The sequence below is a fragment of the Manis pentadactyla genome, chromosome 1, assembly GCF_030020395.1.
Source record: "Manis pentadactyla isolate mManPen7 chromosome 1, mManPen7.hap1, whole genome shotgun sequence".
Lineage (NCBI taxonomy): Eukaryota > Metazoa > Chordata > Mammalia > Pholidota > Manidae > Manis > Manis pentadactyla.
This window is the reverse complement of record NC_080019.1, coordinates 186942121-187215560: the sequence shown is the minus strand read 5'-3', so window position 1 is coordinate 187215560 and position 273440 is coordinate 186942121. Positions and strand designations below refer to the sequence as shown.

Below are 273440 nucleotides of genomic sequence, written 5' to 3'. Positions count from 1 at the left end.
TCTACAGGGCTTCTGTGGCAGTTTTCCAGGGACTAAAGCCCCCTGGCACTAGTGTGAAGGTGGTGAACCACAGGTAACACTTCAAACTTCACCTGCACGTGCCTCTCATTTCAGAAACTCCTCCTCCTTAAAAATGGAAATGGAGCTCCAGACTTTTCAGGAATACCAAGTAGAATGTTTTTTATAGAAAAGTAGTTTCATTGAAATTCCAAGAACTTTGGTAGCTGAGCTCACCCACTCCCTAACTGTCAAACGGGGCTCCCTAATCACTTCCATTTCTAGTGATTGTTATTGTCCAGAAGTGTTTTACAGGGCAGAGTGAAATCCCTCCTGCACTCATGGGGAATATTTCTGGGGTCTGGTCTGGAGGACAAGGTAGGAACATGCTCCTCCCTGAAGATCACATTCTCAAGGAAGCCCAGAACCCTCAGAAAACAGACTGATTCAGAAAGACAGGAATCACTGTATCTACAAAGATGCATTGTGGTTGAAACCATATATTCACTTCTTACCAGGGGCCCTGCTCTTGTCTCGTTCAACACTATTGAGTGAGATAGCTGCTGAGGACTAAAATCAGCATGCTTCAATTGTACTTACCTTTCTCAAAAAATAAAATCATTTTGTTCCCCAAACATAAAAACACAAGAATAAGATTTTTAAGAAAAAACATACACTCTTTGAATTTTAATTTACTTTTTAAAATAGCGACAGCATGTTATTTAACATCTCTCACAAAGAGATGATCTCCCGGGGAAAACAAACCAACCGACCCAAATTGGAAAGCCTTCCAGCTCTTCCCCATGTGAGACAGTCATGATTTATTGGGAGGTAGCATCTTGGGAAAGTTGGAGAGTCATGTCATGGCGACACAGCTGCAGGAGGAACTGCATTTTGCTCATAAGAGGAACCCTAGGGATTACACAGGCCAAATTCCTCCCTGGACAGTAAGAAACGGGAGGCTTGAGGACCAGGGTTTTGCCACATGACATTTGCTCCGGGGGCCTTCCAGCACGTGGAGCTTGTGTGTACCCCAGCTCAGAGCTATATTTCTGCCTTCACTCACCAACTCTGTGTTCCTATTTTGACAGAGATTTCACTTTCCCACTTATTATTATTAATAAAAGTAAGGAGTAATAAGCTTATAGGCTTTTTTCTCCTGAGAGTCTTACAAGACAGGGAACACACATCTGTTTCCCCCACAACTCTTGTCATTGGAAAGACTGACTGCCTGGTCTGGATGGATAAACAGAAGAACAGACAATAGAAATTGCATCAGGATTTGAGACCAGCAAACTGCATTGATAAGTGACAGAACGAACGAGACTCAAAGGGAAGGCCTGGTGGCTTTAATTTTGCTTTTCCCAGCTCCCTGTAACTTGCCTCAGACTCTGTGATTCTTCCTGGAGATAGCTTTTCCTCCACAGGAGAAACTATGGCCTTTTCTTTCCTTTCTTATTTTTAACTCTACAACTGGCTTTTGGGCTGAATGCAGGGAAGGCCAAGGAGGAAAAATCTGTCCACTGTGTACATGGAACACTTGGTCACCTGGCCAACATGGAGTGAAATTGTAACAAAGCCGTGCATTGACCAATTGCAAAAGAATCCTTCCTTCTGCCCCACCCTCCCTCCCCACCTTTGGCAAAAGCTTGAGTAAATAGGTGCGTTAGGTGCCAGGACTTGAAGGTCAACAAACTCTTGCTTTGTCAGAGGAACCTGGAAATCAAGTCAGTGGACTTCGCAGAAATGCCGTACCTTCTCGTTCCATGGGTGTTTGAGTCTCAGGATTAGAAGTTAAAGTGTCTCAGGGAAGCTTGCCAAAAAACCTACACAGCAGACACTTAATGGTCTGGTGTGCCTCGGGGCCACCTGAGACACTTAGCGATTCTATCTCAACTGACCTCAACCCACAGGTTTCTCATGGCAAAGCAGACTTCCTTTGGAATGGCCACTACTCATCTGTGACAGCAGAATCCTGAAACTGGGAGCCCCCAAAACCAGCAGCCCCTTGTGTCCACGCCCTGTACGATCCCCACGGCCTCAAGGCAGGGCAGGACCTGTAAATATGACGGAAACGTTGCTCCTGGGATTAAGTTACATTATATGGCAAAGACAAAGGGATTTTTCAGATGTCATTAGACTCCTTGATCAGTTGACTTTAGTCATTTAATTTAACTGACATTATCCTGAGTGAGCCTATCTTTATCAGTTGACTTTAAGTTAATCCAAAAGGAAGTATCCTGGGTGGACCTGACCAAACCAGATGAGCGCCTTAGAAGAGGAATGAGAGGTCAGAGAGGGAAGAATTAAGAGGTGTTTGAAACAGCAAAGACATTCTTCTCTTGGCCTTAAAGTAGCAAACTGCCACATTAAGGAGAGGGCCATGTGGCAGAGAATGATGGGTGGTCTCAAAGCTGAAGCCTCAGTCCTACATTTGAATCCTGCCAGCAACCAGTGAGCTTGGAAGTGGTCGCTCAGCCTCAGATGAGAATCACAGCCCTGCTGACACTTGGTTTCAGCCAGTGTGACCTTGAGCAAAGAATGCAGCTATGCCAGGCCCGGACTACTGACCCGTGGAAACCATGAGATGATAAATGTGTATTGTGCTAAGCCAAGAAGTTTGTGGTAATTCGTTAGGCGGCAGAGAAAACTAATACATCATCCAAGGAATTGCATGGAGAACACATGCTCACTTCTCCTCCTTCATTTCTTCGTAGCCATGTTACATGCAGGCACATTTCCCTGTCAAGGTGAATGTTCAAACGCAGGGCTAGTTTTCCACATGGGCAAAGCAGACCACTGCCTGGATGGGTGGGGGAAGGGGATACTGGGAAAGGTTCTGAGATCTCTGCACCTGACTGTTTGGGTTATCAGGGGTCTGGTTGATCATGTAGAATGTGTTCTAAGACAAGGTAGCTAGCTAGACCCATTGTGGGTGATTAATCCTGCCTTTGTATTCCATGATCAGATGATTAGATATTGCTAATTTAGTCACAGAATTCATTGATAGCCTACATTTGGGGTGTGGCTCCCCCACCACCCCGAAAGCAAAACATCCACCCAAAATCCCTAAAGCAGGTGGCTACAGGGTCTGAATTTAGAACCATACCTGGGGCAAGGGTGGGGGATGTGATGCCTGGGACCTTAACAGTCTTACTAGCTCAGAATTTACAACATAATAACATAATAGTTGGAAACTCCTTGGAAATTTATACCATCCAATCACTGCATTTGACAGATGGGGAAACTGAGGCCTGGGATGACCAGCTGTCTTTCCCAAAGCCCTTCAGCCTGAATCAACAGGAGCAAAACCAAAACTCAAGGCTTTTGACTATTTCCTGTCTGGGCACCTTTCCCAAGCACTAAATGACAAGGGTCGCCTGTTGATTAAACCAACAAGTCTCTCCCATAGATCCAGGGTCAGTCTGCACCTAGCTGTCCCTGCTCTGCTGGAAGCACACCACCCAGCTGCCTTTCACGTTGGCTGTGCTATCAGCTCTGGAGTCTCATTGCTGAGTAATGATGAAGTGACTCAGCCACTCAAGATCCAAACCTCACTAAGCAGATAAATTTCCTGTGGCTACAGTGACAAAGGCAGATTGCTTAAATCAACAATATTCTGGAGACCAAAAGTCTGAAATCAAGGTGTCAGCAGAACCATGCTTTCTCTAGGCTCCAGCGGAGGGCCCTTCCAGCATCTGGCGGCTGCTGGCAGTCACTGGTGTCCTGGGCTTGCCACTGCACACTCCACCCTCTTCCTCCACCCCCACATGACCTCTTCCCTCTGTGTCCGTCTGTTCCTGTGTCTTCTCCTCTTCTTATGAAGACACTAGTCATATTGGATTTGGGGCCCACCCAAATTGATAATGATCCATCTTAATTTAACTAATTATATCTGCAAAGACCCTATTTCCAAGTAAGGTCACATGCTCAGATTATGCATGGACATGAATTTGGGGGCACACTGTTTTAGATGCACACCCATGGCTAGGTCGGGCAGCTGCTCTGAGAGTAGAGATACTTGGCATGCACACTGCTCTCCGTCACGCCTCTCCCTCGCCCACCTCCTACCAGCACTCATATGAGCCCAGACCCAGAAATTAGAGAGTTAATGCTGGAAATAACTTAAAAAGCATCCAGCCCTTTGCTGAGGAGATGCTACTGCAAAGGAAGTGACAGAAGCGATAAAGCTCATTTGTATAGCACTTACGAGTTTATGAAACCTGTACAAACAGATGTGTTTCCATAGGTTGTGGGTGTGCATTATGACAGCAGCGAGTGTGTCACCCCCAAACTCATGGCTGCACAAGAAAATCACCTAGGGAGGCTTTAAAACACCAGTGTCCAAGCCCAACCCCAGAAGTTCTGATCCTGTTGGTCTGGGGTGGGACTTGGGCATTAGTAGTTTTTAAAGCTACCCGACTGATTCTATTACATAGTCAAGGTTGAAGACCCACCCATCTAGCTTAACCCCTCAGTTTTCAGATGAAGACTTGAAGCAGACCAACCTTCAGTCACTCTTTTGCCCTCCATTTATTGCCACCTCCAAGCCTATAAGCTGTTGATTCCCTGGATGGAATGTACTATTCCCTCTATATGGTACAAGGCCCCCAAGTTTTCAGAGCAAAGTCCCTGTGGCAGCCCAAAATATACAAAGAACTTATACACCTCAATACCAAAACCCACAAATAACCTAATTTAAAAATGGGCAGAGTACCTGAGTAGACATTTTTCCAAAAAAGTCATGCAGTTGCCTTACAGGTACATGAAAATCAGATGCTCCACATTGCTAATAATCATCAGGGAAAGGCAGATCAAAACCACAATGAGATACCACCTCACACCAGTCAGATTGGCCACTATCCAAAAGACAAGAAATAATAAACGGTGGCAGGGATGTGGAAGAATGCAAACCCTCCTACACTGTTGGTGGGAATGTAAATTGGTGCAGCCACTCTGAAAGCAGTATGGAGGTTCCTCCCATATGCCCCAGTAAGTCCACTTCAAGGAATTTACCCAGAGAAAACAAAAACTCTGATTCAAAAAGATATATGCACCCCTATGTTTGTTACCACATTATTTACAATAGCCAAGATGTGGAAGCAACCAAAGTGTCCATCAATAGGTGAATGGATAAAGATGTGGTACATATACACAATGGAACATTATTCAGCCATAAAAAAGAAAGAAATCCTGCCATTTCTGAAAACACAGATGGACCCAGAGGGTATTATGCTAAGTGAAATAAGCCAGGCAGAGAAAGACAAATACCATATGATTTCACCTCCATGTGGAATCTAAAAACAAAACAATACAAAATGGACAAAACAGCAATAGACTCACAGACTGAGAAGTGACTGTTGGTTACTGTGGGGGAGGGCTTGGGTGAGTGGGTGAAATAGGTAAAGGGGATAAAGATCCATAAAATTTCAATCATAGTATAAATTAGACATGGGGATGAAGTACAGCATAGAGAATTTAGTTAATAGTTCTGAAACATCTCTCTATGTTGACATAGTAACTACAGTGATTGGGTGAGGATTTAATCATGTATGTAACTGTTAAATCACTACGTTGTATACTTGAAATCAATATAATACTGTACATCAACTATACTTCCATAAAATTTTTTTTAAAAAACAACTAATAATACTCTTTTGGAACCACTGAGTCATTTATGAGCTGCCACAAAGAAAAAAAAAGACAAAATAAAAATTGAAATATTCTGAAATAAGACCAGTCCTGCTGCTGTCTGGTAGGATTCTAGAAGCTTCTGAGGCCATTTCCTCCTCCCCTCAGCTATGCACTTGGGAGACCCAAACAGTGAGGAAAGGTGCCACCACGACATGAGCAGCCCTCTCCACCTCACGTAGCCTTGTCACAGATTTTTAAATCAAGAAGCAAAGAACCTTGTCAAAATGACCTGTTTTCCTTTTCCGTCTTTTGGTCCACTCTGTTGGAAAAGTGTGTGCAAATGGTTAAGAAGACCACTGCATCTGCACATTTCAGACCGTGGGCACAGAGTAGGACCAGAAAGGGCCTGCAGGTCGGCGCTCCCACAGCTCGCAGGCCGGTCTGGGGCCTCGGGCCTCCCGCCTTTCAAAACTCCCACACTAGGCAATTTATAGCTGTGGCTAAACTCAGTTTTTATGTCAATTGTGTGAGCTTCTTAAAGGGCCTGCAGGACACCAGAACATTCTTACATACCTGTGGTGTCTGCCACTCATCTCCATGCTTGCTAGGGAGCCTCCACCCCTTCCTTTCCCTCCCCTTCTCCTCTTCATCCCCTGCCCTTCAAGTCCTCTTCTAGGAAAATCATGTGTCTGTCTCCATTTTGGCTTGTTTTTTTCTCTGCACAGACAGATGTGGATAAATCTTCCTGGTCTGCTTTTTGTGACGTGAGGAACATGCCTTCTGCTCTGATGAAAGGCTGTTGGGCCTGTGCTTCCTTTATTAAGGGTCACATTCAGACAGACAGCCCTCCAGGATGCCACAAAGAGCCAGAGAAGAGGAGGGCTTGGTGCCCGGTGAAGCTGGGCACTGAGTGGTAATAATACCATCGCAATTAAGTCACAAAGCAGTTCCCTTTTTCTTCTTCTGAGGCAGTCACACAACTGAGCCTGAGACTAGATGCCAGGCTGAATGAGGACTGTGCACTCCTCAGAAGGTCCTGCTGTCCAGACTGCTTGACTGCATTTTGACACAGTTGTACAGTGAAATGAAATGGGTGGGTTTGTTGACTGCTTGGCAGTTGATTCAGGAACAACTAAGGTTGAGGGACTCCGTCCCCATCCGGGGATGATGCCCAGACTCACCAGGCAGCAGGGACCTCATTCTCCCATCCTCTGACCCCAGGGTGTGCAGCCCCTCCACCCTCTGGACAGACGCGGTCTGGGGGACACAGGGTGGGATAGAGATGGGACAGCGTCTCCTCCCTCTGCCTGCCAGCCTCCTTCCAGGCCCAGACCAGAGAATGCATGCGTCTCAGGGGGTGTGCTGGCCCCAGGAGCAGAGGCTTGGGAGGAGAGGAAGCAGGAATCGCAGATGCTGTAGCTTCTCAGGACCCAGGAACTTGCCTCTGTCACAAAATCCTCCAGCATCTCGGAGCCGCTGGGGGGTTGGGCTCCAGGGGAGAGGGCTGGGCTAGTGGCGTGAAGAAGGAGCAGGCTGAGGGGTGACCCAAGGGCTCTTTTCAGGCCCTGAAGTCTACTAAGACAGGGGCCCCACGTCTGTTTTCAGGGCTATCAGGAGCGAGTGTGTTAGGGGAGGTGTGACAAGGAGCTTTACGTCTTTGCAGGCACTTCTGTGGCAGGACACAAAGCCACAAGGCAGCGGGGAAGCCCCCTCCACGACATCCTTCAGCACATGGGAAAGCTGAGCCTGACTGATGTGGACCCCTGGAAGCCAACTGAGACGGGCAGGACCCCTCTGCCTCTGCGTGTCTGGCCCTGAGAAGACGCCTTTGCCCCGTGGCCTGCTGGACTGACGCCAGGAAGGCTGGCCTGGGTTTGTACGAAGTCCTGGACCTGTATCTGCATGAGGCAGGCACCTGCCTGTAGCCCAGTTCTTGCAGGGGGTGGGATGTGGCCCCTGCGTCAGGGACCAGAGGGAAGCATCACCTAGTGGTGAGAGGGCCCTCTGGGCCCCGGCGCCCTGCGCTCCGCTTGGAAGACCATTCCCTTTGTGTATCAGCTCTCCCACATCTCGGGGCTTCACGTAAATGTCAGGCAACTGAAAACCACGTCACCAAATTAAATGGAGGGTCCCAGTAGAGCCATCAGTCCACCGCGGAGCCCTTCCTGGTCACAGGGTGCCTGAAAGACCAGGGGACCAACAGGGACAGCCGAGCAGTTAGCGAACACCATTCCACAGCGACGCTTCATCGTAGGGAACAGGGAGGTCGGTGCACAACTGCCCGCCAAAGGTTCAAGGTCCTGCAAACTGGTGATCTTGTGCCCTGTCCATTTTGACATAACCCCTACATGAAGAGCAAGTCCTGGAAAAACTAGTCCACACGGCCAGTTGCATTCCTTCTTTCACAGAGAACTTCCGAACACACCGATTACTACATGACTATGAGATATTGTTCCCATTTTCCAGATTAGAAGAGTGAGGCTCAGAGCAAGTAACATGGTCTTTCAGACGTGTTAAAGACCCAGATTTAGGAACCTGTGATTTTATTTTTTCAGTGTTTTAAACTTCACCATTGCATCACAGTTCCTTATAGGGTAGAGGCTAGTAATGTGCTTAACCTGTTGGTACTTAATGCCAGAGAGCACAGATCAAGCAGCAAACAGAAACCTTAATGCTGTTTGAACACCCATCTGTAACAAACCAAGGAATGTTGTAAGCAAGAGCTGTTCCCCTCCTTCTGGTATGATTATCCTGGCCCCTGAGGGGATCTGAAAGGCCTACTGGCTCCCCAAAGCTCTAGCAGATGTTGGTGATGAATGCTGTAGTAGGAGGCTGGGGCTCCAGAAAGGGGCCTGACTCAGACTCACAGGTGCCTCCCAGAAAGACGGTGTCCCAGCAGGTCAGCCGAGCCATGGGTAACCCCAGGCCAGCCACCAATGGCCACTGTCCTTGTCCGCTCACCCAGGGGCACATCAGGGAACCTGTTACAGAAGGGGGGCAGGAAGAGATGGGAGTGGGGCTGTCATCAGGAAACTGTCCTCTCCTCAAGAGGGTGGCTGGACAACTGAAATGTCCAGGAGCTGTGAGAGACCCTGGGCTAGGACCCTGCGGGTGTTAGTCCCTGAAAGGGGAGAAATGGGCAGCAGGTTGAATAAGATCCCGACGGCAGCCCAGTCCCAGGCCTTCCTCCCTCACAGATGGCTTCTGCCCCCAAACCTGCATCTCCCTGCTTTTGAACACAGTTTTCCTTGGACTGTGGCCTGACCCAGGAATGGCAGCCCCAGGTTCTGTCCCAGACTAAATGGTCTTATTCAAGGCAAGGATTATCACACACTCAGCTGGCACCCTCTGCAATGGGGACAATGACTGTGTCACAGCACAGGCTGTGCTGGGTCCCTGAGCACACGGGCAGTTGGCAGCAGGGTCTCCTGCAAAGGCACCAGTGCCTCGGGCTCAGGTCTCTCTGTGCGGGGCCCGCGAGCATGCCCCTAGTCACGCCCTGAAATGCTGTGACATGATAATCCAAACTTCGAACATCTGAAGGGAAACCAGCCATACAGAGGAACATAGAATGCAGCCACTGTAGGGAAGAGAAGTCATTTCATAACAAATACCCATCCCTTAATTTATCCATTTCATGTATCAATATTTTGTGAATTATACCTTCTTAGGATGAGGCACACCTCTGTACTCTGAATTGTAAAATAAAAGAAAGGCTGGGTTTTCCTTCTTTTTAAATAGGCCATCCTTTTAAAATTCTTCCAAAGCCTAGTTATGAAATACTGGAAATGGGGACAGGATGGCTGCCTAGAGTATTACTGGACCCCACTGGAGGGGGCACAAGAGGGAGCCCTGAGCCCCCCTGTGGGACAGGGAGGCAGAGGGAGAGCACATGTGCATGTATATGATTGTGTGGTGTGTGAGTGCATGTGTCTGTGTGTGTTCATGCATGTGTGAGAGAGTGTGAGCGTGTTTCTATCAGGGGTATTTCAACACACATTCAGTTTCTGGGACGCACCTGTAGACTAGACATTCCCTACTGAGGCCTCTGGTCTCTCACATTCCTTTCCTGGGCTCAAGTCCATCATTCGCCCCCTTTGCTATCCAGAAAATATAACTGTAGGACACTCTTGTATTCTGTTGCAACCTAAGTTTGGAGATTCCGTGTTCAGAAGTAAAGCTAATTGTCCCCAATTGTCAGGCCTCTCGGGCAACTACAAGTGAGAATGGAACCCTCTGCCTGGACCACCTTCCTGCCATCAAGGATGCCTTCACTTTGCCACAGCCCTATTGGCATTCTCTATGGTATGTCTTGAAGAACTAACACATTTTGTCTCAAAACCCACAGTGCAATAAAGACTTTAAGCCAGCCAAACAGTGCTGGAGTATTGCTCACCTTCCCACATATGAACAGCCTTTTAGGGGCCTGTGGGGGGGTAGGGGGAGGGCAAACTGCCAGGACATCTGCTTTCCTACAACTCTGCTCAAAAATGCAGTGGCTGCGGGGCCTCTCCTGCAGCCACCTGGACAGGGAGGGGCAGCTCACACGTGTCCTCTCGGACTCCCTTTAAGGCTCTGTTAAAATGTCTTTGTAGTTCACGATTCAGATACAGACTATCTCTAATTCGGATACCGGTGATCTCTGGTTCAAAGTTGCTCTTGTCATTCTAAAAGGAGCCCACGTCCACTCTTTTTTTTTTTTTCTTTAAAATCTAAGTGAGGAATGCATAGTTAAAAAAAAAATTAAAGATACTGGTTTCATATAAACATTTTGATAATTTGTTTAATTTTTAAGTTTATGTAGATGATTTTAACCTCTAGAAGTACAAAGTTCACCTCGGGGACAAACGGTAGTCTATTCATTTACAGATTTAAATGTAATTTTATAAAACTAGCCTCAAAAATCTGACTCCTAAACAGATGTGAAACATGAATAATGGTGATATATGTTAGGTACAACCTCCAAACAGACACAGTTAACAGAAAGCAGGGTTGGTCACCACTATATAAAACTGTAGCATTCAGTAGGAGAGAACAGGAAGTGGCCACCACATTAAGGACTTTGTTTCTCTTCCTAGACATTTTCCACTAAATCCTAGAACAGTTACTGTTACTGCATTTTACTCTTTTCCAAATGAACCACCCATAGAGCAGATGTATCCTTTTATTTTAATGAGCATCTTAGCATCAACCACATGCTACAAGCAGCTTTACAGGAGGGTTTCTGGAAGATGAGTGTAAAGGTCAGAAGAACACAGCCTGGCAGACCATGCTCAAACCCTGCGAGGTCTCGATGCGTATCTGAACAGCCTCCCAGTCTGTCTTCCACACCTCAAGCTGAAGCCCAGCAGCCCAGCCCACACGCCACTGCCGAAGAGAAGCTGGCTGCAGGGATGTGGAGGGCAAGCCACAGACAAACCAAAAAATTTTTGAGTCAATAGTTTCCACTTCCTCCCCAACTTGACTATTTACCAGAACTGTCCCGGAGTAGCCACCATGAATTTAGTCTCTGGATTTTCCCTGGATGCCCTTGAAATGATCCCATAAAGGGCAGAGAGGCAACAAAAATCAGACCAACCCACACCACACCATTGCTGAAGAGCTGCAGCATTGGGTCTCAGAGGCAGTGGCCACTAGAAGGAATCCAGGTGTGCTTGAGTCTCGTTTCCCACAGGGCAGGGGGACTGTCCATCTTGCAGAGACACTGAGAGTCCTCATGAAGGCATGGTCTCCGTGAGACGAGAGGGGGCAAGAGAAGGCGCCAGAAAGAAGGTTGGAATGGGGTGCACAGACAGGCAGTCTCATCAGTGGCCTGCCGTGGAACCAGAGGCTGTGGCATCAATGAGGTGGTGACAAGCAGGGTGGGGACCCTCACTGGCTTCCAGTGCCTGTGGGTCCCTGCTGGTCCCTGTAGGTCTGTGGACTCTTAGGGCTCTGCCCCTGGGAAACCTGATCCCCGACAGAGTGCCTAGCTCCTCAATGCTGAATCTTTTTGTTTGTTTTAGGTCTTCTACAGATGATCAAGTCATTAGCAAGAGGTCCACTCACCCGCTCTTTAAAATAAAGTAATGCAATGCCACATATGAATGGAATTGTATGTGGTGTGAATGAGTGTGTGTGAGAGAGACTGAAGATTTGGAAGATGCTCTTCAATGAGTTATCAATAGTTTGTGAAATATTAGGTGATTTTCTTTCTTGCTTTTGTATACTCTCTGACATTGATTTAAAGTATCAAAATAGGCATGTATCATTTTATAATTACAGAAACAGTATTTTCATTCTGAAAAATAACTGAGCTACTCTCTTAGAGGAGAAAAACAGGGTACCCCTGATAATGAAAACTCCCAAATTTTTTAAAAATTGAAGGAGGAATTGAACCCAAATCCAATTTGCTTTAAAACTTAAAAGGCAAAATACATGCCCTAAATAGCATGGGTGACAATGTCAGTGAGTGTCGAAGATATAAATTAACATAAACTGGACAATTGGTGGAAATAACAACAAAGACTGCTATTATTCAGATACACAAAATGAGCTGACCAGTTACCAGGACCCATATCATTTGGTGTTGAGTCGATCTCATTATGATATGGCATTAGCAAAACATGGGCGTCACAGTTATTGGAAGGAAACATAGAGAATGCACTCTTTTCATACTGAGAAAAAACACAGAGTACACCCAGCTTCACTTCATTCTTTTTGCAACATCTGAGTACGCACGTTCAATCTCCTGGTCAGCTGGACATGTATTTGTGAACTCATCCCTAGCATAAGCATTGTTCAAGTATCGCCAGATGCCAGTCATTTCAGGAGGAAATTCAAAATCTCTGTATCTCTTGGCCACGATCTGAAAATCAAGAGGAAATAATCAGCGAAGGGAAAACCCACCAACGTAGGCAATTCGGTCAGACAATCCAGTCTTTTGAGGCATGCAATATATTTTCAAGTCCTGATGTCAGCCCACATTTATGCAGGCTACTCCAAATTGCTCTTGGACTTTGCCTAAGGTATACTGAATACGGGAAAGCTTATGCAGGCCCTGTACTCACAACAGTGGCTCCATACAATCCTACCCATCAGGTGGGCACAGACGGTCCTTGTGATCCACCAGAACCATGTATTTCTCTGCTGTGTTATTTGGTGCCTAAAGATTCATGACAGATCTTCAGTTCAGATTGTGCCAGGCTCTCTGTGAAGTGCCCTCTCCTCCCTACTTGCTGAGCCCCCCCTGCTGAGATCCCAAATAGCTGTGTATGTCATCCCTGCAGATTGTCACCATCCTGCCACTGAGACGATCTAGATTGTGGGTCTACAACACGCAGAGGATTGAGTCATGACCAAAACGGACACTAGTCCTTATCCCCACGGAAGCTTAGGGCAAGTGGCAGGGGAAACACAATGGTATGTGATGTTCCCTTTGGATGGATGCCGTTGCAGAATTCATCACATAGGAGGCTGTCTGCTGCTGGGGGCTACACCAGTTTCCTAGGGCTGCCTTAACGAACCACTACAATCTGGTTGGCTTTGAACAACAGAAATTTATTCTCTCACAGTCCTGAAGGCCAGGAGTAAAGAAGATGGAGGTGTCAGCAGGGCCTGCTAGTTCTGAAGCCTCTAGGGGAGGCTGTGCTCCAGGCCTCTCCCCTGGCCTCTGGTAGTCCCTTGGCTTGTGGCAGCCTAACTGTGATCTTCACATGGTGTTTTCCATGTGTGCACCTGTGTCCAGATTTCCCTTTGTATAAGGACACCAGCCACATTGAATTGAAGGCCCATTCTATTCCAAATGACCTTTTAATTAATTAATCTTAATTAATTACACTGCAAAGACCCTATGTCCAAATAAGGTCACATTCTGAGTCACTGGGGATTAGGATTGCAACATGCAAATTTTGGGGTATACCCAAAACTGGGATACACCTGGGGACCCAGGGCTACAAAGGCCAGTTCTTCTTTGTTGCCCCCTATTATTGGTCCCTGGGATGTCTGGATGAAGTGAGCATAAGACTTACCACCAGTGAGAAGATCTTTGGAATCTGATTTCTCAGATTTTGGAAGCCATTGATGCAGCAAAATAGGCTCATATAACACTTTTAAATTGTTTAACATCTTTTGCTTGAATTCCACCTTCCTGATGTTAATGCTAAGAATTCTGCTTTCCTTTTGTCTGCATTTGCCTGGTTGATTTTTTTTTTTTGAACTTCACAAAATTTAATGATATTAAGGAGTTAGTGAGTTTTAGGTGTGATAGGATATTACAGCTATGTTTTTTTTTTTGAGAGGGCATCTCTCATATTTATTGATCATATGGTTGTTAACAACAATAAAATTCTGTATAGGGGACTCAATGCACGATCATTAATCAACCCCAAGCCTAATTCTCATCAGTCTCCAATCTTCTGAAGTATAATGAACAAGTTCTTACATGGTGAACAAGTTCTTACATAGTGAATAAGTTCTTACATGGTGAACAGTGCAAGGGCAGTCATCACAGAAACTTTAGGTTTTGATCAAGCATCATGAACTATAAACAATCAGGTCAAATATGATTATTTGTTTGATTTTTATACTTGATTTATATGTGAATCCCACATTTCTCCCTTATTATTATTATTATTATTTTTAAATAAAATGCTGAAGTGGTAGGTAGATGCAAGATAAAGGTAGAAAACATAGTTTAGTGCTGTAAGAGGGCTAATGTAGATGATCAGGTGTGTGCCTATAGACTAAGTATTAATCCAAGCTAGACAAGGGCAACAAAACATCCACGGATGCAAAAGATTTCTCTCAAAACAGGGGGGGTGAGGTTCTAAGCCTCACCTCTGTTGATCCCCAATCTCACCTGATGGCCCCCCTGCGACTGTGCCTGTGTTAGGTTGTTCCTCCCTTGAGGAATCTTACCCGTCTCTGGCTAACCAGTCATCTTCCAGGGCCATACAGGGAAATGTAAAGTTGGTAAGTGAGAGAGAAGCATTATTGTTTGAAAAGGTTAGCTTTTTACTTCTTTGCAGATTTATGCCCTGTGGCTTCTATGCCGAGCATTTGTATTGAGGTATCTTTACCACTTGGAAGAATTATGATACTCGGTAATTTCGATATGAGGCACGAATTCTACTTAAGGGTTGTAATTAGGAAGGAAGAAGAAAAGCTACAGAAGTAGCAGACAGAAGAAAACATGGGAAGATTGATTATTTCTTTGACATATCTTCTTGTAGTGTAACATGCACATGTATAGGTTTTAAACTACTAATTAAATTGCATGCACACATTAACATACTAGGAATACAGCTACATAACCAAAGCAGACCTACAATTACCAGCCATATCCAATGAAATGCCTGGTTGATTTTTGCTTATATTTTTATGTTAACATTTCTGAGTAATGTATTAAGTGTATGCCTCTAATGGAGGTGATCTTGTTTTTGTTATATTTTCTGAACTTAAGGCTTTGTTTTCTATCCTTCTGTATATATTTATGCATTTGTGTGTGTGTTTCCCTGTCTGGTAATTTAGAAGGCTTACAGTCTGTTTTAACTCTTCCAGTGGTTTCCTATATAACTTAAATAATAGGAATTCTGTATTTCTTGACTTAGCAACTTCAGATGATACCTATCTAGTCCTGATAATGACACATGAGGAAATTAGCACAACTATACCTGTTTACATTTCTTCTCCCTTATCCCCCTCCCATGGGCGGTAAAAGCGTTCACATTTATTATATTCTGACTGTGTCCTATAACTAGAATTTCCGCTGTTGTTTAGTCTTAATACCGGCTTTAGTCTTAAACAGGTTCTGTGTTTATCACCAGTCTCTTTATCACACATCTTCTCTGTTCCTGGATTCTCATTTTAATTATCATATTATTTTTTCATCATAGAACAATTTTGTCTTTAAAAAATGGCTCAGGAGAGCTTATTTTACTGAGACTAGAAATCCAGATAAAAACAATTTACCTGGATATACTATTCTTACATCACATATCCTTTCCCTTAATTCTCTATAACTATTAAGCCACTGTTTTCTGGTTTTTAATGTGGTCATGGAGACATATGAAGCCAATCTGAATTTCTTCCCTATGTAGGTGACTTTACAAATTACTATTAGCAGCAGTACTAGTATTATTGCCTCTGTCTAGACTCCCAAAGTGCTCCTTTTTATCCTCAAAGTTCAGTAATTTATCTAATGCACCTCAGTGTATTGATTAGCCTGCAGCTATATTTTTCCAGTCATGGCATATTGTTCATACTGAAGGTTCAGGTCATCCTGCAGTTGAAATTCCTTTTCCCTTTGAGCCCTCCCCTGTCGTTTTCCTTTCCTGTCTTCTTGTCCCTGATTATGTACATCTGGGATCTCTCTAATCCCCTTTATCTCTGGCTCTTCTCCTTTTGATTTTGGGTGATTTCCTTGGGCCTGTCCTCCAGATTTCCACAATATCTTTTTCTGCTTCTTGCTACTTCGAACTTTTATTTCTGAAATTATTTTATTTATCTTTAAGGATTTTTTTTCTTGAGTTCTGCCCACCTGATTTTCATTTTCTTTATATTACATTTTTTTGACATCCTGTGTCTTGTCTTTAAGCTTTTTCTCAAAAGATCCATGTTCTCTTTCATTTCTTTGAGGCTGTAGAGAAGTATTATCCAGAATGTTCTTTCACGGACTGGAACAATTCTTCATCAGATATGTATTCTCATCTCTTTTCCTCTCTTGTTCCTTCTCTTTATCCTTCTTCCCCTCTCCTTCTGATTATCTCGATCCACATAGGGGTCCCACTTGGATTCTTTCTGGTTATTAATTATCTTTCAGTGTGGCAGATCTATTGGACCTATCATTTTTTAAAAATAGCAAGGAAAGTGAAGGGAAACAGGGGAGACGGTATCTCAATTTGGATATTTACCCTCACACGCTCTTTCACCAAACATTGCTCTCTACTCTACCTCAGGACACAATAAGGTCATGGTCAGGGTCAGGGTCAGGGCTAGGGTTAGGGTTAGAGCATCCTCTATTCTGAGGCTCGCAGATTAAGCAGGAGTCACCATGGCTAAAATGAAGTTCAGGCAATTTACAGTCTCTCTCCTGACTGGCTCAAGGCTTCTTTCTTTCCTCTGTTCAGCAGCCACAAAGCAGAATGTCATCTCCCCTCCCTGTTCTTTTGCATTAGGGGACAGGTGGCACAATACAGCCCTGTCTAGTTCCCCCTTCAACTCTGCCTCCCCAGAGATCTCAGCTCAAAAGTCATCTCTGTAGGGATGTTTCCTGCTTCTCCAAGGCCTCCTCCATGCCCTCGTCCTCACAGAAGTATGGGCTGGGCATTTCAGGACTGTACTTTTACAGAGAGCTGCACCTTGCCAAAAATATAGGGAAGCGTGTCTTCCCTGTGGCAGCTCTTACTGGATGAAATTTCTTAGTCTTTGAGGAAGTGATCCATCCTTTTCTGGTTTTATAACAGATGAAGCTAATGCTCTATTTTTTCTTTTTTTTTTTTTGGTTTCGGAAAGGGGAATAAATTATAAATTCCTTTCCTCTCTCATCTTTTACCATAAATTCCTTTAGACTGATTCTCATTTCCTTTCAGAAGTGCTCTATCCTGGAAGATTATTAAGCTATTCAGTATTTTGAGTGCTAAATGGCTTTGAAGATTTTGCTGTTAGGTCTTATATTGGAGCCATGGACTGCTTTATTTTACTCTCAGGATTACCCTTTCTACTGAAATTTAGAAGTCTTTTTTTATAAGAGCTAAAGAAGTGACAACTGATGCTGAATTCCTGGGGTATTTCTCTCACTCTTCCCCAAACTCCATATACTTCTGTGATCATACAGTAACCACAGGAATGACGAGAATACATTCACTAACGGGACTAAACCAGAACACAACTCCATCAATGCCTTGTTGGAAAAGCGCTTCCAAATGCAGGGGGTCTTGGAAGGCTTGGCTTTCCTTCTCATTTAGATGTCCAGGCACTGCAGAGTCATCAAAAAGAACATTCACTTGAGGGATCAGCAACATCTTAAAGGCCTGGATTTCAAGGTGAGACCCCTTGGGCCCAGGAAGACAGAAGAAAGAAGAAGAAGGGGACAAGGAGTGGGAGAGAAACAGGAAAGGAAGAAGAATGTCAGGATGAGCAAGGCAGGGCAAGGACATGAGTCACAACCCACGCAGGCTGGCGGCACACAGGAGCACCAATGTTATGGGGACTGATCGGTAGATTTCTAAATGCCAATTAAACGTGTACTAGAACACAGGGTCCTTGGCTTGTATTTCCCTGTGTCTTCTCTCCCACCTCCCATCCTTATAACAAGGACCTAGCTCTGGAACCAGTAGGATTAATAACCAAGATGGCCCAAAACAAGGGTTGGGCTTCTTCCTGGGGCGTCTGAGGCTACTAAGGGCCCAGGACATAGCAATAGTGATAATAATAACAACAATGAACACCTATAAGTGCTCTAAAGGCTGGGGGCACTACTGAGAGTCCAAGTGTGGGGCCATCAGCCTCCAAATCTCAGGGTCACCCCCAGAAGTTTCCATTTAGTGGTGAGGGGCTGGACCAAGGGATTTATATTTCTAAAAAGCTTTCTGAACAATTCTTATGCTTCCTGTTCGAGAACCACTGGTCTAGGGAGTCTTTAAACCCTAATAATAAAGGCTCATGATGCTAATTTCACAGTCAATCATTTGGGAAGACACGATGCCAAATCTGGCATAGGCCCAGTCAAGGAGCTGTCGGCTGCTCTCTAGCTGTAAGGGGTCAATGTCAAGAGCAAAGAAGACAAGCCTCTGCCTTCTCCAGACAGGGTTCTGTTTCTGCTGCTAATCACCAGCAGTTGACTGAGCTCACACAGTAATACCCCAGATTCCACCATCTCCGAGCCTCAAGCACTAAATGCCAGTTATGATCAATGTAGCCTCTCAAGTTGCTTGCACATAACTTTTCCTTAGTCCATGTAAGTCAGACTTGAAAAGAGAAGCAGTAAAGATGGAAGGACCAGGGCCAAGTTCCCAGATGTCACCTCTTGAGAATATTTGAAGAAGACCCACAACTGCTCATGGATCTGTAACAGGGTTTGGCCGCTCAACCAGAAACAAGCCACACTTTTTAATTCACACGTCCACATGTGAGATTGTTGCAATGTCTGGCCAAAACACAAGTCAAAACAAAAGAAAACAAAGCCCCTTTCCTGTATTCAGCACCTGTGGGAGGAGGCATGACAAACCTTAATAATATGAAGCTTGGGTAAGAGGTTACAGTCGGCTAGCGTGAGCTCATCGCCATCCAGGAACTTCCTTCCAGAAACAGCAACTTCCTCGGTGCTGTAGGCATCGATTTCATCTGGAAGAGGGCTATTTAAGTAATTATCCAGCTTCTTCAGAGCCTTTAACAGGTTCTTTTCATAAACTAAAACAGAATGGCAAACAAATGATGGAGATAAGCCACACAAATTAGTGTCCCCTTTCTCCAGATATGAAAGAAGGAGTTTGTCTCCCTTCCTTCCAGACACAGCTGGTCAGCCCTGCAGAGCAGGAAAGGGAAGATGTGGATTTTCAAGATCTGAATAAAGGACTTGGTCTTCCCTGGAAAATAATTCTGCTGTCTACACAGCACTGCCACTCCTAGAAGCAATCATTTATTCAAAGCTCTCAAAGGGAAGCCCACAAGGAGCTAAGTGCTGGCAGAAGCTTCATTTAAACTGATTCCTGTGGTACAGCAGGGAACTCCTAGTGGTGATCATTGTCCCCTAAAAATGTCATTTTTCTAGGCTTCCAACCTCTAGAAGAAACCCACATATAGATTCAAAGTTGGAGGTACTTTTTTCCTTATTTCTGGACATAGGCCCCTACTCCCCGTGAAATGAGTCAAAAGTCCCAGGATCTGGTAAGAAGTCATACCAGAGGCCAAGTGGAGGTCCACACTGAATACAGAAAACAAGACGGGAAGTACTCACTCTCATGTGTATCCTTCTTGGTGTTTTTTATAAATGCTGAGAATTTAGCAAACACATCATTTCCTGCAGAGTTCGATTCAGGGTGTTGGGTCCCCAGCTTAGGGTACCTGGAAAAATTAAAAATTGAAGTTTCCCAGATAAGCAATGTTGGAGTGAGGATAATACAATGAAGGAAATATGTCCTTCTCTGAATGGATATAAAAATAACAACTTCCCCTTGAACATTTTCCTACTCTTTTCATCTCTAATTTTCAGAAGCCACACAGTCTGGAGGACAAGCACTTGACTGATTGTTCTCACCCTGGACCACAGAGACCCACCCGGCTTAGCTCCCTCCCAGTAAAATGAAGGTGAAGGACTAGAACGTTTCCGCGCATCAGGCCTGGCACCCCGTGATGTCACAGGCAGGCACGCGCTCCTACCGTCCACAGGGGTACCCAAGAAAGGGCCAGCCCACGTGACGGCCGCCCACCTCCTCCCCGCTTCCTGCCGCCAAACCTTGACTGCCAAAATGCAGGTGCAGAGTAAAGAAATCCAGGCCACCCAAACTCAAGGTTTCTAATCTGGCTCTGTTTTCTGTGGCACACCACCGGTTCAGCCACAGAAGTAGGTCCATGGCCGCAGAAAACCAAACACCAAAGCCGAGGGCTTTCAAGTCGTCTGTGAAGTGGAAAAGTGACAGCTGAGCTGTGAGTGCCAGTTTGATGGGGCCTACCTCGGGGGAGCTAATTTCTCCTCTAAGAACTCCTCGATCTTGTTCACATCCATCTTGACTTCCCCATCAAAGGTCATAAACGGGGGGTTTGTTCCGGGAGCCAGGTTCTGCAGGTCGGCGGGTTTCCTGGGTGGGAGTGGAGAGCAGTACTGACACGTGGCCGCCCGTGTTTGGATTTCCAAGGCTTAGCCATGTCCTTCCCCGTTTAAGAGGAACAATCCCTGAGCTTTTCAAAGGAGAGTGTAAGGTTACCAAACATCTTCCTGGCAATGAACACGTGGCCCTTTTTCTGGATACAGAGGTGAGCGCTCCCCAGTGTTACCAGCCAGCAGCTGCGCTCAGATACCTTATGAGGGGTTCACAGTGGGCTGGGAACTGGGAGGGCAGGTTCCTGAGGGTGCCCGCACCGGCTGCTCCCCAATAACGGCTGACCCGGTCCTATTATTACTGCTTAGCCTACACTCAAGCATCAATGCAGGGTCCTGGCTGAGGGTGGAGCTGCCCTGATTATCACCCACGGGTCACTGCAGTGTGTGTGTGGGGGGGGGGTAGGTGGGGGGAGGGAGGGAATTGAGTACAGCTACTTCAATAATGCAGAAACCTTGTTGTACCTTTTCAGGTCCACTGTTGTCACATTAAATATAACTCCCTTTAGCCAGAGAATCATAAAGAGACGCTGAGAAAATGGGCAGTTTCCAATACTCTCACCATCACGACCAGCCTACAAGTAGAAAGAGAAATCTGTCAGAGCCAGTCTCACGAAGTAAATGCCAGATTCCATAATGCACATCACTGCAAAATTTGTGTTAATGGTCATGATACTGTAACTATCCTCTGAGGCCTTTTTGCTCAGTCCCTGTAACCTCTGTGGAGGTGGGTGTGAGGGAGGAGAGAACGCACACACACCGAGCACTGCCTTTCTTCCTTCCCACCTCTCACCACTTCCTGCCACGCTGGGCCTCTGAGCAGCGGTTCACCGTGGGAGGCGTGGCAAGAGGGAACTCCCCCTATCAGCACCGGGAAAGGAGAGAGACGGGCTCTTTTCCGCTCTGTTTCATGATCACCTCTCTCTCAGGATGACCATGCCTCCAAACGGACCAGCAGACTCTCCCACCAAGACACCACCTGACAGTCTCTGCTATGCTCATCTGCAGAGTGAGAGATGTGAACTCTATGTGCTCTAAAACCCTGAACACTATAAAATTTTTATGCCCCCGCATCTGATTCATGGGCCGGTAGAGAGATGGGGAGCATTTGTACCCAGAAGGAAGATTATTAGTTGACATCAAGGGTGGAAGGATATGAGGTCATCCTTCCTGCTGACCCAAAGCAGGTCACATGCACACACACACATCCCTTAACACAGGCATAGAAACATACTGAAGGTACATCCTCCTCCTTGTGGGCTGCTGCCCAAGGAGGTGAGCTAGTGTTGGGGAAGACAAGTGTATGGGGGCCTCACTTCCTGGGAAATGGAGTGGGGAAACCAAAGCTAACAGAAGAAACACCAAAACTCTTTTTTCTCTTCCCGTCTTCCTCCAGTCCACACACCTCTGACAAGATTACAGTGCTTATAATGCTCCTGGAGAGGAAGGAGGCTGCTGGGCCATTGCTTCTCCAGACTGTAGGCATCACAGTTAGCCAGACTTCAGGGACAAAACAGCCTTATTTAATCCACGAAGCCCACCTCTGCCATGTGGAGCTAAAAGAAAGTTGAGAGGAATGCACTGTGTCTGCAACCAGAACAACAGAGGTACACAAGGCAGAAAGTGAGCTACTGCTCTGGGAATTGAAAAAAGCAGAAAATTGAGCCCTCAAGACAATAGACAACTTAAGGAGTACTTCAGAGAGGTGTTTCTCTAGCGTAAGTGTCCTTAAGCCACTAGGAGAAGCTGCTAATAACAGGATGTCCCTACAGATTAAAAGGATAAGAGACCCACAATCCAAACTTTAAAGGACTTGATCAGCTGCTTCACTAAAGACAAAATCCAAAAGGCCAATAAGCACATGAAAAATGGCTTTGCATCATTAGCCAGCAGAGCAGAAATACCTCTGCACAACCCCCAGAATGGCTAAAATGAAAAGTGTGACTATACCAAGTGGGGACAAGAATGCAGAGCAACTGAATTCCCATTCCCTGCTGGTCAGAGCACAAATTGGTCTGACTACTTTGGAAACTGTTAAGCAGTTACCCATCAAAGCTAAACATAAACCCCACGGCACAGCAATTCCACTCCCAAAAGAAAGACACTGAAAAGAATGTTCTCAGTAGCTTTAGTATGATAGCCCAAACCTGGAACAACGCAGATACCATCAAGAGGAGAATAAGTAAATAAGTTGTAGCATACCCATATGTTAGGTTGGTACAACACAATGGGAAAAAATGACCTATGACTGTAAGACACAGATGAATCGCTCATGCATAATGTTAACTCAAAAGAGTCCTGTGTAGTTCAGTGTAGGTGAAGTTCAGACACAGGCAAACCTCTCTGTGATGGAAGTCAGAATAGCAGCTGCCCCTGGAAGCTGGGTGTTGTCTGGGAAGGATGGGAGGGAGCCTTCCGGGTGGTGAAAAATTTCCCTTATCTCGAGCTGGGTGGTGGCTGCACAGGTAAATTCAACTGGCAAAGTCTTAAGGTTTGGGTACCTTAAATACAAGTTTCATTTCAATACAAAAGAAAAGGAAGTCAAGGTAAATAAAAACAAGTAAAAATATTCATTCTTGCTTGCTGCCCGGGATTCCTCTAAAATCACGGTGCTTTCTGAACTATTGCAGGTCTGGGCAGAGTCAAGCCAAGAAAAAGGGGGAAAGGGGAGATGAAAGTGCAGGGACACCAATCCACATATTTGGACCAGTCCTGACTTGTTCCGCAGCTTTTAAACCTCTTATTTTCATAGTAGTTACACTAAGCACAGTAAAATCTAAGATAAATTCTGCAGAGTGAGGCAATTGTTCTCTTTCCCGCTCTCCCCTGCCTCTCTAACCTTGATAATCCTGTTAAAACTCATTCTGAGTGCAGCAAAATCCCGGCTGAGCCCGAGCGCGCTTTGCGGTGGCCGGGTGTCCTGATCAAGCGCACCTTGACAAAGAGCTCTGTGTCTGGGACCCGCCACTCTGCAACCAGCCGCTTTCTGCCGCCCGCGGCATCGGGAGAATAATTACAGTGCTCGGGACTCTCTGCCTTGCTCCAGGTGTCTTAATTCTCTCCAACTCAAGCTCTTGTTTTCCCATGAAACTGTTCTTTGGCCATTTCCTGAATCCTGGTAGCTACTTCTTTAGGAGAGCTAAAGAGGTTAGGATTGATGCAAATATATATATATTATTTTTAAATAAAACCCGCCTTTGTCATCCAACTTTGTAAAAGTTTAAACTTAACGGGCTCCTTCCGGGAACTGCACATAGGGGAGAAACACGCGGTGGAGGGTGGGACGCTGGTCAGCGCGGCCACGGGCCCCCTCTCAGAAAATAGCGATGAAAGCGGCGACTGTACATTTCCCCCCATGTGGCCTCAAAGTTGAACCCTTCCAACCCAGCCTGGCCAGTGGACTGAGGCTCTTAGCACTGAGAAGAATCAGCCAGCTGCTACCACTGCCAATAAAACACGATTTCCATACCCAGGGTTGCCTCATCTTAAATTGCTCTGAAAAAAAATCTTTTCTGTCTCGTTCTGCTGTAAATGAGGGGGTTACGGGAATATGGTGGGAGTGACTGGGACGCCTAGCTGCCTAATTTTATTACTTTAATGTGCTTCAGTGCCAGGACGTGCCAGTAAAAATAAAGGCAAAGATACGCCATCTCCGCAGCCCATTATTGAGCAATACTGGGAGAGTATCACCTCAGTCACATTCATTAACCGGACAAGATGAGAGGATAAATTCATACATATTAGGAGTGAATAACTGACACCGTTGCCATAATTGGGACATTTTATGGTATGAAGTTTTATTTTCCATTGCTGATCATTCTCCCAGGCTAATTACCCTCTGAGCTAAAATTTCTCAGCAGAGTTCTTAGCCTACGGGGGAAATTTTTGTATGTACACATTTCTGATAAAATCAGATTAAGCAGTTTGAGAGATGAGAGCATCTTTTGTTGCCATTGAAGACCCAGGCACTTGAATAACCCAGAATTGGATGTCTGCCTTTCAAATTCAACTTTTCTGAGTGCCAGCGATGATAATTCTCAAAAGGTAAACATGAATGCCCCTAACATGTTCCGAGAAATCCGTCTGCAGCTGAGACCAGCTGCAGCCCTTGAGAACGACGGTGATTCTGCTGGGTGCCGGCCCGCGCTGACCTCCCCTCGCAGAGGCCCCCAGAGCCCGACACATAAGTGCCCAAAGGTTTCCACAGAGCCCCTCCCTCCGCCTCTTTGCACACCTACTCAGAATGGTGGGGAATTTTTTTTTTATTTCCTCTCACTGCTTTTTGGCTTCAGGCAAATGACCTTTCCAGTGCTGAGCTGGATAAGGCTCACCGCCCACACTCCCACCTTCCACTTCAAGGGGCCAAGTGGATGCCTCGACCTCACAATGGGGTGATGGCCCTGTCCCATTCAAGCTATTTTGGTGGCCCTGCAGCTCTCCACCCTCCCCTTCCCCCTGTGCAGGCCATGTACCCACCACCTTGATTCCTCACCTTCGTGGCTCTACCTACTTTCCAGACAATTCTATGTGGGCCCAAATGGTAAACTCATCCTATAAAATAAGCACCTTTCCTATGCTGCTCAAATGTAATGAAAAACAAGTTGAGGGGTGGAGGGAACTTAAAGGAAGAGATAATGAATTGGTAATATTCTAATTGTCTCCTTTCTGGGGACAATACCAGGCTTCCAACCCAGGAGGTGGGATGTGCACCCTACATGCAGGGAGTATTCCAGTCACTGCAGAAAACCAGGAGGGACTGGGGACAAACAGCTCATTTGGCTCCATCCAGGGATGTGGAGAAAACCAGTGTGTAATGATGGGCTACTCTGTTTCCAACATTCCAGAGGAACTTCAGCTGAATAAAAACAGTAGCTGACCAGAGGACACAAGAGTCAGAAGATAGAGTTGAGGTGGGCGGCCAAGGGCAGCCACCAAAACCAGTTCTCCTCCAAGAAAAACAACGTGGTCAAAAGGACATGCCTAGCACTACTCTCTTCTGGTGCCAGCTGACCCAGCAGGAGGCTGGGTGCCACACAGCCAGAAAGAAAGAGTTGGAGACAGCCAGATGGGAGACGACTCCCTCCCTCCAAGTCCCACCTATGGATTTCCCTGAATTCTTCCTGTGTCCTTTGCCAAAAGCACGATAGCCTCACACGCTTGGGAGCTGGCAGTCAGACACATGCTGTGCGGCCAAGTATAATGACCTTGTGCTTGAGGCTCAACAGCCAACCTCCCAGGTTCCGTTGTGTCCATGCTTGACTTGTCCTCAGAGGCCAGTGCTCCCTTCCCCATCACACCCATGTTATTGCTTGTGCAACTGACTCCAGCCTTTGATGAGCACCTCTCACGGTATGTGAGCGCCTGAGGGGTACTGACCATCAGCACACAGCACGTGGCACAGCTAGTGCTTGAGGAACAGAGATGTGGGAGCAGTGGTTTCACCATGCCACCCAGCCTGCACCCACCACGTCTCTGTGACAAGGCCTGTCTTTTGGAGAAGGTCAGGGCTGGGGAAGTTGTCCCATCCCAGGGAGAAGGCCTTGTGGGAATGGTGGGGAACACTCTTATGGGTCTTTTTCTTGCTCCCATGTGAAGGCAGATGCTACAGCTGGAGTCTCACTAACCCTAAGACGGCCAGTGTCTGGAGGCAGGGACCCACCTTCACTCCCCTGGGGGGGCACCCGCAGGCCCTAGAAGAGCTCCCGGGGTACAGGACGTACTCAGAAAAGGACTGGGAGTCCGAATCCAGCTGCTCCCAGGCACCTGGAGCCTGATCCTCTTCAGAACATGCCTCCAGCCCCACCCTGCTCTTTCTTTCCTGGGCCAGCACCCAGGAAACTTTTCCCTTTCAAAAGCTCAGAAATTCTCACCCGAGACATCACCCACGGAGACTGACATCTAACGGGAGGGACAAGAACAGAAGGTGGATGAGGGAGAGGGAGATGGAGAGAGAAAAGCCCTGAGTGTGGGCAGTAAAGTCCTCCCCAAGCCTCTTGATCTATTTTTTTACTTAAAGTGAAATATTTAAATAGATATCAGACTTCCTGATTTTGAGTAATTCTGTACACTTACAAAAATGTACAATTCTTTCCATTTGCCCAGTAAAGTTTCTGTTTTGAGCACATCAGGTCTCTCTTGGGTAACATGGTCAAGGGGAAGGGATGCAGGCCCTACAGCCAGGAAGGGCCAGTGTGAACTTCGGCCCCACTCCTCATTAATGATATGGATGGGACAATGCATTTGTTCTGCTCAGCCTCAGTTTCTCCATTTTAAAAATAGGGATAAAGATATCTACACTTTGCAGGATCTTGGTGTAATACATTTGAGTCTCCTGGGCACCCAATAAATGCAGTTATTATTGTCATTATCATCATCAACCTCATCATCATTACTCTTCCAAACTGGAGCACAGCAGAACAGACAATTTTGAAATTTAGGGTACTTTTCAACAAGGTTCAATTAGTGTGATTTTCATGCCAAGCTGTATAGTTCTTAAAGAGCCACTGATTTTTTTTTCCCCAAAAGTAACGCCTCCTATATCTATTCCAAGTGAAAATTAACAACTGGAGTCATTTTCTTAATTGCAAAAGCAAACAGATCTTCAGCCAGGAGGCAAAACAGCAGGACCCTGGCCTGGCATTTGTGCCTGGGAGTTACCCCTGCCTCTTGGGGAAAGGTCCAGAAGGAAGAGCATCTGGAGAGCCATGAGCACCTTGACAATGGCAGGGCTGATAAGTCCGGAGGAACTGCTTTCTTTTCAAGAAATGACACCAAAGGCCTCTGCTTGTAAAAGTTAAGAGGCTGATCTCCTTTCTGACCTTTGCGGTTGGCACTGAGGGAGCCTGAGCAGCCGCTGGCTGTCTTTTGTCCACTGTCACCTGGGGGAGAGTGAATTCCGTGCAGTGGGAGAATCCCCAGCAGGCTTGGAAGTTCAACGGGCTGGAATTGCAGGTCCACATGAAGAAAGGTTATTGCAGCCAAGAGGGAGAGAGAACAAACTAGCCCATCCTTTCCTGATTGAACAAGAATACTTTTGAAGGAAATGTCCTCCAACATCAGCAATTTCTAAGGTGATTTTTCAAAACTGATAACAGTGAACACTCATTGAATACCTCTCCTGATTTCAAGTCTGGTCCTAAGCCATCTGTGGCCATTATCGATTTAATCTTCTCAAACACCCCTCAGATGTCCTATCACTACTCCCATATGACAGATGAGGAAACTGAGGCTCAGAGAAGCTAACTAACCTGTCCCAAGACACAGACAAGTTTAGGTGAATAAAGGTTTCTCAAACTGGATCTAGTTAATGGTCCCAGCATCTTTCAAGATCCTCAAGATGGAAACCAGATTCTTACCCTTTACCTGAACAGCAGTCTGTCCCCCAGCCCGGTGCCTCCTCTTTGAAATCATTCTTGTCTAGGTCTCAGAGCTCCCCACCCCCATTCCTGTAGCAACCCTCTTCTGGGTCTCTATGCCTAGGATTTCTAGCCCTTCTGATCTTTCCTGTATGCTAGACTGTGTTAACCCAGATAAAATACCATTTTCCTTAGATTTTTCTGCTGGAATGTTATTCAAGTGCAAGTTCAAATTACATTGCTCTGAAGGTGTGACCACAGCAAAGTACCTGAACTTCTAGTGCAGCTCCTTCTGCAGTTAAAATGTAAGGATAACAGTACCTTCCCCTCCTCCAGGCTGGGTGAGAATTAATTAGATGTTATAGGTGAAACACAAAGAACAATGCTTGACACTTGGAAACTTCCACAATCTGTTGTACCCTCCTTCCTTCCTTCCCCCTCCTTTGCCCTCCATTCCTTTCCTCTCCTCTCTTACTTCTTCCTTCCCTCACCTGTCCTTCTTTCCCCAGCAACTCGTCTCCTTCCTTTTTATGAGACTGAGTGAAGCCATAAAGGGTAGCTATCAGCTCTACCAACTCAAATGTGGACCCACTAGGAAAGTGCCTACTTTACCACCCCAGGAGGAATGAGGAAGATTCTTCTCCTTGCCCGGCAACAGTCCAGCCAATGAGAGACTGCCGCAAGTCAGCCAATGGAAAGCTTGTCACCACCCTGCACGCACACTTTCCTCCCACGGACTTCCGTTGTTGTAAGCAGCCCCTCCCAACTTCCTCCTCTTTTCTATAAAGTAATGTTCCTCTTCTCTGATCTCTAAACTTGTCCATGGTTTTGACATAGCTTGTATTTCCTGAATTGAAATCCCTCTGCCATTCCTGAATAAACCTATTTTGATGGTAAAATAACTGTTTTATTTTCAAGGTTGTTGCTTTTGAACATATGCCACTCAAGCCAGATACTTTTTTCAAATGCTGTTCTCTTCAGGCCAACTAGTGGGTCTTTAATTATCCCATGTCACCTTCCTAGAATGGCTCTTGCCTATCCCCTACCAGCTGATTCCTTCTTTAAGGTGGGTGGGCAAGTTCTCCCCTCTCTTTCCCTTTCTGTGCTGTCTGGTCAGCACTTGTTTTTCCCTTTTCTGAATTCTGCTCACATTACAGCCAACTCTGCCTGGTTCTGCCCCAAAGTGTTTACTAATTGTTTGTTGCTGTTTATATTCCTCCAGGGTAGACCAAGTTGGCCTTCTGTACACAGCAGGTGATTAACTGTCCCCTGAAGTGCCTGTGCCATGTTCACTTTCTACCCACCCCCTGACAGCATCCATGGCACAGGGCCAGGCCCAGAGAAGTCACTCCATAAAAACTGGCATCATGGAGCAAATGGCTACTGTCCTCAAATGTTCTAGGAGACTCCTGATCGCCTGGAGTTCCTCTGAAGAGAGTGAAGCTGCACCTTCTCTCTGAGAACTCGTGCAGGCCCAGCAGCGCTACCAGCCTTACCTGTCCCCAGGTATCTCCCCAGCCTGCCTATCATGTTGCTCTTTTCCCCACCCACCCAAAATGGCAATGTGTTGGGGACCAACTCATCCTGGTTTGCAGAGGACTGTCCTGATTTTAAAACTAGAAATCCCCCAACCCCTGCCCGCAAGTTCTAGAGAAGCTGGGATGGTCAGTCACCCTGTTATCTGCCCAGAGCAGAGCTTTATTTTGTAAGGGGAGGGGAAAACATTATTAATGTCCTCATAGGTTACCTGGAAGCAGGGCTCTGCCCCTCCCTCACCAGAACATCAGCACAGATTAATGAAACTGACTGATCAGACTGGATCAGACTGGGCAGCTGGAAAACCATGAATGCTGAGGAGATGGGCTACCAGGTCCCTGGGAGAGCGACCAGATAAGCAGGGGCTGAGGTACATGAGGTGGGGGAACGAGGCAGGAATTTAGGAAAAGCGTGGCAGACAGGCTGCCTTCAGGAAAGAGAAGCAGCTCAAATCGGTGGTGTAGCACGGGTGGCAAATCTACCCCAGAATTGCCCCCTCTGGGTGCGACGGACGGGCCAGACCAAAGAGCACCACATACCGGAAACCAGGACCTCCTCATTTTGTTAATACCCGAATCTCTCTCAACAAACAAAGGCCTCACTTTCTCTTTGATCCTCCATATTACCCCCTGGATTAAAAAGCAAAGCAAGAACCTCTGTCCTGGTTAAACTGGGAAACTTTGCCGCTGTCCCCTAATGTCAGCAGCAGCTGGCGGGAAACTCTGGGCCGCTGAGTGCCTGCCTCACGGGAATGTCCAGAGATCAGTACTGATTCGTGAGTGTCACCTTGGAATTCAGCTCCCGCCTCTCATTCTAAAAGGAGGACACACAATTGGATGCATCTTCTTAAAATAACTCACCAGAGTCCTTAAGAAGCTCACAGATTCCAGTTCTGTCTTTTATAAATGTCACTATGAATAAAACAGCTGTGTTGTAAAATGATGATGACAGCAGCTAACACTTACACAGCATTTACTCTCTACTACTCTCTGCTCTAAACACAACTCAAACCTGACAGAAAACCCATTAGATGTAGTTACTAGTATCGTCTCCACATACAGGTGAGAAAACTAAGACACAGAGAGGGAGAGTAACATGCCCAAGGCCACACAGCAAGATTTGAACCCAGGTGTCAGCTAGAGGCCATCCTTCATCCCACTCTGGACACAGGCCTATGACCAAATGGAGGGGGCAATGGCTCTAACGTGGTCCTTTTACCCCACTTCTCACCAGTAAGGATTGGAGGTTGCAGGCAGAAATTCATAATAATAAGAAAGCATACATTACAAGCAGATGAAAAGTGCACAGGACAAACAGTGGTTGGGCAGGAAATGGAGCTAGGCTGAAGCTATCAAAACTGCAGGTGTGTTTGCTAGGGTGGGGATGGGGGCAGCGGGGAGAGGACACTGACAGTCCTGGGGACACCTGGGTGGCCAAGTGAGCTGGGGGGGGCTTGGTCATTGCTACATACTCTGTTCCCTCTCTAGGAAACCTTTACCAGAACTCAAGGGGACAATAAGCCTGACTTTGCATCCCCCCTCCCCTCACCTGGAGTACAAATAGTCCCTCTGCCAATTAACACAGAGCTCCCCTGACCCCATGCAGGGCTGGGGAGTCCTACAAAGCCACACATCTTAGCAGACAGCCCCACCTCATCCTCTGGCAGGATAGGCAGGCTGAGGTGCTGCTTGAAAGGTCCTGTAGCATCTAACCTAACCCAATCTGTCACAACCCATGCAGCATGCTCCATATTGCATGGCCCAAAGAGTTTGACCTGGAGGTTTTCTTTAAGGCAGATGAAAACACATGCCTGACTTTGGCCTTGAACAGCTTTAAATAAAAGTACCCAGAGAACACTGAGCATGAAGCAAGAACATTTCTTGGTGTAGCAAAAGGAATTTTCAGACCTGCTCTCCTCATTTCAGAGTCTGAGAAGGCACTGGTCAAGGACCAACCTCAGGAGCAGCCAGGGAAATAACATCCAGTTGGCTTTCAAGTAGATCTACCCTTGGCCACAGCTCATTCTGGCCTTGGCCCGGGAACAAGCACAAAATGCGAAAAAGCAAGTTCCAAGACTACCTAGACTATTTACACATGCAGTAGGTAAAATAATGGCCTCTCCAAGGCTTTTGGGGTGCAGCCTGTGGTAAACAAGCCTCGTCCTCATACTCAGAACCCATGAATATGCTGCCTTATGTGGCAAATGAGACTTTGCAAATTGAACAGGCTATGGATTTTCAATGGGGAGATTATCCTGGATTACCAGGAGGGCCCAACCTGATTACATGCATGCTTAGAAGTGAGAACCTTTCCCAGCTGTGGTCAGGGAAGATTAGACTAGGGAAAAATGGTCAGAGAGATGAGTGCTGTTGGTTTCGAAGAGGAGGAAGGGGCCGCGTCCCAAGGAATGCAGGCTGCCTTTGGAAGCTGGGAAAGGCAAGGAAACAGATTCTCCCCAGAGCTTCCAGAAAGAGATGGAGGCCTGCTGGTGCTTAATTTTAGCCCAGTGAGACCTGTGTTAACCTTCTGACCAACATAACTATAAGATAATGAGTCTGAGTTGCGTTAAGACACCACATTTGTCATACTTTGTTACAACAGCAATAGGAAACTAATATAGCTGATGGCTCCCATATGGGAATCCTATCTTTTCCCAAAATGTTCAGTAAATCAACCACCAATCAGTCATGCAAAGAGACAAATGCTGAAGCAGGCACACTTTCCCTATCCCATGAAACTTCCTGCATGAAGCCACTTCCCTCATTTGCAGGGATTTGCATGCTGGCCACAGGTACCAAGGAAGGTAAGTAAGGGTATCATCTGAGGAAACCCTAAACTGAACCCACTAACAGCCAAGCCAAGACCACAACTCCCCGATGAGGACTTGTGAACTACAGTAACTATTTTGACCTGAATTGTGGGGAGGCCTGCTTGTTCCTCTGCACCACCTCTGGGGTGAGAGCCTGTGGTAGACAAGCCCCAAATGTAGCTTTCTACTTGGACTCAACCAGCAATATTTTTTTCCCAATTTTTTAATTTGGGAAGACCTATTTGAGGGTCCATCTCGACAAAACTCTAAGAGGGCACCCTCACAGGTCATCACCTCAAGAGGATGAGGGGTCCGCTTAGAACATTTTGCTCTTCTGAGTCAGGGTTCCTCGCTGCGGTTTTTAGAACCAGCCTTCTCAAAAGGCCCTTGTCACTCAAAGCTGTGGAACTTCAAGAGGTTGTTGCCGCCCCCTAGTGGTACTGAGATGCACATTCAGACTTACCTCCTTCACTTTTACCACAGCCATCCCTATGTTCTGGTGGAAAACGTCACAAAAAGGTTTTTAGCCCCATGGTGGGGGGGCGCTAAATTTTCCCAATTTGCCAGAGATTCGGAGATTTACTGCCACCTGGGATTTTCAGTTTTAAAACCAGGAAAATCCTGGAAAAAATAGGTGCATAGGTCTCCTTGACTCCCCTCTTAGACTCCATGGGAAAAACCACCTGAAAAGGGCATGTCTTTCTGTCGTAGGCACTGCAATAGCTGGGTCCCAAACACAAATGTAACCTGAACAGTATGCCTTGAAAAATTCATCTCGATTTGAGATCAGCAGCAGAATTGCACATACTCTGATCATGTTAGGAAAACCACAATTGACAATTTGTGAATTTTTTATCTCACTGAGAAACAGTGGGAGAGTAGGTTACCCCACATACTGGGCAGAGCAGACCATGAAAAAGAATTCTGTTTCTAAGAGTACTCAGATTTAGCTTCCTCAGTTTGCTCAGAATTTTCTAGCTCTTTTGCAAACTTCTTTAGACACATGTAGCTCCCCGAAAAATAAAAAAGGTACCTCCTTTCTCTTTAGTTTTCTTTGTGAAGTTTTAAGGAGTCCAAAGGCCTGTAACTATTTATTTACAAAGAAGTCTAACACCTCAAAGTCATTAGTTTCCAAAGACACTCATGACCAACATATGAAAGCTCTGTGGTTGGAGTAGGGGAAGGGACAGACTGGGAATACTATAGTATTTATTCTGAAATTTATTCAGTCTGAAACTAGCCAGTTAATCAGAAATATCTTAAGGATTATTGAGGGAATTTTTATGAGATAGGGCTTAGGACCAATGCAGATTTTAGAATCCTTTCCTTTTAATATGAAAAGATGGCAGAAATCAGAGGCTTCGTGGTTAACTTTGCAGATGAAAGGCACAGATCACCTGTGTGGTATGGTTTGTGAGATCTGAAAGAAGCCACTTGTCGAAAAATGCCCATAGCAGCCTTCTGTGAAAGCCTAAATCTCAGACAACTGTCTAGAAGAAAGCCAGAGTCTGTTAAGGTAAGTGGCGGTACTTACACTTGTCTTCCCCAGGGCCAGCCTGGGAAGGGCAGCACCCTGGCAACCTCTAACCTGGCCATTTCTTCACACACAACATAAAAAGGTCCATTTTGGTGACCCTTTCTACATCTTCCTGCAGGTGTTTGATAAAGTAGCAGAGCCAGACCATGGAAAAGAAATTCTACACTCGTCTTCCCTTACTCAATTTCACTTTGTAAAGAAAGGTATGCTTGTCTGACTTCTTCCCAAAGGGTCCAAGGCACTTTTGAGAAGCCTTATAAATTACTACCGCTGGACACTGTAGGTTATGAAGGATATTCAAAATCTAAAATTAAATCACATGGTATACAGAAAAACAGCAACTGAGGGTACTAAGTAGATTTGGTTTTCTTACTTAAAAGTTCATGATTTTAGCACTAATGAAAACAGATCTCATGGATGACATGTTCACTGAAAATATTTGTTTCATTTTGAAGGACAAATAGAACAGAACCATATCGAGTCAATTAAATAATTGGTTTCCCCTGCCATTGTCTTGCTTAATGGAATTATTCCTGAAAGGCTTTTGCAACTTCAACAAGAATAGCAAACAAATGAACAGCTCCCAGCACAAACACAACTTCTCATAAACGAGAGAGGTGATTGCACAATACACTATGGGACCGCATATATAAGTGGTATTTCTTACTTAAAAGCAAATTTAGTAAACTTTGTCCTATATCTACACGGTTGAGAAACCTAAGCCACATCAACATGCTGATTTTCCCCCTTTCTCCTGGCCACTGAGATTGGAAGGTAAGCTTGCATTACTAAACTGAAACCTCAGGCTTCACAAGCTTTGTTCAGACCAACTTATGATATTGCACTGGTGAACGGGGGACAGAAGAACCAACTGGGAGTACATGAAATCATATTATGTGTAATATAAGAAAAGTGGGCTTTAAACTTCAAATGGAGGAAAATCAGAGTCAGGGTAAAAAAAAATCAAGTGTGCTATTTAGGAAAATCAAAATTTTGCTAGAAATGCTTGGGAAGGTAACCAATCCAATTTTAACAATTAGATTTCATTGTACATTTCCTTGTAGCCTCTGAGTCATTACAAGTTCAGGGATTTCTGGGCCATAGATAATCAATGTGCTGAACTTGACAGCGAACAGAGACACACATTACTAGCCTGCAGATGGTGACAATTTACACAAAGAGATTTTAGGAGACCTCAGACATAACAGAATTATCTAGAAGCGTTACTTTCTTCCATTTCCTACCATTAGTCCCTGTGATGACATTCTGTGGCCTGGCTTGACCCACACAAGAGGGGAGGCCTGAATCTAAGGCCAAGGGAATCAGCTGCCCTCCAGACAAGGAGCAACATCAAATGGCTGGCCAAGGCTAAGTCTAATGCCCTGGCTTTATTGTAAGGAAGCTTTTCTGTGCCACACATGCTGGCACCACAAGAGGAGAGGCTGGGGTTTTCAAAAGACGTTTATCCTCAATCCAACGTAGGTAAGTCCATTCCTTAAGAATTGCTGTATTTTGGTTTTATGTTAGGGGCCAGGCTTGGAAAACTGGAATTCAAAAATGAGGCAACAAAATTACTTTTTGTATAGAATACCTTGAAAATATTTTACATGAGGGTGCCTGTAGGTAACTAAATAGGACAAGAAAAGTGCTCTCTACTTCAGGGAGAAAATAGGATGTGAAGATAATCTGGCTGTGATTTGGGGGAATGTTACCAATCACCGGAGGTGGGTATTGGGTGCCTGGATACCCACCCTCACCCACTGCGAGCAGGATCAGAGAAGACCCCCACCCTGCTGTCCCCCCCAGGTGCTCTGTCCTTTGTTTGGGAATATGTGGGGTCTGGGTGCCTCTGCTGGAACCCCCAAACAAGCTCCTATGATCCACGTGTAGGAAGCAGTCTTGAGAAATACTGTTAGAGACATTTATAGGAATAAGGAAGTAGAAACTTGTCCCACCTCACAACTGCCAGGTTAGAATTTTAGGATGGATCATAAAAGGAGGTGTGTGCATCTGTTCAGAGGGTACGAGGTAAAAGCAAGAAGCCCCGCTTCACAACGCAAGGAAGGTGAATCAGAGGTGATGAAGCCTCCAAGGAAATGACAGAGCCACCAAATGGGACTGTCTGAAAGCTTCTGCCGAACCCGGGGAAGTGAATCCAAGAGAAAGGCCTCCAGTCGCCATGGTCCCAAGAAGGCTCCGAACTATGTCACTGCACAATGCCATGCGTGTGTTCGTATTTCAGTCTCTGCTAGGGGCTCAGTGCCCCTGGACTTGTGCCAAGTGGCTCTGAGGGATGCCAACATCAACCTCGGAAGTGGCCTCTGGTTTTGTCAAGCTCCCGCCTCCCAGTCCCCAAAAGGAAAACGTCACTCATCAGCAAAACCCCTGCCCGGGCAAGTCAACGGGGCTGCTCTGGGGACACCCTCCCTGCACACCTGTGCTGGGCTGTGTTGAGTACTGACTTCCTTAGAGTAGATCTGACCTCATGACCACTGGGGGAGCAGGAGCCCAAGGTGGGGGGAGGGAACCCAGAAATCTAGACCCTTCTCGGGGCTCTGCCTTCTCCCTGGTGGAAGAGACAAGGGGGAGGGGGGCTTCAGAGAGGTGAGTACGGGAGACTCTCCCTCCAACAAGCAGCCCGAGCTCTCCTCTCAGCCATGAGGGCACTTTCCCTCCCCACTCCCACCCCACAATGAAGGCACCTTTATTAATGTGCCCTGAGTCATTGGGAAGAAAGGTCCTAAGGAGTAAAAGCCTGTGTCTCCCTTTCATGCCTTTGTGAGGGCTCTTGTTTACTTGTCGCTGAATTAAGGGCATCTGCACATATACAAAAACAAGGGCATTCAGGAGGCTTAAAGGGCAGGGGAAGGACTTCCTGAGTCTTAGGTATTTCTGACCCTGAGGGGCTACATGCCCTCACTTGTCCAGCTCACCCCCACGCACCATCTAAACCAGACCTGCTCTGGCTGCCTGGACCCCGTCTCTGCCCAAACCCACACTAGCCGGCATCACCCATGGGACCCTCCAGCTAACCCAGGGAAGAGGGAGCTGAGAGGGCACTGGTTCTGCGCCTTCTCGTTTGTGAGTCTGTTTAATAAAGAAAAGGTCTACTTGACCAAACAAGGTCCAAGGGTAGAAACAGCACAAAACATTGGGTGTCCCAAACCAGGAAACACAAGATTTCATTCTAAAAGGCAAAAATAACAAAAGATTTTCTTTTATGGAATTTGGGATGCTTAATTATGCTTGCTGAACCAGTGGATGAATACCTGAGTCAATTGATCAATCAATAATCCCCAATGGTCTGCCCTCCACCACACTGTGGACAGAAGCACTCAGTGTATTGGATGTGTCAGCATGTCCTCAAGGTCCAGGGGACAGCGACAAAGGCACAAGAAGAGAGACCCACCAGGAGCAGAGTCAGCTGCTGAAGCTTCACTTGCGTTCCTCTATTTCCGACCTAGTTTTGGGTACCTGATGAGTTAAGAACATTCTGAAATCCCATGTACAGTGGATGGTGTTGGGGAAATGCACAGCCATAAACTCCCTTCATACATCAGTCTCTATGAATGAGCAGAATAATTTCAGGGGATTTTTAACTCTTTCCATTTTTATGCAGATGTAATTGGTACAGGAAATAAGAACTCAGTACATTATATTCTACAAACCTTGAAAAGCTAATTCACCTACTTTGCCAGAATAAGGTCATGCCATAAACTTATAGTTCTGAAAATCTGGACTGCATATTAAAAACAAAAAAATCTGTTACTGAGTTATCACCCACTGATGCCCTTTTGGGGAAAGACATTCTTAATAAGGAGCCTTCATTGCTGGGAAAGATGATGTGAGTTGAATTGATATATTGGTTGATTTTTTCCACAGAAACAATGATACAACGCAAGATTATTTTCTTTGCCGTGAACCAATGGAATAACTTTTACAAAAATGCCCAATCAACCACAAAACTGGGGGAGAAATGTCCTATGAAAGATGAAGTGTTCTAAAGGATATATAAACTCCTCAAGCAGGTGGCAGAGGTGACATGAGGAAAAACCGACAGAAACGTGACAGATGATGGCAGTCCCTGACATATTAAGTGCTTAGTTAATTCCACATTTTCTGTAAGGAGCAAAGAGCACAGGCAAGCTCCTTTTGTTGGGGAGATGCTGACCCTGCAGCCACCAGAATCTGATACCCCTGCTCAAATTCTGGAACTCTACTTGCCCATCTCCCTTAAAACTGGTCTGCCTGCCCCAGTCATGAGACATGCCACTCACTGCAGTCCCAATAATCTTTCCCTCTGAACCCTCTGGACAAGCTTTTCTCAGCTCAGTGTCACCTTCTCCCTTCTTCCCCTATGCTTGTGCCAGCAAAAGAGGACTCCTCGTTGGTTCCCCACCTCTCGGTTGGGACCCCCCTCTTTGTGCATTAGGTGCAGGATGGAGTCCATGGGAGGAACAAGGGCCCATGGGGAGGTGAGCCGAAGGCCAAACCATGCCCGCCTGGACTCCTGGTATGACCACGATTACAGTGCCAGGGTAATTGCCAAGGCCGATAGCAAGGCTGTGTCTGGATGCCTGCAAGTAAAAGGCCAGCGGTTCCAGCTGCACCATCACCACAACTACTGTATAGTGCAGGCCGTCTGTAAGGCTTCTCAGCTTCTTTAACTTTTCTCCAAGGCAGAAGGACGGCCAACCAGATAGGAAGCCACCTAGCTGGCCTGTTGTCCTTCTGTCCCTGGCCTTCCCTCTTCTGCCCTCTAGTGAAACAACAAAAAACGGCCAGCAATGACAGACCGACTACCAGCACGGGGCAGAAACAAGACCCCTCACACGTAAGAGCCAAACCAACAGATCCTCTCTTTGGCCACACTTGTTGAGAAATGAAGGGAAAGGCTGTCCTGCCTCTTGTTTTCCTATCTTTGTTGGTATCATTTACTGTTACTGTACTAGCATATCCTGTAACACAAATACTCCGCAGCAAACTTCTTATGAGTGCGGTGAGGCCTATTTTAGAAAGAAAAAATCGAATATTTTCTCCTAAAATAAAAGGCTAACCAGTTGATAACATTTTCTAGATTGTGAGTTTGTTTGCAAGTGGTTTGGGCTGTCTGTCCCCAGTAGAGTGGAGAGCTGTGCTCACTTCATGCGCTTTATCAAGAAGACGTGTTTTCTAGGTTCCTCACCACAGGCCACAAAGGGGTTATGCTCTATCTGTAACGTGCTCCACTCCTCCATACTTCTAGAACTTCAGAGCAATTTCATTTGTTATTATACCTAGATTCTAAGAAATATATTCCAGATCTTAAAACTTTGAGACATAGATCTGAACTTTGAAATAGCCCATTCATCCTAAATATGTTCCTGAAAGTGTATAGTATTCTTTCCAACTGTCATAAAAATCAATACATGATTAGGTGAATCAGGTGTTTGGCAACCCTTGACCCACATAGCTTACTCAATGAGCCAAATTGCTTTTAGCTTTAGATTCTGGCCAAGGCTTAGTTATGTTAGGGTTCACTGCCACAGTGGGTAGAATCAAGTCATAAGAAGTACACGGTTGAACAAAATGGAACTTGCTGTTTATTGAATTATGCTTGAAAAACTCCAGGGCTATTTTTAATCCTTATTTAATAATATGGCCTGATACCAACTGAAGCTTTTACATGGAGATGAAAAGCTCATTTCCTTGTAAATTCTCACAAGGAATTATTACAGCAAGGGAACGCCTTGTTCTGGAAAGCCTGCTTCATAAAGCAGCCTGTTTTTATATACACTGGTGGTTTACATCCTTGACCAACAGAGTATTCCAGCACCTATAGCGACTCTAAGGGGAAAGAATGCACCAAACGGTAGAACTGGCTTCATGGAGCCCTCCTTCCAATTGCACTGCCCACCATGGGCCCGCTTTAAACCACTCTGTGCCTCTCACCCGCCTTGTCTTTTCCACCACCCAGATTTCACTGGGTTGCAAGAGACAAAAGCTACAAATCTCAGTTACCTATTGCTGAGTAACAACTTACCCCCAAATCTAGCAGCCTAAAGCATCTGTTTTATTACATCTCATGATTTTGTGAGTCAGGAATCCGGACAAGTCTTGACTAGGTAATCCTTCTGTTCCATGTGGCATTAACAAGGGTCACTTAGTGGTGTTCAGCTGGTGGGTGGGCCGGTCTGAGGGGCCCAGGACAGCTTCACATGTTGTCCAGTGCCTTGGCAGGATGGCTGGAAGGCTGGGCTCAGCTGGCACTGTCGAGTGGAGCACCTGCAGGTAGCCTCTCCTGCACGGTGGCCTCCATGGTCCGTAAACAGGCAGAAACCGCACAGCCTTTTATAATGACAACCACGTGGCATCATTCCCACCATACCCTGTGCGTTAGCAAGTAGTCACGAAGGTCAGGCCAGACCCAGAGGGAGGAGAATCGGACCCCACTTCTCAATGGAGGAAGTGTCAGAGAACTTACAGCCATCCCTAATCCACCACATGTATGGTTTCAGGGTGTGCCCAACTGCTCAAGTCATTTTTTTATAGATCCAGGTCTTTACTAACTTGAGTTAGTTTAAGAAAATTTAAGTAGTGCCTAAAAACAATAGAGTGGTTTTTTTTTTTATTCAGTGGCGGGCAGAGCACTGTATCTGCTGTACTTACTGCAGCAGACCTCAGTATCTGGAGAGTGACAGAGAAAACTTACTTTATCGCTGCTGTTTATAACGTAGTCATAACATATTGGTTAAATCAACAGGTAACGGAAGTGTCCCCCTCCAATCTAATATGTTAATACCTCTCAGTTTTCTTAAGCACTGAATTCTGTTTGGAGAGTTAAATGACACAAAGAATCCTTTGAGTGCAACACAAAATTTCATCCAGGCTGACCATTTATGGGAACAGAGTTGAAGACATCCAGCCTGGAGTTCAAACAAAGGGAATAAAGTTAGGGGAGAGATTAAGTCTCTCCAAGATTCTTTGAACTCACCACCTGCAAGCCCTAATGCCAAAGGCATTAAAAATTGTTAATTTTCCTCATTTAGGGAGAAAGCCTGGTGTCCCTGGATTTCCAGACCACTAAGACCTTTATTCTGTGCTGCCTTCAGAGCCCGACAGCTGTGATATGCGCATGTGGCCATCATGCTAAGGGCCCATCAGACCCACTGTGTGCCCTGTTGGGGAGAGAACAATGACTCCCTGCTGCTATCTGTCATCCCCACTCCATGTGGTGGCCAGAGGTGGGCCCGGGGCACCATGCCAGTATGGGGACTCTGAGAGGTGCACAGTGAGGTTCTTCCTACCAGAGCTAAGCTCCCAGGAAGTTTAGGAAAATATAAGCATAAAGCCTTCAGCACAGTGTGTCTGGGCTTTCTGCTCTCCTAACAGTTGGCCACCCTCTCCAATAGGAAGTCCTGCTGGCCAGAGGGCAGAATCCATAGGCTTAGGAAAAGGGATTCAACTGTCTTGCTTCTCCAGTATAGCTCAGAACTTACTCACATATTCAGGAACAAAAGAGAAGCCTGGAACCAGTATCTACTTAATCAGCAGGATGTTGCTTCTCCTTCGGAGGAATAAATGGCTGCTTCTTGAGATGACAAAGATATGTGGAGGGGCTCCCAGACCACGGTTCAAGGCCATTTTTGCGAGTGTACTATGGTTATGGTAATTACATATTATTTAGATTCGCTGTGGTAAGTACAACAGATGCAATGCTCTGACCACCACTGAATAAACAAAAAAGACTCCATTGCTTTTAGGCACTACTTAAATTTTCTTAAACTAACTCAAGTTAGTAAAGACCTGGATCTATAAAAAAATGACTTGAGCAGTTGGGCACACCCTGAAACCATACATGTGGTGGATTAGGGATGGCTGTAAGTTCTCTGACACTTCCTCCATTGAGAAGTGGGGTCCGATTCTCCTCCCTCTGGGTCTGGCCTGACCTTCGTGACTACTTGCTAACGCACAGGGTATGGTGGGAATGATGCCACGTGGTTGTCATTATAAAAGGCTGTGCGGTTTCTGCCTGTTTATGGACCATGGAGGCCACCGTGCAGGAGAGGCTACCTGCAGGTGCTCCACTCGACAGTGCCAGCTGAGCCCAGCCTTCCAGCCATCCTGCCAAGGCACTGGACAATGTGCAAAGCTGTCCTGGGCCCCTCAGACCAGCCCACGCACCAGCTGAATGCCACTGAGTGACATCTGTCACTCTCCCCCAACTTGGTTCTCAACTCTATTCCTTACTATAGTTTTCAACTATAGAAACAGAAAGGCAAAAATGCTTTTTAATATGCACAGTACTTTGATAGTTGTTCAATTACTGTGTTCAGATAAAAGCCAATATCTATAAATATAACATGACTGTGGGGCACTGTTGGTTTAGATGAAAGAATTGATGGGATTATGAAATTTACTTTCTACAAAATGTATCATTAAAAACTGACCACCCAATCCTTTCCTTCCTTTACAGTATCCATCATTCATTTACCCACCCATGTGCACAGCACAGCCTTCCAAACAGAAGGGAGGCAGCAGGAATGCAGAGCCCAATTTGCCATCGATTTAGAGGCCAAATCCCTCCTTTAAGATTGTCACTGCCCAGCCTGCCATCCTGCTCTTCCCAGCTGTCCCAGTGGCTCCCAGGCTTCCCTTCCCCACACCGCATTGTAACAGTTTCCTTCTAGATCACTCCCTAGGCTGAAGGCCCCAGAAAAGCAGGGGTTGCTCACCACTGTTTGTCATTTCTGCACCCTCAGCCCTAAGCACAGTATCTGACATTTGGTGGGTACTCAATACATATGTGCTTTAAATAGCCACTTGGGTCCAAAACACCACTAAGGCAGTTTGAAAGACTGAAAGGGAGCTTTTACTTCCCGCCCCTGTCAAAAGACTCAGCTTTCATGTGGGCAACCAAGCACAGAGGGAAGAGAAACATGGAGCTGCGGGTAGAGGCCACAAACCTAATAAAAATCCAGAATTAGAGAATGTTTTTAATCTGATGATTTCTTGTATTCACGTATAAGATTAGACTTACCCTTGCAGACTGAATAAGCATGTATCAACACAGTGTGTTTCCCCAGAGCTACCCCCTCGGATGCTTCAAAATTATCTCTCCAAACCATCTTGGATATTCGAGTATTTCAGTTCTCCCTCTCTCTAATTACATGTGCTATGCAAGGGCTTCCATGAGATACTGGACCTTGACAAAGAGGATTTGTCATCGCTCTCTATAAATTTTGGTCAATTCTTTCACAAATGGGAGCATAAATAGAACATCTGGTTAGGAGACAACCTCAGAAGCAATATTTTTATAACATGGCATCACACAATGGTTTTTATTTGTGGGAATCAAATTCACTTCAGTAGATAACATGTCAAGATCAAAGAGCCATCGCTCACATTTTCAGATGGAGCAGCGTGGGCATGAAGGGATCCTATCTATGTACTTTAAATTTTGTTTTGAACACCAATTCTTACAACATAAGAAAGAGTTTAGTTTTGAAAGGGCATGTACTTGATAAAATGTAACTGGCTAATTATAAAGAAAGGGAGGAAGGCAAAGACTTGGAATGCCTCATCCCTAAGGACTTCAGAAGTTATAGAACATAAAGTAAAACAGAGCATTTAAAGATTCCAGTAAACAAAGCTGAGATTCTAAGAATGCTGTCACAGCCGATGTATTGTTTTGTGAGGATCAAGTGCAAGAAATTACTATGATAAAATTACTTTCATATAAATAGTCAAAACAGTCCCACAAAAATATATGCAACTCCTGTGACAGACAATGGTCTGCTTTCCTTAATATACAAATCAGGTTGAATAAGGTCAAAAGGCCATTTGAAAACTGGGCAAAGGCCATAAGCAACCAGCTCACAGATACCAATAGTTTTTAAATATAGAAAAGTGTATTCAGTGGTCTCACACACACAAAAAGAGATATGAATTAAATGATAATAGACACCATTTTTCATCTCTCAGATTCAAAACTTTGGTAATATCCTGAGTAGGGCAAGTTGAGGAAATAAACATGGCATTCACATAGTCTCCTGAGAGCATTATTTGGCATAACCTCTTTAAAAAGGAAATTTGGTAAAGGTAATCAAAATCTCAAACATGCACATCCTTTCCCCCAGCAATAACATTTCTAAGAATTTAGCTTCCATATATGATTGTTATCCATGAAGGGATAGTCACCAAGACATGGTTTAACATATTCCTAAGAGGAAACTACCTAACACTTCATCTACAGAGGACTGTTGTAGAGAACATCCATCATTCAAGGACTGTGAACTTTTTAACATGCCAACAGAAATGAGTCAGCCACCAGGAGCAGCTCCCTCAGCCCCACTCAGTCCTTCAGATGAGACCACAACTCTGGCCGATGTCTTGACTGCAACCACCCAACTAAACTGCTCCCAAATTTATGACACAAAGAAACTGTCAATAACAATTGCTTGCCTTTGTAAGGTGCTAAGTCCTAAGAGTAGTTTGTTACACAGCAATGGATGAACTAATGGGGTGAGGATACTTATATATATGCTTGAATACACCCAGAATACCTCTGGGAAGATTATGTGTCTACCAAGGAAAAAACTGAGAGACTGGGGCTTGAGGGCAGAAGAAGACTGACTTTTCATTGTATTGTATCTTTTTATATGTATAAATTTTTAATTATCCAAATGTCTTACCTTTTTAAAAAAACCAGTAAGTACATTTTATAAAAGAATCTCATGGACTACATGAATAACCAAACTGAATAAATATATTTAATCTCTATTTTATTTCAATCTTAACTAAATCAAGATTATGGACTTCTCAGGAAAAAAAAACATTTCTAACAATACATGCAAGATGTTTAGTGTTTTAAATGCTTCTTAACTGTGAAAGACACTGCTGATTCTTCACTTAACAGCTATTCCTCTTCTTCTTTGCTAAATGAAACTTCAATTTTGTGCTGATGGCAATGTATCTAGCCCCAGATAATCAATCAAAGTAGATTTAAGCTTGGGTTTAGCCATCTTGCTAATATGTAGGGTTTTTTTCCTTAAAGGTCCCAATAGTAAATATTTTAGGCTTGTGGACTCCAGCTAAAGAAGGAATAGAATTCTACCTCCCTATGAGAAAAAGAATGGGTTGTCAAAAAATATGTTGATAGATTTAGAAGCTGTCTATATTGCAGTGGAAATATCTTCCTCTGTGTCATACCCAAATACAGAGCCTAGTTTATGAATCAGCATTCTGTCAGAAAAAAATGAAGCAGAGAAAATTCATGATGAAAACTGAGTTTAGATTTAACCATCCACCTTCCCAACCCTCAGAGAAAACTTTCCTTTCCTGAATATCACAGCAGCTCAAAGTATAGCTAGAGCACGGCCAGCCTATTTTCAAAACTTTGAAGAATTTGTACAGGGATTATCAGAGGGTCCCACTCTCTGTGTCTCCCCAAAACTGATAAAACTTGAGTGACTTCCACTATATCTGCACGTCCTCCTGCTAGGTCCTCCTGTGGCCTCCTATGCATGCTTGCTCCCTCCTTGCCTTCCTTCCAGCATTACTTGTGTACTTGTCAGGTAACAGACCGTGTGCTGGGGGCTGGGAGAATAACAGTGAGCACAGGTTATGTGGCCCCTGCTACTGCAAGCTTGCAGCCCAGTGGAGAGGTTCCACACACTTGATGAAACCAGGGCTCAAGCTCCATCTTCCGTACTAGATCGTGAGCCCCGTGAGGCTAGGGACCCTGTCAGTCTTGCTTGACATTGTCTCCAGACTCAAGCAAAGTGCCTGACACATAGTAGGTGAAAAACGCAATGCACCAAGTTAACAAATATGATCCACCTGAAACTAAAGCATGGCTCAGAGCTTGGATTCGGACATTCCTTTAAAGCCTAGGTTTGGTTTTCCTATGCACAGTTGACCTTTGAATAACACGGCTTTGAAAGGCACAGGTCCATTTATATGTGGATTATTTTTCAACAAATATATTAGAGAATGTTGAGGGGATTTGTGACAATTTCAAAATTTTTTTTCTTTTCTCCAGTTTACTTTGTTGTAAGATAACATACAAAATATTTAATTGACTACGTCATCAGTAAGGCTTCTGGACAACAGTAGGCTATTAGCAGTTAAGTTTTGGGGGAGTCAACAGTCACATGTGGATTTTCAGCTGCATGGGGCTCAGCGCCTCTATGCTGTTTGTTCAACGGCCAAGTGTACATGAAACAAAAGGGGAAGTGTGCGTGCTTGAAGAACCCAGTGTGGTGTCCCCGGAGGTGTCTTGCAGATCTTCAGATACCCAAGGAGGTAGGATTCCTAAGTGAGCCTAGTGGAGAAGAGCCGGCCACGCGAATCTGAGGGTGTGAAGGAGAGCGGGTGTGAGGAGGAGGAGGAGCTGAGGGTGAAGCACAGTCGCTCACTTACTTTCTCAATTCCTGGGCACCCCTGGGTACCAACAGGCCAGCCCAGACCGGGGCTGTGGCATGTGTGCACACCGCAGGGCAGAGCTACAGGTACCCGTGGTCCCGAGGGGACTCCAGCATCGTGGAGCCCTGCTCCCGAGGTGTGTCCACAGAGGAGGTGGCTCTGGCCCTGTCAGAAAGGACACGACTGGGATGGCAGGGAACAGGACTATGTCCAGCTTTTCACTAGACGAGACATCTGGACCCAACTGTCTATGCCTCCAGCTGTTCCCTGTCATTACCAACGAGCACTGATGGAGGGTCTCCGCAAGCCGGCTGCAGTGCTGGGCAGTGAGGCTGTGACATGGGACGGGGATTACAACAGGGACCTCACTCAGTGTGGTGAGAGTGAGCAGCATGCACAGTGCGTGGGGTGGGGGGACACTTGTGCACACCCACGTCAGAGGTCAGCAAAACATGATGTTCTACCTCAGTTTCCACCCCAACTAACTCTGTACTTATTTCATAAGTGTAATTTGTAAGCAAGCTGTGTAAGACACTCAGAAAACAAATGGCAAAAATGTCCTCTTTTGGGAGGAGAATTAAAATCATAGACATCCATCTTTGCTCGTTTCCCTTCAGAACACACAGTCCACACACAGTTGTGAAAACAACATCTCCCTTTCAAGGTCCTCAGAGAACAAGCCCCACAGAACAGGTCTCAATATGCTCTCTCCTGACAGAAGCCCGAGTGCAGAGCCCGAGCCTCCTGGTCTACCAGGAGTCAGTCAGATGCTGCTCCCAGCATCTCCCCAGCCACCTCCCATCCTGCCATGGCCATGAGATGTGGCGATGCTTCGTGGCTCCATTCATGTACTTACTTATTTGGGGAGGCATTTCCAGGTGGCAATGCTTATTCAAAGGCCATGTCTTCCCTGAATTTTACTTTGTTATATCACCAGTTTAATCGCTCTGGAGAACCCAAATATGATAGCAAATGCAAGTGCTTGAGCTGCACCTGAATAGTTAAATACATGGTCTCCAAAACCTAATTTAAGAAATTCTGAGACTCTGGCCCAGATTATTCACTGCTCACATTGAGGTTTGTTTAAGTCATGTGATATTTACTAGAAAATCCATATCTCGGACTGTCCCACCCCAGAACCTGCCTCAAAGTACACATGCTGGATTAGAAGAACCACATCTGTAAGCGAGATTTCCTCAGTGACTAAATCCTGCAGGCGCTGAAGTCCTTACTTTAACCTCTATTAGTCTTCCGTCTGCCATATGTTATTATGATGTTGGTATGTTATTATGTTGGTATCCGTTGTTGTTATGAGTAAAGAAGAAAAGACTCTATGTCACTAACTATATTGCAGGGTTACCCTATAATTTGATGACAAATAATTAACACTTCTTCGACAAAACACTTCTCTTGAAAAAAACTAAACTGAACATAAGCATGATTAGCAATTAATTTACCATACAATAATTTATGGGAGCTTTCCATGGCCTGTTCTACCTGCTCATGGCTCCTGTACAATAATACATTCTTACACACTTACAGAATAAAATTAAATGAGAAATTAATAAGATGATGACTCTCACAAAGATGGAGAATATAAACCACCAGGTGGCTAAAGCTAGAAGATTTTATCATTACATGTTATTGGGTCATATGTCATAACTTTCTGGCATATTTGCAACCAATATATTTATTTTTAAAAACAGGAAGAAATGTAAAAGTTAGAGATTCACAAGTAGAATATGGGCTCATTCATTGAAAACTCTGTTTCCTAGGCTCTAACATAAAAGTTCAGGGAATGCTTGGAAGAACATCTGTGAACTTTACACTCCAGCAATGGCACAGAAAACCCTCCATGACACACTTGCCTTGACAGGCTCACAAACAGCAGGAGGTCAGATGTCCACTATGGAACGCAGAGTCCAAAGAAGGGACCAAAAAAGGCTAAATCTGGCAAAGAAATCTTATTTTGACCTAATCTAAGGATTTTAAATCAAGGATTACAAACTCAGAAGATATAACAGTCTAAAGGGTTTTTGCTTGATTTTGCTTTGGAGTCTCTTGTTTTTAATGAGAATGGTTAGTAGGGCAAGAAGAAAGTGAGATGCCTTAACAATCCTCAAGGCACATCTCAGTGACCCTCAGAAGTTGTAGCATGCAGTAGCTGCTTAAAAACTAAGCTCACTGTTTGGAGATCTCTTTGTTCCCTTAAAGAAAAAAAAAATTAACTGATTGCAAAGCCAATCATCAAAGTAGAACATTCTGGAGAAGCTGTCCATGATAGGCCCGTGGCTTCTGCCTACACAAACCATTCCCAAGCAACACGTGAGAAAACAACTTGTTTTTACTCTTCATAACATTCTTATCCCCAGAGAATGGGGATAAGTAGGTACCCAAAGGGATTTGCCTTAAAAAAAAAAATGGCAGGGATGGAATGGGAGAGGGATTGTTTCTCAAAGTCTGAGGGAGCCGAGCAAATATAATAATAAAAACTCACATTTATACTATGCTTATTTCTAGGTACTCTTTGAAGTGCTTTATAAAATCTAATTTTTGAATCCTCACAACAACCTCATGGGATAGGTACTATTGTTGTCCCCATTTTATCCATAAACAACAAAGGCACAGAGAGGTTAAATAAGTTTCCCATAGTCACACAGCAAGAAAGTAACAGACCAGATTTTTATCCCAGACCCACTGGCTCTAAAGCCCATGCTACTGATCAACCTGGTATGCTACTCAGGCAGGCAGCCACCATTCAAACTTTCATCACATTCCAGATCAGTGCTTCACATTAAAGATATAAGATGAATTCCCAAAGCAAAGGGAAGAGATAAAGTGTATGCATGGAGCTTCAACAGAGGGAACATGGGACCCCAACCGGGTTTGGAAAAGGTTTTCCAGAGGAGGTGATGCCTGTGCTGAATCTTGGGCATATAGCAGATAACCAGGCAGGGGGGCAGGGAAAGGGGCATGTGAGGAGAAACTCAATTCAGGCAGAGGGCACAGCACCTCATGCAAAACTTCAAGACAGGTAGGAATGTGGTTCTCTCACTGAGCAGTAGCAGGCCGGTGCAGATGGCTAAGTAGGAACGCCAGGCGATACCAGGGGGCAAGAGCACCGTGAAGGGCCTTATGGCCTGGCAAAGAGTGTGGATTTATCTGAAGTCCTGCAGTAAACAACTGAAGGATTTTACACACACACACATAAGAAAAAGATCATATTTTTCTCTCTACTTCACGGTCTATCACAAATGCACTGGACTGGAGGGATCCCAGAATGGAAGCAGAAAAATGAGTCAGGAAGCTGTTACTGTATTTCAAAACTGTAACAAGAGGCTGGAACCATGCAGCCCTGGCACCAGAGCAAAGAGAAATTTCTTAAGCCAAGGGGCAGATCTGGGGCACACACAGCACCATTCAGCTCTCCTCCACCCCTAGCTTCCTGGGGACTCTGGGCTTCCAGCGGCCTTCCCACAGCTGTGCCCACAAGTTCTGTCCCAATGTAATCTTAAAATATCCCAGTGTCTCTTTAAAAATTACTCAAAACAGCACTTTCTCACTAGGCAAGAAACCCCCGGCCACTCAAACAGTTCTTGAAATTCTGATATTAATCACTTTGGGAACATTTCTTTTTCCTTATGAGAATTTGCTTACATTTCAGTCAAGGAGGTTTAGGCCCCAACTGGCTTCTGTAAGCTTGAAAGTATTTTGGAAGGATTACAATTCAGTGTGCAATGCGCATTCTTGACCTTATTATCTGCCATTTTCCTGGCCTGGCCAAAGGTCTTCAGAAAGGGCTTTTGTAACAAAGATCCTCGTGTGAGATGCTTTGGTACCTTGTCCTTTAATTTTTGATGCCTTGTTAAACTCAAAACTTCCTCAGTTGTGTCTTTACAGATTCTTTAACCAAATCACTACTCTCTGCCCATTTGAAGTAAGTTTGAAAATGTGACATAAAGGCAGGTGATGTGCAAGTCACCAGGACCTTGTATTCTTCCAAAATAAATGTTAAAATGTTCAGTAAGTATTGTAATATTTAAATGAATTTCCACTCTGCTCCCAAATACATCTTACAGATTCTGCCTTTTTGGAGCTGAACACACTGGCCAGCTCTAGGCTTCTGGGATTTCAGTCCTGGGAATATGTCTCACGTTATGAGCTATCTGTTTGCATTTTTTCACTTTAAGTATTAGAGGTTCCTTTAATGGAAATTGCATCAAACATAAGTAGGGTCTGTCGCTTTTTTTTTTAAGTTGATCCCTTAATAACCTCCTGACTAGAAGGGCAAGTTTAGGATTTTCAGGACAAAGGACAGTAGGATGCAGAACCTGAGTCCCCACTTCCCGCAGTCCCTACCCCACTGCTTTGTTTCCAAACCATCACGCCCTCCCCAAAAGGCTCCTTTAACAATTCTCCCTGAAAATCAGGCTGGCCCCCTCCCGGTTACGAACAGAAGTGACAATCAGGACACGGAGGGCGCCCTCCCTTAGCGTCTGGGATCTGAGAGGCCAAGCTTAAGTTGGGAGGGACGCCCTAAGCGTTGGGGGAATCGCGATTTACCTTCACGAAGAGGGTGATGTCGTGCTCCTGCCCCGAGGTCCCCTCCTCAGACGCCTCGCCATCCTCCCCGCGGCCATTCACCCGCGCTGTCTCCTCGCCACCCTCGGAGCTGCCCTCCTCCAGCAGGTGGTTGCTGAGCTCGGCCTCTGGCTCCTGGGCTTCGGTCGGCGAGGCTGCCTCGGCATCCGTGCTGCCGTCGGGGAGCTCCTCCTGGCCCCCGGCTGCGGCCTGCTCGCCTGGCCCCTCCGGGCTGCTCTCTCGCCTCGCCCCCTCTGCCTTCTCCATCTCCTCCTGGGGCGCACCCCGCTCCCCGTCCTTGCCAGCTTCTGCCCTCGCGTCCCCAGCGGCCACTTCCTCGGACTCCTCGCCCCCCGGGACCTCCGCCTCCTCTTCCTCCGGGACTCCCGCCTCCTCCTCCGAGGCGCCCGCAGCAGCACCCCGAGGCTCCCCCGCAAGCCCCGCAGGACTGCCGCCCTCACCCTCCTCCTCTCCGGCCTCGATCGCCTCCGCCTGGTCCCCGGGGCTCCGGTCCCCTCGGTCCTGAGGCCCGCCCTCGACCCCGGGCACCCCTCCCGCCGGTCCCCCGCCGTCCATGCTGGCCCCCAGCGCCCTGGGCGCACTGCCTCCCGCTGCCTCCGCTCCGCGCTCCGCCTCCTCCTTCGCCTCGGGGACCGCGGGGTTCCCGGGTTCCCCCTGAGCCTCCGCGGGGACCTCACCCTGCCCGCCGAGCCCGGGGTTCGCCTCCTTCTCCGCCTGGGAGGCCCCGGCCCCCGCCTCGCCCTGCGCCGCCCCCGCGCCCCGCGGCTCGGCCCCGGGGCTGCTGTCCGCGCCCAGCGCCTGCTCGCCGGCGCTCCCTCCATCCGGCGCGGCGCCTTCTCGCCCCCTCACCGCCGCCGCCGTCGGGGCTGCGCCCGCCCCCTCGCCCCCCGACGCCGCCGCAGCGCCCTCGCCGGCCTCCTCCCCGTCTGCCTCCCGGCCGGGGGCCTCCAGCTCGCCCGGTCCTGCTGCCATGAGCGCAAGGGACTCGGGCAGCCCCAGGGCCCCAGGGGCGCCCCGCTCCGGCTCCGCGGGCTCGGCCATGACCGCAGATCCCTGTTCCTGATCGGAGACCCTTCTTAGACGCTGGGGAGGGGGACGCTGTGCGGGGGACCCCTGCGCCCCTCCGAGAGAACGCCCGCTCGGAGCTCGGAGCTGGACGCGGGGGACGAAACCCGCTCGGCCCCAGACGCTGCGCCCCTTCTCCCCTCTCGCTCGCGCTGCTGCCCGGTTTCGCGTCTGCTTCCCACCTGGACTCTAATTCCGACCCGCGCTCCCTGGAGGCTCTGGCCTCGGACGTGCAGTGAGCTGCTGGGAGGGTCGCTCCTCTCCCGCACCCGTTGAAGTTCCTGGCCTGCCGGCCTGCGGCTAACCAGGAGTCCTCGGTGCCAACTCCATCCCCCTGGGGCCTGGGCGGGGTTTGCTCCCCTGCTCTCCCCCTGTTTGGGTGGCCTGGGAGCCTGGCCAATGACAGCCTTTCTTGTGGCCTTTGTGGATTTCAGTGAAAAGATCCTGGTTCTACTGGCCGCTTGGCTGTTTCTGGAACAGCTTCAAGTCCCAGAGTCATTTAAATCACCCCCAAACACACACCTGGACACTCATACCTAATCCCCACCTTGCCCCAGGAGCCAAATGTTAGGCTTCTCTGCTGGCACCCAACTGCAGATGCCCATGTGGCTTGTCCACGTCCAAGAGCAAGGGTGGGAAATCCTGGAAGAAAGATTGCCGTGCCACCACCTTCCAATATTTGCAGGGCCCTCCTGATAAGCTCCGGAGGCCTCGGTATAGAAGAGCAGCCAGTTGAGGTGCTCTGGCCAGAAATGGGCTCTGGGGTGCATGCTGGGGGGGCCCTCTCTGCCCTCAGGACAAGGACTGGGGATCCTGCACTGGGAGGAGGCTAACTTACATCTTCCTGGTTCCTAAAGATTCTAAGAATCTGTTTATCTTGCAAATTTTCCCAGATTTTTTAACCCCACCACTAATGCTTCAGTCTCAAAGTTATGTGTAAAGGGCTTGGGGAGCTCAGGGTGAGGAAATGAAAATACAAGATTTGAAGGAAGGGAACTGTGGAATTCTCTGGGTTAGGAATCTTTCAGGATCGCACACTGGACACCTAGAAGAGTAAGTTATGATGAAAATTATATAGTAAGTTTGTTATGAGCCAGGCTGGGTCTGGTGGTTACAGTGAGCAACTTGCCCAGGATGGCACAGTCTGTGGAGCAGGGACTCCAGCTCAAGACTGATTTGTCGGGCTCTAATGGCTTCATACTGCCCTCAGACACATTAGCCTGTCATGTCCACAGAGGGCTGGCTCCGTTATCCCTACAAGATCAGGACATCTTTGATATAACTTGGAGTCGCACATATGATCAACCATCAGGATGTCTCCTAATTCCCATTGCCCATCACTGATGAGTGACAAGACAGGAACCCAGTGCCACCCGATTCATGCTACCTCTCTCCAAAGCTGTACAAGCCAGATCCTTTGTCACCACAAAGCAATGTCTCCTCAGAGCGCAGCATTCACACACACGAGCTAGACAGCCGCTTCAGACACAGATCCTGCTCTGTGTCTCCTAGAATAGGAATCCTGCGGCATTCACAAGGCAAGAAAACAGCCAGCAGCCCTGTGTCTTAAGGAAGGATGGGGCCTGCACATTCAGCCCCAGGCAGCAAACAGAGTACAGGATTATAGTCCCTTATCCAAACCCTGTGAGGCCAGATGTGTTTCAGAAAACAATTCTTAGAAAGATGACTGAGTGCTCACAGTGGATATTACATAACTGAGCACAGCACCCTGTTATCAAACACATTCGTGTTTCTGCAGTGACACAGATGGCCATTCACATTAGATGGAATATGTAAAAACCATACATAGCTTCAGGGCCACCAATTCAAGTTCACCGCCCACTGAGTTCCGGTCAGTCTGGTTTTGCTTCCAGATGGGTTCCCCCCAAAGGCTTGCAGTTTTCAGAGCTTTCTGGATTTCAGAATGTGTATGATGGACTGTGGTCCTGTGACCCATTGAGGGGCTCTTGGATTATTTGGTTGGAAACATCCGAAATGAGTTACATCTATAAGTTTGTTCTTAATAACAAACCAACTGTTTCCAAGGCTTTCACTTTAAAGGCACATACTTAAGTAAGTAATAATATTCTGTAAACTTCAGCTAGGGCAAAGCTGATAGAAATATCCTAGTTCTAGGAAGGTTGGCACCTCTAGAAAAACTTCTTTTGAATCGAGACAAGAAATGACTAACCAATGAATGAAGACAGTACAGTTGACTGGCTGACTGAGAACTGGCCCCAGTGTCCTTGTAGAAAAACCACCCTAATAAACTCTATTCTGTTCTAGTCACCAATCCCGAATATCACTGTTTTATTCTATTGGATTTGGATTTATTCTTTTATACTGTTTGGATTCACTTATTCACATCAACATTGACTCTCAAAATAACATCATGCCCTCTGGAGAATGAAGGGTCTTTCACTTTTTAATGACAGTCCTACTAAACAACTTTAAAATTTTTCTATCATATGATTCTGCAAATGTATTTGATTTTCTGTAATTAAAAAAAATGCATTATTTTAAAATGAATAGAGGCTCAGCTGAAAATTGGAAAGACAGAAAATAAGAGAGTTCTTTACGTTTTCTTGTTTTTGTTTTTTTTTGTAATCCCAGTCCTCACAATACTTTCTCCATTTTTTGAGAGAGAGAAAGAGGCAGAGACAGAGAGGAAGAGAGTAATGAAAAAAAGAGAGAGAGAGACACTGGACACACAGCAATGAACAAGACTGAGAAGGTCCTTTCCTTCACAGGATTTGGGGTACAGCAAAAATAAATAAGTAAGAAGTTAAGCTAGATGCCTTTGGATAATGTTAAGCTTTTTATAGACATACACACCCATGCATTCACACACATGCACATACTGAAAATCTTCACTCCTTTCTCTCACAACCCACATCCAGCCTGCAACCTCCCAGTTATTCCTATTGTCTCCACTTCTTAAAACATATCCCAAACCCAGCCTCTTCTCTCTACCCTCATTGCTTCCTTGCTGGTCCAAGCTACCATGGCATCCTGAATGGTCCCCCTGCTTATCCCTGACCCTTGTACAGTCTGTTTTCCATCCCACAGCTGATCCCTTTTGGGCTTGAAACCTTTCAAAAGCTTCCTGTCTCACACTAATAAAAAGTCAAGTTCTTACACATCAAGTATGAGGTCCTATGACGTCAGGTACCCCCATCTCTTTCTGGCCTCATAGGCTCCTTACACACCTGCCTCTCTGCTGTTCCTAGAACCTGCTGGGCATTCCTCTGCCTGCATGCTCCCTATGTCCCTGTAGCTTGCCCCTTACCTTGTTGAGGTTGTTTGTAAACTATTTTCTCTAAGCATCCTAATTTTATATTATTTATTTTTATGGTGATAACACCTAAGATCTCCCCTCTGAAAATATGCAATATGATATCCAGTAGTACAGTCACATTATTATACATTAGATCTCCTTCTTGCATAACTGACACTTTGTACTCTTGACCAACATCTCCCATTTCCCTCTTCCCTGAGCCCTTGATAACAACCATTCTGCTCTTTCTGTGAGTTGGACTATTTTAGATTCTACATGTAAGAGAGACCATGCACTATTTATCTTTCTGTGTCTGGCTTATTTCACAGAGCGTAATGCCCTCCAGGTTCATCCACATTGTCACAAATGGCAGGATTCTCTTCCTTTTTAAGGCTTAATATTCCAGAGTAGTATGTGCCACATTTTCTTTATCCATTCATCAATCAAAAGACATTTAGATTATTCCCATATCTTGACTATTGTGAGTAATGCCACAATGAACTTAGATAAGCACCCTATTTTAAAACACAATTCCTGTTCCCTCTCACCCTTTTCCGCCTTTTTTTCTCATAGCAGTTATTTCCATATCAAACCTACTATACTCTGCTTATGGATTATGTATCTCTCCCACCCTACCCCACTACGATGCTGGTTCCATGAAACCAGAGGTTTTGTCACTGCCTAGACCAGGACTGGGCGCCTGGTAGAAGCTCGATATTCGCTGGATGAGTGAATACAGGCATGCTTTCATAAACATACACATCAACCGGGAGCCAGTTTTCAAAAATCACTTTTCCCAGTTGGTTTTATACTTTGGGGGACAAGCTAATGTCACAAGACACACTGTTCACAGAAATTCTTATCTACTGACATTGGTGAATACTTCAGCAAATACTTTTAATTATTAGCAAAGGCCAGGTCAGTCCATATAAAGGAACGTAAGAGGAAATACCAAATAGAGTTGTGAAGGTCACAGTGAAGTCACTGAGAGATTTGCGCAGTGTTAACTAGGCAGCCAGCACCAGATTAGCTATTTAAATACCAAGGACGGTTAAACAGAGGTAACGTATTCAGGGATGGGAGGTGAGAGGCAAAAGTGTTGCTGGTTAAGTCACTTTCAGTAATCATAGACTTTCCCACCACCTATTATGAGGAAACATGGAGCAGGTTAACTCAAGGCTTATGGAGAAAACCTCAAAGGTTTGTAAACCATAGAAAGGTTTGTTGTGTTGCTATTTTCTGAAACAAACACTCATTTCCACAGAGATTCCCTCTTTCTTTAGTGGGTCTCTGCACATGTCAGAAAAACCCTTGGAATTATGGTGTATCTGTAACAGTCAGACCACAGGATGCGCTTACAGCCAATCGGAAGTCCTCCATGCACTGATTTCTCTTCAAACAGCTCTTCCTCCTACCCAATAAAAGCCCCAAACCTACCTTCATCTGCCTGGCTTTGGGTGGTTATCTGTATAGACGTATTGCAGTTAAAAAACAAACAAACAAAAAAAGGGTGGGTTTGGGGGGTAGATATTACTGCAGAAGAGCCCTAAATAGGAGGCAGGGATTGAGGCATATGGGTAGAGCATGTAGCGAATCAATGAAAACATTACACAAACCAGCACAAATAATGCCACTGTGAAATGGGTGGCTTCTCAGGACACAGTGCCTGGCTTAACTCCCACTTTATCTTATATTAACTGTGTCATCTTGACTAAATGTTTCATCTAGAACAGTGGGCATTATCATAGGACCATGGTCAGAGTGATTTCTAAATCTGAAAATGTGTGCATCCTAATGAACACAATGCTTGTTGCTGTCAGCACTGCCACCTCATTGTTGGTATTGTCCTGCAGGACAGAGCCGTCACTGGTCGGACGGTGAATTAGAGCCCTGGAGGGCCAGGGAGAGCTCGCGTGACCCTTGGTACCCCCTAGCCTGTGACAGTCTGGGTTATGCCTGCTGTCTCAGCAGCACAATCCTAAGAGCTTCCCCTGGCACTCCCAAAAAGCATCCAGGTTTGGACATTGAATCATAGGGTCACCCTACCATGAACTCATCCAGCTAGTGGGAGTTTTTTCTGTTTTCTTCCCACATGATCATGCGCTGTGCTCCAAACAAAGTAGATCTTGAACAAATGCTTGTTGGATGATAGAAGCAATTTTTTAAAAAGAGAAGAAGGGGGAGGAGAGGGGGAGCAGGAGTGGAGGGGAACCTTCTGAAATGTCAGTACAATCCATTTGCTGAAAGTCTTTCAGGAAAGGCAGCCCATGTCTGGAAGAGAAAGATGAAAGAGTGTTGTGAGTGCGGTTAGCCGGGCAGGAAGAGGGCCTGGAGAGTATGTAGCCCTCCTGCCAGGCTGACTCCTGGGCTCCTGGAAACTGCAGTTTGAGCCTCTTATTCTCACATCACCTTCTGACACCAGGAGCAGCAGTAACAATCCTGCTCAAGACAGAAACAATGCTAAAACTTAAGACTGAAAGCCAGTTTTAAACCTTCCGCCTCAATCTGTAAAGTTTTTCTGAGCATTCTGGTATGTTTCTAACTGTCCCTACAGTCCCCCAGAATCCTGAAATCTATGGCGATGGGTGCTGAGCTGACGAAACAGACCTGTGGCCACATGTTTGAGCAGCAGGTTTCAAACGGGGGCAGTTTTGCCCTTTGTGGGACATTTGGCAATGTCTGGACACATTTTTGGTTCTCATCACTGGAAGGTGCTACTGGCATCTACAGGGTTGAGCTTAGGGATGCCGCTAAACCTCCTGAAACACGCAGGACAGCCCCACACAACAAGGAATTAACCAGACTATGATGTCAATCGTTGTGTTAGAGGGAGGCCAGCATCCTGCCAGCCCCCTATTACAGGATCTTCCATCGAAATTCCTTAGTCCAACATGTTGGTCTTCCCAGGAGCTTGCAGCAGTAGATGATGGGGGACCGTGTTTTGTTGGGGGTGGATGTCACCCCTTAAAACATCTCCTGCAGATTACTAATGAGCATTGATGAGAAGCTCTTCGGGATGAGAGAGAAATAATGAGATTTGCATCTAGAAGTCTAGGCTCAAATCCTACTGCTGCTGCTTCCCAGCTGTGTTATATTGTGCAGCCACTTGGTGATAAGCCTACGGCACTGGGTTCCTCTGTGCACTGAAAGTGTTTTGTAAGCTATGAAATTTCTGTACAACCACCAAGTAATATTATTAATTTGACTTTCTGGTAATGGCTCTTCCTGTTGTTTTTCATTGCCCAGATGCTGGAATTGACCTCAGTCTTCTATAAAACAGAATATTTACCTAAAATATTAATCCCTTGACACTTGTAAAAAAAACCAGCTTTCATGGTCCTGGGCATCCAGTGACATACAAAGCTTTAGAAAAATTTGATTTCCTAAACTTCCATTACTTACAAGAAACACAGGAAAAATTTCCATCAGAATGATAAGCATGGAGCTGAAGAGAAAGGATGGTGCTAGAGCATGTCTGGTCCCTGCATACCCAGAACATACCTCTCACCCAGCAGGAGCTAGGTAAACTCTGAGTGGCCAGGAGGAGCATAAGCTGGCTACTGTAAGACTTCCCAGTCCTTTGTTTTTATCATTCTACCTGTAACTACAAGTCCATGAAAAAGTAGGCACCACATCTCAAAATTAAGTTATCATCTCTATATGATATAGTCATGAAATTGTCATCTAGAAAAAGCATGTCCATTTACTCACAGAATTGAGACCTATTATTCATCATCCACCCACATCTAATCCATCCTTCTATCCATTCTATCTATCCCATCCATCATCCATCCATTATCCATCCATCCATCCCACCCATCCATCCATCCCATCCATTCATCCCACCCATCAATCAACCAACCATCCCATCCATCCCACCATCTACCATCCATCCATCCATCCCATCCATCCATCCATCCCATCCATTATCCATCCATCCCATCCATCCATCTTCCATCTTCCATCCATCCCATCCATCCATCATCCATCCAACCCATCCATCCATCCATCCATCCATCCATTCCACCCATCCATCCATCCCATCCATCCATCTCATCCACCCCACCCATCCATCATCAATCCATCCATATATCCTTCTATTGTCCAGCCATCATTCATCCATTCATCCACCACACCACAAACTTTTTCTGAGGACCGTTTTTGTGACACAGACTCAGCTAGTGTTGGAGAAACAAATATAAACAAAACAAGGTTCCTACCCTGCTGTGTAATTCTACAGAGTGGAGAAAGCTCGTTGAACTATAAAGTTCCTGATGTTCATGCCAGTTCATGCTGGCATCCCATGCCATGCTTCATCAATAACTTTGGTTACACATATGTTTATTTTGAACATCCTCCACTACATACTACAAGGCCAAATATGCCAATGCCATGCTTGTAAAAATATTGTTGCTGCTCATATTTTGAAACATATTTCTTAAGAACTTAGAGTCAGGTCTTTTAAATGTATTTATTCATTTATTTAACAGGCTTAGAATGATATCATTAGCTCAAGATTTTTACACCCCAAAGTCTTACTAACATTTGGGTTTTCCTTTATAATTTGGTTGAGTTTAATCTGAGTGGACCAGAAGGAGATAAAGCTGAGCAGGAGGGTCTGCCTGGGTGAGAGCCTCTGCTCTGCTGGCACATTCCCTGGGAGGCACCTGTGTTTGACAGCACGTGTGTCAGTGACCTCGGAAAGTCACTTTCAGTTGATGGGACATCACCTTGAATGAGGACCTTGGATCGGATGATCTTGGGGCTCCTTTGGCACTCAAATTCTGTAATCTATGATCTAACAGCTCACATATTTGGAAATCACTAATCAGAGCAGAACAAAGCTCAGAATCAGGGAATGAGCAAAAAGGTCTCTCAGGGCCAAAAATAATATACCTGGGTTTGCCCCTTCAAGTGTGAGTGTTTTCCTCAAGGATGAACAATTGAACTCTCATTCAGGGCCCATGACTCTATCTGAAATTCAACCTAACCTGTTTCCTGGTGTCTTAATCCAGAATACATAAGGAACAGCAAAACAGAAGGGCCGAAACAGACATCTTCATGAAAACAAATGATTAAATTAAAAGCAAAAAATACTTAAAGTCTTAAGTTTCAGTTATCAGTAAGGTTTACTTTTTCATTTCATATGCACCAAGAAAATGACTTATTGATTGAAAGGGAAAAAAAAAGGAAGGTAGGAAAGAGGGAAATAAGGGAAGAAGAAAGGAAGGAAGGAGGGATGGAAGGCAGGAAGAAGTGAAGGAGGGAGAAAAGAGAAAGGGCAAAAAGAAAAGAAAGAGTCCTATATGCTTGACACATAGTACATAGTCGTGAACCAAAATCTCAAAAGCAGACCAATGGGTGTGCATGGTGGGAAAACAACAGTATAGATATTTGGTTCTATTTTACTACACTTATGTATGAATTGGCACCATCCTATTTTGGGACAAAACCCTATATGTGACTGTTTCAGATAGAGAAATTTAATATAAATAAATTAAATATGTAACTATTATATATTATAATCTATCTTGCAAACAGAGCATTATAGTATCAATTGGAAGTTTACATGGCACAGTAATGTCTTCTTTTTATGAAAAGACCTTTGATGAAAGAATATAATTAAGGTATATTTAAACCATATAGCTTTTTTATAGTGAAGGAGTGAATGAGGAACTTAGTAGGTCTAACAGCAATTTAGACACATGGCAGGAGGGGAGCAAAGTTCCAGATTTTTTGAAGAGGTGTGAGAAAGGGTGAAGAGAGAGATTTCAAAGCAATCCTATTTGGAAAAGATTTTAAAATTTTTGGACATATTTATTCCATTCTGACAAATCTAAGCTGTTTTTAAGTCGTGACTAGTCTGTATGTCTCTGGGGCACTTATATGTATTACATCTGAAAAAATCCTGTCGGGTGAGTGCAGAAGCATTTGATATACGCAAGACTGGAAAGCTGTTTTCTAAGCCCGTCTTCAAACCAGGAAGTTGAATTTTCCCAGAATCAAACTGGCTCATGTTTCAATAGAAACTCAGAGCTCACAAAAATATGGGTTGTATTTTTCTACTCCTGACTAAAGTCTTCTTGCCTTCCCCCCCACCCCCCGCTTTTTCTTTAAGTGTGTGTGTACTGCTATAATTCAGGCACAGGGCTCCTAGGTTGAGATACAGTTAGATGTTTCACCTGTTGGAGGACTTTGCGGGCTTTGCTCAAATTCTTTCATGGGACTTGAAGGCATAATTGTTAGACTGCTGTAAGCTGAGCAGTTTCTGGAGTCACAGAAATGACTAGGGGTCATGTACCTGCTGAAAATAAGTGGGTTATGCACTAATCAACAGCTGTGAGTCAGCAGAGAAAATAATTCAGCTCTATATCTGTGGATATGGAAGTCAGCAAAAAGGAGCCGGTCCCCTTCCCCCTTTTTAAAGTTGTAACAACAAAATGAGCTGGGTGATCTAATGACGACCAGACAACAAAATCAAAGTCCCCAAAGGATATGCAGATAGAATTCAGGAGGTCCCTGAGGGGCAAAAATCATATTTTTATATTCAGGAATCTCAAACTGAAATTTAGCATTTTCTTCAATTACAACTGTAGGAAACAAAAACATTAGTGAGGATTATATCTATGACTTTGCCTCCAATAAAAATCGCAGATATTTTTGTATTTTATTCCAGATGTATCTCAATGTGTCACACTCAGCACTACTTCAAAATTTCTATAGTTATTAGACCTGCCTCTGGATTTTATTAAATGTGTTCCTAAGGAAATACATATATTACTTCATTTCTCCCTGTAATTCTTCTTAAGCACACATTTCTTCTTAATAATTTGATAACTGTATTTCAGTATACTTTCCTTCCTTTGAGATTCTGTGCATCTTATTTTATGCATTAAAAATATTATTCCCCCAGAAAGTTCCCCAGAATATCTCAACTGTCATACAGGTAAATTAGCAGAGAGACAATGCAGCACTCTGTAAGTCCATTTTTCCTCTCCGGAATCTGCATTTCCTAAATTCCTGATGGTGTCCATTATGTAAGAGACCTTTACTGAAGTGTTTCTTCACGTGTGAAACTGATTACAAGCTTTTAGACATGACCATGTTTTGCACTAGCTGTGCCACAGGAATGAGTGAGTGAAAAAAAAAAAAAAATATATATATATATATATATATATATATATTATTCCAAGAAGAGATCACCAGACATGCAATGAAACCTCTATGTGTAGCTCGAGAGATGTGTGAGTTAGACTGGTATATTGATCTGTCAAAATTACACAGTGAATGAAAACAACCTAAATGTCCTAGAACCAGAGAATGGATAAACAGATGGTGGCACATCACACAATGGAATACTTTTCAATAATAAAAAGGCCCAGTTCCTGATACTTGCAACAACGTGGATGAATCTCAAATGTGTGATGAAAAAGTGTAAGACGCCAAACTCAAGAGCCTATGTACTGTGTGGATTCCATTTACTATTTCCAGCTCAAAACCATAGAGACAAAAAACAGATCAAGGGTTGGCTTGGAGCAGAGAGTGGGGGAATTACCAACAAATGGGGTAACAGGGGATTTCTGGGGACAGTTAACAGAATTTTTGTATTTCAAAATATGTAAATGCACCATACAATGCTGTAAATATAACCCATATTCTAGCTGCCTGAATATCCTGCACCTTCCTTCTCTCTCTAAAGATGTAAGTAGCCAGAGCCCTGTCCCGAGGAGAGGGCAGCCCGGTGTCTCCCCCACTGCCACAGCTCCCTCTCGCCTGGCCCTCTCCGGCTCGGAGCACCTGCTGCCCACTCCCACACCATCCGTCTCTGCTGCTCCCTCCCCTCCTCACCTAGCCTGGGTGAGCCCAGCATCTTTTCCTTAGGTTTCCAACACCCCACCCCACTGAACGTAGGTGGCATAGTTAATTTTTAGCCCAAACTTGGACCCTTTTGAAAGTGAAGGTAATTTTGCTGGGCTACAGGTGCAAACCATGAGATCATCCTGGCAAACCAGGACACTCGGCTTCATGGCATGAGATGTTTGTGTAAGAATTAGGGCTAATTCTGGGCAGTGGGTTGGGGGATGGTTACATCAGAGCCACACAGGAAAGAAATGCCAAAACCTCAAAAATGAGACATACACCTTCTTATGGGTTTAGGTCACTCCTGACCCCAGGAATTTTCCCCGGTTACATCTTCTACCTATACAAGGGCCTCACTTGCCCTCTCTGCCTCTCCCTGAATTCTCCCCTTTAGCTTGCTCACTCAACCCCAAAGGCCCATCAAAGGGCTCCCCTGATAGGATTCTTCTGTGTGCTCATGAACTCCAGCAAAGAGGCAGTAGTGTTGGTAGCTAATGCATGGTGACCGGCTAGTGTGCTACCCGCTGTGTGTGCCTTACCTCATTCCATCCTTTCAGACCTTCCTGAGGTAATTGCAATCACTATCCCCATTCTAAAGATAGGCAGATTGAGACTCAGAGATACTGAATAACCCTGGAAAGCGGCAGAGCCAGGAGTCCAATCCAGGTCGCAGACAGCACAGGTGACCAGCAGGACTCCCACATCAAGTCACCGTCGCCCTTGCCTTGACCCAGGGCACCTAGCACCCAGCAAAGGTTTGCTGTGTGTCTGCTTACCTGCCTGCTTGATTTAATTGTTTAAACAACCAAATTAACTCAACAGCTGACAGATCACTTGGCTGTCTCCACTGTATTCTCAACCTCATGAGCTCAAATAATCAGCAAACATGAGTTTGAGGTTATGAATTGGCCCAAGGTCACCCATTTGGAAAGCAGCAGAGTCCAACAATGTACCTAGACAGCCTGGCTCCAGGGTCTGTGAACTTAACCCTTGCTGATGTTTGGGACGTTCACTGCCTTGTGCCAGGCACTGTACACTGAGTGCAGGTATTTAGCAGATATGCCCCAAGACCTGCTGCTGTGCTAGTTGCTGTGCTGGGGCTGGGGACACAGGGGTGACAAGGCCACTTAGCCCGTGCTGTAATAGAGCCACACTCCTGGGAGACCTCAGACAATTCGCCAATTAGTTACAGCACTGGGGATGTAAGTGTTCCGTGAACAGAATGTCGGAGGCTTGCCTGACCTTGACCTAGGCTGGGCAGGTGCGGAGTGAGGAGTGGTCAGGTCTAAGGTGCATATGAAGGATGATCATCAGTTTAACTGGTCAAAAGAAGGTAATAGATAACATTCCATGCAGAGGAGAAAGCAAAGGAAAAACCCACAGCAAGAAATATGCCAGGGAAAGAGGTATCCCGGTGAAGATAGAGCAAAGCAGGGATGAGCAGCACGGAGGCGGGCTGGCGAAGGGCCCTAGACGGGCAGGCAAAGACCCAGCATTGAAGGGCCCTATGAGTCCCATCGGAAGGTCTGGGCTTTATCTGAGGAGCACTGAGTGTTGGCATGGGAGGAGCTAGGCTGCATCTAGAGACAGCGCTTGCTCATGAGATGAGCTGGGGGTGTGGCTGTGGCCCAGGATAGGGCACTTCCTGAAAAGTGGGGGCTCCAACCTGGAAGTCTAGGGCCCAAACAGTGTGCAAGGCTCGACATCAAAGAGTGACAGAGTAGGCAGTGGGTGTCTGTAAAGGGCTCAGCCCACTGTGTGGCTGACTTCCCCTGAGTGGTTTTCAACTGGGGGCACTTTTGCCCCTCAGGGGTCATTTGGTAAACTCTGGAGGCATTTTTGTGGTCAGAGCCTGGGGCAGGACTACCTATGTCTAATGGGTGGACACCAGGCCTGTTGCCCACCATCTTATGATGCACAGGACAGCCTCCCCCACGCAAACCCCAAAGTGCCTGTGTTGAGAAACCCTGAACTAGTAAGAGGACCCCCAAAAAACAATGTGTAAGCGATTCAGAGCACATTCCTGTGGGACAAAGAAAGAGGAACATTAACCTCCCAAGAAGCTAAATTCAAAAAATAAAAAGTAAGACAATTCTTAAAAACTATTCCAAGCCAACAAATAAGCAAAATATACTAAACTAGCATGGCCCTGTGCTGGACTCCAAGTCCTGTCTTCAGCTTTCTGATTTCCTGGAGTCACACCCTGCTCCAGCCGGCGGGGCTGCGTGACAGGTGGCCCACCTGGGAGGCTCAGGTGCCTGTTCTATGGGAGATAGCAATCCAGGCATCCAGCACAGAATGAGTTAGCAGTGTGCCGGTCCATTAGAGACAAACAGCAGTCCCCTTGCCCCCTTCCCTTCTCCCTCTAAGTGGAAACATGAGATGGAGGAATGTCTGACAAGGTGAGTTCTTAGCCAATCTAGAACTCCACTTCCAGGATCAGGGGAATGTGGGGTGCCCACACTCCAGGGATAATGTATGTACATATATTGGATACTGAGAGTATACTTCCAAAAACTTTTTTTTTCTTGCCATTTGGGGTGCTCAGCCAAAACCTGTTGGCACTAACCAAAGATTGTGGTTAGCATAGAGTGGGGTGATTTGGTAGGAACTGGATTTGGGAGATTGTTCTAGTTATTCCAGTACTTTAAAATCTTTTTTTAGAACAAAGTTTTCTGCTCTCCCAAAATTCAGTTCCTTCCCTTAAGGAACTTTTTTCCATTTCTTGCAAATGTAGACTTGAAGCAATTGTGCAGATTGATTGAATTTTCAGGAATCAGTGTGGGTGCATTTCTAGCACAGTCCTGGGGCCTCACTCCCATTTGCCAGAGGCTCCACCCTTCCCTGCAGTGAGGGGACCTCTCCGTCCCCGCAGGTGGGAAGGAGCCTCAATTAAATGTGCTGCCTCCTGGCCAGAGCTGGAAAGACATGTTTCTCAAGCCTTTCTTTCCCTTTCCCACATTCCCATGAAAGCTGCAGGTACTGCCTGCCAGGGCCGGCTGGCAGCTCAACGCAGAGCAAATAGCAATGTGTAGTTAGTAGGGGAGCAGATGAGGGTGGGAGGGAGTCAAGTATGAGAAAACCTTTTTAGCATGGCTTTGACTTCTGAATCCTATACACTCAATTTATATTTTAAAATGTTAGCATTATATATTAAAAATTATTTTTGCCAATTCAAAAATTAATTTTTTAAGAGAGGTTTGCAATTCAGATTTCCCCATTTCTATCCCTTCTGAACTTTATTAGTAAACTCAGGATTTCTCTGATGAATTTCTTCTTAATAAATTGGTGGCAACTTTATCAAAACACCACATTCCCTTCCTGTGAAATACACACAGCGGATGGGCACCCTAGCTCTTTTAAAAAGGCTCAACCTTCCCTTTAATCTTTTCTGAAACCAACAATGATCTGGTTTCAGAGAACTTTGTTTTGTTCCAGGACTTACCTGTGAAATGCACTTATTCTACAGGGAAGCTTTTGAATGGATCCATCACCTGATCCCTCCCTGGTATCCACAGGCTCTGAGAGGTCAGTGTTCCTGTTTTCTTCCACAGCCCCACTGTCCCTTCACCAGCCTGTTTAAAGTCCAGCTGGCTCATTAGGAGAATGGATCATATATCCGAGGCGTGTAAGCCCTCCTTTCAGGACACGTTTACCTGTTAAGGGGTTTTTGGCGGGTGTTCAACCTCCAAGAATTGGAGGCCTGGGCTTACTACCAAAAGCCCTGGATCATGAGGCCCAAACTCCCTGATTTTGGGGGGTCAGCCCATGGAATTTATGACACACCTAACCTTATCAGGTGGGTGGGCATGCCTCCACTATGCCCAGATAAATGGAATCAAAGCCCTTCCCAAATTTCCAGAGGCAGCTAGCTCTCTTTGGAGGTGACATGAGGCAAAAAGGATCCAGAGTCTTGGCTGGACCCAAGGAGGTAAGCAGAGAGGGGACTCGATGCAGAAAAACATTCAATGTCCTGTGCAGGACAGGATTTCCCTCTTCTGTAGGAATTGAGGGACATGTGATGCCATCAGGGGACATGCCAGCACCAGAATTCTTCCCCCCAGAGACAGTATGAATTTTTTTCTTTGAAATAATTTCCAAGTGCAATAGTTTTAATGATGCTGAAACCGCCAGCCTAATTAACACTGAAAATGTTACAAACTTTTTAAGCTCCTAGTGATTAAACAGCCAACTTGGCTTGTTTTCATGCATTCATAGAGATTCCACTTCATGGACACATTGAATAAAACCTTCAGTGGGAACTAAAATCTTAGCCTGTCAATGTAATTTTTCTCTTGAATGGGTATGAGATACTAGAGAATACATGTTGGTCTCGGCCCCTTGGCTCCTGAAACCCTTGTAATTTCCTGGGTGACAGGACAGTCTTTTCTTCTAATAAGGTGACTCTGGATGGCTTCTTGGGTGGGGGTGGGTCACCAGGAGAACAAGCCATGAATAGAAGCTTGGAATATTCGGCTCCCCTCCCTTCCATTCTCTTGAGAAGGGAGAAGGTCTGAAAATGGACTCAATGATTGATCATGCCAACGTCATGAAACCTCCATAAAAATCCCAGTAGTATGGGGTTCAGGATGCTTCCAGGTTGGTGAGTGAATGGCGTGCCCAGAGAGGGCACGAAGCTTTGCACCCCTTCCCCCGTGCCTGCCCTGGGCATCTCTTCCATCTGGATGTTCGTCTGTATGCTTTATCATATCCTCTAACAAACTGGTAAATGTAAGTGAACTGTTTTCTTGAGTTCTGTGAGCTGCTCTAGCAAATTAACTGAACCTGAGGAGGGGGTCATGGGAACTTCTGATTTATAGCCAATTGGCCAGAAGCACAGGTGACCACCTGGATTTGTGAATGGCACTTGAAGTAGGGGGAGACAGTCTCATGGGACTGATCCTTTAACCTATCTCCAGGCCAACAGTGTCAGAATTAAATTAAATTGTATGATACTCAGTTGGTATCTTAGAATTGCTTGTTGTGGGGGAAATAACCCCACACACTTAGTGAGCAGAAGTGTCAGAAGTAAAGTGTTCTGTGTGAAACTACAGGAAACACATGGGGTGAAAGATGGTTTTTTTCCCCCTAACTCAGTGGAACATCGTGCTAATAAGTAAACATCAGCCTTCTTGTTTAGCAATGGTAAGGGAGAGAGATGTAAAAAAGTGTGGCTCCAGTGATACAATACTATAGAAGAGGGGTTGACATTATCTGGCAACCTTGCATTTGCCTTTTGACCAAGCAATCCCACCTCTAAGAATCTTTCCCAAAGATATACTGGCAAATGCAAAGGAGACACATGCACAAGGCTAGTCACAGAAGCACTGTTTTTAATAACAAAAGGTAGAAAACAACCTGTGTGTCCATCAGTAGGGAACTGGCTGAGGAAGTCCAAAACCAGTTGAATGAACTAGGACACAGGTGCACAGTGGGATGTAGAGATGAACAAGGCATTGCTCCCTGCACTGTAGAGAGTGATTTCCAGGAGATAGAAGTAAATGAGAAAAGCAAAATGGAGAAAAGAGTGAAACACACACATATTAATAGAAATGGAGTCAATGATTGATCATGCCAACATCATATACCTGGGACCCCCACACCAGGGTGGAACTTGTGGATGAGGAGAGGAGTTCTAAGGTTCCCTGAAAGGTTTTCTTTCCCCAGGCTGTTCCTAAAGCCCTGAGCCCCTCAGTGGTAGTCTACTCAGAACATCACCTTAGGGGTGAGAACCCCTAAGACAACCATTGAGTTATTTATGTCATGGTGACATGATGCTTTCTTTTGAGTTTATTAAACTACCCAAAAGAGCTCTTCAGAGGAAAAGGAATGAAGAGGCTGATTGTGTCCTATTACCCAGGCTTGTTTTCTTGGAGCATTTTATACAACCCTAGATGGTAATGGGCTTGAAGGATGAAATAAATGAACATATGGACAATTCTCATGACACCATTTGCAACCTAAAGTTGATCTGAACCGCCTACCTCACACCTGGAGAGAAGTGTCATGTGCTCACTGATAGCTTAATAAATCCCCAGGGGTAACAGTCATTTCTGAAGTAACTATGGCCTCCACTCCCAGTCCGAGTCTCATTCATCTAAGCTGATCATTGGGGTCCCATCCCCTCATCATGGCTGGATTCCCAAATTCAAACCTGAGTACTCAACAGATGGAATCTCCCCACCAAGATTAACTCAGCGATGGACCCATTGGGCAATGATTGAGAAAGGAGGTTTGCTGGGGTGAGGCTCTAGGAAAATTCCTTTGCTTTTTAGAGAAAACCAGAAAAGGAAACATCCTCCATTCCCTTGAGATGTTGCTGCCTGGAGGTGAGGCCCAGACCATTGCATCCATCCCAGAGAGGGCCACTTTCTGACCTTCCCTTTTTCTTTCTAGACTCCATACTAGTCATATTCTTTTTCTTCAGCTGCTTGATATTACTAACTAAACCACAGCTTTCTCTTAAATTCAGTGTGTCCCCTGAGACTGCCTCCTAAGCCCCAAGGTCACACTGGTCACAGGGGGAGGTGATCCTGTCCCACCTAGAGACAGCCCATCCCTTCTGTTACATGGTGAGTTACCAATGTGGACCTCCACGGGTGCATTATCACCTCCAGCATCTCAGCTACCTGTGGTATCCACCTGACATAGACTTGAATAATGATGCTCTAGAGGAGAGTGAATTGGACAGAAGAAAAACTATTTGCAAGGATAGAATTGGCAAGGCAGAGCAGTGGATTGGCTGTGAAAGTCCAGGGAAGAGGAACCAAAAGTGATGGAGAAGTTGAGTCCCTGTGATGGTTAATTTTATGTCGGGTTGACTCACCCCGCCATGCCCAGATCAAACGTTCTTCTGGGCGTGTCTGGGAGGCGGTTTCTGGATGAGATCAGCATTTGACTCAGGGGGCTCAGTAAAGAGATTCGCCCTCCCCGATGTAATGGCCATCAATCCAACCTGCGAGAGCCTGAACAGAACAGGCAGGGGAGGGCACTCCTGCCTGATCACATCAGCTGGGATTCAAGCTGCTTCTGCCCTGGCCCCAGTTCTCAGATGTTCACACTCAGACTGAATTACACCACCAACTTTCCTGAGCCTCCATTTTGCAGACAACAGGAGGACTTCTCAGCCTCCATAATCATGGGAGTCAATTGATTGTAATAAATCCCTTTATATGTGTATCCTACTGGCTCTGTTTGTCTGGAGAGCCCTGACTAACAGTCCCTGTATGCCGGAAGAGCAGTGATCTCCATTCATTGACGTAGCACTGAGGGTGGAGAGGCTGGGCTCTTCTGAGGTGGGGGCATCTACAGGAGTGAGAAAGGTGTGGCCACAACTACCTTTGCCATCCAGAACCCAGTCACCCTTCTGGGGAGTCAGACCTGAAAGTTTCCTCGCAGAGTCAGTGAGATGAACTCAAACATGGCAGGATATGGGCACTGTGGCAACCATTTTGCCATCATGTGGAGCCTGAGAATGATGTGCAGGTGGAAGGCAGGTGGGCATGAGGGAAAGACGCTAAGCACAGAGAAACGGAATGGGGGCCTGAAGTCAGCCACGTGGGCTTCCTCTCAAAGTTTTCTGTTAGACAAGCCAAACAACTTCCCTTTGTTCTTCAGAAAAAGAAAAAGAAAAGAGAAGGTAAAATGGTGCTGTCACCATGGAAAACAGTTTGGTGGTCCCTCAAAAAATTAAACATAGAATTACCACATAACCCACCAATTTCACTTCTTGATATAAACCCAGAAGAATTGAAAGCAGGGACTCAAATATTTGTACACCAGTGTTCATTGCAACATTACTCACAAGCCAAAGGGTAGAGAAACTCAAGTGCCCATCAATACATGGCTGGATAATCACAAGGTGGTCTATACATACAATGGAATAGTATTCAGCCATGGAGAGGAAGGAAATTCCAACACCTGCTACATCATGGATGGATCCTGAAGACATTATGCTAAGGGAATAAGCCAGACAGAGAAGAACAAACACTGTATGAGTCCATTTACATGAGGTCCCTAGAGTGGCCAGATTCATAGAGACAGAAAGCAGAACAGAGGTTAGCAGGGACTGAAGGGAAGGGGTAAAGAGAGATTTATTGCTTAATGGATACAGAATTTATGTTGGGGATAATAAAAAGGTTTCAGTTGTACATAGTGGCAATGGTTGCACAATATTGTGAAAGTATTTAGCTCCACTGGATTATACACTTACAAATGGTTAAAATATTATGTTTATCTATTCTATCTCACTTAGAAAAAAACAAATTTATTCTCTCGGAATTCTGGAGGCTGGAAGTCCAAAATGAAGATGTTGAGTGAAAAAATAATTGAGAACCCAAGTTTAGATTCTTCAGTGAAGTTTATATATTATTCTCTGATAAACACATCTTAAGCTCCACTGGAATAAGACAGGATATAAATATATGCATGTGTACTCAGTCTAAGATCTACAACGACAGAAGATATAAAATTCTTCTTGCAAGCTTGTGGACAGGTGTGTGGCTGTAAGAACTGATGTGCCCCCTGCCCCAGACAGCTGACCCACCCCAGACCCTGGAGGAAATAGCTCAGCCTGTTCCCCCCACCAACTCCCCACTTTCTCCCCCTGAGCCAAATGTGCAGGATGACAACTCAAAGCTTGTGCTCTCCCGCTCAGAGACTGAAGGCCCATCCCATCATTCCTCAGGGCCTTTGGAAACATCTTGTGACAGCTATTAAAAAAAGATCTGGTAGTCAGGTTACTCTAATGACAGGAATGCCTAAGACCAGTGCCTTCCAGAGTTTAGGGTGAATTGAAGTCATCTGAGACTTTTATAAATGCACCAATCCCAGAAATTCTGATTCTGTAAGTGTAGGTTGGGCCCAGAAATCAGAATGTTGAGCATGTATCCCCAGTTCAGTAAGTCCTGCCTTAGACACCAACTTCCTAATGGAAAGAAATTGTGCTTTGTCGAAAGCAATTTGTTCATTTTTTTTCAAACCTGATTCACAGTGTCAGTTTCATCAACATCAACACTATGATTACTATAGCCTTGAAAATTTTATGGTGGTCTCATCACCTCTGGCAAATGCTCCCATAGCTAAATACAGGGTTGTGGGAGGTTACCTTTGGCAATCACTGGTACATCAGAACTAGAGAGCTCATCCTTCCTAAACTCAGGGTCATTTGAGTCCTATGGCAGATGCAGCTGAGGGATTGGTGACCTGGGACTTTCGGAGGGTGACAAAACTCCTGAGCTTCACCATCGGGGAACAATCAAATCTACCTCCTCTCAGGCGTTGCGACCTACTACGTCAGCTCCTGCATGGCGCTGGGGGGTTTGCATCTGAGCTTCAGAGCCCATTCTCCAGGTCCTTGAGCCTGCAGGTAGAGCAGATAGGTGTGAATTCTCCCAAGGCCTGGCGAGGGGCTGGTGCTCTCTGGCACAACTGCAGGCCTCTGGGAATTTCCAAGGCCTGTGCCCCTCAAAGAGGGCTGCCCACCACCAGATTCCACCACGGTCACAAAACCCTCACCTATCAGCTCCTGGGGATTTCAGAACCAAAAACCACTTTGCATCAACATTCCATCTGAAACCACGAGAGGTGTCACCGGGCCTCTCACTGAAACCTGAAGCCTCTGTCTGGCCCAGAGGAGCCCACATGTACCCCAGCCTTCACTCTGAGCCCTCACACTTGTGACACCACCACAGCCCACATTCCATTCCTACTAAGCCAGCTTGCCAATGTGCAAACCCCTGTGTTTATTTATTCCCTTAGGTTTTCTCATCCCCTTCACTGATTGATCCTCCTATTCTTGCTCTTGGTCCATTGTGTCCTCAGGCACCACACCACTATAAACAGGCTCTCCTAGACCATCCTGCCTCGTCTTCACTGGGACACCAGTAGAGGCACTTACAACATCTACAACTTTGGGTAGCTGTTCACCTTCTCAGGTCTCATCTGTGTAAATGGGTTTGAGATTTCCCACCCATTTCAGGCAGGGTCCACTTGCAATTATGGGAACCAGCCTAGCTATTTGAAGCAGAAATGGATTTAATATCAGATTTATGAGCTTACAAAAATCTTCAGAAAGGCCGGAGAAGCAGGCTGCAGATGAAGTTTCCAGGAATGATTCATAGGGCCATACCCCATAACTAATCTGCCAGCATGCTGCCCTTTGACTCCAGTGGGAAGGTCTGAAGCCAGCAAGCTGCATAACCTAGAAACTCTGCCTCCAGGGACAGGACCTTGGGTAGCTTTCCATGTCTACTAGACCTGCACAACCAAAAAAAAAAGTAGGTGCCCCCTGACTGCCACCTTCTGGGCACTTAATCCTGTTCCAGATTCAGCTCTCTCATGACCGCATCATTCCGCAGCTCCTGAATCATGCGTGGAGCCCTGTTTGCAAGGCAAGCTGAAAAATCCAATCTTCATTTCTCCAGCCTCTGCAGGAAAGGAAAATCCAGTGGAAGAAGGATTGAATGAATGAATGAGATTTATCCTATAGGCCACATCACCTCAGAGGTGCTGGGAGGAATAGAGCCAGCATCTTGTGACATCCTTGCTGGTTCATTCACTCATTTGTTTACTCAGTAAATGTTTATTGCTGAATGAGACACAGTCCCAGCCCTCAAGGAGCTTACAGTCTATGCCAGGAACTGCGTTGTGTTCCCCCAACTCCAAATTCCTATGTTGAAGCCCTTACTCCCAAGGTGACAGTGTTTGAAGATCAGGCTTTTAGGAGATGATTAAAGTAAAATGAGGGCATAATAGAGCCCTAACCTGATAGGACTGGTGATCTAATAAAAAGAGAAAGAAAGAGAATTCAGCTTCTCCTGGCATACACACTGAGAGGCATGTGAGGACAGCAAGAAGACTGGCCATCCACAAGCCAGGGAAAGAGCCCTCACTGGGAACTAAACCCTATTGACACCTTGACCTCAGACTTACAGCCTCCAGAACTGGGGGAAAATTGATTTCTGTTGTTTAAACCACCCAGTCCATGGTATTCTCTTAAGGAAGCCTAAGCATACTAAGAGAGTCCAGTAGAGGTTCAGGCAAGGGAACAAGCTATTATAATACAGTGTGTTAAGTGCCAGGAGACAAGCACTGAGGAGATGCCCTTTATAAGACTTGGCAGGGGTGGGGGAAGGGAGGGAGAGAACATAAACATTTGAGAATCTGAAGGAACAATATGTGCCACGACCCAGAGAAAGAAAGACCCTGGCATATTCAGAACACCTCAAGCAGTTCAGGAGGGTTAGAAATGCTATTTTTTAGGGCGTTTGAGGAGCTTGAGGAGGGCAGAGTGAGTGACTGGGGTAGAGCAGCCCATTCTTTATGGGACCCGGCCACTAAAATTGCTCCCAGATGCAGCACACAGCATTTAATAAGTGCAACAGCAAAACAAAGAGCAGGCAACCACAGAGAGGGCTGGAAACTTCCAGGCCAGACCCTACTATCCCATCTCAGTCACAAAAGGTGCATTTGTCTTCAAATGAACCACCAAGATGGGGTTCATTCTCTCCATTTCAAGAGTGCCAGATGGGCCGTGGAACTGGTTAAAGCCGGTGCACGTTATCAATCTCTACAACTGGAGCCAGCCCCGGAGCCTCCCAGAGAGTGGCAAACTTTAAACAGAACCTTATAAACCACTAACCACTTCATCTATCATTATTTTGTCCAAGAGTATGTACCAGATGGGGTGATGCAACCTTCCCAGTTTTCCTGGGACTTGAGGGAGAGGAAGGGTTTCAGTGCAAAAACTGGAAAAGTCCTGGGCAAACTGGGACAAGCTGGTCATCCTAGCAGATGACCAACTAGCTCCAGGAACCTTCAGATTTGCAGAGCTGTCTCTGTCTTGCTGTAAACAGCCCCATCTTTCACACAAAATGAATGTGACAGACAGTGTGGCCCACATGGAGAGCCACTGTGGGCACCCCATTAATTTCACCTGTGTTCACAAACCATGGGTTTCTGCAAACTTCTGCAAATACCTTGGACTCCCCTGAAGACTGAGTCTCAGCCAGAAGTTCTGGGAAGTCAATGCCTCCAGCAATTGTATTGGATGGGAGTTGGAAGATGCACACCCCAGTTACCATACCCTTTGGGTGGGCAGCTTAGAAGTGTGTTCCACATATCTCCCATAGGTCTCACCACATTGATCCATTATCACCCAGTTAGTAAAGGAGGATAAACAGGGAAATGACATCATCACGTGTGTATTTTACTAAGAATATAGATGAAAAGTCTGCCTTCACAAAGCCTACATTTGGGGAGAGAGGTTATGGTAGACAGAATAAAGCCTCCTAAAAATGTTCATGCCCTAATTCCTGGAATCTGTGAATGTGTTACATGACAAAACAGAATGAAGTTTGCAGATGAAACTGAAGTTGCTAATCAGCTGACTTTAAAATAAGGAGATTATAACAGATTACCCAAGCAGAGCCAATGTGATTGCAAGTGTTCCTAAAACATGAAAGAGGAAGGCAGCACGGTCAGGACAGGACAAAGAGATGGAATGGCAGAAGCTGAAGTTGAAGTGATGCGATGTTTGGCTTTGTAGATGGAAAGGGGCCATGAGCCAAAAACTGCAGGCAGCCGCCAGGAGCTGGAGAGGCAAGAATACAAATTCTGCCCCTGGAAGTAATATAACCCAGCTGAAACCCTGATTTTAATGAGATCCATTAATGGTCATTTTGGACTTGACCTCTGAACTATAGGATAATGAATCTGTATTGATTTAAGCCACTAAGTGTGTGGTGATTTGTTACAGCAGCCATGAGGAATTCATGCAGGAGCATAGGCATAAAAAAACTGAAGTCACTAAAAATCTTTATAGTATTATAAATAAATCTACTGTATAAGATGATGGTAAGTGAGGGCGGAGCCAAGATGGCAGCGTGAGTAGAGCAGCGGAAATCTCCTCCCAAAACCACATATATATATGAAAATATAATAAAGACAACCTTTAGAATAAAGACCAGAGGACACAGGACAACATCCAGACCACATCCACACCTGCGAGAACCCAGCACCTCGCAAAGGGGGTAAGATACAAGCCCCAGCCTGGCGGGAGCCGAGCGCCCCTCCCCCCAGCTCCCCGCGGGAGGAGAGGAGTCGGAGCGGGAGGGAGACGGAGCCCAGGACTGCTAAACACCCAGCCCCAGCCATCCGCACCAGAGCGCAGACACAGTGCATGCGTGGGGTCCTGGATACTAGAGAAACAGGGCAGCAAGACCGGTGAGCGGGTGCCTGAGGCTGGCGCCGGAATATAAAGAAAAACAAGTGGCCATTTTTTGTTGTTGTTGTTGTCGTTGTTTGTTTTGGTGGGTGCTTTTTGGAAGTCTTAAAGGGACAGGGACCCCAACACTAGGGAAACAGGGCAGCAAGACCGGTGAGTGGGTACCAGAGGCCGGCACCAGAGAACAAAAGAAAAGCGAGCGGCCTTTTTTTTTTTTTTCTTTCTTTCTTTTTTAATTCATTTTTAATTTTTTCTTTCTTTCTTTTTTATTTATTTTTATTTATTTATTTATTTTGTTGTTGTTCTTGTTGTTGTTTTGTATTGGAGAGTGCTTTTTGGAAGTCTCAAAGGGGCAGGGTGGGGCACTTAGTCCAGAGGCAGGGAATCTGGGGATCTCTGGGCACCCTAACCCCTGGGCTGCAGGGAGCAGGGAGGCCCCTTATGGAGATAAATAGCCTCCCGGCCACTCCCCCTCCAACGCTACTCCACCATTTTGGAGCAGCTGCCCGAGCCAGGCCACGCCCACAGCAACAGCAGAGATAAACTCCATAGCAGACGGGCAGGAAGCAGAAACCCTGTCTGCGCGCAGCTACACAGCACAAGCCACTAGAGGTCGCTGTTCTCCCAGGAGAGGAGGGCCACAAACCAACAAGAAGGGAAGTTCTTCCAGCCGTCACTCATCCCAGCTCTGCAAACTATTCCTATCACCATGAAAAGGCAAAGCTACAGGCAGACAAAGATCACAGAGACAACACCAGAGAAGGAGACAGACCTAACCAGTCTTCCTGAAAAAGAATTCAAAATAAGAATCATAAACATGCTGACAGAGATGCAGAGAAATATGCAAGAGAAATGGGATGAAGTCCGGAGGGAGATCACAGATGCCAGGAAGGAGATCACAGAAATGAAACAAACTCTGGAAGGGTTTATAAGCAGAATGGATAGAATGCAAGAGGCCATTGATGGAATAGAAACCAGAGAACAGGAACGCATAGAAGCTGACATAGAGAGAGACAAAAGGATCTACAGGAATGAAACAATATTAAGAGAACTGTGTGACCAACCCAAAAGGAACAATATCCATATTATAGGGGTACCAGAAGAAGAAGAGAGATAAAAAGGGACAGAAGGTGTCTTTGAAGAAATAATTGCTGAAAACTTCCCCAAACTCGGGGAGGAAATAATCGAACAGACCATGGAAATACACAGAACTTCCAACAGAAAGGACCTAAGGAGGACAACACCAAGACACATAATAATTAAAATGGCAAAGATCAAGGACAAGGAAAGAGTTTTAAAGGCAGCTAGAGAGGAAAAGGTCACCTATAAAGGAAAACCCATCAGGCTAACAGACTTCTCGACAGAAACCCTACAGGCCAGAAGAGAATGGCATGATATATTTAATACAATGAAAAAGAAGGGTCTTGAACCAAGGATACTGTATCCAGCACAACTATCATTTAAATATGATGGTGGTATTAAACAATTCCCCGACAAGCAAAAGCTGAGGGGATTTGCTTCCCACAAACCACCTCTACAGGGCATCTTACAGGGACTGCTCTGGATGGGAGCACTCCTAAAAAGAAGACAGAACAAAACACCCAACATATGAAGAATGGAGGAGGAGGAATAAGAAGGGAGAGAAGAAAAGAATCTCCAGACAGTGTATATAACAGCTCAATAAGCAAGCTAAGTTAGGCAGTAAGATACTAAAGAGGCTAACCTTGAACTTTCGGTAACCATGAATTTAAAGCCTGCAAAGGCAATAAGTACATATCTTTCAATAGTCACCCTAAATGTAAATGGACAATGCACCAATCAAAAGACACAGAGTAATAGAATGGATAAAAAAGCAAGACCCATCTATATGCTGCTTACAAGAAACTCACCTCAAACCCAAAGACATGTACAGACTAAAAGTCAAGGGATGGAAAAACATATTTCAGGCAAACAACAGCGAGAAGAAAGCAGGGGTTGCAGTACTAATATCAGACAAAATAGACTTCAAAACAAAGAAAGTAACAAGAGATAAAGAAGGACACTACATAATGATAAAGGGCTTAGTCCAACAAGAGGACATAACCATTCTAAATATATATGCACCCAACACAGGAGCACCAGCATATGTGAAACAAATACTAACAGAACTAAAGGGGGAAGTAGACTGCAATGCATTCATTTTAGGAGACTTCAACACACCACTCACCCCAAAGGATAGATCCACCAGGCAGAAAATAAGTAAGGACACGGAAGCACTGAACAACACAGTAGAACAGATGGACCTAATAGACATCTATAGAACTCTACATCCAAAAGCAACAGGATATACATTCTTCTCTAGTGCACATGGAACATTCTCCAGAATAGACCACATACTAGCCCACAAAAAGAGCCTCAGCAAAATCCAAAATATTGAAATTCTACCAACCAATTTTTCAGACCACAAAGGTATAAAACTAGAAATAAATTCTACAAAGAAAACAAAAAGGCTCACAAACACATGGAGGCTTAACAACATGCTCCTAAATAATCAATGGATCAATGACCAAATCAAAATAGAGATCAAGGAATATAAAGAAACAATGACAACAACAACACAAAGCCCCAACTTCTGTGGGATGCAGCAAAAGCAGTCTTAAGAGGAAAGTATATAGCGATCCAGGCACACTTGAAGAAGGAAGAACAATCCCAAATGAATAGTCTAACAACACAATTATCGAAATTGGAAAAAGAGGAACAATTGAGGCCTAAAGTCAGTAGAAGGAGGGACATAATAAAGATCAGAGAAGAAATAAACAAAATTGAGAAGAATAAAACAATAGCAAAAATCAATGAAACCAAGAGCTGGTTCTTTGAGAAAATAAACAAAATAGATAAGCCTCTAGCCAAACTTATTAAGAGAAAGAGAGAATCACCACAATTCAACAGAATCAGAAATGAGAACGGAAAAATCACGACAGACTCCACAGAGATACAAAGAATTATTAAAGACTACTATGAAAACCTATATGCCAACAAGCTGGAAAACCTAGAAGAAATGGACAACTCCCTAGAAAAATACAACCTTCCAAGACTGACCAAGGAAGAAACACAAAAGTTAAACAAACCAATTACGAGCAAAGAAATTGAAATGGTAATCAAAAAACTACCCAAGAACAAAACCCCGGGCCTGACGGATTTACCTCAGAATTTTATCAGACACAAAGAGAAGACATAATACCGATTCTCCTTAAAGTTTTCCAAAAAATAGAAGAGGAGGGAATACTCCCAAACTCATTCTATGAAGCCAACATCACCCTAATACCAAAACCAGGCAAAGACCCCACCAAAAAAGAAAACTACAGACCAATATCCCTGATGAATGTAGATGCAAAAATACTCAACAAAATATTAGCAAACCGAATTCAAAAGTATATGAAAAGGATCATACACCATGACCAAGTGGGATTCATCCCAGGGATGCAAGGATGGTACAACATTCGAAAATCCATCAACATCATCCACCACATCAACAAAAAGAAAGACAAAAACCACATGATCATCTCCATAGATGCTGAAAAAGCATTTGACAAAATTCAACATCCATTCATGATAAAAACTCTCAGCAAAATGGGAATAGAGGGCAAGTACCTCAACATAATAAAGGCCATATATCATAAACCCACAGCCAACATTATACTGAACAGCAAGAAGCTGAAAGCTTTTCCTCTGAGATCAGGAACTAGACAGGGATGCCCACTCTCCCCACTGCTATTTAACATAGTACTGGAGGTCCTAGCCACGGCAATCAGACAAAACAAAGAAATACAAGGAATTCAGATTGGTAAAGAAGAAGTTAAACTGTCACTATTTGCAGATGACATGATATTGTACATAAAAAAACCCTAAAGACTCCACCCCAAAACTACTAGAACTGATATCGGAATACAGCAAAGTTGCAGGATACAAAATTGACACACAGAGATCTGTAGCTTTCCTATACACTAACAATGAATCAATAGAAAGAGAAATCAGGAAAACAATTCCATTCACAATTGCATCAAAAAGAATAAAATACCTAGGAATAAATCTAACCAAAGAAGTGAAAGGCCTATACTCTGAAAACTACAAGTCACTCTTAAGAGAAATTAAAGGGGACACTAACAGATGGAAATTCATCCCATGCTCATGGCTAGGAAGAATTAATACCGTCAAAATGGCCATCATGCCCAAAGCAATATACAGATTTGATGCAATCCCTATCAAATTACCAGCAACATTCTTCAATGAACTGGAACAAATAATTCAAAAATTCATATGGAAACACCAAAGACCCCGAATAGCCAAAGCAGTCCTGAGAAAGAAGAATAAAGTAGGAGGGATCTCACTCCCCAACTTCAAGCTCTACTATAAAGCCATAGTAATCAAGACAATTTGGTAATGTCACAAGAACAGAGCCACAGACCAGTGGAACAGACTAGAGACTCCAGACATTAACCCAAACATATATGGTCAATTAACATTTGATAAAGGAACCATGGACATACAATGGCAAAATGACAGTCTCTTCAACAGATGGTGCTGGCAAAACTGGACAGCTACATGTAGGAGAATGAAACTGGACCATTGTCTAACCCCATATACAAAAGTAAACTCAAAATGGATCAAAGACCTGAATGTAAGTCATGAGACCATAAAACTCTTGGAAGAAAACATAGGCAAAAACCTCTTAGACATAAACATGAGTGACCTCTTCTTGAACATATCTCCCCGGGCAAGGAAAACAACATCAAAAATGAACAAGTGGGACTATATTAAGCTGAAAAGCTTCTGTACAGCAAAAGACACCATCAATAGAACAAAAAGGAACCCTACAATATGGGAGAATATATTTGTAAATGACAGATCCGATAAAGGCTTGACGTCCAGAATATATAAAGAGCTCACACGCCTCAACAAACAAAAAACAAATAATCCAATTAAAAAATGAGCAGAGGAACTGAACAGACAGTTCTCCAAAAAAGAAATGCAGATGGCCAACAGACACATGAAAAGATGCTCCACATCGCTAATTATCAGAGAAATGCAAATTAAAGCTACAATGAGGTATCACCTCACACCAGTAAGGATGGCTGCCATCCAAAAGACAAACAACAACAAATGTTGGCGAGGCTGTGGAGAAAGGGGAACCCTCCTACACTGCTGGTGGGAATGTAAATTAGTTCAACCATTGTGGAAAACAGTATGGAGGTTCATCCAAATGCTCAAAACAGACTTACCATTTGTCCCAGGAATTCCACTCCTAGGAATTTACCCTAAGAACGCAGCAATCAAGTTTGAGAAAGACAGATGCACCCCTATGTTTATCGCAGCACTATTTACAATAGCCAAGAATTGGAAGCAACCTAAATGTCCATCGATAGATGAATGGATAAAGAAGATGTGTTACATATACACAGTGGAATACTACTCAGCCATAAGAAGAGGGCAAATCCTACCATTTGCAGCAACATGGATGGAGCTGGAGGGTATTATGCTCAGTGAAACAAGCCAAGCGGAGAAAGAGAAATACCAAATGATTTCACTCATCTGTGGAGTATAAGAACAAAGGAAAAACTGAAGGAACAAAACAGCAGCGGAATCACAGAACCCAAGAATGGACTAACAGGTACCAAAGGGAAAGGGACTGGGGAGGATGGGTGGGTAGGGAGGAATAAGGGGGAAGAAGAAGAAGGGGGGTATTAAGATTAGCATGCATGGGGGGGTGGGAGAAAGGGGAGGGCTGTACAACACAGAGAAGACAAGTAGTGATTCTACAACATTTTGCTATGCTGATGGACAGTGACTGTAAAGGGATTTATAGGGGGGACCTGGTATAGGGGAGAGCCTAGTAAACATAATATTCTTCATGTAAGTGGAGATTAATGATAACAAAAAAAAAAGAAAGAAAGAAAAGGGGGATTAGTCTCTGATAGGATAAAACTAACTGTAAATCAACGATTAATGCATGCTTTAAATATCCTTAATTTTGATCACTTAAAGGGTGTCAGATGATCAGCTATGGAGGTACATTTTTCTGATAATATTCCTTTCTCTTAAAAAAAAAAAAAAAGCAGTTCCTGTGTGGTGACCTCCAATGAGTTCTACACAATGGTATAAAGGGCATATCAAAGTGTGGGCAAAGGGTCTGTTTGTGTTTATACAGAGGATCAAAGCCTGATTTGGCTACCCAGAAAATGAACTAAGATATGATATGAAGAACTTCCAACATCAGCACTCTCGGGAAGAGTCATACCAGAAGGTGATCATCAAAAAACCTCATCAAAGATCCAGGCAATGCTGCAGTTGTAGCTGCATTCATCCCACCGGTTTCTGGACTAGCCATGGGAATGAAGAAGGAGATATCTAAGCTGGCCTGTGCATACAGTAAAACAACAAATTTGACTGGATCTATACTGTTGAAACTCAACCAAGAATTAAGAGAAGTGCAAGTTGTAGCGCTCCAAAATCTTACGACTACAGACTATTTACTCTTAAAAGAACATATGGGATGTGAACAGTCCGCAGGAATGGGTTGTTTTAATTTGTCTGATTTCTCTCAGACTGTTCAAGTTCAGTTGGACAATATCCACCATATCATAGATAAGTTTTCACAAATGCCTAGGATGCCTAACTGGTTTTCTTGGTTTCACTGGAGATGGCTGGTAATTATAGGTCTGCTTTGGTTATGTAACTGTATTCCTATTATGTTAATGTGTGTACGCAATTTAATTAGTAGTTTAAAACCTATACATGCTTAAGTTACTCTACAAGAAGATATGTCAAAGAAATAATCAATCTTCCCATGTTTTCTTCAGTCTGCTACTTCTATAGCTTTTCTTCTTCCTTCCTAATTACAACCCTTAAATAGAATTTGTGCCTCAAATCGAATTTACCGAGTATCATAATTCTTCCAAGTGATAAAGATACCTCAAGACAAATACTGGGCATAAAAGCTACAGGGCATAAATCTGCAAAGAAGTAAAAAGCTAACCTTTTCAAACAATATTGCCTCTCTCTCACTTACCAACTTTACATTTCCCTGTATGGCCCCGGAAGATGACTGGTTAGCCAGAGACGGGTAAGATTCCTCAAGGGAGGAACAACCTAAGACAGGCACAGTTGCAGGGGGGCCATCAGGTGAGAAATTGGGATCAACAGAGGTGAGGCTTAGAACCTCACCCCCTCTGTTTTGAGAGAAATCTTCTGCATCCGTGGATGTTTTGTTGCCCTTGTCTAGCTTGGATTAATACTTAGTCTATAGGCACACACCTGATCATCTACATTAGCCCTCTTACAGCACTAAACTATGTTTTCTACCTTTATCTTGCATCTACCTACCACTTCAGCATTTTATTAAAAAATAATAATAATAATAATAATAAGGGAGAAATGTGGGATTCACATATAAATCAAGTATAAAAATCAAACGAATATTCATATTTGACCTGATTGTTTACAGTTCATAATGTGTGATCAAAACCGAAAGTTTCTGTGATGACTGCCCTTGTACTGTTCACCATGTAAGAACTTATTCACTATGTAAGAACTTGTTCACCATGTAAGAACTTGTTCGTTATGCTTCAGAAGATTGGAGACTGTTGAGAATTAGGCTTGGGGTGGATTAATGATTGTGCATTGAGCAATGAGTCCCCTATACAGAATTTTATTGTTGTTAACAACCATTTGATCAATAAATATGAGAGATGCCCTCTCAAAAAAAAAAAAAAGATGTTGGTAAGTGTTACGGAGGAAAACAAAGCAGCCACGTGGGATAGGCTGATGGTCAGGATCTGCTCTAAGTTAGAAATGTCTTATTTGCTTCAAGATCACCTACGATGGAAACTTCTCAGTGTGGAAGTCCCTAGAAGTGGTATGACAGCCATCAACCTGTTCAAACAAGACTACGTGCTCACATTCCACTGAGGAGAATGTGTCCAAATTGGTTACCAGCAACTGAGGAGCTGCTTTAGGGTGAAACCTCAGTCCTTCTCCTTCTGAATTATTGCCTTCAGCAACTGAGAGCAGAATGGCATCACCTGACATTACTGTTTTGTAAGAATCCATTCTGGTTATCAGTGATGAATCAGGGTAGCTGTACAACAGGCTGCAGACAAGCAGACTTCCAGAAGCTGGCCCTTGATTGGGGCACAAACAGCTGAGCAGAGATTCCCCTTAACTCAGAGGAGCCCAAAGTCACAGACCCATCAAAGGGGCAGAAACATGAACAGTGAGCCACTGTGTTCTCCTCACATGGCATCATACCCCAAACCAAATGCAGCCCTGGCACCTGGGGGAAAGGCTGCCATGCCTGTTGGATTATTCTAGAAAGCAACACAGGCAGGGCACTGTGGGTTGAAAGGTGACCCCCAAAAGTTATGTTAAGTCCTAAGTATCAGTACCTATGGATGTGACCTTGTCTGGAAACAGGGTCTTTACAGATATAATCAAATTAACATGAGGTCCTATGGGATTAGGGGTTCCTTAATTCAATGACCAGCATCCTCATAGGAAAGGGAGATTTCCAGTCAGAGACCACACAGGAGAAGGCCAGGTGAAGACGGAGACAGACATTAAAGCAATGTAGCCATGAGTCAAGGAACCCCAGGGGCCACCAGAAGCTGGGAGAGGCAGGAAGCGTCCTCCCCACGAGCCTTCAGAGGCATCATGACTTGCTGACTCCATGATTTCAGACTCCTGGCCTCCAGGTGGTGAGAAAGCACAGCTCTGTTGTTTTCTGCCCACCGTGTGCAATACTGCATCACACATGTCCTAGGAAACTAACACGAGGATCATCTGGGAAAGAGCAGCAACAGAGGCTGAAACTCAGCCTGGAGGCCTTCATAATGTGGTTTTTCCTCCGTTTGGGCAAAGGGGCCTAGAATCAGCTACCCATGAACCAGCTAAAATAGTTCATCGGAAGCTGCTGAATCTGCTTGACCCCGCAGGCCTGAGCAAAGCCAGAGTGGCTGATTCTTGTTCTCCCTGCCTCCTGCCCCTGGCCCCGTGGGTCTCCCCCGGACCTGGCATTGGTGTCCCTCTAACCATACCCTGGTGGCCACGAGTCCTGGGCTCCCCTCCTTCAGCCCCAGAGATGCCTCCAACGCCTCCATTCCTGCTCCCCTTTCCTGGGTAAAGGGAAACATCTGTGCACCTAGACGGAGGGCTAGAAAGCTGCCCCTATTTCCAGATGGCATGGGCAATTTTCTGGACATAACGTCCCTGTCACACCCCCACCCTCACCCCCAGCACCTACAGGAGTGCCTGGCCCCAAACAGACAGGCGCTCACTAGAACCTCACTGGTGAGGGGTGCCCCTGCTTTTCGGCCTCGTGTGTACTGTGGGAATCAGCATCAAGCACTACATATGGGGAGTATCATGTGACAGAGATGGTTTTAGGCAACAGATGCTGCGGTGCCTTTTAAGTCCTTCTTACAAGTGTAGCAGCCTTCTGGACTCTGAGCTGATCCTTCTGCCTAGGCTGCTCTGTCAGTTGGAGGATGCTGGACACCTAACTACTTGGGCAGCCAAGCTCTCCTTCTCCTTCCCATTTCCTCCCTCTTTCCCACATTCCTTCTTTCTCCCAGTTTTTCTAAAGCGATGTGGTCACTTCCCTAGGTCAGTGATGATGTCACAGAAAATGAAACTGGAGCAAAAAGCCACCCTTATGAAAATCTGTCTTCTACCACTAGGTGGTAGTGTTTCCATGGCATTCTCTCCATTGCTCTCGCTCTCCTATTTTCTAGGAGGGGCCCCAACAGAAAAGGAGTTTATTCTCTCAATATTTGAATGAATGAGGGGCATCTGTTACAATTGATGAGCCAATAGTGATACATTATTATTAACTACAGTCCAGAGTTGACCTTAGGGTTTACTCTCGGTGTTGTGCCTTCTATGGGTTTGGACAATATATAATGACACATACTCATCATTATAATATCATACAGAGCATTTTTTTCATGGCCCTAAAAGTCCCCTATTCCACCCAACCCCTGGTAACCATGATCATTTTACTGTCTCTATAATTTTTCCCTTCCCAGAATGGCATATAGTTGGAATCATACAGTATGTGGCCTTTTCACAGTGACTTCTTTCACTAGTAATATGCGATGTTATCAATGATCCACTCATTCCTGCAGCAGTCAGTGAGTCAGGGCCAGGGCTTGGGGATGCCAGAAATTTACAAGAAGGTGGTGTAATTACCAAGTACGGGTATTATGCAGGATACAAGGAGACCCCCATTGCTCCTGTCCTCAGAGGGCTTGCAGTACAGTGGGGAAAAGAGATAGTCAAGTGTTATGATGTACTATGACCACTGTGTTTGATGAAAGTGTTAAAGAGGGCATCATATAGGGGACTGCCATGATAGGGACCACAGACTTTGTCTGAGCAGGGAGGGAGCGATTTGATGATCCTTATTTGGATGCCTGATCCTTGGAAGTTTCTAGTGAGTAACTCAAAACATGAATGGAGAAGGCTCCCAAGCCCTCAGCTTTGGCACCCAACTTAGTGGCCCACATAAGGCTGCAGTCCCAAACTGAAAGACTGGATGGGGGAGGAGATAAGGGGGTAGACTCGGCCAGTATTGCATGATGGGGCAGCAGGAAGAATGGAAGGGCCATGGGGATGGGCTGTTGGATGGGGGATGGATCAGCTGGGGGCGTGTGCATGTAAGTTAGAGGGAGCAGTCTGCAGGACTCCTGCTTTCTTCCCTGGTGACTGGGCAGATTGCAGGGCACAAAGTAGAACAGAATAGAGTGGGTGAGTGGGTTCCATGGGAAAGATGACGGCCTTTGAAGTGCTCTTTGGAAACAAACCTTACATTTCTGACCACAGTGATGACCTGGGAGGGTGGAGAGAGCAGAACTCAGAAAAGCTCAGTAAGCACCACAGTCCAGGGTCAGAGCCGGACAGTCCAGATGTAAGGCGCTGTCCTTGGTGGAGTTTTGTCCATTCTATTTACCTGCCCTTCTGGGGATCAAGGTCACTCACTGGGGTGAGTCAAAAATACTAGGTCTTCTGTTTATATTAGTTTCTATCTTTTTGAAAAAGAGAGAAGGAAGGAAGGAAGGAAGGAAGGAAGGAAGGAAGGAAGGAAGGAAGGAAGGAAGGAAGGAAGGAAGGGAGGGAGGGAGGGAGGGAGGGAGGGAGGGAGGGAGAGAGGGAGGGAGGGAGGGAGGGATCTGGCTCTGCTGCTTTGCTGTGAGTGTTGCCTGCTGCCCACTCTCACTGCAGGATCCACACAGGCAGGTGTCGTGGGGGTGCACAAGGTGCCCTGATGGCATGGCTGTAGCTCCAGGTGGCGTGGGTTGACGATGCTCTGCACATCTTCCTTACTTCCAGAATTTTCCTGTTATTACAGATCCCAAATTCCCATCAAGAAAATTTGCAGGTTATGTTTCCTAGTTTTTAGCCAAACTAGTTCTCATGAAAATAGACAATGTCTTTCTTACAAAGGTGCCTGCTGACCAATGATGTGAAGATATTTCTAAGGAAGCAAGCAGAAGTGGACAATGAGAAAGGGACCAAGCTGGCATTTCTTCACTCTGTGTGTGACCAACCAGCAGCCGTATGTCACTTTATATAAACATATATTAGTATTGATTATAATTATTTTGTAGTATGTGCTATACATATTTGAATATATTATATATAAATGTATTTGTTTATATCTATTAAGTAAGTAGTTATATCTGTTAAGTCAGTAGCTAAATAAACAAACTCAACCTGCCTCTTCAAGGTCAGGGTGACACTTAACAACTAAGAAAATAACCACTTTCTGCCAGAAACATGTTCTATAGCAACATTTTGAAAACAGAAACTTTTGGAAATGTTTCTATCATGCAGTGATTTTATTGCCAGTAAATGATGTGTCACATCTATAAAAACTCTCATATCTCACCCTTGAAACTTGGAAACACCATTTTCTAACCTGCAAAAAGCTTCCAAGGGATTCTGTGGATTTTAAAACCCGTATGTGAAACATATAAAAACAAGTAACTTCCAATTAATTTACAAGAACAACTCATTGACATCAAGGAGCATGGAATTAAGTACAATTCCATGATAATAATAATAAATAATAAACCTTTGCATAATACTTGACAATGGGATTGAAAAATGAGTATCCTGATTTAGGAAGCAGAGCATCCACCACCTGGCTTCCAAGGTTTTCCAAAAAGGATGAAACATATGTAACCACATCACTCTTACTAAGACACTACTAATAAGTAATTGAGAGAAACAAAGACTTTTGAGGAAACAAAATATTTTTGATTGTTGATAAAATCTTTGCCTTTGTTAATCTTCCAAGCTGGAGGAGATGAGAATTAAAAACAATAAACATTTAAGTTGGGTTTATTTCTTTTCTTATACTTTAAAAATTCCTATTGTATGTAAGTTTTATAATAAGCATCACATATATTATGAATAGATTATATATTCTATATATATTAGTGTATTAATATGTTATTACATAATTATCTGATTGTATTTCTGTATTCATGTATGGTGGATGAATATGTGTTCATATATCATTTTATATAAACATATATTAGTATTGATTATAATTATTTTGTAGTATGTGTTATACATATTTGAATATATTATGTATAAACATATTTGTTTATATCTATTAATGCCTATGTATATATTAAATTCTATGCATACATTTACATTTTACATACATATATCATACGATATCACATTAGTGTGCCTATGTAATCCTCCTGCATTTTGCTGGTCCATTCATTCTCTGTTTTCCCAGAAGACTACTTCACATTTCCTTCTCTTGCCTTAAACTCAATGCCGTGTTCCTCATCCTCACCCTCAGCTGATGGCATTGCTTCTAATTTCACTGAGAAGATCAAAGCAGCCCTGGGGAACCTCACCACCCCTGCCCCCGTATCACGTCAGCACCACCAGCCCCTGTGCGGAGCTTGCCACCCTCTTTCTGTGACATGGAGATGGAGGGCATGGATTCTTCTCCCTGGGGCTGCCTCTGCCCTCTTGTACCAGGACCCTCTCCTTCCTGCTGCACAGAGATGGCTCCAGAAACTCCCCTCACCCCACCTGGCTGTCAAGCCTTTCCTGTCTACCAGGTCATCTCCGTCAGGTACAAAGCGTGTGTTTCTTCTCCCATTTGTAAATACACCAACAAAACCCGTCCCTGACTTTCACTTCTTCCAGCTATGTCCCATTTCTCCACCTGCCTCTATAATTTCTGTCTATCTCTAAAACAACCTCTCAGAAGAGTTGCTTAAAATCATCACCTCTAATTATTCTTCCAGTCGGACATTCATCTCCCACTATTTCTCTTGCAAAGTTAGTACGACTTCCAAATTGTGAAATCCAAAAGTCTGTTCTCCATCCTCCCCAGAGCCGCCCGGTGGGCAGCACTGGACAGAAAGGACCCTCCTCTGGCCTGCAAAGCCCTTTCTGGCCTTGGTTTCCAGGCCCCCTGCCTGCCTGGAGGCTCCGCCCCGCTGACCCACCCGTCCACGTTCCACTGCGGACTGATGTCCGAGCACATCCTCCTCACTCACTCCGAAAGGGACATGACGGCCTCATTCCTTTAAATCCCCTCTGGAGCCGTGTCTCCACAGGCACGACTCTAACGATCTCCCTTAAACTTCTGTTTTTCTACCGACTGTCTCCTTGACAACTCCACGCCAGGTCTAAGTGCTTTCTCAAGCCTGAATTTCCCCAGAGAGCTCCTGATAACGGGCCCTCCCCAACAACCTCGGGTGCGCTTGCTCATGTGGCTGAGAGGCAGCTCCTTCCTTACCACTGAGGGCCTGGAGTCAATCCGGACCCCTGTCTTCAAGTATGGTAGATACAACTATGACCTGCCCAACGATTTCCCCATGCTAAGACCTGGAACCTGTGAGTTTGTTACCTTACAGGCAAAAAGGACTCTGCAGATGTGATTAAATTAAGGATCTGGAGATGGGAAGATTATCCTGGGTTACCAGGTGAGCCCAATAGACAGGGTCCCTGTAAGAAGGAAGCAGGGGGTGAGAGTCAGAGGAGGTGATAGGCGGGAAGCAGAGGTTGGAGAGATGTAGGGTCACAAGCCCAGGGATGCGGTAGCCTCCTGAACCTGGAAAAAGGCAAGGAAATGGGTTTTCTTCTAGAACCTAGAAAAGGAACACAGCTCTGATGACCCACTTCAGACTTCTGACCTCCAGAATTATAATTTTTTTGTTGTTTCAGCCACTCAATTTGTGGCATTCTGCTACAGCATCCATAGGAAAATAATATGCTAAGGAAATCCTATTGGCTGCACCTTCAGAATATAGAAAATCTTACCACTTTCACACTACTTTGGGTGGTCCATCCTGATCCAAATTCCCATATCGCCTCTCACCTGGATGATTACAATAGCCCCTGACTAGTTTGCAGCTTCCACTGTTGGTCCCACACAGTGTACTATGCAGAGAGCTCCTGAGTGAGCCTTCCTGATAGTCACAAGAAAGTCAGGGCATGTTAGTTGCTTTCTGCTCAAACCCTCCTCTGGCTCCCAAAGTCCTCACTGTGCCCTAGAAAGCACCTTATGATCTGACCAGAACTCATGTCTGACCTCAACACTGCTCACTACCCTGATCACTCACCCCAGCCACACTGGCCTTAAAACTATTCCTTCGAAAGGCTAGGCAGCTGCTGCCTCAGGGCCTTTGCACTTGCTCCTCTGGCTAGCATACTCTTTCCTAGAAGTGGGCATAGCACCCCTTTCCTCAGTCTTTACTCATGGTATTCCCTGGCAGACCTAGCTGAAATCCTTCCCCCTATACATGCACATGTGCACCTATTTCCAATCCCTCTTCCTGCTTTATTTTCTGCTCCTTAGTACTTATTACCACGTATCTATATGTTATATTTACTTATGACCAGCATCTACATATCATATTTATCTTTATTGCCCACCCCCCACCCCCATGCAGCTACCAGCCCTAGAAAGTACACTTCACCAGACAGAGCTTTTTGTCTGTTTTGTGCAGCACCTTATTCCTAGCACCCCATGAGAATGGGGGTCCCCAAGTCTGTCAGGGTAGACTCAGGCCTGAATGAGGTTAGCTTAGTTGTGGCCATTTTAGCCCTGTGCCCAGTGAGTTCATGAGCACTAAGTCATCATTATACAGCAGGCACTGTTCAGTGTTACAAGCAAATAAGATGTGGCTCCTATTCAAAGCAGGAACCCATCACAGCAGTTAGAAACCATTCCTGAGGAGGGGCAGTGGGACAGTTTCCAGCCATGTCCCCCCAAACTGCCGACAAGAAATCTTTCCTGTTGGGATAGTGACAATGAATCAGCTCGATCCCAGGACAGCCTTGCCCAGCACACAGGTGGCTTGCAAGGACAGATGTCAATAGCCTAGGTAAGAGGTAGGCTGAGTCCTTTGTTGTATAATCCATCTCAAAATCTGAAGAAGAGTTCATTAGCACACTAATGCTCTCATTCCCAGGCACGGACCTGCCTGGGATTCATTCTCTAGCAGCTGGCCAGAAGAGGAAGGTCTATTTTCCTGCTATCCCATTGTTAAAAGACTAACATAGAAGAGAAGGAGGTCCCTAAGTGGGAGATACAGGACCAAGAGTGGAATTATAATCCTTCCATTCTGAGCTCTCATTTGTGCCTGGCAAAGTATGGACATCATTTCTGACCCCTGCTACACTTCTGGAAGGAAGCTCTTACGTCACCTTTCTGGGATTTAGAGACTCAGAGAGGTCAGGTGGCTTCCCCGAAGCCACAGAGATAATAACAGAACTGGAATTTAGAGCCCATCTACCTGGCTTCTGGAGCTAATAGGAGATTGTGGAATACTGTTACAGGAGTGAGGATTTTAGCTCAAAACAAAGGAAGACATTTTGAACAATCAGACTCACTGAAAATACATGGGCTGCGAACTTTCAGAAGTGGATGCCCATTTGCTTATGTGCCAGTCTCCTGTCTCTGGTGGCCTCAAGATGGCCCCAAATGACAGACTGGCTTCCAGATAGCCATTGAGGTCTGCTCTCTGAGATCTTCCCAGGGCCTGGCCACATTCCTGCCTTTGGCTACCGTGAGATGCCCTACATCCTTATTTTAAATTCCTTCTTGTTTAAACCAGCTCCAGAGGTTTCCATTACTTGGAGCTAGAAGACTCCTAACTCACATAAAAGCCACATAAATGTTAGCAACCTTGAATTTAAAGTAATGTAAAAACTAGCGAACTTTCTTTCCAAACTTGGAAAGGCAAAGTAACCAAATTCCATTATTTCCCCCCACAAAACCTTATTTATAATGTTGGCTTTTTGACTTAAAAAACATCAGAGATCATAAAAAAAATAGCAGGGATATTAAGAATAATTTAAGAATAAACCTTGAGTGGGGGAATAAGTCCTCTCCCTAAAACAAAACAACAAAACAGCATATATTTTTATTCATTTTATAGGAGGTAAAAGAAGAAAAACTTTCAATTGAGTTATTTAAGGGGTTGTTCATTTGAGCTGTCTTTGGAACAGTTCATTCTTTGTAAAAGCAAACACTTAGAAAGTCAGCTATTTGCCTTCTATCTTAAATACGTTTTTTAAATGTCTGTAATTTCCCAGAATGTGCAGAAATGCCTTTTCATTTAATAAGCACTCCTCAAGTGTCTACTGCACACAGTCCCCTTCAATTTCCAGAAGAAAATAGGAAGCAATTGACAATGTCATACTGTGAAACTTTCCCACCTGGCAAATGAATGGTCCAGTTTATCTGCACCCAGGCATGTTTGCATAACTGGACTGCCTTAGATGTAAGAGACAGATGCTAAGAACGAAAATAGCCAAACATGGCTTTTTGAGCGCCTCTTCTTTTATATGTGGTAATTGCAATGGCTGATATGAAGGAAGCATAAGGGGAGGGAAGTGAACGGGAGGTGGTAGGATATATTAATAAAAATTTGTGCCCCTCCCCCATTTCAAAAAAAGAATTATGGAGAGCAGCTCTTTACTGATGTTGGTTCCTTTCCCTTCTGGGCATCTGAAGATCTGGATCAAATCTGTTCCTGTGAGCCAGTGAGAAGGGTAGGCTTCATTGCCACTGTCGGAAAAAGAGGACAGCTAGCAATTCCCAGAGACACGTGAGGAATTTTGTACATGTTTCATGGTGGAACAGCACTTAAAAGAATATCCCCAAGTATAATGATTTCACCCTCAGAAATGTCTGCAATTCTACTTAGGTGACTGTTTTCCTTAGCAGCCACTGTGCTGTTGGCAGCATATTTCTGTTTTCTCCTTCTCAGAACAGACTGTTGATTGTTGGTGTTGTTAGTGTCCATGAAAGCATAAGGCACAGCGCTTGCCTTTCTTAAACTGACAAGGCATGAAGAACAGGGCAGCTACTACAAAGTTCTATTTACTAAGTGGAAGGAAGAATCTGGCATCTTATTACTGAATGTATTGCCTACGATAGGGCAGGGACCCTGGGCCCCGGATGCCGAAGGCATGGTGTTCATCTCCCTTGAGAGATCCCGTCATTTTGCTCTGATATTTTGAGCGCTCTCCATGTCTTGGGTGCCAGGCCCAGCACGGGCTCTGAGTAGCTGAGCTGCCCTGCATGCTGGCTGTGCTGGGAGGCTCAGAGCTTCCTTAGGGTCACCAGCCCTGCCCCCATCTTCAACCCTAAGCACCTCTTACCTTCTACTCTCAATCTCTCCACCTCTCTCATTCCCTCTTTTCCTCTCCCCTTCTTTTCCTCTGCTCTCTTTCCCCATCCTCTGCTTCCCCCCACAGCTTTTCTTTGGTTCCTTCCATTTTTCTGTTCCTGTAGTGCTGAGGGGCAGGAATAAGAGGATGGGGTGTTCTGCTCTGCCTTTTGCTACCTGTCTGCTTGTGGGAAGATCATTCCATTTCTTGAGCCTCAGTTCTAAGACTCTGGAGTCAAAATAGCTGTTGGTGAGGATTATGGGAGCTAGTTTATGTTTATACCCATTAACTATTCAAGAGCTACCCAAGTGAAATAGTGTTATTAATAAAGTCATACAGACAACTACGAAATGTCACTGCCTTTAATTTGCTGCCTGGAGAGGGAAAGGAGAGACACAGGAGTGGGAATCCAAAGTCCTTTTAGGAACAATGTGGGACTTTATGTCTTAGTAATGGCTAGCTGCGGCCCAAAGTCAATTACACGTACCTTTGTACCAGCTGCCTGTTTGAATTTGTTTGTTCCTCTCTGAGCTCAGCAGCTAGCGCCCTGTGAAGGCCTGCTCTGTGTGCATTTCAGGTTTCTGCTTTGCTGGTGTTTTTCTTCCCCTCACACACTTTGTCCTCATGGCCCACTGCAAGCTGGAAGCAGCTTACGGGAAGCCAGTATTGAAAGAGCCTGTGTACTGTCTGAGGATGGTGATGCCATGGACCCCGCCAGCAGAGGGTCAGCAGGGCACAGTTTTCCAAAACTGGTACCTCTCCCCTCTGGTACCCTTTTCAGAATGTGGGCTTGAGTTTACAGAGTTTTTGATTCTGCAATATCATCCACTCTGCCACCATTCATCTAGCTTCTTGTGACCTTTATCACAGTCTCTTATTTGTAGATACCAGCTTTACTGAGATATAATTCACATACCATACAAATTCACCCTTTAAAATACAATTCCATGACTTTTAGGACATTTGCGGAGTTGTGCCAAGATCACCACAATCCAATTTTAGAACATTTTCTTCACCCCAAAAAGAAAGCCATACCCTTTAGTGGTCACTGCACTTCTCTCCCCGACCAACCCCTGGCAATCACTAATTTACTTTCCATCTCTATGGATTTGCCTATTCTGGATGTTTCATAGAAATGGAATAATATAATATGTGGCCTTTTGTGACTGGCTTCACTTTGCACAATGTTTTTGAGGTTCATCATATTGTAGCAGGTGTCAGACTTCATTCCTTTTAGGTTGAATAATGCTCCAATGAATGGATATATATGTCTGGCTACCCGATCATCAGCTGATGAACATTTGGGTTATTTCCACTTTTGGCTATTGTGAATAATGATGATACCAACCAACCTTCGAGTATTGGTTTTTGTGTGGACATTTTGTTTCACTTCTCTTAGGTCTATACCTAGGAGAGGAATTACCTGGTCAGGTGTAACTCTAACTTGCTGAGGAACTGCCAAACCGTTTTTCCAAAGTAGCTGCACTATTTTACATTCCCACCAGCAATGTAGGATGGTTCTGGTTTCTCCAGATTCTCACTTCACATTTTATTTTATGACTCATCTCTGCATGCATATTACTCTCCTCAGATTTAAGCTCCCAATGGGCCCTAACTGCCCTAAGATTGTCAGAATAGCAACCACAGCACATGGCATATTCTGAATAAATCTCAGCTGTTACTGGATATACTTTTTATTACAATCAGTTACGGTTCTTACTAAATTAGGATAAGCCAACTTTGGGAAAAAATACAGGCCTAATTTCACGTCTTAAGAACCGTACACATTAACAGAGCTACCATTTATTGGATGCTTACTGAATTCTTACCATATATGACCTCATTTTTCAGATGAAGCCACAAATTCAGGTAAATTGTCCAAGTAACTAACGACAAAACTGAAATTCAGACCCGAGTTTTCATGGTACCACTTGTCCTACATGGTGAAGGAATTCTGTTTTGCAGGAAGAGAGGGGGAAAAGTTACGTTTATTTGAGGACCTCAGCTTTCCTTCTGTAAACTCCCCAAAGGCAAGGACCAATGTTTTCCTTCTTTTGTTATCTGCTATTGCACACAGCATATACTGAAATTCAAAAAATTACTTCAGATTATATAAATATCGAAAAATGATATAATGACTAATAAGCTGAAATGGTAAGCAAGGTATCGTCATGGTCTAGTTCAATCTTTATTTGCGACTCTATGTGATAATATACGGTAAGCGTCTAACCCGTTGTAATGGACACCGAGTCGAAGGCAGCCCTGGATCACGCTTAAATTCCCACAAGTTGACGTAGGTGCCTCAAGGTGTCACGCATGGGAACCACAGAAGTGAGGTCTCTCCGGCTACCATCCGGGCGCCCCAGATCCCACCTCGCGCCATTCAGCCGGCACCAGTCGTCAGAAAAGCGGAACCGGCTGAACAGGCCTCTGCCCCTAACAAACAGGGCCACCCCGGGGCTTCAGGCTGAAGGCGGCCGAATGGGGATGACGTAAAAATAATCTCGTTCTCTTATTGGCTTTGTTTCCTGGGAGGGCGGGAGACAACAACACTGCGGAGGCCGGCCTTAAAGGACCCTCCTCCGCTGAGTCCTCCCGAGCTCCGCCCCGCACTGGGCGGGCGGGAACGGCGCGGGAGGCCGCGTCTCCGGAGCCTTGGTGACCGTGGCGGCCGGCGACGCGAGCCCGAAGGGGTTAACCGGAGCCGGCGGACGGGAGAGCGCCGGGTTCCCGCGCGCGAGCCCGGCTCAGCCGGCGGGGACGCGCGGGCGCGGGGATGGAGGACGGCGCAGCCGGGCCCCCGCTCAGGGAAGCGGCCGAGGCGGCTGAAGCGCGAGCGCGGCCCGGGGCCACCCTGCGACCCTTCGCGCCGTTCTCGGGGGCGGCCGAGGCCGACGAGGGCGGCGGCGACTGGAGCTTCATCGACTGTGCGATGGAGGAGGTGGACCTGCAGGACCTGCCCAGCGCCACCATCGCCTGCCACCTGGACCCGCGCGTGTTCGTGGACGGCCTGTGCCGGGTGAGCCCGGGCCGGGCGGGCCGTCGGGCGGCGGGCGGACACTTGTTGCCCAGAGGAGGCGGCGCGGGGCGCAGCGCAGCGCCTCGGTCCCGGCCGGCCCAAGGCAGCTTCTCCAGCCCGGGCCGCCGGCGGAGCGCAGAGGCGACCGCCGGGGACGCAGCGACGTCCCCGGGCGCCCCGCCGCGGGCCCCTCCAGTCCGGATTGGGTGGTAGCCTCGGCTGGGGCGGGGCGCGCTCCTCGGGCTCCCGGTGCCAGAGCACCTGCCCGGACGCCTGCGCAGCTCGCCCGAGGGGAGCGCCTGGCCTTTGACCAGAGCTGGTAACCGCCCTCCCAGCGACGCCCCTGCCCCGTTGTCTACTCGGGCAGGGAGGGGGACTAAGTAGGAGACAGTCAAGGGATGAATTAGCACCCGGAGTGGCCAGGAGCTCTGCATCGTCGCCTCTGCGGCGTTTACTGCCCTGCACTTACTCATTTGAGGGGGGTGGAGTGGGAGTGGGTCTCACCCCATTCACAGGGATAAGGAAACAGACATTGAGCAGCGACGTGATTCGCTGCTCATAAATAGTACGACGTCCTGCGTTCTCAATCTGCACTATTGGAAAAAAAGCCAGTGTTTGGGTGAAGATTCGTGGTTGCTCATCCTCCGGTTGGCCAGTTTTGGTTGAATGGTGTTGGGGGAAAGGGGCCCATTTTCTAGGCCTTTAGGATATTTAGTCAAGAATCTTGATCTCAGAAGGGGTGACATGCCACCACCGGGGACACTGAGTACATTGGGAGTTTTGTTTTTTTTCTTTTTAACTTTCCAAGCCAGTTTAAATACTTTGAAGCTGAGGGGCCAAATATGAGTAGTCAATGGTGATGATGGAGAGAAGGAATTTATTTCAAATCTGCAATTAATGTGCAGAATAAATTTGGACAATGTAGGCGTTGCAGAATAAAGCCTGTCTTTGAGAGATATGCCTCATTCAGAGAGCAGCTATCAAAAAAATTGACGCTTTCTGGCCTTGGCTCTGGGTCTGCAAATACTGTCAATGAACTGTAGTTGAAGTGTACAGCCGAGAGGAACACCACTATGGAACCAAGAGTGGTGCCCATTTATTTATAATTCATATCCCCATCTACTTTCAGAAATGATTACAATGTCTGCTTGCTTAGGTAAGCTTCTGTGCATGCTTTCTAAAGCAATGATTGTCAAAAATCCGGGGTCAAACTCATCTTACTGAGGCCCAGGTCTAGCCAGCATTTCAAGTTTCTTTCTTAGGGGGCCTAGGCTCTTTCTAATGGAACAAGGTCAGGTCATGTAAGTCTGTGATGATGCTGGGGTGTCTAACAATTCATCGTTCTGTAGTCTTCCCAGTAAGTGTTGGGGACAATCCTGAAATTGCTTTGTATGAAATTTTGCACACTAGCTATTCATTTTAACAAATGTTTATTGAGACTACTGTGGGCCAGGCATTGTTGTAGGCTCTGCAGGCCCATCAATGAGTAAAACAGCGTTCCTGCCTTCAGGGCTGACTTTTTTGTCCCCCAGAGGGAGTGACAGTCTAGGAGGGCAGGAAGGTTGTAGTTTTACATTAAGAGGATCATGGAAGGTCTTAATAACAAGGTCATGTTTTGAGCAGAGACAGTGGGCTAGCATTCATTCATTCACCTTTCTTTTGGTGTTTATTGAATGCTTACATGCTCCCAGCACTGTTTCAGGCACAGTGGATAGAGATTTGAACATTGTGAGCTTCTGTTCTAGTGGTTGAGGAGAAAACAATAGGCAGTTAAGTGAACAAGGTAATTTCAGAGTAGGAATAAGTGCAGTGGAGAAAATACAACAGGATAATGTGATAGAGGGTGACCAAGGAGGGGAGATGGGCTGGGTGGTATCAATCAGGTCCTAACAGGGACACTGTAGGGTTCAAGAGGTTTTAATGAAGAACCCATTCTGGGGCAGGACTGAGGCAATCACAAGGGGTGTGGGCTGGAGGGGAGAATGTAGTATTGCTGGAACCCTAGCAGAGGAGCTGCCTAGCAGCAGCTGCACACAAAAAAATACAGAATTGGGATGTGACTCAGGGAGTGGTAAAGAGGACTTTAGATTGAGTGGCCCCAGAAGGCTTGTCTGCACAGCTTGGCCTTGGCTGACAGAAAGAAGCTCCTGGTATGGATTTGTGTGGCTAGCCTCCAGGCAGAGGGAATAGCAAATGCACAAGCTCCTGTGCAGGAATAAGCTGTGCATTCACAGGGTGCAAAGCTGCTTGCTGGGTAGTGAGAGGTGATCAGTGGGGGGCCTCGGAGGCCCTGTAGGGATTTAGATGTTACTCTAATTGCAAAGCTGGGTGGAGAATGTCTTTTGGGGAAGGAGGTTGGGTGGATAAGAGAGGAAGCAAGGAGGGCCTGTAGAAGGCTCTTGACTTCAGCTATCTTGGGGGCTATGGAAGTGTTCGGACTTTGGTGGTGGTGCTGGAGATGGAGGAAGAGGTCTGAGCCTCTCCTTTGGGAGGGTCAGGAGCTTCAGAATGGGGGCAGGGGAGCTTGGTGCCTTGGTTCCCCATCCATAGGGTCCTGCAAGATGTAAAACAATCAGCAAAAACACAAAAACCCACTGGGCTAAGGGAGTTCCAGCCACTGAAGGCAAACAGCTCTGTGAAACAAGGCAATGAGATCAGAAATCACTGCAGGCCCTTGGGAGGCCTTTCCGTGAACTATAGTTTGTTATTTAGCTAAAACCATCCTTCAAGGTGGGAAGATGAGGCTTCTGAGGTTTCAGTCTGATAGTGTTATTATTGTAAAGGCCATTCTTCCTTAAGGCTGGCATGTCACCTTTGGTGGTGTAACGAGAATGTGATTCCACTTCAGGCTGCGGGTGTCTGACACTTGAATAGGTGGCTCATTGGCAGCACTGCTGACAGAAGTCCCTGGGGTGGTGGTCTGGCCTCCCTTCTCCTTAACCAGTCTGCTGGAGGGTCACTTGGGTGAGTGACGGTGTCTCAGCCCGTCAGGGCAGCTGTAACAAAACACCACCGACTGGGTAGCTTATAAACAACAGGCATTTCTCTCTCCCAGTTCTGCAGGCCAGCATGGTCGGGTGGGCCTCTTACAGGTTGCAGACTTCTCAGTTGTCTTTTCCCCTGTAGAAGGGATGAGGAAGTTGCGTGTGGGGGTGGAATTTCTGATCAGGACACTAATCCCACTGTGAGGGTCCCACCCTCATGACCTAATCTCCTCCCAAAGGCCCCTCCTGACAATACCTTCACGTTTTTCACGTTTGAAGGTTAAGATGTCAACATATGAATTTGGTGGGAACACAAACACTCAGACCATGGCAGAGAGTGTGAAGGAAAAAGACTGTGTCAAACTTCTTTACATGTGTTCATATTTTTCTCTAAACTTAGTCTTAAAGTAAAGAAAGAAATTGACCTGGACTACCGATTAATTTGGGAATTTACATCGGAAGCCATCTTTCTAGCTGTAACAGTGGGGTCTGATAGGTAAAATTTGTTTTTGTTAGCTGGGTCATCACTAATATAAATTTATAATGAATATGTTCAGTAAATGTTTATCTAATAAATAACAGATTGTATCATTAATTTCAAGTAATGTTATTGGAGAGATTCATACCGTTACGAATGAATGAAAATTTTTATTAAAATATGATTTTTTTGTGTGGTGCAGACATTTGCCTAGCATATTCCATCACCGTACTCTTTTGGAAACCTTTCTTCTAACTGAGCAAGCCCAGCAATGTCTGAACCAGTGCCTGCATGTGACATGGGATTGCTTGCAGTGGTTCGTTGGTTCCCTAGAATAAGAGTTTACTCAGTCATCACGAAGCTAACCAGAAGTTTGAGAGTTCTGAAATAATATTCTTTAGTTTCCAAGTCAGTAAATGTAGTTCCATACAGTAATGGAAACAAATACCATTTTTTCTGCTGTCATATTTTCTGTTTCATATTCATGAAACATGAATATATATTTGATTAATGAAGCTTTGCCTGAAGGCTAAGTCAGAAAATGCTAATCACAGAAGAATTTACTCTTCTCTAGTGAATAAACTCACTTTTCTTACAACAAAGGCCCCCTTCAGATTTGTGATACTGCCATGACTTTTTTTTAATAACATGAAATATTCTGATAGACATAAGAGGGATTTGAGGATGTCTGAGTTCTTTGTGTCAGTGAAGACCCCTGAGCAGTTTGTACTTTAGCCGCACATTAGCATCCCTGAGGAGCTTTAAAAACTCCCCTGCCCAGCCTGTTCCAGATCACTTCCAGTCTCAGGGGCTGGGAAACCCCTGGAAAGCTCCCCAGGTGGTTCCAGTTGAGAGTCAAGGTTAAGAACCATTGTCCAAGCCAGAGAGGGTTTTGTCTGACCAGAGGCACTGCTGTACCATGAAAAGACCATTGACTTGACCATCGGGTTCCATTTTGAGGCAGATCTGTGCCTTGATTTCCTTGAGTCTCAAATGGGAGTCAGGCTCTTAGTCTGGCACCTGCCTCCTAAGTGGCATTTGACCTTGTAGCTGGAGAGCAAGCTGACTACTTGTCAGCCCCCTACAGCCTCAGCCCTGGGCAGGTGACCCAGGAGATAAGAGCATTTACTTTAACCTTGGGCCCTTGGCCTTTGTGTACATCCTCTCACGCTGCCCCTTACTGTCCACCCAAATGTCAGATCCCAGACTTAACCTCCCAAGATTTCATTCAATAGTAATTTGATGGTCAAAATGACTTTAAGATCTATGGTGGCATAGCTGATGTGCATAGTTTCCACTCATGAGGAGATTGCATATACTTGGCTGTGTTTCTGCCTGTTCCTATTACAAGTCAGTCCAGGCAGCATGCTGTAAAATGTGCCGTTCCAGTGGATAGTAAAAACTACCCTTCATTACAGTGTAAAATCCAGGCATCTTTAGGCCATTTTCACTTTTCACCCTAGAGTCATAGGCATGCGGTTTCTCAGACTTAATTAAGCTTTAAATTTCCTCTTAAACCTCCTCAAAAGCAGAGATATTAAACCAGTTTTGTATGGTTTAATTTATTTGGGAATGTTCAGAATGTCATATGTAAAAAGAAAGTCTATGTGCTATATACATGCAAAGTTTATTTTAGAAGTTATCCACTACTTCCCTAGTTTTAGGATTTCTGACTCTCAAATCAGCCACATGTTTCTTTGCACTCGTGAGGTTTCTCTGATTCCTCCTCACCACTCCACGCCCTGGGAAGCATTAGGTTTCCTTTTCAGCTTAGTCTGCCACCACCATCCATTGCTCAAAGCATTTTGAGCAGTAGCTTTAAATGCTATTGTCTGCAATTACAGACGTTTCAAGCCCCAAGACAGTTATATAAGAAAAAAAAATTCTTTATTAGAACAGCACAGCTAAAGCAGAGGGTGATTCCAGTGTTTCGGGCTATATTCTTTCTTTCTTATTAAAAATGTCATCAGGTGACACAGTCCACTGTTTGTCGTACATGTCACTGAGGGTCCTGTTTGCCCTGTTCTGTGATGGCACCACTCCCATTCAGCTCCCAGCAGCTGCGCATGCATCAGTATGTGCTGAGGTGGGGGAGAGATGGGCTCCTCGATTGTCTGTGCACAATTGTTAGCTGTGGGGGAGTGCCAGTCATTTGAAATAGAATTTGGTCGTGAGAGAGAGTATTTTTCTTTGTGAATATTAGTCACCATCAAACTATGGGAATGCTGACAGTTAATGAGATGATAAACAACTACGTGTGTTCTCTGAGCATTGACAGGCCATGCCACGGCAATAGGAAGTAAAAATAGCTCTTCTGTCCTTCTTAGGCAAAACAAACATTTTCAAAACACAACATCATGAAAATAGTAGTTACACTAACTCAAAGTCGGATGCTGTGGAAAGGGTTGGCTTCATATTGTACAAATTTCAGTCATTGTAGACGTTCTTTACTCTTTTTCATTTAGTTGCTATACAATGGTTTTATTTATTTTCTAACCTCTAAAAATTTAACTGTTTATTGTGCTCATACTCCGCACTGAAATGTATGAGGAAGCAGTACTGCATAATGGCTAAGCGGATGGATCCTAAGCATGCTTCTGCCACTTACGCAGTGCGGCTCTGAAGAAGCTGTTTATCTTACTGTGCCTTACTTTCCCCTGCATGTAAAATTGGGGTACCATTAGTGCTTACATCTTATGATATATATAAAATGCTTGTCATAGTAACCAGGACATAGTAAACATACAGTAGAAGTTAGAGTATTAGTTATCTATTACAGTGTAACTAACTCAAAACTTAGTGGTTTAAAAAAACAAATGTTTATTATCTCACAGTTTATGTGGGTCAGGAATCCAGGGATGGCTTAGCTTGGTGCCCTGCCTTAAAGTCTGCAATAAGTATCAGCTGTGGTCTCATCTGAAGGATCAACTGAAGGCCTAGTGCTTCCAGACTCACTCACATGGTTGGTGGTGGGATTGTGTTTCTGGTGGGTTGTTAGACTGAGAGCCTCAGTCCCTTGGTGGCTGGTCGCCAAGGCCTCCCTCATTTTCTTGCCACACAGGCCTCTCTGTAGGGCAGCTCCCAACACAGCAGCTGGCTTTCCTCAGGGCAAGCAAGGAATGGCATGTGAGAGGAATGGAATTCACAAGCCTAATGTCCGAGTGATATCCCACTTTTGCAGTATTCTGTTCATTAGAAGTGAATCACTAAGTGCAGCTCACCCGCAAGGGAGTCGGGGGCTTACACCGAGGCATGTATACCAGCAGGTGGAGATCCCTGGGGCCATCTCCCAGGCTGCCTACCACGTAGCTATTTAGGAGTACATTTTTTTCTTTGTAAACTTTTGCAACTTTTTGGAAAACTTAATGGCCAGAAATGTTTATTAAGGTATTTTCTAATAGCATTTATTTTTTTAGCTTCAGCTCTATAAAAAAACACAGTTTTAGATTCCACAACTTCAAATACCTCATTGATAGGATTATTGGTAGATTATTAAGTTTCTGAAGTGTCAAAAGCTGTTTGCCACCACATTTCTGAAAGAAGAGCTTGGCAACTAAACCTGTTTATGTTGGGAAGGTTCAGTAGTTTTCCTTTCATTACTAATTTCAGCAGGTGCAGTATGAAATTCCCATGTGTGGTCATAATTAACACCATAGGAAGAGGTATTTGAGGTTGGCCTGAATTCAGAATTAAAAGATAATAATGTCATTCAATTCAGATAGCTAAATTTTGGGGTTTTTTCACTTAACGTAACAATAGCTTGTTTTACTTTATGACCTTTTATTTTTTTAAGCTTTCTGCTTTATATTAAATATTAAATATTTAAAATAAAATAGTTTTCATTCATTAATGTGAACTGTGTGATGTGTAATATGTATCATTTCAACTTTCTACAAGAACTCAATGAAATAGGTACCATTATCATCTCCATCAACAGACTCTGGAAGGAGGCCAGAGGAGGCCAAGTAACCTGTCCCACGTCCCAAGTAAGTGCTGGTGCTATGATTTAAAGCTATTTTTAGTCACTCCAAAGCCTGTGCTGCACTTGCCTTAACAGTATTCAGTAATACACATGACTTTTTCATATCTTTCACATCTTATTTAAACTCTAAGACAAGTCTGTGAAGAAAGTATTTTTATACACAGGAAACTGAGGTTCAGATGATTTACAACTCTATTATTCTTTCAGCCATTTATTTATATTTAATGGATGTATTTGAATGCTTATGGTTCATGATGGCAGCCTTGATGATATTCTTGTGTTTAAGCAGAAGGCAGTGCCTGGGCACTGGGGCACACCCGGATTTGAATCCTGGCTCCATCACTTCACTTGTTCACTCATTCATTTATTCAACAAATATTTATTGGGTGCCTGCTATGTTCTGAGCTCTGTGCTGGTTGTAATACCAGCTGTGCGACCCCAGTGAGTCAGTCAATCTCGCTGAGCCTGGCCTCGGTTACAGAATGTAGGCAGTGCCTCCCACGCCGTGGTGATGGTGAGGTCAGTGTGAGGGGGCACAGCCCTGGATCCAGCCCTTGGTGAGTCACAGACCCCTCCCCTCCATTCATGGGGCTCACAGGCCCGCAGGCCTGTGAAATGATTAGTTTTCTATTGTGTGTGTTAGGTAAATACAACCAAAGAGCTTAGATCCATAATAAACCACGTGTCCTTGGGCAAGTCATTCAACCTGACCTCAATAAAATGAGCAGGGTCAATTGGATAATCTTTGTGAGGTCATTTCTGGCTCTCAAAATAACATGGCTCTGTACTCCTCTAACAGTGTGACTTGGCCCCTTTGCCCCTCGCTCGCTTGCACCCCACATGTTACATCAGGCTCTTCTAAGTAGGAATTTGCTCAGGAAGAGAATTTCTCCAGTATAATACTAGTTCTCATGCATCCAGCTTTCCACCCTTCCACTGCAGGGGAGACTGAACCTCATCTCTGCCCATCCTGGGTTTACAGCTGCAGCTCTGTAATAAAAAGCCGGATTAACAAGAGAAATACACACAGCTATGAATGCATGGAGCGCCCATCACTTGGGAGATACCTTAGCAAAACATAACTCAAAGCGGAGGCTTAGAACTCGGCTTATAAAATCTCTTCAACAAAGAACACATTTGCAGAGGAATGACAGGGCGGAGGACAGCAGTGTTAGGCCTCCAAGCAGCAGCAAAGTGTGGGAAGGTAAATATGTGGGAGGAAACTAATAGGGTAGGGTTTGTTTGCAGGTGCCTCTGGTACCATTTCTCTGCTGATAAGAGCCTAGAGTCATCTCCATTAAAAGGAGAATTTATACCCTGCCTTTAGGCAGAAAAGGGGGAGAGGAAGAGAGAGCTTTTCTTGCGTATGCTGCCTCTTAATTGCCTTCAGCTCAAAATAACTTATGTCAGAGGGATGCATGTTGGGGTGACATACCCTCGTTTCCTTCAGACCCATGCTCCTTTTCTATCCTACATGTGTCAAGGGGCAGCCTGTCTGCTAGTTTGTAGCTAGAGAGGAAGTTAAATTTCGGCCACTTAAACATTAAGTCTTTAACTTAAACATTAAGGTCTTTAATTGGCCTTGGAAATTTACATAGGATTGATCTAAGGAGACCTGTGTCACAGAGAGTTTACTGACCCCAGAATGATTCTGTCCAGTTGCCAAAGATAGAGCCTCATAAAGCCAGAACCTTTGAGTGACACTTTTTTTTTTAAAGCCTTGATTACTGGGGACGTTTCCAGATCTCCTGATGGCTATTATTGATGGAATGACAGTATGTCCCAGTTTGTCCATGGAAATTTATTAGTAGCACCTTCTTTTATCCTTAAGTTTGGATGATAAGTTATGTAATTAGCAATTATGTGTAAGTAAAATTACAATAGATTACAAGCACCCTATCTACTGTTTGTGCCAAATACTTTATGTACATCATTTTACTTAATCCTTCTTACAGTCTTCTAAGGTAAATACTGTATTTACACACTTTATGGAGGAAGACTTCTCCTTTGCAAAACTAATCAACCCCCAGAACCCCATGGCAACTGGATAGCTGACTCTGGACGCTGTCACACTCACAGAATCAGAGCAGGAAGGACTCTCAGGCCTAAGTTGTGCATTTCTCCAAGGAAGAATCAAGGCTCAGAGCTGATGACGTTGCCTCAGGTGCTCCCTAGATATTGGCAGAACTAGAACTTTATCACAGGTCGCCTTTCTCCCAGCCCACTGTTTTTTATACTGCTCATTTAATCCTCCCCTGTTCCACCCCCACTGTGCCCAAGATAACCCAGAACATGCAAACAAGGAGAAAATCATCTACTGTCAAGTCAGCCACAACGGGCAAGACCGACCCCAGCACCCCGCCTGGGGGTGGGGCTGCCAAACAGCAGGGGGTCTCTGACCACCCCCCGCCCAGCCCACCCCTCCTCGTTGAAGAAGCACAGAAAGCTTTGCCGTGAGAGCTAGTCTGATGCTGTTTAAAACACCAGTGCTCACCACCAGGGGGAAGTAACTTCCCGTATGTTCGGTGGTGGAGCCTGGCAGCTGGCTTAGACTTTATTTCAAGCATCTAAGCCAGAAAGTGCATTTTCAGGAAGGAGAAGTCACTCCTTGTACCACAAAAGACACTTTTATAAAGAGAAGTTTGTAGTTGAAACTTTAAAGTGGAGAGACCCCCTCCCCACCCCTAGCTGACAACCAGGGGGATGAGAGCCATCCCCCTGAATGGACCCTTTACTGTGAGTGGGCAACAGCCCCCTTCAGTTAGAACTGGAAACCCAGTGGTGGGCGGGGAAGGACTATCTACAGGAACAGCCCTCCTACTCCAGCCGTCTGGGCACAAGTTTGCGACCTCTGCCCCATGCTCAGATTCACTGCAATTCATGTGGACAGTGACTCAACTGATGGGCACAAAGGAATACAGAGATGTCACTCAGATGAAACACACTTTATTTCAGAGCTATGGGGAATTTTCGGAGCTGGCTTCAGATATTAGGTTACTACAAAGATCACTTTTAAAAGGCAAAGCTTGTACAGGAGCAGAGGTCACCTGACCCGTGGAGAGGAATGTTCTCTCTCGTGGGAGCCCCTGTCCTCGGATGTGTCCAGAATTATGTACTGCTCTGGCTTCTGGAGGGATTCTGGGAAATCTCTTACAGATGAACCATGCAGCCTAGAAATACCAAAAATTTTAAGAAAAAGTTAGGTATATCATGAACGCATAAAATATATGTAGATACTAGTCTATATTAAGTCATTTACTACCATAAAATCAACAATAGACTATTAGTAGTTAAATTTTGGGGACCCAAAAGTTATATGTGGATATTTGACTGTTGGGGGTGCCCCAATCCCCACATTTTTCCAGTGTCAACTATATTGGGAAATAGTTAACAGATCATAAGATACTCGCAAGTTTTCTTGCTGCTTGTTATTAAGCCTATTTTCATGGCTCAACCAAGAATGGAAATGAATGAGGGTGTGTGCATACATTACCCATGAGGGCCCACCCTTCTTTGTGGACAAATTCCTACCTTACTTTGGAGTTATTCATGTTAAGGTGGTATGATGCAGTGGTTAGGAGGGGGGCCCCAGTGCCAAGTCAGCCTGAATTCAAATCCCTGCCCTGCCAGCAACTGGCTCTGTGGCCTTGGGCAAGTAACTTAACTTCTCTATGCTTCAGTATCTGTGAAATGGGATAATAAAAGTACATACCTCACAGGGGTCTGAGGATAAAGAAAGAGCATATAAATAAAGGGCTAAGAATAATACCAGGTATGTAGTAAGTGCTTAGTACACATTAGCAACTTATCAAAATTGTTATTATAATGCAAAGATTATAGTCTCCATATTGCTCACCACTATCCTGTGCCTAGACAGGGTCTGCCACAGAGCAGGCTCTTAATAAATATTTGTGCAGCACTGGAAGCAGAAGCCCAGCATAAAGATGAAAATCTTGTTGTTTTAGGTCCATTAAATACTAACCTTATTTCTCCAGGAGTAACTTAGGCACATCCAGAAATTGCACAAACTATCTTTTTAATAATTAAAATTATTAATGGCACTGCAGCTTTAAAATTATTGTGTTAATGTGCATGTGCAATGTGTGTGCATGCATATGTGTAAGAAATTAACAGACTGAAATGTTGCTGAACATTTACAGTCAGATGTGTTATAGCAGAAGAGGAGCATGGCTTGGCATTACGTGTAGATGCATAGGCAAAGAATCTAACAGGGAACGAGCATTGTTACAAAATTGAAAACACCTTTAAAAACTAAACACTAGTTTATCTCTCCGATAAGATAACGGATATAAAACCATAAACTATAAACTGTAAAGCCATTTTAACTGATGATAAATCCTAGGCTTCCTAGCAAAATTTTTTTTAATTCCTGTAATTGAAAAAGAAATGCCATGTTTGCCGATGAGGGGAAATTTCCCCTCCCTCTCTTCCTCCCATCTTTCTTCTCTCTCTTCCGCTTCCCTTCCTCTCTTAGCTTTTGTTCTTAGAAGACTTTTTGCAGACACATAGATCTTTTCAGAAATTCCTTGTCATATGCTAAGTCTCCACCCACTGGATCATCCAGCCTCTAGCACCCTTGACAGAAAGTAGCTGGTCATTCGTTGCCAATCGTCTCTTAAGAGGGCAAAATCAACTTGTGATCTTATCTCTGAAGGCTACCCTGGTTTCCATTAGATCATGCCAGCAAAGATGACCTTCCTTCATGAAATGCATGGTGTCTGCTTAGTACTCAGTGGCCTGCTATGCTTTTAATTAAATGAACCAATCTTTAAAAATGTGAAGATTATCCCCCAACAGCATGTCACCAACTAGTCTGTCCCCAGTTACAGTAATTCCAGATGATTGCACACCAGTGGGGACTAAAGATTCGAGTGAGGGGTTTTAGCATGGTATGATTTGGGCTTCTAGTTCTTGGAGCCAGTTCTCTGCTTTTTGGTCCAAGGTAACTCACCCCTTATCTAGCCTTCTAGCCAAAAACAGCCATTACAACCTGAGTTTAGCAAAAAAGTTACCCACCGTTGCATTAGCTCCACACTGTGCTGGTGTAAGAGTATGTAATAGCATTTGGGAGAACTTTCTCAGGAGCATAACTCATAGTAAGTATCATTTGCTGAATACCAACTATGGGTTATTACAATTGTCTAGACTGTTGTGTGATTTGAAGAGTAATTCATTACAACAGTAATATTTAGCCATAAAAATAAAAAGAGCATTTACTACATAGCCCCCATCCTCTTCTCTTAACCTGTTTCTTAGAGATAATCTCTGTCAAGTTTTATGTGTACTCTTTCATGCATGTTCTATGCATGTATAAACATATGTATGGTATATAGAGAGATAAATGCAATTAAATATGTACCGTATTATATGCAATTATATATATTTATACACTCTCATACTATGTATACTCACTTGCTACTTGTCTTTTTAAAATATTGTGGACTTCTTTCCACTAGACTTGGTGCATCCCTTTTGATTATTGCCTGGTGTTCCATTATTATAAGAATATAACATAATTTAACCAGCAATTCCTATTGATAGATATTTAGGTTGTTTCTAGGTTTTTTTTTTCCTATTATAAATAATGTTGCAAGCAGGATTGTTATGTTTACTTGTGTAAATATGTGACATACATTTGTAGAAGTGGAATATCTGAGTCAGAGAATATGGTTATTCTGCATTTTGATAGATACATCAATTTGCTTTCTAAAATATTTATACTAATTTATATTACCAGCTGCAAAGCATGAGTTCCTTTTCTCCCACATTCTTGCCAAACACAGAACTATAAATCATTTCAAATCATTGCCCAGATCTTTGATAAGTGAAAAATGGTATCTCTGTTTTAATTTGCTTTTCCTTAATTAGGAGAAGGTTGACCATCTTTATGCTTATTGTCATTTTTTTCCTGTAAATTGATTGTTTGTATCTTTTGCTACTTTTCTGGTAAATTTTTGTCTGTACTTATGAATTTGTAAGAGTTTTTTGTATATTAAGGAAATTGGTACTTCAGCATATAGATTGAGGAAATTTCCCCTAGCTTGCCATTTGATTTTATGGCATTTTTACCCAGAGAAATTTTTATTCTTTTTATTTTTAGTTCAGATGTAGAAATTTTGCCTTCCTCCCTCCAGGCTGGAGAGGCCTTTCCTGGGCCAAGATGTATAGGAGTATGTTTTCTTCTAGTACTTTCACATCTTATTTTTGATGTTTGACTTTAGTTCACTGGCCATTTTTGTGCAAGAAATAATAAGTGTTACATTTCTGGTTTTCTTTTTTGCATGTTGCCTCTGAGTTCCAAATCCTGTAGATTTATAATACCACCTAAATGGGCACATGTATGTAAATGAGGGCTCTTCTGTCGATCTTTTTGTCCATTCCAGAACCAGCTTCATACTATTGTAACGACTAAAGCCTTACATTTTCGCCTTATTTAACAATTAAAAGGGCTATTTTAATTGTTTTCTCCTCTTTCAGAATTTACTTTCCTGGCCAGTTTCATTTGCTCGGTCTTCTTTGTGAATGAACTTCAGAGTCACTCATTCTGTCACACTCAAACTATCCCCTGCCCTATATGTCCCACCAAAAGAATGAAAATAAAAATGCAACAACCAAACCTGGTGTTATTTTAAGTGAGATTGCTTTGGGTTTGTAGAGCTACCAAGAGAACATGGACATCGCTGACTCTTACTGTCCTATAAAGTTGTTCTACTTATTTAGGCCCATCAATACAGGTTTGACATCTTCATATAGATCCTTTTTCTTTTTGTATCCATGATTTAGATTCTTCAGTATAAATATTTTTATGTAAAATTAAGAAATATATTAAAACATGAGCTCTCTTTTTCTATTATGCTTTCTTGTACTTTCGTATAAAGAAAATTGTTGTTTCTGTTGTTGTTTCTGTGTATTAACATCATACCCAATCACTATATTAATGCCTCTTTCTAGTCATGTTTTGGTGATTCATTCGTATTTTCCAGGTGTAAAATCCTATCATCTGCAAATAGTGATGATTTGCCGTATTCTTCACAATACTTACGTTTTATTCTGTCATTCACATGGCACTTCAGCATTAAATTATAGTGGTGGCAGATGACATCCTTGTCTTGTACCAGCTTAAAGGGAAGTGCACTGGTCTCTTAACCATTAACCATAACCTTGGCATGGCAGAATGGTATTTTAAAAACCAGTCTTCAGATATCTTTGACTAATGCTTTCCTCTTCTAGACCTGGTTTCACACGACAAACACATCCAGCTCTTTCATTGTTTTTGTATGGCTTCTAACCCAACACTCAATTCCACTTTTAAACAAGTCTTCATATGTTCTATGACCCACAGATCTCCATCTACACAGTCTCAATGCTGCCCGTGCCACTCTGTTGACAGGAAGGTTCCTTATCTGAGCTGTCCACTGAGCATTTGAAATGTGGACATGATGGAGAAACTGAATTTTTCATTTTAAGTTGAATTAACTTTAATTAAATTAGCCACACGTGGCTAGAAGCAGGCAGCATGGCTCCTCATTCATATCATGAAAGAACAGGATGTGAGTGTGAGAAAGGAATTAGTGGCTGCCCATTTGTGCCCAGAGAGGTTGTAATTGGCCCCAAATCACACAGCAAGTTCACAGTTTAACTGAAAACTGAACCCAGAAGCCCAGGCTTCTTGTTCTCATCTTTGTGCTTTTCCTGCTCTGCCTGACCCTCACCTTACTCCTCACTTCCCCTCTATCTAAGTCCCAGTATATGCAGACTCAGCCCCACTGACTTCTTCACTGACTGGGGGTCAGCCCAGGTGGTGTGCCGTTGTTGAGCTGAGTCACCTTGCTCTGCTCTGGAAAGTTCTGTCACAGTGAGGGCAGTGCTGTGGGCCTGGAGGCCAAGGCCCCTGGCTGTTTGTCTGGGTTTTGCTTCTGGCCTGTCTGCCATCAGGCCTGCGTTCCCGCATCCTCGGGAAACATCAGTACTGTGCCCTTTTGGTCCAAATGTATTTTCTGGTTCTTTTCCTAAAAGATTGCCCTCCTCCAGCCTCCAGCAGGACAGCAGGGTGGTGCCACCATCTCCTGTGACTAGCCTACACCTTAAGGGCACCCAGGTGCAGTGAGCTGGGGAGTCAGCGAGGAGAAGGGAAGGCGGCCAGGGCCCTGCCTCGGGACCCAGATCTGCAGGTGTGGAGAAACCGCAGCACAGCTCACAAGTCACTCTGAGTTCTTTCTACTCCAGCCAACCCTTTCCCTCTTACCCAGGGGCTCCCTGGTCAGTCACTTGGGTCTTAGCATTCCCTTCTAGCCAGTCATGCAGATGAAGCAGGAGTGACCTGCCCTCTCCGGAAGTCTGATTTTTCTGGCTGACAGGAGAGCCTCCACTCCCGTGTGAAGGCCCATGGTCGGGTCTAGCAGGTGGAGCGCTGGGCCTGGGCTTCAGCGCTGCCCTGCCCCTCATTCGCTCAGCCCGCCTGCCCACAGATAAAGGCTCCCCGGCTCCCGTGAGGCTGACGTGAGCCCAGGGCCGGCTCAGAGACGTGCTCAGAGGGCCGGCCCAGCAGAATGCCCTTCGCAGTTTCCTTCACATAGCGGATGTCTCTCCCTGCTCCAAAGGCCAGGCCTGGCCCACCTGCCCCTCTGGGGCATTTGCATGCGGGCCTGTGGAGGGAGTGGCTGCACCTGGCACCCCAGAGAGTCCCCTTTCCCGGCAGGGGCACGTGGATATCCTGGCTCAGTGAGTGGTGGCTGCTTATCTGACAGCAGAGTCTCAGGCCCCTTGCAGCAGGTTGTCCAGCCCCAGGGGCCCATCCAGCTGTGGGGACCCTGGCTCACAGGCCTGTCCGGGCAGCACGTTGCTTTGGGAGCAGCACTGTCCCCGTGGCCAGGAGCGTGCTTGTCTGACGTCAGCGTTTGCCAGTCATGACATCAGCTCCTGAGCTGGAGCCGAGCAAACCTCAGTGTGACTCTTTCTCAGCAGGGGTTCCTGCAGACACTCTGGTGACAGCACCCACCTGCAGAGCTGGCCTTTGGGATCCATTCCTCAGACAGTGGAGTCTATGATGAATAGCCGGGTTGTGTTCAATCTTAGCCGACTCAGTAATTTGCAGAAAGGTCAAACTCAGCTTGAGCAGAACACAAAATTACTGGCATTCTATTCTTTCTGCAGGTGTTGCTCCATTTTTTTTCCATTTTTTCAAGGAAGAGCCTTAGAGTAGTTTCTTAGAGCTTAAAAACTAGGTGATTTTCCCTCCCCCTCTTATGAACCTCTTTTCCTGCTTCCCAACACTTCCAGAAAAGGGAAATGGTCTGGTGACTTTTCCCAGCCATTTACCCAGCACTTGCTATGTGCCAGCCTCCCATGGCCTGTGGCTCGTGTATGCTTAAGTAAACACTTTTTATAGAGTTTGTTCTGTGCCGGACAGTGTATACATGCTTAGAAATGTGCATCATTTAATCTCACACAGCCCTGTGAGAAAGGCTGCTGTTCTTCCCACTTTGTGGATGGTCGCACTGAGGCATCGGGTGGGGTCACTGGCTCAGTGTGGCACAGCTGAGTTGGGGGAGGAGGCAAGACTGGGGCTCAGGCTGTTTCATCCCAGAGTCAGCCCTGCTGCCTCTCTGCTCTGGTCCCTCACTTATTCTGTGTGAGGTACACATTTGTTCTTCCGTGAGGCCTGGAGAGTTCGTGTGCAAGCTGGTAGCCTGCCTGGGATTCAGAAGCAGCAGCCCAGGGTCCAGCTCCGCACACTGCCCCTCCCCGCGCACCTGGCTGCCCGCGTATCACTGCCATCCCAGCCCCTGCCCTCTGCCTCACCCTGTGCCCTTCACTTCAGACCTGAAAAGTCAGATGCAATGAACTGACTTTCGGGAGCTCCAGGTTGTCTGCTTCTCGTCATGAAACTGTCTCATTTTTGTCAGCTGTGTCTCTTGACTGCAGAATTGTTCTATCTCCCCACATGCTTGTTTGCTAGTTCTGTTTTCTCAAGACAGGTCATATCCTGTCCAGCTAATGGTCTGTCTATTTTAGGCAGGCTCACTTTCCAACTCAGGGGTCAGAACAGAAATTCCTCTGATCTTAACAAGTAATATGTAACATTTTTGTCCCTTTTCTATTTTGCAACAACTCTGAAAATAATCACTTGACCATAATGCTGAATGAGAAGATAAGAGCACAGATGTCACTGACGCCCCAGGCCTCCAACCTCAGAAGAAAAAACAAGTGTAGTTAGCAGATTTTTTCCTACATGCATTATAGAATTGTAAGTCCATAGCAGGCAATGGTCATCCAGGGCAAAAACCACTCCAGACTCTATAGTCTGTACTCCTGTGTCTGACCTGGGACCTAGGATGCAGGAACCTTCTATCAGTGTCTGCCAGGGAATGACAGTGGGCAGCTCACATACATTCTGTGAGCTGGGGAGGAGAGCCAGGAAGCCAGAAACTGGCCTAGAACTCCCATGAAGAGAAAGCCCATGACAGTTTTCTTCTGTCTGCTAGATATTCTTCTAAACCTGTTTCCTATTCTGAAAACTAGACATCCTTTCTCTGCATCAATCAGTTGGCTCAGCAGCCAGAGGGCCCCCAGCCCTACTGCATACTCACTGAGGCCCAGTATACCCATCTCTTGGGGGTCTGTGACCTCATCTCTAAAGCCCATATAGCTGCCTCTTGCCCCTAAGAGAAAGGCGGAGTGGGCTCGTGCGTGAGAGCACTTCCTGTTATCAGTGAATGCAAAAGGGCAGAAATACCAAGTAGGTTAGCCTCCCTTCATAACCTCCCAAAAGGAAGCTGTGCTTCAGGGTGGCAACCCAGCGCCTGTCATAAGCCTTCATAACTATTCAGTTATATTCTATCATTTGTGATGATGCGTCCAGGGCTGGCTGAGGGAGGGTGAGTTTGCATGTGATGTATGACTGGATGGTGCCTTGTCTGGTAGTTGCAGGCACTCTGTTAGCACGTGGTTGATGGGTGACCGCTAATTCGTATTATGTCTGAACACATCAGTTGCCAATATCTGAGCATTTTTGACCTAGAAATATTGGTGCTTTGCTATTAATATTGCTTTTTCATATGGGAGCAGCTCACAGTGAGCTTTTCTGTAACTAAAGGACATTGAGAACATCATATGAAGTCCTAGTCTGGATAAAGTAGAGTCAAATTTTATTGTGATCTAGGTAAGGGGAAACTTAGCTCCTTTTGCAGTGAATGCCCACCAGCAGTTACCCGTGATGCCATCCAGCATGGGCACGTGACTGGACTCAGAGGTTGGCTGTGCCTTGGAGCCCTTCAGGATGCTCCAAGCCCTGAGCCTGGTCTTGTCTTCATGTTCCCATATGCACGGACTTAAAAGAAACAGCACTGCAGTCCATTCCCATGTCCTCCTGGCATCCAGTTAAGTCAAGCCATGGAGGTTTTCCTATAATTATAGTTTGACACCTTCATATTAATCACTAGAGTCCACAGAAGTTACATAGTAGAAAAATCTGGTTGGGGACAAGACAGCCTCAGCCAAGAAAAGTTTTATTCCTGGCATCAGAAAACAGAAGAAACAGATGACTGGATTCTGTTCACTTTTTAAGGCTATGTAAGTCAACATTGGTCCCTGAGTGCTGCTATTCTTACAGACTTTAAGCCCTGCTGTAGAACAGTGACAGGCCCACAGAGGTGACTCAGGTGGAAAAGGCCAGGGATTTGTTGGTATGGGAGGGACAAACTGTCCCATTATATTGACTTGCCATCTAATCCTAGTGCTGGGAAAAAGGGACATCCCTCTCTGCTTGAACTTTAATCACCTCCTGACCAGTGTTTTATTTAGAAGAAGAGCAGCCTAAATACTGATCCTTGGATTTTATCGAATCTTTTTTTAGCCCGACAGTCAGAGAACAGGCCACCAGGGTGTGGACGTGTGACTGGGCACCACCACCAGGAACCAAGGAAAGCGGTGGGAGGATGGGAGTGGGTGGAGCCCAGCTGGAGAGCCCCTGCAGATGGGACCGGAGCAGGGTCCCCGCTGGTCCTGACACCCAGGTGCGCTGCGCTGCGAGGCTGGGAGCTCCCCCATGCTCTGCCAAGCTGAACCCTCCGGAATGGAAATTCAGACACTTAGATGAATTTCTCTGGTTTTCTGGCTCCCCATCATCTTTTTCATCTGTCTAGACCCAAACAAAGGCAGATTTGGCACCTGATGGGATCTGGCTGTGGCAGGGTGTAGGGGCTGGGGGCTCTTCTTTACATTTGATGATGCTTTTACAGCCAGAATTCCCATCATACTGCAAGTTGCTGTGTGACTACGTATATGGTAATGAGATGAGAGGGGAATAGAATTAGATGATAGCTCATTCGGTGTGAAATAATGGCCCTTTTTGTATTAGCCTGACAATCGTAAGATCCAACTGGGGGGATCTTGAACCCTTTAGGTCAGTTAATCAAGTTGGCGTTCAGTGGCAGTTTCAAAGACTTAAAGCTCTACTTAGTCTTAAAACAGTTGTGTTTGAAACTCAGCTTTAATTTCCCTGCCCTTTATTCACACCTTCAGGGTTTCCTGGGTCCCTCTCTGTTGCCCCTGCTCCCTGCCTTTCTGCTTGCTTTTCCTTCCTCCTGGAATAGATTTTGCCCAGAAGGTCATAACTCTGGCTTCTTCACCTAAATCAGGTCTTGGCTCAGATGTCACCTTCTCAGAGAGACAGTTCCTATCCATCCTACTTCAGCCACACACCCCTGCACTTTCTATCCGCCACCCTACTTTGTTCTCCATGCGTCTCTCACTGTACGGCACACTGTGTTTGAATTATTATTTGCTGTCCTTCTCTTCCTTGCAGGCTGTGGACTGCATGTGGGGAGGGGTTTTCTTCATGCTGTTCACTGCTGTATATTACCAATTCCAAGAGCTGTGCCTGGTTCACTGTAGATGTCTAAATATTTATCAGACGAGGGAACAAACCCTCCCTGACAAAGCTTTATGCTGGCCTGGGCTGGCTGGTATCCTGGAGGTAAGGCCGGGGACTGGGTTCTCACTTGATCCCAGGCTTTTCTAGAGGAAGGAGCTTTCATGTACCTTGGCAGCTTCCTTCTAAACCTACACAGGTGTCACCCACACAGATTGTAAGGCTAGAGTTTGATGTGGTTTTTTTTTCTTTTTTTTTTATTAAGGTATGATTGATATATACCCTTATGAAGGTTTCACATGAAAAAACAATGTGGTTACTACATTTACCCATATTATCAAGTCCCCACACATACCCCAGTGCAGTCATTGTCCATCAGTGCAGCAAGTTGCCAGAGATCCACTATGTGCCTTCTCTGTGATACACTGTTCTCCCCGTGATTCCCCACACCATGTGTACTAAACATAATACCCCTCAATCCCCTTCTCCCTCCCTCCCCACCTGCCCTCCCACACCCCTCCCCTTTGGGAACCACTAGTTCATTCTTGGAATCTCTGAGTCTGCTGCCATTTTGTTCCTTCAGTTTTGCTTCATTGTTATACTCCACAAATGAGGGAAATCATTTGGCATTTGTCTTTCTCCGCCTCGCTTATTTCACTGAACATAATGTCCTCCAGCTCCATCCATGTTGTTGCAAATGGTAGGATTTCTTTCTTTCTTATGGCTGAATAGTATTCCATTGTGTATATGTACCGCATCTTCTTTATCCATTCATCTACTGATGGACACTTAGGTTGCTTCCATGTCTTGGCTATTGTAAAAAGTGCTGCAATAAACATAGGGGTGCATATGTCTTTTTGAATCTCAGAAGTTGTATTCTTTGGGTGAATTCCAAGGAGTGGGATTCCGGGGTCAAGTGGTATTTCTATTTTTAGTTTTTTGAGGAACCTCCATATTGCTTTCCACAATGGTTGAACTAGTTTACATTCCCACCAGCAGTGTAGGAGGGTTCCCCTTTCTCCGCATCCTTGCCAGCATTTGTTGTTCTTAGTCTTTTCGATGCTGGCCATCCTCACTGGTGTGAGGTGATACCTCATTGTGGTTTTAATTTGCATTTCCCTGATGATTAGTGATGTGGAGCATCTTTTCATGTGTCTGTTGGCCATCTGAATTTCTTCTTTGGAGAACTGTCTCTTCATATCCACTGCCCATTTGTTAACTGGGTTATTTGCTTTTGGGGTGTTGAGACGTGTAAGTTCTTTATATATTTTGGATGTTAACCCCTTGTCAGATATGTCATTTACTAATATATTCTCCCGTACTGTAGGGTGCATTTTTGTTTTGTTGATGATGTCCTTTGCCGTACAAAAACTTTTAGTTTGATGTAGTCCCATGAGTTCATTTTTGCTTTTGTTTCCCTTTCTCGAGGAGATGGTTCAGGAAGAGATGCTCATGCTTATATTCAGGAGATGTTTGCCTATGTTGTCTTCCAAGAATTTTATGGTTTCATGACTTACATTCAAGTCTTTCATCCACTTCAAGTTTTCTTTTGTGTATGGGGTTAAACAATAATCCAGTTTCATTCTCTTGCATGTAGCTCTCCAGTTTTGCCAACACCAGCTGTTGAAGAGGCTGTCATTTCCCCATTGTATGTCCATTATCATGTATTAATTGATCATATATGGTTGGGTTTATAGTCTCTCTAGTCTGTTCCATTAGTCTATGGGTCTGTTCTTGTGCTAGTACCAAATTGTCTTGATTACTGTGGCTTTGTAGTAGAGCTTGAAGTTGGGGAGCATAATTCCCCTGCTTTATTTCTTCCTTCTCAGGATTGCTTTGGCTATTCGAGGTCTTTTGTGGTTCCACATGAATTTTAGGATGATTTTCTCTAGTTCGTTGACAAATGCTATTGGTATTTTGATAGGGATTGCATTGAATATATAGATTGCTTTAGGCAGGATGGCCATTTTGACAATATTAATTCTTCCTATCCATGAGCATGGGATGTATTTCCATTTATTGGTATCTTCTTTAATTTCTCTCATGAGTGTCTTGTAATTTTCAGAGTATAGGTTTTTCACTTCCTTGGTTAGGTATTTTATTCTTTTTGATGCAATTGTGAATGGAATTGTTTTCCTGATTTCTCTGTCTGCTAGTTCATTGTTAGTGTATAGGAATGCCACAGATTTCTGCGTATTAATTTTGTATCCTGCAACTTTGCTGAATTCAGATACTAGATCTAGTATTTTTGGAGTGGATTCTTTAGGGCTTTTTATGTATAATATCATGTCATCTGCAAACAGGGACAGTTTAACTTCTTCTTTGCCAATCTGGATGCCTTTTATTTCTTTGTGTTGTCTGATTGCTGTGGCTAGAACCTCCAGTACTACACTGAATAGAAGTGGGGAAAGTGGGCATCCTTGTCTTGTTCCCGATCTTAAAGGAAAAGCTTTCAGCTTCTCGCTGTTAAGTATAATGTTGGCTGTGGGTTTATCATATATGGCCTTTATTATGTTGAGGTACTTGCCCTCTATACCCATTTTGTTGTGAGTATTTATCATGAATGGATGTTGAATTTTGTCGTTTGCTTTTTCAGCATCTATGGAGATGATCATGTGGGTTTTGTCCTTCTTTTTGTTGATGTGGTGGATGATGTTGATGGATTTTTGAATGTTGTAACATCCTTGCATCCCTGGCATAAATCCTACCTGATCATGATGGATGATCTTTTTGATGTATTTTTTACTTTGGTTTGCTAATATTTTGTTGAGTATTTTTGCATCTATGTTCTTTTTTTGTGGTGTCTTTGCCTGGTTTTGGTATTAGAGTGATGCTGGCCTCATAGAATGAGTTTGGAAGTATTCCCTCCTCTTCTATTTTTTGGAAAACTTTAAGGAGAATGGGTATTAGGTCTTCACTAAATGTTTGATAAATTCAGTGGTGAAGCCATCTGGCCCAGGAGTTTTGTTCTTAGGTAGGCTTTTGATTACCAGTTCAATTTCATTGCTGGTAATTGGTCTGTTCAGATTTTCTGTTTCTTCCTTAGTCAGCCTTGGAAGGTTGTATTTTTCTAGAAAGTTGTCCATTTCTTCTAGGTTATCCAGTTTGTTAGCATATAATTTTCACAGTATTCTCTAATAATTCTTTGTATTTCTGTGGTGTCCGAAGTGACTTTTCCTTTCTCATTTCTGATTCTGTTTATGTGAGTAGACTCTCTTTTTTTTCTTGAAAAGTCTGGCTAGGGGTTTATCTATTTTGTTTATTTTCTCGAAGAACCAGCTCTTGCTTTCATTGATTCTTTCTATTGTTTTATTCTTCTCAATTTTATTTATTTCTGCTCTAATCTTTATTATGTCCCTCCTTCTACTGACTTTGGACCTCATTTGTTGTTGTTTTTCTAGTTTCATTAATTGTTAGTTTAGACTGCTTATATGGGATTGTTCTTCTTTCTTGAGGTAGGCCTATATTGCAATATACTTTCCTCTTAGAACAGCCTTGGCTGCATCCCATAGATTTTGCGGTATTGAATTATTGTTGTCATTTGTCTCCATATATTGCTTGATCTCTGTTTTTATTTGGTCATTGATCCATTGGTTATTTAAGAGCATGTTGTGAAGCCTCCATGTGTTTGTGGGATTTTTCATTTTCTTTGCCTAATTTATTTCTAGTTTCATACCTTTGTGGTCTGAGAAACTGGTTGGTACAATTTCAATCTTTTTGAATTTACTGAGGCTCTTTCTGTGGCCTAGAATATGATCTATTCTTGAAAATGTTCCATGTGCACTGGAGAAGAATGTGTATCCTATTGCTTTAGAGTGTAGAGTTCTGTAGATGTCTGTTAGGTCCATCATTGTGTTGTTCAGTACCTCTGTCTCCTTACTTATCTTCTGTCTGGTTGATCTGTCCTTCAGAGTGAGTGGAGTGTTGAAGTCTCCTAGAATGAATGCATTGCATTCTATTTCCCCTTTTAATTCTGTTAGTATTTGTTTCACATATGTAGGTGCTCCTGTGTTAGGAGCATAGATATTTATAATGGTTATATCTTCTTGTTGGATTGACCCCTTTATCATTATGTAATGTCCTTCTTTGTCTCTTGTTACTTTCTTTGTTTATAAGTCTATTTTGTCTGATACAAGTACTGCAACTCCTGCTTTTTTCTCTCTGTTAGTTGCATGAAATATCTTTTTCCATCCCTTCACTTTTAGTCTGTGTATATCTTTGCATTTAAAGTGTGTCTCTTGTAGGCAGCATATAGTTGGGTCTTGTTTTTTTATCCATTCAATGACTCTGTGTCTTTTGATTGGTGCATTCAGTCCATTTACATTTAGGGTGATTATTGATAGGTATGTCCTTATTGTCATTGATAGGTATAATAGGCTTTAGATTTGTGGTTACCAAAGGTTCAAGGTGAACTTCCTTACTGTCTAAGAGTCTAGCTTAACTCACTTAATATGCTGTTACAAACACACTCTAAAGGTTCTTTTCTTTTTCTCCTCCTTTTTCTTCCTCCTCCATTCTTTATATATTAGGTAGCATATTCTGTACTCTTTGTCTATCCCTTGATTGACTTTGGGGATAGTTCATTTAATTTTGCATTTGCTTAGTAATTAGCTGTTCTACTTTCTTCACTGTGGTTTTATTTCCTCTGTTGACAGCTATTAAACCTTAGGAACACTTCCATCTATAGCAGTTCCTCCAAAATAGACTGTAGAGATGGTGTGTGGGAGGTAAATTCTCTCAACTTTTGCTTATCTGGAAATTGTTTAATCCCTCCTTCAAATTTAAACGATAATCTCGCTGGATAAAGTATTCTTGGTTCAAGGCCCTTCTGCTTCATTGCATTAAATACATCATGCCACTCCCTTCTGGCCTGTAAGGTTTCTTCTGAGAAGTCTGATGTTAGCCTGATGGGCTTTCCTTTGTAAGTGATCTTATTTCTCTCTCTGCCTGCTTTTAATAGTCCGTCCTTATCCTTGATCTTTGCCGATTTTATTACTATATGTTTTGGTGTTGTCTTCCTTGAGTCCCTTTTGTTGGGAGATCCATGGATATCCACGGCCTGAGAGACTATCTTCTTCCCCGACTGGGGAACTTTTCAGCAATTACCTCCTCAAAGATACTTTCTACCCCTTTCTCTCCCTCTTCTTCTTGTGGCACCCCTGTAATGTGAATATTGTTCCGCTTGGATTGGTCATACAGTTCTCTCAATATTCTTTCATTCTTAGAGATCCTTTTCTCTCTCTGTGCCTCAGCTTCTTTGTACTCCTCTTCTCTAGTTTCTGTTTCATTTATCGTCTCCTCCACCATATCCAACCTGCTTTTAATACCCTCCATTGTGCTCTCAAACGATTGGATCTCCAACCTGAATTCATTCCTGAGTTCTTGGATATCTTTCCATACTTCCATTAGCATGCTGTCAATTTTTATTTTGAACTCCCTTTCAGGAAGAGTCATAAGGTTCATGTCATTTAAATCTTTCTCCGGAGTTATATTAATTTTACTCTGGACCAGGTTCCTTTGGCGTTTCATATTTGTATATGGTGCCCTCTAGTGTTGAGAAGCTCTACTCTCTGGAGCTGCTCAGCCCCTGAAACATTGTCGGACATCACAGGTGAGTGGTGTTGGTGCCTGGGGGGAGGAAAGAGCTGTTTCCTGCTTCCCGGCTGCTATGTCTGTCTCCACTGCCTGAATCAGTGGGCCAAGCACACAGGTATAAGCTTTTGTCCCAGAGCAGCCGGATATGGATCCCTGTTTTCCACAAGCGGCTGGAATCTCAGTCTCTTCAGAAATTCTGCCTGTATTATCTTTCCAACCCCGTAATCACGCGAGTATCATGAAAGCACCATGAAATGTAGGTTTGTGCTCCCAGAGCAGATCTCTGGAGCTAGGGTATTCAGCAGTCCCAAGCCTTCCACTCCCTTCCTACTCCATTTCTCTTCCTCCCGCCAGTGAGCTGAGGTGGGGGAAGGGCTTGGGTCCCACCGGGCCACAGCTTTGGTATGTTACCCTGTTCTGTGAGGTCTGCTAATTTCTCCAGATGTATGCAGTCTGATGCTGTCCTCTTTCCTGTTGCTCTCTCAGGATTAGTTGCACCAACTATATTTTCGAATTTTATGCGGTTTTAGGAGGAAGCCTCTTGTCTCACCTCTCACGCAGCCATCTTTCCAGTTTGATGTGTGTTTACTAAACAAAGAAGTCCTTATCATTGCCCCCCAGATCAAGGCAGATAATATAACTGGGCCCAGAAATTTCTAGACTATCCAAATCCAACCATATTGCTTCATTATACAACTGTAATTGGCTAGATAGGTTTTACATTACAACCAGGACATAGTTTTACTAATCCAAGAGATTCCCAGCTTCTCAAATGTAGGAAACATGCCTACCAGTCCTTTGTAATGTTCCTTCTGTGGCCTTGCACCCAGGGACCAGCTAGGACCCATCAGCCCTTAGCTCTGGCTCCACCTGAGGAGGACACTGCTGAAACCACAGCATCCTGGAATGTTGAAACCCTGCAGGGCACTAGGTTCACTTTGGGTCCTGGAATGGGAGGAGGTTAGTGAACATGAAAAAAATGTGTCTCAGGATAATATGGAGAAGATACCCAGTTAAAGAGATGCAATTTAGAAAGGGAATTCAGAATGTTTTCCCCTTATTAGATTTCTGGTTCTTATCCCCTTATAGATTGTAGTGCTGAAGTTAATGTTGCGTGAGATGTGTTCATTAGACATTCATTTATGCATTCACTTGTTCATCCCACAAGTGAATTTATTGAACTTTTTGGCCATGTATCCAGACCCAGGGGAAAACAAAACTATGTCTTCGCCTTCATGGAATGTATATTTCCATGGGAGAGACAGATAATATTTTAAGTATATTCGTTATAGATGTGATTACTGCTGCAAGTAAAGCAGGCAGGAGGCTGTGATCAACAATACCAGGAGGTACCCAATGGGAGCCTGAGAGGTCCCTTTGAGTAACTGACATTTAAGCTGAGGTCTGAGGGATGCAAAGAGCCAGGGAAGGTCCAGGAGAGGGAATGACTGGTGCAAAGGCTTCTGGAAGCAAGATCATGGTGCATTCACACAGGAAGCCAGTGTGAACAGAATCAGTGAGCAATGGAACATGGGTAAGTACTGAAGTGTTCCCTAGACGTCTCTATTAGGGTTCTCCAGAGAAACAGAACTAAATAGGAGAGAGAGGTAGATATAGATATGTAAAATAATTTCCCTTTCTTATGTTTATAAATAAATACACTTATAAACATGTAAATATATATATACATACAATACAGATATTTATAAATATAGATACAGATATAGACATAGATATAGACATAGACATAGATATAGATGGATATTGAAGGTAAAGATATTGCTTTGTTTTCCCCTGGGTCTGAGTACATTGCCAAAGAGTTCAGTAAATATTTGCTGAATGAACAAGAGAATGAATAAATGAATGTCTAATGAACATACCTCACCTGATACTAACTTGAATACTCTAATCTGGAAGGAGTATACACACACACACAGACTCGGTTTGCTTGCTTGGAACTTTATATAAATGGAAATATGTTTTTGATTGTTTGTATCTCGTTTCATTAGTTCAACATTATGTTTAAGTGCATCCATGTTGCATGTGGTATTTAGAGTTCTCTGGAGAAACAGAACCAATAGGATTTGTATAACAGTAGAAATGTATTTTAAGAAATTGGCACACACAATTATGAAAGCTGGCAAATCCAAAATCAGAAGAGTAGGCCAGCACTCCGGAGACCCATGAATGAGCTGATGTTACAGCTCAAGGGCAACAGCTATCAGGCTGGAGACTCAGGAGAGGCTCAGTGTTGCAGTTCAAGCCTGAAGGTCTGTTGCAGAATTTGCTCTTGATTGGTGGAGGTCGGTCTTTATTGTTCTACTCAGGCCTTCAACTAATTGGATAAGGCCCACTACTTTAGAGAGGGCAATCTGCTTCCTCATAGTTCACCAATTAAATGTTAATCTCATCCAAAAATACCCTCACAGAAACATCCAGAATAATGTTTGACCACATGTCTGGGCCCTGTGACCCAGGCAATCTAACACATAAAATTAACCACCACACATATAGTAATAGTTCATTTTCATTGTTGTTCTATTCTGTGATGTGAATATATCACAATTTATTTATTGGTCAAATGATGGCCATCTGAATGTTATCCAATTTGGGGTATCATAACAATGCTGCTATAACATTCTCCTTCATGTCTTTTGACATGCACATTTCCTTGACTGTGGTGCAGTGTTCTTTCTTATAACTCCAGCTTTGCTTTACTATTTTTGCTTTGGAATTTTATATCTATGTTCATGAGAGACATAGGTAGATAATTTTTATTTCTCCTGATATCCTTTTCAGGTTTAGGATCAAAGTTATGCTAAAAACATAAAATAAGTGGGAAGAGTTCCCCTTTTTGTCTCTTCTATCAAAGAGTCTATGTAAGATTATGTTTCTTAAATGTTTGAAAGATTTCACTGGTCTTCCATAAGGGCCTGGAGTCTTCTTTTGAGAAGCTTGTTATTTAGAGATACAATTTCTTTGATAGATAGAGACCTAAACGATTTTCTCTTCTGTGAGTTTTATATGTTGTATTTTTCTAGAAATTTGTCCATTTTATTTAGAATTTCAAATACATTGTCATAAAAATTTTACTACATTTTTGTAGACTTTTTAATATCTGTAGGACCTATGGTGATGTCTCGTTTTTCAAGCCTAATAATGACAACTTGTGATTTTTCTTCATAAGTTCTGTCAATGTTTTTTTATTAGCATTTCATTTCAAATACAGTTGTTTTTTAATCAAATGTGCATCATAATGGTTCAACAGTCCCCCTGCCCCTTGCCCCATGCCCTAGTCCACTACCCTCTCCATTGGTAACCACTAGTCATTTCTTAGTGTCTATGACTCTAATGCTGTTTTGTTCCTTCTGTTTTGCTTTGTTTTTATATTCCATAAAGAAGTGAAATTATATGGTATTTGTCTTTTTCCACCTGGTTTATTTCACTGAGCATAATACCCTCTAGATCCATCCATGTTGTTGCAAATGGTAGGAGGATTTCTTTTCTTTTATGGCTGAATAATATTCCATTGTGTATATATACCACATCTTCTTTATCCATTCATCTGTTTTTGGACACTTAGGTTGCTTCTATATTTTGGCTATTGCAAACAGTGTGGCATTAAACATAGGGGAGCATATATCTTTTTGAATCATGGGGTTTTTTTTCTTCAGGTAAATTCCTAGGAGTGAGATTACTGGGTCAAATGGTATTTCTATTTTTAGTTTTTTGAGGAACCTCCATACTGCTTTCCACAGCAGTTGCATAAATTTGAAGTCCCACCAACAGTGTAGGAGGGTTCCTGTTTCTCCACACCCTCACCAGCATTTGTTGTTTTTTGTCTTTTGGATAGTGGCCATTCTAACTGGTGTGAGGTGGTATTTCTTTGTGATTTTAATTTGCATTTCTCTGAAGATTAGTGATGTGGAGCATCTTTTCATGTGCCTGTTGGCCATCTGTATTTCATCTTTGGAGAAGTGTCTGTTCAGGCCCTCTTCCCATTTTTTAATTAGGTTATTTGTTTTTTGGTGTTGAGGTTTATGAGTTCTTTATATATTTTGGATGTTAGGCCCTGATCAGATGAGTCATTTATGTATATATTCTCCCATATTGTGGGATGCCTTTTTATTCTACTGATGGTGCCCTTTGCTGTCCTTTTAGTTTGATGTGATCCAACTTGTTCATTTTTTTATTTTGTTTCCCTTGCCCAAGGAGATGTGTTCAGGAATAAGTTACTCATATTTGCATTCAAGAGGTTTTTGCCTATGTTTTCTTCTAAGAGTTTTATGGTTTCATGACTTACATTCAGGTCTTTGATCCATTTAAAGTTACTTTTGTGTATCCAATAATCCAGTTTCATTCTCTTACACATAGCTGTCCGGGGTAGCCAACACGAGTTGTTGAAGAGACTGTCTTTTCCCCATTGTATATTCATGGCTCCTTTATCATATATTAATTGACCATATATGCTTAGGTTTAAACCTGGGCTCTGTATTCTGTTTCAGTGATCTGTGGGTCTGTTCTTATGCCAGTACAAAATTGTCTTGATTACTGTGGCTTTGTAGTAGAACTTAAAGTTGGAGAGGGTAATCCCCCCAGCTTTATTCTTCCTTCTTAGGATTGCTTTGGGTATTCGGGGTCTTTTGTGGTTCAATATGAATTTTAGAAGTCTTTGCTCTAGTTTGTTGAAGAATGCTGTTGGTATTTTGATAGGGATTGCATTGAATCTCAATTGCTTTTGGCAGGATGGCCATCTTGACAATATTAATTCTTCCTATCCATGAGCATGCTATAGATTTCCATTTTTTTGGTGTCTTCTGTAATTTCTCTCATGAGTGTCTTATAGTTTTCAGAATATAGGTCTTTCACCTCCTTAGTTGGGTTAATTTCTAGGTATTTTATTCTCTTTGATGCAATTGTAAATGGAGGTTTTTTCCTGATTTCTCTTTCTGCTAGTTCATCATTAGTATATAGGAATGCAACAGATTTATGTGTATTAATTTTGTATCCTGCAACTTTGCTGAATTCAGTTATTAGTTCTAGTAGTTTTGGGATGGATTCTTTAGGGGTTTTTATATACAATATCATGTCATCTGCAGACAGTGACAGTTTACCTTCTTCCTTACCAATTTGGAATCTCTTTTATCTCTTTGTGTTGTCTGGTTGCCATGGCTAGGACCTCCAGTACTATGTTGAATAAAAGTGGTGAGAGTGGGCATCCTTATCTTGTTCCCCATATTAGAGGAAAAGTTTTCAGGTTTTCACTATTAAGTGTGATGTTGGCTGTGAGTTTACTGTATATGGCCTTTATTATGTTGAAGTACGTACCCTCTATATCCATTTTGTTGAGAGTTTTTATCATAAATGGATGCTGAATTTTGTCACATTCTTTTTCAGCATCTATTGAGATAATCATGTGTTTCTTATCTTTCTCTTTGTTAATGTGGTGTATGATATTGATTGATTGATTGACAAATATTGTACCATCCTTACATCCCTGAAATAAATCCCATTTGGTCATGATGGATGATCTTTTGATGTATTTTTGTATTCAGTTTGCTAATATTTTGTTGAGGATTTTTGCATTTATGTTCATCAGGGATATATGTCTGTAATTTTCTTTTTTGTGTGTGTGGTGTCTTTGTCTGGTTTGGTATTAGAATGATACTGGTCTCGTAGAGTGACTTTGGAAGTATTCCCTCATCTTCTACTTTTGGAATACTTTAAGAAGGATGGGTATTAGCTCTTCTTTAAATGTTTGGTAGAATTCCACTCTGAAGCTGTCAGGACATGGAGTTTTGTTTTGGGGAAGTTTTTTGATTACCAATTTGATTTCACTCCTAGTAGTAAGTTTGTTCAAATTCTCTGTTTATTCCTGGGTCAGTCTTGGAAGGTTGTATTTTTCTAGGAAGTTGTCCATTTCTTCTAAGTTGTCCAATTTATTGGCATATAATTTTTCATAGTATTCTCTAATAATTCTTTGTATTTCTGTGGTATCCATTTTGATTTTTCCTTCTTCATTTTTGATTCCACTTATGTGTGTACACTCTCTTTTTTTCTTGACAAGTTTGGCTAGGGATTTATCCATTTTGTTTATTTTCTCAATTAATCAGCTCCTGGTTCCACTTATTTTTTCTATTGTTTTCTTCTCCATTTTCTTTATTTCTGCTCTTATCTTTATTATGTCCCTCATTCTACTGACATTGGGTTTCATCTATTTTTCTTTTTTCTAGTTTCTTTAATTGTGATTTTAGACTGCTTATTTGGGATTGTTCTTTTTTCTTGAGGTAGGCCTGTATTACTATGTATTTTCCTCTTAGAACTGCCTTTGCTGCATCCCACAGATTTTTGAGCTGTTGTTTTTGTTTTAATTCGTCTCCATGTATTGCTTGATATCTGTCTTAATTTGTTCATTGATCCATTGATTATTTAGAAGCATGTTGTTTAGCCTCCAAACATACAAAATTTTTGTTTTCTTTATGTAATTAATTTCTAATTTCATACCATTGTGGTCTGAGACATGCTTGATACAATTCAGTCTTTTTAAATTTATTGAGGCTTTTGTGGCCTAGTATGTGATCTGTTCTGAAGAACATTCCATGTACACTTGAGAAAAAAATGTGTATTCTGCTGCTTTTGGATGGAGAGTTCTGTGGATATCTATCTGTTAAATTCATTTGAGCTAATGTATTGTTCAGTGCCTCTGTTTCCTTATTTATTTTCTGTCTGGTTGATCTGTGTATTGATGTGAGTGGTATGTTAAAAGTCTACTAAATTAATGTGTTGGGATCTACTTCCTCCTTTAATTCTGTTAGTGTCAGTGGTTTATTGAATTTATTAGTTTTCAATAAGCTAATGCTTGACTTAATTTTCTTTTATTGTATAATTGTTTTCTATTTCAATGTTTTCTACACTTTTTTCTTCCTTTTCCTTTCTTTGGGTTATATTTGCTGTTCTGTTTTCTTGCTTTTTGAGGTTAGTAGGTAAATTATTGATTTTCAGTCTTTATTATTTTAATATATGCACATAGGGCTCTAAATTTCCCTCTGAATATGGCTTTTGTTGCATATTTCATGATTTGATATGTCATATCTTGATTGTCTTTCACTTCAAGAAATTTTCTGATACCCATTGTAATATCTTGTTTGGCCTATGGATTATTTATAAGTGCATTGCTTAATTTACAGACATTTGGGGATTTTCTAGTTAACTTTTATGTTATTGATTCCCAGCATAATTCCACTATGTGATTAGAAAACACTCTATCTCAGTCTCTTTACATTTTTTCAGACTTGCTTTATGGATCAACAAAAAGCCAGTTTGATGTGTACTTAAAAAGAAAGTGTTTTCTGCAGTTGTTAGGTGCACTGAAACTCATAGTCAATTGAATTGAGTGTGTTATTTGTATTGTTCATTAGTCTATTGCCTTACAGAGTTTTTTCTGTCCTGTCAATTTCAAGAGAAGTGTTTTAAAATTTCCAACTATGATTTGGTTTTATTTCTCCTTTCTGATGTCAACTTTTGCTTTATATAAATGCATATATAAATAAATATATATATATATATATATACATATATATATATATATAATCTATTTGAGGCTATATTATTAGGTACATAAAAATTTAGAATTGTTGTATCTCCCAGGCAGATTGGCTCTTTTATCAACTGTCTCTCTTCTTTGCTAGTAATACTTCTTGTCTTAAAGTCTACTTGCATGATAAGAGTATAGTTAATTGTTATTACTATTTATATGGTGTATCTGTTTCCATTCTTCCACTTTCTGTAATCTTTCTATTTGTTTCCTATTCATTCATTTTTCTTTCCTTTCTTGCCTTCTTTTGAATTAATTTTTAAAAAATTATTCCCTTGCCCCCTCTATTAACTTGTCTGTTTCCCATCCCTTTTCTCTTATTTTAGTGGTTATCCTATTGGTTACAGTGTGTATTCTTGACTCGTTAAGGTCTAATATGAATTAGAAAGTAGAAATAATATTGTAGTATATGCTGCTTGTGTAGCTAATCCATTATTCTGGAAATGCTTATAAACTTGCTTCTTTTTTAGATATCAGTAACATTCCTAAAGACCTCTTAGAGCTGTTACTCTTAGGATCACCAAGTGAGTGAAAAGGGTGAAGTTGGAATTGTATATACTCTAGAAATTATTAAACTTTATTGAAATTCTGTCACTAACTTTCCTAGAAAAAGAGAAAATTAATTTAAAACAATGATCTATGAATTATTTTTATAGTAATCAGTGTGTACAGTTTATGTAAAATTTTTAAACACTACCCTTTTAGCATACAAAATAAAGCAGAATGGATACAGTGGTATCCCTTACATGCATATCAAAGCATGACCCTCAGAAAACAGGAAATTCCTATTTTCATTTCCTAATGGCACATACTTACATGAAGCTGTGGGGTCGAGTGGTTAGTATGCATTCAATTTTGTCATTTGAATTCATGATGCTCTTATGACTCCTCTAGTAAAAGTCAGACTTAGGAAACATACAGGTTTATTTTCAAAAAGACTCTGTCACCAGGCGAGCAGGTACACGCTTCTGTAAAGTTTGAAGAAGTCTGTCTTGGGAGATCTTTTTAGTTTGGAAGCACATCACCCAAAATTAAAAACAACTTATGATCTTTTCATTCCTTACCTCTTTTGGACTGATATCCCCTGCATCCTTTGTAATTTTCCCCCTGCCTGTCCCTAATTACACCATCTCACCTAGCAATTTGGTGAAAACCTTAATAGGTGTTAATGTCAACAAGATTATATTTCATAGGGGAATGTAATTTTCCACTGTAGTCAGCAACAGAGGAGGAGGAAAGTGGTGGAAGAAATCCTTTTCCAAGAACGATGTGTTTGAGGAGTTACCACAAAGACAAACTGTAATTATGAAGCTCAATTTTTACAAAGTAAAAAAAATTTTTTTAGTTTGGTAATGTCTATTTTCACACATTTGGAAAAAGAGATGCTCTAATGTTGAAAGGCTTATTTTTCATTGTTTTGATTTGCATTTGTTTGGTGAATTCATAATGAAGGCAACCTTTTGGATATTTCTAGCTAACTACGTTTCTGATTTCCCTTTGGATTCTTAATATCTTCTGAGGGTTAGGAGGGATATTAATAGAGATTACCTGAAATAAGGTGTGAGACTTTGCTGCCTGTAGAATACAGGCGAAAGGTTAAAGTCAACAAATTGTTGCATGACTACAGTCAGCTGTCTGGAGCACTGCAGATGGCTCTTGCAAGCTGTCTCTGGCCAGCCCTGTCCTCAGGAATCCAGACCTGCAGGAGCAGGCATGCTCTTCAGCAGGAGATTCAAAGAAAATTGTCCTAAGGTAATTGGGAGTAAAGAGGTAGCTCTTGGTTAGACTTCATAATCTATACGAAGTTTGCTTATGTGTGTGTGTCTGTGTGTGTGTAGTTTGTTTTTTTAATTATCGGCCTTCAAGTCATGGGATCTCTATAATATGTGGTTAAGTTTATTAAACTATAGAGATTCAAAATAAAGGCTCTTTGTATTAGTTTGCTAGGGCTGCCATGTCATAGTACCCCAGCTGGAGTAAATTAAATAACACTCATTTATTTTTTTATAGTTTTGGAGGCTGAAGCCTAAGATCAAGGCACCGGCAGGGTTGGTTTCTCCTGAGGCCTCTCTCCTCGGTTTGCAGATGGCCACCTTCTTGCTACGTCCTCAGATGGTCTTTCCTCTGTGTGCACATGTCTGATATCCCTGTGTGGGTCCTGATCACTACCTCTTATAAAGACACCAGTCAGACTGGATTAGAGCCCACCCTAAGGGTCTCATTTTAACTTAATTATCTCTTTAAAGGCCCCATCTCCAAATACAGTCAAATTCTGAGGTCCTATGGGTTAGGGCTTCACCATATGAATTTAGGGGGAAGAGCGCAATTCAGCCCATAACACTATTAGAATAATCTTAGCTCTCTAGCTGAAAAAGAATAGATGGTGCTGAGGGCTGTATGCAAAATGGGGAGATGTTGGTCAAAGAGTATGCACTTTCAATTATAATATGACTCAGTTCTGGAAACCTAATATACAGTCTGGTAACGTATACTTCAATTTGCTATGAGAATATATCTTAAGTGTTCTTACCACACAGTCACACACAAAGGGAGTAACAATTGTTATATTAACTAGCTTGATTGCAGTAATCATTCCACAGTGTATTGTATATCAATTCATCACACAGTATACCTCATATATACAAAGTTTTTATCAATCATACCACAATAAAACTGGGGGGAAAGAGTATCTGTAGGAATTTATTTGCTTGATTGTTCCTAAAACCAGCATCAAAATCAGTTCTCCCTTTAATACTAAGGACTCTGGACACAGTTCCAAAGTGGGGTGGGGATGGGGAGGGTCTCCACACCACCAGTTCCTGGACACCAGTTGGGTGTTGTGCAATTTAACTCAATTCTGACACCATCTGTCTGAAGACAGCATCAAATCCCACAAGATAAGGGCTCAGTTATACAAGACTGCCCTCCCACTGCCCCCTCTTCCCCCATACTTACAACCCAGTTGAGGTTCACCTATGCTTCTAATCAACTGCTATAAATCAGAGGTTCCCACAACCCCCTCCTTGGGTTCATTATTTTGCTAGAGCAGCACACGGAACTCAGAGAAACATTTTACTTAACTAGATCACTGTTTCATTTTAAAAGGATTTAACTCAGAGCAGCCAAATGGAAAAGATGCATAGGACAAGGTATGGCAAAAGTGTTACAGGTTGAGTTCATTCTGGGTTCTTGTTCCTGCTGCAACAAAGAATTGAAAGGCAAACACAAATAACCAAGCAGAATTTACGTTTTATTTGAATACTCTCCAAGGAGGAAGCAGACCAGAGTCAAGGTAGAGAAAGTCACTGAACTTTTAAGGGAGGGTCTATTTATCTTCACCTAGCTGGGAGCCACTTCCCTTGATTGTCAGGGTGAGATTATTTGATTGACAGCTCTAGTTCTACACCCATTCCTCTTGGTGCATACGTCTTTTCCCAGAATGCACAGAGAAAAGGCCATGGAGGTGGGGGGCAGGGGGAAGCAAAACCACAATTTTATTTTAATAAGATTAAGAGGAGGTGTGGTTTGGTGGTTCTTAGTTTTGTTCAGTTAATGCCTGCATTGGGACCTGGTTGGGACCGGTTTGGCCTGGTCCCAATAGGCAAGAAATAATCTCCCTGCAAAACCTTTGTTGTCTTCATGTGGGACCACCTAACTGGGCAGTTGGGGCAGTTTTTCCTTGACTTTATCTTCCCCTTCCCCAGCTGCTCATGTCTTTCTACCTAACGAAAGGACACAGCTTACCAAGTATGCCACTTTCCCCAAATCTCCACATGTTCATCAACCTGGAAGCTCTCAGAATCTTGTCCTTTTGAGTTTCTATGGAGCCCCCCTTACACTGGCATGATTGGTTAAATCACTGGCCACTGCTGATCAATTTAAATCGCAGTGTCACAGATACTCCTTAAAATGGCAGCAACTTCCATCTAACAGGCACTTTTCTCCCATCTCCAATCCCACATCCAGCCCAGGTACAAGAGTAAGTGATTCATCTGGCTTGAAAGAGCAACCCTGTTGGCATTTTGATAATAAATTCAGAACTGGGAGGTTGCTGATGAGGCTAGTCCCTAATTCTGTCACCTACATGGAAAGCCACGTACTTTGCAAGAATGCAGCAGAGCCCCTGGGAGATGCCCTTTCTCCACAAGCTCTCAGCAGACATGCAGGCCACTTCCCGATCTTCCTAACTTTCTGGGTTTTTTAGCTTTTCTTTCATTAATACTCTATTGAAACTGTCGTGCTAGGTATCCTGATTGTGTTTAATATTTCTTAAGACCCGTAAACAATAAAAGTATGATATAATGAGTTATAAGAAATACATATTTGGTCATTCATATGACCAAGTATATATTTCACAGGTATATTTGGTCTCCATCCACAGTTCCTGAAAGCACTGCAGAGTCTTAAAGGTGAAATAGGTGTCTTGTCATGTTAGTGGGAGACTTTTGGACCCCCCATCCAAGGGCAGGGGCTGGAGGTTGGATCAGCCAATGGCCAATAATGTAGTCAATCATGACTGTGCAATGAAGCCCTCATAAAAACCCCCGGGAAGAGCTGAAAGCTCTCTTGGATCCTGCTTCTCAGTCAGAGAGAGCTTCTATGCTTGGGGAAGCAGAACGCTTCCATGTGCCACCAAGCCAGACCCCAAGCTCCATGGGGATGGAAGCCTCTTTATTTGGGACCTTGTCTATGTATCTCTTCATCTGGCTGTTAACTTGTATCCTTTATTAATTGGTAAATATGTTTTCCTGAGTTCTGTGAGCTTCTCTACCAAATTAATTAAACCTAAGGGGGAGCTTGTGGGAACCTCCAATCTGTAGCTGGTAGGTCAGAGCACAAGTAACTGCCTAGGGCTTGTGATCGCCCTCTGGAGTGGGGGTGGAGGGCAGTCTTGTAGGATGGAGCCCTTCACCTGGGAATCTGGTGCAGATAACATCAGAATTGAGTTGAGTTCTAGGACACCCTGCCTGTGTTCAAGAACTGCTTGGTGTTATGTGTGGGAGACCCCCTCCCACACAACTTAAACACACTGGAATCAGGTGTGGGAACCCAACAGCGTTACGCTACTGTTACCTCTGTGTATAATACTATTGTTGTTGTATATGAAAGAACACATCGCAAGAGGCTTTTCATTTTTTATTATTTTTTTCATTAGTAATGGCATTGGCCTCTGGGAATGACCATAGTTTTTCTTTTGGGCCCCTGGACTTCTGTGATCAGAATTTGGCAAGTAGGAAGGAGAGAGCTGGGGGCTTTCCAGCCAGAGGGAAGGAAAGCTGGCTGGTCTCGTGGGTGGGAATTTCCTCTTCCACCTCCTCCTTATTCATCCTTTTCTTCCATTTGAGGACATTTCTTAAGTAAGAGGAAAGAGGGAGTATGAAAAATACTTTCTCAGATTGAAAAGATTTTTAAGGGTTAGCATCAGTTCACTTTATTGACTCTCAAAGATAACCATTTTTTGTTTTGCTCTGTTTTTTAATCAGACTTTACTTCCTTGCCCTGCCCAATCCTGAAGCTATCTGAGCAGGGGCAGTCCGAGCCCTGGAAACAGCATCTGGAACTGGTTGGGATGTTAGAATAGGTATCTTTCAATCCTAAGACACTGAAAAAACTTACCAAGGAGGCTCCAACATGTTGACTGTTTAAACTTTCCAACTTGAAAGCATTTCCAATTGTTCTTCCACAGAGAATGAGACATCTCTGGGCAACTCTGCACCCCTCTCTAGAAGGGCCTAGAACTCTGACTCACTGCCCAGTGCTTTCATTTTTTGAGATTCTTCTCCTCATGCTTGTCTAAATAAGTTCTTGAAGGGTTTTTTGGCCCAAAGTTCTTCTCTCCCTCCTTCTCACTGGCAGCTGTCGCAAACATCCCCTGGGAGCTTGCCTTTCTCTGCTTTTCCTTGTACAATGAGCTTCTACATGTATGTCAAGGGGCCATAAGCAGAGGGATGGAAAGCTGGCAGGTCTCAGGTTTTAGACTCACAGGTTTTAGACTCAGTTGCAATCCTTGCTCTGTGCAACCGCAGACAGGTCATTGGATCTCCCTGGCAGTGGGGTGAGTACTGCGCCCGTTAGGATCACCATGAGGTCACTTGCACCTGGGCGGAGGGGCCTAAGAAGCATCAGGAGCCCTTGAGGCACCTCACTGATGGTTAACACAGGCCATCCACACACCGTCTGACCTCTCAGCCTTAGATCTCAGGAGCCTGCCTGCCTGCTTTGGCGAGCACTATCCCTTCAGCTGCTCGGGGTTGCAGCACACAATTCCTGCAGCCCAGAGGACGTGACTAGATAACAGCCTGTCAAGTGAGCTGCAGTGATATTTGAACACAAGCCCTGATCTGATTATTCTTCAGTCATTCAACCCCAGGCAAGAATGGATTCATACTTTCCACTGCTGCCTGTGCCAGCCAGTTTCCATATCAGCTGGAGCCTCAGGAAGATGGAAGGACACACTGTCATTCTTTCCACTCGCACTGACCCTGCTCGCTATCAGGCCTGAATGCCAGCACGTTTAGCTAAAGGAAGTCACAGAGCTGACCAGGCTGTTCAGACCATCTTCCGTCCAGCGCACTTGACAGATAAGATGGCTCTTGATGTTCTAAAGCTGGACTCGCCTTACCTGTGACAGTAAAACAAACAAAGCTGCCTCCTTCCTTCTTGGGAATCTTTGATCGGGTTCTCTTATTTTGAGCTGTTGAAGTAATTTGCAGTCCAGTCGCTTTGGGTCTGAAAATAATGCAATGTGACATTCTCCCCTGCCCCCGGACGCCTTGTGTTTGTTGTAAAGAGTCAGACTGATAGCAAATTCCATATGAATTCTTCCCAACAGCCTTGAGAGACAGATTGGTGGTTATTTCTATTTGACAGGGTGGAAAGGCAATTTAGAAGAAAAAAAACAAAAATTCTTCTGCACATGATCATTACTGCAAGCCAGAGGGCCCAGACAGAATTAGAGCTCATGGCCCTCGACCTGCCAACCACCACCTCCCTCCTCTGAGCTCAGGGTTTTGGCTGACACCCGGTTTCAGTTTTAGAAATTCATTCAAGGGTAATGAGAGATGGGTCTATTTTAGGACCCTTGACTAATTCATTTTGTTCTGTTTTCTGTAAAGCAAAGGGTTATTCATCAGCAAGTCTAAGTAATGTCTGAGTAATGCAACTACACTACATTAGGTTTTGGGTCATGATTATTGAATTGGTCATAATCATTTATTAAATGCATGCATTGAATCATAGATAGAGCTGGGAAGGGCTTTTGTAATCATTTAATCCAGTGGCTCCTAAATCTGGCTGTTTATCAGAATCACCTAGAGAGCTCATTAAAATTCAGATGCCTGGTCCCAGCTCAGACCAGGACTCTGGGTTTAACATTACATTTTAGCAAACCTCCCAAACAGTTCCTGAACAGCCAGCCCAAATATCTCTAAAGGACCTATAAATTTAGAATCACTAAGTACAAATCCTTCTTTTTTCATTTGCTTCTTTTTCTTGTTTGTCTATTTTTGATTTTGTTGTTCTTCAGGTGAGGAACCTGGGGCTCAAATGCTAGATGACCTTGCCTGGGGTCACACAGGTTGTGGGTGTTAGAGTTGGGACTGGAGACCCAGCTCTGCTCTTCCCATGGAGTCACCGTGAGCACAGGGTGATGGCCATGGCATTGATGCAGAGCCACCCAGACCGCTCACCTAGCATTTTGTGGTGTGCCCAAGGCCCCTGCAAAGTTGCTGTGCCTGGATGGACCTTTCAGAGGACCCACTTGGTTCAGGAGATTCTTTCCCAGCCCTTAGCAAGAGTTACATTAGAGGCTGTCTGCAGAGCTTTCCCTCCCTTTCTGAGCAGGTCCATCTCCCAAGGCCCAGAAGGGAGCCCACCAAGAGCAGAACGGATGCCAGGGCTGGAATAGAACTGGTCTGTCCCATCTACCTGCTGCCCTGTGACAGCAACCTGCCTGGAAATTCTGCCTCACTTAGACAACCAGTTCAGTTGTCTGAGACAATGAACTTCAGTTGTCAGTGGCTTCGGATAAATGCCCATTTCAGAATGATTGTCCAGTAGGCTTCGGATGGAACACTGACTATCCAGTTACTTATTTGGCTCAATTAGAGAGATGATAAGAGTATGTAGTTGGGTCTGTCTCCGATATAGGGCGTCTAGCTAATTGCTACTCAGCAGGAGACCTACTTACCTATGATGTAATACATTTCTTAATTTCCTCCTGCAGGATAATTCTGATGTCTGTCTTCTATCCTTTCCCTTCCTGGAGTTTCTCAATCCAATATTCTATTTCAAGCTCAAATAGTTACAAATTTATTTCCCAGATTGTGCCTATCCTTGGTCCTCTTTAACAGAGTTCAGTATAATGTCCTTATTTGCTTACCCAAATTATATATTTTGGGGGGAAAATCACAAGGTAAGTAGTCAGAGAAATACAAGGGTCAAGGACAATACAAAAACTGTGTATTTCCACAGCACACATCTTACGGTTTCACGTTTTTCATTTAACACCTCCACGCAGGTTATCCTCAGGGCTCTGACCTTAGCTGGCTCAGGGTTCTCCTCCTGTTCATCTACCCCCATTCAACTGATGACTGACGTTCAGAACTCTCTGCAGGGCACCCAGCTTCACTAGCCACATTCCAGGCAGAACTTCCACTCAGAAGCTCCACAGGCATTTCAAACCCTGTGTCCAAAACCCCGGCCGTTGTCTCCACTCCTGAACCTACAGTCCATGCTGTTCTCTCCCATCCACTCAGCTGCTCATGCCAGAAACAGCAGGTATTAACACCTTCTCTCTCATCCTCATTGATTCAGCCAAAAGTGTTGCGGATTTCACATGCAGACATGCTTTCCATCTGTTTCCACTCTCTCTTCCTCACTCTAACTGCCTGAATTCAGGCCCTTGAATGTCTCTTGCCTGGGTGGTATGCAACAGCCTCCTCCCAGTGTTGCTGTTCTGTCTGGTGACCCCCGGATACCTCTAGCCTGCTTCCTGAGATATCTTTCTGAAGATACCTGCCTGTCATGACTCTTCCACACTATCCATTGGTTAGAAGATAAAGTTCAAAATCTTTACTTTGCAAATAAAGCCTTTTGTTTGGCTCCTGTTTATGTCTCTGCCTGCACCACTCTTCCCCCTCGCTGTTCCCTAACACAACTCAGCCATGTAGGGGTGCAGAACAACCTGGGGTCCCCAGAATCTGGCTGTGTGATGGAAACTGCTGTTGACTCTGCCTGGGATGCCTCACCCCACTTCTGCTGCCAGCTGACCCCTACAGGTCCTTCCCACAGCCTTTTGAAATTGTTTTTAAAATAGACTTCATGTTTTAGAACAGTTTTAGGTTCATAGCAAAATGGAGCAGAAGGTATAGAGATTTCCCATTTACATCTGTCCCCATGTACACACTCACAGCCTCCCCCATTGTCAGCCTGGGGTTCACAATTGGTGTATATTGGGGTAGTTTACCTTGGGGTTCACTCTTGATTGTGTACATTCTGTGGATATGGGCGAATGTATAATGACATGTATCCACCATTATGGTGTCATACAGAGTATTTTCATGGCCCTAAAAACCCTCTGTGCTCTGCCTGTTCATACCAGATAGCCCTTTTCCAGAAAAGATCAAGTCTCTTCCCAGCTAACTCTAATCTTCTGCAATGATGACACTGTCTTAGTATTGCCAGCTCCTAGCACAGACAATTGCTTGCCATTCTATATGTTATTAATAAGTGTTCAATGAATGAATGAATGAGTTAGCATGTCTTTTAAATACCAAATCATGTAACTGAACCAAAGGGGAAAGCATACTTCATTAGGTATTTTTGGGTCTCCTCCCACCTGCTCATTTGTATTATAAAATTCACTTGACTGCAGTAGATTTCCTGCCAAGAAGCAATTAGACCCCTGGAAATCTGCCTAGTTTGAACTTGGGAACACTCCTGTGTATTGATCAAAATGTGCAGACTTCTCCAGTGGTAGTGCATTATTCTCAGCCTACTACAATTTGTTTCTTCCAAAGACTTAGCCTTGCTAGCTGGTTCTAGTTTTGTTTTTAATAAAAATTCATCATTCTTCTTTAAAAAGAAAGGCTGAGTTGTAGAGTGCACAGTCACCCACAGACTTGCTTAACGTAAAAGGAGAAGGTCCCGTGAGCCTGAAACCTGTCACAGCTGCACCCGGCAGTTTGCTTGTGTCTGAGCTGGATGGGGTCCAGGGCTCTTTTCTCCTTGTCACAGGCTCCTCTGGAGACTGTCCAGAGCCCTGCCCTTGGAGAGGCTCCAGTTCTCATTGCTTGAAAGAACAGGTCAGGGAGAGGTCACGGCCCCCAAGCTGGAGTGGTGCAGGTGCGAGACTCTGTTGCTATACTGATGACAAGGATACCTGTCTTTGGGTTGGGAAGAGCTAGGAGGCCAGTTATGGAACCATGGCGTTTTATCATTGGGTGGTACTCAGAGACTGTTTAAGGTTGGCTACATTGTTGAGCTCTTGAGCTTGAATCAAAACCTTTCTCAAGCTCTCCTGCCTCGTGTACTTCTGTCCCTTCCACTCATCACATCTGGGGTGACTGAAACTTCCCTAGGACCCCAGCTTGCTCACTTCCTCAACACCGAGAGTTAACAGACAATGTGATTGGAAGAATCCAATTCTGGTGCTACACGGGCCTGGGTTGGGCCTCCTCCAGTTTTTTGAGGTTGTTTTCTCAATAAAACAATGCCTACCTCAAGGAGTCATCCCAAAAATGAAATGATGTGTTTGAGAGTCCGTAGTGGCCCCCGTTTGAGAGGCCGCAGTGGCCCCCATTTGAGAGTCTGTAGTGGCCCCCGTTTGAGAGTCTGCAGTGGCCCCCATTTGAGAGTCTGTAGTGGCCCCTCAGGAAACTGCTCACCCACTTCTCTGTGTTTCTTTTCCATTAAGTGGATTTTTTGCATGTGCCTGTCTGGTTAGTGGCATCATGCTCAGGAAGTCCTAACTGCTGGTCCTGCTATGTGAAAGGCCCTCTGGAAAATGCTTTTACTTTACCATCTTCTTTGTCACGTCCAGGCATGGATTCTCCAGGCTGTGGGTTTCATTTCCTCTATGTTGAACCTGCCCTGAGAACAAGACCATCTCACCCATAACGTGTGGGAGAGGAGAGACGGAGGAAGAGGTGGAGAAAAGGAGGGAAGAAGGGAATGATCTCACTGGCAAGTCTAGTGTGCTAGCCCCGGGCAGGGACGAGGTGAAGAACTTGTTTTCCTGCCCAGTGTTGCTGTTGTGTTGAGGCAGGCCCGAGCCAGCGGGGGCTGCGCAGACAGGGGTGCCGATGAGGAGCCAGGTAGCTATTGCAGCGGGAGGCTCACTCTGACCACATCTATGAGCCCCAGGACCAGTTGGGTAAAATGACCACTGATGCTGTTTGAAAACTCATTTGATGTAAATGGACTGGTTTTCACAGATCCCCTTAAATTCTGGAATTGAGAATTAACACTTTAATTCATTTTCCTCTCATTCCTTATCCCTTCTGCCTATACACTTCCACCTTCCAGCAGCCATGCTTTTACATTGAGGTGGTTAACATTTACATCCTATGCTGTAACCATTGTCCATGTTTTATTCATAAGCTTATTCTAAACCCTCAAAATCAGTAGGTAATGCTTACACTATTACAGCTAAAAAAAGCACTCTTCAGTGCTGGACCAAGCTGTTGGTTAGGACTATGTTTCCTTCTAAGTAGGCCCAACTTGACCCAGGAGGCACTTGAAGAGAGTGTATTTACCATCAAAGACATATGGATTCTCCTTGAACTCAAACAACTGCCAGCCTAAAATCATATTATGTTACTCTTTACTTCATATTTGGACCTGACATTCTTGAATAGCATTTTTATTTTTCTTAGCATTTCCTTTTTTTCCCCCAGGTGTCATGCACTTTATTATAATGTTGAGTTTTTGCATCTTCTCCATTTTGGGAAATATTCTGTTATTCATGTTTCTCATTCCAGACTGATTTTTCTCAAGATCTGAGGCTTACCTGCCCCCTTGGGGGCTTTTCTTTACTCCTTGCCTGAGTTAGATCCATGTTTCCTAGATCCCATGTCTTTGTGTTTTGTGGTTTATGCCTTATTTAAACCACATTTACCTTAATTAACCACCCGCTGCCACCCCAAGAGAGAATGAAAAGTAAATTGTCTGATTTATTGGGAATATCTTAAAATACACGTATTTCACTTCGCACTTGATTGCTGGTTTCTCGACATGTAGGATTCTCTAGGGAACAGTTTTCTCTCAGAACTTGAAGGGAAAGCTCATTGTGTCCCTGGGTTCAGCTTGGCTGATGTCAGCCTGATTTGCACACCTTTGTAGGTAACTGATTTTTTTTTTTTCCCTCTTAAAATATCTCTTCATCTTGGGTATTTGCAGATCCGTCTGCACATGGGTCTTTCCTCACGGCCATCTTCGTTGGCGAGTTTCTTTCCATCTGAGAACTCACCTCCTTTAGACCTGAGGAATTTGGTTTTAGCATTGCCAATCTTTTCCCCTTCACTTATTTCCCTTCTTTCTGGAACCCTAGTCTCTGAATGTTGGGCCTCCTAAACTGGTACTCTGTATCTTGTATATTGTCTTTGTTTTTGTGACACAGATAATTTTGGCAACATTCTACTAATTAGAGAAGCTGTGTATATTGTACAGCAATAACAGAAATTACAAGTAGGAGTAATTATAAGATGCTGTAATTGGAAGAGGCAGGAGGGAACAGACTCAAAGCCAAAATGAAGGCTTTATTTTTAGGAAGGAAAAGGAATGCTTCTTACTGACTGAGAGAAAAGGAGCCAAGAATGAGTCAAGATACAGAAAAATTCTAGGACAAGGGGAGGAGTTAATTCAAGTTTCTTGGCCTTGATAATCCTATAAAGTAGAAGTTGAGGTCATCTACTTGGACTGAAGACTCAGGGCATTAAAAGGTAAGAAACATCTGCTGAGGCAGCAAATTGTGAATGGAGTTTGGCACAGAAACCTTAAAGACCCATCTTAAGTTATATAGGATGTATCTGGGACCAGTTGGCCTGGTTTTGTAACATCCAATAATTAGAACCTGTAATCAGGAGTGAGACTGAAATTTGGCAAGGCAAGCATGGTAACAGGACATCAGTGAGGGAACTCAACCAAGGCAAAATATTTTCCTAAGTGATGAGAGATCAGCTAAATAATCTTGACTTTATCCAAGTCTGTGACTTTACGTTTTCTCGGTGTCCCTCCCCTCTCCCTCTGTCACCATCCCCATGCCAAAATTGGTCTCAGGAAGAACCAAGACAAAAAGGAAGTTGGACACTTTTAGTCCCCAAATTTGAGGGTCTCTGCTAAAATCTTTGCATTTACAGCAAGTCTGTTTTCAAACATTATCTTTGGATGACCATCATAAAACCAAAATCTCACCCAAGAGAGTAATTCATCTTGCATGCAGAATTTCCAGGTGACTGTGGCTTGGATCTAGGAGCAGAGTCTAGATAAGCCAAATTTATCCACATTCGTGGATGTTACAATGTTGAGGCTGGAAGAAACCTTAGAGGTCACACTGAGCAGTTTTGCAATGGCCTCCTTTTTGAATCTTGTTATTTTTAATGAAATATCTTTTTTAAATGAACTCTTCTACTGAAGCCAATTACTACAGCCTCTTATGAAATCTTAGTCATCAGAGAGTTACCTGCTTGTGTTCTGGTCCCGCCAATGCTTATATGCCCTTCAGGTCAAGTGCAGGTTGGTTGTGCAGATTTTCCAGCCTACCATCCTCGGAACTGCTGGATACTGTGTTTGCCTAGTGAAAAAAGAAAACTTTTCTTGCAAGAGGACTGATCATTCTCTGCCTCTTCTTGGTCATCAATTATGTTAGTTATAATTAAATTAGGTATTTGATAGGCATGCCAGTAAAACAGCTTGTTATAATTTACCAAATGAAATAGTCTTAATGATTAATTATAAAGTCATTTAAAAATTGTATCTGTATTCTCTGAATAGTTTTATTTTAAAATGAGTTGATTGGCATTATTGGATTTGATTTTATTTATTAGAAGTACATTTATGTTTTGACATACTTTTTTTTAAGAGGTACATGTAAAAATTTTTATAGAATACATTGAATCACTTTTTAAGTGGTGATTTATTTTTATTTCTTCAGGAAACTTTTATCAGAAAACCAAACTATGTTTTGGCATATGTAAATAAACATGCTCCATTCATTTGTAAAGCAGTTCTTTATGAATGAAAAGAGTTCTTCTGAGAACTCTTGATAATCATGATCAATTTTTATGGGTCTTTGATAAAGTCTGCAACTTGCTTGAGTCTGTGATTAGGAACTTTATATATATATATACATATATATATATTTATTTATACAAAGTCATGTCAGTCTAAACAAAAGCATATTCTAGCACTATACTGAAAGCTTTTTGTAGCTGTTCTTTTCAAATTGTATTTGGAGCAAGTTCACTAAATATATGAAAAAATTTGATGGGGTTTTGGTCATGTTCTATTTTTGGTTTATAATGGTGTTACTAGGTTGATCATGCATTTCATGTGCCAAATTTTGACTTTGAGTTTAAAAAGAAAAAAGAGAAAGAAACCAATCCATCATCATCAAAAGACAGACAGAGCTGTATCATCAGAAAAATGTGCTGTTGATGAAGGCATATTGAGCCTGACTTCCCAAATCGTTCTGAGCCGTGTAGCATGGGAGTATGTGGACAACATGCTTTATCTATTTACAGCCATGTTTCTCCACAGTCTAAACTCTTATTGCCTAAGAAGTTGTCATTTACATTCTACTCTTGGGACTTTTTTTTTTCTATGTTCACCAGACCTCTTACACTACTGGTACTTAAATTAAGGGAAGTAACATGTAGAAGTAAATCTCCTAGTCTTCTGGAGAATTCTTGTGCCAAAAACCTGCTCTTTCTTTTTCTTTCCTTTCCACCTTCCTTCTTTTTCACTATTATGCCTTTACTTGACTTGTTCTCTTTTAATTTCTCCAGAGTAGTTTACCTATAACAATTTTTCTTTTACTCTAACGTTTTAGCAAGGAAAGGCCCTTTTTCATTGTCTGGGATCTTCTAGATTGACTGATTTTCTTTAAAACCTTTACAGGCACCACGCTATTGAAAACTCAACCCCTAACGGACGGGGTCCTCATACAGAGCCCCGGGGCCTTACGCGTAGGCCCTCAGCCCCCTCCCCTCCCCGTCCTCTGCCCATCATGTCAGTCCATGCTGGTGCACCAGCACAGGCTTCCGGCGGAAGCGGTGCGGAGGCCCCTCCATCGGCCCTGCTGCTTCCTGCTTCCTCCTCTTATTTCCACCCAAGGAGACATCTTGTCCTGAGCGCAGGGGTCTTTGGCTCCAGAAAGGAATTACCTGATGACCTCAGGCAAGATCTTTAACCTCTTTGAGATTGTTTCCTTCTCTGTAAGTGGAAGTAACATTTACCTCATAACCAAGATGAGAAATTTTAAAAAAGAATTTATGTGAACAGCTATGTACAGTTGCTGGCACGTAGGATGTGCTTAAATTATTGACAGCGGCTTCTTCCCTTTCTCTCTCTCCCTAGTTACCCTCCTTCCCCACTCCTCACCTGCTATGGCGGCCTAGAAGCTCTGCCCTGGCTTGTCCACCTCACGCAGCTCCTGGAGGGGAGCCCGTAGCACCGTGTTCCCCAGGGGGAGGGGAGGAAAGACCTGCTTGCCTTCTGCCGCTCTGGACACCCATTCCCACTAGGTCATGGTCAAAAACAGCTTCTAATCTGTGATATGCCAACGTGTAAAGAATCACCACAGAACAAAAGTAACATTAGTTTGCTAGTATTTGTATTAAATTATTTCAAAATAACTTAAAGGAAAGAGGATCTGATTTGAAGCTCAGCCCTTCAGGATTTATGGCAATTCCTACACAGCAATTCTAACATCAAAAATAAGTTTTGTTAAAAAAAACACGAAAGTCTCTCTGTGGACTGCCATTTAGTATTTGGAAGGCCTTTTCCCACCTGCCCCTAAAAAGTACGTGGGAATATGTCCTGCTCAGTTGGTTCTGCCCCAGCTGCCCATGAGCATGGTAACTTAGAGAGGCTAGGCTCCCTTCTGCTGAGAGCCCCCCGCCCCTAACATACGGCTGACATGGAGTTGTCCAATGCATGTACAGAGCCCTCTACGGAGCCTGGTCTACTGCAAATGGCAGGGACTACGGTGGCACCAGAACTCCCTGCTCCCCGTGTCACCACCATCTCACACCAGCAAACACATGTCTTAGACTCAGTTATACTTTACATCATTGAGAAGTTGGAAAACTGAATTCTCAAAGTTACCAGCGAGGTTCAAACACACCCGAGGTCAAGCTCTTAACAGGCAATCTAATTGGATTAGCAAGGTCTCAATGGGTTTGGTGGGAGAGGAATTGCCTCCAACAGAGAGTGCCGAGATTTGAAGACAGAAGTCTGACTGGCCGGCTTGCATGAGCGTATCATACTTTCTCTGAATGGGACCCTGATGCGCTCTCACAGCGGGAGCTCAGGCCCTGCGTGGAAGGCTCATGTCCCGGGGAAGCTGCTCCCAGTGCCTTGCCCCATGCTCTGCCCACTCCCGCCCAGTTCTCAGAGCTAAGGCCCTTTTGTGCTGTCATCCCTCAGGTGGAATTTGGTCCTGACTGAGAGAACAACCAGCCACAAGCAGGACACACGCAGGACAATAGCTATTTCACTCCGATTCCCTTGTGTCCACATAGCAGACAGAACTCAAGAATAGAAGGGGCAAAAGAGAGGTACATGGTTCCTCCCCCTTTTTCCCTCTTTCATTACTTTTCAAGCCCCAGCAACAGCCACAGCTAGTAGCAAATTCCAAGGAGCCTGTACTTGCTGGACTTGTTTGGGTTATAGATGAAACCTTACGAAGATTTCCCTAAGCATTTTCCTTGTCAGTAACTAGGCTGAAGTTTGTTCTGGTTAGTTTTAAGGACAGTTGACATCCCATATTATACTAGTTAGGCTGAAGCTTTAAACTTCAAAGTTGATTTGAGATTATTCTAATTGCTTACATTTTTCTAACACAGGGATGCTTCCTACAGTCTTTTTTAAGTATGCAAGTTGCTTTTCAGCGTGTTTCCTCGGGGTCAGATGCAGCGTGACCCTAACCTGCCCGACCCCACAGAGCACGTGACTGGTTATTACCCTGTGCCTGTGTGTGCGCTGAGAAGGGAGGAAGGACAAGGAGCAGGGAAGAAAAAGCAGAGTCTGGTTTGTGACAACTGAGAAGCAGGAGGACAAAAGAACCGTGTTCTTTTGGGGGTGGGGTGGGGAGCACGGTGGTGATCGTCTTCTAATCAGGCCCCACTGTAGACTCAGGCAACGGCCCGGCCCTGGACCTAGTGCTTCCCACTGGAGCCCAAGGGACATGCCACCCGGAGCCTGTACTCCTCCACATACACCACATTCTGGGTACCCAAGACCCTGCAGTTCCTCTCCCAAACCACCCAAATCCACTTCCAGGGTCTGAATGAGCCTCTGCCCCAGATGCAGGGACCAAGCCACAGATGGTGCCCTTCAAGGTCAGAGGGTGGCTGGGGAGCAGCTGTCTCCTAGGGCTGTGGACAGAATTTTAACATGTCCTCTCGGGTATCCATCTGGAGTGAGCAAGGTCCCCTGGGGTGTGAATGCTGGGGTAGGGTGCAGGCAGAGGTAGAAAAAGGAAGGTTCACCTCTCTATTCTCATTCACATTCCAGAGAGGTCTCCAAAGAGTTTGAGAATCCTAAATTTAAGCTTGGTGTTCCAGCTCGAACTTCCTGTCTTTGTCAGCTCGAGCTGCTATAACAAAATGCCTATAGAGTGGGTGCTTATAGACATCAGAAATGCTTTTCTCACAGCTCTGGAGGCTGGAAGGCTGAGATCAGGGTGCTGGCATGGTTGGGTCTAGGGGTGCTCTCTTCTGGACTGCAGACGGCAGACCTCTTCTTGTATCCTCACGTGTTAGAAAGTGAGCTCACTCTCTGACCTCTTCCTATAAGGATGCTAATCTTATTCATGAGGGCTCCACCCTTGTGACCTAATTGCCTCCTAAATGACCCACCTGCAAATATCACCATCCTGGGATTAGGACTCCAACACATGAGTTAGCTGGGGACACGAACATTCAGTCCATTGCATTGACCATCTCTTTTTTTCTAGGTAGGAAGATGGAACATACTTTATTTAAAATTTACTATCGATGTATGCCTTTTACCATTTAGGTACATGGTGTGTGGGCCTGTATTTGTTCACAAAATGCAGCCTGCTACAAACCCAAGTGCTGTAATATTGAACAAGTCTGGAGTTCTTCACACAGAATTTGGAGACCTAGGGTTGGAAGAAGACTGTCCGTGTCCAGAAGCCACCTGCACTGGACTGCCTGCCATGCACTTGCCCCTCCCACATCCACACCACGTGGTTGCCTGGCCTCTGCACCTGGGGAAAGCAGCTTCCTCTCTTTCCTGGCAGCCCACTTCATCTTTACCTGGTTCTGAAGTAGTTCCCACTTCTCTTAAATCATTTCCACTGTGGTATTATCTAGTACATTCCAGAAAGGTGGCAGCAGGCCAGGCAAGGAGTTGCAAGTCAGAGTGAGCATAGGAACCAGCCCTTTCCATCAGGAGATAGGGTGTGGCTCCAGGGTGACGAGCATGGACAGGCCTAAACAGTGATGTGCCATCAAACTCAAGGTGATAGTTCATTCTGTGGGCCTGCTCAGTGCTGTGCACACGTGTGTACATGTACGGTGGTGAGCGAAATTCCAGATATGAGTCCTGCCCTGATGGCATGTCAGCCAAATGCATATGCAAAGTCATGGTTGAGGAGACAAGTGAAGCCCTTTGAATCAAAAGACATGTCATCTCTCTGTGGCTAGTGTTTCCTAAATATAAGTCGCAAAATTTCCAGAGAGCACATGCAAGGAAGGCCATTGGATTCATTGAATAGTGCCTTTTGAACATGACAGAAAATACAGGTGTTGGTCAGGAAGGCGTTGCAGTGCTCTTTAATGGTGTCCTTTCTTGTGTAAGCAGTGTTTTCTAATCTGCTGTATCATGTGACCTGCACACACTCACCTAAGTGATCCTTAAAGAGCACCTTGCCCCCACCATGGCTGACTGTGTCCCACCGCTGAGCCCTCGCCATCCTGGCCACCAGGTGAGTGGGGTGGCAGCCCATTTTGTGGCAGGAGACTGGCTAGGAGGTGCCAGCTGGAGCAGGCGGCCCTGTGTGGACCACGCTGGCCTCTGGGAGCCTGGCAACAGTGCAGCGTTTCCACTCAGTGTTCCTCAAACCACCTATGGGTTTGACCTGCCTTATTTAAATTTCCAGTCTCTTGCAGATAAATAAATACAATATAATAAAAACAAACTACTAAAAGAATGAAGTGGAACAGAAAGACATGCCAAACACACACCTTAACTTTTTATCATTAGATGCAACACACATGCAGTATTTCTGATAAATAGCTTTAAAAGTCTCTAAATGCCTTTTCTCCCAGTTTCTGTTCTTCCCTCTTGGCAAACTGGCCCCAGGTCACAGACCACACTTGGGTAGCACTTCTAAATGACAAGTGAAGGCCAAAGCCCAGGTTTAAAATTGTAAATATGTGTATGTACAGTTACGAGGTTTTCATTAGCTTTTCAGAAAACAAAAAATGAAAATCAATGTGCATCATATTCAGTATGCATTACTTGAAATTTTTTCAAGTCTTTTCCAGTGACCAGACACATTTGCCTTAGTTGTAATCCCCAAGTGTTTACATTCTTCTTGTATTCACTGGCCCTTTCCTCATGCTTGTGTCCGCAGAGCACTGCCTGGGTCCCGCCGTTCTCCCCTGCCGCCTGGTCGCCGTCCCAGCTTTCACTGTCCTCCCCTCACCATCCATCCCCATCCAAGTCAAGTCCCACCGGGTGCCCAGAGGGGCCTTGCCGAGTCATAAACCTGGCCTCCTTCCTTCCAGTGGCCTCAGTTCCCATAGGATGGTGGCTATGTTTCTCTTCCGCCTGCTCTGGCCCCTGCTTGCCTCTCTGGCTTCATGTCTTACTTTGTTCCCAAAATCTGATTCTTCCCACCCCACACAGGTGCATCAGCCTTGCTGAGCTCCACGCTGTTCTGGAAGGCCCCTTTCCTGCCTCCCTGCAGCCCAGGGTACTGATGAACCAGCCAGCACCCAGCCCTCAGTGAGTAGTAGGCAAGTGTTCGTATGGAGAACTACCCGTTTTACTGCATTTCCCCAGGTGGTCTTCTATCATAAACAGTGCTGACTTAGACACTTTCTTACATTCTGTGATGGTGTTTTTTTCGTCCTATATAACAATAGAGTCTTGCAGCAGTAACTTCTTTCATGTTCCTAGACCTTATTCCGATGTGTGTGTGCCAGGGAGGGGGTCTTCCCACACACATGCCAACAATTCTCGAACACCAGCAGGGTGTTGGAGAACTCAATTCTGATGCTGTCTGCTCAGAGACAGCACCAGGTTGCCCAGGTTAAGGGCTCCATCCTACAAGACTGCCCTCCACCCCCAGCTCCAGATGCTGATCACAAGCCCCAGGCAGTTACCTGTGCTTCTGACTTACTGGCTACAGATTGGAGGTTCCCACGAGCTTCCCCTTACGTTTGATTAATTTGCCAGAGAGGCTCACAGAACTCAGGAAAACACTTAACGCTTACCAGTTTAATAAAGGATACCATAAATGATACAAGCTAACAGCCAGATGAAGAGAGACATAGGGCAGGGTCCCAAATAAAGGAGCTTCTGTCCTGGCGACACATGGAGGCATCCAGTTTCCCAAGCGTAGAAGCTCTCTGGGACTGAGAAGCAGGATCTGAGAGCACGATGAGCTCTTCCCAGGAGTTTATGTGAGGGCTTCATTGCACAGTCATGATTGACTAAATTATTGGCCATTGGCTGATTCAACCTCCAGCCCCTGCCCTTGGTGGGGTCCAAAAGTCTCTCATAAACGACAAGATACCCATGTCACCTTTAAGACTGCAGTGTTTTCAGGAACTGTGGATGAAGACTACATATACCTGGGAAACATGTATTTGGTGATGTGAATGACCAAATATGTATTTCTTATGATTCATTATATCGCACAATCTATCCTAATATAGGAATTAATTCCCCCCAAGTAGGATTAGAGAGTCTCAGATCATGGACCCTTCTGCATATGGCCAAACTGTTTTCCAGAAGGGCGAGCCATGTTTCAGCAACAGCATAAATAAATCCTGAATTGTAACTCAGAAAAATTGTACCAGTACTGGCCCCAAGTTAAGTTTATAATCTAAAGCATACAGAGTGTTCTCATGTTGGTAATAGACAATGTCAAACTAATCGGCTTTCTGCTTTAGATGTTAGCTGTGCAAAGGCAAGAAGGGCCTGTCTTCCAACATTCTTGTATCGTAAAAGAGGGCGCACATAATCCAAACATGATGGCAGTGATGTTAATGAGGCCCAATCTGATGCTGAGAGGTGAGTAGAAGTTAAGCTAAAAGGTTTATTGATGGAGGGTGTCCAAACCTATGTGTCCATCAAAGATGGAGATGTAGAGTAACAAAAATAGCCAACTCAACTGTGTAAGACATGCCTAAGCATGCTGGTAGCAGAAGGGTGACATGGATGTTCCAAAAACAGGGTCTTTGATTATTTGTCACAAGAATATCCTAACTACCATGGGTGCTTATCATAATCATGCCAGCACCATGAGCCCTTGTGAATTTTCACAACTGTATGAGCTGGTGCCAGGCTGGTATCATCCCTCTGTGTGGAGGAGAAGACTAAAGCACAAGGAGATTGAGTAGCTCACTGAAGGTGGTGAGTACCCGACACACAGTGAAGCTGAGGCTCCATCCCAGAAACTCCAAACCTCCCACCCCACCTTGACAATATGTTTCACTTCTGAATTGGCCTGACTTGATGTAAAAGTTCTTTTTCGGGCAGTTGTTATTATTTTGTTGTTACAGAAAAGTTGCAGGTTCAATACAAGGAGCTCTTCCTGAGCCATTTGGAAGTAGTTGTCAACCTGATCTCCCATCACCCCCAAATCCCAGGTAATATCTCCATAAAATAAGGATGTCTTCTAGGTAATCACATCAAACTGTCAGGATCTGGGTGTTAGCACCCAGGTAACCCCAAGATGCCGTTTAAATTTCCTATTTGTCCCAGTGATGTCCTTTGTAGTTAAAGGATCCAGTTAAGGCTTGCACGCTGGAAATGGTGGTCTTAGCTCTTGCGTCTCCTTCAGTCTAGACAGCTCCTCAATCTGTCCTGGACTCTCATGATCTGGACGTGTTTGAAGGGTACAGGCCAGTCATTTTGTAAAATGTCTCCCTCAGTCTTGCTTTGTGATGTTTCCTCAAGATTGGATACAGGTTGTGCAAAATGTTTTAATTGTGGCAAAATACACATAACATAAAATGCTCCAACGTAACCATTTCTAAATGTACCACTGAGTTTATCTGTGCTGTTGTGCTAGTGTTCTTACCTGAGTGTCCTAGATGGTTTGGGTGGGTTAGAACCCCTGGGGGGAACACAGCCTCAGCAGGCCCCCCACCCTGTCCCTGCTTTCCCCTGGTGTGGCCCCAGCCCCGTGTGAGCCTCCCCAGGGCATTTGTCACACAACATTCTTCACATGCCACCTATGAGTCTGCCCCCCCAAGAAAATACACTTTCTTGAATATCTTGTATGTAGCACATAGTAGGTATCCCATGAGTGATGACTGAATGAAGTAGACTATTTGGGCTAAATAATGGAGGATAGAGTAATTTGATCTTCCAGGAGCATAACAGTGTACCAAAATGATGTCACTGCTGAATCAGTCAGTGCTCCATAAAGTCTGTATTGATTTTTTTAGCCAAAATGTGACCTTAAGAGATTCCTCCTAAGGGAAATGGAGCCAGATGATTATTTTCTGTGCCTTCGTAATGGAATTCACAGGGCATTCAGTCAGATTTTCTTAAAGTGCTTGTTCTACATGACCTCACAGAAAATATGAGGCCAATCTAGGCGTGGCCCCACTTCAGTGAAGAGGTCACATCTAAGAAAGTGCAGTTGAGTGTAGCACTAGTACCCTGAAGTAATAAACAACCTGGAATTTTCTGGGTAGATCCCTGAATTGGCAAAGATGGTGTCTTTAGCCCTTTGAGGAGCCAAGTCTCTGAATCTTATGTGCTGTGGAAAAATGCAGTCGGGCAGGCGCTGACCCAGCGTGCGTCAGCTCTTCTGAATAGTAGGACTGTTGTGGCCCCTGCCAGCATATGTGTGAGTTAAATTCAGGTTTCATTGGCATTGACACTGTGAATTAGCTTCTTTTCTTTTCACAAACAGACTACTCAGGTCACTAACTTGTATGTAAAACAATCCAGAGGTAAGCATTTTCCAGAAAGTGCTAGTTCTTGGAATTCTGCTTTCAAGTAGTCAAACCAGGCAAGTAAACCTAGCCACAATATTTTTAACTCTTGGAGGAAGATGAAACTATTCAGATGTGTTTTAGTTTGCATACAGAGCATTAAGAAAGTATTTCAAATAAATAGGATATGCACTTACTAAAGAGAATTTCCTGATACTGGAGAAAGTGGAATAGATTGGGAACTTTTATCCTGTGTTGACACTGATCATGATTTCAGCACAGCATTAGTTTATAAGTACAGTTGACCCTCAAGCAATGCAGGGTTTAGGGGCAGCAATCCCCCACTTAGTTGAAAATCTGAGTATAACTTTTGATTCTCCGAACACTTTATTACTAATAGCCTACTGTTGATCAGAAGCCTTACCAATAACAGTCAAATTAACACATATGCTGTATGTTATATGCATTATGTACTGTATTTTTACAATAAGCTAGAGAAGTGAAAATAGTTTTTCAAATCATTGCGCATCTCCAAAAAATTTTCCAATATATTTAGAAAAAAATCCATCTCTAAGTGGACCCATACAGTTCAAACCCGTTGTTGTTCAAGGGTCCACTGTACAGATTTCTCCTATTCCTGAGAGTAGAACATTGCTATGAAGCCTGTCATGAACCAAAAATGGTGGAAAGCAAAGGAGCAATTAGCATTAACCTATGTGGAGACATTTTTTGAGTGTCCCCAGACCCAAAATAAAAGTTCTCTCAGGCTTTTCTGATACCTTAGAACACATCTTGCTAACATATACACAAAAGAAATCGAGATAAAGCGCAGATGCTCACAGTCCCAGTTGAAAGGCATGTTGGCTTGATGCTGAGTGCAGTTCCTGGGGAAGGAACTGGGGTGGGGGGCACCCTGGCTGCTTGGGGCTCCAGCTGCCTCCATCACAGCTGACTACAAAACAAACACTGAGCCCTATTTCTGCTTTTCACCTTTTCTCTTAAAAGAGAAAATCACCTTTGGATTTATCTCAGTTAGTAAAAACAGGTAGTTAGGTTTAATGCACGTCTTCTGTAAAAGCCAAGTGGCAAAACGCTAGCCTTCAAAAAGCAGGAAATACCTGTAGGTAGAATGGCTTTGCTGGATGTTACTCTTGGTCCTTTATTTCACCACTCCTTCTCCATTGAGCTTCCCCCGGGCACTCCCTGTGCTTCCCAAACAGATGTATCATTCTTCTGACAGCCTTATAAAAGCATGTTGATAATTCTGATTTTTAACACATTATTTTCTTTGTGTTGTCACTTCAAGCAAATCTTCTTCTGGTACATTTCAAGTTTTATATTAAGAATGTAAATTATTAAAGAATTGCAAAATTCTTTCCATTATGAAGCCCTGTTTTCATCATTTAAAACTTCACAACAGTCCTCCTTCCATAAAGATGTTTTCATGTAAATGAATGTCCTGCAAAAAATCAATATCAGTATGGATACTCTCTTCTTTTTCCTCGATTTTTATTCTTATTCTCTATTACCTGTTTGTTCTAAGTGTAAAAAATGGAGAAATGATAAAGGAAAGGAAGATCCTGCTTTTAAATTCTTACAGAAGTTAAGTTGGTGTCCTTACATGAAACAGTTACAGGAGGAGTTTTAAAATTAGCCTTCTCACAGAAACTTCTAGCTTCTTCCAGTGCAGGTTCTTCCTTACTAGCACCTTCTTGGACTGCGTGCATCTATGCCAGTATGTGCCTCGGGCCAGCCCTAAATCCTGCAAGGTCTATTACTAACTTAAAATGCCTAGAACCTGACTTCTTGTACTAAAAGGTAAATTTGGAGGAAATTTTCTTTAGTGATCTTAACCCTGTCTTGGATCAGAGGCTGAGACCTGAATGAGCTCACCAGTGTTTCCTTTAAATAATGTTTACCAACTTACCACAGAAATCTGAAGGCATGTTGTACACCCAAGTGGTGCCTTTTTTTGGTTCTCTCTTAAGGGTTTACAGGAAGGTGTTTGGGGGTACATCGTTCCTGGGTAACAGTCAGAGGGCATGAACATGCATGTTAATGTTGCCAGTTCTGAGGTGTATGACCTGGGGCAGGTAATCTGATCTCACCAAGCCTCATTTCTGAGGGTAAGGATAAGAATTCTTCCCTGTGTCCTCTCAAGGGTTTCAGGAAACTCAAATGAGTTAATACACATGAAAAGACCTTGTAAACTGCAAAGTGTAGGTTGAATGTAACTTAGAATCATTGTCAGCCAAAGCGTGCATAATAAACTGGAACATGTGAGCTATGCTTGCAGAAGAACGTCAGGACCTTCTGTGAGACTCAGTTCCGGATATTTTGACTGACTTAATCCACTGGAACAAAGGGATATTTGAGAGTGTGGCATTGAAAGCATTAGGCTGATTAAACCAGTACCAGCAGGACGTTTGTGCACCTTACAGACAAGTTCTTTATCTTCTCCCTTGCCTGTGAAACACCTGCATGATAGGATTGATCATTGAGCTTGACATTAAGTTGCATTTGTCTGAACCCATTCATGAGCCTATCAACTATTATCCAGAACAAACAGGGTTTGATGAGAGTTCTTAAGAAAGAATCCTGTGCTGGAAATCAGACTCAAGTTGTATTAAGCTTCCTGATACTACTTAATTGGTCAGACAAATTTTCTTTTACTTTTTTCCCTAATTCTGGCCTCGTCCCAAATTTTCCAGTGTTTTCTGGAATAAGTGGGCTATATTATCCATCTCTGCATTCTCAGAATTTCCTGTGACTCTCCTGAGAATTTCATGCAGCTAGGATGATAGGAATTTATGATTTTTTATGATGATGATGATCACTTGGAAGCCTATTTTTAGTATTCAGGTGAAACTTTTTTATAGTGCTCCATTAGCATAGATATTAATACACTACACTTGAGTATTAATATATCTGCCCACTTTCCCACACTTGGTTCCATAAGCTGAATTGTATTATACGTGATTTTGATCTTTCCCATCTGTTAGCACCCTTTCAGTTCTCTGGATTCAGAGCATTAGAGCTGAAGGAATCTTTACCATTGATTTTGCAACAAAGAGACTGAGAAAAAAAAAAAAAAAAAGAGACTGAGGTCCGGGGAGGCAGAATGTTCTGCCCCATGCAGAATGACTTATTTTTTGTCAAAGCACAGATTAGAAACCAAAATGGACTCCTGGACCGGCATCCTTCCTAAGATGCCATAGCTCCTTGGGAAACCAGAGTAGACTCTGCTATTCAAAATCCTTAGATAGCCAAGTGTTCTATGGAGAAGAGCACATAGCAATTCTTATTGTTAGCAGTTTAATGTTTAACTACTTGAGGATCAGTGTCCAAAATGGACAGTCCAACTCTGCCTTAAGGATGATGATGGGTTTTTTTCTTGATAATTTCCTTTCTTGATAATTCTTGATAATGCCTTTTCTAGATCATTCCAGCTCATCAATCATCCAGAGTCTCAGTCTCTGTGTTCTGGGCAGGGCAGGTGGTGTCTAAGGTGAAAAACCGGGCCTAAGCTTGAGGCCTGCCTTCTTAGGAAAGGTGACTGGCCTTGCCAACCTTCTGATCTCCTCTGCTTTTCTCAAGCACATTTGTGTGTTTGACCGTGTGTGATACCTGCTCGGGGTGACATCTTCCTTAGTTGGCCAAATGTCTCGTGAATTGTCAGCAGCATTAAAAAAATTACGCTTCCTCCATCCGTAGTACGTGGGACCACAGGCACCTCCTTGACAGCTTGAACTTGTCAACAGAGCTTCCACCTGGTGTGATGGATCGTTCTTCACTATTTTAAGAATTTGTGTTAAGCTGGGTATAGTTTCATTGTCATCTTGCTGCAGATTCTGATTTTGAGTCAGACATCCAGGAGAATCTGGCATGACACGCAGCCTTAGTTCCTCATCTGTGAAAAAAAGAAATAGCACCTATCTCACAGAGCAGGTTGAGGATGAGAAGGGAAACTGAGTGCGGAGTACTTGCCTGAGAACCTGGCAGGTAGTAAGCTCTCAGTTTATGAGAGCAACTGTTCCCCATCCTCTTCACCATCGCCGTGATCATTGTTTGCTGCTACCTCTGTTAGCATCATCTTCTGTGGGAAATGGACATCACCTTTCTCATCTTTTAAGTACATTAAATGTTAAAATGTTTCTTTTAGTGTTTATTATTTTTAGAATTATCTGGAAATTTGAAAACCCACCCCCTGTACTTGCGAACAAAATATGTCATTCTGTTCAACATTTACCCCGGGCTTGGAAAGAAGTGCATTGTGATGGTGAAAGCCACATGCCAGGATTTTGAAGTGCTGGGTTAGGTTTTATTTCTGGCCTTCCCCTTGAGTCACTGCCTGACTTGAGCAATCACATGATGTGCACTGGTCTTTTCAGAGTGAAACAAAAGCATACAGGTTGCCACCTCCACACCTCATGGGATTGTCTGGGAGTTAGAAGTTCGTGCTTCTGAAATGGGTGGTAGGAATGAACCCTGCGAGCATGAGGTGTCTGAGTGACGTATCTGGTCCAAAGGACATTACCTTTACCAATAGCTCCTGTGTGGTCTTCGACCTTTAAGGTGCTGAAAGCATCCAGTGAGAACATCCTTCTCTACTTGGCCTTAGGCCTCTTGGGTCACATGGTTGGCCTGACGGAGGTCTGTTACACCGTAAGAAACAAGAACTTGGAGTGGGAAGTATTTGGTCTTCACCTGAAAGGTGGGCAGAGATGTTTCTCTGCTCCTGTTTTCCAGCATTTTGAAAATTATTCCAAATACTTTCCCTACTGACTGTATTGCAATAATTGCAAAAAGTAAACCATGTCCAAGAGATTTCTGTTGTATACCTTTAGTAACAGAGTACGAAAATTTTCATCAGAGACCTCCCTCTCTTGAAAAACTCAAAATTATGTGTTTTCAACTCTCGTGAATTACACATTTTATCATGAAAACTATCTTATACCATGTCTATTTAATATTAGTACAGGGAGTGCTGACCTTATTTTAAATCTCCTATCAATTCTTCACTCCTTTTTTTATTTTGAATTTTAAAAAAATAACTTATTTATGGAGGTCTTCAAATGCATGCCAAAGCAGGGGAGACAGTCCAGTGAACCCCAGGTACTCAACTCATCACCCAGTATCAACAGTGACCAACACACAGAATCCCCTCTTACCATCTTCACACTATAAAGAAATTTTAAACATACACCCAAGGATCATATCATTTCAATTGTGCACATTTCTAAGAGATAAGAACTCTTTTCTAAGGGGGAAAAAAAGCACTTTCTTAATATCAAATACCATTCTGTGTTCAAATTCCCCAATCACTTCATGAATCTGTTTTTATAATTAGTGTGTTTGAACCAGAATCCAAATAAATGCACCCATGCATTTAGTTGGTATATCTCTTCTGCCTCTAAATATCTGGGTTCCCCATCCATAGTCTTTTGTGTTAGAAGACACTGGGTCATTTGTCTGGTAGAATGTCCCGTAATCTGGAAGCAGCAATTGTATTCCATTAGCACCCTTTAGCACATCCCTATATCCCTCTGTTTACTGTAAACTCGGGTCTGGGAGCTTGGTCAGACTGCGTGTTTTGTGTGTTTTGTTTGTGTTTACAGGAAGTATTCTGTTACTGACTACTGCTGTACAGCAAGGGGCACATAGTGACTGGTGGTCTCTCCTGCTGTGTGTCAGGTGGAGCTGTCCCTAGATTACAGTGTGGTCTGCCTGATCCAGCTTATAAAGTTCCCCATCAGCTTTTCATCTCATGGTTTCAGCAGCCATTGCTGAGCCCTGCCTCTGTATTCATAATTTCAGTCACATGAAACCTCTCTTTGTGCACCCAATGTATAACATCTTCCAAAACTATTCCTTAGTAGTAGGTATTAGAAATACTGAATGATTCTAATAAAATAATGCTTTTTAGGTGAAAGTGCATGCTTCAAAATGTTTTCACTTTTCTGTATAGAACCACATACTTTTCAGGATGTTAACTAGAAAAATAAATACAATTCTAAGTCTCAAAGAAAGAAGATGAGTATGAGGAATAATTAGTCAAGAGTTGGCCTGTTTATTCTCTTCCCATAGACACCAACTAATGATGTGAAAATGTGCACTGTTTCCAAGAGATTTTTTTGTTTTGTTTTAAAGAGCACAGTAATTTTAAAGCATCTATCTTCCTTAGAGAACAAACAAATTGAGGCAATTTAAAGTACTCCATGTTCCGTTTGGTAGTAATGTAAAAAAAATCAATGGTTAAATATTGAATGCCCCTTTAAGTAAAGCATAACGGTGCACCATCTTATGGAGCAAGAATGTCTGCTTCTAATCCCCTTTGTATCCTTATCATACTTCTTGATTTCAGACCTCGCTGGTCTGAAAAGATTGTTGCTTTATAGCTTATCTGTTTTATTACAAGTAGATATGATTCTGGAATTGAATTCAGTATATTTGGATCATGAGCCTAGGACTGTGCCACCGGCTCCTCTACTAGAGAGTGTGTGATGTCCTTTAGAGCCCAGAAGCATTGGTCCATCTTGTGAATATATGGCCAGAAGTTAATTTGGGACCTAGACTTAAGAATTTAAATCTGTACCCAGGTTTCTGGGTTTTATATATCATTCCACTTTTTATGTGGAATAACCTTCATCAGAATCATTTCAGGAAATGAGAGAAGTAGGATATGGCTATGAGTCAGCTGTGGAAAACTGCAGCATGGAATGAATTAGTCAGAAGAAGGATCTCAGTGGCCAGCATGAGCTGTATGCTATCAGGAAGTGGTGTGACTTTCCATGATTTTATGTATTATAAATCCTGGGGCATAATGCTCCAGACACCTTGAGTCTTTTTTTTTTTTCAATCATAATTTTTAAGATAAAATTGGAAAGTACTGTGGAGCAAAAGTACCACAGCCCTTTCAGTCTTTGGCCATCCTGTCAGTTCAAGTGTCACCTACTGTCACCCCACTCCCACTCCATCAGGGGCAGGGACGCTTACACTACAGCTCTTTGGGGCTGCTAGGTCAAGTCTGAAAAGCGACTGCCCTTGAGACAGTCAGTGTTACAAAGGGGCAGCATCTGTCTCTTTCTTTTGTTTCTAGGACGTTTTCTGATGCCCCAGGTCTGGTTGTGTATAAAACCATGGCATGTATGGTTTGCAGGAGAGTTGCTCCTCCCTGTGTTGTGTGTTTTAGAAAGGTACTCTGAGGTTCAGACTATGGCAGCGTGTTCCAGTCTTCTATCATCTTGTTAAAGAAAGAAAAGAAAAACTAGTGAAAATGGGGCATTAAAAGTTTGAGTCATGTAAGATCTATAAAACTACATCTCTAGAGGAGAAGGCTGAAAATACATAGTCAACTAGTAATACTACACAAAGAGGAAAGTTAAGTTTGTTTTTTTATTAAATGCAGGTCAGCTCAAATATAATCAAGTCATCAAGTCACCTCTTCCATGTTTATTATGCTTGATTGCTTGATAGATACAGCATTCAATAATTATAGCTTGGGAAATACACACACACGTAAATATAAACATATATATTTGAACCAGCATATCTAATGGAAGAACTCTATTACGAATGGAGCCTGTGTGTGAGTGTCCACACTCCCCATTGACTATTGATGAAGCTTCTTGACTCTGATGCCCTTGGCAACCTGGTAAACACTCTCTGGGAGAATCCTGTAAGCCAGGTTTGCCTGGTTTGCCATTTGGAAATCTGGCAAGATTCCTATGGAGGATTATTGGCCCACAAGTTAAGCCAGGACAGTTTACTGTTCTTGTCATGTGGTATCACTCAGGGATCAAATGGTAAAAATCAGCACCTTCTCCCTCCCCTTCTCTCCTGGACCAGCACTTCTCAAACCCTGCTGAGTGCCCTCAGCTGAATGTTTCCCTTGAAATTCATGGGTTGAAATCCTAATCCCCAGTGTGATGGTGTTAGGAGGTGGGACCTTTGAGGGTGATTGGGTTATAAGGGTAGGACCCCCATGAATGCAATTAGTGCCTTTATCAAAGGGACCAGGGGAGCTCTCTCAATGCTTCCACCTTGTGAAAGACAGCACCTATGAATGGGGCACTGGGCCCTCACCAGACAGCAGATCTGCCAGTACCTTGATCTTGAATTTCCCAGCCTCCAGAACTGTGAGAAATAAACATCTGTTGTGTATAAGCTGCCTAGTCTCTGGTGTTCTGTTAGAGCAGCCAAACAGACTAAGACAGCACACAAGGAGACACCTGGGAACCTTGTTCACCTATACACTGTACTTGTAGCATAGATCTCAGGTGGGGCCCAAGGTCTGCGGTTCTCACACATTCATCGGTGATGCCAGTGCTGCTGGCTGAGGGCCACCCTGTGAGCATCCAGGCCATCCAGGCCAGTGCTATTAAATGAACTTCATCTGCACAGCTAGCAAGAAGGCAAATCCCAAAGCGTGTCCTTGTCTATTGCTAATACCTACAGAGCCCTTCTGTGTCCACTCAAGTGTCTGTACGTCACTTCAATACCTCCCCTCCCTGCAGGACTGGGAAACGCCCCTGGATGGAGGGACCCTAATAAACACATGACATCAGCCCCCTGCTGGCTTTCCTACCTATATCTTGAACCACACTTCATCCTCTGAGCACATAGCTGTCCACCCCAAACTCTACTGAAGCCTCATAGAGGTCTGGTAATTCCTTCCCTTTCTCCATTAACTGGAATCTCTCTTATTATAAAGACAAGTTCTAGAACTATTGGTCATCTGAGTCTTCTCATGTCACCTGAGTGCTATGCTTCAAGATCTGTTCTAAGGCTTTTTTACGTGACTTACTTGTCTGTCCTCCCATGTGCTGGGAAAGGGCTCAGAAAGTTCAGGAGGACAAGAACAGGTTTCAACTTTAGTGCCCAAGGGGGCAATGCTGGAGGTTCTATGAATGAAAGCTTAAGAGGTTTATGAATTCATTAAGGCTGATTTGAAGAATCAAGAAAGAATGTTCACTGGGAGAGTATCCCAGCCTAGAAATTCCAGCAGTTGCTGGATTTCAGAACCATCCATTGTCAGAACATGCGTGTGGGACCAACTGAAGAACCGTTAAGCCATAGTGACAGAACTGTTTTCCACTGCCTCCTTTTCCCTTGATGCCCGGATGGAAATAGGTTAAATCTTTAACTGGTTATTTTATTGCTATGGAATTTTCAAAGAAACCAGCAAATTGACATCATTATTGTAAAGTCCTAGGAAATATGAATCAAGAGTTGTCATTATTTTTTCCAAGGAAGAAACTGTTACAGATATTTTCTGCAAGGGTAAATTCGGTGACTTTTCCAGTTAGAAGTCAGCCAGCAGACCTTTCATACACCCAGTCTGAAAAGAACCGGTGTTCAGAATGTAGGAGTAAAAATAGTTACGACCCTAATGGTTTCCTTTCGTGTAATGGGTGCCTTTAGAAAGCCTTTCCGCTGTTTCCCTTGGGTCTTTGTTTAGGAAAAAAAGCCCCATTCCAATGACTGCCAAGAATGTGGCATTTGAAAAGGCAAGTTTAATCATTGTCGTGGAGTTGCTTGTCTTACTTTATGATCAGAGAGTTAATGCAGTTCTGCATGTATGAATGACTGCCTTACAGCTTGGTATCAGATGACAGCAGGATATGAATTTCATCAGATATGTGATAAGGCTCTGCACACCCCACAAAACGTGTCTGAAGGTGGCTCGATGTGCGTCCCAGTGGACTCGAGCTATCGTGTTCCTGCCTGATCGCTTTCTTCAGAGACTTTTCCTTGAAAAGATGAAGGCCAGCTGTAGACAGGACATTGTACTTCTGCAGGACCTTATGTAAGAATGTGCAGTAAAAGCAGTGGTGCAAGATTTTATATTGTTATACTCTTAAATTGGGGATTATACTAGTTTCCTGTGTTTGGATTGTATTAGTTTCTTGTGTGTGGCTTAAACAACAGAAATTAATTCTCTCACAGTTCAGGAGGCTGGAAGTCCAGGATCAAGTTGTCAGCAAGGTTGATTCCTTCACAGGCTTCTTTCCTGGGCTTGCAGGTGGCCAGCCACCCTCTGTGTCCTCGCATGGCCTTTCCTCTGTGTGTGCAACCCTGATGTCCTTGGCGTGTCTGTAGTCCCCTTCATATAAGGACACAGTCATACAGGATTAGGGCCTACCCTAAAGGTCTCATTTAACTGTAAATTCCTCTTTAAAGGCCCTGACTCTGAATACAATCCTCTTCTGAATGAAGCACAGGGCAGGGTTAGGACTTCAACAAAGGAATTTGAAGGAGACACAGTTCAGTCCATAACAAAGGTCAAAGAAACCACTTCGAAATCACAAAACTGTTTCTTAGACAAAGTTTATTTTGCATTTCTTCCATTTCTTATCAAGAATGGTTCTCATCTTAGTAGGGAGATGGCAGATCTGGAATTATATTGTGGAAGTAAGAACTGCAACAACAGTTCTCTGGGTGATATTTTAGGCCATCAGAGAGGTTATTACACCAAGGAGGCTTCTGTGGAAACACCTGGTTCAGGAGTCCGGGCTCCCCCCACTTCACTGTCCTCTCCATCTGTCCGTGTGCTCTTCTGCAGCCACCCTCACCAGCAGGAGCATGGGGAGGGGGGCCGAATCACACCTGCATTCTGTATTCAGTAGTTCCTGGTGTTGGTTTGGGGGGCCAGGTCTCCCCTGTAGGTCCCTCAGCAACTCTAGAGCCCATGGTAGTAGTCAGTGAGTGTATGAATGAACTCGCAAGTGAATTGGTGATAACAGCAAACTCCTTCACAACTTCCTGCCCTCAGAAGTCTTTCAGAAGAATCAGCTACGCGGCTATGGCACCCGCTCCAGGTCCTCCATCATCGTCCTCCTCCCCATGCGGCCCGTTGGTGAACCTCTGCTGTAGAGGCAACCCGCGGAGCATGACCTCATTTTGCCCTATGTATATTGGAAACAAGGCAGATGTTGGCACTCCTGTGCCAGCCTGGACTGGAGGAGCACCGGCAGCACTCTGACCATGAGAGAGTATTCGTTTTCCAGGTGACCTCTATATTGTCATTTTGGGGTCTTTGGCACCTGCCACTCCTCTTGATTTTGTGCAAACCACAGTGAGTCATCTAGTAGATGCATTTTCAAACTTAAAAGCAGATTAGGATATCACCTAAACCACCACCAGGTTAGAAAAGGAATCGCTATAAAAGAAATAAAAATAATACTGATGCAGAGTCCAGGCTGTCCTGGAGGGCCTCCACGGCAGGTTTCGCCTTTTGAATGCAGGTTGCCACAAGCATGGCTACTGGCTGTCTTGACTTTTTTTGTCCAGGACCTCTGAGGGCCACTGATAGCAGCAATGAGTCAGAACACGCCCAGACCCAAACAGTGTACACTGGCCCGGCACCTTATTTCACGGGGAGGACGGACGGCTTCCTTCATCATACAGGATGGAGACAGCAAAAAGCATGAGTGACAGAAGGCCAGTGGGGGACAATTTTAGACATGGCTATTTGATCATATGCCAGCATCCAACCCACAAAATCTCAGTCCCTCTCCCAGGTGGTGGACCACACAGGCCAGTTTGCTGGCAGCACCATTGAGCAAAATCATCAAGCCTTCATAAAGTAAGGAACAAACACAGAAAGTAAGTGCAAAGAGGAAAAGCATGCATTTCTTTTTAATTGCTTTATATTCTGCCACAGTCCTTAGCTTGAATGTATAATATACATTTGAAGAAATAAGGTTTTATTTAGATGGTATTAAGATAGAATTTAACATTCTTCTGTTAGCACATATTGCCCTAGACATCAGTAGATTTACTAAGAGATACAGAGGTTAATAGCTTATGAAGTAATCAGGAATGATGTTTTCTAGTTATAATAGTATTTTTTACAATGTTAAGCAAAATAGCAATTTTATCATGATATAAAGACAGATTTTGAAAGTACTATAATGGTATTTAAGTTATATCTCAATAAAGCTGCTTAAAAGTACTATATTCAAATTCCAAGAATTTCAGTATTACAGTTTAAATCCTAAGTATGTACTGACTTAACATTTTTTATCATTTTTACCCTTTTGACAGTTCCACTTTCCCAGTTTAAATCTGAAAACCCAGCTTTCCCAGTGTAAGAGGTCATCAGAGAGCTTTTGAAGAAATCAAAAAATGTTATTTTCCTAAGAGAGCTGATTGATTATTGATAATGTTAATTTCCAAAACCTTAATCATCTAGCAGAAATCTAACCATACAAAACAAATTTCATATGTAGCTTTGAAAACAAAAAGTACACTGTAATTAAAACACATTGCATGTTTGAACCCAGGGCTTCTCAAGAAGTAGTGAAGCACAGTTCTTAGGAACATGAGCTTAGAAACCATAGACTTCAGTTCAGCCTCCTGTTTGTAAAGCTGAATGATGGGGGTGTATTAGCTTAGGCCTAAAGCAAAATACTATATAGACTGGGTGGCTTACCCAACAGACATTTATTTCTTACAGCTCTGCATGCTGGGAAGTCTGAGATCAGGGTGCCGGGCACGGTCGGGTTCTGGCGAGGCCCCTCTTCACCTCTGGTGAGGCACACAGCAAAGAGAGAGAGTGTGCTCTTGTGCCCTTTCCCGTTCTTATAAGGACACTAATTCCATCACGGGATCGCCTTCTTATCTAAACCAGATTACCTCCCAAAGACCCCACTTCCTAATGGCATCATATTGGAGTTTGGGCTTCCACATATGAATTTGGGGGATACAATTCAATCCACAGCAGTGGACAAGAGACTCGTTATCTCATTCTCTTGGCTGTTTTACTTTTTCTGTTGGGAATATTTTTTCCTAAATGCTCTGTCTCCTAGGGGCTATTCACCTGCAGGGCAGGAGCAGGTGGAGGGGAGCACTGGGAATACATGGCATATGGAGAGCAGCGGTCCCAAGGGACAGGGGGTTGCCTATGAAAGGTCTCCTTTTTGCTCCACAGGAAATCCTCTTAGCTCTCAGGTGCTCTGGGAGAGTCCAAGTGCCTGGGCTCAGGCTCCTGAACCCCATAACCCCCATCCTCAACTCCCACACCCGTGCTAGAAGCCTGAGCCCTTCTCTGACCCCATTGTCCCCATAGGGACAACATGGCTGCAGGCTGGTAAGAATCTTTCTGTGACCCTTTGGGTTCCAAAGAAAATACCACCCCCACCCAAATCCACTGTCCCATTCACTATGTAGACCTTTGAAAAGTATGGACCCCAACATAGAGGTTTTGGGAAATGTTTGTTCATGCAGGTTATCCAGAAAGTCATTTCTAATAAGTCATGCACTTATGACTAATCATTTCTCCACCTTTTTTATTTTCCAGATACGACTTAGTAATGGGTCAAGCTACTTATACCTTTCCTGTTTCCCCTTTTAATGGGAAAAACACACACTGTCTTTCCATATCTAAACTGGAATCGAACACTTCTTGTAAAATATACATCTCAGGGAAAAACCCATTGCTCTTCTAAACCTGCTTCCTCCTATTCAGCCTCTGATACGGTGGATATTGCTTATGCCCTCTGACTTCTACTTTCTGAGTAACAGAGTTACAATAACTTATTTGCTTATCAGTGTTTGAGAACACTGTGTTTATCTTCGAACTACAAAGACAGTTTTACTTTTAAGCTATATTGATTTTTCTCTCATGTTCCCATCTTTGGTATCTTCTTTGTACCAGCCTCTAAAATAAGTAATAGTTACACACCTGTGGACAATATATTAGCAGTATTTTGGGGATTTCTCAAATAATTTGATGTTCAATTATGCCAATAAATTATTTTAAGTTAAAGCCTATTTAATTTTGAATTTTAAAAATGGTTTCTACATTAAGAAAAAAATCTCTAATGATAAGGAAGAAACTGCAAACAAGCACATAGAGTCAATATTTTTATATCATTAAACATAGAGCCAAACTTTAGTAAGTTCTCAGCCTGCCAGCAAATGTTTGGAGCAGGAGGTTGTTATTAGGTGGAGGTTTTTGTTTTCTTTTTTTGTTTATGGAAAAAAAGCAAACCTTTTCCTGATGTGATTTCTAGCCATTTTCTGAGTCATTGGAGTGTTTGTTGTTATCCATTTTTTTTCTGTAAATCACTTTCTTTTGCCATCCTTCAGATGATCAAAGCACATGTTTTGTCTCTGAAGGCTTTCACTTTATTCAAGACTGACTGGAATCTTCCAATATGCTACACGTGTTTTTTCAACCCAGCAGTTGAGATTCAGACCGTATCTCCTTTGGAGCCATTTGAAGTGACACCTTTCCAAGGAGCTCTAGATGAAGAGGTCATTCTTTTCTGCTGAACAAGAAATCAAATGAATGTGTTTAGTGTGCTGGGGCTATTCTTAGATGTCAGAACAAACCCGCTTAATTTTAGATCTCAGCGTTATCATCACCCACCCCCCAACCGGGGGTGTTTGAAAGTCCGTGGGAGACACTGGGGCTGCAGCTGTGGCGGCCTCAATGCTGGCACTTGGGGAGGAGAGAGGGTGGGGCCTGCAGGGTGCTAAACCGTCCAGAATGTGAAGGGCAGCACTGCATAAGGAAAAACTGTTTCATCCAAAATGTCATTAGTGTAACTGTTGAGAAACACAGGAAAGACACAGGCCAAGGAATGTTAGCACATAAAGGATCTTCCATCTGGCTCAACCCCCATGTTTTGGAAGAGCAAGCTGAGGGCACGCATCGCTTTTTTCAGGGTTTCCTGCCCCCTGTGCCCTGAATTGCAGCAGTTTTCATCAGAAACCACAGGAACCCAAGATAATACTTCCTCATTTCTTGATGGTTCTCTTAGTCCTGGCAGTTTTGGTTGGGGGATCAACACTTGTGCACTTCCCTAACAGTCTTTTGGGAGAAAGTGTCAAGCTGGTGTTCAGAGTGTCCCCCAGGGAGTTTTGGAAGTGTGGGTCCCAAGTACTGGCGCACCCCAACTGCCCACTGTGCAACGCTGCCAACTCCACTAGTGAGCAAGAAGCAACGTTGGGTAACATTGAAACGGGACGCTCTTGTGATTTTGCTTTGCTTCTGCCTTCCAGTGTGGTTTCTCTGAAGGACCCCATACCCTTGGGAGGTATTGGGGCTGCTGACTAAAGGCTGGTCCTCTGGTCTCCATTTGTGGCCTGGGGCCCAAGGGAGCTGGTCCCAGCAGTCCCACGGCACTGACAGTGGGCCCAAGACTTCTGCCAACACAGTCTCCTCCACCTGCCTAGCTGCTCCCTGGCTGTCAGTGAAGCGCCCATCACACAGCCTTTAAGAGGCTTCCTGCAGCACTGAGCACTCACTGGCCCCTTTTCTTGGGCATGCACGGTCCATGCCGCAGCTGAGCATAAAGGGCAGGTCTGTGTACTATGTACAGGCCTTTTATTCCAACCCGAATGCTTCCTGAGGGCTGGGCTGTGTCTCATTCCTGATCTCCCAGGGACCAGTGTGGCTTCTCACCCAGAGCAGATGCCCAGAAAATGCCTGTGAGTGAATGGAGAGAGGGCCAAGAGGTGATAGACATCCAGAGATCAGTTCCCCCCCTCATTTACAAGTTTTAAAAGGTGTGACTACCTTTTGTTTTTTCTAAATTCCCTCTTGTTAGATCAATATTTTGGTGTTTAAAAAGAGCGTGATCATTAATTTATTCACTCATTCAGCCAACAAATAGTGACAGAGCCATCTCCTGGGTGCCCAGAACTGGGCCAGCTGTGGAAACAGTGTTTTTGTTTTGTTTTGTTTCGTTTTGTTTTGTTTTGTTTTAAGAAACAATGCCTTCAGCACATAGTGTAGGATGGATCATGGGAAGACAGTGTAGAACAGAGAAGGCAAATAGTGACTCTGTGGCATCTTACTACACTGATGGGCAGTGACTGCAATGGGTATGGGGGGGACTCAATAATTTAGGTGAATGTAATAACCACATTGTTTTTCATGTGAAACCTTCATAAGAGTGTATATCAGTGATACCTTAATAAAATAAAAAAAAAGAAAGAAACAGTGCCTTCAGGGAAAAATGCAAAAACTCGTGCAGTTATGGCAAAATATTAAAAAGTATCTACATATTCACCCCCCAAGGAATTACAGTCTTATTTGCTACCTGAGCCTGAACATTGAATGCCATTTTGAACTGCTTGGCGTAGGCATCTGATTCCTTGTAGATCATATCAGCTTGTTCTCATGCACCAGTGCAGTCAGCTTGATGTGTAAACATCAGCTTTGTAGGGGAACAGAAAATGAAGATGGACAATAAAGGGTACAATTCCTACTTTCCTATGACATAGTTATATCAAGTTGTTTTCAATGTGTAAAAAACGTAGGAAAGTGCTACATGCATCCTTCAAATAAAAAAACAAAGTTCAGGTGAGACTGGCTTATGTTACACCTTATTTTTTTTTTGTTGAAGTATAATTGACATACCATATCCTATTAGTTTCAGGTGTACACCTAGTGATTTGATATTTGTGTACATTATGAACTGATCCCCATGGTAAGTCGATTTAGCATCCGTCACCCTACAAAGTTATTACAATATTATCGACTATACTCTCTGTGCTGCACATTACATCCCCATGACTAATTTACTTTGTAATTTGAAGTTTATACCTCTTAATTCTCTTCAGGTTACCTCTCAGCCTGGTAACCAACAGTTTGTTTCATATATCTGAATCTTGGTTTGATTTGTTTTTTAGATTCCACATAAAAGTGAAATCATATGGCATTTGCCTTTCTTTGTCTGACTTATTTCACATAGCATAATACCCTCCAGGTCCATCCATGTTGTGTCAAATGGCAAGATTTCATTTTTTTTTATGGCTGAAACATCCCTGATGATTAGTCATGTGGAGCACCTTTTCATTGCCTGTTGGCCAACTTTGTGTCTTCTCTGGAAAAATGTCTATTCAGGTCCTCTGCCCAGTTTTTAATAGGGTTGTTTTTTTTACATTAAGCCATGTGAGTTCTTTGTATATGTTGCATATTAACCCCTTATCAGATGTATAATTTGCAAATATCTTCTCCCATTCAGTAAACTGCCTTTTCATCTTGTTGATGGTTCCATCTTGTGCAAAAGTGTTTTTGTTTGATGTTGCTATTAAGCCAACTAAATCAGCAGTCACTTTGAACCTCAGTGGCTCAATGACTACATCAGTGAAAAGACAGAGATTGTTCAGAGTGGATGAAGAAACAAGGCCCAAGTAGATGTTGTCTACAGGAAACCCATTTGAAATAGAAAGACATGTGTAGATTAAAAAGAAATGAGTAGAGAAGGATAAACCATGCTAACATGAATCAAAATAGTGTCAGGAAGAAGCTGGAAGAAATGAGAGGTATGCAGGAAGATGAAATGGTGGGAGAGAAGTGGGTAACCCAGGAATAGTCTGCCCTGACTGCATGTCTTCAAGCGCCAGTCCTGAGCCCTGCTGTGGGGTTTCTCATGACAGCGTCTTACCTGCCCTGTGAAGTAGGTCCTACTTTTAGTTTTGGAGACTCAGATCAATGTCCCCTGCCTGCATCCTCTCAGAACGTGGGAGGAGGTCGCATCTGCCCTCCCCCACTTCAGCTAGAACTTGTCTTCTGCAGCTACTTCATCAGTATTAGTTCTAGTTGCCCTTGACTGTTAGATTGAAGAGGAAAAGGGAATTTCTCTCCCTTGTCTGTTGTTTTCAGAATAGCCGACATTCAATCTGCTCTTACACCTGAAAGCACAAGTCTGGAAGACTTTTTTTCTTTTGCACTTTTTTAAGCTTTTTCAAATGCAACAGAGGAGCCAGAAGATTCTCAGAATATATGGTAGTACAGCAGCTGCTATTCACCCTGGACCCACCTGTGCCGAGCTGTGCTGGGCAGGCCCTTAAATAGACCAGAGGTGCTCAAACTTGAGTGTGCATCCCAGTCACCTGGAGGGCTTGTTCAAACACAAGAGTTTCTGATTCAGTAAATAGTTTCCATAACTGCATGACAAATGACCACAAATTTAATGGCTTAACACAACACCCATTTATTAGCTGACAGGTCTGTAGTCAAAGTCCCAGCATGGTGTAGCTGGGTTCTCTGCTCGAGGTCATACAAGGCCAGAATCAAGTCATGAGCTGGGCTGCATTCCTGTGTAGAGGTCTGGGGAAGAATGTTTCCATGTACAGTTGGGTCCCTGTTACCAGGGGCTACCCCAGGTCCTGGAGGCCACTAGCATTCCTTGGCCCCCAGCCCCCTCCATCTTCAAGCCAGCAATGGAGAATCCATCTCATGTCAAATCTGTGGCTGCAAAAAGAGTCTCATCCCTTTTAAGGGCTCATCCTGGATAATCTCCCTTTTAACAAACTGTGCTGTGTAACATGACCAATCATGGGTGGTAACATCCATCTTGGCCATAGTCCTGGGAATTATACAGGGCACGTCCCCCAGGGAGGGAGATCTCAGGGCCACTTTAGAATTCTGCACATTCTAGTAGGTGAAGCCAACATTTGCACTTCTAATGAGTTCCCAAGTAATGAGATACTGCTGCTCTGGGAATCCCAATTAAAGAACTACTTACCTACACTCATCTACAACCTTTGACTTAAATTGTACCTAATTTACAGATAAGGACACTCAGAGTTTTAAGTCTTCACCTAATACTCAAAATACATAGCAATATAGAGTGCCTCATGGGCACTGACCAGAAGGGATGTGAAGACAGTCAGTACAGATCTGGTTGTAAATAGCCAGTATGGCCTTGCCAGCAGGAACCAGTGAACCAAGGACCCCCTTTGCCCCCCAGTGAGTAAGGGCTGGAGTCAGTGTTCGCACCTGATGCCTGAGCCCAGGCTTTGACCAGCCTCCCATGCTAAGATTAAAGAGAAAATGTTGTCCTGCCCAAGGCTAAGTCAGCAGGAAAGGAAATAAAGAGAGAGCGTTGATTGATCCCCAAGTCTGTCTTTTCATCATTCCATCTGCTCGATGTTCTATAAAGCTCCCTTTCTCAAGGTTAAAATCCGGATTAGTTCGCTATTGCTTCTGTAACAAATTCCCACAAACTTAATGGCTGAAATAACACAGACTTATTATCTTACAGGCCTGGGGGGTCAGAAGTCCAAAGTCAGTCTCAGTGGGCTAAAGTCAAGGTGTTGGCAGGGTTTGTTCCTTCTAGGCAAGAACGTGTTTCCTTGCCTTTCTGCGGGTTCTGGAGGAATTCCTTGGCTCCTGGCCCCACATCGTTCCAGTCTTTGTTTCCATCTTCACGCCTGGTCTCTGACCCTGACCTCCCTCATCCCTCTTATAAGAACCCCCTGATCGCATCAGCCCCCTCCCCCAGACAATCCAGGGTCATCTCCCATCTCAGCATCCTTAACTTAATCACATCTGCAAAGTCCCTTCTGCCACGTAAGGTGCCATATTCACAAGTTCCAGGGATTAGGACGTGGACATCTTTGAGAGGCAGTTCTTCAGCCTCCCGTTTAAGGCCCACATTTATGTGGATCCTAACAGCAAACGTTTTCATAGAACTTCCTATGTGCCCAGCCCTTTTTAGACATTAGGTCACTTAGTGCCACAATGACTGTCTGAGGCGGGTTCTGTTATTATCCTCCCTTTACAGCTGAAGAAAGCAAAGCGCATGGGAGTGAGAAGCCAGGGTCACGCCCGGGCAGGCTGGCTCCAGCATCCACGCCCCTTGCCACTGTGCTGTGGACCTCTCATAGACGTGCACGTAAAAGGCAGACTGCCATATGCACATCAAGAAGCCAAACTCGCCATCCCCACCTCACCTTCACCTGCCCTTCCTCTACCTCCCACTGTGCCTGTCAAGGACCCTTCTCTCTGGTCTCTCAGGGGGGGAAGCGGTTAAACACTTTGGTCTTTCTTTCCTTGCTTTCCAAGTCTAATTAGTAATAGGGCCTTGTCACTTCAGCCCATCTCCACAACATTGTTCAAGTTACTATTTCTGTGAAACAAACCACCCAGAACTTAGTGACTTACACCAGCAGCAGTCATTTACTTCACTCATTCATCTGAAGTCTGTGCATGGATGGTTCTCTCTTCCACACAGCATCTGCTGGGTTTGCTTGCCTGGGGACCCGAGAACCACTCTCAAGATGTCACACGCACATAGTTGGCACGAGTGCTGGCAGTCAACTGGGAGCTCAGACAGGGCTTTGATCCGGGACCTCAGTTCTTCTCCACGGGGGCCTCTCCTCAGGCTATTTGGACTTCCTGACCACATGGGGACTGGGCTCCAAGAGAACAAAGCAGAAGTGCGTGGCTTTGTATGCCCTAGCCTCAGAAGTCATATGGTGTCACTTCCCCCATGTAGTATCTATCGCTCGAGGCACTTACAGAGACCCTCCCAAGTTTAAGGGCAGGGAACACAGACTCCTCCTCCTGATAGGAGAATGGCAGTGTTCTTCAAGAGCACGTCAGATGGGAGGTGTCATGGCAGCCATCTTTGGAAAATTCAGTCTGCTAAAATTGTCTTTATTGTGGCTCCCTGCGTCCTCCTCACCCCCCTTCACAGACAGATACATTATCCTCCAAGCCCAGATTCAGGCATATGAGCCAATGGAAGATTTTGTCTGATACATTAATTTATTTATTTTGATGCTCTTCTAACAAAATATTAAAAATGTAGCTACACATACTGCATGAATTGTTTTTATTTTAGAAATAAAGTACATAAAGGTAAGATTTCCCAAGAAATCCAGGACGTGAGATTGACAAATATTAGCACTTAACCAATGCCATGCAAAAACGCAGGCAATCAAAGAAGCAGTTCAAAATGAATAAAGCGTCTAAGTCCTTCAGTAGAAGCAGCTCCTTACTGGATTCTTCACGATAGTGGGTAAAGAAAATGATAAATTTCCTAATACCTTCCCTTCAAGTAGGAATGAGAAAATACAGGGATTATATCCTTTCCCCACCCATTTAAAATCTAAGCCTATTTTCAAGGCCTTTATCCACAAGATATTCTGTAACTGAACTAAGTGGATATTGAGACAGGATCATTATGTATGAGACTCTCCTTCACTGATCACCAGTCTCCACCTCCAGTATCCTGCGCCCTTTTGTCTGCAACAGCACGGAGATGGTTTGTATTACCTTGTCACTGGATTTGTAGTCTTGTCTCCAAAGCTTTGATGTTAAGGCCCTATAAAGCCAGGAACTGTGTCTTAGGCTTTTGAAGCCCCTATTCATGTATGAATACCTGATAATGGCATAGTAAGTACTTTGCGATTAACATGACTAGGAGCTTTTTGAAGGAATGGTCATGTCTCACTCCTCTTTGTATCTCTAGTAAACAAGCAGTTATACTAGGCTGCATGTCTTCTTCATTCAACAAATATTTATGGAGTCTTAAATATTCCAGGACCCATCACTTAGTCTGCCCCTTGTTTAGTGGAGGAAACCAATTAAAATATGATAAGTGCTAAAAATTAGAGGTTCCTGGTATTAGGAGAATATGTAATAGGTATAATTAGACCCAGCATGGAGTTTGAGAAGGCACACAGCAAATCCTTAATTAATGGCAGTTGAATGAATGAACAAATGAATGATTTTCCTTTAGACTGGACAGTCTATTCCTAATCCCAAACAGCCCACACAAGAATTGCTCAGTATCAGTGCCCGAAAAATATGTGTCTCATCTCCAGGTAATCAGTATGCAGCCCCAGAAAAGCCCACCTGTCCAGGGAAAATTCCCCTGTACCTGACTTCCTGCTTGGAATTTTCCCCTTAGCAATGGATTCCTTTGGGGCTGAGACTTTGATCTCAAGAATTTGCTGATTAAGTACATTCTCTTATACACTGTATGGGAGGTCTTATACACTGAATAGCTGTCGTCATTAACACCTTAATGGGAAAAAGTTGATTAGGTAACATTCCAGTGTTATTTGAATGGAGATGCAGAGGGCAGGACTGTCACAGGCAGAAAGGAAAGGACCTAAGTGTGGTTCTGGGAAAGCAAGAATGGAGGAAATAAAGCAAATGAGGAAGACATAGATGTAGGGACATGGCAGTGACAAGAGAAAATTTGTTCGTTTTGTTCAAAGAAGGCATCCTGTTAGGAGTCATTTGCAAGGCTTGAATAGGAGATTTTCTGAAAAACTCAGGATACTCTGTGCTGGCCGCACTGGAGCTTGCAGAAAGTGCTGTGTGAGATCTGTTCACGCTATCAGAGCTCAGCTCAGCTACCTGCACCGTGGGGCACAACAGGATCACAACACTGTTTCCTGGCATGCATACAGCCCTAATTCATGGGACAGTGGCTCAGTCAATACAGCTTAGTTGGACACGTCACCAGATAAAGATGGTTAGCTGGGAAGGTTATCAAAAACAAGCAAAATAAATATTTTCTGGTGAAATCACTGTTTTTAAAAGCAGTTAGGTAAGAAATGGGATTATTTCAACAGTGCAACAGTCAGCACTCCAAAATATTAATAGGTTGAAAACACTATGCTTGGGAATTGTGCCTAACAAATACAGTGCAAAGAATTTAAAGCCATGATACCACAGCACTAGGCAAAACAGGCTAGATTTCCTCTCCGATTAACCTTTAACATTACGTAGTGTATCTGTTAACCATGGTTTCTCTAACCCTTGGTATATAACCTGTAGTGGGGAAAGGGGGAAAAAGAAAGACTTTTTGTTATTACAATAGTAATAACGGTTCATTGTGGGCATTCTATTATGTCCAAATAAACAAAAAAAGGAAAACATTGCAATCTTATTTACTAATATGCATATTTTTTCTTCTCACCAAAATGGAGTATTAACAATAAACATTGCTTTACAGCTTGCTTTTTTTATTAACAGCAAGATGCGAGCATCTTTTTATGTCATGAAATAGTTTTCACGTCCTTAGTGCAAGTGGCTCTATAGTCTATTGAATGGGTTCCACATGTTCATTAACTGGTCACTGATTGGATGTTTAGATGTTTCTGGTCTGTTATTTCCATAAACAGCATTCCGTGGAATAAATTCACATCTAAATATTTGCCCACGGCCATGAGAATTTCCTTAGAATAAATTCCTAGAAGTGAACTTGCTGGTCAATATTCAGGGTTTTAGTTAACATGGTTTATGCCAAAAGTTTAAAACTGTTGGGTTTACTACTTTTTTTTTAACCATATTCCTTTGAAGTTGCTTGTATGGAACTTTTAAGATGAGCTAATGGGTTGGGTAGAATCAATACTATTTTCATGGTGTCCAGTTTCAAATCTGTTACATTTATAAGAAATTTCAGATGATGACCTTAGGTACAGATCTTTGACCTTGTTCCAGTTGGTTGGTGGACATAGTGACACCAAGATCCCTTCAGGGATTAAGGGCTTGTCCCTCAGCTGCCCATTTCCTCCCCTCCTGTGCTTCTCTTTCCTTGCCTGGGTGCTGCCCTAATAAACCTCCTGCACAAGGACTTCTGTCTCAGAGGCTGAAATAGCCAGGATCTGTTGAGTTGGCTAGGGGAAGTTGCAGGGGATCAGACTGGGGGCTCAGCAAACCCCAGCAGCTGCTCACTGTATGTGCCACGTAATGTCACCGCTCCAGATGGTGGGTGTCACCGTGAGCTCCCTGAGGATGGAAGAGCCTGGGCAGCTCAGGCTTAGCAGAAGGGCTTCCATCAGGCATGATCTTCCTAAGAGTTATTTCAGCACATAAAGACTGATCAAACTGTAGCCTAGATTTTTACAAGGGCAGTTGCAAATGCCATCTTCTCAAAAGGGTCTTTTAAAAAAAACTATCATAAAAACCTCATGTGAAAATGCCTCGATCTCAGTCTAATCTCAGATCATCTTCTAACCATTATCTTCTCATGGCTGCCTGCCTGCATTAGTCATAGCTAGCTCTATAGAAATCTGTGTGTTACAGTTCTGACCTCAGCCAAGCTGTCCGCCTCTCTGGTCTTCCTTCATGCATGTTTTCGTAACAGTCGCTAAAGGAACCGACTATGGTTTGTGAATGTTTGAGCGAATCTAGGTCATCCCTGGAATGTCTCCAGCTTTCACTCGCATTGCAGTGTAATTTCAGGGGACGTTCTGCAGTGCCAAGGAGTCACCTATGGAAATGTGTGGTTCCAGTGAATGGACCATAAAAAGAAAAAAAAAATTGCCATGTGAAGAGTGAGGAGCATGCCCTCTAAATGTATTATTTGAAAAAGGCTGTTTGATGCAGAACATTTGGAGCCAGGGGGAAGGATGGGTAAGCTGCTTTTGTGAGTACCCCTGCCTCTCAGTGGCTCATAGCAAATGACTAATCTGATGACTTACTAAACCAGAGGCTGAAAACTCAAATGCCCTTGGGGTCCAGAGCAAGGGGGCCACTGATATTTGGAGAGCACAGGGTCAGCCGCAGGTTCAGCCATAGCCAGTGGGCCTCTAGGCCCTGAATTGGCACATACTCCTTTTTTTTTTTTTCCCAGAGAAGCTGAGAGTTCTATTTCTATGTGAAATCTCCCATTTTTAAATTTTGAAAACGACTTTTTTTTTCTTTAAATGCTGGGGTCTGCCAGTTCATAACAGGGCACTAATCTGGGGATCCTAGATCTGGTGGAAAAAGAGGGCAGTCTAGATGCTCTGGTCCAGATATGTGCCCAAGTTTTGGTCACGTGACACAAAACCCCAAATTTTCCTAATGAGCAAAGTTGGCACCGTTCTCTTTTTTATAGCACGTGTCAATATCCAAGCTGCATGTATGTGTGTGGTCAGGGGGGAGGTCTTGCCTACAGTTTACTGTTTTTTAAGTGTGCTTTGAGTCATTGTGCTGCCCTCATGAAGACAGGATCTGCTTCCTCAGGCAACTTATTATCAGACTTTAAAATACTCAGTGAAGAAGGCAATGGAAGAAGAAGAAAGCACCCTGCCGTGGCCCTGTGGGTGGCTTCCCAACTACACACATGGGAGCAGGGCTGCGGGTGATAGCGAAACTAACCAGGAAGTGCACACAACACGTTTTTCTCTTCTGCACTTGGCAAAAAACCATTTCTGAGCTGACTCCTGAATGTTTAAGTCGGGTGCGGATCCAAGCTCTGCATAGCAAAGTTACTGGGAACTGTTGCATCTGGTAGTAAGGATTCAGATTTCAGTTTTACCCCCATTCTTTTCCCCTTCATCCATGACCTTCTCCCCTTGTGATCCTCAACTCAGGCTCAGCCAGGCATCCACCAGGTAGGGGTGGGGGGCGTGCATGTCCCCAGCCCCCAGCCAGGCCCCCTGGGAGGACCCACCGGAGTGAGGTTCATCCTCCCCCTCTCACACATCCCGGCCCAAGGGTCGTGTCGGCTCTTCTGACATGAGCATGGAACGTGGGGACAAATGGAACGAGGCTTTTCTGTCAGCATTGACTTAGAAAGTGGAACTTATACTTTGAACATGAAGGGATTTACCTGATGGGAATGAATCAGTGCAGGGCTGGGAAAGCTGTTTGACTCTGGAATGAGAGATAACCAGGTCCTGTGACTGATTCTGGCAAAGCAGACTGTCACTAGCTCAGACAGTTCTTTCTTGCCCAGACTTTTGTCGCTGCGGGACCGGGCTCCGCCCGAGAACGGCCTCAAAGCCAAAGTCGAAAATCAGTAATTAAAGCAAGGTGGGTCTGGAAAGGCATTGACTAAAGAGAGCAAATAAGGAAGGGTAATTAGGGTGGCTGTGGCCCCAGTCATCTCTTAATAAATGTTACCTCCCTTAATCCACGTCTGCTGGTCTCCAAGTCATTAAGGATAGTTTTGATTTGCCTATGGCTATTTCTCCATCTTAAGCATTGCAAGCATTTCCAAGAAGTTACAGAGGGTTGGTTAACCTTTATGTAAGGAAAGATTGAGGTAATAAGGAAACAGAAGTTAATGGGATTTTGACCGCACATGGAATTTAACAAACAAGATGAAATCTGGTGTGAACTGTGACCTCTTCCTTAAGGTATAAGTTGGAACACTCTTCCCCCCAATTTACCCCAAATCAGTTGTTGTTTTTTATTTTATTTTGTTGTGCCTTATCTTGTTGTTTAATTTCACTTCATTTCTTTCTTTCTTTTTGATGACTGCAGTTTTTCTTTATTTCCACCATAAGCTTTTGCAGAGCGTGATTGCCATTCTGCTAAAATACGTGTTTAGCATTTTCAGCACTGCACCCATCATTTTTGGCACTGGCATCAGTAAGCCGCCATATTATTTATTTGAGTAATTAAAAGTTCTATGCTGTTATACCAGAAATACAAATTATGTGTACACCATCTTGTACTCATCCGTGCAAGGTAGAAAATGATATTTCAGGCTTTCCTGTTTTTGTTTTTGTTTTTTTCAGAATATCAGAAATGTGCCAGATTGAAGTTTAGAATTACCATTATTTCTTATGTGTTACGCTACAGATTCAAGATTAACGCTTCCTAAACTTAAAGTCAGTTTTCACACAGGTTGGTCCCATTTCAGATTTAGAATTCTTAGGTCATCCTCTGCAGGGGGAGAACCAGTACGTGCCTGTCTTCTCTAGGGACTCCTACTGCAAGGAGCCCACCAGGAAAAGGGTTTTCTACTTTGTTTTACATTTTCTTTGAAATGGAGGCCCCTCCCACGGGCCCAGCTCTGAGTTTAAAGGTAATAAAGCATGCTGAGACCAGTAAATTCCTGAGCCCAAAGCTCGCTGCCCGGAGCCCATTCTCTCATTACCCTCAAAGTGAACAAGAACAGAAATTCTTCTGGAGATCAGAGAGAAGAATGTTTTTCCTGTTCTCTTTCTTACACTTGATTATTATGAAGAAGCCTAAAGAAAATTAGGACTCTAATCACACTACTGCTTAGACAAATGGTCTCCAAATGTTCATGATCATGAACTCCATTGGTAGATTTTTGGGTACTTGAGCCAGTAAAAGCATTTTATTTGTAAGCTCTATACTGTTTCTACTCTATGCTGGGCACCTTATAAAACACACCTAAAAATAGGCATTTAACAAAGACAAGGTAAGCCTATATTGAGTGGAGTAGGTCGTTCCCACATGCAAAGGACTTTCCAGATTGCTGCCTTCCGTAGACCCATGGGAGTCGGAAGGCCTCTGCTAGTGCCCCTTGGGGTGGAACCTCAGAGTCTGGGGCTGATGGTGCAGTCCTGTGCCCAGGGTCCTGCGAGCAAACACTGTGCCTTTCCAACACCACCACCACCTGTGACAAAAAGGAATGACAAGGCCTCTGCTCAAACCAAAGGCATAGGACTCTCTTCAATCAGGGACACAAGTGGCCATGGGCCTTGGATGCCTGGTGAATTCTGGCTCTTTGCCTCCAGTGGACCCTCCCTGGGATAGTCCCTGAACTTCACAAGCATTTATGTGCATCTCCAGGAATGGCAGAGTGAGCAGTGTCTCCCTCAGGCAGCTGTCACTGTGGCAGGGAGATTGCCAGGTAGGGACATAACTAGAATGCGGGGCAGACTATGGAGAGAGCCCAGGGAGCCACCAGGGTTAAAGGAGGAAGAGAACATTTAGGAGGGGTGCCTCCTGGAGAAGTGGCATTTGGGATGGGCTTTAAAGGATGCATAGGAGTTTGACAGGCGGCAGGGAAGAGACCAAGGAAGCACTGGCTGTGGGCACTGAGGAAGCAGGCACGGCTGCTGGCACCCTTAGGGGAGCTGCAGGCTGATGGCTGGAGAGAGCTAGATGCCTCACATCTCACACATCACATCTCACGCCTCACACCTCACTAGGCATTTTGCTTCTTTATGCCCTGCCCCCTCACTCCTCTGAGCCATCACTGGAGCAGCTCTGTTACACGGTGGAAGTTGTATCCTGCTCTGCCTCTGCTCAGAACTCTGATGGCTCCCACTTTGGCCAGAATACAAGCCAAGGGCCCTCCAGTGGCTAAAGAGCTCACACAGCCTCTTCCCCAGCCTCTCTCTCCACTTGCTCCCCTGCAGCCGCTCTCAGACTCCTGCTGGGCTAATGTTACTGGGTTCTCCTGCCTTGGGGCTTTTCTGTTTTCTGTTCCCTGGGGCTGAAATGCTATTTCCCAGCATCCCACAGTTCATGCCCCCGTTCCTCAGGCCCTGATGCATCCACACGCCATCTTTTTAGGGAGGCCTTCTCTGGCCAGACCTTCTTTTAGCTCCTCCTTTACCCAGCTTTTCCTGCCCCTCCTCTTTGCCTTATTCCCAGCACTTATCACCATCTAAATGTATGATATATTTTAACCAATTACCTTGTTTCTTTTTTTTTTTCCCCCATCTAGAATGTTAGCTCCATGAGAACAGAGAGTTTTGTCTATTTGGTTCAACTTTGAACCCCCAATACCCCGTACTGGTCTTGGTTGAAAGAACAAGTGGATAGCTAGACTCATAGATGGATGGGTAGATGGGCGCTTGGATGGACAGATGGATAGATGTACGCATGGACTGACAGATGAATACTAAGTATAAGCCTTCATCTTCGACCTAAGGAGCAGTGGGAAGTTCCTGGAGCTTTTATTGTAGGGCAGGAATGTGATCAAGCTCAGCTTCAGGAAGTTTTATAATGTGGGATTTATACAGTCTACAGAGCAGTAAGACATTGGCCAGAGCAAGGCCACAGACAGGTACTGCGGTTGCAGAGGGCTGCCTGAAGTGGTGTGCTGGGGGTGCGAGGTGGAGGGTAGTACAGAGAACCTACAGCTCGCCTGTGTTCCGCAGAGCCCATAGGAAAGGCGGACATCCAAGATGCCCTGGTCAGTCCAGCCAGAGGGCCTGGAAGAACGGAGGTGGGAAAACGAACTGCAATACCAAAGGCACCGCTGCCAGGCAGGCGCAGTTCTGAGGAACAAGCACGGTGTCTGCAATCAAGAGACCAGAGTGAATCCTGGCCTCCCAAACCAGTGTGCCCCTCTGACCCTCGGTATCATTAGAGAGGAGGGGCGAGGAGAAACGCAGCTAACACACAATAACCACCAATTGTTTCTGCCGCCGTGCTAGGCTGTGCGATTGTTCAGTCATCACAGCTCAGGATTTGATATTAACCCGGTTTACAGCTTGAGGATAAGAACCCTCCCCTCAGTTAGTAACACCTTGTAGGCTGGGAGATATCAGGAGGAGTAGGAGAGTGAGCTGCTGTGTTTTTCTTTTGTGTAGGAATTTAGGTTGGGGGAACAATGCTCCACATTATAGAGAAAGGGCTACAGATATTAAATAACAACAAAATTCTTTCATTGTCTCAGAAGCCAAACGCTGGACTAAACCAGAAGTTCATTAGCATTCAAGATAAATGCACTGACACCTTTTATTTCAGTCCGGTGTGTCTTTTTTCTTCCCAGAAGATCTGCAAATTGCCCCGTTCTTTGCTACCCTTTGCTTTGCACAGCAAAGTCTGGTCCTGTTCTGGAAAGTTTCACGGGTGCACACTCTTGCTGTGGCTGTAAACTCCTTGGGGTACATGATGGATGTACTGAGGTCATCCTAACTATGTTTTGGGAACAGTGGAATTTAACCTAAACCTCGGTTTTTCCTCAGAGAAACTCCTTAATGAAAATATGCTCTAACTGCTTAGAGCCAGAGGAGGCAAATTCAGGTTAAAGAGATTCATTTAAGGTTTTTATGGTATAAATGGAAGAAATGCAAAACAGCTGAAGCTTACAGTTGATTCAAGCATTTCATTTCTTCTTTAACTTCTAGTTTCAGTTCAACTCTTTTAAGTGCAATTTTTAGTGTGCTTTTCAAGAGTTCTAATAAGGCATTAGGCACTACTTTCTTCAAATAACTTACATCCAGCTAACAAACAAGAACCAAGAATGTACTTTTCTCCCAAACCACAAGGTATCTCAGTAGGGAAGTCAACTTTTCGAATACTGGCTAGGGATCAACTTTGATTCTCAGTGGGGAAAATCGCTAAAATTTCTTAATTGCATTTAGAAATCCAAGTTCACATATATGTATAATAAACATGCAAAGAGCAAATATTCCCATCAAGAATATTCAGATTAGCAGATGAAGAGAACTTGAGTTTACAGCAGTGTTGCTTCCAGGTACAAGGACAGGCGTCCATCCCCTTGGCCAGCTGGGGTGTTGGAGCATGACAGAGAGGCCATGCTGCTCAGTGACACACTCTGAAAACCTGCATCTGCTGCGCATTGCTCAGGCTGTTCTGAGCCTGTGCTGAGCGAGCCTGTGCTGGCACACCCTGGTGCCCTCTCTCCTGGTCCTGGGCCCAGCTACACTTTGTGACCTAGTTTTGGCCAGAGAGCCTCCATTCCAGCCTCCTACAGTTGGCCACCATTTTGAGCCCCTTTCCCTGATATAAAAATGGAAGCACTCACGTTCATCACATTTGAATCAGGTGGAGCTTAAAATCAATTCAAAGGCAGGTATAGACTTACATATTTTATTAGGCTTTTGGGGCAGCCTAATGGAAGCTGGATCATTTCTCATTTATTTCTATGAACAAAACAGTCAAACAATCTTCAAATACCTCACTATTCTTTGTTTTCTTCTGTATGAGTCAGCCAAAATTGTGAATCTGGGTGAGCTCAGTACCATTGTCTCAGGTGAACAGACGTATTCAGGTTTGTCCACACGGCCAAACTGGAGCTTCATGTCATATTTTAAAAAGAAGACAGTGAAATTAGCCTCTTCTTCCTCCTTTGATCACCTTTTAACTCTGTTTGCGAAGGTGGACTACAGAAGAAAGAAAAGGAGCGGCAGGGGCTGGAGGCAAGGGAAGGAGTGAACTTCAGAGACGTTCTCAGCCCCTATGAAGGAGGGAATGCAGTCCTGGGTCCCCTCCCTGCCCTGTTTCCCCTTAGCCCCACACCCCAAAGGCCGCATACGCCAGGCACACTGCAGACTCTGCCCTGGAAACACAGCCCGCACAGACACGCCCTCCCCATCCCCAGACACCGTCCAGTGTGCGTTCCCCTTGGTGCCTGATGCATAGCCATACTGTTCAGTGTTCCAAACTTTTTCAGAGTATATGCATTTGGCTCTTTTCAGGTAGGGAGTTATGGGTAATTTGGCAAAGCAAACACCGTAACTGGTTTCTTACATAACTCTACAGCTGGCAGCATGGCACTGTGCATTGAAATTAAGCAATGCTCATTCATCCAAGAAGACTTTACTTTTTCTTTTGTGGCACATTAATGCTCTGGTTTGTTTTTTCCCATTGCAAATATTCTTTTTATTCTTGGCTGACTTAATGATTCTTTGAAGTTAACCTTTACATGTGAAGGGCAGAGTTCTGTTTATCTTTTGAGAGCTTAAGAGGTGTCTCTGGGTGCCTCTAGACTAGGGAATGCTTTTGTAAAGAACTTGAGTGCTTTTAGGTGATAATGAAATTGGGGAGATTGGGAAGGACCTATACTACCTTAGGGATCTAAACTGGTAAAGTGCTTAGAAGTTCAGAGTTACAGCCTTTTGAAAAAACTGGCATCCTGCTATCCCAGTAGGCTTCTCCAGACCGGTCATCTGACCCGAGAAAAGGCCAGCTGAACTACCTTTTTAAGAATAGTGTGCATCTTTCTTTTTCTTCTTCTTTTCTATTAAAAAAAAAAACTTTCAGTCTGTGAGTCTCAAAGCAGGAAGACCTCTGAATGTCTCTCTTCTCAACTTCCAAGGCTAGATTCTCTAAAATGTTTTCATACCTTTTTCCGGATTCAGTAGCTGTCAGAAAATGATCCAAGTGTTGCATATTCTAGTTCTCAAATTACAACAATAAAGTTCCCAATGAAAATCCTGGGGTTGCTTAAGAGTATCTTCCCACGTTCCCACTGTGCAATACAAGTGGGGGTTGGGACATTCATCCAATAAAGTTAAATTGGAAAAAAAAGCCGTATTTCAAAACCGAATCCACTTTTTTTCTTTAAGAAGAGTTCATTGACCAAGACAGATTTCCAAATGTTTTCTCTAATATCCCAAGATGACACCTTGCCTGAGGTTTTCAGGGAATTACAAGGATCAAACAACTTTGCACGACTCCAGTTTCCAGGTTTCCCAGAGCCTTGAAACTTCCCTGGAGGCTCATTGCTGTTTAATGCAATAGACCTTCCTCCTTTTTCTTCCGTAACATTTTCCATCTTAAGAAGGGTCGTCCCATTCAGCCCAGAAGCATGGTGTCTGAGTGGCTGAATAGAATTACTACCAGTGGAAACTATGCTGCAAGGAGGGTCGATAAAGCAGCTGCACAGCCAACCTTGGCTGTTTTTTCCATCCTCCCCAAGCAGAGTTAATTAGCATAGGGAAAATGACTAAGGTGTTGACGTCACCTCTTTCCAGTAGAAACTTACACTCTGTCCCTGTCTGCCTGCAAACATGCAGGACTTGACTCAGGAATTTGCTGGCCAAACAGGATGCTCTGGAAGCTGCACTTTTTTTCCCCGGGGGCTGGACCTCAGTGCTTTATAAGGGCTGACTTGAGAAAGAACCTACAGCCTCTTGTAAAGGAACCTCGCTTGGGGCTTGACTTCGTGAGTCTCTAGTGCTTTCACTGTGAGAAATCGAGATGCACTTTAGAAACTTTAACTACAGCTTTAGCTCCCTGATTGCCTGTGTGGCAAACAGTGATATCTTCAGCGAAAGTGAAACCAGGGTAAGGTTTATAATATCATTTTTGAGAGTCCCAAATAACATTATGTTAATTGGGACAATTAACTGAAATATGTGGGGCAGGTATGTGGCTCTCTTGTGGGTTTGGGGGATTTGAAATAAATCCACACTACTCTGAACTTAAAAATGAAAAGCTGTTGCCTGAGGAATTAGCTGTGAAGGAACTTTTAAAGCTTGTGGACCCTGAAAATATCCAGGTCCCTTGACCAGTGAATAAGGCAAGAGTTTTAGCACTGGGTGTTTTTCATTCTCTGAAGGTTGTAAGTAAACTTTTGGAAGGAGGCCTTTTCGGACAGTGAATAAAACATTTCCTTTGACAACTAGAGTTCAGAATAATTTGATTTTATCTTAGGAAATAGATATTGTAAAGATAGTTGTATGTTTGCAGTAATTATAAGGGCCTGTCCTTAAGTTTTTGGATTTCTCTAGCTAGAGAAAATGAACCATAGCAAATAATAAAACCAGATAAATAACCTAAGTGGGAGGTAAATGTACCTTCTGGGAAGCAGCTCTCATTGATGGTAATTAGTATAATTGGTAATTTTAATTACTGTGCTTTTCTTCTTCATCTGATTGATATGTAAAATTTTCATCAGTAGCTGCCCAAGCTATGGAACTGATCTGTAACAATATTGTATATGAATGAATTCTATGTGTTCTGTTTGGGAGGTGGTGTTTGTTAATGTACTTTATGCTCCAAGCCATACTGGGATATGTGAAATTCTCTCTCTTTTTTTTTTTAAATCAAATTCAACTCCATAATTGTGTATGATTCTTGCAAGCTGGGACTAGATTTTGAACTAGATATTATGTATATCTAGTTTTATGTATAAAATTACTATAAAGTCTATGTGTGTAATGTTGGTCTTACATGAGTAAGACCATAAAAAAATCATTAACTTGATTATTTAATTAAGTAAAGATGCCATCCAACAATTATAATAACTAGATATTAGTTATTAGAACAAATAAGAATACCTTACAAGGGAATGGCATAATGGTAATATGGATTTAACAGATAATGTGCCTTCTCCTGTGTTTTGGTCCTGAGCCCTTTTGTATTCTAAAAATATTCATCGAAGTCATCTCCCCTAAATTCTGAATCATAATTCAAAAGTAAAGAGTTGGTCACAATGGCTGTTGATGAGATCATGCAAAATCCCAAATTTACACAGACACCCTGTGCCAGAAACTTGCCCATTCTGGAGAGAGGTGGAGAAACAGTCATAGGCAGCCAGATGCAATCCGTTGGGAAGCTTCTGTTCTGTGTTCTTTCTCATTCTTGCCTCTGCCAAACCCCTCATGGGAAAGTCACAGAAATTCATAAGCTACAGAAAAGTCATAGAATTTGAAGCGAGAAAGTCTGTGAGTTGTTGCCACTCCCCCTTAACAATGGCACAGACAGGCTGACCCTCCCTGGCTGGGGTGCAGGACCTGTCCCCCTGCCCTGCAGGAAGGCCCACCTCATGGAGCAGGCTTGCACCGAGAGGCCCATTCCCTCCCTGCTCCCTCGCACCGAAGATTCTTGAAAATGTTCTCTTATTCAGAATCCTCTCTCTCCTTTGCAGAAACTCTGTGCTTCCTCTAGGTTTCCTGGGCACTCTCTGGGTGCCACCTCCTCTTCCACATCAGTGTAGAGGGACCACGGCCCCAGGCCCTGACCTGGCTGCCAGGCACCCTCTTCTGCCTTCCCTGCAGGTTCCCACAGCCTGTCCCCAATGTGTAGTCTGGAAAAAAGACAAGAACTAACAAGCCACTAAAAGGCCATGCAGTGGTTCCTCTAGGTTTTCATGTGCAGCAACTGCCTCTCTGATTGGAATCCTGCAGGGCTGCAGTGGCCTCCCAGTTGCCCCCCTCCCCAGACTCCCAGCACAGGGTGGGGGGTCTCTCTCCAGAGCTTTTCCCAGAAGGCTGATGAGCTCTTCTAAACATGAAATCATGGAACTTGGGCACTTTAACTCTAACAGCTCGTGCTGTTGCCTGATTTTCACTAGCCCTGATAACACTAGAGCTGGGTGTGTGCCTGTATTAAAGCCAGCATGCAGAAATGGGTCCATTTGCAGTACATTAATTTTTAAACCAGTATTATTTTAGAGAGTTAAAAAGGAACAGACTGAGTGGGAAAACAATAGTGGGAATTTTTAAAAAGCTGATTCCTTTACCTAAGAAATGCAAAGCTTTTTATTAACTTCATTGTTTTCCAGTGCAGTAAAAATGTTTTTTTTTTTCCAATTAGCTCTAGTGCTTTTAAGCCCCAAAGAAATAGTTGATGTACACAACACTGAGTGGTGGGATGGAGTTCACTAACCTGGGGAAGGTCATAGCAACCCTCAGGTCAGTGAGGTGACAAACCTTCCAACTGGACCTCCGTGGAAAAAGCTCATTCTACTTTAAAGAGATGTTCCTGTGACATTAAGAGGTGTTTAAGTATTGGTAATTATTCCACTGATTCAGTGAATTTAATAGAGCATACATTCTTACTTTCTCATAAAATCACCTGTATTAGAATTAAAAGGGCCACAAAGAGCAGACTCTTCCTGAGAGGAAAGGCCAACTTCTCTCTTCTCTAAGAAAGAAGCTAGGTGTTTTCAAAATGATTAATAACTCATTTCCACAGTTAGACATGTAATGAAGTCTTCTAGTCAAGAGTCTAATGCAGATGAATTTTAACTCCTTTTATTTTTATTGTTCTTTTTCAGGCCAAATTTGAATCCCTCTTTAGGACATATGACAAGGATATCACCTTTCAGTATTTTAAGAGCTTCAAACGAGTCAGAATCAACTTCAGCAACCCCTTATCTGCAGCAGATGCCAGACTCCAGCTACATAAGACTGAATTTCTTGGAAAAGAAATGAAGTTATATTTTGCTCAGGTGAGCTGATTTCACTGGTACGCATGCTTCTCCCTCTCACCCTTGTAAAAGGAGTTTAGGCATTGATTATGTTGTGCTTTGTTATTTTTTATGCATATGCATCTTAAATTATAATTTCTGAATTACTAAGTATATATTATTTTGTGTCATACTTTTTTCATCTTGCATTATTTGTGATCATTTTACATTACATTTATTTAAAAAGATCATTATAATAGACATGTAATATTCTGCCATATATATATTTCAAACATATTTCACTAATCTTTATTGTTAGACATTTATATTTTTCTCCAGTTTTTTACTATCATTCTACAGTGAACATTCTTGCACCTCCACCTTTTTTAAGCATATTTATTCTGTTCAGTCGAATGTCAAAAGCAACACAGTTTCTCTGAAACAATTCAAATACAAAGTTCCTAAAGTTATGGGTATATTCTTCCACTCTCCCTCCAAAACCATCCCCCTTATGTAACCATTGCTGGAAATCTAGTGTGACCCTTACACATACATATAAAGACATTGTAGGAGTTTTTCCTTCACAAAAAATGGGGTGCCTATAGCCTTCTCTTTAACTTAGCATCGTTCACAGCCTTCCAAGTCAAAACGCACATTACTCATTGATTTAAAACTCCATAAATTCATCTTGAGAAAGGCAAAATCCATACTCTAACTTTTCAGTGGCTCATCTATTTTAAGAAAACGTCAGGGTGTACTTGAATGTGACTTCAGAAATGGCCCCTGACCTTGGGTTGAAGTAAGGATGGGAGAAAGAATGCCTTTCTGTTCATTCAGGAAGATGGTGGATTGCGGTGTCGGGGGCATGGCCACTCGGGAGCCCTGAGATTTGGGCAGCAGGTTTTCATGAATTTGCTCCAGGCTTAGGGCTAGTGACGTTCCAGACTGAGAGCAGACCATCGTGGTTCCGGCTCTGGCCGGGGGCTCAGCAGCCTGTTCACTGGGTGGAGAGCTGGTAGCCCACCCGGCATGCACACAAGCACAGGGCCGCTAGGCCTGTCTTGAAAGGAAAAAAATGGGTTAACCAGACAGGTTGCAAGTGCAGTCCTCCCGGCCCCAGGGCACCCATAGCTGTGATAGGTTTGCTTTTTTTCCTGCCCCTACCCTTCCAGCTCTCCCCACAGTTCCACTGATGAGCCACCTGCAGGCTCACAAAGCCCCATTTGATAATGTAACAGGGTCCAGTGGGTTGGCAGGGAGAAGGCAAGGAGCTTCTGGGATGCTGCCACCTAGTTAAATCTAAGCCCCGCGGGGCTCAGAGTTCCCCCCTGCAGCTTTGGGAGCAGACCCTGTAGAGGGGCTCCCTGCGCTGTGAAAGCGCTAACTTACCCACTTCCAAGTGTAAATTGGGGCTGGGATGCCCTGCCTCCTGGTGGTGCTTGCGAGGCACAGCTTCGACCTTAGATCTCAGCTGTGAGGTGGAGGGGTTCCCTATGAGTAATTGCTTAGTCCTTCCCTGACATTTTCTGATTTTTAAAGTAAATGCATGTTCGTGTGCAAATTTGGTGTGGGGCGAGCATTATTTCCATGTAAGCTCTTTCTGGCCAGTCCTCTAATCCCCGATAGAACATTTGAGCCCAAACTAAAATCATGGGTAATTGTTTCTCATTATTTTTAAAAATCTCCTGGAAGGTTTTTTGGTTTTTTCCTTCCTTGCCTTTGGCATCTGATTTGGAGCCCCAGAAGGGGGAATTGCGGAGCTGCCACTGGCTGGGGGAGCCTGGGAGCGCGGGGTGGTGGGAGGCCTGGGTCCCTGCCCCTGCTTTGACCCCCCTCCCTCCCGAGGTATCATCTTAGAGCTGACGCTTGGCCTTCTGGAGCTTCAGCCGAGCATCTATGATGTGAAGAGGTAGAAGAAATGGATTCTGAGATCCCTTCTGACCAGCGGCAGAGCTTTATTTTTTCCATTTATACTGAAAGCGTCTCAGTTAATTTTCTGTCAGTCTAAGTCAAGCATAATACTTGCAGCCCTTGCGCCCGGGAGTCCCAGTCTTGGGAGAGGGCTCTCATCACGTTTGCACCATGACCAGGGCTCAAACACCCCTTTGCCTCCTCTGTAGGGACCGTATTACAGTTCACCCTGAGCTGACCTGTTCCGCCGCCCAGACACCAATTTGCCCTGTCACGTGGGCTTCGTGAGCCTCCTGAAGCGCTGTTGCACAGCTTTAGTTCTTCCCTCACAAGGCATCCACCTGTATTTGTTTTTCTCCCCAGACTTTACACATAGGAAGTTCACACCTGGCCCCACCGAATCCAGACAAGCAGTTCCTCATCTCTCCACCCGCCTCTCCGCCAGTTGGCTGGAAGCAAGTGGAAGATGCTACTCCTGTCATAAATTATGACCTTTTATATGCTATCTCCAAGCTGGGGCCAGGTAAGCCGTGCCCTCTGGTGGGGGAGGGTAAATGAGATCTGCTGAAGACCCCAGACGCAGTGCTCACCACAGCGGGGAGCATCGCACAGTATCCTCCCCATCCGTCGGTGCAAGCGTGTTTTGTAAATTGCCTCTCTTTGCGTCCTTCTGTCTCAGTGGAATTCATGCTGGGAGTAGGCATGCCTGCCTCTGGCCTCATTCCTCATGAAGGGGAGCAAGAGGGACTGTGGCTGGTCCTGGGGACCTGAATCCTTCCCCTCACCCACTGAGTACATCCCACTTGAGTGGCTCAAGCCCCAGCCCGGGTTCTGTGACTCCAAGTGGGGATGAAAACCACTGGACTTTGGAAGGGCCCTGCCCCCTTTAGGTATTTCATTTTTGCTCAGGATAATTTTTTCCATCAAGGTCAATTCTCACCTGCCCTTTCGAACATTCAAGGGAACAGAGAACCATAGAGTATAGTGGAGGAAGATCCCTCCCTAGTCATGCATGGCCCCCTCCTGGCCCCATAGGGGTGCTCTCCAGAGCTGGCCAGAGAAAGAAAGGGGACCATACTATGAAGGGATGAAGTTGTGAGAATTTAGGGAGATAGATACTAGGGCCTCAGCCCCCTCCATCAAATGGGTATTGCCCTGTAGAGTTGTGAGTGATAGTTGAGGTCATGTGCAGGAAGCTCCTCAGACGGTGCCTGGCTCATAGGCAGCACGCAGTGCAGGTTTTTTGGAGACAGTAAAGTGCTGGTGGTTCCCATCCGATCTGATAGGGTTTGAGTAACCAGGCAGATGCACAATGGGTCTTGGGATAAAAGCTTTGAGCCCACCCTCCCACTCGGTCCATGGAGCAAATGCAGTAAATGCTGAGACCATCACGCTCCTCCTTCTCCTTGGCCAGCAATCTGATGTTCCTATGGGTTGAGGGTGTGATTTTCTTGGACTATTAGCAGTTTCATATTGAGAAGATTACATTTCTGAAAACATTGCTTCAGTGGAAATTCCCTCAGTGAGAGAAAGCAAGACTCACATTACTTACTGCTAATCATGGCATGAAGGTCAAGCTGGAAATGGCCAGTTTGAGGAAGGCGTGCTCCTCCCTGAAGCCCCTGGCCAAGGTGTATTAGCAAAGCTGAGGGCTGGAGTCCGCTGGGATGTTAGACAAGGGAGAAAACAGGATCCCCACCTGGGAAAAGGTGTCAGACTGCTCCAGAGGCAAGAAGTGCCACTAAGAAATTCTTCAAGGAGACAGAGATTTGCAAGGTGCATCCTGTGACCCTCCACCTTCATTCTCTCCCTGAGATACTGGGGCTGTTCCACCTTTTCAAACACAGTTGCAATACCATGCCAGTCTCAAGGGTGAGGTAAAGAAAAGGCAGCCACGCTTTTTATGAGTAAAAACACCTTAGGGTTTCGGGCCCCCAAAGCAGCATGAGGCAGAAGCCCTGCTTAGCCGCTCCTGCCCGGGGGAAATCAGCTGGAAGAGCACAGGAACTTGGAGGGAAACCAGCCCCGGCCCAGGGGTGGAGTGAGCTGAAGCAAACCCTCCTGCCTGTTTAAAATCCCCAGTATTTCTCCAACCCCCAGCTTTCCACCTGTTACAATTCACTCTGTTTTTAGACATAATAAAACTAGTTACCGGGCATGTGCACCGAGCACTTGGCTCACATTCCCTCAGGTGAGCAGCTTTGTGAGGTCAGTGCCTTTATTGTCCCGTTTTAGAGAGGACACTGAGGCAGCGAGGCGAAGGAGCGCCCGCACCAAGGGGCACCACCCGCAGCCCAGGCGGTGCCTCACCGCCTCCCTCAGCCTCCTCTGTAGCCAAACCTGCTCTTCCGTTACCAAAAGCCTTGCTGGACCTGAACTTGACTGAACCTGGTAAAACCCAGGCTGACAAAGCGCGGCAGGATGTTCACACTCCCCGGGGGTTGATAGTTACTGTATGAGAAAGGATGCTGTGGCCCAAATGGTTTGGAGTACCTGGCTCAGGCAACCACCCTGTGTCCTTGTGCCTTCTGTCCCCCCAGGGTTCCTGCAAGGCTCAGGAGGGAGGCTCACGTTGTCCTTTGCTAACGCATTGATTTGTGCAATGTCTTTTCCTGAACCCATGCTCCTCGCACCATGCTGGTGTGTCCTCTGGGTATTTTCACAGTCCTGGTGGATGTGTTAAGTGTAATTAAAAAATACATTCCTTCTGTACCATTCATATGCCTGAACTCAGAACGTCTGACTAAAAGCAGAATGATATACAGTGGTGATTATATATATATAATGTTTTTTCCTGAACAAGCCACCAGAGAAATACCAGTCCAGAGCATATCTGATGTGTCCCTCAGTCCCCACTGAGTGCCCACAGAAGCATGGCCAGGCCGACCCCTGCATGCTGGCATGCATTTTTCATTTACTCTTGTGTTTTTGGCTCTCAGGTTGCTGCCCAAGTTACCCTGAAATCATTTTCTTTCCCCAGGGGAAAAGTATGAATTGCACGCAGCCACCGACACCACTCCCAGTGTGGTGGTCCACGTCTGTGAGAGCGATCAGGAAAATGAGGAAGAAGACGAGATGGAAAGAATGAAGAGACCCAAACCAAAAATCATCCAGACCAGAAGGCCGGAGTACACGCCCATCCACTTAAGCTGAACTGGCCCCTGGATGAAGAAGTATTTCAAATCATACTCACAGAGAGGAATCTTTTACTGTGGAAGTGGCCGGCCACAACTTTGGAGGTGGCAGCCATGATCGCTGTGGCAGAAATTCCAGTTCATGTTGCTCAGGAGAGCATCAAGGTTCTAATGCTGTGCATCAGTCAGTGTCCATGGCTCTCAGGAATGTCCGGGGCCAATCTCTGAGTTTGGGGTGATCACAAGAGGGCATTTGGGAATGTCTTGAGAAAACCAATAATGATAGTGTTTTGTACTTGTTCTTTTCTGGTAGGTTCTGTTTCACCAAGGGCAGGTTGACCAGTGGGTATGGGAGAGCTTCTTTTTCAATCGCGCCTACAGGGTAGACTGTCTACTAGTAGGAAAAGGCACCGCTAAAGCCACAATGCATTTGGTGCAGAAAAGTTGTGGAAACAGCAATGCAACATGGAAATTGTAGTGTTTCATTTCTTCCCCTCATGTTCTAATGTTCGTGCATGTATATTACTGATTTTCAGAACTAACCTTTGTTGGTGTATAGAGTTAGGCCACTGTTGTTTTACATCTTTTGGGAAGAGAGGAACGCATTTGAAAAACCTATCACCTTTCCAGTTCATGACTCTGTTTGCAGCAGCACTCAATGTGTGGAATTCTACCTGGAATACACTCACTCGGCATCTTACCCGATGCAACATACAACTTGTGCTTTTGCAAAAGAAGTGGACCTGAAATTCCTATGGAGAGTTTCGCTTATAAAATTCAGAAAATAGCAGTTTCACTGCCAACTTTCAGTGGGTGAGAAATTTTCACTTAAGCGTTTGGAATCAGACATTGGTTTCATTGATTTCTTTGACATGGTGGTTTATACACATGTACGGTAGCCAAAAACCTTTTTTGGGAACTGTCAGTTGAGATAGTTCATTTTTTTACCCCTCTAAAGCATCCAGATAAACTTGTAAATAAAGTTGATAGCATATATGTTCTTACCTGTTGTACATGTGGGTGAAATATATGGCCATGGAAGAATAGTGTAAAATGTATTAACCTACCTGTGAATTGTATGTTGTAGAAAATGCTGTTAAAACATTTGCCAGGACTTGAATTCAAAGCATGTGAGGTGGGTGGTAGATGTGCAGTGAGTGATGTGAGAGGGATGCAGTGCCTTTCCACATTAATTCCTGATGGAATCGTTACACTAGATTAATGTTTGTGATTTTTTTTCTAGCTGTAATATGTATGTCCGGTAAATAGCTATTATATTTTGGCCTTAACCACAGCACCGTAACAAAATCTGTTGTTTCAAAATACCTAATGTAACAGTGCATGCTCTGGACACTGGGGAGATGGTTTTCTTTAAGAAGCAAATACCTTTGGTTGTTCCTATCAAGAAATGGACTGAGAGTTCTCAAAACTCTGTTTACAGTATCCATGTGGGCAGGGGCAGGTGCGGGAGAGCCCATTGCATAGCTGTTCAAGTGTTCCTAGTGAAGTGCTTTTAAACTGGAGAGGCTAACCTCAAAATATATTTTTTAACTGTATTCTATAATAAATCGACACAATATGCTCTTTACGGGAAAGTTATCTGGTTGTTATTTTATTTCTAATGATCAGTCTGTGAACCCCTTAGTTCTGCAGTCTCAGAAGGACACGTTCCTTCATCAGTTTTAGTTTAGAGGCTCCTTTGCTAAGACTCACAGAGAGTCAACCACACTGACAGGACCTCACTTAGTACAGGGGAAAATGGATAACACTGAAAACGCAAGTCTGAGTTTTTCCTGTCCAGAGAGCTGAGAGGATAAAAATCCTATTCACCAGCAGCTCCACCAAACGATATTTCTGATCGTTAATTTGAGGAGTGTTCTTTCCTGTTAGAAAAAATGTCCATGGAAGATACTAAGTTACAAAGGCCAGTTATGTTCAGAGAGTCTGTCTCTAACCCCAGGCTTCTGTTTGAATCTCAGACAGCCTGGTGTCTACTACAAATGGTGGTGAGCTTCCTGTGCCAGCCCACAAGGGCCTACATAACCCAGGATCTTGCTGAATGCAAGAAATGGCATTAATCTTGATCAAGATGAACACTAGGCATTTTTCCATGAAGAGTCACATGCTCCTTTGTTTCTTTTATGAATAGTCTCATCCTGTCTCTTCCCAAGAGCATTTATATATTTCAAAACCATATATATTTGAGGTTTAAACACATTGAAAACAATCCACATTTCAGTCAGGTTGGTCCAGTCTAATTATTGTGCAGATTAACTATATGACCACCTGGCAGAGGGGTAAGAGGCAGCACAGCCTGTCATTCTGAATAGCTGGGAGCCCACCGATGATCAGAGGTGAGTTGCAAAGTGTGCCAGCCCAGGATCCTATTCATAAGTTACCCTGGAATAAAATTGAAATGTGTTGTCAGTTAACTCAGACTTCCAGTGGGTCCCCTTACACAATGTGGGAAATAGAAGTGGATGGTCCCACTGCCTATGAAACCAACAGACCCTAGAAATCACAAGGTAGTGAGTGAATATCCTCACTCATGTCCAACGATGTCTGATGAGCAGTCCTGTGGCAAGTATGTGAGGCAGCCGCAGCTGAAATTCTGAAGCCAATAGTGCATATAATTGCTGGTTACCAGGCTGATGGATAATGAAGGGCCCCGAATGATGAGTCTGCCCAGGACTCATGTTTTTTTGTCTGGCCCTGCTAGTGGGAAGGCTCAGTAATATGCAAAACAACAGACACCAAACAGGCAGAATCATGCAGAACATCCTTGGCCATTAATGGAATGTGTTCCTTCAATGGATTTTGAGAGAATATGTTTCTGATCTGATGGTAAGTAGCTTAGACTACCCAAGAAAAGAAAACCAGCCCCCTCGAAATGTATGCTAATCCAACTGAAGGGTGGTAAATGAGAAGCATAGCATTTTATGCAGCTATTAATACTCAGGTTATGAACATTGATTTGCAGTCAGCAAGCATTTAGGATTTTACATTTCCAGAAAGTTGTGTAAATTAGGGCCCACAGGAGGTCTGAGTTTTCAGGGAGCTTTAATTTTAGATGAAATGTACAGAATTCACTAAAAATAAATCAATTTTATGAAATATCAAGCTGCAAAGGATTAAATATATTACATGGACATGTTACGGCCAAAAATGAATCAGCAGCTGGGGTCTATCATACTCTACCAGCATTTGCAGAGACTGTGGAACATCTGCCTCAATATATTGGGCACCTATCCAGTAACATTCATCTGAAGGTCAACAATTCAGATGGAAACTACGTAAATAATTTACCTTAAAACTATTGGGGAAGAAGTTAGAATGTACATAAGAAATGTGTTCTTTCTTCCCCAATTCTCTGCTTTTCTGACTCTAATGTAGGACATGTAGGGAATTTTTTTAAGTGCACTGCCACTCTTGGCAATCTTTACTTCACATCTGAAATTCTCGCTCTTGTGACTCACCAGAAGTTACATGGCAATCAGGTAGATGGATTTTATTCTCACATACCTCATTTTCCTCAGCACTGCCTGCTGATCGTGAAAGGTCATTTTAATCATGGCTATGCTTATGAAAGGCAAAAGGAAATTATTTGCAAGTGATGGAGGGGTGGTGCCTACATTCATTTCTTTTTTTTCAAGATTCTGATTAGAGATTCAATGACCATTCTACACAGAAATAAAAGCCAAGTGGTGGCTATAGCTGCTGCTCGTAGCTCCCTCTGTCAAGGCCATCAGGGCTGACGTTCATACTCGGGTCATGTGAAACTGTCAGTGTTTCTAATTCGCCATGTTGTCTCCTCTATGTGCACTATTCTGTATGTTCCCTTTGCCAAGAACGTTATTCCACTGCCCCAGTCCAGCCCGGGCCAACTCCACAGTGACGTGCACCCCCTGAGAGCAGGCCCATGTCTGTCCTACTCTGTCTGAATCACCAGGAGCTGCTATCACTGTATCCAGCCTGCAGCTCTCAGTAAGTATCACTGAAATAATTAACTGATTCATTGACAGTTATCCTGCAGGTCTGTATCATTAATGTCTCTTCCCCTGAGAACCATTCCCAGCTATGCCTACTAAGTCTCCCATTGTGTCCCATGCTTCTCTGTTATGATATTATTGCTTTTTTAGCATAATTGTTAAATTGTCTTCCCTGTTAGAGAATAAGTCAAGTAGAGGTGGGATCCTGGTAGCCTAGTCAGTCAATAAAATTGAATGAATGGATGGATGGATGGATGGATGGATGATGTATGAATAGGTGGGCAGGTGGACCAGGTGGATGGTTGGATGGATAGGTGGATGGATGGATGGGTAAATGGATATAGGGGTGGGGATTTCAGAGGCAGAGGAGTGAGAAGTTACTGAGAAAGAACAGAAAAATAATAAGGCACGTGTCCTTCTTCCTGGTCAGTAGAGTCAATAAGCAACTTAGTGCTTTAATCCAGTAAACTGCCAGGCTACCAGAGCAACAAGAATGAAAGAAAAAGAGAAAGAGACATGATTGTGTTGGGGTAGGAGGGTGGGTGGAGAAGAGAAGAACAAAAACTTTGTTTTCAGATTTTCTTCTCTAAGTAGAGTGGCCAGCTAGAGGGCATGGACTGGGAAAAGCATGAAAGAACTTTCCAGGGTGATGGAAATGTCCTGTGTCTTAACTGAATGACACAGTAATAGTAGCAGTAATGACACAGTGGTAGTGAAATAAGTATACATTTGTCCAAACTCATGAAACCACATACACTGAAAATGGGTGCATTTGGTTATATGTAAAGTATGCCTCAATAAAGTCAACATTTTTTTAAAAATCAGGATAAAGGAAAAAATTTCAAATCTTGGACAATGGGCAAGAGTTGGGAGGAGGCCTTAATTCTCATTATATCCTAGTGAAAACATTTCTCGAGTGTACAACACTCTAATAACTCTTAAACACAGTATTATACAGGGAGACAAAGCAGTAACCCAAATTGGAGTGTGAACATTCTAATTAAGCTTTTCTAGAAGACTACAATACGTTCATGACAATTTATTAACTTTAAAAATCAACTTGGATCTCATTTATTTCCTTAAAGCTTGATATATGACTAATTTTTCCATATTTTCAGAAACAACACATTGCTACTTCAAGAATAATATACATCCACATCTAATCAGTGGTAAATGCAAAATGCACTGTAGCATGTCTTTAATGTCAACCCCCACTTTTGTGAGACCTCAGACAGGGATGACATATTGGACCAGGAATACACACTTGCAGTGATGCATTTGAAATGAATGAACTATTGGAGAAACAAATAAAAACCCACTTTCTGCAAGGTTAATTTATGTCCAAATCTCCTAAAACATTTTTCCTGAAAATTATACAAAATGTGCATCATTCAGTTTCTTACAGAAATAGAAAAGACTTAAGCACCATGAATGCTGAAGAAATAACTTTTAAAGGCTGTATAGGATCATCAGTCACCATTATAAATAGTGGCTTACATCAATTATGCATGTTTATGCCTTCTAAATTCTAGTTTTCTCATGTGGTTCTATTATAAGCTCAATTGCCAAATAACTTCTTTTAACTGAGTTAAATTCATGATTTTTATAAGGTAAAAATAGGCCCACATTTGGCCTCTGTAGCAAGTCTCATGTGAAAAAGCAAAAAAATTGGCTTTGTAGAGGTACTAGTAAGTGAGGATGTGGAAATTGTTTAAAATATCTTCATATTAAATAATCAAGAATGGAGGGCCAGCACAGAGATTAGATTGTATATGGCATGATATCCCTGGTTTTTCTAAACATATTGTACACCCGTGAGTGCATCAGCGTGAAGTGCTACCATGGAAATAAATGTAATGAGAGAAACAAGGGGCTCGCAGCCTTCTGCCCATCACCCGGGGTTGCTGCCTGGCGCCTTTGCTAGTCCGGGGAACAAGGGAACCTGGGCCCTGAGGAAGCCCAGGGGACCACTGTCATTTGGGAAAGAGATCACTTGGGAAGGAAAAGAATAAAGCTGGGCTGAACTGCCTGCTGATCTCGGAAGGTGGGTGCCTGAGCCAGATTTCTTTTTATCTTGTGCTCATGTGTTTGTTTTGTTTCATTTTTCATTCATTCAGACAAAATATGCAAAACTTTTTATCTTACTTTTCCCACAGGACCCTTAGGCCTATACTTTCTCAAGTGTTTCTTGTCCCCATCAGCGACGACACCATTCCAGCTCAGCTGAGATGACTCTGGGGTCATCCCTGACCATCGTCTTCTCCTCACTCCTCACATTGAGATGAGATCACCTTGGGTTATCCAAGTGGGCCCTGAAACAGTCACAGGGGGCCTTGGAAGAGGGAATAGAGAGAGTCTTAACTACAAAAGAGACTGAAATGCTCTGCTACTGGCTTTGAAGATGGAGGAAGGGGCCATGAGCTGAGGGATGCAAGGAACACAGCTCTGGAAGCTGGAATAGACAAGAAGAAGAATGCTCCTCCAGCCCCCAGTGGGAGCACAGCTTTGCTGACAACTTGGCTTCAGCCCAGGGAATCTGATTTCAGATGCTGGCCTCCAGAACTGAAAGGGAATCACTGTGGACTGAAGAAAACCACCAAGTGTGATTCATTACAGCAACAGTAGGAAGCTATTACACCTCCCAGCTTAGATGAAATTTCAAGTCCTGACCGCACTGGCTCTGAGGCCCTCCTCTGCCCGGCCTTTGCGTCTCATCTCTGACCTCCTCACCTACACTCTCTCCCTGGCTCAGCACCGTCCAGTGACACCAACATGCCCAATACACTACCTTATATTCAAGTTTGCCAAAGATACTCACATCCACTCAGTTCCCAGGAAAATACTAGAAGAAGCATGGGTGGTGATTCTTGGGTGTTTGTCTTGGGCCCCAGAATACTGGAAGCTACCGACTTGCTTTTCCAGGAGGAAATCACACCACAGGCTGATGCTGCTGGACCCCCGGAGCATGAGACCACCCTCCTTGGCCCCTGGCTATGCTGCATGGACGAGGAAGCAGGTGGGCCACTGAGCCCATGACGAAATCACAAATTACAAAAAAATTCAGAATACTTTCTGGAAATAAATTTTCCTCCCCAGGAAGCAAAACGTTTCAGTCTTGACTGGATTAGACTACTGGGCTCTCCAGGGATGGTGGTTCTCAGGGAAGCGAGAGCAACAGCCAGACAGATGGCCTTAAAGGCTCAGAAGGGACCGGTGTAGGGGGCAGTGCAGGCCCCTTCTTAGTCAGGCACCGCTCCACCCCTGCCTCCATCTGCACTCCCAGCCCCCGACAGCAGACAGAGGGGCAGGTGAGCTCATTGGCTGGCAGGGACCTGGCATGTGAGTCCCCTGCCCACGCACTGCCCCCAGGTGGCAGGCACTGACTCCCCTGCACAGATGCCAGCTGGGAGAGAGGAAGGTCTCTGTGTAAGCAGAGCCCCCCTCCTCCCAGGGCCAGGAAAACCCGACAGAGCTGGGAATCCAGGAAGGTGAGCTTGGCCTGAGATGTGGCCGCGCTTCAGCCTCCTGTCAGCCCTCCAGCCACGACCAGCAGCGCCCCCTGCTGCCTGTGTGGAACCGTACATACCGAGAGAGAACTGCGGAGAGAAAGCAGGCTGCGGACAGGAAGCTCGGAGGGAGAGGATGAAGGTGCGCGGGAGCCTGAGGCAGAGGCAGGGAGGTGACCTGGGCAGGTCGCACAGGGGCTCCCTGGTGGGCGTCCCTGCTCTGAGGAGCTGGCTCCTTTACACCCAGTCACTAGACAGTTCTGTGGGTTTAGCGGAGGTCCAGCTGAGGCCCTGCCCAGGACCAGAGAGAATGGAGCTGTGAGTTTGGGTTGAGGGGTGGTAGGCAGAATGGCCAAGATGGCCCACAGTTGCCATCCCAATCCAGTGAACAGGATCCGTGGATGATGGGACCAACAGGTTTATAACCCCCCCAAAATGATAATATAACTTTATATGGCAAAAAGAAGTTTGCAGATAGGACTGAGTGCCCTGCTCGGTTGACTGTAAGTCAAAAGGAAGATTCTCCAGGGTGGGCCTGACCTAATCAGGGAGCCCTTAGACAAGGCAAGAAGCTGCAGGCTCTCCTGTTGGCCAGGAAGAGGCGAACTGCCAGGCTGTGAGAGAGGGGCCTCTGTGTTGGGAATCTTAGGTAAGTTTCTAGAAGCTGAGAGCAGTCCCTGGCCAACAGCCAGCAAGAAAAAGGGGACCTCAATTCTACAACTGCAAGGAAATGAGTTCTGCTAACAGTGGAATGAGTTTGGAAGAGGTCAGACCACAGCTCTGGTTAACACTGATTTCAAGAGGGCCTCACCTGGTGAGAAATCCTGAGCACAGGACCCAGCCAGCCCATACCTAGACTCCTGACCCACGAAGCTACAAGGTAAAAATGTGTGTTGTTTTAACCTTCTATGTTAGTGGCAAGGACTTGTGCAGCAATAAAGAACTAATTCCGAGGCGCAAGGTGAAACCTCAGAGTGAGGTGTGACCGCTTCATAGGGGCCAGTCTCACAGGGCCAATAAGGTCAGCCCAAGGCCAGCGCCACCAGGCAGGCTGTGCACCCCTGAGAACCACCAACCCCATACAGACCTGAGCTCACGGACCACGGAGCTGGCCTCAGAACTCCCTGTACTGCATACCACAGGCCATGCAGATCTGAACACTGATTTCTGGCCTCCTTTTTAACAAATGCATTTATGAATATGTTTTAGTAAGCTCTTCCCTAGGCAATTTTGCAAAAGGATATAGCTATGAACTTGAGTGGGTTTACCTTTTGTTTTTAGAGTACAATATTCTTGGTATAAAACAATATTGCAAAAATGCAAAATTAAGTTGCGATGGTTTAAAAAAACCAGGCTTCCCGTGATTATTTGAACAAGTGGAGGAGTGGAAGCACAGGTAATACCATACACAGGTCATTGCAATATATCATCAGTACTCATTCAAAAGGTATTTATTGAGCGTCCAGATGTGCTGGACACTGTTGGCAGAGCTGGGGGTGAAGGGAACCCCCATGGCACCCAATCTCACAGAGCTTAGTGTGGCCCCTTCCTTGCAGGACTCCAGTCCCCCATTTCTGTCATCTAGTTTAATCCCCTGCTTCTCGCCTCCTGGTGCCAGAGGGATTCCTGCGCCAGGGTTGTGGGGATGGTGAGCACACAGCATTGGGACAGCTGACATCAGTAGCAGTTATTGGTCCAGAGGGAGGGGGCACTGCATGCCAGGCAGGGCCACATGGGGCCGCTCTCAGCACCATGGAGGCGGGCTTTGTAGTACCAAGACGGGGAGGTGCACGCCACCACCACCCCCCCACCGTTCCCGTGGGAGGATTCGATGGGCTTGTTTGAATAATTCCACCAGCCAGGAGGGCAGTGGAAGCCACTGCTCAGAGGTGAGCAGGACCTGAGCCTGCTCTGATTTGTAAGAAGGGGTGTGTGGCTGGGGGACCGTATCTGTGGGAGCAGGATGGGGAAGCAAATTTACAGTAGGCCATTCAAGGCCCTCCAATCTGCCCAATATCAGGGCAGCACATATTTTATGTCTTGCACTACATGGCAACATTTCCTACTATGGGCAGGAAGTGGATGAGACAAAATTTCAGCCCCTGTGGGTCTGACTCCAGAGAGGTAGCTCTAACCACCCACCACACAGCCTCTCCACGCTGCAGGTGTGGCACCCTGTGCACCCAGATGGCCCCCACAGAGCCTCGCCTGCCCGTGTTCATGCGTGGTGAGCTCTGCTCCCACCCTGAGCCTGGGTGGGCCCTCAGACTCTCACCAACAGCACCTGGTGGATGTGATATTGTGCCTGCCCTTGGCCTAGATGGGCTTCGGCTTCTGCCTTCTTGGCAGCCATCTGCTGCGTAAGGAGCCCAACTGCCTCCTGCAGAGGGAGGCCACAGGGACAGGCCCTGGGGATGAGGAAAAGGCCATAGAAAGGAGCACCAAGTAGCAGCCCTGTAAGCAAAGAGGCTTTCTATTTATTTATTTGATCTCTCAGTACCTCGCAGAGTGCTTGGAAGGAAACAGTCACACAATAAATATTTGTTGGGTAACTTGCTTACAACCCATCTTGATTCCTTTTTTCTTTAACTCCATAGATACAGATCCTCTCAAACACTGTTGAGCTGGCCGTGTCTGTGTAGATGGTGGCACCTAAGGGCTGGGAAGGTGACAAAGACATTTCCCAGGGGTATTTTCTCAATGGAAACAATATGTTCCAACATGGAAACTCAGGCCTGGCTTCCACCAGACGTTTCCAGAGGTTGCTTCTCATCTTGATGCCCCTTACTTGTGATCTGCCCCATCCATCTGGCCAACAGTGTAAGAATGGTTTCTGAAGCAAGAAATCACTGCTAAGGGAACATTTCAAAGACATGATTAGTCTAGACATCCAGCAGTTTTGTGAAAGGTTGTCCCTGTGGGATCTGTAGGGGCCCAGATGAAAGAACTGAAATTAGGGGCCATTCCTTAGTTACTACCCTTGGCCAGCACTGTGGAATCACTGCAGCCACATAATCCTGAAGGCACAATTCTTTCCTGAGGACTTCCTGTAGGGACTGAGAACAAAATAACCCCTGAATGTAAGGCATTTAACATCCAAGCACTTACACAACTCAACTGATGAAGATTGATGCTGAAATCATTTCTAAGCAATGTTCTATTTAAAAAATTACTGTCATTTAAAACAAAAAAATTTTTTTTTCAGAATCCACTGTCTTGTCTCATTAAGTAGTTCAAGACATTTGGGAATTTCCAGCAACTTGGAGGTAGACACTGCGTGTCCTGGGAGGTGACAGTGACTGTAGGAGATATCCCAAGCCAGGTCCTTTTCAAGGACCCATTCTGACCTCTCGTGCTCTAGAGTAACCATCAAGAGTTACAATTACTTTACTTCACTTTTTTTTCAAATGAATGGGGAGATGGAGAAATCTGCAAGGTGATACTCAGGACACACTGTCAAAGAAAGTGCAGGGAAACAAACACATCCCTAGTCCCTAGGGATCATGGTGTGAATAGAGGACATCCCTTTGCAACTCTGATGTCAGTTGGTCCTGCTCAGCTCTCTAAGACCTGGGTAAATTCAAGCCCCAGTTGCATAGCCTTGGGAAGCCCTAATCCTTGCCCATGCCTGCTGCTCCCCCTAGACACTCTCCCTGCCTGCTTCTGCCTGACCTTTGGTCCCACGCCTCCCAGTCATAACGTGTGCCTTGGTTGTCAACTTCCACAAGAAATCAAAAGGACAGAAAGAAGACCTTAGCTTTTGGTTCTTTTAAATGACTTTCTTGAGATATAAAGCACATGCATACAATTCACCCATTTAATGTTTACAGTTCGATGGTTTTTGGTATATTCACAGATACGTGCAACCATCACCACCGTCAACTTTAGAACACTTTCATCAACTCAAAAAGAAACCCCAAACCCTTTAGTTACCATGACGCCTATCTTTCCATCCTCCCCCCAGCCTCCCCAGCCCAGCCTAAGCAACTACTAATCTACTTTCTGTTTCCTTAGATTTCCCTGCTCTGGGCTTTCATATAAATGGAATCATGGAATATGTCATCTTTTGTGACCCGCTTCTTTCACTTAGCATAACATTTATGCAGTTGTAACGTGTATCAGTACTCCAGTCCTTTTCATGGCTGAATACTATTCCATTGCATAGATACATATTTTGTTTATCCATTCATCAGTTGGTGGGAATTTGGTTGTTTCCACTTTTTGGCTATTATGAATAATGCTGCTACAAACATTTGCATGAAAGTCTCCATGTGAACATAACGATTTCATTTCTCCTGGGTACATACCTAAGAGCAGAGTCACTGGGTCATGTGATAACTCTGTGTTTACCCATGTGACCAACTGCCAGAGTGCTTTCCAAAGCAGCTGAACCATTTTATATGCCCACCAGGAGGGTCTGGGGGTTCTCATTTCTCTACCTCTTTGCCAATGCTTATTGTTATCTGACTTTTCTCACTCAGCTCATCCTCGTGGGTGTGAAGTGGTGCCTCACTGCGGTGTGCATTAGCATGGCCCTGATGACAGGCGATGTTAAGCTTCTTTTCCTGAAATTGGCCACTTGTTTTTGTTTGAAAGAAGAGGCTTCATCTTGCCAAACATTCTACCATCTCACTCTCCCTCCCCTCCTCCTCACTCTCTACCTTCCTGAATCCCACCCATTCCAATATAGGTCCAGGTCCAAACTCCTCATCTTCCACTACATACATGGAGCAGCTTCCTCTTTCCTCTGAAGGCCCCATGGCAGTCAAAACAAGGGCCCAGGGGCTCAGGGTCTGCCACAGTGGGCTTACCTGACAAACACAAGACTTCTCACACTAGCTGCATAGATGAAAGTGCTCCAGCTTCTTACACCTGAGTGGTACGTGGTGGGAAGGGCTTTCTAGCTGATAGCTGTCAGCATTTATGTGTGTCTGAGTATATGTGTTTGCAGCCATGGTATGCTACAAATTCACAAGGTGAGGCACTCCTCCAAAAATTCAGAGAGAAGGAAAAGGTTTGGTGGCCTATGTTGAATTCTGGACCCCCACACAGCCTACTTTTTATAAGGATCTACTTCCCTTAAAGTAAAACAGATGGTTTTCAAAAGAAGGAGCTTTTGGGAGATGAGAAACACCCGTGGTGAGATTTGTATGGAAAACCCAGACATTCTAGAGCCCTACTTCTTAAGGGAAACTGCTACGGTGTGAGAAGTAGTACTGTGACCTCTGATCATGTGTCACTGCCAGCCTCAGCGGAGTTCCAGCCTCAGGCCAGTGCCTTGAACATCTCTCTGCATGTCACATGTGTCAGTAGAGAACAATCAACAGTAGGTCCTCAATGCACTCTTGTTGACAGATAAAGGGAAAGATCGGCCAAGTCATCAAGTGGGGTCAGGTGAGTGAGTGCAGGGGATGAGAGGGGGTGGGGAATGGAATTTCTTAATCATAACACAAGGGGAGCCCCACCAGGTAGGCACCAGAGAGTACTAGGAGTGGCCAACAAAAACTCTTAAGGCATGTCCACACCATATAAAAGGACATGTCCTGGGATGAAGAAGTCAATCTGGGTTTTGGTCTTTATTCCTGATTGGTGCAAACAGATGAGAAACTGACAAGTTGGGTGACTTTGTCAAATGGGCAAATCACCCTCAGGCCAGTTTCTTCACCTGTTGAATTCATTCACTACCCATTCCATCATCTATCTCTGAACAGTTATTGAGTACCTGCGTGGTGCCCAGCACAGGACTAAATGCCAGAGATAGAGATGATCCAGCCAGGATTGAACTCAAGAGGAAGGATTGACCTTTCTACCTGAGGCCCAAGAAAGGCTCCATCCGCAAAATGATGCAAATGCCGATTCTTGATGAGAAGGACTCTGCTACATGCATCACAAAAGGGGAGGTATTTTAGGTTGCGAATCCAACAGCAAACACATGTAGAAATGCAGTTGTCATCTCCTCTGTGCCTACTTCCCAGGGCACCAACATTCCTACTCTTACTGGGCTATGGGACTTACAGGTCCACACCCACTGGTTGGTGACAATACCAAGTTCCAAGCCCACCTTGGGATCTCGTGATCCCCCAGGACTTACAGAGGTTGGGCCCTATTATGGAGCTCACTGTTTCTGGAGTCCAGAATATAACACATTTGCCCTGACCAGAGATCAACAGATGTCATCTCCAGCTTACAGAAGCCACGGGCACTCCAGCTGCAGAGTAGGTCATGCTGGGGATGAGGTCATAGCTCAGGGGTGAGTTCTCGTGGCTGGGCTTGCTCATGGGGCACTGGCCTGGCCCACCTACTTGGAGCTTTCTTCTGCCTACCAATCCATGCCCCCAGGTCCGGCTGGTTCTTTCATTTTTCCATATACACAACAGCCATGCCTTTTGGACCCAAGACTGTAAACCTTCTCATCCACCCCCATCCTGCCTGCAGGGTCCTGAAACCCTACTCATCAGCCCTGAAATCAACAGGCTGATCTCATCCTCCTTCCAGACAGTTGAGTATCTACCTCTAGGCCAGTACCTGGGGATGGGAGTGTCCTCCCAGGCCAACAGTCCATGTCCCCACTTGCTGCTAGAAACCAGTTCCCCGCTCCCAGTGGAGAATGAGCAGTCTTCCTCCAGTTCTGCCTGAGTGTCGCCCCGCCTCTGCCTGGAGCAGGCTGCCTCTGTGTTTAAGCATGTGGGGCCCTTTCTCCATCAGTGTTTCTCTGGGCAGTAACTTACCATAGTGAATAACCCTCATTTTGTTGGTTTCTGCTTTCTGCTGTGATCTGTATGTAAGTGGCGTCCCTGGTCTCCCTTCCTTGAGATGTGGGCTGGCCGGGCAGCTCTTTGATGCTTGTTGGCCATTCCAGTCCCCACAGTAGTGCAGGCTCTTTGCTGGCATCACGCGTGCTTCCCCCGCCTCTGCTGCAGCGGAAGACAGCGGCGGCGGGTCAGGACAAGCCCTGCAGCCTTGGGCCGAGGGCGGCTAATAGTAGAATATAGCTCCCCGAAGTCTCACCTTCCTCATCCACCCCAAGCAGAAGCTGGCAGGCAGTTGAAGCACCTAATTTTAAGGAAAACTGTCTCCTATCTTTCTGGTAAGCAGGAAGTTACAACCTGGAGCCAGGCGCCTAAGCTAACCTCCTACAGAGACAGGGCACCAGCCACCTTGATGTTCACCCTTCGGAGAGAGGGCTCCCCGGCCCCCAAGAAAGGCACTCCTGGGAAGCAGAACAAGTAAGGGACTTTGTGTTTTGAGAGATGTACACATATCTCAAAGCAACAGAGAAAGGATTCTAAGTCAAATACTCAAAGGAAAGGGAAGGAAGGAGTTCTCTTTCCCTTTAGGCACCAAGGAAAATCCTATTTCTTCTTGTATTTGCACTTGCACTGCTGGGAAATGCAGGAACAGTTAAGGATGCACTGAGGGAGAGCTACTTGGGAGAACAGCTCCCCAAGCCTGGGGCTGGAAGGGCCTCTATGGTCCAGGCCCCAGGCCCATTCTTCCTGCTGGCTGGCTGCTCCACTTCCCAGGCCACGGGCCAGTCCCAGAGTGACTGTCTTCTGAGCCTTACAAACACCCTCCCGGATCCAGGTTCCCACGGTTTCCTTTCTCATCCCCACCCCCCCGTCTCTCAGGCTGAAACCTACTGTATTTCTGCGATGGAGTCGCCTTGGAAACACAAAGCCTTTCTTATTTGTGAGCCACCAGAATCCACAAATAGTTCAAGAATGTGTCACCAGGTCCTGGGGAACTGAACTAAAAAATCCAGATAGCTGGTACCCTCTCCAGACGGATTAAAGCAGGCCACTGGGAAGTTGGTACAGCCCCCCAGGATTCCAAAGCAGAGCCAAGACTGAAAACCACTAGCAGGAGGCAAAATGTGGGGGGAGCTTTTGAGTATTAATAGGGAGTCCAGACAGGAGCCTTTGAGCAAAGGGAAGCCTTTGAAACTTTGCAGGGGCAAGGGGTAGTTCAGTCTAGGATTTTGAAAAACTCTCCGGCAGCCGTGTGAATGTTGGGCAGGAGAGGAACAAGGCCAGGAGACCAGGGAGGACGTTGCTGAGTAATCCAGGAAGGAGCTGTCTGGCCTGGGCTAGAGTGGGTGCCACAGGACTGGGGAGAAGGCACAGAGTCTGAGAAGGATCAAAGAGGTGCTTCAACCCCACCCACCATTGCTCAAGGTTGTTCTTCCCCATTTCTCTCTACTCTTAGGTTTCCACAGTCTTTTAGCAGATTTCCAGAAGAAAAGGAGTTAGTGTTCATACCAAGGAATGATGCAAATGTCCCCTTGTGAAAGGACAGAAGCCTCTGCTTACACCACTCACCAAAGATGAATGATGAATTCAGGGGTAAGGTCATTCTAACAGGACTGTAGTGGGCAACCCAGATTCCAGATAACTTTGATCCATTCTCTATTTGACAAATTTTTGTAATATAGTTATATTGCTTAAGTAAGAGAAAACCAAATTCATGAAAATAAAAAGTGTCCTTAAACAATTTCTACTCATGGTTAACAATCTTATGGCTGATTGGAAATTCCTGGGTTGGAATACTGGGGATTAAACTCAGGATTGCTTCCCTCAGTTTTCTTCCCTGTTCCTAAGAGTCCATGAGGGAGAAGGACCCATTTCCCAATCTACTCGATGGTAGAATTCCCTAAAATGAAATATTAGAGCCTTTAGGATCTAACCAATCACAAATCCAACATGGTGCTGGAAATCACCTCTTCTCAGTGGGAGACGGTGTTGCTGTTCAGTCCTTAACTATGATGCAATGTGCCTCCTACAAGGACTGGAAGTTATTCTCTTCCTAACTCACCCTGTTAGTTCCATTTCCACCACTGCCATAGGAGAATGTTTCTCATGTTTGAGAATTCAGCAAGAATGTTGACTGCTTCTCTATTTCTATCTGGAAAACCTTGACCTACATTTGCATCCTCATTTTATCAGACATTTCAGCAACATTTTCCGGAGTTAACCATACACCACCCCACTTTAGGAGACACTAGATTATTTTTCCTGACCTCCAGGGTGATACTCTCTACTGGCTTTCTTCCCGCCTCTCTACCTGTCCTCTCTCAGTCTCCTTTCCTGCTGTATTCTCCTGAGAGAGTGAATATACAAATGGGCAATGGCCAGATCATATGTAAAAACAGAATCCTGACTCGCAACCCGCAGCAACCTGCCCAAGAAACCAACCCCTTATCTGTAGTAACCAGCCCAGGAAGCCGGCCTGCCAGGAGTCAGATGTGTAGAAGACAGGCTGATATCTCTAGCAGCAATACAGAAAGCCAGTCAGTAACTTCTGTAGCAATTGGCCACAAATAAGCAGAACTTGATTAATAACTGACAGAGTTCCCAATTTTTGTCTGTGCTCCCCACTTAGGACTAACTGTGGAAGAAAAATATGTAACCTAAAATCAGTCCCATTGGGGAGCCCCACTTCCAGTTAGCCCACCTCCAATCTCCTCAAGCCCAAGTCCTCCAGTCAGAGCCCCCCTAAAGTCCTCTTTTTTCCACCATGAAGCTTTCCTCTTGCCTGTCTTGAGTCTCTGCCAAACCCAAGCAATTGTGGCCTGCTCCCTTGCCACAGAAAGCTCTGAGAAACAGCCTTTGCTTTTCTCATTTGGCCCTGCACACTCCTCTACGAAATTCTAACCACTGCAGTGGCTCAAGACGTGATCCTCAGACCTCTCTTCTCCAAAGAGGTCTTATCAAATCCCATCACCTTAAGTACCATCGATAGAGTGGGGACACCCCAGGGTAGGTCTCTAGCCTGACTTCTCTGTGAATTCAGATTCAACATACAACTGCACACGTTTAGACTTAGGCTTTGAAAAGCATCCCAGACTTCACACATTCCAAGGACAAACTTCTTAAGTTTTGCCCCCATCTTCCCCTTCTCAGTTAGTGGCACCAGTGCCCACACAGCTGCTCACATCCTTGATTCCTCTTCTCGCCTCTTGAGCTCTGCTTCATTATTCAAGGCCATTCAGCAATGTCTGACAGTTCTGCCTCAAAATGCCCCTCAGATCGGTTTGTTTCTCTCTCTCACCTCTGTAAACAGCCTAGTTCAAGCCTCATCATATTTCACATGGACCGTGTAGGTCCTTGGTTCAGGCTTCGGAGTGAATGAATGAGCGGTTGGTTTGGTTTCTGCTCATTGACCTCTAAAATCAGACTGTTCACAGTGGTTCTAAAGAGCTTTGTCCGCAGATGTAATTTACCTTCCAGAAAACTTTGAGATTACATTTCATGAAAGATAAGATGTTAACAAGGAGCTGGTGAAATGCAAAGGCCATTACTCTTTGAGTCAGAACTACTCTTGATAAAGAGGCCAATGGTTCCATATTGTAAAGGCTCTATGAATCCATTCTTTCTTAGCAAAATGGAGGCCAAGTACTGATCACACGATACTTGTTAATTCTCCTAGGCTGTCACATGTTCTTATAGATCTCTGTGTGTGGATATCCACACACAGATATGGTCATGATTACTTATGTAGCTGATCCTAACTGTATCACAACTTTCTATTTTGCAATAAGCGCTTTGGATTTTTCTGCCCCCCTTTCCTTGGTTCTGTGTTCCTATCTCCCTCTGCAGAGGTAACTGCCATCGTGAATTTGGTATTTATAATCTCATGTGTGTTTTTATACTTAAGCTAGATTTTTTAAGTCTGTAAGCAAGATATAGTTTGCTTTAGCAATGGTAATATTAAAAATTGGTAAATTTTAGGTATTATTTGGCAAAGTACCTTTTAAAATTCAACACTTCTTCCTATATTTATCCAGGTGGCTACACATTCTGATGCATTCTTCATGCATTCTTGTTTTCTTTCCATCATTGAGGTTTATTGGATTGTACAGAAAAGTGCACAGATAATAAGCATCAGCTCAATTAATTTTCATGAAGAGAATATATCCATGTTACCACCAACTGGATCAAGAAATAGAACATTAATAGTACTCAGAAGCCTCACACATGGCATCAACTGGTCACCATCCACTCCACTTTCCCAATGGGGAAATAGGAAACACCTTCCTAACTCCCATGCCATAATTACCAGTTTAAAAAATCTATATGGAAAGAATCATAGAGTTTGCAGACTTGAGTCTGGCTTCTTTTGCTCAGCTTTATATTCAGGAGATTCATCTGTTTGTTTTTGCAAAGAAATATTTGGTTCATTTAAAATTTCTTTTCTTTATAAGAGACTTTACTTTTTAGAACAGCTTTATATTTTCAGGAAAACTGAGAAGAGAGTACAGAGAGTTCCATATACCTCACACCAGTTTCCCCATTATTACATTGGTATGATAAATTTGCTTCAATTAATGAGCCAATACTGAAACGTTACTAACAAAAGGTCATAATTTATTTGGATTTTCGTAGTCTTTACCTAATGGCCTTTTGTTCTGTCCCAGGATCCCAGGTAACACTTAGTTGTCATGCCTCCTTAGACTCCTCAAGGCTGTAAAAGTTTCTCAAATTTTCCCTCTTTTGACATCCCTGAGAGTTTTGAGGAGGACTAGCCAGGCATTTTGTAAAATGCCCTAATACTAGGATTTGTCTGCAGATTGCTTCCTGAAAGATTGAGGTCATGGGTTGTTGGGAGGAACAGCACAGAAGAGAAGTGGTATTTTCATCACGTCACATTAAGCGTATCTACTGTCAACGTGATTCCTGAGTGTTGATGGTGGACTTAGTCACCTGGCTGTGGTAGTGTTTGTAGGACTTTCTAGTGTAAAGTCACTCTTTTTCTCCCCCTTTCAGTCTTGTACAGTCTAGAAGAAAGTCATGCACAGCCCTCACAGAATGGGGAGTTTGCCCTCTCCCCTTGAAGGTAGATATTTACTTTATACTCCAGGTTATAATCCAATATTACTATATTTTGTTGGTCAGAAGTTCCAGCTTCGGCATTAGGAATGCTTTCATTTAACTCCTGTGGTCCTTTGACGTACCCCCATCAATGTTTTATTTTGTTTGAGCACTGCCTTACTTTCTTAGGACTACCGGATTCTCTAGGCTCATCTAGTGTATTTCCCACCCCAGTCCTAGAAGCTGCCATTTTCCCAAGGAACCCTGGTTCGTTTTACTGGAGAATGGTATTAGAAATGAAGATACGGGTGCCGAGGTATGCTTGCTGTTTCTGGGACATCATTTCTTGTGGTGCTCTCAGGAGACAGAGCAAAAAATACTCATGTTCATAATAAATCATGTATACGTATATTAGATATACTTGTATTTGTAGCCATCTGTATTCATATTAAGCTGAACATGAGTTCATACTAGTATCTTGAACTTGAATCCACTACTACAGGGATCATCCTAGCTTCCTCCCCTTGCTTACCTATAAACTCCCACTCCAGTGGTGAGAAATCTGGGTCCCACCATCTGCCATCCATTTCTGAAATTGTTCCATTCCTATATCCACAAATAGCAGCATCAGAACTGTTGACCAGAAACCCTAAGGGAAACAACTTTATCAAGTAGAGCACAGAGCTCACATGCAGTTCTTTTGCCTTTAGTCATTTACCAAGGTACTTAGCTCAACATGTCCCCCCACCACCTACTCATCCCCTTCAGTGAGGTTGCTTCAGACATTTGTAATACGGTTAAATTCTCTTGTCACAGCCTGCATTCCTTCCTGGGATCCTCCAACCTTTTAAAGTTCACTCTTTGTTCTTTAGATTTTGACAAATGCATAATATCTTGTATACACCATTATCATAATTTCACCTCCCTAAAAATATCCTGTGGTGTTGTTCATCCTTCCCCTCTTCCCTTGACCCCTGGCAACTACTGATCACTTTACTGTGTCTATAGTTTCCCATTTTCCAGAATGTCATATAACAGGAATCATACTGTATGTGCCCTTTTCATGCTGGATTCACTTAGCAATAAACATTTAAGTTTCTTCCATGTTTTTTCGTGACTTGCTGCTCACTCTTTTTATTGCTGAGGAGTGTGGCTGTACCACAGTTTGTCTAATCAGCTCCTAAAAGAAGTATGTTAAAATTCCACTGTATTTATAAATTTGCCTTTCTTTTTGTTCCACAGTTTTTGTGATACATATTGATGAAATATTAAGTACATACAAAGCTAGAACTCTTATTGCATTTCTATTAGTCCTTTTCCCTTATGTCTTATGCTCCTTTATTGCATTTTCTATTATTTTTTTGTGCTTCATCTAGATGCTTTTAATTAATTTATCTTCTAATTTATGAATCCTTTCTTCTCCTGTGCCTAATCTGCTAATAAATCCATCCACTGAATTGATATTTTTAATAGATTCTAGCTTTGCTGAAATTTTATTTATTCATAACTTTGGAAATTTAATTTATTCCTGGAAAAAATATGTATTTCATCAAAAAATGAATGTTTTCCTGTCTTCTTTCTTATTAATTTATGTTCTTGTTTAAAATTTATTTTACTTTCTTTAGTTTATCTCATAGGTCTTTTGTTTTAGAGTTAAATTTATTTCATTTGCATTTAGCATTTTCAATGTGATTTAAAGTCTTAATTTTATGCAATGTTTTCTTCACTATCCAATGAGTTAAGTAGACATGACTTGATTTTTAGTTTTCAAATAAATGAATGTTTTTGATATTTATTGCAGCTTTATAACTTTTTAAAAATCAAAAGTAGGAATTTTTTTTTCTCAAATCCATAATATATGTTCCAGTCAATGAGTGAAAGGTAAATCAAGCCCCATATAGAGTCTTGGAAAAAATAATTTAACTTTCTATACCAAAAAAAAAATGGAGTTTTTCTTTTTAAAAAGATCCCAGGTATTTGTGAACAGATTTTTAAAAATCACATATTGAACAAACTGGATAACCAGAAGAAATTGATGACTTTCTAGAAAAATGCAACCTTCCAAGGCTGACCCAGGAAGAAACAGAAAATCTGAATAGACCAATTACCAACAAGGAAATTGAATTGGTAATCAAAAAGCTACTTAAGAACAAAATCCCTGGAACAGATGGTTTCACTGCTGAATTTTATCAAACATTTAGTGAAGACCTAATACCCATCCTCCTTAAAGTTTTCCAAAAAGTAGAAGAGGAGGGAATACTCCCAAACTCATTCTATGAGGCCAGCATCACTCTAATACCAAAACCAGGCAAAGAGACCACAAAAAAGGAAAATTACAGACCAATATCCCTAATGAACATAGATGCAAAAATACTCAACAAAATATTAGCAAACCAAATACAAAAATACATCAAAAAGACCATCCATCATGATCAAGTAGGATTTATTCCAGGGATGCAAAGATGGTACAACATTCGAAAATCATCATTCCCCACATCAACAAAAAGAAGGACAAAAACCACATGATCATCTCCATAGATGCTGAAAAAGCATTCAACAAAATTCAACATCCATTCATGATAAAATCTCTCAACAACATGGGTATAGAGGGCAAATACCTCAACATAATAAAGGCCATATATGACAAACCCACAGCCAGCGTTATACTTAACAGCGAGAAACTGAAAGCTTTTCCTTTAAGATCAGGAACAAGACAAGGATGCCCACTCCCCCCACTGTTATTTAACATAGTACTGGAGGTCCTAGCCATGGCAATCAGAAAACACAAAGAAATAAAAGGCATCCAGATTGGCAAGGAAGAAGTCAAACTGTCCCTGTTTGCAGATGACATGATATTGTACATAAAAAGCCCTAAAGAATCCACTCTAAAACTACTAGATCTAATATCTGAATTCAGCAAAGTTGTGGGATACAAAATTAATACACAGAAATCTGTTGCATTCCTATACACTAATGATGAACTAGCAGAAAGAGAAATCAGGAAAACAATTCCATTCATAGTTGCATCAAAAAGAATAAAATACCTAGGAATAAACCTAACCAAGGATGTGTAAGACCTATACTCTGAAAACTACAAGACTCTCATGAGAGAAATTAACGAAGATACCAATAAATGGAAACACATCCCGTGCTCATGGATAGGAAGAATTAATATTGTCAAAATGGCCATCCTGCCTAAAGCATTCTAGAGATTCAATGCAATCCCTATCAAAATACCAACTATTCTTCAACAAAATAGAGCAACTGGTTCTAAAATTCATATGGAACCACAAAAGACCCTGAATGGCCAAAGTAATCTTAAGAAGGAAGAATAAAGTGGGGGGGATTATGCTCCCCGATCTCAAGCTCTACTACAAAGCCACAGTAATCAAGACAATTTGGTACTGGAACAAGAACAGACCCATAGACCAATGGAACAAACTAGATAGCCCAGATATAAACCCTCACATATATGGTCAATTAATACATGATAAAGGAGCCATGGATATACAATGGGGAAATGACAGCCCCTTCAACAACTGGTGTTGGCAAAACTGGACAGCTACATGCAAGAGAATGAAACTGGATTATTGTCTAACCCCATACACAAAAGTGAACTTGAAATGGGTCAAAGACCTGAATGTAAGTCATGAAACCATAGACAAAAATCTCTTAAATATAAACATGAGCATCTTTTTCCTGAATGCATCTCCTCAGGCAGGGGAAACAAAATAAAAAATGAACAAATGTGACTACATCATGCTAAAAAGCTCTGTACAGCAAAGGACACCAGCAGCAGAACAAAAAGGCATCCTACAGTATGGGAGAATATATTTGTAAATGACATATCCGACAGGGGTTAACATCCAAAATATATAAAGAATTCACAAACCTCAACACCCAAAAAGCAAATAACCCTATTAAAAAATGGGCAGAGGATATGAACAAACACTTCTCCAAAGAAGAAATTTAGATGGCCAACAGGCACATGAAAAGATGCTCCACATTGCTAATGATCAGAGAAATGCAAATTAAAACCACAATGAGATATCACCTCACACCAGTTAGGATGGCCAACATAGAAAAGACTAGGAACAACAAATGCTGGTGAGAATGTGGAGAAAGGGGAACCCTCCTACACTACTGGTGGGAATGTAAATCAGATCAACCATTGTGCAAAGCAGTATGGAGGTTCCTCAAAAAACTAAAAATAGAAATACCATTTGACCCAGGAATTCCACTCCTAGGAATTTACCCTAAGAATGCAGAAGCCCAGTTTCAAAAAGACATATGCACCCCTATGTTTTGCAGCACTATTTACAATAGCCAAGAAATGGAAGCAACCTAAGTGTCCATCAGTAGATGAATACGAAAAGAAGATGTGGTACATGTACACAATGGAATATTATTCAGCCATAAGAAGAAAACAAATCCCACCATTTGCAACAACATGGATGGAGCTAGAGGGTATTATGCTCAGTGAAATAAGCCAGGCAGAGAAAGACAAGTACCAAATGATTTCACTCATCTGTGGAGTATAAGAACAAAGCAAAAACTGAAGGAACAAAACAGCAGCAGACTCACAGAACTCAAGAATGGACTAACAGTTGCCAAAGGGAAAGGGACTCGGGGAGGAGGGTGGGAAGGGAGGGAGAAGGGGAATAAGGGGTATTGCGATTAGTACACATAATGTGGGGATGGGGTCCTGGGAAAGGCAGTATAGCACAGAGAAGACAAGTAGTGACTCTATAGCATCTTACTACACTGATGGACAGTAACTGTAATGGGGTGTGTGGGGGACTTGATAATGGGGGGAATCTAGTAACCACAATATTGTTCATGTGATTATATATTAATGATACCAAAATTTTAAAAATCACCTATTGAATAGGTCGTTATTTCTTCTTTTATGTGATCAAATGTTTCCTCCTTACTGCCACTTCTGTACAACTGAGATCCCAAAAACAGTTCTGCAGCTGCACTAACTCCTATCTCCATGTCACTCTATGTTTAACCATGGCATGATTTCAATTTATGATGCTCCAAGAAAAACTGAAAAGATATTAATTAAATTCTTCAAACCTTTATTGAGTGCCTACTATTCACTAGGCACAGATTAGACACTACATAGTGATTCTGCCAGTTCTGAGAAACATAAATAATGCTGTAGAGAGGAATTCTTAAGTGTCAGGAGGATGCTTTCTGAAGGTTAAGGGAGCCAGTTTCTCCTCTACTTTATGCCATAATCATCTATAAGGACTCAATGCTGACATATGAAGCAAACCACCAAGCCAGATGCAGGAAAGGAGAATATACTGCTCAGTTCTCTGAGGGCACCATCTCTGATCGCTGTGTGGGAGCAAACCCACCAATTCATTCACTTGTGCTGCTGGAAAGTAGTCTGCCCTTGGCTCGTGCAAAGGTCATGCCACCGCACCCAGTGAACTCCAAATGTGGGAACTAAGCAGTGGCTTCCTCCTGCTCTTGTTCAGCTGGCAAATCCCCCCTGGCATCTTATCCCTTTCACTTGCAGGAATGGGGACAAGCAGAGATGGAATGCTGGGGCCCAATGGCCAAGGTGTACCATTTCTGTCATATCCTGCCCCTCTGGTCCTTGGAGCTGCACACACCAACTGATAAGTTAATGGCATCTGGGTCATGAGACCCAGTCTATATAAAACTGACATTTAAAAATTTCTTGGGATTTATTTCACAACCTACATGGCCTATTTTTGAAACTGTTCCACGGATAGTTGTTAAGAATGTATATTCGCTATTGGTTGAGTGTAGGGCTCTCTATATTTGTTCAATAAAACTTCTTACTTCTTTTACTCAAATATACTTTATGCTTCATATTTTTTTGGAAGAGGAGAGATTCATCAGTTTCTGAGAGAAGTATGTTAAAACTCTCCCCATAACCCAATTCCTCTTAATTTAGATATCTTGTAAATTAGATATATTATAATGTAGGTCTTCTTGTAAATCTGCCAGTGTTATTTTATATTTTTTGAGACTGTGCATTTAGATACATACAAACCCATAATTTTAATATCTTCCTGGTAAATTATTTCCTTTTATTAAATTGTGGTGACCTTTAAACCTTATTAGTCACGTTACTTTTCCTTGCATTATTAATACTACCTTAGATTTCTGTGGTGCCTTTGTTTAATATGCTTTTTTATAATTAATTTTCAACTTTTTTGATTCAGTTTTATTTTAGAGGTGTATCTTGTGAGCAACATATCCTTAGATTTTACTTTGTTATTCAATGTGATAATCCCAGTTTTTCAATGTGGACATATACTGTTTAAGGATATTATGATTATTGATAGAGTTGAATATAGTTCTCCTATATTATTTTTTATTTCTGTTTAATAGCTTTTTTCTGAAAAAGTATTTTCCCTCTTGTTTTCCATTCATATGATAAAGCATTATACACTCACTTTTATTTTAAAAATGGAATTTTGTTGTTTTGCAACTTGTAGGTTTTTTCCTATTCTTTTCATATTAACTGTACATATTTACTATACTTAATGAACCACAAATTTAATCATTTTCCTAATGAGCCTCTAGTTGTTCAGTATTTAATCTTCATCCTGATCCCAGTAAGGACCCCAGAAAACTTTGATTATCCATTGACTATTCACACATTTAATTACTTTCACCCCTTTTCAGACCCCTAAATTAATGGTTGATATGCATATCCTTAAATTAATTCCATTAATATTATCAATATTAATTTAATAGTTAATTACACTTATTAACATGTTTTTTCAATCTCAGTGATTACCATTTTATCTTAAATTTTACCCATTACCCCCAGTCCTCTTTTCTTCATTGCTGAAACACAGCCTATTAATAGTTCTTTCAGGGAATATGAATTCTCTTTATCTTTGAAATCCTGAAAATCTCTTTTTGAGAATGGTAGCTTAGCTGATAATAATATTCTAAGCCCAAGTATTTCAAAGGAGAAAGGTCGGTCTTTTCAACAATAATACTGAAACAATTGGATTTTGCCATGCAAAAACATAAATCCTCAAACTACTTTTCACCCTTTATAAAAAGTTCAACTGAAACTGGATCATAAATTAAATATATAATGAAAACTATAAAACTTCTAAAAAAGAAAAAGAAGAAAATCTTAGTGATCTTGGGTTAAATAGATACTTAGCTAGGATTTTTAAAACATTAATCAGAAGTTAAATGTAATAAATTAGTTTCACAATCTGCTGTTTGAAAATTATGTCAAAGATGAAGCCACGGGCAAAAAAGCCTCCCACTAGGAGAAAACATTTGCAAAATACCCACCTGGTAAAAACTTCTAGCCAGAAATCCATATGAAAGATACACATAATCATTAGTCATTTGGAAAACTCACACTAAAACACAAGGAGATACTACTGCACACCTCTAGAATGACTAAAATGTTTTAAACTGACCATACCAAATGTGGGCAAGGATGGGGAACAGTGAGAACTCTCATATGCTGCTGGTAAGAATGCAAAATGGTGTGACCAGTTTGGGAAAATGAAGTTTCTTATAAAGTTAAACATATAAAAACTTCCCCTAAGTATTCACCAAAAGAAATGAAAATAGGTCCACACAAAGACCTATAAGTGGATGTTTTTAGCAATTTTATTTATAAGAACTCTAAAGGGGAAACAATCTTGATGTCCATTATTTAGTGACAGATAAATTGTGGTACATCCATAATGAAATACTAATAAGCAATATAAAATGAACAAACTACTGATACTGAAACAATATGGGTGAATCCCCAAATCATTATGCTAAGTGAAAGCAGCCAAATATAGAAGGGTGACATAGTGTATGATTCCATTTGTATGACATTCTGGAAAAGACCAAACTGTATGGACAGAATCAGATGGGTGGTTGCTGGGGGTTAGGATTAGGAGAACAGACAGCTACAAAGGAATAGTGTTCCAGATGGCACACTGGAACATTCTGGGGTGAAGGGAATAGTCTCTATCTTTATTATGTTGGTGATTACATGACTATACATTTGTCAGAATTCCTCAAATTGTATGCCTCATAAAGATAAAATTTTTTTTTTGAGTGAAAGCTTTGCCCTAATAAAGATAACTTTAAATAAATACAAATTTAATCCAGAATCTGACCACTTCCCACCATTTCCTTTGGCACTTTCTTGGGCCAAGCGACCACCATCTCTATCCAGCCTCCTGACTCATCCCTCTTCTTCACTGTCTTCAGTCAATTCTAGTGGTGTAGCCAGTGAGCACATTAAAAAGTAAGTCAAAACATATCATTCCTCTGTTTAAATCCATCCATTTTTTCCCCCAAGGGTTTCTGAAAGTCTCAAAAAGACCTTTCCCCCATCTCTCTTGGGGACCTTTCTTCCTTCCTTCCACTTTCTGGTCCCCTCTTTGCAGCCAACCAACCTATTTACTTTTCTTAGCACCAGGCTTTCCCCATCTTGGGATCCTGGCATGCTCTGCTCTGACTTCTCCCAGGTGCCTGGATTACTCGCTCTTTTGCTTCCCTGAGGCCTTTACCCAAATCTCACTTTTTCACTGAGGGCTTCCCTTGCCACCCAATTTAAAATTACAACCTCCCCCCATCCTCTAGTCAGTGCTCACTACCTACTTTCTCTGCTTAATTTTATCCATAGCACTTCCAAATTTTTAACGTCTTATGAAATCTTATTTATTCATTGTTTACTGTTGGTCCTTCCCCCTCTTCTCCCACCAGATTGAACATAAGTGCCATCAAAAACGATATTTTTGTCTCCTCTGCTGATCCCTAAAACAGTGCCTGGCACAAAGCAGGTGCTCAATACACGCATGTTAACTACATAAGGAATGAAGCTTATATGTTTTTTTTTTCCTTTCATATGTCACTTAAATAAATTTGATACTACTACTATATGCATAGGTCAGATTTCTCCAAAGAAACAGAACCAGAACAGAAATAGATTACAAAGGGATTTTCTTCTAGTAATTGGCTTATCCCCATCATGGCTGCTGGCCTGACCTGTCCCAGGGTGAGTCTGAGGGTCAGCAGGCTGCTGGGGCACCAGGAAGAGCTATGTCCCGGTTCAGGCAGGAGAACTCTCTTACTCGAGGGAGGGTTAGACTTTTGTTCTGTCCATAGATTATGTTCACATTACAATATTGATATTAATACTAGTAATATGTTAATTATATCCTTTGATTTCCTTATGTTATACCATTAACCAACCTAGCATTCCTGGAAAAAATCCTACCTTTGTTAGGATTTAGTGTTTATTTTAGAATCGCCAAATTGGGTTTATTAGTATTTTTACTTAACAATTTTGCATGTATTTTCAGGATCGTGTTTCCTGGTGATTTGCCTCTTCTGTTCTCATGTAGCTTAGTATCAAAGTGTTCTAGGTTCATAAAACGAGTTGAGGATTTGGGACTGTCCTTAATATTAGATTTCTTCCCATGTTTTTGGATTTTTATTTTTAGGCTCATTTCGAGTGGTTTTTGGTTTCTTTTTGTTTTTCTGCCTACCTGCTGCCATCCTGCCCAGCCAGCCCATCCCTGACCAGCATTTGCGATAGCTTTCACATGGACTCTGGGATTTCCTCCTGGACCAGATTAAAACAGCATTTGGGGGTTTCTGTTCCATAGGGATCCTGGGGATATCTATGCAATCATGGGGCCAATATATGACTAGGCTCAGTTTTTGGCTGGCGGTTGGATCTCCAACCCCACATTCCTAGACCTTTCTTCTTGAAATTCTTAATCTCCAGGCAGTGGAAAGCCGGGATTTCTTTCTTTCAGGGGCTCCAGCCCCAGTTCCTGACTTCAAGCTATATACTCGGTACCTGTCTGCCATCTTGCTTTGTGGGTTTGCCCAGAAGGAGCTGAACTCTGTGCTGATTTTAGACAAAGAGCCCAGTGGGTCAGAGTATGCCGACAGTTCTCTTCGGCCTCTGTTGAGTCAGACATCTCTTTTTAGCTTTCTATTTTTATACCTTATCTGTCATGGCTTTCTGATCAGAGCTGAAGGATGGATCAAAGCATGAACTCATTGAGCTGACTTGTCCAGAACAGGGTTCCCTATCTTTCTGATTTCCAATTCATTGACTGGTTGCACAGGGATTTAAAGAAACCATTTTATTCATCACACTGACACAATGTGTCAAACAGAGCCGATATTGTGATCACCCTGAATGACAAATGAGCAAAACAAGAAACAGAGGTCAAGAGTCTAAACTCAGGTTTAGCAAACAGATGGTTCCTTCAGAGCCTGGAACCCCACCCAGGGCTCTGTCATCCATCCCATTCTAGTCTTCAGATCATTCTTGCTACCAAGAGAAATAGAACACTGAATAATCGTGGCATTTGTTAAAGATGTTTCCTTTGCCCAATTCACCAATGCTTAGGATAGCTTGTGCCTTTGGGGATTTCCAAGAGAACAATATCAGGGGACAAAAGGTCTGATCCGCTGTCACAGTGATGGATTTTAATTTAGATATTGTCATTCACCCGTATTCCTCCTACTTATCTTTCTAGTCCTAAATTCCAAATGCCAACATTCCGATAAATTCAACTTAATTCAGCAAATGTTCACTGAGGCTCTATCATGCTTAGGCACCCTCAGGGGGGGAAGTCTGGCCTACAAGTGGTCCAGAAAGGGGTGTCCCCCATATCATGGATTGACAATCCAATCAAGAAGTATCTCTGAATCCCTTTCTGCTCATGAGGCTCCTTGATGGTCACAGTAGAGGTCTGAAGGCTAATCAGTTGAAAGAGCTTCAGGTTCATGTTGTTGCAAATGGTAGGATTTGTTTTCTTCTTATGGCTGAATAATATTCCATTGTGCATATGTACCACATCTTCTTTATCCATTCATCTACTGATGGACACTTTGGTTGCTTCCATTTCTTGGCTATTGTAAATAGTGCTGCAATAAACATAGGGGTACATATGTCTTTTTGAAAATGGGCTCCTACATTCTTAGGGTAAATTCCTAGGAGTGGAATTCCTGGGGAGGATGGGTGAGAAGTGAGGGATAAGGGGAAAAGGGGGAATTAAGATTAGCACACATAATGTAGTGGGGGGGTGGCACAGGGAAGGCAGTATGACACAGAGAAGACAAGTAGTGATTCTATAGCATCTTACTAGGCTGATAGACAGTGACTGTAATGGGGTGTGTGGTGGGAACTTGGTAATGGGGGGAGTCTAGTAACCATAATGTTGCTCATGTAATTCTATATTAATGATACCAAAAGAAAAAAAGAGCTTCATGTCCTTTAGGACTCAGAGCTTATAGCTCACAAAGAGAGCTGACATGGTCATTGATTACTGACATGTGAGGTAGAAAATGAAGTGTCATAAAATGGACCACACAAGGACAGATGGAGAGGGTCAGACTGGCCAGGAGATCAGCCTGCAAACTCTTGGTAGATTCCTGGTAAAAGCTAGTAAGTGCTGGCCTTTGGAGGGGGCTTCAGAAATGAAAAGAGAATAGTCCTAAGGGCATTGGGGGCAGAGGACCGTGCTCAAAGGTGACATGCTGCTGCTATTGGAAACTGTACAGCTATTCCAGCAAGAAGAGATCATATCTGTGTTGGGGAGCAGGGGACGTTAGCAAGAGAATGGGGTTGACATTTCAGCTCTCCTATGCAAGATAAGCAAATTTGGACATACATTTGATGGGGTACCCTATAGCCTGCACATGTAGGATATCAGTAAATACTGAATGAAACTAACTAGTCATCAGAGGAGACGATTTATTTGTGAGAAAACTTATAAGAGAAGTGGTCTGAGTTCAGACTTAGCTATTATTTAGAGTAAGGATTCAGTTTGAAGATCAAGGTTGTCATCAAAATCTTTTCACTGTTTACAAGTTTTACACTGAAAGGTGTTTTGGAATTTCCTTTTGTAAAGATTTCCATTCAATCTATTTCCTCTCATCCTCTTTTGAGTCATGCCAAACACCACCTCTGATTTCTTCATTTATTCCTTCAATCCCTGTGGGAACCTGCAGCAACCGACATTCAACCAGATGTCCAGGCCACAGGTCCTGGTTGAAATAAGGCTGAAATCACGACAGTGGCTGTCAACAGTCCCATCTCTAAACACTGACTTTCGTGCACATTCCCAGAAAAGCTATCTGCACTGGTTTCAAATTCGGGCTTGCTAATGTTCGTCCATTCCAGGGACTTGGGTTACAGCAGAGCTGCTGTGTTACCAAGAACTGGAGGTACACCAAATAATATCAGACATGCAAGGAGCCAGAGAGATGCTAATCTCATTCCTGCATTACCTTGTCCTTTGGCTGATGAAAACACCCAACATATTGTTACCTCTGCGATTTTAAATCCTCAGCATTTAAAGGGATTATACATATGTCTGCTAAACTAGACTGGGTTTTAAAAACAAAAACATAAAACATAGGGCAACGTTTGTATTCAAATGTCAAATATTCTATGTGTAGACTTAGTGTTCTTTCCTAGCCATGAATAACATTCCAGACTGTAATTTATTTATCCATGTTCCTATCAGTATAGCATTATTCGGGGACAAAAGGGGGGTGGAGAGGGGTGGCGGGTGGGGAGAAAAAAATCAACACTGTTATTTTTTTTGGAAAAGCTTCCTTAATTGGTTTTGTGTTCTTTTCATAGCAAGGTGAAGGTTGTGGAATGAATGGGCAAATGTCAAATGAAAGGGCAGGTGGGTTGCTTGAATTGGTGGGTCCATAGCTGACTATGTCATCTTCCTTGGGTGACCCGAGTGTGCTAAGAATTGGTGTAGAGGCCCCCAACACCTGGGCAGAGGCAGCTTAGGTGACTATTTTAATGGACAGTCTTGCTGCCCACCAGTCAGGCAATACTCAGTAGCATTTGTTGAGCATACAACACCGTAAAGACCCATAAATCCATAAAAACATGTAAAGAATTTGTTTTATGAAAAAGACAGTCTTTGGGGGTGGAGGATGGGCAAACAGGGGAAGGGGATAAAGAAGCACAAACTTCCAGTTGCAAAATAAATAAGTTATGGGGATGAAAAGTACATCATAGCAAATATAGTCAATCACATTGTAATAACTTAGCATGGTGACAGATGGTAACGACAGTTATCATGGTGAGCATTTTATAATGTATATAATTGTCCAATCCGTATGTTGAGTGCCTGAAACCAATATAATATTGCCTGTCACCTATACTTCAATAAAAAAAGAAAGAGAAGGTAGTCTCTGCCCTAATTAACAGTTCCCAACGTGACAGCTACAAATCCCTTACACATCAGGGATCCCTAAGTCTCCTGAACTGTAGGTAAAGTATTGTCCATGTGTGCACGTGGAAGGGTTGGAGGAGGCATAGCTTTTCTTAGATTCCCGGGAAGAATCCTGAAACTTAAGAACTTATGCAATAAAATGACAACAGAAGATACACATCTGACTGACACACCTTCAAAAAGCACTTGTCAGGTAACAGATCAGCAAGGATCAAACAATTCAATGAGGAAACGAGTTCCCAGTGTGCAAAGCGAAGGAACAGCCAGATGAGGGCTCTGCAGAAAGTTTGTCCTGCAAGGGAAGGATCTAGAACAGAAGGGGCAAACTCAGTCTCTACAGAACCAGGCAGGGCATTTGGAGAATGGGACCTACTAAGTGTCCTTGTCCAGAAGGAGCAAACTGCCTAGTGTGCATTCTTGTGGAAAGGGGCTGATGCCATCAGCTCCTGCCATTTGCTGCTCTGCCAAAGGTGGACATAAAGTTTCTAGATCCCTTGAGTGTCGTAAGAGAAGCCAGAAAACTCTATGGTTAGTATAAAAGCTCTCATTTTTTTTTATCTTAAAATGAATTCAAAACTAAATCATTGCAGTGGGAGATGAGGTTGTGGAGCTGGACTGCCCAGCAGGGCCCTGAGCAGGTTGTGGGTGGTTTCTTTTTTGGACCAAAAGCAATTCCCCTGGTCGTTTCAGGATGATGCCAGGAGACTTCAACTTTGAGGAAGAAGCCCCCTGTGTGTGCAGGACTCTCCACCAAAGAGGAGTCCTAGGTGGAAACTGAGGTAGGTGAATTCACCTGGGACCAGGTAAATCAGGTGGAGAGACGTTGACCAAGGAAGGGGGACAGAAGACATGAGAGCACCAAACGGCCATCAGAGGAGGCAATGTCAAGCCATCTGTATGCGATGCTGATGTATCTGTGGGCAGTGCTGGGGGTCACTGCCCAGATGGCAGGGTGGGACTCTCTGCCACCATTCTGCTGCTCCTCACCTGTTACCAGCAGGGCAGGATGAGGAATTCTGTGTCCTTCCTCCTCTTTGTCTTTCTCGTAGGAAGGAAGCATTGTAGCTTCAGCATCCTACTACACCCAGGTCACACTCTGCTGCTGTTAAAGAAAGGGTGTTTGTCTTACAGGTGTTTCTCAGTGAGAAATGAGGGTTGCCCGTGGGACATAAAGTCATAGGAGTAGAGGTCAAAAAGCCCTACGGAATGGCTCCAGGCCAGTGAAGGGGCATCTGGATGGCAGCCAAAGGGAACACCAAAAAACTGCCTGCATGATCCAGGACTGCATTCGTGCATTCTGGGTGGGTTACACTGAAGGTCAGTCCTTTCTGGTGAAGGAGACGTTCTTCGTCCAGTAGCATGTCAGCAAGATTAGGAACATGAGCAGGATATCGAAGTAGCAAGCTGAGATATGAGATTTTCTGGAGAAAGAATGAGACGTGGCTGGAGCTCTGGCTTTGGATTGGAGCTCTGCATTGAGGTGGGACCTCACAGAAGGGGAAAATAAACCCATTGGGAGGAACAGGGGGGTGCCACCTCCCTTCCCAAAACCCAGTTCCCAGAGAAGAGCCCAGTGGAGAAGGTGGAAGAGCCAGGGAAAAGAGAGAAATGATCCCGGAGCTTTGTGAACTGTGGCTCCATTTTTGTTATAATTTTTGTAAGATCCGTTACAACTATACGATGAGAAAGGTGAGAATAAAAGAAGAGGAGAAAGAGAAAGAGAAAAAAAGAAACATTTCAATCAACAAAACACTCTCTCATGGTGTCTTATCATTACAAATAGGAAATGGCAAAGCCAGTATCCACATCATAAAATAATTCATCATATGTGGGATGGAGTGAACCAGGGAGAGAAATAAGACCACCACTGACATTTCACCTTTTTGAAAACACTTTCATATGCACCATCTTCACAATACCTGGCTGACAGGTGGGCAGGCCTGATTCCATGGGGATAGGGTGAGAGCAAGCTCCACGCAGGCTTACCTGCCCTGTGAGTGGTCACCAACATGGCTCACATAAATTGGATAGAAACAACATTTTTGCTTCAAGCCTTTATCCATTTTTCCTTGTGGGAACACGGGCAAAAAGACACTACATACAGAGAGCATGACCTTGAGAAGAGAGAAGCCAGGGGATTTTCAGATGAAGTTTTTATATTTTTTTCCTAAATAGTAAAGAATTTTTTTTAAAGGAAAAGGAAAACATAGAATAGTAGAAATAAGAAAATATATCCTATGGAAACCCACCCCTCCCAGACAATATTAATACTGTGATGTGTTTCTTTACAGTCTTGTGAAATAAAGCATGGCATCCTGTGTACAGTTTGAAGACTTGGATTTTTCATTCAACATTATAATATAAGGGTCCCCTATATTGTTACAAATTCTTTGTAAACATTATCTGAATGACTGCATATCCCACTATGTTGAATCATATTCTATCCTATGTACCATAATTTAACCATTTTTCTATTTTAAGACATCTATATTCTAGTTCTTATAAGCAAAACAACAAAGAACCTTTCTATCCATAAAGCTTTTCTACCGTTCTGATCCTCTCCATGGAATAGATTGCACACAGTACAATTACACATCAAGGCTATGCACATTTCAAGACTTTCCACACTGACTGTGTGGCTTTACACTGTCCCCTATGGTGCAGGGGAGTTCCATCTCCAGATCCGCCTTTGCCAAGTGGGCTAAGAATCCTAGAATGTCACACCGGTGGACTTAAAGAGCCTCCAACTGCCTCCTTCCCTTGAGAATACCCAGACCCAGGCCCAAGGAGAAGGACACTGGGTCAGACCTTCCTCCTCGGCTGCCTGCCTTCAGACCTCCAGCCTGGACCTTATTCCAAGCTTGCAGGCAGCCGCTGTGAAATTTTACAGGGGGTCACCTGGGCCAGGGCGCGGTTTGCCCCCTCGTGGCGGGAAAGGCGGTTTCCACTGCCCAGGGGTTTTGGAGAGCAGCGGCCAAGGCGTGGGTGGCTCCTGCGACGCTTCCTGCGCGCCGGGACCCCCACCTGTCGGCACCGCCAGCTCAGGGCCGGATACGCACTGCGTAAAAGGTGCTCAATAAAGTTGCTCCGAACAGATGCCTGGCAGTCACCGGGGTGTGGGATGCAACTGAAAACAGTCTGATCCGGGGTGAAGCATCTTAAAGTTACTGTTTGGCGGGGTGCTTCTCCCGGCGCTGGGCCGGGGTGGGGGTCGCCCGGACGGCCTTCCTCTCGGCCCGGCGGCTCCTAGCCTGCCTACCCGGACTCCCCGCAGGAAGGCACATCTGTCGTCGGCCCGGTGGGATCCGAGCCTCCCCGCGCGACCCGAGCGCCCGGCCCGCGTGCAGCGTGAGCGGCCGGGGGACCCGGGCGGGCGGAGACGCCGGGGAGGGGTTTGGGGGCCTGGGGCGGGGCCCGCGGCTCCTGAGTCCCGCCCGCTCCGCCGCGCTCGGGCCCGGAGGGCGCCGCCTCGGGCTGCGTCGTCGCGCCCTGCGCTCGGCTGGCGGACGCGGACACGTCTCTCGGCGCTTGACCGGTAAGTGGAGCCCCCGCCCTCGCTCCGCGCTCCGCGCTCGGGTGCGCCGGTCGGGCCACCGCGAGGGGCCTCCAGGGACCCGGCGTCACCCCCGGCGCGCAGCGGGCGGTCCCCGCAGGGGGAGACCGCAGAGATCGCTCGGCCGCACGCCTCCTCGTCTGCACTTACAGACCGCGTGCGTAGAAAATCATGTCCCCACCAAATAACAACGGCATTGCCCCGTTATTATTAAATTACAGACATTCTTGTAGAAAATTTGGAAAATACCTAAATACATCCAAAGAAAACTAGAGCCCACGATCCCAGTCCCACTTGGTTTCAAAGACCTCCAGCCCAGGCAATACTGGCATGCACACCCGGCCTCAAAGGGCATTTTTTGACCAGGAAGTTTCTTGGACCTTGGCACAGCGCCTCCCACCCATGGGGTAAAGGCATGGGGCATAGAGAACATTATTGGTATCTGATCTTGATTTTGGTAATTTGGGAAGATGTGGACGTTTTAGAAGTTGACTGAGTAGCAACCACGTCTGTGTATATGTGGAATCTATTACGGGTCCCATTGTCCCCTTCGCCCCATTGTTAAGATTGCTGCACATGAACAGATGGTTTATTTTGAGGCCATTATAAGTTAAGAAGGAGCCTCCGGCTCCATTGAGGAAGGGCCTTATTAGTAACCATAGCTGTCATTCACAGTCACCGTGCTGGGGAGCTTTGCTGTGATCACACAGTTGGTTTAAGTCATGTGTGATGAGTGAGTTGCCAGAAAGCGTCTTCAATCTGAGCTATGGATTTATAAGGAGGAGACAAAAACCTTCTGCGTCCTCTGGTCTATTTCTTGCTACTCATCAGAGGTGAGGTGAGCGTAGGTCTGAGAAAGTCATTCTCAATTTTCAGAATATTCCAGTATGTCTTGCTTTTGACAGGTTATTAGCAAGTGGATTGTTTTGAAGATAAAGTATCCTGCAAAGATACCGGAGGGCTCACTCTTGTCATCTTGTCTGCGAAGGTAGAGCTGGTGGGACAGTTTCTGTATGGTTCGGGGCTTTCTGCGAGTTGGTGAACATCTGAATGGACCGTTTACTCATTCATGCATTCATGCACGCATGCCTGCATCCTATGAATATTTATTGTGCTCTGACCATGTGTCAGACAACATTCTGGTCCTTGAGATACATGGGGAAAAACACATACAAAGATCTTTGCTCTCAAGAGCTTACATTTTGGTGTGGAAGACAAAAAATAACCAATGAACATAATAAATAAGAAAACTCTTACATTAGCAGGTTTTAAGTAATATGGCAAAAGAAAAGGAAAGCAGGATAAGGATTACTGGGAGTTAGGGGAGGAGGGACGAGAATTATGCTATACTGTTAAGAGTTACTGTCTTCAACCTTTTTAGAAATAAGGTGGGTATTACAGACACATAAATAACTGTATTAATAATACAGATTTTAATATACAAAGTAAGCAATACTAATAAAATTAATAAATATAAAAATAGTTTAAATACATAAAAACATGCTACACTGGAAGGTTTTCATTTGGTTATCCACCAGTTTCTTTCTGGAGTGTATTATACTTCATCAATTATTTTTGCTCTCACATTCACGTTGTATTAAATCTAATACTTCACATTCCCATCTGACTCAGCAAACCCTTATTGGGTCATTCTGGGCTAGAATGGGGACGAGGTGAGCAAGACAGCCTCTGACTTCCTGAGCCCCTGGAAGGAAATGCCCAGACAAGTCTACAAATTATTGCAACATAAATTAGAATGTGAGTGGCATACAAGACATTATGAGGGGTCAGAGAGGAGAGGGGACATCTGGATGGGGGTTCACACACAGGCTGCCATTAGGAATGGGCTTTTGGGGATCAGTAGAATTTTGACAGACAAATATGGTGGCCACGCGTCCAGAGAGCAGCCAGCACAGGAGATAGGGAAGCTGTGGGCTTGCTCCAGCCTCACAGAACCCTGTGGTATGGTCAGAGTAGAATCCATTTATTCCCAGTTTTCAGATGAGGAAACCAAGGCTCCCTGAATTTACTTAACTGCTGTTGGTGAGATTCCATCTGCCCCGCTGTGTGACTCCAGCTGCCTCCTGGGGTCTGGGAATCCTGCTGCCATGCTCGCCCCTTTGGGTTCCTTTCACAAGCTCATTTGTTCACATGTCCATCCCTCACACCCTGACACCCCCTGTCACCCACAGAGAGGTCCGGAAAGCTCCTCATCCTGTGACCAGACACAAGAGCCGCACCCCACATCCAGCAGGGAGGTGGCAGAAAGCCCTTTCCACGTCTGTGACGACGAGTGCAGGTGGTGCCTCTACAGATTTCATCCTGATTCCCTGAGCCCCTGGCCATGTCAGTGACTCTGCTTCTCACTGACCCCTTTTCTGCTAGGAGGTAAACATGTCTCCAGAATGTGGACATAGTGTTGTGATAAAGATGAAAATAATGCACAATTACTTTCGAGGAATATTGGCTCATAGAACTCTTGACTCAGGATCATATTCACCAAAAATAGGCTTATCCATCATTGTTTTTACCCTAATTCTGCTTCCTGAAACAAATAAGGCTTAATGATGATGTCAAGACTAGATGCTCTTCAAGGGGATGCTTAAGGATTGCTGTTAAGACTGGTAGGAATGTTATCCCCAGACTACCTTGATGAGTGAGCTAAGGCCCAGGGGAGCCCTGTGGTTTATCCAGGCCTGGGCTGACTCTGAATCTGACACCGCTCTTCCCCGCTCAGCCCCAGAAGCTATCCTCTCAGAAGGAAGCTCAGAGTCAGCCCCAGAAGCCTAGCCTGCTCAGTACATGCTTAAGAAGGAATGCGGGGTGGCGGTGCTAGGAAATCAGTTCTCGGAGCTTCCAGAGTCTTTGTTATCAGTGCTGATAGGACGTAGCTGGAACATGCCGGGGAAATGCAGAAGGGGTGGGGTGGCATATGCCAGGACAGTGTGACAGCACCCGCTGCCTTCTTCTCTTCTGGGTGCAGCTGGGGGCCTTACAAAAGCCCTCAGGGTGGAGGCCCCTTTAGCCCAGCTCAGCTGCCCCAAGCCTGTATCTGGAGTGGTTTCCAGCAAACCAGCACCTCTGGGCATAAGCTTTGAAGAAAAAAAATTGTACTAACCTTGACTGGGGGCAAATGTCTATGCCACATGAGGAGTCTCCAACTCAGACAAAAGCAGAAATTTCTAGAGAGCCTGCTCTCTGAGCCTGATAAGGCCAGTCTGAGATTGTTCAGCCCAGGCTGAGAATCGAACGGGTTGTGTTTGAAGCTGGACCTCCCTGGTTCCTGCTTTTGCCGCCTCTCTCAGCCCCCATTCTCCGTGCAAACGACAGAAAGCGCTGGCTCTCCCCAGCGGGGGAGGGGATCTTCTGATGGCACACTGAGGTCAGAAGCAGCCCCCATGTGGTAGACCCAGCTTTACGTAACACAAGTGGCTGGCTCCTCAGTACTTTGAGCCTAAATACAGAACCTGTCTCCCCTCTGTAAGATCCTGAGAATTCCCTTTTATATTAACAAAATGTGAGACTGTGGCTCAAAGATTACATTTTAGATGTGTTTGTGATAAGAAACATGACCTTGAGCAGGTCAGCTCACCTCCATGGAACCCAGTTTTCTGTAAGTTAAGGTTGTTGGAAGCTGCTTCCCAAGTCCATTTGAGTCCAGTCATCTAAAACTGTGGCCGCTAGGCAGTGCTTTGGCATTATAGCGCATGTGAACTTGGAGAATGGACAGAAATCCCAGCTGATGTGCAGACGGGGCTCAGTCACCCCACGCTATTAAGAGGCCACTGCCAAACTAATTTTGAGACTCATTACACAAAAACACCACCTGACCCAGCCTGCAGGCCTTGGGGGCAAGGGGCATTTAGCTTAGCAAAAGCAATACAGCAAATTAGGTGTAAAGTAAGAAAAAAATTCAGAGTTGGTGTTTAAAAGGCAATTGATGAACTGGACTTGTCTAGCCGGGCATCCGGCTTTGACAGGCTCGTCCTCATTCACGCAGGTGCCGGCTGCGTTAGAGCTGCGGCAGCTGAGGCTGTTTCAGTGGCGGTTTGAGGATTTCTTTCTGAAACTTCTCTTCAGACTACATCAGGGACGTGAAGATCAAACAAGAAAATCTGAAAAACAAACGAGATTTGAAAATGATGCTCTGAAATCATTATTTCTCTTCTTTTAAAATTGCTCTGGGTACCCTGCTTCACAAAAGGCTGATTTGGGTTAATTTCCTAAGTCCCAACCAAACCCCAGTGGTTCTCAATCTTGGCTATATCCTCTACAAATGAGGATGACCTGGGAAGCTTTGAAAAGTCCCAGTGCCACACAGGAAAGCAGACCTAAGACATCGTTCTTTGGAGATAGGATCCTTCTAAAGCTTCTCAGGACCTTCACTTCACCAAGTGGGGTCCAGATCACCACCATCCCAGCACCTGGGTATCTGTTAGAAATTCAGATTCTCAGGCTCAACCCCAGACCTTCTGGTTCAGAAGCTCTGGGGGTGGATCCTAGCACTCTGCATTTACCAGGTGACTCTACAGCAGGCTGAAGTCTGAGCACCACTGCCTTACAGCAAGGCTCAGGACAGTTGGACTGGCAGCTTTTCAAAGCAGCTGCCTCTGGTTGCTTCCCCTGGCTGCAGAAAGTCCATCTGGTTTTGAGTAATAGGTCTCCTCAGTGAACTCACCAATGTGAAAAAAGTTACTCTGAAGTTAACTTGCTGTGTGGAGCTCCTGGTTCTAAACCAATTAGCATTTGGAGATGGCGTGCCACGATTCTAGTCTCACATGGTCACAAGGCCGTAAGAAGACTCCAGCAGTAATTGGTGGCAGGATTACTTGCCAGTTGTGGTCACTCTGGGGTTTAGGAAAAAAATCACATTATCAGCTCAAGGCCTGTCTGTTTTCTGGGGCAGAGTTCTATGTATTCCTAAGTGGTTTCAAGTCATTTAAGAAGAAAATGTTGGCTGTCATGTTAGGTTTTATTGTAAAAAGAAAATGCTGGCTGTCATGTTAGGTTTTGTTTGTTGTTTTTTAAGAAAAAAATAGTTATTACCAAATGACACCTGCCTTAACCCATGGTTAAAACACTGGGTTTTTATAAGAACAGTACCTGGAAGTCTGTTGAACCCATAGAGCATAATAACTAACATATCTCTGGGCACAGACACAAAAGCCCAGAGATGTCAGGAAAGCCACAAACACATTTTTGTTCGTCAGTCATGACCGATTTCCCACCAGGTAAAGGAGAGGGCCACAGCGGTCAGTTACGGAAGAGCCAGACCCCCAAATCCCTGGGCCACTTGTTCTTAATGAGGTGAAAAAACCAGTACAGTCCCACCCAGGATGCCAAGGGTCACCACCACGTGCCACACTCCACGTCCGCCACTCTACGTACCTGGTTGGTGATCTGACAGCCACAAATGTTGGTGATGTTTCTCCCCTTTTCTGAAGGTAGGAAGACAGAGCTGAGCAGGCCTGGGAACCTGACGGGGGTTGTGTGGCTGGGAAGCAAAGGCCAGAATCCAAAGCCAGGGGTGGAGGTGAATTCCAGCCTCTGAGTGTGTTCTGGTCCTCCAAGCACACTCCCTTCTGAAGAGGGACTTAGCTACAGCTCTGGAAGCAGGTCATCTCTTAATTACTTAATCGGGTCATGAAGAACCAGGCCCCACCTGTCAAGAGGTGTTAAGAAGCTCATGGACAGGCGTGTGCTGCTGTGTGCCAGGCCGCGGCCCGGGGAGGCTGTGGGGAACCGAGTCGGGGACAGATTACTGATCGCCATGCAGTCGGCAGCGAGCACTGCGGCCTTCGAGGCTGTGGCGTGGGTGGCGCTCACGCAGCAGAACAGGCCTCAGGTGGAGGGAGCCGAGATGAACTGTCGGGCATTAGTGGGCACCATTTCAGAGTTTCATGGGCCAAGGAGCAGGGGCTGCAAAGAAGCAATGGTGTGCTCAGGACCAAGCAGGCAGCCATGGGCTGGCACACAGGGTCTGGGCAAAGTGGCAGCAGTGGAGCAGGAAAGGAAGATGGGGCTCCACATTTGAGCAAATAGTCGTGCTGAGAATGGGGCATTTCACCCCAAAGGTGGAGAGGAACCAAGGGATTTCTGAGCTGGGAACCGACCGGTGTTCAGTGAGGGTAGCACAGCTGCTCAGCTCACAGAGGCACAGAGCAGGAGGGGATGTTTGAGGAGCTTGGGGGTGGCTGGGGCTCCTGTGTCCTTGGCAGGGCATTGGACACCCAGCTCTGGTGCTCAGAAGGGTGCCTGGGGTCATGGCCATGTGGGTGAGCACGCAGAGGAGGTGCGTTCCCCCAGAGGGCTCAGACCGCTTGAGTCTGATCAGCCTTGGGCAGCCCCTTCTGCACTGAGGTGGTTGTGAGGCCTCATGGACTTGGCCCTGGGGATTTTGTCTCCCAGCAGGTAGTAGAGGCCAGTATTTTCCCAAACAAAAAAGTGAAAAAACCTGTTATAGCTTACCAGCGATCACAAGGCCACCTAGGTGGGGGGTTCAGAGCACACAGGCCCCCTGACAGAATTCCAGAGCTACTTGGAGTAACTTTTACAATTCCCAGGCCCGTTATACAGGTATTCAGGGAAAGTGATGGGACAGCTGTCACTTTCTGCATGGCCCATGCAAACATTCATTCAGTGGGAGGCAGTGGCCAGGGAGGCGACAAACACAACACAAGCTGGAGCACAGCCCAAGCCCCTGAGAGGGGCTCAGGAGGGTCGCACAGAGTCATCCCGTAGGAGAGGGTCATTTCCTCTGAGATGAGGTCCTGGGGTGGGGTGACCGTCTGCTGCACATCGCCACCAGGGTGCCTGACAGCACCTCAGCCTCACGCGTCACATAAAGTGCCAGGCACTAGCTGTACAAGATGTGTGGTTTTTCCAGGTCTGTAGGAAGACAGGGTGGTTGCACCCCTTTGTTTACAGAGTTAGCGGCCACAGCAGCGTCCAGTTCTGGGTAGTGGGCAGAGAGAAGCAGTGGGTGTGCCAACAGTTGAAAGAAAAGAATACAGGTGCCTGTGGCACCCTGAGGGGCTATGGAACCACAGTGACAAGGCTGCAGATGGAGGGAGATGCTCAGTCCCACTTATGTCTTGTCAGTCTGATGGGGCAGCTGTAACAAAAGACCTAAGATGGGAGCTTAGACAAGAATGCCTTTCCTCGCCGTTTCAGAGGCTGGGAACTCCCAGATCAGGCTTCCGGCAGGGTCTGGCTCCTGATGAGAGCCCTCCTCTGGAGTGCCTGCACGCAGTGCCCTCCCAGGGCAAAGACGGAGAAAGATCTCTCCCTCTTCTTGTAAGCCTACAGCCCTGTTTGCTTAGGACCCTACCCTTGTGACCTCATTGAATCTTAATTACCCCCTAGAGGCCCTATTTCCAGGTACAGTCACATTGGGGTTAAGGCTTCAATATGTGAATAGGGGGAGGGACCCAATTTGGCTGAGGCACATAAACTAAAATGCGCACATACAACACAATGTGTATATTAAAGGAACTCATTCTGGTGGTCGCCTATGGAGGCAGGGGTGGGCATGGTAAACGGAATTAAAAGGGAATCAATGATCAATTCTCAAGGGAGGGCATCGTGCAGGCCCAAGATGGCTCGTGCCCAGACCGAGGCATATGTCGGGGCACCCCTGTCACCTGATATTTTTTTAAATGGTGTGTCCCAGCGTGGATTTGGCCAGGACGTATTTTTTTTATTTCAGGTCGCACTTTTCTTTTAGAAAGTTTGCGCAGGAAGTTGGCTCTCCTGCCGTGGAACCTTAAAACCCAGGATGATCCTGTCTAATGCCACAGGCATGACCTCTCTTCTGGCCAAACTGTGGCAGGGAACAGTTCAGCAGGGCAGCAACATGTCCGGCACAGCCCACAGGTCCCCTGGAAATGGGGACAGCAAGCTGGAGGCACTCTACATCCTCATGGTGCTCGGCTTCTTCGGCTTCTTTACCCTGGGCATCATGCTGAGTTACATCCGCTCCAAGAAGCTGGAGCACTCCCACGACCCGTTCAACGTGTACATCGAGTCTGACTCCTGGCAGGAGAAGGACAAGGCGCGCCTCCAGGCCCGGGTTCTGGAGAGCTACAGAGCGTGTCATGTCATTGAGAACCAGCTGGCCGTGGAACGACCCAACTCACACCTTCCCGAGATGAAGCCTTCGTCATGAACCCCAGCTGGTTAAAATCGGACAAATCCTACTTGACCACCTGCTTTTTCTAATCATACACCTCTTATATTCCTTATTGTGTGAATGTGATTGGAGTTTTTTGCTATTGTAAGGGGTGAGGGATGCTCTATTTCTCTCAAATCACATTCCTTCCGTAATAGACAGTCAGCTGTTGTCCTGGAACTGTCCCTGCCTTGTTAATTTTTAGCAGAATCCCTGAGATCATGGCCTCTGAGAATAAGAGCTGTACTTCCCAGACTTCCTTGCAGCTGGCAAGGTCATGTGATGAAGCACTGGCCAGTAAACGTGGGAGTGATGAGTGTGATCTCTGACAGGTCCTTGGAAAGGGAAGGCTGTGTCCTCCACTTCCCTTTGCCCCCTTCCCAGTGTCTGAGCACAGACTGTGGGGAAGGACCGCACACTCACAGACGGCGGAGCAGCAGGGGCCTGGGCTCCTGGGCAACTGCAGGAGGGTCTCCCTGCCTTCCTGGTCACCTGCCAGCTCAGACTTCATAAGAAATAGAAACCAACTCCAAGCTTCCTTAAGCCACTGTTATTTTGGTCTCTGTTAAAGTTAACAGAATAAATATCCCAACTAACACACCTGCCTATGGGGCTGGGACCAACGGCATAATATTTGCATATTTGTCATAAGCACACACCCCTCTTGTGAAGGGACAGGACCTGCTCTGGCCCTGTCACTTTCCCTTTGCTGCCCTGGCTCTGTCCTCTCCCTTCCTGCTTCCACCCCTCCATTATGCCACCCTTCACACCCACACACCCACACCCCCCACAGATGTTCACGTGCACATGCACACTTTCTACTCACGCACCCCAATCTCAAAGGAACTTGCTGCCTACAGGACTGAGATGCAGGAGAAAGAACTCCCATTTCAGAATGTGTATCAGGGGAAGGTGCTTGGTTATCACAACAGGATTTATGTGCACCCACCACCCCAGAGCCAAGGGCAGGGCATGGGTGTGGGCAAGTGGCAACACATGGGACTGAGGTGGCAGGGCTTTCGAAGCAACGTGCCAGCTGTGGTTAAATTGTGTCACCCCAAGAGATTCATTCAAGTCCTAGTCCCTGGTACCTGTGGATGTGACCTTATTTGGAAAGAGGGTCTTTACAAATGTGACCAAGTTAAACGGAAGTCATTAGGGTGGGCCTAATGCAATATAACTGATGTCCTTAGAAGAAGAGGGAAATTTGTGCACAGACACTTGGGGAGAACCCCAAAGGATAAGACAAAGGGACAACAGAGGCACAGACAAGGGGTGCAGCTGCAAGCTGAGGGCTGATGCCAGAAGCTGGGGGGGGGCAAGGAGGGCCCCTCCCCTGTGGGTCTCTGAGGAAGCATGGCCCTAGGCACCTCGATTGTAGACTTGTGGCTTCCAGAACTGAAAGACGATGAGTTTCTGTTACTCTAAGCCATCTGGTTTGAGATTATTTGTTACAGCCACTGCAGAAGCTCATACAGTGCCTGCCACACTACCCAAGACAGCGCTTTCCTCTCAGCCATCTTCCTTACAGACAAGAGAGTCCTTGGAAACTTCCCTCAGAGACAAGATGCAAAAGGCATTGAGGTGGAAGTGGGTGGTCCTGGGAGCTGCTCATGACGGGAGAAGAAAGCCTCGGGAGCATGACCTGATCCACAAAACTCACAGAGAACGTGTGCCCCTGGTTTTGGCCTTCCTCTCGGCTGCCATCGGTGGCACAAGCATCCTGTGGTATCCTCGGATGGACAAATCAACCCAGACTGACTGCAGTCCTTCCTCACTTGGCAGATGGCGATTCCTCTGTGTGGCTATGGGACAGGGGCTTCTGGTGGGCCATCCCTGGGCAGAGCTCTGGCAGAGGTTAGTAATCGTCCTCAAGATGAGTGGTCCTTTGGATCAGAGTCCTTTGAAAGTCTAATGAAAGTGATGATTTCCATGAGAAATGCACATGGACACGGCATTCTGTCCAGCATCTCGAGAGGGTGGGGTCACAGGCTGCTGGAAGCCCATTTATGCCTGCTGGCATCTCCTGGCCCCTGTGTGAGTTCCCGGCAGGCTAGGAACGCGGGTTCGGAGAGGGACCCAGAGCACACGTGAGTCTCAGTGTGATTCACAGCGACACACTGAGTTTGATATTCCAGGCTCACTGGTTGGCTGTTCGTCACCAGGTCACCTTCCTCCACTGACATTCCTGTAACTTTGAAGGCAGAGGGAAATCCCAGGAGCTTTAATCCTCCCCATCCTTGAAGCACCAGGCATTCAGCTCACAGCATTCAGCTCACATCACCACACCCCTCTAACCCTTTATAAGCCACAAATGTTCAAACGCTTGTCACCATATTTTAGCATTTGATTTAACATGCTGAGGGCTTGTTTTATGCCAGGAACTGTGCTGGCCTCTTTAAAACTAGAATCCCAATTAATATTTTATATGCAATATTTTATGTGTTCATTGGAGAGGACAACATGCCTTTTGAGGAATTAATAAGATCTTTCTTAAAAATTAAAGTCTGTTTCTGCGATCTGTGATGTGTGTCCTCTTAATATTATGCCATGTTTAGAAAGTGGCTGTGAGTTCTTGAGTACTCTGGTGAGGTAGCCCCGAGATTGCCTGTGGGGGGCTAACCTCGGCCATGCACCCCGATGCCTGCAGAGAGAAAGCAAGGGCGCAGAACCAGCTACGGGGAATCTGAGCACAGTCTTGATGGACTTCTGGATTTTTAAGAGAACCCTTTAGAAAGCTGAAAATATGGATATTTATTTGAAATCTCTTAATTTTTAAATGTTGGCACCTAATTAAATTTTTTTAAATGTGCAGGCCAAACACAGTACAACCTTGAGCTGAATTCTGCCCAAAGATCGCCCACTTATGACCTTGGCTCTGAAGACAAAGAACAGACAAACACTTGACAGAAAGCAGAGCCCATCAGGCGACCCTGCCTCTGAAGGGCTACCCGCCTCCATGGCAGAAGCAGGTGGAGTCACTGCCAGCAGCTCCCTGACTGACAGACCCCCGGGCCAGCCCCGCAGTGACGCTGCATGGGGCTGTCCTCCTGCCCCAGGAGGACTCCCACCCCTCCCACTCTCCCGCTCAGACTCCAGGCCCCTCGCCCTGTCCCCGTAGAAGAGTGCATGGCAACTCCAGTTTTGCGTCCTAGACCCTCGGATCCACTTGGGGGAGGCTGCCCTGGACAGGTGCACCCAATCTGTGTGCAGACAAATCAGGTTTCTGAGTTTCCTGGAAGCCTGAAGTTGACCCGGGACTGTGGTAAATTCACCAACAAGAAACCCATCCCCTCCACCTCACCGTCTCCGGAGCCACCTGGCCTGGGTGGGCAAAAGGCTTTAAAATGTCTGCAAGTAGATGCACTGTGTGTGATTCAGTGGGTGTCAGCCTTGAAGAGCTGGCTCCGTGACAGGTAACCAGACCACGGCTGTCACCTGCTGCTGTGGGAACTGAGGCTCAGGGAGGTTCAGGGACACACCCAGGGTCATCCATTCTTAAAGGAGGAAGCCAGCTGGCAGGAGCTCTGCTCCTCCGACCTGCAGCCCTCCCTCCTCTGCAGCTGCCTGAACAGGCAGGGCTGCTGGGGGCCTATGAGGTGGAAACAGTCATCGCCCTTGGCCAAAAAACAAAGACTTAAAGTGAGCACTACAGGGGAGGGTGGGACTGTGAATTCACTGACTTTATTCCTCTATATATACTGCATCGCTTTTGTATAGTATATCATACAGTAAATCAGACAATTTACATTAAAAAGGGATCCTAATGCCTTCTGCTCTGTTGCAAATTACAAGATTATGGTTTAAAATATTGCTTTTGTGCTGACTTTTAATTTCAGTATCCCCTCAGGACACTTGTAATCTGATAGCAGCCATAATAAGAGTTAGAAATAAGCTGACAGGCAGAGAACACTGTTAGGGTTCCATAACCTTGGACTCTCCAGGAACAGCTGCGTTGAGCGCGGACAAATGCGTGTGGCACCCCCAAGAATACTCCCTGCCTCAAATCCACATTGGTATGATGACTTCTCTCCGGGCACAAACGAGACTAAATAAACACTAAATCAGACCAAGGGAGATAACCAAACGCTATGAGGACTGGGAGACAAAAGAAATGGGTACTCAGCCATGAATGGATTGATAAGGAGAGGGAAATTCTTTAACTATAGACCCTCAAGGAGGTTAAACTTCTATTCACTTGGCAGGTTTAGTGAGACAGGGCCCACCGTGGGCACTATTATGAACCAGGAGGGTGGCAGCCTAGAGAGAGAGAAGCCCTCTCCTGGAGGGACCTTATGAGGCCCATTCTCTGAGCCTCTCTGGGGCCCTGGGGCTCAAAATTCCTGAGAAGCTGCTAGAACCCCTTCTCCCTTCCTTTGTAGGGGAACCTACTCACCCCGACTCTCTTTTCAGGAATAACTTCTTATCCTCTTTTGCAGTCCTGGGAAAATGATCTCTCACCCAGAACTAAGCCCCTTCCAGGTCCAGGTCTGTGACTGCTCATGCTGTGCATGGAGAGAGTATTCCCCCTCAGGTAAGCTCAGGGGACCTCGGGTGTGTGACCACATCCTCCTTGCCCCACTAGTGAAAGGGGGATTTCTTCCCCAGGGTTGTGGGAATGGTGAGTACACAGCATCTGGACAACTGACAGCTGCAGCAGTTTATTGGTTTCAAATAGTCACAGCTAGAGAGAAGGGGACACTGCGTGCCAGGCAGGCCACTTGGGGCTGCTCTCGGGACAGAGCCTGCTCTGACTGGTAAGAAGGGGTCTGTGGCTGGGGGACCTCATCTGTGGGCGCAGAGTGGGGAGTGGAACTTACAGGTAGACCATTCGGGTCCCACAGGTAGGTCTAAACTGCCAGATGTCAAGGCAGCACATAATTTGGAGCTGTAATTTTGGGACATGCACCAGCACTGGGCCTGGCCAGGCACGATGTGCACAGTGTCTGGCACTGGGCTGTGGGGGGCAGTTGGGGGGTGAAATCCAGCCCCCACTCTCCTAGCCAAGTTCAGGACTCTGGAGAGGGACTGTGACTGCCCAGCAGAAGTGGTGCCTTTCTCCAATTTGCTCAAAGGACACTTTATGGGCCTGTAGGCTATGTCACCACCACCAGCTTTGACTCTCGTGTCCTTTGCACCTTCCCCACTGCCTCTGAGGGCCAAGGATGCTCAGCAAGCAGCCCACAAACAGGATCGGCTGCAGACCCATCACCACAGGGGCCTCCCCAGGATGGGGAGAGAGGGACCCAAGAGCTGACCCGGTGTAGTCATTTCATGCCTTCTGGTGGCCCTGCAGAATCATTCCTGGAGAGAGAACCCTGTGTGAGATTCACAGATCCAAGCTGCTTTCCTAAAGAGACTCGGCGAGTTTGGGTGATAATAGACCATTTGGGTGTCCTGGTTTGGATACTGGCACAAGAAGGGGAAATAACATGTTGCTGCTTGTCTAAGGCTCACCCAGAGCAGGGCCTGGGTCCCTGCACCCCACTTCCCCGGGCCTGCTTGCCCAGCGCTCTCTCCCCACTGGGCATTTCCCCGTCACACCAGGCAGTCTCCAGAACAGGCTGCTCTCTTGGAGTCCCAAGGCAGTGCAGTGGGGGAGAGCCCAGGGGAGTGAGCTGGGGCCACTGCACCCCTGGGTCAGGAAAGATTCCCCCAGGACAAGCGAGGGGGCTCCTGGGGGACCTGGCAGCCAAAGGCGTCGGGGCAGCATGAAGAAAGGAGAATGCGCCCTGCTTTGCAGGAAACCAGGAAGATCCTCAGGAAAGAACCCCGGGTTCCAGGGTGCTTTTTAAACAGCTTTTGTGTGAGAATTCAGTGAGTGGTTATATTAGTTTCCTAAGGCTACGTAACAAATCATTACAAACTAGTGGTTTAAAACAACAAATACTTATTTTCTCATGGTTCTAGAGGCCAGAAGTCCAAAATGTAGGTGTGGACAGAGCTGAGCTCCCTCTGAAGGCTGCAGAGGAGGATCCTTCTGTTTCGGGTGAGTTCGTTCTCCTCGGTCCTTGTCCCCGCTGCAACAAGGAATTGAAAGGCAGAGACACAACGGCGAAGCAGAGGGCAAGTTTTACTTGAATTCCCTCCAAGGGAGGAGCGGGCCGGCGTCGAGGCAGACCAAGGCCCTGATCCGTTAGGCAGGAGGCCCACATACTGCATTCTGGGTGGGGGATGCCTCTTTGACTGACCAGGTGGGGTTACTCGATTGACGGGTCCACCTGCACAGTCAGCCCCCTCAGCACGCCCTTTCCCACGAAGAGGCGTGTTTGGTTCTCAGTTTCGTCTGACTGCGCCCACGTTGGGATCAGGTTGGGACCAGTGTGGCCTGGTCCCCACAGGCAAGGAAGTTCTCTCCCTGCAAAGCCTTTGCTGTCTTCACATGGGACCCCCTAGCTGGGCAGGGTTTGGGTGGTATTTTCCTCTCCCTGGCTGCTCATGTCTGCCTTTCTACCTGACGCTCCCCAGTGGCTCCCAGCGCTCCAGGGCTTGCAGTCCTGCCCCTCCAGCCCCTCTCCATCCTCACATGGCCTTCTCCTCTGTGTATGTCTTCTCTCTTCCTCTAAGGACCCCAGGGGCAGGATTTAGGGCCCACCTGAATCCAGGGCGATCTCATTTAGGCCCTTACCTTATTACATCCGCACTGACCCTGTGTAGGGGCACATTTTGGATTCTGGAGGGACATAGATTCCTTTCAACTCAGTTCAGTGATTCTAGACCAAGGGTTCAGAGCACTGCCTGGCGCATAGTGAGCACTTATCACATGGGCAGTATTATTCGTTCTTTCCAAATGAATAAACCCAATTTATGAATAATAAGCCCACTACAATAAACCCAGTTGTGATTTTTCTCGTGTGATGTTTTCATATCCATTCTCCTACTCAGCAAACATGCCTGATCATTTATTTTGTAGCTATTAGTCTAGTTGCCCTGCCATTGGGAAAACAGAAACCTCACTATTTTGACAGAGAAATTCATACAAAGAATTAGTTAAACAGGTGTTAAAGAACTAAAGAGGCCAAAAGGGAAATTCAGAGATACTAACTGTGGGGAGCAGTCCACAAACAGAGCAAAAGGAAAAGGGGGGCTGGGGGCCTCATGACCCTGTCACTGCTTTGCCACCATCTGTCTTATAAATCCTTGCACAGGCTGCCTGAGCAGGGAAGTGGAAGCCGGATTGTTTCTTTAGGGCTGCAGTGTAAACTACCCTGTGGGAGCTACCCTTGGAGGTTAGGGCCACCTTCTAAGGCTGTAAGCTGGACACATACTATACTGAAGCCTCCTGCCTATTTTACTTTAAAGGGTGACCTTTCTGATATTTGTGGCATCAATGGAAAAGAAAAGAAAAATTCCAACATTTCAACTATTAAGCAAGTCTCCAAGAGCTGACAAGACTGAACCCCTCCAGTCAGGAACCTGTGATGCAGAGAGATGGTGAGGTCATGTACTCAAGGACTGACCCGGCATTTAAAGGGAAAAAGAAAGGAGAAAGAAACACATCTTCACACAGTCAAGTCAAAGGGAGGGAGGGAGGGAGGGAGGCCCACGTGAGACCATGGAGGAAATGAGGCCAAAGAAGCATTTTCTCTATGCACCTGTGTTCATAGGACCTTTGAGAGAAATTGAAGTTGGGTGTGTTTTGATGCAGCCAAGTGAATATTTAATGACACATTTTTTGAGCTGATTTCTTGGAAGACTTTGGGGCCTTACACAGCACTGAGGCATTCAGTGTGGCACTCCCTGTGTTCAAAAGCTTGTACCTTTATTTAAGTCACAAGATGCCTGGACATACTGAAACTGGAAGACTCAAAGTGGGCATGCTAAGTGAGCAGCCAGCGGCCAGTGACCCTGTGCACACCACGCTGCTAGACTCCATGGGTCAGAAGACTGCAGAACATCACACTGCCAGCAAGGCATGGTACCACTGGATTTTAGAGTCAGGGATGAACATTCTAGACTGGGGTTTGGCCAACTGTGGCCCACAGGCCAAATCTGGCCTGCCACCTGATTTTTTTTTTTTTAATAATTATTTTTTTATTGAAGGGTAGTTGACACACGGTATTACATTACATTAGTTTCAGGTGTACAACATAGTGATTCAACATTTATATACATGACAATTCTAGGTACCAGCTATCACCATACCAAGCTGTTACAATATCTTGACTATATTCATTACATCCCGGTTACTTATTATTTTACCATTGGAAGTGTATACTTTTTTTATTTTATTTTTTGTGAGGGCATCTCTCGTATTTATTGATCAAATGATTGTTAACAACAATAAAATTCTGTATAGGGGAGTCAATGCTCAATGCACAATCATTAATCCACCCCAAGCCTAATTTTCATCAGTCTCCAATCTTCTGAGGCATAACAAACAAGTTCTTACATGTAGAACAAATTCTTACATAATGAATAAGTTACATAGTGAACAGTACAAGGGCAGTCATCACAGAAACCTTCGGTTTTGCTCATGCATTATGAACTATAAACAGTCAGTTCAAATATGAATACTCATTTGATTTTTATACTTGATTTATATGTGGATACCACATTTCTCTCTTTATTATTATTATTTTTAATAAAATGCTGAAGTGGTAGGTAGATACAGGATAAAGGTAGAAAACATAGTTTAGTGTTGTAAGAGAGCAAATGTAGATGATCAGGTGTGTGCCTGTAGACTATGTGTTAATCCAAGCTAGACAAGGGCAATAAAACATCTACGTATGCAGAAGATTTCTCTCAGAATGGGGGGGTGAGGTTCTAAGCCTCACCTCTGTTGATCCCCAATTTCTCACCTGATGACCCCCCCTGCGACTGTGCCTGTCTTAGGTTGTTCCTCCCTTGAGGAATCTTACCCGTCTCTCTGCCACCTGATTTTATAAATGAAGTTTTACTGGAACACAGTCAGTTTCATTTAGATTCTGGTCAAGGGTGCATTCTTGCTACAGAGGCAGAATTGAGTCAAGACAGAGATCATATGCATCACAAATCCAAAAAATACTCTGTGGCCCTTAACCGGAAAGAAAGTATGCTGACCCCTGTTCTAAAACCATTGTGAATTGTTTGATTATGTTGGCCCCGCACAACCCTGCGGATGCCCACTGTGGAGCGTGCATCTACAGCAGCCACAGGTGAGAGGCAGCGTGGACGCCCTCTGAAGCCAAACTGACACAGGCCCTGGCCGAACATACACCATAGCTCTTCATAGAAGTGAAACATTGTTAACTTTAAACAGAGCAAAGAACAATTTTATTTAAGTAAAAAAACATGAGTTTATTCAGGAACAGCAGAGGAATTGCAACTGGGGACAAGCAAGCTCAGGCAAGCAATAAGCAAGCCCGAAGAGGCAAAGGGAGAGCCAGCTACTACCGGGCTCTAGGGGGACACTGGGAGGCTTGTTCGGAGCAAAAGTTGATCCGAGAAGAACAGGAGTTGGAGGCTGTTTGTGGCAGTGTCTGTTGGTTGCAGGGGGTGGTTAGTACATTGTTACTGAGGCAGGGAGGAATCTTCCTTCTCTTAAAGGCAGGAGATAAATTCCTATGTGAAAAGTGCCCTCCCTTAACAAAATAATTATCTTCCTTCTTGCTGTGTATAGGTTGCAAGGAGGGATACTTAGGTGAGAGCTCCTCCTTCAAGGCTTCCCAGCTTCATTTTAAACAAGGTTTCCTTTGCTTATTTCATGGCATAGAATACCAGAATTTGGATTTTTAAAATAACTACCATTAGGCCCAGAATTATGCATTTTACAATTCTTTGAATACTTGTGTGTGAGTAGGTGTAAAATGCCGCTGTGCTAGAAGACACATGCAGTGACCCCATAGAAACATGACTGTCTCATCAGCGCCCCCTACTGAAAACCCCTGGGCTGGACACCCAGAGAATCGGGCTGGTTGTTATGACAGCCTCTCGCCACAGGGGGGCAGCGCACCCACAGGTACCGCGGCGCCCCCGCATCGCAGGAATCTCGTAGGACCCGAGTCTCTGCCTTCAGCGGGCTCTCGAAACGCGGCTGGAAAAAGGAGGTCTAGTGCGTTAGCATCAGGAGATCCTACCCTGAATTACTGAGTCAGTAACTACTGCGATCACTGAATCAGAGGGAGAATGAATTACTGAATCCCAAAGGGCTTTTTTTTGGGAAAAGCCAGGGCCACCTGCACATCCAGTTCTCTGGCTATTTCTCTTACACAGGGGACACTTCTACAAGAAAATGCAAATCAGGAACAGAGGTGGGAGCCTAGGGGTTCGAATTTAGAATGTTCAAAAGCAAGAATGGCAAACTTGCTCACGTAGAAATGACGGGTTCCCGGCAAAGAGTTAGTATGTTCATTACAAACTCTTCACTCTTAAAAAAAGAACAGATTTGCCTTTTCAATAGGTAATAGACACCTGGTTAAAAAGAAAATTAATTAATCATTAAAAAGGATACTGCCCCAAAGCACTGAAAGCATTCTAAGCTCTCCTTCCAGAGAGTCCATGCATACACAAGAATATGTGGCTTTTATATATAAATGGTATACACAACACACTAATCTGCATCCTGCTTATTTTTTTGCTACTCAGCAATATGTTGGAGATTGTTCCTCATTAGCACATAGACATCTGCTTCACTCTTTTGCTTGAATAGGACCCCATTGTATGGATTTCCATACGCTCTTTAACCTGTCCTCTCTTGATGGCCATTTAGATGGTCTCCAAGTCCTTGCTGCTGAGTCTATCCTGGAACTGTGCTTACACTGAGTCCCCAGAGTTCCCAGGAGATGACTGAGAGGTCAGAAGGTTTGTATGTTACAGAATGTTAATAATACCAATTACCCTCAATAATGATAATAATATACCTGACTTCGAAGAGCTGCCACTGAGTCAGACACTGTTCTGAATGCTTTGTAATCTATGGTGAAGGCACTGTGGATAGACCCACCTTGCAGATATCTTTACTTGTCTACTAGTAGTAAATAAGTTCTCTGTGGTTTTAATTTGCATTTATGTTATTATGAGAGAATGAGCATGTTTTTATCTGCTTTGAAGACATTTGTACTGCTTTCTCTGTGACTAACTGTTCATGTCTTTTGGCCATCTTTCTAGTGAGTTGCTGACCTAGACCTATTTCTTAACGTTAAAAGCCTTTTGAATATTAAAAAGTGTGACACTTAAGCTCTATAAATACTTCCCCCCAGTTTATCATTTATTTATCTCTCAACTCTGTTGATAGCATTTTGCTTTTGCATGAAGAAATTTTTAATTCTTACTTAGTTGGACATATCAGTCTTTTGTGATTACGGACTTGGTGTCATGCTTGAAAAGACTGCCACAATCTGGAACTATAAAAATAAATCTCCCATGTTTGTTCTAGCTCTTTTATGGCTTTATTTTTAAAAATTATAACAACTCCATCTGGGATTTATTTTGGTGTAAGTATTAAAGGAGAGATCCAATTTTACTCTTTCCCAGATGCCTGCCCCATCATCCCATGCATTTATGAGATAACCCATCTTTTCTCCACCAATTTGAAATGTCCCCTTTATTTTATACTATTTCCTGAAGGTTTTTGAGTCTGTTTCTGGACTTCATTTCTTTAAGGGCGTTCTATTCATCGATCTGTTTGTTTATATGCTAGGATCAAGCACTTTTAATTTCTGTGGCTTTACAATACATTTTAATTTCTTGCAGACATATTTTATTACTTTTTTCCCCCTGGGATTTTTCTTGGTTATTCTTTTTTTTTTTTTTTTTTTTCTTGGTTATTCTTGTGTGTTTAATTTTCCATATACATTTTGATATGAATGGGATATGACTCTCAAAGTCTTTTTTTTAAATAAGAAATCTAACAGATTTATTTACCTTCTGTGAGAGAAGAGGTAAGCCAAAGAAAGGAAGTTCACAAATGCAAATACCTTTGCGGAATCAGGTTTCAAGTTAGATGTTTCTGCCAGGGTCAACAATTCAGTAAGATGACCAGTTCGAATGATAACCTTTGGAGAAGTTCAAGTTACTTTTCTCAGGGCAGAGCAGCAACCTTGGAAATCCAAGTGACTTGCAGACTCCCTTTTCAGGCTGACACCTGCAAAGACGGCTGCTGCCGGCTCCTCCCCGCAGCTGCAGGAGAAGAAGGAACATTTCCTCCTGATTTTGCTGGGATTTTTTTAACCCTAAATGCTGGTATTCTATTCATTGGTACTCAGACAAAGAAAGACGGGCTGAAGAGCACAAAATATGTCATTGGAAAGGAAAAGGAAAGAATGAAATCATTAACAAACGGAGTACGGGCTCAGAATATTTGGCATTTGGTGTCCTTCTGGAATACAAAATAAGCAACACCACCACAAAACAATTAAAAATCTCTGTTGATGTTTTCATTGGAAATATACTAAATTTACAGATTAATTTGAGAGTTGTCATCTTACACAAGTGGGTCTAAGTATAGGAAATATGTGCATTTAGCCCAGTCTTCCTTTTACTCCCTCCGTTTTTTAAATTTTCTTTGTATGAATCTTGTACTTTTATTATACTCTTGGGTATTTTATCTTTTTGGTTCCTATTGTCAATGGAATCTTTTCTTCCATTGTATTTACAAAGTTATTGCTGTTAATACAGATTTTTGGATATTGATGTCTTTTAGTATTTCTTTTGCACCCATTCAGCTTACTGAATTATACTACTGTTGCTAATGGTTTTGCAGTTGAGTCTCTTTATCTTACCAATGATACAGTCAGTGATAATTTTTGCTTTGCCCTCCAGATCTTGTGCCTCTTGTCTAATTCAATCAGACAATTCTCCCAGTACACTAGGAAAGGACGATGGTGGTAATGGGTGATTATGTCTTATTCTTCACTAGATTAGTGCTTCCAGTGTTTCATCATTAAGCACAAGTCTAGTTTCTGACTTGATATATATTTCATTTAGCATATTAGAGAGCTATCTATCTTGTTATTTATAGGGATTTTAAAAATCAGGCTGGAATTAAAACTTAGCAATACCCATCATCTATGAATGATGGATATGAAGATGAACACATTTTATTTCAATTTATTCATGTGGTATATCACATTAATAGATTCCCTACTATTGAACCACTCTTCTGTAATTGGCATGACTGCATCTTTTTGTGGCATTTATTCTCTTAGTGCATTACTGGATCTGCTAGCCAATGTTTATTTTGAATATTTACATCTATATTCGTAAGTGGCGTTGGTCTGTGGTTTCCTTTGTGGTGGTTTTACCAGGTTAGGTTATCACTGATCCACTAGCTTCATCAGAAAAATTTGGAAGTTGCCTTCTTTCTCCATCCTCTATAGCAGATTAAAAGCAGTATTCTCTAAATAAAGGTTTAGTAGGATTCCCTCGTGAAAAAAAATTTGGAAGTTGCCTTCTTTCTCCATCCTCTATAGCAGATTAAAAGCAGTATTCTCTAAATAAAGGTTTAGTAGGATTCCCTCGTGAAACTGCTTGAACTAGATACTTCTCCGGGCAGGTGACTTCTAGCAAGTTTTTCAGTATCTTCTTAGGTAACTAATATTTTCTGATCTAAAAAAATCTCATTTGGTCAAGGTTTTTCTAATTTGCTTGCACAGAATTGAGGCATCATCCCTTTGATTTTCTCTACATCCATGGTTATTCCATTTGTAATCCTTATTTTGTATATTTGTTTTCTCTCCCTTATTAGGATGAGCAACAGTTTATCCGTTTTATTTGTGTATCCATTTTACTTAAGTACTCTTTTTTTTTACCAAGCTACAGTGGGAAAGTGGCAGCGCAGTTGACTCCCGCCTTTCGCCAGTGTTTTTCTGCCTCGGCTCCCCAGGGCTGAAGACGGGGAACAGGAGAACCCCGAGGGAGCAGCACGGTCTTATTTGCCCTTCTGTGGTGTGACCCGGCAGCAGGCAAGGGTCTTGAGCTAATGCCGTGTCCGGTGGGAACATTCTGTCAGCGGGGCAAGGCCGGTGCTCAACAGCGGCCCCATGTGGCGACATCAGCGGAGGATCACTAGGGCCAGTCCTTGGCTTGGCCAAAGCCCCACTCTCCCTACCCACGTGGACGAAGTCCCCGGGAGTCCTGGTCAACCGGGAGGCTTAAGAGAGAGAAATCCAGGATTTCCTGCTGACCAATCAGCTGAAGGCTCAGGTAGTTGGGAGAAGAAATGAGGTGTGACTGCGTCCTTGGAGTTGTCCTGTGATCACATATATTGTCCTCTTTAAAGCAGAGGTTCCGAGTGGTGAGGTGACTTGAGTCCCTGCAGCCCCACAGTTAGGAGGTGATCAAGCCCCAAGCTCTGAACAGAACCTGGGTCTTCTGGCTGCAAAGGCTGAGAGCTTTCCTCTGAGCCTCCGTGGACGCAGTCAGTGGCATTCAATGCCCAAAAATGTTGGAGAAGACAAATGAAATTAAAATGAAAAGCAAGAATGACACAGAAATTGAAGACCTTTCAAATATGCAAGACATCGTTTAAATGTCCTTAGGAAGTTTGTACTCCCTGCAAACGCAGAAAGATCTGGAATCTGTGTCCTTGGCCAGGAGGGGTTATGAGAGTCCTTTGGGGCAAAGCAAGGAGGAATCTCGGTTGCTCTCCACTGGACTCCTGAACTGTCATTTTAAATGTCCTTTTGCATTTCAGGGTGTCAGAATTGGTTGGAAGTGAGCATTTATTTATTGACAATTTTTAAATGCCAATTCTGGCATCCTGAGTTGCAAAGTGTTTGTTTCTGAAGAGTTAAGTCCACATCATTGCTCCCAATGTAGACATCTTCTAAGCTGACTGGCTCTTCAATGGACAAAAAAAAAAAAAAAGGAAACCCCATGGACCTCTGGGAAAGTTCTATCTCTAATGTCTATGGAGAGAGGGTGTTGGGGTCCTCTCACCCTGAACTGTAGCTCAGACAAATATTTACTGGGTGAATGGATTTGCTTGATTGCATTTAGGTCAGTATTTGTCTAGACCGAACCAGAAGGCCCAAAGAGACACACGCAAGTGGAAAGGAAATTCTTGGCTCTTGTGTTGTGAGTTGTTCCATTTCACTGTTATGTAAGCATTCAGGAATGACGAATTATTTGCATCATCCACACTGTGTAAGAGGCAGGCAGCTGCCCAGCCCCTGTGACCATGACCCATCCCCACCCCCAGCAGGGCCCTTTTCATTAGATGGGGCCATGTGGCCAAGCCATGACAGAATACAGAAACCTTTTTTATGAAGTAGCATTTTTCTATGTCAGCCTTAAACTTTGAAGAAACAATATTGTAGTATAACACGCTGCAGAAAAGTGAATGCAGCATCAGTGTGCAGTTCTGTGAAATCCCCAAACTGAGCAAACTGATGACCCAGAACAGGACCAGCACCCTGGAGACCCCTCCATGCCCCTTCGGGGCACTTAGCCTCAGCTGAAGGATGGCCATTGTTCTGGCTTTTAACATCATAGTTTAATGGTGGCCAACAAAGAGGGTGCCAAGGTCATGGATAAGCCTAGGCAGTGGCAGACTACAATTCAACCCACAGGGCAAGTAAGTGATCAGAAGATTCATGGGAGCTGGGGTCCAGCTTGAAGGTGGCCTTCAGGGTGTGGAAGGAGAACAATTTTGGTGTCAAACATCCCACCTCTGTTACTTATTATGCTGAGTGACATTGGGCAAGTCACTCCTCTGAGCGTCTTGTCCTCTTTAAGTGGGAATAACACCCCTGCTTTTCAGGGATTGTAGAGTGGAGCCAAGCAGAGAGTACCCAGCACAGAACTGCTTCCTGACCTCATGTCCTTCTCATAGTGTGGGTGAGACAAAGGGCATCTTCCCTTATGTTGCCCTGACTTTTCGGGAGCTTATCACTCTCCATATTCCCTTGCTGTGTCCTGCTCAGCTGAATGCTGCAGCCTGGCCTCACGGGTGACTCACTCCCCGCAGCCACCAGCTTCCCAGGTGTGCCTCCCTCTCCTAGGCCTCCTGGTGTTGGCAGCTGCTGGCCAGGCACCTCCATGGGGGTGGCACTTCTCCATGCTGCCCCAGGCGTCCTTCCTGCCTTTCAGGGGCCAGAGGGTATCGGATCCTGCTGCTCCTCCAGCTTACAGGTGAGGAAACTGCAGCTCGCAGAGGGGAGGGGACTTGCCTGGGGTTACACAGCAAGGTCACAGCTGGGACCAGAGCCCTGACCTAGCCTGTCCTTGCTGGTGGTCGTTTATCATGCAGGGTCTCCTTTCTGCCCTTCTCATGTCACCCAGCCAGTGCTGGAAGTCCCTGTCTGCACGGCAGAGCCGTGGTCCAGCCACCCCAGAGCAAGAGACAGCAAGAGCTTGAATAGAACTTTAACAAAGATTTCCATTTAATTAATGGGGCTATTTATTATTGAATGGGGGGGAGGCAGCATGCACACACACACACTTAAATTTATTTATGCTCATGACAAATCTACAGTGAGAGTTCTCCCCCCAACTCCTGCCTGCATCTACCCAGTTCTCTCCTGCCCCAAGTAACTCCTGTTCTTGCTTTCTCGGGTATCCCAAAAATTATTATATCCAAATAATATTATTGACAAATAATATTACATTGTATGGATAGATCACACTTTATTCCTCTTTTCCTTAGTGGATGGGCATTTGGATGGTTTCCGCCTTTGAACGATTATGAATGATGCTGCCATTAGCATGGATGTGTGCTTCCATTCCTCCTGGGTATATACCCAGGACTGAAACTGCTGGATCACATGGGCTATTTTATAATTTATTTTCCTAGACCCCCATTGATGGGATTTTGATCAAATTGCATCTTAAGAGTCCATAGCCCTCACAAATTTGGCAGGTCATTGTTATATAGGTGAAGATGCAGAAGAAGTCAGGCTGGAAACAATGATCGCATTGAAGAACATGCCCAAGTCTTACAACCTTTCCTCCCTGTGTTTTCTTCTCCCCCAGACTCTTACTGTAGCACTTTCCAGGTAAATCTGCTTCCATTCCAATGCGGGCTGTGACTCAGGGGCATGGGAGAGAGGAGCACCAGTCCTCACAGCCTGGCCCATGAGCTCATGGCCCCCTGATCCCTGAGGGGGACACCAGGCCCCCCAGCTGTGTCCTCCTGCACCTGCTCCTTCCTGTCTGAGCTTCCTTATCTGGGAGACCATCCAAGAGGAAGCTGGTGACTTGACCTTGGAGTTCCTGGACCTCTGACACCTTACCATCTGTCACACCTGCAACAGGCGCAGAGCAGGGAATTCAGGAAGCAGCCAGGCTATAAGCAGGTGAGCCAGCCTCAGGAGAGCCTCCCACCACAGCAGGTCTGGCCGGGACCTGGGAGGGCTGGAGGCTCCTTGGTACCAGCATGTTTTTAAACATTCTTCTACTACAGCTTTTCTCAACAAGCCTAAGCCAGGAGGTGCTTTTTATTCTGAGACAACAAGAACGCAGGTTGATTTCAATCCTTTGATTAATCAAATGAGAGAAAATGAGTCCAGTTCCTCTCTGCTAGGTTTCTATTTGGTCCTGCTCAAAAATCTTTGGTTATCATTTTACTGCCAGCTCAGGAGCCATAGAGGAACCTGACTTCTGTAGGACTGTGATCCTTTGCAAGGAAAAGAAGTTCCTTCCATCTTCAGTTTCCATGGCAGCTGCTTAAACTCACCTTCCCAAGAATCAAGAGAAAGACCAGCCCCTGGAATGTGAGTATTCTGCTACAGTGCAGGGATGCGCCGTTCTAGAATTACATATTCCACAGCAGAAAGTACAGGTGCAAAACAGCATGACAGAAAGATCTGTCTCTTCTACAGGATCTGCTTATCCATTAAGAATCAACATGACTTCCTCTTATTTTTTTGAGAAAGAAAGGTAAGAACAGGGTTAATTCGTTAGCATAGCAACTTTCTTTCATGTGGCCAATGGAATGGCTTTAAAATAATTTAGTGTTCTGTAGTTCTTGTTGGGTATATTTTATATGTATTTCAGCATATCACATCATCCTATCACAATTCATAGAAAGGTCTATGAGTTTATACATGTGTTCTGAGTTTAAACAAATTTTCTCCTTCCAATTAACTGTTGTGATGCTCTTGTTGATATATTTTAAATAATTATGGGAACTTTTTCTCCTTCCATGCTTTAAATTCTTAAACCGTTCCACCAACAGTGGTGGAACATTCTGATCATTTTATGGTTTCCTATGAGTGACCAGTTTTATATAATTAAACCTGTAATCTGGGCTTTGTCACATGTGGTTTGTAGTGCTATTCTTTAATGTTTTCTCCCTTCATCTGAAAGATGATTCACCCATACTGCCAACTAACTGTAATAAAATATACCAGCCTTTATGAATTTTGCATTAGCAAAATGAATTAGCAGCAGATATCAAAATAAAAGCACTTATGAAGCACCTTTGGTCTACACTCCAGGCCATAGGATTTATCCTATGACATGTCTGAACACATCTGTGTTCATATAGAGCAAGAGAGGAAGGTTTGAACCAGAAAAGCTCAGCTGGAAAATGTCCCCCAGTTTCACTTCCCTGGCACTCATCGCTTCATTGGCCCTGGATCCCCCAGGAGAGAAAACAGTCTTGAACTAAACAACAAGTAAGATCTTAATCTCCTGGTCTTGGAAGGGTTCAGAGCGTCTTTACCTGGGGGCGCTTCACTAAGGAGGCTAGAACAGTGCCCACTTGTACTCTTTCATTTTTAAATTAATATCTTTTTGAAAATAAATGCACATATGATACATAAGGTACAAAAGGTCATCAGTGAAACATGTATCTCCTTTCCCTAATTTTCCTCCCCATGGGCAACCACAGGTACTAATTTCTTGTGTCTTCTCCCAGAGGTACTTTACACATATATGACCTTTAGGCAAATAACAGATCTCCTCCCTTTATCTACATATTTTTTTTGCTTGCATACCATATCATGGTTAGCTTACTTTTCCATTTATTCATATTTAGTACCCAGAAACCTCTTTATTATGGCTTTTTCATTATGAGCACTTTTATGGCTGTGTAATATTCCACTTGGTGAGGGTTCCAGAATGTGATCTTAGAGTTTTAATCTGCACTTTTCTAATTATGAGTGACCTTGAGAGGCTTTTTTTAAGTTCAAGGTTCATTTATTTGTCTATGACCTTATTGTCCTTATTCTTTGCATATTTTTCTTTTGAGGTGTTAGATTTTTCTTACAGAATTGAAGACTATTAAGAAATTCAGTGATAAAATTGCAATATCCCTCCAGTTTGGCATTTGTCTTTGGTACACAATCACTTTAATATTTTCTGTGTAGTTGAAAAGGGAAAACATTTTGTTTTCTTTCTTCTTTTTCTCCCTCTGAATTGTTGTGTTACACTTAAAAGGGGATATCCCACTCTGAGATGATAAAGGAAAAAATTTGCCATATTTTTTCCAGTATTTAAATTCTTTCTTTTTTAATGTTAAAAATCTTTGATTTATCTGAACTGTTTTTGGACACAAGGTCAAAGATGTGTGGATTCAATGTTATGTTACTCCAGTGCTACTTATTGAATAATTCCCTACTAATCAGAAATGCCTCTGTATTATGTACCAAATTATAATTCCTAGCCTGTTGATAGTGGTTTTCTTCTGTTTCATTGGTCTGCCTTCTATGTATCAGTATGATATCATGCTGTTTTGACTATTGTCATTTTAGGGGAGATTTAGGGAGAGTTGTACCTGTTCTGAAGAGACCCTCATGTCCTGTGCAAAGCCCAGTAAGCCACAGCTGGGCTGTGGGCAAATAAAGCATTCATTCATTCCCAAAAATGTAAGTTGTGTTTCTGGCTAGCTAGTTTTAAATTTTTGGCTAGGCTGATTTCCACTCATCATTCTTTTTTGTTTTCATATTTTTCCTAATTAGTCATGACAGTTGATTTTTCAATAGGCATAGTTTGTCTGTTTCACAAAGAAATCATGATAGTGTTATTGCAGTTAGGTTAATTGTGTAGATTAAGACAATTGACTTCTGTGTGATGTTGCATCTCTTATTCAGCAGCTTGGTGTTTTGAACTCTTGACTTTTTTACAAATACATTGGTATATATGTTGCTAGGTTCCTGCCCATTCCATAGAGAAGGCCTCTTCAAGAGGCCCCCGTTTCCCACTGCTGTGCGGGCCATCCTGTTATTTGGCTTTGCCAGGGAGCCCTCAGCCCAGGAGCTGGGTCTCATCGGGACCTCTCTGTTTCCCAGTACTCATGTGGACTCAGGGAGCCCCCACCCAGACCCAGGCCAGCACTGCCCTGGGCACCTGCTGAGGGATCACATGGAGGGGAGGAACAGCACCAGTGCCGCCAGGGCCCTGAAGTTCCCAGATGGGACCAGCGCCGCCTGGTACATTGTCACCATCATTGGCTTCTATGGAGTGATTTTCCTCTTCCGGTTGGCCAGCAACATCCTTAGAAAGAACGGTAAGTCCTTGGAAGATATTTATTACCTAAATTTCACCTCCGAACTCAAAAAGAAAGGGCTCCAGAGCAAGGCAGCCAAAGGCTCTGCACTGACCATTAGCAACAGAACCATCCTGCAGCCCAGCCAGGCCAGCTGGGGGACCCAGCATGGAAACAGCGGGCACCAAGCCGAAATCCAAGGGATCCCTTGAATGGCAAGGCAAGCAGGCTTCCCTAGAAAAGGCCCAATCTTTGTGCCGGGGTGGGGGAGAGGCTTTGGGTGGAACCTTGAGAACTTCTGGTCACATACTCCGGCCCATGGGCATGTGACAAAAAACCAGCGGCCTGTTTCCTTCTCAGGCTCTGTGGCACTTTGAAACAAGAGAGTAGGGGCCACAGCTCCCAGCCATACTCACCCTTCACTGGAAAAGCTTGCGCTGCAGGCAAGGGCATGGAGCAGCCAGTGTGAGGGAATCAGGAGACTCCTGGGGGTGTACGTGAAGGGGCCTCTTGTCATGGAAAGAAACCTGGATTTGGAGTCAAATGCCCTGGATTAAAATTCATCTTCTAGGAGCCCCATGAACTCTGAGTGGCTTGTGGGTCACCTGGAACACGTGGGAGTTGGGTGATAGGTCCCAGTGGGCCGTTCACTCTACAGGTTCTGACTCGAATACAGAAGCAAAGTTGTTAATATCCGAAGTTTTTCATTTTCATAGAGAGAGTGGGGCTCATTTAATAAAAGCATTTGTTTTGGAGTCAGAAGAACCGAACTCTAGTCTGGGTTTGATTATTGACTATTTTGGTGTCCTTGAACACACTGCTTCACCTCGCTGGACCTGTTTCCACACCCATAAAATGAGGGTAATGATGCCTGTTCTGCTAATCTTACAAAGTCCGTAAGAGTGAATGAGATCATGCATATTAATATATTTTATAAAGTAAAATAAATATGTAAATATAAGCCTTGTGGTGGTGGTGGTGGTGGTGGTGATACTGGTCAGTGCTGATGGTGGTGTGAGTGGTGGCGGTGGTGGTTACACTACTGTGGAGCAGGAAACAACTTGCCCCTGGCGATGAGGCTGTGAGCAATGGCTGAACTACCTTGTTCTACAGGAGAATCCGTCTGCATAACAGCTGATGAGCTGTGTTCCGAATCAAGTCCATAAGATTCAAGCTTTACATGCACATGAAACAGTCACTTTTAGGTTTTGCTACATTAGACATTGTATGATTCACTCAAATGTTTTACAAATATCAGTTACTCCTATACTTGTCTCTGCTTAAAAAAGAATTTAGACCTTGCCTAGATGATTGATTTGGGGAGACTGTGATTAGCTGAATCTCTGTAAGTGGCTTTCAGCAAGTAAAAAGAAACACTGTATTTTGTACCAATATCTATGAAGTTCATCCAATTTGGATGTTCCCTGACCAGAAACGAAACATTTTTTCCCCCCTGTCTGCAGACAGTAGCCTGCAATCAGCCCCACAATTTCATAAAGGTCAGAATTAAACCTTAAGCTTTTGTTTCTGGACAGTGAGATAGATTTCCAAGTACTTTTCTTTCTTTCTTTTTTTTCAAATTTTCCATGTCATCATCTCACAGATTCTCCAACAGAAATGTTGGTTTGTTTAAACATGGCTGGACTTCATCCATATATTTGAGATGCTCATAGGGCAGGACAACACAGAAGATACTAATATAGACAAAAATGTAATCCACAGTGAATAGGAATGCAGAATGCATTAAATGGGAATGAAAGAAGTTAGGTGAATTTGAAGCTAGAAGCCTCTCCTGCAGGGGTTAACCCAACAGACCCTAATTTGCATTTGGGGAGCCACAGGGCTCTAATGAAGCCCGAACTCCTCCTGCTTCGAGGGCAGAATAAGAGACCTAGGTGGACTCAGTCAGTGCATTCTATCTCCGGCTTCCCTGATTGAGTCCAAGATGGACCCGTGACCTAACTAAGCTGACCAATCAGAATGAGCAGAGAGACTTTAACGGGAATTCTAGGACACAAAATTTCTCTCTTGCTCAGGATGGTGTTAAACACAGATGTGAGCCTGGAATTGTTAGAACATTTTTGCCAACATGAAAAAAGCCAGTCTGAGAGCAAATGCCAACATAAGAGAGCTGAGAAAATTATAGAAACTAGAGTCCTGATCAAACTGTGTCCATAGCCTGAATTTGGCACTGAACTGTTTTACTTTGTGAGTCAATGAATTCCTTTAAGTCCATTGGAGGTAGGTTTTCTGTCCCCCCTCAACCAAAAATATCCTGAATAATAATATCACTGGATAAAAACTTCCTGAACAAAGCAGGCTTGGAGTGAAATTTGAAAAGAGAAGCACTATGATATGGTATGTTGAGATAATTTCTTTTACCAAGATTTTTGTATCTACTAGATTGTTTTTATTTATAGGGAAAACAGATTCTGTATGCTTCTTACATCAGTGCAATGATCATCATAAGATTTCTCATTGCTTGACCTCTCAAAGAGCCTTCAATGAGATTCTGTTCCATTTAACCCCCAAACCCTGACTCCGTCAGACTGCCACGGAAAACCCAAGGAGGGATTGTCATGCTAGACATGTGGTCAGGCACTGGCTTCAGAGATATTTCCTAAAGAACAAAAGCCACCATCTTCCCATTGACACCCAGACACAGTTACATGAGATCCCAGGACATTTTTCCCAGGCCACCTAATCGTTGCTTGAGTCAAATTCACCTACTTTCCACAGAGCTGGTCCAAGAGTTTGCATGGGAGGTGTGTTCTTGGGTAGGGCCTATGCACATGTAGGCTCCGAGACTGGTGGGGACAAACACTATGGATATTCTGTGCTACTCCCTTAAATCTAAAACGCTCAGGCTCAGAGCAACCAACCACTGCCTTGGCAAAGCCCATGCAGTCGTACAAGTAGGGAAGGTGCCGGCCCCACAGGGTGAGTGCTCAGTTCTGAGAGTGGGGAAGAAATTTGCACATCCCATCACCCCTGCTGGAAACAGGAATGGAGCAAGCTGATGCCCAACATTCTGGACACTTTCCTTCCTTCTCCCCATAGAAGTTTCTCCCAAGATTAGGAGATCAAGTCAGATAAAGGCCTTCCTCTGAAATAGTAATTATTTAAAAATCAATGCCACATGGATCCATTTAGTTATTTCCAAAAATGGTTCCTCTGGGGATTTGTGGCTGACGGTACCAGGATTTGTACCAAATCAAATCTAGGTTACCACAGCTTTCCCGGGTAATTGGAGCCCATCTATTCTAAATAAAATTCTAACCAGCTGCATTATCATTTGTCTGGCATGATATAATTATCACAACATTTTTAAAAAGGATTTAAAAAAAGAATTTAGAGACTAAACATTTGTTAGTATTTACACAGCTCTTCCTAGAGTGGCAGGTGGCTCTGACTCGCGTGACTGGGCCTGACCGGTCTAACTTCCCCTGGGGCAGAGGAGTGTCAACTCACTCTTCAATTAGAGTGAGACTTCTGAAAAAAAATAGAACCCAACTCTAGCTTACTGAAGCAAAAAAAAAAAAAAACAACGGAGAGACAGAGAAGGAGGATTTGTGGGGAGGCAACTGAGGAAGCTCCCAGAATCAAAAGGACAGCAGCCTGTCCAGGCCCCAGCTCCCTCTCTGTGCCTCTGCTGGTTTCATATTTCAGAGAAGCATGTTGCACTGGACCAGGTATGGCAGGTGTCCACCCCTCGGGCCATCACCGAGGGTGGCCCAGGCTGTGGAGAGCTCTGGGTGAGGCTGAGTCATGCGCCCCCTTATGTGACCTGATAAGCACTGAAGTCTATGAAGAAAACACCAGCAAAGGGAAGTGCAGCTCACATATCACCCTCTGTGAAACCTTCTTGACCCCTAAGGTATAACTGGTTGTTCCTCCAGGGCTGAGTGTAAACACTCAGATGGATCAAAGAGAAATTTTTATATAACAGAGTCTCTCCAAGGATGGGAACTGCATTCGTTTGCCAAGGGTTTGGTATAGGAAGTGAGACCTCCAAGGGCTCATGAATGTGGGTGAAACTGTTCAACAGGAGACATGGAGAATTTGCTTCTCTAGTGAAGGAGAAAAGCAAGAGGGAGGGGGATTGGTTTAGAGACCCAGCAGGATGGCAGGACACAGGAAGGAATATCTTTCCAATGACTTGCCCACCACCACTCCCACCAGCCCTGATCTGCAAGGTTATGAAGGTCATGAAATAAATACTTGAAGTGATTGGTCCGGGAAACAGCGCAGGGACACAGGGATGGAACCAGCTGGATGCTGGTGGGGATAAGGCAGCAGGCAGACATAGGATGCTGGGGACTTAGAAGTGCTTTAGGCTGGTTTAAGTTTAGAGTCAGTCAGTTTCAGCTAGACTATCAAGAAGTAGCAAAAGTCCGGGGAGGCCTCTATCAGATTTAGCCCAACCTCTGTGGAGTGGGTGCAGGGAAGAGGGAAGGCCGGAGGTGGGTGTGAGCAGGAGCTTCCTGGACTAGGTCCTCTATCAGCACACTGACCACATCACACTGTAAATACTGGTTTTCAGTCTGTATCCCCCACTGACCCATGAGAGTATTATTTTAAGAATAAGGACAGCCTCTTATCAAGTACTACCCATTCCTTGGAAACCACACAATAAACATTTGCTGAATGCATGAATGCTGCACACACTAGTGTGTCAGCTTAGTTACTCACAGGAGGGGCTATTTCACTTGAGACAGTAGGTCCCAACGATTTTCACGCAGCACTTCTTCTGGTGGAAATGCCCAGCCCTCAGACAAAATACAAGGAGCATGGAATTTGAACAAAGCGTTTGGTTGTTCTGAAGGTCTGCTTCCACAAGCAAAGGTAGAGGGTTTATGATTGTTTACGATCTCTCCCTGTGTTTACAAGGTCCATTTATCTTTCTATCTCATTTCAGTCCTCAGAACAACCGTGGGGGTGGGCAAGCTTCCAGCCCGGTCCTGGCAGTTCCCTCTCCACCCATATGCCCAGCACATCTGTCTGTCCCCAAACCAGCGCAGACATCATTGCCTCCAGAAGCCATCTCCCTTTTCCCAGCCTCCTACAGATGTGATAAACAAACAAAAAAACAAAGCAGTACTCATTTTAAAATAATAAAAGTAAAATTAAGAATCTGGTATGTACCAGGCATGAAGTGCTCTACATGGGTTACTGAACTGCCTGCTGCCCGTCCTCTGCACCCCATGTTCTATGCTGCCACGATGGTAACACTGTTGCAGGAACCTCGGGCGCTACAAACAAGAAGTCGGGACACCAAGACATTTGGCGAGAAGCAGGGTTTATCAGTCCCGGTACTGCCAGCGGATTCCTCTCCAAAGGCTGAGCCCCGAGTGAGAGGGGCCGTGCCTGTTATACATTCCACTACGAGGTTAGGGGGGAGTCGGCAGCCAGGAAACACTGAGTGGGAGCTGTTAGGTCACTATAGGTGTAGCCAGGATGCTAGTTAGATTTTAACTTATCTCTGTAAAGGTTACCCGGATACCCCACCATGAATTAATGGGCCTCCGTGACTGATCAACAAGCTGCTCCACATCACTGGGTCCCCAGTAGGGGGCGCGCGCGGGAGGTACATTGTTAGGTCGTTTCAACCTCAAGCACCAGCACCGTGTTATTCTTCTACATTCTTGACACCTCGACAAAAACTTTTTCTCCTTGGCTTCCTGCACCCCACATCACCCCCAAATGAAGCCGGGCACAAACTGCACTGTCATTCAAACCGAGGCCATTTCATGTAAAGGACTTCTACATTATGATAAGGAAGAATCTATAGTAAGGATGTGAAGAGAACTCTGAAGCATATCCTAGGGCTGAAGGGGAGTGCCCAGGGCAGGACAAACCTGGAAGGGTTCCCCTGCCCAGGGCTGGAGTTCAGGAGGAGTCGGAGGAGGCCCTGTTGCAGACTCTGGGTGGAGAAGGTCCCTGGGCACCCCAGGCCTGAGCTGGGCCACAGTTCCCGGCAGCAGGAACGATTTCCCAGGGCCCAGGAAATCCAAGGCTGGTGGGTGGTGCCCAGAGAGGACTGGGGGCGGGGGGGTGGGGGACATGTGCATTGTGCCTGTGACGGAAAGCCGTCCAGGACAGAGATCAGCGGAGGCTGGGAGCTGGCAGGTATGGGACAGGGCACTGGCAGTGTTCCTTGGGCTGAATGTACACCCCCAACCCCCATTCGTGTGTTCTCATCTCTAATGGAATGATATTTGAAGTGAGACCTTTGGGAAGTGTTAGGTTGGCATTAGTGTCCTTATCAGAGGAAAGACACCACGCCCTCTCTGCCTGGAGAAGGCACAGAGGGAAGGCAGCAATCAGACGCGGAGTCTGCCCCGCCTTGATCTAGGACTTCCAGCCTCCAGAGCTGGGAGGTATAAAACATGTGCCATCTAAGCCCCAGGCTGGTGTTCTGCTGTGGTACCTAGAGACTTAGGGCGAAGTAGAAACAGTGCTGGACGCCTGTTGAGGTGATGAGACCGTGTATTCAGACACCTGCAGGAGGGGAGGGAGCCTCAGGGGGCCCACACTCCACTCCAAGAGGTACGAAGGGGACTGAGGTTTCTAGAGGGAAGACAGATCAGGGACATAAAGGGACCAGGGGTGATGTGGAAGTGGAAGGTTCCAGAAAGGCACAGTTGGGGAAAATAGTTTGGCAAGGTGGATTGTACACTGGATGTACACTGTGTGGTCTGGCAGCACTGTGTTTTCTTAAGCGAAGACAGCACGGGGTGGGGGGTCACCTTTAAGGACATGGACCAGGGCCAGTGGAAGGCCAGGCCAAAGTTTGTCCATTCTGTCAGTGTGGGGTTTGGGTGAGTCCCTCAGGACCTGTGGAGCCCTCTCACTGGCAGGTGGCACCTGGCCTAGCCTGGGCACCATCCTTGTCTGGCAGGCATGTGGGGCATAAGGCATTGGAGCCTGCCCGCTTATGGGGCACCGCACACCCTGGGGTGCGTAGTCTGCATCAGGAGGCCTCACGGGCACAGGGGTGTCCCGCCTTCCCCTGCACCTTCCCTGCACTGTGCCCTGGGAACCTCCTCCTCTGTCCAGAGACTGTGGCCCAGCTCAGGCCTGGGCAGCCCCTCAAATTTGTTGCCCACCCAGCAGTTACAACCAGGCCTTCTCTGACAAGGTTTGAACCCCAGGCCTGGGGAGGGGATCCCTTCCAAGTCTGTCCCTCCCTGGGCATGTCCCCTCAGCCCTGGGGCACCTCTGGAGATCACTTTACATCTTTATAGCTGCTTCCCTATAGTTTAGTAATTCTTTACATGAAACCAGACATCTGCTGGGTATTGCTTGGCTTCTGTCTCCTAACCACACCCAAAGTGATACAAGGTCTTAGCAGAAGAATGAATGTTCACAGCCAAGCAAGCTTGAGCAATGGGGGGTGAAATGCAGTCCAACAGGCTTCCGGACCCCAAGGTTACTGGGAGCCTTTCATATAATCCACACATTAACCAGACAACGGCCGCCACTCTCACTGAGGAGTAATGCTCATTTGGGATGCACTCCACTACAATCAAACAGTCAGAAACGAGAGGCAGAGGCTGCTTGTGAGGCTTTCACTTACTGTAACTCCGGTTAAATTAACCACGAAGCCAGTATGGACTCACCACCGACTTTGTGTGTGCCACTTGTCACATAAAGCCTAAGGCAGCTTCCCTTCAGGGGCTAAGGGGCTGGGGGCAAATTAGCAAATTACACAAGGTTTACTGCAAACGCAAATGTTGGCAAGAAAGGCCATAGGACAGTACACAATTAACTATAAAACGGGTGATGTGAGAGGTCAGAGGTCAGAAAGGGTACAAGCCACATGCTTAGCTGCATTGAGGATGCTGCCCAAGCGGAGACTTACAGCCCAGTCTTTCCTTCCCTCTCTCTCCTTTCTGCTCTTCACCCTCTTCATGCAGCAGCCCCCTCACACCCCCAGCAACACAGTACAGTGGCACAGTGCACATAGTTCTCACCTGGAGGCCATGTGACTCTCCAGAATTTTCTAAGGGCATCATGAGCTAGTTTTGCTCACAACCCTTCTGACACCAAATGTGTGGGTTTTCCACACCAACAGCCAGTTCTCCAACCCTCCAGACCAACCGAGTGCCCTACAAGTCAAGCCCGTTCTGACACTAAGTGCCCAGAGTTAGCTCAGACCCCACAGGCTAGGGTGCCTGCCTCCACTGCAGACGCCGGTCTCAAGTCCCAGGTTGTCACCTCCACTTCTGACCAATCTGCTATAAACTGGGGGTTCCCACAACCCCCTCTTCAGATTTGACAAGTTGCTAGAGTAGCTCACACAGAAGTCAGGAAAACACTTAACTTACTAGTTCACTGATTTGCTACAAAGGACACAACCCAGGGAAGGATACCAAGCTTCCATACCCTCCCCAGGAGCACCACCCTCCCAGCACCCCACCATGCGCTCAACTCTGAAGCTTCTTGAACCCCATTTTTTAGGAGTTTTTATGGAGGTCACGTTATGTAGGCATGATTGATTTAATCATTGCCAGTAGTGATTGGCTCCATCTCCAGCCCCTCTCCCCTCCCTGCGGGCTGGTTCCTCTGACAGCCTGCCCTCATCCTGCAACTACCTAGGGACCCAAAAAGAGCCACCTTATTAGCATAATACTTCATTTCAATCAGGTATGGTTGAAAGGGGCTTGTCATGAATAATAAAAGATGCTCCTGTCTCAGGAAATTCCAAGGTTTTAGAAGTTCTGTGCTAGGAACTGGCCAAATACATTTCTTATAACACAGGCATGCAAAGGCCCAGGCACTGTGCTAGGACTCGCGATACAGAGCAACCCGGTTTCCTGGAGAAGACAGAGTGTCAAGGGGCCGCCCCAGTGCAGGGAGATGAGAGCAGAGCTGGAGGGGAACCAGGGTCTCACGGGAGCAGGGAGGGGGCATGTACCCAGGCCAGCAGAAGTGCGGTAAAGGGTGGGTGGTGTAAGGGAGGGCTCCAGGAGGACTGCCCATCCGGGACCTGGCACACAATAACCACCTCACACGGAGGGAGCAGTTCAGCCAGTCACTTTCAGAAGGCCTCATGGCTATCTTAGGTTCTGCATAGCATGTGGACATCCCCTCAAATTAGACTCCTCCTCCCAGAACTTGTGGGGTGACCATACCAGTGCATGACAAGAAACTCTCCCACAAGCTAGGAACTGAGCTCTCTGTAAGAAAAGCACACACAGTGTGTTGGTTTCGGGACAATATGTTAAATTGCAACTGAAAAAATTGATGAGTAAACTCCAGGTCAAGGCAGAAAAAGATATGTCATCTGCCATCAGCATTAGTGATACAGTTTGACACACGGCGACATTTAATGGAGTGAAACCAACAAGCAGGATTATGTTGGTGAGTCTCTGATAAACGTTGTAACCGTCAAATAAGTCAGATCATTTCAATGACATGGATTTCTGTGTTGCTTTCCTGTGCCCACAAATCCTGAGGTTCTTTGGGGAGTATATTCTTGTAATCATTATTTGCCAGAGAGATGCTAAGCTCCTGCCCCCAAGCATGGTCTTTCTGGGTAGTTTGAAACCCTGATTACCTCGTGCCTTCTGCCCTAAGATGCCACCAGGGCCCAGAACAGCGCCGTCACTCTTATTTCTCTATTAGTACAAGTGCAATGGGGAGCTGCCTCCAAACAGGCAGGGTCCTTCATCCCACACCCCCTGCCTTGCAAACTCACTTAGCACAGAGTTATATTAGGAAATTTAATAAGCAGAAAACAAGTGGGGGTTCCCACTGGAGCCCAGGCTGTGCCTCCTGCCAGGGTCGGATGTGTCTGAACAAGTGTTGACAAGGCTTTTTGCACAAAGACTAGAGGACGGGTCTGGTCCGAGAGAAAGAGAGATGTGGGGAAGCAAGTCTGGCCCTCTCTTGGAACCTGAGTGCCCACAAGTCCAAGCAAGAGTCCTGAGGTTCATGGGGAGCTGCTTACCTTACAAGCACACCCCTAACCATGCAATGAGTGGGGAATGTGCTGATTGGCTTAAGTCTGGAGCAGGAGTTGGCATGGCTCCCTCAAAGAGAGCCTGAGCTCCAGGACAGAGAGGTGAACACCTGAACCAAACTCATGGTACTGTCGGGATGGGGTAGGGAAAACGGGAGAAGGTGCGCAACCATGTGTCCATTAAAGGTACGTTGCAAAGAGAAGAAAACTCAGATCTAATGAGCACTGCCAACGGTAGGTATTTTAACATTTTAATATATGCCCTTATAAATTCCATGAGGTGTGAACTATTAGAGAATTGAGGTTCAGAAAGGCTAAGAAATCTGAACATTGTCACACAGCTAGCAAGAGGATCAAAGCTAGGTCGACTAGATTTCAAAGTCCATGTGATTTCCATTAAGTCTTTGTCCAAAATACACCTTTATTTTCATTCAAGGTAAGGAAGGGGAAGGCTACTAATTTGTACTAGGTTTCTTTCTTTCTCGTGCCACATGTGCTGAACAGGTCAGCTAGGGCTCTGCTCTAGGTCATTTCTGTCCTCGCTCTGAGACCCAGGTTCTGGAGCAGCAGCTGTCTGGAACACTGCTGGTGTCAGTGCTGAAGGGAAGAGCTCTGGAGGGTCTCACTTGGACATTTCAGTGTTCCAGACTGGAAGGGACACCCATCACCTCCATCTGACACTCAAGCTAGAATTAGCCCACAGATATGCCCAATCTCCAGGGGGTAGGAAGTGCCATCCTACCTACCATGAGTTTGGAAGGCAGCAGTCAAAAAGTCAGGGGAGCACCATGAATGGCTACCACAGAGTTGAACCAGTTACAAGGTTCTCCAACTATAGGCTGAATGTATGTGTCCTCCCCAAATTCCTATGTTGAAAATCCTAACCCGCACTGCGATATGCTGGGCGGTGGGGACTTCGGGAGGTGACTAGGTCATAGCGCGGAGTCCTTGTGACGGGTCAGGAGCCCTGTGAGAAGGCGCACAAGCGCTTGCCTCCTCCGCTGCCTCGCTTCCCGTGGTGAGGACACAAGGAGATGGTCGCCTGCAGACTGGGGAGCGGGTCCTCACCGCACACCGCATCTCCTGGCACTTTGACCTTGGACTTCCCAGCCTCTGGAGCTGTGAGGAATCAGTGATTGTGGTGCAAGCTACCCGGTCCATGGTAACTTGTTGCAGCAGCCCAAACAGACTAAGTCACCGTGTTCCCTGGGGGTCCCTCCAGCCACCTCAGCGAGCAAGAAGCCCAATTCCATTCCCTACTTTCTCTCTCATTTTTATAAAACTCAAGTGTTACTATATTAAAAAGAATATATATATATATATATATATGTTTATGGGAAGAAAAAATATTGTCCCTTTCCTTTCAAAACTAACCCTGGGGCCCTTTCAGCTCTAGCATTGGGCGCCCACAGTTTCCCTATTAAACCTGTTCTAAGACGGTGGTTCTCCCCTTAGCTTGTAAAAATCTTGAGGATGCTCAGGCCGCACCCCAGACAGCTCTCGGAGCCTCTGAGCTTGGGGCCCAGGCGGAAGCCGCTCTGGGAGCTCCCCTGACTGCTCCTCCACAGGCCAGGCTGCGGGCTGCTTTTCCAGGCAGACCCCAGAGCGAGCTGGAGACCCTGAGGGCTGGTCCTCGCCTCCCAGGTGAGGGCCGCAGGGCCAACCAGAGGGGGGAGTCTGCCTCAGCCCGAGGAGGCAAGAAGGAGCTGAGCGAGGGGGAAGAGGAATGGGTAATGGCCTGATGAACGGCCGGGAGCTGGGGTACTGGGGGCAGTGGGCGGTGGGGGGGCCCTGCGGGGAACCCAGGTCTCTGACGAAAGAGGATGCTCATCTGGAGCTGGGTGCCCTCCCTCCCAGCCCAGTGTGCACATTTCACACATGCACGTGTGCTCACACTCACACACACATTTTCACACCCTTAGAAACACACTCACACATACATTCCACACACATATACACATGTATAAATCTGCACACACACAAACACACTCTCATATAAATACATCCCGATATATACATATTCACACAGATCTTTCTGGTTCCACAAGAAAATTTGAGATCAAATTTTAGAGGGAATGCACCTCAGCCCTTGCAGGTCCCGTCTGCTCATTTTATGAGGGAAAGAAGGTCTGGGAGGGTCAAAGAATGGGAGAAGCTGGCCTGGCCCCAGTCCCCTCTCCTTAGTTCTAGGAAGTATATTAAGATTTGTTTTGAAGAGTCTCTTGTAGAAAAAGAGCTAACTGGGGATTCTTCTCTCAGTTGGCAAGGACAGGAGAGAGGGTGCCTTCCCCTGTCTTCCCAGGACACTTGTCTGGAAAATGGGGCAATAATCGTTCCGACTTCACGGGTCGCAGTGAGGATGGATTCAGATGCTTTGTATAGAGGGGCTGGCAGAAACAGGACTGTCCCCCGGCCACTCACAGAGCAGGGACTTTGTGACCTCACGTGTCAGACACATCTTGTTGGGCTCTCCTGCTGTGCGTGGTGAGATTGTGCTGATCCCGCCGAGAAGGAAGAAGACGGGCCTCCCAGGGCAAGGAATGGGGCCGAGCTGTCCTCAACCTGGGGATGAACAGAGGCTCTTGGGTCGGGTGATCTCGGGGTCTCAGCTCACTCCCTCTTGGTCCCCCTGAAGGTGACAGGCCTCCTTTGTGTCTCTGGGGCACACCTTGGTGGGCCAGATCCTGGCCTAGAGGTTCTCAGCGCCTGGAAGGCTCCAGTGCCACAAGGGGCCACAGGAATTGGATCTGGGCACTTGCACAGGTTCCCAGTGAGCCACGTGGAGGAGTGACCTCCGTGCCCCGCCAGCCCTCTGCCCTGAGAGTGGGATCAGGAGCCCCAACGATGTCTGAGTCCAGTGTGATCAGTTTAAATATACATCATACTTCCTGTGCAACTGAGTGTGTGGAATAAGGTCAACTAATACTTACACACATACATCTGTTGACGTGTGGCAACTGTTTTAGTCTGAGTTTGTGTGTGTGTGTGTGTGTGTGTGTGTGTGTGTGTGTGTGTGTGTGCATGCACACGTGCAACCAGTTTCCAAATGTTCTGTGTTTTTATGGCAAGCATGATTCATGCCAGGTGAAAGTCCACGGAACCACAGCGCTACTCCACTGAGTTTAGGGCCCTTCTATCCTGCCTCTTCTGGGTTCAAGTTATGATCTCTGTTTTTCAGTCCAACAAACCTGATCTCCTAATTACACGAAGTTAATTTAAATGAATTAATCATGTTCCAGTGTTCTACCTTATACTACCAGTTACCAGGCAGAAGAAAGACATACAGAAGTATTTTCTAGAAAAGCAGATAGTAGTTACTTTTAGTGCCAAGGGAAAAGGTTGTGATTAGGGACGAGTTAGGGCTGCACCTGAAGCCGGCAAGGATCTAGCTCCCATCCTGGGAGGTCATCGCACAGGTGTTGCCCTGTGAGTCGTCTTGGAGACATGTTCATATTGCCCCCTGGTGGTCACTTGGGGGGAAATCTCCAAAGTGGGAGGTGACCCTGGTGACTCTCTCCCAGGCCCTCAGGGCCCCCAGTGGAACCTGCAGCCAAGGAAGAGAAGCTGTGGAGGTGCAGCATCCAGGGAAGGAGTTAAGGGGAAAGATTCTCTGCATCTCCGGCCCTCTGTGGTGCAATGCTTTGCTTGATTCCAGGCCCACTTAGCTGCCAGGGCAAGCTACTGCCTGGTCCTGCCTGACGCTGGCCTGGCCTCACCCTGGGCTGGTGAGGATGGAGCACAGACTGAGACTCTGCAGGGATGGACACTGGCTTGGAGCATCGTGTCCTCTCTGTTGGTCCCTTGTAAGCTCCAGGACTCCACACGCAGTCACCTCCAAGGCCTGGCAGGCAGCCCACTCGGAGCCCACCTGAGTTGGGCATCCAGGACTCTCTGACTCCCCACTTGTCTGGTCTCCTCCAAACCCATGGCCCCTCTGCCCTCGCTAAAATAATCCCTAAGGGCATCTGAATTTGTGCATTTTATATTAAATTCCTCTTGTCATTGTTTGCATAATGTATTGCCAGATTTACTCTTCATTCGTGAAGTTAAAACAATAAAATGACATTTTTGCCTATCAGATTGGCAAAGATGAGTAATATTAATATCAAGTGGTGGTAAATATCTGTAAAATAAAAATCTGTATGAACTTTCTAGAGGTGATTTGGCAATATCTACCAATATATAAACCACGTGTAGCTTTTGACACCTCCTTTCCCCTGCCATCTATATATGTGTATATCTACCTGACACTCCTTTAACTGTGAGGAGATATTCATCACAGCATTGTTCGAAATAGCAAAGATCTGGAAACATTCTAAATATCCGTAAAACAAGGCATTTGTCAAATAGTGTGTGCCACATCTGACAGAATGTAACTATTAAAAAAGGAGGTTTCCAGCATTAATGACATGGAAAAATGTCCGTGACTTATCATTTGGTTTACAAAAGCAAGTTACAGAATATAGAGTATGATTCATTTGAAAAAAATTGAACATCTCTTCATGGATCTATATCTACACTTGTATATCCAGGTCGAAAGTGTTCGGATGGCTGTGGTACATGAAACAGAGATATGGGTAGAGAAAGAACAGGAGACTTGTGTATATCTGGAAATTATTTGCAACAAGCACTCATTGCTTATAACAAGACAGTGAGAATCTTTTTTTTATTTCAATTCTGGCAGGTTAACAGATCCTTTCCTTCCCCACCCAACTCCATTCCTAAGTTCTCCAGGGCTCCCCACTTCCTGAAATGCCAGGACATGCTCTCACCACCCAGGTAGGCCTAGAGGTTTAAGTCACAGACCCCTTG

The 273440-nt window shown here is 44.5% G+C and overlaps 4 protein-coding genes across 10 annotated transcripts; 3 read left to right on the top strand and 1 right to left on the bottom strand.

Moving 5' to 3' along the window:
- Positions 1 to 10808: 10808 nt before the first annotated feature.
- On the bottom strand, positions 10809 to 52085 carry CLIC6 (chloride intracellular channel 6). 2 transcript variants are annotated; one of them, XM_057504327.1, is made up of 6 exons: positions 51920 to 52085; positions 20894 to 21003; positions 20283 to 20408; positions 19568 to 19674; positions 18839 to 19020; positions 10809 to 12478 (listed from the first exon to the last, which is right to left on the bottom strand). In XM_057504327.1, exons 2-6 carry the CDS (start codon positions 20947 to 20949, stop codon positions 12317 to 12319), a joined length of 633 nt encoding a protein of 210 aa, XP_057360310.1. In that variant the 5' UTR covers positions 20950 to 21003; positions 51920 to 52085; the 3' UTR covers positions 10809 to 12316. The 2 variants fall into 2 exon arrangements, with proteins under 2 accessions (XP_057360310.1, XP_036736160.2); XM_036880265.2 differs by having other exon boundaries at positions 50634 to 52058.
- A 44318-nt stretch (positions 52086 to 96403) lies between these two features.
- RCAN1 (regulator of calcineurin 1) lies at positions 96404 to 195631 on the top strand. 2 transcript variants are annotated; one of them, XM_036880245.2, is made up of 4 exons: positions 96404 to 96806; positions 188860 to 189033; positions 191266 to 191425; positions 193883 to 195631. In XM_036880245.2, the coding sequence occupies exons 1-4, from the start codon at positions 96564 to 96566 to the stop codon at positions 194053 to 194055; spliced, it is 750 nt and encodes a 249-aa protein (XP_036736140.2). In that variant the 5' UTR covers positions 96404 to 96563; the 3' UTR covers positions 194056 to 195631. The 2 variants fall into 2 exon arrangements, with proteins under 2 accessions (XP_036736140.2, XP_036736141.1); XM_036880246.2 differs by lacking the exon at positions 96404 to 96806 and adding an exon at positions 185909 to 186143.
- A 33875-nt stretch (positions 195632 to 229506) lies between these two features.
- Positions 229507 to 240821, top strand: KCNE1 (potassium voltage-gated channel subfamily E regulatory subunit 1). Of its 5 annotated transcripts, XM_036880289.2 has the most exons (4): positions 229518 to 230123; positions 231047 to 231129; positions 235373 to 235585; positions 237868 to 240821. In XM_036880289.2, the coding sequence occupies exon 4, from the start codon at positions 237919 to 237921 to the stop codon at positions 238306 to 238308; it is 390 nt and encodes a 129-aa protein (XP_036736184.1). In that variant the 5' UTR covers positions 229518 to 230123; positions 231047 to 231129; positions 235373 to 235585; positions 237868 to 237918; the 3' UTR covers positions 238309 to 240821. The 5 variants fall into 5 exon arrangements, 3 of the variants coding, with proteins under 3 accessions (XP_036736184.1, XP_036736183.1, XP_036736185.1); XR_008998397.1 differs by lacking the exon at positions 235373 to 235585 and having other exon boundaries at positions 229507 to 230123; positions 239769 to 240821; XR_008998398.1 differs by lacking the exons at positions 235373 to 235585; positions 237868 to 240821 and adding an exon at positions 232334 to 233211 and having other exon boundaries at positions 229507 to 230123.
- Positions 240822 to 258364: 17543 nt separating this feature from the next.
- On the top strand, positions 258365 to 259407 carry SMIM34 (small integral membrane protein 34). The gene is given in 2 exon segments (XM_036880251.2): positions 258365 to 258518; positions 258521 to 259407. Coding segments are annotated over 2 exon segments (402 nt in total). The 5' UTR covers positions 258365 to 258469; the 3' UTR covers positions 258874 to 259407.
- Positions 259408 to 273440: the final 14033 nt, after the last annotated feature.

Excerpts from the sequence above, each read along its gene's own strand:
- KCNE1 (XM_036880289.2), top strand. The coding sequence starts at position 237,919 with ATGATCCTGTCTAATGCCACAGGCATGACCTCTCTTCTGGCCAAACTG.
- RCAN1 (XM_036880245.2), top strand. The coding sequence starts at position 96,564 with ATGGAGGACGGCGCAGCCGGGCCCCCGCTCAGGGAAGCGGCCGAGGCG. Across the intron at positions 96,807-188,859 it reads TCGTGGACGGCCTGTGCCGG|GCCAAATTTGAATCCCTCTT; the intron begins GTGAGCCCGGGC and ends GTTCTTTTTCAG. Across the intron at positions 189,034-191,265 it reads TGAAGTTATATTTTGCTCAG|ACTTTACACATAGGAAGTTC; the intron begins GTGAGCTGATTT and ends TTTTCTCCCCAG.
- CLIC6 (XM_036880265.2), bottom strand. The coding sequence starts at position 51,713 with ATGGCCGAGCCCGCGGAGCCGGAGCGGGGCGCCCCTGGGGCCCTGGGG. Across the intron at positions 19,021-19,567 it reads CAAGAAGGATACACATGAGA|TTTATGAAAAGAACCTGTTA; the intron begins GTGAGTACTTCC and ends ATTCTGTTTTAG. Across the intron at positions 12,479-18,838 it reads CCAAGCTTCATATTATTAAG|ATCGTGGCCAAGAGATACAG; the intron begins GTTTGTCATGCC and ends CTTGATTTTCAG.